The following is a 237,740-nucleotide window of genomic DNA, read 5'->3' on the forward strand; positions in this document are numbered from 1 at the left end:
GATCCGAGCCGCATCTGCGACCTACACCACAGCTCATGGCAACGCCGGATCCTTCACCCACTGAGCAAGGCCAGGGATCGAACCTGCAACCTCATGGTTCCTAGTCAGATACGTTAACCACCGCGCCACGATGGGAACTCCCTCAATGTGGGCATTTTAAGGCCACATCGAGGGAGCCACGCTGCTCAGCCCTGGTTCCCACGACAGCAGGTGGCATTCAGGGAGCAAGCCGACGATCGCTGAGGGACCTGGACAGTGACAGCTTGCCATCCCCAAGCCCCTGGCCTCCCTTACCCAGGGAGCCTGCGCCTGGAGAGCCCCTGCTTGGTCCCAGACACCTGGCCTGCCTGCACTGTGAGACAGTCATCCAGGTGCAGGTGGAGGCCTCCAGGTCCCGGTAAACGGGAAAACATCACCCTGGGGCACTTACTGCTCCTAAATTGAGTTCTCAGTTCAGGAGAAAAAAATAAACCGAGAGAGGAATTTTCCACGGCCCCATTAATCACGAGAGCAGTAGCCTGGGAGCAGGAAACCCCGCGGCTGGCATCCAAGGCTCAGGGCCCAGCCAGCGCCACGACTGCTCTCCGTCCCTGGCGGAGCTGCCTTCCACTGCATCCACTCTAACGCGTGTTGGCTGGTGGCATCGCTTGCCATGATGTATCTCTCCGAAGCCAGGAGGCAGGCGGCAGCCACAGTCTCAGCGGGAGATGCTCCAACTCGAAAGTGGACCCGGGACCGTCCCGTCTCAGTTCCCGGTGGCTGATACACCCCTGAGGTCAACTCCCAGGTGGAAGCATTTCCCCACCCCCGTGCGCCTCCCCCGAGACAGCTGAGGACAGTGGCTAAGAGGTCACCGGGCCCCCAGCCAGCTGCTCATCACAGAGCCTCCCTCGGCCTCTGCATCCTCCTCTGGCAAATAATCGCAGCATTTCCCTCATAGAGTTGTTGTGAAGACTCGGGAAGACGGGGTGTGCCCTCGACCCGGTGCCTCGACACTGAGGGAAGGCTGGCCGCCGCTGTCCAGCCTCGCATTCATTCCGCAAGGATTTAGGGATAAAGGGTCCTCTGAGGATGCGCGGTCCCTGCCCTCAAGGAAGTCAACATCTGGCGGCGGGGGCTAAAAGCAGACAGGCATGACCTCGGGTGACAACGTCTGCCAGGTGCATTATAATCATGGCTTCGCAGACTTATCTCGGGTGTCTTCCCAGCAACGCTGTGACGTGGCTGTTACTGGGCGCGTTTGACACGTGATGGGGGTGAGGTCCTGCAGCCTCCAGCGTTCGCAGCAGATGCTCGCGGGCTGGAACCCAGGTCTTCTGAGTCCAACCCCGTGCTCTCCATCCACCTTCCCCAGTCCGTCTTCTCTCTCTCTTACGGGCTTCCTCAAAGCTTGGGCTGAACTTCCTGAGGATGCTCTGAAGCCCACCTGATGCTGTACACAGCTTTCCGTCTGACCTCGAGTGCCTCCCCCTATTCCGTGATGGGGATTGCCAGGAGAATTCCATCCACTATGGTTCATGTGGCTGCTGCCACCACTGCTCGTTGTCCCCGAAAGTCACTCTAGGACATACGGCTCAGGGACTATAAAAAGCCACCCAGCCATGGCTACTGAAGGCTGCCCTTCGATGGCCAACCGTGATGGTTCAAGAGCGCCTGTTACGGGAGCCGTGAAGAAGCCAGGCGTCCTGCATGGATGTGTAACACAGAACACAAACAGTGGGACAGATGTTCCTGTCTCTCGGGAGATTCATGCTCTCATCTTGCAGAGGGAAAAAAAAAAAAATCTGCAATGAGAATCTGGCAGAGAAATCTAAAGGAGGCCCAGAGGAGGTGGGAGGCCCAGGGGAGGTGGGCGTCGGGAAAGGCAGCCTGGACCCAGACCCGTCCTGCACATGATGAGCTGCCACGTTCACACCTCGAGCTGAGATGTGGAAAGTAATTTTATTATTTTTTGTTTTAGGGCCACACCTGCGGCATATGGAAGTTCCCAGGCTAGGGGTGGAATCAAAGCTGTAGCTGCCGGCCTGTACCACAGCCACAGCCACAGCAATGCAGGATCCGAGCTGCGTCTGTGACCTACACCACAGGTCACGGCAATGCCAGATGCTTAACCCACTGAGCGAGGCCAGGGACCGAAACCACATCCTTGTGGACCCTGGTCAGGTTCTTAATCCCCTGAGCCACAACGGGAACTCCCAGAAAGGAATTTCACTCCTGTGAGTTTTATTCACCGTGTCCGCTGGTTTGCATCACATTCTGCCCCTGGTGGTGAGACTCACTCCGGCTCCACATGGCTGCGAACGTCGTCTCTGTCTGACATCCCCTCTCTGGTCCCAGGCTGCCGGGTGTGGCTATGGACGGTCCCCACCCTACCGTTTGGCCCTCTGTGAGTCACTGCGTGCCAACTCCCACCCCACTCCTCGCGCAGCTCCCCAAAGGAGGCCTGGCCTCCCGCCTTATTGAGCATGTGGCCTTCGTCCTGACATCTCTGGAGTTCCTGCCATCAGCCTCAGACAACCAGAGGTGTCGTGACCCCTTTTCTCAGGAGAAAACTGATTCTACCTCCTTTTCCAAGCCCCCTGTCCCGACCTCTCTCTTACAGGATGCTCTCCATTCAGCCTTGAATCTTTTTTTTTTGGGGGGGGGGGCCTTTTTGCCTTTTCTAGGGCCGCACCTGCAGCACATGAAGGTTCCCAGGCTAGGGGTCTAATCGGAGCTGTAGGCGCCGGCCTACACCACAGCCACAGCAACGCGGGATCCAAGCCAGGTCTGTAACCTACACTACAGCCCACGGCAACGCCGGATCCGTAACCCACTGAACAAGGCCAGGGATCGAACCCGCAACCTCATGGTTCCTAGTTGGATTCATTAACCACTGAGCCACGACGGGAACTCCCGGCCTTGAATCTTAAATGTTCTCTTCTCTCCACTGTTTCCTCTGCCCAACAGCCTGATGCCATGGCGACCTTCTCACCCCCTGAATGCAGTGCCCCCGTCTGGAGTGCTGTCTCCAGGGCCGCAGAGTCTATGCGGCCTGGGCCTCCTCACCTCCACTGCCTGCCTGTTACCCCAGTTTTTTAAAACAAACTTGCAGCCGCATGGCCATCTACCCGGGAACTCTTTCCAGGTCAAAAATAGCTGCCTGGGAGTTCCCGCTGTGGCACAACAGGATGGGCCACATCTCTGCAGCACCAGGACCAGGTTTGACCCCTGGCTTGGCACCCTGGCATGAAGGATCTGGTGTGGCAGCACCCGCTGTGCGTGTAGGTTGACACCATGGCTCAGATCAGATCCCTGGCCCAGGAACTCCATACACCACAGGAAAGCAAAAAAAAAAAAAAAAAGGCTGCTTAATTCCAAAAGCTGGTGGTCTACTGTCAGCCTTTAACCCCTGATGTCTGCACCAGTTGACTTTTCTTCTTGAAATGTCCCCTCTCAGCTTCCAGGAGGCCGCCTTTTCCCTGGTTCCATCCCTGTCTCAGACACCTTCCCATCAGCCGAGCCAGCCCTTACGTGGGGGCGTCTTCAAAGTTATGTCCCCAGTCATGCATCCATCATCACCACCCCCAGGCTCTCTCTGTGTGACCTCTCAGCCTCCCACAGCCACAAAGGATAACTCTAGATAGATGACCCCAAGTTTCCTCTCTTCCAAACTCCAGTTTCATCCTCTCATCAATGTGATTTGATCCCCCGACAGCTCACTATGTCTAAGGAGCCAGGTCTAGCATCCTTTCTGGATTCACTGCCTCCTGGGGACCCGATGTGCACTCCTAAGAGGCACGGGCAGTGTTTTGGAAGGGAGAGCACAGGACACTGGTGGTCATTTTCACTGTCACTCAGTGTAGACGCTCCCACCTTGGCCCATCTCTTCCAACCGGTTTCCAGGTTCTACTGACTTTTTTCTTTCTAAAGAGCCTTCCCATCCATCCCCACCTCCCGAAGGTGTTACCTTGGTTGTTACCTTGCCTTAGACGCCATTTGTCACCTTCTCCTTGGGCACCTGCCACGGCCTCCTGGCAGGTGTCTCTTCCTCCATCGTTCTGCCCCCCCACCTACCCTATTCTCATGACCAAACACACAGCTAGGAGTGGCTCACTGCTCTGCTAAAATACATTTAATACCTCCATACAAGGAAGGAAGAAAGGCCCCGCTCTCCAACCTGCCACTCACCATCTGGTCCTTACTTTTCTTTGTAGCTTTGATGGGTCCTTACAGTCTTAGAATTCTGGGCAACCCCAGGTAAGAGCCTTCGCCTCTCCTGCCTCCATAAGTAGCTCCTGCCTCTCTCCTTGGCGTTCAATGCCTCCGCCCTTCCCACCACCCGGCCCAGGAGAGTCCTCCCCTCCCTCAAACTCAGTTCAAAAGACACCCGTGCGATTGCGAAGTTAAACTTAGGGTTCCTCAAGGAAACTAAGTCGGGAGGGAGGGATACTTTGGGAGGACGGGATTAACACATACGCACTGCTGCCTATAAAATACGTAGCAAGGACCTACTGTATAGCCCCAGGAAGTCTACCCCATGTGCTGTGACAACCTCCATGGGAAAAAAGAATCCATCTGCGCATAAGCGATACTGATTCACCTTGCTGTGAACCTGAAGCTAAGACCACCCTGTAAATCACCTCCACCCAATAAAAGTTACTTTAAAAAAAAAAAAAGACACGCACTCTCCACCATGCCCTTAGCCTGCCCCCTGTTATCTCCTTTTGCTTGGCAGCTTCCTCTTCAGGCGACATCATTCTCTACAACAGGACAAACGTTCCCTCCTAGATCCTGAGCTCCTGAAGGCTAAGGGTCGTGTGTTTCTGTTCCTGGCCTCCCTCGTCAAGCCCCGGCATTGAGTCAGCTCTTGGGAAGCGTTTGTTGACTCTACAGCTGGGACATGTATGGATCACTGCTTGAATCTCCAGAGTTCTCCACCCAAACATCTTGGTTGCGGACCTTTGGGGTTTGACAGGCACCTGCATCTACAGCCTCAGCATCACTGCATTTTCTTTTCGTTGTCTTCACATGCCTTGCTGAATTTTTGAATTTTTATCTTATCACGATGAGACCATGTAACATGAGATTTACCGCTTAAGACATTTTTAAGTGGACAGTATGTTATTATTGAGTCTGGGTACAATGTTGTGCAATCTAGCCACAACCTCTAGAGCCTATTCATCTTGATTAACTGGAACTTTATTCCTGTCGAAGGGTAACTCTCCTCTCCCCTTCCCGGCCCCTGGCAACCACCATTCCACTTTCTAATTCTGTAAATTTGGCTATTTTGGGCTCTTTATATAAGTAGAATCATGTAGTATTTGTCCTTCTGTGATGGTTTAGTTCTCTTAGCATGACATCCTCCATCTTCATCCTTGTTCTCACATACTGCAGCGTTTTCTTTTTTCTTTTATTTTTTTTTTTAAGGGCTGCACCCACGGCATATGGATATTCCCAGGCTAGGGGTCAAATCAGAGCTACAGATGTGAGCCTACACCACAGCCACAGCCACAGCAACATGGGATCCGAACCTCATCTGCCACCTACACCACAGCTCACGGCAACGCCAGATCCAAAACCCACTGAACGAGACCAGGGATCGAACCGGCATCCTCATGGATCCTCGTCGGGTTCATCAACCGCTGAGCCACAAAGGGAACTCCAGAATGTTCTTCCTTTTTAGGGCTGAATACCATTCCACTGTTAAGTATGGACCACATGTTCCTTATCCATGCATGTGGGGTTTTTTTGATTATTGAAGCATAGTTGATTTATCATGCTGTGTTAATTTCTGCTGTGTAGCAAAGTGAGTCAGTGATACACACACAGAGGCACATTCTTTTTCATATTCTTTCCCATTACGGTTTATCACAGGGTTTGAACACAGGTCCCCATGCTCTGCAGTAAGATCTCGTTGTTTGTCCATCCTGCATCCGTAATAGTTCGCCTCTGCTAACTCCCAGGCCATCCTTTCCCCTCCCCCTTGGCAACCACAAGTCTGTTCTCTACGTCAAATCTCTTCGCCTTTTGATAACCCTGTAGGTTGTTGCCACACCTCAGCTGCATAACTATTGCTGTGATGAACACGGGAGAGCAAATACCTCTTCCAGATCTTGAGTTCTTTGGGATAAATACCCAGAAGCGGGTCCGGTGGCAGTTCTAGGTCTAATTTTCTCGTGGACAAAGTTTCTAATTTCCTCACATCCTCACCCACGCTTGTTCCCCTTAACATGCAGAGGTGATAAGCAGACCAACGGCTGAGCTCTTCTCAGCGCCTCTCCGCTGAACAGCCCATGCCATGCGATGAGCCAAGTGTTCTACCTGTGTGATCTCACCTAACCTTCATAGCAGCGGAGAAAACACATCTTCTACAACCTGAAAAAAAGGAGCCCGTGATTCTGCCCCCTGTGGGCTCTGCTTCAGCTCGGGAGCCCCGGGGGTGAATGGGGAACACAGCCTCGGTGCCTATTTTGAAGAATGTCTTGAGTTTGTGCAGCCACTGATTCTCTTTATGAAGAGCCACTCATACGGAATTTGCCACTGCTATTAATCTGCTCCAACCACCAGTCAATCCGATACGAGAGGCAGGAGAAGCCGTCAAACCTGTTTGTCTGAACGTGTCTGAATCATTTCTTTCTCCGTTGTGAAGCTTTATGCCTCTTTCAGACCATCAAGATCAGCACTGAAGGCATAGTCCAGCGTCTGGGACATACCGGGTACTCAATACTTTGACTAAATTTTTTTTTTTCCCTATAGGATGTAATTGCATTACGGTGCCTGCCCAGCCATAACGTACAGCCAGACCAGTTTGCCTGCTCTCCCGGAAGCAGATCTTCCAATGGTGCAAAGGAGAAAGAATGTGATTCCACATCCCCTCCAGGGCTGTGAGACGCTTCCAGGTCTGGAAGAGGCAGAGACCTGAGAGTACAGCAGAGCTGATGGTGGTCCCTGCCCAAACGCCTTAGGAACCAGATAGGAGTTTAGATCCTCGATTAGCCCTTAAAGACCCCACGGGAGCCCACAAAATCCTCACGGAAGCACAAGACCTGCCGCTACCCCCAGACCAGAGCCTGTCTGCCCTGCTTTGCACCTGCCTCCTGGAGAAAGACCCGAGTCTTAGAGCTCCTGCCGAGTCGGTCCCCGCTCCAAACACCAGAGAATCAGACTGGACATCACCAACTTCTCCTCCAGGAAACTTAACTCTACATAAAAAGAAGGCAACCCAAAGAGTGGGCTTCTGACCTTTGCTCTGATGGAGGAGGGAAAAGACACAGGCCTTTCGAGATCATGAATCAACCTGAGCTGACTTATATCTGGATGAGGGATGTCAAGAGGAACCCACAAACACGCAAACGTCCGTCCATCCCTGAAGAAGCACAGAGACACGCACGCTCTCAGACACACACACCCACTTTTGTGGCCGTGCTCAATAGGACTTGAATCTGATCTATTATTGGAGATGAAGAACTTGATCACATTGAATTTTATGAACTTGTTATTTTTCTGAGGATTCCCCTGAATACATGTGGGGCCAAGGGCCAGGCCGATGTCCGCCCTGCCAAGGTCTCGCTCCCGATGCCAAGAGTATTTTATACACCGGGTTAAATAGCAGGTTGCATTAGAACATTTTTTAATATTGTCCAACAATGTGACTTCACCCTTGGCTAAACGAACAACCCTTGGGGGAAACCAAATAGGCCCCGATGGAGCTGACAACACTTTCCTGTTGATACACCCCTCGCCAAAGGACCCATAAGCTGTGATTACCACGATGTTCCGTGGTCTCGAAATGAGGAAACTGTAGCACAAGGCGAGGAAGCCCCTTGCCTGCTCTCACATAACAAGTGAAAGTTCGGGCAAAGACGGAGAGTCGCAAACATTCTGGATATTTTTCATCGCTTTCGGTCATAAACCGAGGGGTTCCAAGAGGTAGAAAAGAGAAGTTGAAAGATCAGATCCAGGCCCTGGGCGGATCTCTTTCTCCTCTTAGAGACAGTCTCAGTTCTTGCCTTTTTACAACGCGGCCAAAGAAAAATACAAAGGAAAACCTGAACTGCACTCACTGTTGCTGTCCCCGATCCTTAGAATTCCAGGGATTTTTTAAAGGAGTTTCAGATGGACATTTACAAGTGTGACTTGCGGGGGGGTGACGAGGATCCATGAGGATGTGGGTTCGATCCCTGGCCTTGCTCAGTGGGTTAAGGATCCAGCCTTGCCCTGAGCTGTGGTGTAGGTTACAGATGCGGCTCAGATCTGGTGTTGCTGAGGCTGCGGTGTAGGCTGGCAGCTGGAGCTCTCATTAGACCTCCAGCCTGGGAACTTCCGTGTGCAGCAGGCGTGGCCCTGGAGAGCACCTGCATTATGTCGATGAGGAACCATCCATTCTGCACAATATGGAACCATTCACTTTGGGGGATGCTCTGGTTTTAAGAGTAATGACGAGAGGAGGTCCCTTTGCGGCTCAGGGGGTTAAGGACCTGACCGTGAGGATGCGGTTCCATCCCTGGCCTCGCTCAGTGGGTTAAGGATCTGGTGTTGCCACGAGCTGTGGCGTAGGTCGAAGATGGGGCTCAGGTCCAATGTTGGCTGTGGCTGTGGTGTAGGCCGGCATCTGCCCCTCTGATTCGACCCCTAGCCTGGGAACCTCCATATGCTGCAGGTACGGCCATAAAACGGACAAAAAAAATAAGATGCTTTCAAAAGGAGTAATGACAAGAATAAATCATAATACCCAACCTTGTCTTGGTTATCACAGCTAGTAACTGGTCACCTTCACTACCCCTCAAATGTGTATCTGTTGACCTCCCCGAGATGCAAGGCCAGTCTTCAGTTAAGACTTCCTTCGCTGTGGTGGATTTAAACACGCCTAGAGACAGAAACGCACTAACCCAGCCTTCCCCAATGGCTCCGCCCCAATCCTGCTGCATCAAGCCTTCCTTCCAGCATCATACCCACCCATCCTCTCTCTGCTTCCTTTTTCCAGCCTTCTGCGGGCAGAAGTTCTCCCAGTCTGGGATGCTGATCCTGAATACCTTATTTGGGATTATTTTTCTATAGCACTGGGTTTGGGATCACACAGCTTCTCGGCCACCCTGCTCCCACCTTTGTCCACGAGTGCGTTAGAACAGCTCCCTGGAGCACCTCGCACAGGATGCCAAAAGGCAAGATAAAACAAGGGAAATAGATCTTTGTGACCTTCAGCCCAAAAAGTCCTTGACCTGGATAGGATACCTCTCCTGTGACCCGGCCATTAACTAACCTTCGCCAGGCAATCTCTTGGTAACTACACTCGGGAAACACTTCAGTGAAGGGCTAATGCTAACTCGCCAATGTTATAGGCGGACTCAGTCCCCAATGTAGTTTAAGGTACATAGTGTTTCACTGAATCCCCCCAATGACTAAATGCCTACAGACTATCCTCTTATTACTGATGAAACAACTGACACCTAGACGGGTTAAGCAATTTGCTGGTGACAGAGCCACAATTTGCATCCAGGCCACATGGCTCTGGAACTTGTCTCTCTCCCACCCTGCTAGCCTGTTACAGGGCTACCCTTGGCCTTGGCAGCCCAGTCTGCAGATCCTGGACCCTCCTGTGCTTATCTCCTCTCAAATCTTCCATCTGCTGGGTGACTTGGAGAGTACCCATCCACCTGTCACCCTGCCACCCCAAACTCAGGGGACACACCACCTTTGGAGGGTCTGCCTTCGTGCTGGGTCCTCCCTGTCCCCTTCATTCCCTCTTCCAAAGCAACAGCATCTGTGACCTGGGTCCTTGGGAGCCCATTTCAATCACTAAGCACACCCAATTCTTGGCCAAGCCCAACAAACCTGGGGCTAGAACTCGAATGCACCAGGGCGGAAGTACCCAGCGCCCTGGGTTGAAAACAGGCTTCCAAAAGTCTGACCCCGTGGTAATTCTTTTTTTTTTTTTTTTTCCGCTGTACAGCATGGGGGCCGAGATACACTTACATGTATACATTTTTTTCCCATACTTAGTTTTGTTACAATATAAGTATCTAGACATAGTTCTCAGTGCTACCTCTTGGTAATTCTATTCAAACTCCAAAGGGGAAGGGAACCACATTAAGCCCACCTCCCCTCAACCCCTCAGGAGAAGGCAAGACTGGACCCAAATGTCACCGGAAGTCAGCGGCAGAAAGAGCTGACAATTTCAGGGAGTCTGGAATCCCCGTCCTAGAAGCTTCAATACACGAATTTGGAAGGCGCTCAAGTGCACAGACAAAGGCCCCCATGGTGCATCTCCAATTTCAATCTACCAAGCCAAGGGGCACCATGTCTAAAAGCAATCCAACAAACAAAAAGCTCTGCTTCCTCTTCTAGACCCACACGTACTTCTGACGGGCAAGTCATTAATTAGCATTCGCCATTCACACTCAGATCTGGGGTGAAAGACGAGAGGCCATGTGCCATATACCATTCTTCATATTATTATTATTGTAATTATATTTTATGGCCGTTTCCTTCACCTCTACTGCTCAACGCTGGTTAATTTCTCTATTATAAAAAGAGAGTTCTTTTATTGGACTGAGTGATTTGTGATTAACTTGGTTGCCTTTTACCAGCCAAGCGAGAATTAAGGGCAGCAAGTCTCCAAGTGGGGCCTGAAACCCCACCATCCAGTGTGTGGGCAGGCCAGCAATTTGGACGGTAATGACCACGCTTTGCAGGTCCTCCAGTGGGAAACTGCATCCTTTTTCAGCCTTGGAAGGGGATTTTTTTTTTTTTCTTATTGAAGTATTGTTTGTTGACAATACTGTATACATTTCAGATAAACAGCAAAGCGATTCAGTTATACCTACTTATGTACCTATTTTTTTTTTCAGATTCTTTCCCCTTATAGGTTATTTAAAAATATTGAAGACAGTTCCCTGTGCTCTAGGTAGGTGCTTGTTTTTTGTTGATTTTACACATAGCAGTGTGTGTTTGTTAATCCCAAACTCCTAATTTGCCCCCCCCTTTCCCCTTTGGTAGCCATGATTTTGTTTTCCATGTCTGTGAGTCTGTTTCTGCTTTATAAAATAAATTCGTTTATTTTTTTTTTTTTTAGATTCCACATATAAAGGATATTGTGGAATATTTGTCTTTCTCTGTCTGACTTACTTCACTTAGTATGATCATCTCTAGGTCCATCCATGTTGCTGCAAATGGCTAATTTTCATTCTTTTTCATGGCTGAGTAGTATTCCATTGTGTATATGGACCATATCTTCTTTATCCATTCCTCTGTTGATGGACATGTAGGTTGCTTCCATGTGCTGGCTATTGTACATAGGGCTGCACTGAACATCAGGGTATGTGTATCTTTTTGAATTAGAGGTTCTGTCCTTGGAAGGGGATTTTATTTATCATTTTTCCCTTTTTTTTTTTTTAATTTTCTGGCCACACACATGCCCTGTGGACGTTTCCAGGCCAGGGATCGAATCTGAGCTGCATCTGCCACCTCCACCACAGCTGCAGCGGATCCATCACCCGCTGTGCCACAGCAGGAACTTCACTGGAAGGGGATTTTAAAACCCAAGTTTCCATATTGCAGTGGTGCTGGGCTCCCAAAGACCACCCATGGCCAGCCAGCAACCCAGTGTACACATAACCTGCCTCCACCAAAGACTTTCCCTGAAGGACACCAGCCCTGAGCTCTGCCTGTGAGTTTCCACCCCAGTTTTAACCTCTGCCTGCCGTGAGATGCTGGGCCAGTAACCTCTCGGGAGAGAGGGTTAAATGGTGAGGCTGCCTTTTAAGGGAAAAACTGCAAGATGAATCACTCAGCCTACAAAACCAATGGAACAAGCTTCCCCTCCCTACCCCACTCCCCCCGCCAAAAATAAATCCCAGAGCCAGAGGACCTGGGAGCACGGCATCCTTTCCTCAGCTCTTGGTTTCGACTGGGGCAGAGAGGCTGCTCAGCCTGGAGAGATGAATGCAGCCTCCCAGCTCTGGAGTCTGCCAAGCTGTGCATTTATTACCGGTTTAGTGTCTCTAAGCTTTGTCCCCCTGTGTAAACCAGGGATGAAAACAAGAAAGAACTACATCCTAGGACCATTGGGATAATTAAGTGAGAAGCATGTGTAAAGCACATCGTCCATGCTCAAGATTTGGGGTGACACCCGCCCCCAGCCTGTAGACATGGGGGCTAGTCACTGGTTTAAGGAGAGTGACCTCCTGACGCGATAAAACAATTGCTTCAAACAATTGTTATGTGTCCTGACTCAGGGGCCGGTCTATGCATTAGCTGATATGATTATGCAACAGAGGGGGCTGTACTGGGTGCTCAAAGACCAAAAGCCCCTTTGCCCAAAGATATACTATGGTCCTTGGTGCCTAGAATCCCCCAGAACTCCTGTGCTTGGTTTAAGTTTTAAGGCACTGAAGCGTTCTTGGACATGGAAAGCTCAACAAAGAAGGATCACTTGAAGCCCTTAAGGTTCATCAGCACCTTTAGTGGAGTTCCCATTGTAGCTCAGCAGCTTAAGAAGCCAACACTGTCTGTATAAAGACGCAGGTTCGATCCCTGGCCTTGCTCAGTGGGTTAAGGATCCGGCATTGCTGTGAGCTGTAGTGGAGGTTGTAGAGGCAGGTAGGGTCTGGTGTTGCTGTGGCTGTGGTGTAGACTGGCAGCTGCAGCTTCTATTCAACCCCTGGCCTGGGAACTTCCAAATGCTGTGGGTGTGGCCAAAAAAAAGAAAAAGAAATGCATTACATGGTATATGCATAAAACTACCTAGAAGCTAAATATATACAGAGAAATCATAACGACTTAAGATGTTAATAAATTGTAATAATAGTCCGATATTTCAATAATATTATTTCTGAAAAATACCTTTAGCTCAGAAACGTGGAGTTGGGAGGGAGGCAGCCCCAGAGCATGAGGATTCCGCAGCTGAATGAGGGAGTCCCAGGGGCTCAGCCTCCAGGTGACAGACCCCAAAAGAGGGCAGGTGGAGGTCAGCAAGAAGGGACGGAGGTGACTCCACAGCAAACTTCCCTTGCTTGAATTGGTCACCTACACATAATTTGTGTGTCTGGGTAACTCGTCGTCGTTAAAACCAACATCTGGCAAAATAGATGCCTACTCTACCCTCCCAACCTCCAGGAAAATAAACTTTGGTGGCGGGGGATAAAAAAAAAAAAACCACAGTTCACCCCCTCTCTTAGCACAGAAGTCCATTTGACCATGACGTCCTCAGGCCAGCCTGGGTGGGACCACTGCACGGTGGCCAAGCAACGCCAAGATCACCGAGAACCGACCTCGGACCCTACCCTCTGCACAGGACCTAAGCCAGGGACGGCGGCGTCAGCCACTCTGTCGCATGACCCAAGCCTTCTTTAAACATCCTCGAGGGTACCAGCGCGTGAGTTCAAGGAGGCCGTGCCTACACTGGGCTGTGGCCGGGTGGGATCCGACAGGAAGCTGGAGCCGTGTTCATTACAGGGCCAAAAGGTTGGGCTGGAGGCGAGCATGAGGCTTCGGTATTAGACATTCCATATTTCATGTGGACGAGTTTGATCCTTTAAGCTCCGAAAACACCCAGAGGGCAAACTGTCAGCGCCATGCACAAGAATTTTGCCCCGAACAAAATGACCTTTGAGTTCTTAACCGGTTTCATATTCTCCGGGTCTCCACGTACGTACTCCCGTCGGTCAGCCTCTAACATCTTAAATGCATTTATTTGCCGGTAAGGTTGGCCCTTTCTGGCCAACAGCCACTGATTAACATCTAGTCTGCAAACCATGTAGAAATGTAATCCTTAACAAAACGGGGAAGTTCCGAGCGAGCCAACACATTGTATTGATTTGCAAACTCCAGCCCAAAACTGAGCATCTTTTCTCACTAAATTACGGCTGTCTGTCTTCGGTGAGACTCCGCTGAGATTGGAAGGATCAGGCTGGGACTCTTTCTTGTCACTTCGGCACAGGCATTAAATTCTGTGGCTGGACATCCATGGACAGATATGGGATTTTTTTTTTCCCCTAAGATATGAAATCAAGGTACCTTCTTTCACTGGGAGTATCTTTCTCTAGTTATCAAACACGGTTTTCTCAGCAGTAAACCAAAGCAGCCTTTCCCTTAGGTGCTGAGACTTACACATTGTACTGATGTAGGCTTTTCTGTCGTTTGCTGTCAGTGCTGAGAACAGATACGCCCGCACCCGTAGAGTCAGGGACAGACCCTTGGGGACAGACCCTTGGGGACAGGCGGCTGGTGTCTTTGGGCAACTCAGACACGTGTCTCCATCTTCAGTGTCCTAGGTGGTGACAGCTAGGAACGCAGGCCAGCCGTGAGCCTCCGAAGCCCAGGGAGATGGAAAAAGTGGGTTGATACAGGCCGCTTTCTTTCCGCCTCTCCTTTCACCGCTGTGCAGCCAGCTGGCGGCGCGAGCGGACGTGATGCCAGCTCTTCTGTCTGCGGTAACGGAAGGCGGACACCTAATCCCCAAGCTTCACCTTAGACTCTGCTGCCTGGAAAACCTCCACCTTCATCAGAGCTGCTGGTGCCGGGGATGTTTCGCTTTTCCTTCCCAGTCTTCAGATGCGTGAGCGAAGAGGAGCGGACTCGAGCGCGAATCGCTAGAAAGGTTGCAGAAAGAGCCTGTCCAACCCCCAAGCTGGACAGTCCACCTCGGAGGGGACCCAGGACGCAGTGTGCCAGCCGGATTGGCAGCAGTGCCTGTATTCAGCTCCATCCGGCCCGTCACCACCCATCGCGGGTAGGAAGCCCGGATGGCGGCCCCAGGGCCCTGATCCAGTTAAGAAGGCAAGGTGCTCTGGTCTCTCCATTACAAGCAGAGGATTGAGCCTCAGAACCTGCTCGACCAGTGAACCAGAGCTGTATTCCCCATTTCATTGTTTTTGGGACCCTGCGGTCTGCCCAAGAGAGGCCGTAAACCTCTACAGGGAAGGGCTGGTTTCACTCACTTGTTTGGGATGATTGGGGCTGAGAGGATGCTGCGCCTCACCCACCAGGTCTCTGCAATCCCATTCTCACATGGGTCACTGCGGGCCTGGGACACCCTCGCTGATCCCAGGTACAAAGGGCGGACTCAGGGTCTCTGTCTCCAAGCATCTCCCCACCATCACGGAAAGTTCCCACGGAGCCCGAGACAGAAAAAGGCCTTCAGCCCCACCTCCATTTGCAGGAAGCCGCTTCCACCACCCGGCCCATTACATCCATCAGAAAATGAAAAACTCACACCCCCACCCCTCACCTCAGCGTCCAGAAACCCAAGTCGCCCTGTGAGACCAGAGGTCACGTATAAAACTGCCCTGGACTCCGGGAAAGGAATTTCTTCATTTCCTTAATTTCTTTTGGCCACACCTCCGTGTCAGAGCTTGCGGCTGCCAGTAAACCCCAACCCAGTGGATTAATGCCTGATGCAGATAAAGACAAGATCAGGGGCCCCAGGGGCCCATCGTGCCTGACCCCAGAAAGGGAGAGGACAGGACCCGCTCCCCTATTGAAACCTCTAGGCCGTGTCTGTCCCCAGGAGGACAGACAGCTACTATTTTTGGACAGAAGAGGAGCAGGAGATGTGGCGATGGAAGCAGAGGGTTGGGGTGACACAGGTTAAAAAGCCATGAGCCAAGGAAGGAAGTCAGGAGGCCTCCTGAAAGCAGACAAGGCAAGAATGCAGCTTCTCCCCCGCCTCCAGAGCCTCCAGCAAGGACCCCGCCCCAAGACCCTTGACTTGAGCCAAGCCAAACCGATTTCCCACTTCTGACCTTCAGAAGGGTCATCCAGAAGCCACCGAGGGAGCAGTTTGTTACAGCAGCAGTAGGAAGCGAATACAGACACAGGCTTCCTGGAGGCTCGGACCTGACCTTCTGGAAGCGTTTGCCCAGGAGTCAAAGATGTCAGTGTCCCCATGGGCCTCAGCAGGCCTCAGAGGGGCCTGGAATGCATCCTGGGTGCCTCACGTAGCCCTGCCCACTGCTTCCCCCCCAGGACTCGGTCCGATCAGAAGCCGTCGTGTCCAGGGAGGGATTTCAGCTTCTCCTCCAAGTCAGAGACTCATCTACATCCAGAGCAGCACAGCCCAGTCAGTCATGTGTCCCACAGGCACCGAGCCGAGCCCAGCAGGACTGGCTGCACCCCCCAGGCTACGCCTGCATCCCGGGGCCAGCGGTGCCCCCCTCGGGCTCCAGCCTCAGCAAGCCCCTCACCAGACATGCGATTTGGGGCGTTTCTCACCCGCTCCACCCGACCACCTTCTCACCCAGAAAATGAGGCGGATACTCCTCCCACTTGACACAGCTTTGCTGGGAGCCACCGAGGAAGCCCTGAGCGTCGTGCCTTCTGTTAGGATGTGCTCAGCTCGAGGGCAGCCCCATCCGGCCCCTGCCACGTGGTGGGTCCTGAGCCTCGCTGGGGAGGCGTATCGGACGACAGCCTCCCGGCCCCGTTCTCGGTCTCTGCCCTCTCAGCATCCCGTCTCCTGTCGAGCCCAGAGGCCCCGACCTATAACCCATGACCATCCCTCTCTCCTTCTCGGAGCCACAATCGTGGGGACCGTGGGGGCTTCAGAGGAGTGAATGCAGGGGGTTAACCTCAGGGAAGTTTGCAATTCTCTAAAGGAGGCTGGACTGGATGCCACAAGGCAGCCCTAACTGTGGCCCAGGGGAAGAACAGGGCAGGTTCATGGGCCCTGCTCCTGAGGTCAGAAAAGGCAGGTCCACATCTGTGCTCGCAGTGGGACGCGGCCCGGCGGGGAATCTCTGACTTGGTGTCACAGGGTGTCAGGGTGGGGGTCCAGCAGCTGAGCGTCACCAGTGACCGTGGACAGGGCTGCGGCTGCAGAGGCTGATGTATTCCGAGCCATTTGTTTTGCAAAAAGCACAGCAGCTGGCCCCGCCTGGCTGCGAGAGGCTGTGCCTCTAAAGGGGACTGGAGCTGTGCCCCCTCCAAGGACCCAACGACCCCTCCCAATTCACGAGACGGAGTTTTTATGAGCCTCAAAAGGCAAAGCTCTACCCAAGCACCCTCCCCGGTCCGAGCCCACCCCGAGGCCTTGGACTCAAAAAGGGATTCCGGACTAGCTCTTCAAAAGGCTGGCCTGCCCATGGCCCGTTCAACAGCGCCCCAAAAATCCTGCTGCTTCTGCTTCTTTGAAAAAGAAAAAAACCAAAAAAACCCACATAAAATCAAATGTAAAAATGTTGAGGGGTATTGTACCAGTCTGGTCAATAAGTATTAATGAACTCCAGAATCAGAAAAAAATTAAAAAAGATGAAAAGCAAAACTTTCATTTCCGGAAGTTCCTCATGTCTGCTGGTCTTTCCCCCCAAAAAGTCAAACCACATTGGCTGACTTCTTGTGATGACTTGGCCGACGACCTGGTGGGTCAGCCACCGTGGCTACGCGATCCAGAGCTTTCTGTCTGCAGTGGGGTCCCCTTCGGAACAAGACACCAAATTAGGAGCCAGTGCCAGGAGCCTGTGTGTCTTGACCCCACATCCTTCAATTTCACAACAAAGCTGCTCCCCAAGAACAGGAACTCCCCTCCAGGTGTTTGCAGGGTTTGGGGGATTTGCTGGAGCCCAGGCGGCACAGCTGAGTGCTTTGAAATGTGTGTCATTTATTTGGCCTGGGGGTGGGGGGACAGTGGGAGGGGATGGGGGCGCCCCCACCCTCCAAATCCCCAGGCCAAACGGTGCACTGAGACATGACAGGGGCTTGTAAACGTGCACCACGAACAATGTGGCTAATGGACCGGGGTCCCTGCAAAGAAGGTCAAGGGTGAGAAACCAGACTCCCAACGGAGCGCCCCACAAGGAACAGCTTTGGGGGAGCACTGACCTACGTCCTGTGCTGATTCCCCTTCTGCTAAGAGAAGGAGAGGGAGAGAAGGAGCGAGGGCACAAGGAGAAGGAAGGCTGGACGCCAGCTGTCTCCCTAGAACAGGCTGCGAGCAATCCTGGCAGAAGCTCTTTGCACAGTGAATGAGTGAGACGGGACCGCGCTGCCAACATCCACAAGACACGCAAGGCCTGGGGGTTCCGCTCCAGACAGGCCTGGACACCTTTCAGAGAGCGCGGGGGACCTGCAGACTGGGACACTAATTCGTGTCCCGGAGTGACCATCCCAGAGCACAGGTGAATTCGTATCTTGCAAGATGGGAGTGAAAGTACCAGCCCATCCAGAATCTTACAAACCACCCTCACTCACCCCAGGCTCTCAGAACACGCTGGTCGAGTGGGGACGCGAGGACCCCTTTCCTAACAAACAAGGCTCCGGAGGAGTCGTGGCATTTTTCTTCGCAAATGGGTCTTAGCAGCTTCTCTCCTGATTATGTAGATAAAGAGAAAACAAATAAACAGCCTCAGACCACGCTGTTCATGGGTGGCAGAGCCAGGAGTGAAGCCTGGGAGTGTCCCCAACTCCTAGGACATAGGTCATCAGAGGTTTCAAAGGACCAGTGAGTTCCTCTGAAGGCTGGGGTCTCCCCTTTATTGGGTTTTGTTGCCAAGAAGCGCAGGTAAGTCCCTACCTGAGGGTGCGTTCCCACCATTCGACCAAGATGGAATGGACGAAAATGAAAATGTTTTTCAGAAGTTCATTTTCATTCAAAAGTACAGGAAGAGGGTGGCTGTGTCCCTCGGCTATTTGGGATCAAGGTTAAAACTTCTGCTCTGTGGATAAAAGCCCTAAATTGCTCTCATTCAAATGTTTTCTTTGGACCTTTTCATAATTTTTAAACATTTTTAGCTTAGCGTGGAAATGGAAGGGCATTTCTCTACGGATGAGTCAGAAACCCCTGCTGTCCAGGAGGGAACACAACTATGGTTGGAGGATCTGGGGGGGACTTGGATTGAAGACAAGCAGATGGAAACAGGAGGACGTGGAGTCCTCGCGCTTCTCAATCTTTGGAACATGGCAATGGGACGATTCACCGCAGTGAGGGAAATGGCTGAGCCGGGAGGGAGGGGACGGCAGGTGAGGTTCTGAGTGTGAACTGTACTCAATTCAGGTCTGACACGTACCAGCTGGGATAAATCTGCTCCCTTCACAGTTTCTAGACCTAGAAAAGGCTAACAGAATATCCTGTGATGAGGAGTCAGCTTTAAAAATCACTGTTGAAAGGCGAAATCATTTAGAAAGGTTTAGAAAAGAAACACCACTCTCAGAGGCAGGCTCTGGGGCTCCTGTCCAAACACACACCTTCTGTCTGCCTGGCGACCAACCTGGGGCCCCCACCAGGAACCTCACCCCCATTCGCATCATTCTTTTCAAAGGGACGTCACCTCCAAAAGTCACAAGACTGAGACTGTGGAGCCTTGGACAGAGTTTCTCTACCTCCTAATCTGCTTAAGAAAAAAAAAAAAGGTAGTTTTAAAGGGACTTCAACCTAGATACTCAATAGGGATTTGTTGACTCAGTAAAAGCGCCTTCATTCAAAATGTTTAGGTCATGAACTTTCCATAAATAGCAAAACTGTCCAATAACTAGATGGCTTCTTCTTTCTTTTCTATTATGTTGGCTTGTTTAATGTTTTCAAGAAATAGTCCAAATGTACATATATTTCCCCATGGAAGAGTTAAAGGCAACTATTTCAAATGCGAGGCAGAGCAGATTGAAAGCTCACTGGGGGGACCATCTCCTCCAAAATAGGGGAGCAGCATTTTAGACCTACCATCTTGTTCTATTTGTCTAGAGGAAACCCCATCTCATGTTGCTGTTCTGGGGTATATTTTTTTTTAAGTGAAGAAAAGACAAACAAGAAGGACCAAACTAGCAAAGCCAGGAAAACCTGTGATAAGCTTCTCAAGAAGAAATAGGCTCATGGTTATATATTATTTTTGAATCGTTTGCATCACCTTCTAGAAATATCTGAGCATGTTAAGTCCACGTACAGAATGATAAAACGGCGTTGGTCTGGAGAAGGAGTAGGATCAAAGATGCCACGATGGCCAGAGCACCGAACACAAAAGGCAGCTGGAGCACTGATTTCGGGACGTTTCTGCGTGTGCCCCCCACCCCCACCCTGCCCTTCTCCCACCCCGAGAATGTCAAGAATGTGAACTCCCTGTACTTAAGGTGAAAGGGCATTAACTCGAATCTGTTTGGGGGGGGGCGGAAAGTGGCAAATCCCGAAACACTGCGACTGCACAGGGACACCTCCCAAGCTGAAGACAGCCAGCGCCGACGACCCTGGGTACCTCACGAGTAACTGGGAACCACGTCCGAATTAGGAGCCAGTCACATCTCCATGTGCATCTCAGTAATTCTCTACTTCTTTATTTCAACATTGAGCTTTAGGTTTGAAATAGGTGCTAAGAAGAGGCGATTAACAGAGATTTTTTTTTTTTTTCAAATGTGTGCCAGCGTTACACATTCTGTCAACAGAGTCAAAGGAAACTATACAGCATAAGTTACAAAACGATTATTTCATGTTGCGCAAACATTCCAATAAAGCCTTCGCTGTGGTGTTATTCCATTCGACAGAAGATCAGCAAAAGAGGCAGCCCAGCTCCCTTCCATCTCACACAGAACCAGGAGGAAGCCCTCAGCCGCAGCCCGCTGAGGATCTCCCCGAGAAATCCTCCTGTTTCTCCTCGAGGGGACCCCAGGAGGAGGGCGAGGGGCTCACAGGGAGGGGGGGGACCACAGCGGTTACAGCTGCCCCCGGATCCCAGCATCCCGGCATCCCTTCCTCCGGGCTGCATCGTGCTCCAAAGATGCCCAGTTTCCCAAACAAAGCCCCGTCGACTACTCGGGGTTTGCACTACGTCCTAGTGGGTCACAGAACCCGCTTGGGCTTCGTTAGTTTTCTTTCCACTCCTCGTGCATCAATTAGCTGGAGCTCCCAGATTCTAGAAGAGCTTGGCCGCCGCTCTTGATAACGATGCGACGTGGTTGTTTGTGAACTATTTTCACTTTATGACTTCTTTTTCTATTATTACGCCAACAGACGGCGGGAAAGGCAGCGATCACTAGCACGGAACACAAGAGGTGCTAACATTCAGCCAGGCTGCTCCCAGGCCCGGGGCTGTGGGGCCTGGGCCGCTGACATGCACGCGGGGAGCACACACGACACTGCTACCCTCGTAGCAGAGGCTGCGGGAAGGGGGGATGGCGTCAAAGGACAGGTGCCACGGTACCCTTAGAAGCTATTTAATAAATATTATCGGAAAACAAAATGGAAAAATCAGCCTTCTGGAGCACAACCAGCTTAGGTCGAGTCAATGTCATCTAGTTTATTCAACCAAAAAACTGAGAGAGAAGGAAAAAGAGTCAAACAAAAACCAAAAAAAAAAAAAAAAAGCAGTTCTTAACACTAGCAGTAAATAAATTTGTACAACAATTCAGTCTGTATAATAGGATGAAATAAATCTACATCTTTTCTTATTTTGGTGCTTTGAATTATACATACAAACAACAATTACAAGGACTTGTTCACAGAGCAGGGGGACCTGGGAAAGTCCACCGGGTCCCTCTGGGACAACCTGGGGATGCTCACGCCTCACCCCGAGGGACCCAATTTCCTACGCAGAGGCCCCCGCAGCTGGGAACGAATGATTTGCCTACGACTTTTTTCTTTTTTCTTTTTTTCCTTTTTTTTTTCCCCCCCGTCTTAATGCATCAAACAACTGTGACCAGCAAAAGGAAGCAAATCTGGCAGTTTGTCCGTTTGGATCTCAGACTGGATTCTTCTTCATGTCCACCCTCGAGTCTCCCCATCGTCCTCAAAACTCTCGGCGTCCTTCATGCCTTTCTGACAGCTACCCGGATGCAGTAAAGTCTTCTTCTTCCAATGTGCAGTCCTTCTTACAATATAACTTATATGCAAAGTTCCGCGATTATTATTTTTTTTTTTCACAGCACTAGAGAGACCCTGTTCCTTAGGGAAGATGAGTCTGAATGGCTTATTCACAAATGGGGTCCAAATTCAGGGATGCAGGACACAGACACCGCGTGGGCTCCTCCGTCCAAGTGGCAATGTCGCTTCGCTTTCTGCCTTCAAAAGCCTATATCCATGGGGTTTCAGCTTCGTGATAACTGCTCCTGCGAAAATGCACGTAGAAGGGGCTGGAGGGAAATCTGGCGGCAGATCGTTTGAGCTTCGAGCTGGGACTCTAGCCCATGGCGGTGACCATACTGGAAGGGTGGTGGGGTCCGAAGGAGAGGCTGGACGGCGGGTGCATGGGCGTGGGCGTGGTCAGCATGTGGCTGGAGTGGCTGAAGGGGGAGATGTGGCTGAGAGAGGACATGTGTCTGGAGAGGGCGGCGGGGTTGAACGAGCTGCTCTTGGGGAAGTCCTCCAGCGTGTCGTGCACCTTTTTGCACTTTTTGGATTTGCTAGACATTTTTCGGTTTCTGGTCTGGATGCCTTCCTTCTTCATGGTCAGGGGTCTGTTAATCTAAACAGAGATCAATTTTTTTTTTTTACTTTTTTTTTTTTTTGGCTGGCTCGGAAATGTCTGCCGGCTTTCACACCCCGGCCCCGGGCTCCCCTGGCTGCCCCAGATCAGGGATCTACTTTCAGGGGGCCCCTTCCTCCCCTCTTTCTGCCCTCCCTCCCTGAGACCCAGAGTCCTGCTGGCGGGGGCTGCGGTGGGGTGCTGACTGTCAGCCTCTATCAGTTTCAGAAAGCCAGGGACCACGTCAGGTGTTCCAGGAAGGGGGGGTTCCTTCTGCTTCCTCCACACCCATCGTTTAGGGGGAAAGTTCTTCTCAGGGAACGTTCCATCCCCAGGGACCATACTCTAAAGACCCGCCGAAGAGGGTCGTATTTCTCTGGTAACTAGAGTATAACCACTTGTCTTCTTCCATTTAGAATTACCTTAGACTATGTCACAAAAACGGAGGCAATGGGAGGAATTTTCAAGGGAGGGAGAAATATCTCATCTGCTGGTTGGAAATCTGTGTTAGGACCTAGAAAGCACTGCCAGGCAATGGCTCTTAAGTGTTTCAGTCCACCTGCCTCGAGAAGCCAGGACTGCCTGCCTCTGCAATGTAATTTTTGGTTGCCTCTCTTTTACTGGTCTTTTCAAAACAGGAGATGCTGTAAAATCTTCCCCTGAAATCTGTAATGTTCTGGGGTCATATTTTAAACACCCTGCATCTTTCCAAAAGATAATCTCTTGCTCGTGTCAGTGATGGAAAGCTGCCACTTCTGATCCTGGTGGAATCTATGTATCTCTATCCACAAGTGCAAGACTGGAGCACTCTGTCTAGCACAAGAGAGACTGGAAAAGAAGTGCTGAACGAATAAATGCACAGACTAACGGAAAAAATAGAAAGTTTCCTGGTCCTGACTATCCGCCCCCATCTAGACAACCAGCGAAACAACCAAGCCACGGCACTGAATATCCACTCCGGAGGGGCAAAGTGCTGGGCCGGCCTGAAAGCATTCTCCTCCTCAACAGACGCAGACACAGAGAACAGCCTCCCTGTGGCCCAGGGGGAGGGGGAGGGAGTGGGATGGGTGGCGAGTTTGGGGTTCGTAGATGCACACTACTCCATGGAGAATGGATGCGCCTTGGGGTCCTGCTGTCTCCAGTCTCTTGGGAGAGACCACGATGGAAGACACTCTAAGAAAGGAAATGTCTATATGACTGGGTCCCTTTGCTGATCAGCAGAAATGCATGCAACACTGCAAATCAACTATACTCTAATTTTTTTTAAAACTGTCTTCAACACTAAGAAAAAAAAAAAAAAAAGAGGCCCTCTCCTTCTAAAGCCAAAGAGCAGACATGAACCAGAGTCAATATGGGACCGGGGTAAAGGCCCACTCTCAAGATCGCGAGGACAGCAAACTGTCCCTCTTCCCGATAAGCCCCCATGTTTTGTTTTGAATGTACATGGCGTGGGGGGCAGATCGAGGGCTTGGCAGAGCCACCGAGATCACCGCCCACAAGGAGTCGGATCAGACTGACCCCCATCGAGGCCAGTGGCCCCGCAGAGCAAACCGGCGGCACATCTGGCCGTGTTTGGGGGGAAATGGGCAAAGCGACTCGAGGAGGGGAGGTCAGCATCTCGGTCAATTTGACTCCTTGGGGGATCAATGACTTCTTTCTCCAGGGCCTCGAGGGCAGAGAAAGACAAGCTTCCATGGCTCCAGCGTCTGCCGGTTTGCTTCAAGAGCTAGAAGCGGGAGTTAACGGACCCCATTAGGATCCATGAGGATGCGGGTTTGTTCCCTGGCCTTGCTCAGTGGATTAAGGATCCAGCATTGCCATGAGCTGCGGTGTAGGTGGCAGACACGGCTCGGTTCTCATGTTGCTGTGGCTGTGGCTCCGATTCGACCCCTAACCTGGGAATTTCCATATGCAGCAGGTGCAGCCCTAAAAAGCAGGAAGGAAAAAAAAAAAAAAAAAGCTAGAAATGGAGGTTAAAGGACAAGAGAAGCCAGTGGCCGAGAGGGCTAGGCTGCTGACCATGCTTCCGAGAGCAGCAAAACCCACAGCTTCCTGGGGCTGAGCTGGGAGAGGTCACCTGGGGAAGGGTACAGAACAGCTCCGTGGGGCAGACACCTGCTCTCCCCATGCAGGAAGGCCCCGTGAGTGATGGCAGAGAAGCTCAAAGGTCGTTGCCCCAAGAACATCTCAGGGTTCCTTCCTCAAAGTTATAATCAAGATAAAGATGCAGCCGACAGAGCTGATAGGAATCTACTGTCACATCGAATCTCCCCCAAGATCGTGTCTAGACACCCGCTCTGTACGCTGCTCTCTAGACATACACAGCCAGATATCTACATATAATATCTAGTTACACTGATAGCCACACAAACCCAGATAACTAGTCCCAACACTGATACTGAGATAGGTAGTTATCTGCACACCTAGATAAGAAGGCAGGAACTAACTTAGGGCACGCACACGCAGGTATCCTGATGGGCAGAACAGAACACAAGATGAGAATGTTAATAGATTGTTATCTCTCATTGTTAAACACACAATATGTGGCCTCCTCCGGTGAATTCTTACTAAACCAAGGAAGGCAGAAAACCCACTCTCGTGGATGAGTAAGTTTCAATCTCCCAGCCCCCCTGCGGCCCCGCCGTGAAGTCTAATTAAGAGCAGGGTGGGAGGTGAGCAGGGGAGAAGCTTCCCTGACTTTGATTTGATGAGAAATTCATATTCTTCCACATAGATGTATTTTTCTTTTTAGATCAGACACAATTGAGATCATATCTCCCCGTAGCTGAGGAGTCAAAGAGATTTATAGCTGGTTCGTTTCTCAGGATTCCTATCCTTCCAGGGAAATGGGAAAGAAGTAGGCACACACACATGCAATCCATGAGGTGAAGCAGACGCTTGGTCTACCTGAAAGTGAGCAGGTGTCTCTCTCCACTGGTCCCCAAGTCCTAAGGCTACCAGACCACCTTGGAGAGCCTTTTGCTATTCGGAAAACCGTCCCGGCCCCTCTACTTTATCAGCCATGTGCCTTGCTTCTGAGTCATAATTTCTTCAAGCCAAACAGAAATCAGAATAGTCTCTGCCCTTTGGGACTCTTTGAGGCTCAAGTGTAATCGGGTGACCTGAAAGTTCTTTGACAGCCATGCATTACAAGCCCCCAAATCATTCTGTAGGCTGGGCCCACCATGGGGTAGCTCATCAACCTGAGGGCCCCAGATCTGCCAGGTGTCAATCGCAAATCCACCTCTCTCCACGGCCATGAGCAAGGAAATTCCCCAACGTGAAAACGGGCCTGGGGTTTCCCTGCTGAGAAATGGGTACAGACCACAGTCGGAGGATCTGAGGGAGGCACTATGGATGGTGCTGGGGGCCCTCAGGGACTGTGTCGAGAGGGGGTAGCCCCTCGGGAAGGGAGGTGAGTCTTCCAGGGTGGCCAGAATCAATGCATCCATCCCAAGAGGCAAAAAAAAAAAAAAAAGGACTAGGTTATGGGCGTCACCATGGGAAATTCTCCCGCGACTCAAAGAATCTAGCCAGAAAAGCTACCTCCCCAGCGCCCAGGTGTTCCCAGGTAACAGGTGCTGCTGGCCGTGAGCAAAGACCTCTGCCTTTTCCCAGGTCCCCCCCCCAGACACTTGGCCACAGCCAGACCCGCCAAGAGACTTTGAGGAGAACCAGACAGAGCCAGAGAAAACATGTGAGAGAAACAGAGACAGAAAAAGTCTTTCAGGCCTCCTTAGGGTCACGGCCTGTGAGTCAGAGTTGTTGCGGGGAAAACAAATAAATAAACATACGCGAAACACTTTTTAAAGGTGAAGAAGACGTGGCAAAATGGAAGGACCCCAGACTGCAAGATTAAAGAGGCCAGAAGCAAAGCCCCATGGCTATTATCATTCTGCTAAGGTGTTCCAGAAGGAGAACAATGTTCTCTGCCCCCCCCCTCCCCCGCCAATCAGGATACCCTCCATCGTTTGCTTGGCAGGAGTTCTCCCGCTGAGGACACAGTCAGGAGATGGCATCTTTCAGACATTTCAGCTCGTGTCTTTCACACAGAGAATCCGCTTAAACTTCACAGCACAGGTTAAGCCAAGCCTCTCTCCCCTTCAGTCACTGAACCAGCCCTGAACTCCTGTGGTACACGTCACAGTCCCATTAATCTTTCTCCTTCACTCTCTGGCTCGCTGTCTTTTTGTCTCTTTGTTTGTTTGTTTGCAAAAAAAAAAAAATTTAAACACCAGGACACATCAAAATATGACTGTTGACCTTTTTTGCTTTTCCAGGGCAAAGATTATTATTTTTTTTTTTTCTCCTTAAAAACCCAGACCAGGCTGCCAGCTGTATTGTTTCCAGGACACACGAAGGGCTGGGCGGTCCTGTTTTAAACCCCTCCATCGCAGCCAGGCCACATGGTCCTAAGTACTTTCGGCCCTGGGTCCACTGCGGGGACCTTTTTCTAAGCCCTGATGGGGGGCGATTCCATCAGAGAAGGGGACGGGAAGGGGCGCTGGGCATCGCCGGGAGGGCGCCACTGGGGCGGGTCCGAGGGGACACTTACATTGTGCAGCTTGTAGTAGAGCCCACAGGCATTGCAGACGGGGTCCCCGTTGGCATTTCTTCTCCAGAGAGTCGTAGTTGTGGTTTGACAGTTTGCACAGGACGTACCTGCCCTTCGCGCTGCCGACTGGGGAGTGGGGAGAGAGCAGAGGGTAAAACCAAAACAAATGGTAAATGGGTTTGCCGAACTACGAACTTAAAAAAAGAAATTATCATTGAAATCAAAACTAGCAAGTGGCCCACATGAAAGTCATAAAGAGCCCCAAAAGCTGCATCAAGAAGTAAAATGCCGCCGATCCACCAGCATAGGAGCAGATCGGACTGCGGTCCAGTGGTCCGAATAGAGCCTGAGGCCCCCAGGGAATAATTCGGGAGGATCAGAAAGCCGGCACCACCGCTCCGACCTAACGCCCCCCCCTTCTCACCACCCCCCAACAAAACGTGCCAGAGGTTTCACTTTTATGGGCAGTGATTTTGACTTGACCAGCCTCGTCCAGGGACCAGGCTCTGGGTGGTTCTCTTCACCAGGCCCGCAGAAGGCCTCTTTCAAGAGCAACTGCCAAGAACATCGATTTTCAAGGACGGGCCTGGCTGTCCCAACAGACTGGCCGCCAAGGAAGAACGAACGCAAGCGTGAGCAGCCCTTTCTGGATCCCAGATAAAGGAGGGCTGGAGGAGGGCTGCGGGATGCTAAGAGAGCAAGAGCCGATCGGCGCCTGCGTGTGACCCTCGCGGGACGGGCCACATACGAAGCCCCAGCCAGACATGTAAGCGAGCGAGACCCCAGAAACATCTGCGGCAGATCCGTCCTCAGGGTGCACCCCCCTTGCGCCCAGATGTGGTCACTCATGGTGACAGCCATCTTTCTTCTCTTCGGAGGGTCTTCGGTTAAGAAACCCAACCGAGACGAGCAAGGGACTTTGCAAAACCCACCAGGAACACTGTCTCCTCTCACCTTCTCGAAAGGAGGTGGTGCCCCCTCTCCTGTTCCCAGAGCAGAATGGTTGCCGGTTACATATCAGCCCCAAGCTGAATTGTAATTATTTGATTGTGTCGCTGCCTACACTTCCTTTAAAAGGAAGATTTTTCTTTCGCCTGTTGACATACTTAATTGTGCAGGGGACGAGTCCTTATGTGCGTGTGTTGAAGAGGAAAAACCAAAAAACTTAAGCTGGCAAACTTTTGATAGAAAATGAAGCTGGGTCACACGCTCCTTCACCTCCTCCCTGCCCCCCAACAGAGAAAGAAAATTTCAACTACACAATTATTCCTGTCCCTGGGCTCAAAAATATTATCAAAGGCAAGAGAAGGGGAAAGGATTCGGTGGGTCCTTATCTGTGATCAAGAAAATGCTGGCATGGTTATGAAAGCGTGGAGCAAAAACTCCAGGGGTCAGGCAGTGCTTTTCCATTAGCATTTTATCCAATAAGAACTTGGGCCAAACACCCAAAGCAGCCAGGTATGGAAAACCCAGTGGCAAGTCTGAATTAACCAGGCCAGTTCCTTTCCTTTCAAAGCTACTACATTGTTCCACGAAGATGTTCCCCCTTCGGACAGGCTTAAGTAGCAGAGCTATGGGGGGGGGGTTGTTTTGTTTTGTTTTTCTTGTTAAGTCATTCTTTATTTTCTGGGTACCGAGGAACCAAAAATGCAAAACCGCCCTTATCCATCATCACTGAGAAAGTTCTACTTTTGAGTTGTCCATTTGGAAAATATGCACGGCAGCCCAAGAGTGCTGCCTCTCACCCCATATGCCTCTGTCCACCTGCCCTGAAGAACTGTGATCATTTAAGACTTAACCATTGCCCTTGGGTACCCTGGGAAGAAAATGACCTATAAAATCAGCACGTAGACATTTTGACAATCACATTATCGTGGGATTATTGTTATCCTCCTGGACTGTTTTTCTCCCTTTTAAAAGAAACACTCAGATATTGCAGACTAATAGCGACTCAGGCACCGGACTTCCCAGCCCAGCAAGTGGGGAGGAGTCATACAAACACGGAATGCCAACAGGTAAGGTACGGGCTCCGAATAACAAGGCCCGTGGTCTGGCCCTCTGCAGTGTATGGACCACAACGTGAATCCCAGCACGCTTAGACTTCATGGGAATTTATACAGAACCTCTAAGAGCCACACTGGCTGCTTGACCAGCAGAGACAACGTGTATTAATAAAGCAAGCTAGTCTGGGAGACGCATGAAAATCTTGCAACACTGGGGGGAAAATACCACGGGTCCGCCCTTCTCCTATTTGCTGCGTGAGTTAGATGTGCTCCGAGCTGAAGCGCCAGCTACCGGAGGGGCAGGGTGGCCTTCGGCGAATATAGCAGACGATAGAAACAGAGCAAGACAGCGAACGATAGAAACGGAGCTGGGGAGACAGGAAATATAGGCAAGAAGGAAAAGAAAGTTCCACCTAAGGGCTCAAATATCTATCTATCTCTCTATATATATATATATTTATATTTATAGATGTATATTTATATATCTATATCTCAATGAGCCTCCAGTGATTCTCTGGAAAAATATAAAACCACCCAAAGAGATGAGTAAGAAAGAAAAAGCAGCTTCACCAATGACAGCCAATGAGCTCTAGCATTAAAAGCAACTATTACTCAGAGTTCCAGAGATTTCTTACGAAAGGTGAATGAAGACCAAATTATAGAAAATGCAAGTCCAGCCCCCCTTTGCCATCTACCCAGACAGAAGAAACCCCAAGAAAATGTCAAACACACTCCCGCTCATCAACCAGACAGCTCTGGGGGCTGAGGCCGAGACTTTACTGCTGGCGTTTTTTGTTGTTTTTTTTTTCCTTCTACCTTAAAAAAAAAAAAGAGTAAACCCAGTTTTACTGGTCCCATTGACTTATTTTAAAAAGAAAGTTTTTGTTATTAGTTTTCTTTTCTTTTTTTTTTCTTTTCTTTTCTCCCCCCCCCCCCCCCCAGGCCAGGTTTTAAGTGATTCAGAACATTCTTTTGTGGTGTGATCACATTCATTCTGTGCTAACACCTCCAGCCATTTCTTTTTTTTTTTTTTTAGACACGTCTTGTTCTGATACGTTCAAACATCTTGATGTTTAGGTTGGGGAAGCTGAGTTGTTGTTTATGAGTTATCTCCAGAGCTCAGATATCCGGCAGCTTTTTCCTAGGAAGTTAGCATTGCAGATGAGAGAAAGGAAAAAAAAAAAAAAAAACCAGGTAGGAAAGAAAGAGACAATTCAGGGGAAGGTTAAGAGCGCTGGAGAAAGGGCCAAAGAGCTCAGAGAGAGTGACACCGAGAGACCTAGGGTGGCCAAAAATTAAAGTCACATGGCCACTGCCATCCCTAGAAAGATTTTCCTTTCTCTGAAGAGGATGTCAAAGTGTTGTGCAAAAAATCTCATGGGGAGGACAAATAATTCTTTTCAAAGAATACAGAGGATTTGGCGGGTCCACCACAGAATGTGGTGGCTGCTACCTCCCCCATGAATCTGAGGGGGGGAAACTCCCCACCCAGCCCCTGCCCCCGCCCCCCGTGAATGCCATCACCACAAAAAGCGTTTTGATCTCCTGGCTGTGGTTGCCATAATCATTTGCCCAGCCTGCTTTTATTGGTCCACCCTGGCTATTCAATCTGGTCTGAGCCCCCAAAGACAAGTTTGCAAAGGGCCCTCTCCTGATCGCTTTTTTTCTTTATAAAGGCTTGCCCCGTGCCAGGTTTTCGCAAGTATTCCTAGGGATCAAGAGGTTTAAGAAGAAAAAAAAAAAAAAAAAAAAAGGAAAGGAAATGGTCACCCTACCGGCAGGAGTTCAAAGGGAAAATAAGACCAGACGAGAGAAGAGATGAAGACACCGGACACGAATCACACAGTTTTCCCTACAGTAGCGGTCCGTGGCAATTGCTCAGTTCCTCGGACCGAGAAAGAAGAAAAACTCCACTCAATCCCACGGCTACGGCTTGGGAATTGCAGTTAATTAGCACCATCCATCTGGAAGCCTTGGCACTCAGGCAGCCCAGAGACTCCCCACTTCCTAGGAGCCACTTCTGCAATTTCGGGGACAAGTTTGGATGGCACCTGAGCCACTCCATCCCCATACTAAATTTCCCTGTGAAACCGAGATTATCCATGCATCTTAAATCAGTCATCCTGGTCCCTTGAAGGGGTGTTCAAGCAACCCTTCTCTTAGCAAATACATTTAAGATTGGATCGGCCAGAAGTCAGCATCCTTAAAAATGCGATAAGTGACTTAGAACCATGGGGCGGGGCGGGGGGGGGGGGGCGGGATAGAGATAGAGGGGGGGAGAGAGAGAGATTTTCTGAACATCTAATTTGAAAAAAAAAAAAAGAAAGAAAGAAAACAGAGGGACAAAACTCTATCCCAAACAAGCTGACACAATTCTGAGCTGTCCTGCCAATTTCCTGCACAAGGTTCTCCTTCCTGAAGAGAGGAAATCAAAGACCCCAAAGGGACAGGGGGCGAGCCGCTTCGCCAGGACAACTCACCAGCCTTCGCTTGGGCTTAATAAGGGGTCGATTCTGTCCGTTCATTTTGTGGTAGAGCCCGCAGGCGTTGCACAGGTAGTGACCGGTACCATCTCGGCGCCACAGTGGGGTGGACGTCGCCCCGCAGTTGACGCACTCCCTGCCTTCTAGAAACAAGATCACACATAAGTCACTTACGGAAGGAAAACACACAGACCAGCTGCCAGCAGGATTCGGGGATGAGAGGTCCGGGGGGTGGGGGGCAGTTTTCTCCTTTTTCTCTTTCTCTTTCGGGGAACACTCCCACCTGCACCTCCCTTGAAGGGGGCTTCCCATTTGCAAAGAGTTACCCTGTGGCCCTTTCAAGGCCTAACCATCCCCCCCCACCCCCCTGAGCGCAGGTATGTACGTGCACACACACACACACACACACACACACACCCAAGACGTGGCACAAGACTAGGCAGCAGCAGACCCCTGCCCTGGACCTGCCTGCTTCGATGCGGAAGAGCCGGCCCAGCCCAAGAGGAAGAAGCATTTCAACCTGAAAGAGCTCCCTGAGAAACTGCTGAGCCCTGGACGGGGTGGCAGAAGCAAAACATTCCAGGCATTTCCCACGGAGGGAAACAAAGATGATCCATTATCACGACTGGGGCTGTCTATACGGATTGATTAAGTAATGACGCTTAGGACGGGGCCAAAGGAAAGATTCATCGATGGCGAGATAGAGAAAGAGATAAATAAAGAGATGAACGGATTCATCAATCGGCCCATTGATTTTAGCAGCGAGGGCTCTAGATTCTTCTGCCAATAAAACCACAAATGCCCCCGGCTGGCAAGTCAGGGACGAGGACCCAGCAGGGCCCACCCATCCCGCCAGCCATCGTCTTTTTCTGGAAAAGGCCAGCGGGTTCTGCAGTTTGCCGGCCACTGAGCCCCCAGGTGGGAGGAGGTTGGAGGGGGGGGTGGGGAAGAGCCGGATCTCGCTGCTGGGACGCTGGCGATGGAGAGGGAGGGCCACACAGGGGGAGGGAGGGCTGGAAGGGGCCCGAGCGAGGAGCAGATCGGGGGACTGGGACAGGGACAGGACGGCCAGTTTGGGGGGAGGGGAGGCCCTGGGGACAGCTCCTTAAGTGGCAGGCCTGCAGTTGCTCATTTTTCCAAATAAACAAACAAGATAAAATTTAAAAAAGAAAGAAACCTGCCAGGCCAGGTTTTTCACCTTTCACCCCAGGGGGGCCGGAGACCTAGACCCACCCCTGGAGGGGAAAACTCCTGGAGAGAAACCCTCAAGATACCATTTTCGGTTCATTTGTACAGAAGGGCAACAAACTCAGGGACCTAGAGAACAGACCTGTGGCTGCCAAGGGGGCCTGGGGTTTTGGGGTTAGTAGACGCAAACGAAGCAATGAGGTCCTGCTGTACAGCACAGAGGACTGCAGCCAACCACTTGTGAGAGAACGAGATAGAAGATAATATGAGAAAAAGAATGTATATATATGTAGGACTGGGCCACTTGGCTGTACAGCAGACGTTGACAGGACACGGTAAATCCACTGTAATGTTAAAAATTAAAAAATAAGAAAAAATGAGAAAAGGTTTACAAAATAAAACAGAAAAAAAAAAAAGACACCATTCTAGGATGCAGGCGGTTTGCTCAACTTCTGCCGGGAGGAAGAGGAGAACGTTTTCTGGGAGAACCTGCCTGCTCTCGGGGCCCCGTTCCCCCACCGAGGACTCACCAGACGCACCAGCGTCACTGCCAACAGAGAGGGACCCAGGAGGAGGCCCTACCCTGCAGGAGCCAGTGACTTTACTCAAGCTGGTCCCCCCCAAAAAGAGGAGTTGGAAAGGGTCTTTGGCAGGGGGGTTGAGGGGTTTGGTAGGGGAGAAAGATGCACCCCTAAGCATTGTTTTAGGAGATTAATCAGCTAACCCCAAACTCCCACGAAGACCAGGTCTGGGGAAGAGAACCCACAGGCCCGAGGTCTGGGCCCTGACTCCCTAGGAAGAGGGCAAGAGGGTAAGGCCAGCCTGGGGCCCAGGACGCGCTCAGGTTGAGGAAACCCCCAGACCCAGCACAGGGGGCGGAGGGGAGTCAATCAACACCCCTGAGGCTGTGCTTTGCTCCAGGGACAGGCTCTGGGGGAGGAAAGGACCTCTGGAAGCAAAGGCGGATGCCGAGGCCGTTTACACTGGAGACCTGCTGAGTAGTTCTGGTCCACTTTGTTTTCCCAAAAAAAAAAAAAAAAGTCTTAAGGAGTTAAGAGATTTTAGCGTCTGGCTCCAAATTTCAAAAAGGTCCTTAACCCCAGTGTCTACAGAGAACCTTCCAAGAACCCCTCCAGATCATCTCAAAAAAAAAAAAAAAGGCCATCACTAGGCACCCAACAGCTCTTAGAAGGCTCTGGGCTGAATCATATCCAGATACCTTTCCTATGGGGTCAAAAGCCTTCGGGGATGTAGCCGCTGGAGGTGGGGGAGGCGTGGAGGACGCGGGAAAGGGCACTCGGGCCAGGAAGTGCGGCCACAGGCATAGCTGGCAGGCAGGCAGGCCCTGCAAGTCTTGTGCCCCCAGTGGGCTCAGGGTCAGCCTCTTCTGGGGACACTGACACTGGCCTGGCCTGGTGGAGGTGTCAGGCCCACTTCCCATCCTGCCAAGACAGAGGCTGCAGGCTTGCAGCCACTTTGTCCCAGACCTTTTTTTTTTGGGGGGGGGGGTCTCGGGTCCCAAGCCCCCTCCAGCCCAGCAGCTCAGCCTGCAGAGCCCCCTCCTGGGCACCTGGGCTGGGGGACCTCCCAGCCCGACCTGATTAGTCAGGCAGTGGAGAGATGACAGCTTCCTTTTCAGAGGGACCTTGAAAGCCAGCAAGGGCTGTCTCTTCAGCGAGGCTCTGCACACTAGAGCAATTTTCTGTCTTGATTCACTCCACAAGTTCGTGATTGCCTGGCGTGGCTTTTTCTTCTTATTTTTTTTTCTTTTTTTTTTTCTCTCCTTGTTACCTCCAGCCTGTGACTTCAGCAAACAACCAATTTTCCTAAGGGAGGCCCTGACTGTCTCCCTGCCCTCTTTCTCCTCGCTCACCGCCTGGTGCGAGCTGCTCAGACACCTCGCTCTTAGGTGACAACCACAGAGCTGGGAGGCCTCTTCACATTCAACAGCCATTTTCAAACACCCCTTGGCCCCAGACTGAAATCCTCCAACTGAGCTGGACGGAGGGGTAAGGGAGCCTGGGGGAGGTGCAAAGAAAAAAGGTGGTGCCAGATGCCCCCGCCAGGTGTGGGGGGGGAGCTAAGAAATGGCCCTCAGCAAAAAAAAAAAAAAAAGCTTTGTCTCTTGTTTGCAAAGATAGATCCCAGCACCAACAGCCCGGGCGTTAAAAATTTAGCAGTAGGTGCTCTTCTAAACCACAGTTTCAACCGTTTCTCCAAAATTCGACCACGCTCTTCTCTGGGCTCCTCCTTCAGGCGACTGCCAAGAAGAGGGTAACAGAAAAAAAAAAAGAAAAGAAAAAACCACGAAAACCAAAGAGAATCCCCTTCTCAGGAATTCCCATCACTTCCACCCTCTTTACACCGTCTGGAAACTTCCCCCTTCCTGCTCCACACTCTCGAAGCTCCCTTGCTGCCCAGGTGTGCAGCTCTTGGGGGGGAGGGGAGGACTGTGAAAAAGGAATAAAAGGAGGAAGCGACAAGCATATTGAAATCGGCTCCTCTCCTCTCCCCCCACCAAAAAGGAAAGAGAGAAAGAAAAAAAAAGAAGGAAGGAAGGAAGGAAGGAGAAAAGAATAGAAAAGAAAAACAGATGCCCCTGTTCGGGTTTAGGGAGCTGCAGCCCCTGCCCCCAGCGCCCCCCCCCAAATGTTCCGACAAAGACAGGCAAACCCCAAGGCAGAAAGGGTGCAGGACAGAGTGGGAGAGAATTCAGACACGGAAATGAGGTGAGGGCAGAGGACCGGAGGCTTTTGGAAAAGTCGCTCTGTCCCCTCCCCCTACGCAAACCACCACACCGGCCTCAGATACCAGGATCTTCCCCCCAACTCTTGGCCCTACCAGAAAAGAGAATTTTTTTTAAAAAATCCCATCCCGACCTCAAAAGGCATAGGTTCGCTCTTCATGCCGTCAGCCCTCAAGCTTTGCCGGCTCCCTCCCCAGCCTTGGGGCGTGGAGCTGTACCCTGCTTCCCCAGGACCCTGGGCTCCGCAGCAGCAGCAGCAGCAGCAGCAGCTGCGAGGCCACTGTCCTCCCTTCCTCTTGCCTTCTCATCGTCGGCTCCACCAGCTAGCCTACCTCCCTCTCCCTCTGCCGACTTTCATGTACTGAACATGCAGGTCTGAGTTTTGCTGTCAGCCTAACCGCATCCGGACTCTATTAAAGTTCCTGGCTCGGGATAAACAATGCAACTGTCGCGTGCAGCAGTCTGAAAATAATTGGATTAGCTAAAACATATCAACTAAATAGAGACAGTCCTGCCCAGGCAGTTGGAGTGAATGTCACCCCCGGAAAAAAAAAAAAAAAAAAAAAAAGCCCTGGAAACTGATCTCATGGTCACTGGGGCGCCCGAACCCTCCCTCGGAAGTTTTCTAAACCCGGGTTTTGCAAGCTCTGTTTCAGGAGAAATTGTCTCATCTAGAACAGACAAGTGATTTCTACCACTAGTGTAGATACAAGATCGAGAGCAAGAGTGAGAGGGAGGGGAGGGGAGGGGGGCGGGGTATGACAGTTGGGATAAACTAGGGCAGACACCCACCCTGAAACGCACACCCCCAAAGGGACAAGCCAGTCTTCAGGAAACCATCTCAAAAGATACAGTGAAATCACATCTCAGAGAACCCCCAGCTCTCTGATTCAGCTGCCTCGGTTAGACACTGGTGATGGATTATTTGCTTTTTAAAGCAAAAATATTTTGTGTGGGTTTTGCCATCCTTTGAATGCCAGACTCCACAGCAGGAGAACAAACGTGCAGCTCGCTGTTAGACAGGGAGCGCTTTTCTGAGAGAGGGAGGGGCGAGGAAGCAGAGACACACCTGGGGGATCTTTTCCCGCCTTTCCAAACCCCTCTGGCTTCGGATCCATCCTGAGAGGCCTTCTGCCCCTGCCTGGTACCTGGGCCTTCGGACTGTCCTCGCACTACTGCCCGGGGCAGACTCCCCCCCAGAAGTCGCGATGGATGGGCCCCCTTCCCATGCATTCTGGTCCCTGAGCTACTTTTGCCTGGGTCCCGCCCCCTGCGAAAAATATACACTCGCTCGATTTAGCCGCGTCTGTGTCAGGGGCAGTCCTCTGGCAACTGGGTGGCCCCTTCTGAGCTGAGCAGAGAGGAACCCTGGGGACGCAGAGGCCGGGGGTCACAGGAGGGACCTGTGTTTGTTTGGGTGGCAAGAGGTTTCGGTTTTGCATTAAACACTACAGATGTATCCCCGGGCCTTCCAGTCGGTCTTGGAAACGGACGGAAGGTTACTGGCAACACCCAGAAGTTCCCTGGCAGGACAGGCAGGAGGAGGGGGTGTTGTGTTTATCTTTTTCCCTCCCCTGTTCGTGGGGGGAGGGGGATTTTGCATCAGATCCTCCCGGCCCTTTGCCCCAACACTGGAAGAAAGAACACATCTCCTTCCTTCCCGCCACCCCCGGAAGAACGGGAAGAAATCGAGTCTCCAAAGGGTCGGGACCACCACCCCGCTCCCCGCTCCCCGCTCCCGGGACAGGGCCGGACCGCGCGCTCTGGTCCCCGCCCTGGAGTTGGGAGCCGGGAGGGGAGCGAGGAGCAAGGTCTCCGGGGGAGAGAAGGCTCCTACCTGTGCTGGACCTCGCCTTGGGCCTCGACTTGCATCCGAAGCCGGTGGGGGAGCCCCCCAGCAGGCTGCTGGGAGGGAAGAGTCCGGAGCCGTATTCGGGGACGTAGGGCGGGTAGGTGGTGATGGGGTGGTGGGCAGACGCCGCCGCCCCTCCCAGGGTGGTCATGCTGCCGCGGGGGTGCGCCGACTCGAGCTTCATGCTGTCGGGCAGCGGCACCTGGTACTTGATGCATTCCTTCTCGTCCTGGCGGCCCGAGCCGGCCGAGCCCGGGGTGGACAGGGACGGGTCCGGGGAGACGTCCTTCGGCGGGGTGGGCGGGAAGGTGAAGAGGTGCGGGCTGGAGTGACCCGCCGACAGGGAGGAGGATGAGGCCGGGGGGTAGACCGACAGGGGCCCCGGGGAGCCGTGGTGGATGGACGTCTTGGAGAACGGGCTGAGGTTCCAGGGCGAGGCGGTGTGGTGGCTGCCCAGGGCTTTGCTGCCGTCCAGCCAGGGCAGGGATCCGTGCAGGAGAGGGGGACGGCACACCTGACTCCCTGCGCGGGGCAGAGGAAGGAACAAGAGAGAGACAGGAGGTGAGAGCAGCCCCCAGAGGCCCCCAGACACCTGGGCATCATCCCGTCAGCCCCAGCCCCTGGGGGCAGGTCAACCCCAACACAGCCGGGACCTGAGCTGGGCTGGGCGGACAGGCTGGCTCTCCCCCACCCAGGCAGCCCCAGCAGTCCCTGGACCAGGCCGCACTTTTCACCTCTGTCTCCCACACAGGCTTCCCATCACATCCTGGGCATGAAGAGCCTGTGTCTGACACCCAAGAGGTGCCTCCAAGGAGCAGAGTCAGGCCCCTGGCCTCCTTGGCCTCTCCAGATACACTTTCTAAATCCCAGCCCCTGAGGTCTCTCTAGAGCCTGACTTGATTTATTGGTTTCCTTCAATGGCCCAGCGGCCCTCATCCCAGACCTAACCCCAGGCAGCCTGATAAGAGAATGCGCTGTGAATGATGAGGCCTGAAGGGGTGAGGCTGGCCTCGCGGCCACCGCTCAAAAGCAGGAAAACACACGGACCCCAAGAGAGACCCAGCTGCAGTGCCCAGCTGACCAAGCCCCGTGCCTGCAGGAGAAGAGGACATGGCGGAGAGGACGAGGGCCATTTGGGGTTCCTCCATGTAACCCAACTTCAGGGCTAGTTCATAATCAGCAAGGCCCGAAGTGGGATTTGCAGGGAAATGGATTGCTCGGGCTGTTTTAGAAGGTTTCCAAGGCTGCACCCTGGGGTGGCAGCTTTGTCTGCCTCTCCCACCCTCCCAAATCCTACTGAAAAAAAAGTCAGCTAGGCCTGTAGGCCCTCACAGTTGCATTTTCACCAGTGCAATATGTGAATTTTCACCTGAGCCCCTGAGACACAAAACTCCACTGCCTGGGTCTACTTTGCTCACACCCAGAGGAATCTGAGCCTGCATTTGAAACACAGGGTTTTAAGGCAGCCATAACTCAGACCGGTCCAGAGGCTCTGAGAGGGTACGTTTAAACGGCAAGTGCAAATGCACGCACTTATTGATCTTTTAATCCAGGACCTGCCTCAGCATCTGACATTCTATTTAACCATCAAGAACAATACTGAAACTAAAATCTTAAGAGAGGAAGGGGAGGGGAGTCGAGGGGGAAGGGGAGTTCTCTGAACCCCTAGGGTCAAGATTCACATTATGCAGGAAGTAGGTGTAGTAAATAATATTAAGGCTGCAGTTACCGCATTTTCACTTAACTGCTGATGTGCACAGAACAAGGGCAAAGAGCGCCCCATCCGCAGAAACAATTGTTTAAAAGCTGGTGACAGCAGGGTGGAGACCGCCTGCTGCCTGCTGCCGGAGGGCCTCTGTCATCGGCCCCAACCCGGAGAACCTAAGGAGGGGAACTGGAGCAGACCTGCCAGAGAGCCCCTCATATTTCCTCCACCTGAAACATTGCTATGTCTTCTAGGGAAACACACTTTGAGATGGAAACCTTGTCTCCCAACTACATAGGGCCGGGTTTCTCTTTACCACTCCAGAACTCTCCAAACTTCTCACCGTGAAAGAGAAAGGGAAAACAGAAAGAAAAGAAAAGGCAACTAGAATCGCTCCTGCCTAGAAAGAAACCCTAATGGATCCTAAATCTTTGGGGGGAGCCCAGGGGCGCTGGGGTAGGCCCGAGGACAGCTGGGTGAGAGTTGCCGGAGCACAGTAATGAGGCCACGGAAAAGCAGAGACGCAGGGAATTCTCTGCAACCGGGAATCCAGGGAACCCCAGTGTCACAAACTTAAGACGGTGGTCTTTCCCCCCAACCCCCGTCAAGCACCAGACTTCTTTTCCTTAGAGCCACAAGGTGGAAAAGCTGCCTAGAAACCAAATGCTCTAGCTTTGGAGGAAGGTCAGGACACCGGGGTGCGACTAAATGCGTCTCTCTGGCCTTTCTGGAAATGTGCCGGAGCAGCACACCCAGGCGCGCTGGCAGAAGCCCCCGAGAGAGAGCTACGGGGTAACTGGGGAAACGAAGCCCCTCAAAGAACCCAGCCCAAGCCAGGTTTGGCCGGCGCCGAATGCTCGGCCCGGGGAGCGGTGGCCGGCGGAGGCAGAGGCTCGGCTCCCTGCGCCTGGGACCTCGGAGGCCCCCAAACCTGCGGCCGCGCCGGGAGAGAGGGCTGCAGCGCGGCGCCCGCCAGGTGAGCGCCAGGGCCCCGGGGACTGCAGGCGCGGAGAGCCGCCTGCTGCGGCTGTTTTGAAAAACACACTCTCGCGACGATCGAGACGCCTTCCTCGCCCATTTCCGGGCCCCAAATTTTTTAATGATGCAGAAACGGCGCTTGGGGGCTTTGGCTGCTTCTGTCTCCCCACCCCCTGGTCCCTCCCTGCCTTCCCGACCTGGGAGAGCGGGGACAGCTGGGCGGGGGTCCCCGCACCCGGGGCGAACTCACCGTGGTGGGTCGGAGGGTACCTCTGCACGGTGGCCCTCACCGAGTTTCCGTAGTAGGACGGGACGTGGTTGCCTTGACCGTCGATGTTAAAAAGTACATCCACCTCCTCGGGCAAGGGGTACTGCGCCGGGTCCATGTAGGAGTGGCCGAGGCCCGGGTGGTGCGTGTCCGGGTGCTGCCCGTTGAGGACCGCGGGGTGGTGGTGGCTCACCCAACGCGGCTGGTCCGCCGTCACCTCCATGGCCCAGGCTGCGCTCGCGCCCTCTCGCCGGGCCCGGAACCCGCGCGCGGAGAGGGAGGGCGGTCCGGGGGGGCTCCGCGGCTCTGCAGGTGCTCCTGCCGTCGGAGGAGCAGGGGTCGTTTAAGGATTTGTTTTCAGTGGGGGAATGGGAAAGCTAGGAAGAAAGGTGAGCAAATGAGATTTCAAAAAAAAAAAAATTCTTTGAGGGGTAGTTTAGCAAAGAGAAGAAGACGAAGAAAAAAGAAATTCCAAAAAAATAGGTAGGAAAGGATAAAAGGGGCCCGAAGTGTAAAAGGAGGCGAGGGCTGGCTGGGATTCTGCGCGTGAGGCTCCTCTGCACCAGGAGCTCCTCGGCCGCTCCGAGACTGAGTCTCTCCTGGGTCACCTGCAAAGGAAAGGAGAGACCTGGATGAGGTCCTGAGTACTTAGCACCTGAGTTTACGAAGTGGCACCACCTACCCTCGAGCCGCCCGGCCCCGCGCCCGCGCCCCCAGGACACGCGCACACGCGCACGCCTCCTCCGGAGCCAGGAGCACCGGGAGACCGCCGAGAGGGAACGACTCCCGAGTACATCCCCAGCTGCCCGGCTCTCCCGGGAGCCCGGGACTGAGTGAGCGGTTCCAACTAGGACGACAGCTACCTCCCTCCGGGGATCCAGGTCCCTGGACCTACTTTCCAGCCCTTAGAAACTCTCCAAAAGAGGAGAGTGGAGGTTGGGTTTTTGGTTTTTTTTTTTTTTTTTAATGTTTTAAAGTCCTTCCATATGGAGAGAGAAAACAAATCAAACTTTAAAAAAAAAAAAAAAAAGTCGCAAGTACCAACCTGGGTAGCGAGGAGCAGAGAGGAGAAGGAGGCGTGTGACCTGGGCGAGCAGAAACTGCTCGGTCAGATTGCGTGGCTCGCTCTGTCTCGCGCTCTCTCCGTCTCTCTCTCTTTTCCTCCCTCTCTCTCTCCCTCTCTCAGTATTTTTTTTTTTTTTTTTTACAGGGAATGCATTCTTTCTGAAAGTATCAAGACGGCGCCAGGCAGCTCAGTGTTCGCAGACAGCTGTGGCGCGACGGAACTTAAGGAGGTTCTAGTGTCATCTGCGCCGACGGGGGAGGAGCCTGGCGCTGGCGAGGAGGGGACAGGATCACAAGCACAAGGAAACTGCAACCCAAACCCGCTCAGGACTTCACCACCACCCCCCCTCCGCGCACCCCCGCCTCTCCCCCCGCCCCTCCACTGACCGGAAAGGGGCGCCGCAGAGGGCGGCTCGGGCGGAGGGGCAGCGGGGCGGGTGGGCGAGGCGGCCCGGGGTTTGAGGTGGAGGGGGCGGGCAGGAGGGAATTCGCGCTCTGGCCCTTTAAATGTGGCTCCCGCTCCTGCCAATTCATTCCGGCTGGGTAGATTATTCCGTACCGAGGAAACCGGCCTGCCCCATTCATAAAGTTTATTTCTACAGGCAGCCTTTCTTTTTCTGACTTTTTTAATGAGCAAACATTTTTTCGGTATTCAGTCCTGGGTATTGACTGGCTTATTGATGTGGGGTCTCTGGGATCCGTAAAATGACCAGGGGGGGAAAAAATGCAACGTCAAAGTTCTCCGAGATGTGCTTCTTTCGGGAATTGCTTAAGAGAGTGAGGAATGGGGGGCGGGGCCTGCCTTTGATTGAAATGTCCGCGTTACTTTGGTGGTCGTGGTCAACATTCTCCCAACCTCTCGCGTTAGAAGCCTCTCGAATGAAAGTTTCAGCTGTTGCAGCTGTCCTTTCCAGACCTAATATTTGTAATCGATGTGTGCTTTTGACTTGAGTGACAACAGTGAAGGATGAAAAGGAGAGGGGGCGACTCCGGCTCCCCAGGAACAGGGAGAGTGGCCGGAGAGAAAGCACTCGGGTCTTCACTCCGGTTACCCAACTTTTTCCCTACTCCCCGCCCGGCGCCCTACTTTGGCTCCCGGCGTTTTTCCCCAGCCCCCTCCTCCACCTCCGACCCCCACCCCAGCCGCGGGGCAGGACAGCAGCAACCTCCCCGGGGCCCCGCAGCCAGCGGGACTCGCTGAGTCCGGCTGGGCAGCCCCGGGCGGAGGGAGCTGGGCTCTGAGACGCTCCGAGAAGGGGGCGGGGCATACGGGGGCGGGGCCGGGAAGGGGCCAATCAGCGCGCGAGGCTGCGGCCGGGCGGCGATTGGCCGGCCCAGCGGGCTCCAACCTCCCCGGCCTCTCTCTGTGCTTTGAGCCACTGCATCCCCTAGCGGCGCTCTGGCTCCTGCAGCCGCCCGGGCCCAAAACGCGGCCAGGGTGTGCAAGGGTCAGGCGGGAAGAGAAGATTCAGGTTCCACGCGCGGCTCACCCCAGAGCCATGTGTGCGAGGAGAGAGTGTGGGTTCTCCCGCAGGCTTTCTCACGGACGGTGCTAAGAGCTTGATTGGGGTGATCGTAATTGAAGACATTATTCCCTCTTCGCGTCTATATTCCATAAAATTCCCTACAAATACAAAACAAACAAAAAATCGACATAGACGGGACCGTACCTAAAAGTAAGTTCTGGAGGATTCCTTTTGGGCGGAGAAGGAAAAACAATAGTCAGCCTTAGCTTGGTTTTCCGGGGATGTCCTGATTAAATATACAATGCTTGTAGAAAGACTAGTCAATTTCATTTGTAATTCGTGGAAACGTGGAGGTCCTCCCGACTTGGAATTGGAGCTTCTCTTCAGTCTCCGTCTTCTTACAACCGATGTTTGTCAGAAATCGGGGCTGAGTTTCTAGATGCGGAGCATGAAGAAAATCCTTAAATTAACCACCCCTCCCCACTGTTTCTCCTGAGCCCATTTAGTCCCCGTTTATTAGGGCGGCCCAGTAAAAGAGCATTGATTTTCCTTCATTCTGACCACGTCTCTCTAGGGCCAGTGGAGCTGCCAGCCTCTCCTGCTCACAGCGCTCTCCAAACCTTTTAATTATTTAGTTTCTGTCTAACATCCACCGGAAACCGCTCCATAAACAAGGACAGATGAACGCATACACATTTTTGCTACAAGTTCCCAGTTTAAGGTTAAGGACGGCAGCGGGGGCGGGGTGGGGGGGAGTGCGTCTTTGCCCGTGGCTCCAGGACCTGGCGATGCTAGCCCGACCGCAGTTCAAAGCCACGCGGAAAATCCCCAGACGTAGCTCTCCCCAGACGCCGCGCGGAGACCTGGAAGCCTGGGAAATAAAAGGGACCTATCCTCGGAGAGAGAAGCTGCTGACGCCAGGACTTGAAAAATGTTAACTTCTGAGGCTAAGGTCGATTCGAAAAGACAAAGAAAATATCAGTGAGAAAGAGGCCTTCCGGTGTAGCAGCGCCTCTCTGATAACGCGGAGAACTTGAGGGGGGGGAGGCGTTATTCATTTTAATTAAATCACAGGCATCAAGTCGGGCTGCACTGGACTGGAGAGCCACTCCCAACCCTTGGAAAAATAAAAGATCTTGAAGGCCCCTCTTGGTCTGGGTGGTTTGGAGCTGGCAGAGAGGGGTGGGGGGCTGCGGCTGGATGCCCGGTGTAATGGAGCCAGCCTGTAGGGGGTATTTAACATTTAATTCCCAGCCGGACCGCCCCTGTTCCCGGACTGACAGTGGGTAATTGGGAAAGAGGACGTTGCTCTTTTGATGGCCCGCGCCGGCCAGTCTCGCCGACGCCACACTGGGTTTGACGTCACGGGCCCAGCCCCAGAGCCAGGAACACAGAGCAAGGGGGGAAGGGAAAAGCGGGGGAGGGGGATACTGAGGAGGGACGGCCGGGGTCGGCCCCGGGACCCACGGTGAAGAAGGGGGAAGGGAGCGAGGCCGGAGAGAGACTGCGGCGCGTGGCCTGAGGCGGAGAGCTGGGCTGCGGGGGTCTGGGCCAGGCCAGGCGCCGGCCTGACCCGCCTCGCCGGCAGATGCAGGCCGGGCTTCCTCCTCGGAGCGAGGGCGGGGGAGGGGTGGGGGCTCCAGGCGCGGAGAAGGGGGGACTAGGTGGTCCTGATCCCCCGCTCTGGCTCAGTCCGCAAAGCTAATCCTAGCCTCTGGCGGAGACGCCTCCGCGCCCTCCGCCAGTCCTGAAGGCCCCCTACCTAGGACCCCGGCCCGGGCCTGGTCTAGCGAGTCCCCGCTCCTTCCCGGGAGCGTCCGGAGGAGCTCCGGTGGAGGAAGCGAGGTGGAGACCTCGGAGGATGCTATCGCCGCCGCCGCCGCCGCTGCAGGGCCCCGGGCTCCTGCAGGGCGCGAAGCCTCCCTCACCAGGGTAAGGGGCTGGCCAATGTCTGGATGCCTGGGGCTCCGGGGAAGGCATCCCGGAGCGGAGCAGGCGACAGCGCAGCCACCGCCCATCCCCCGCCGCCCGCAGCCGGGTCGTGGGGCTGTGCGTGGGGCGGCGGGAGCCGGCTGGCCTGTCTGAAGCGCCAGGCCTCGCGGCGGCTGCTTCAGGCGTCAAATTGAGCGGGGTGTGTGTGCCCTCTTGGGGAAAGGGTAAGAAATGGAGCCTTACTTTCTCTCCTGGGGTAGGTTAAGCTGGTACCCACACACACCCCCAAACACATGCCCCCCCCCGTTCAGGTCCCTCCCACCCGCCCTCCCGGGAGCTCAGACACTCTTCTTCGAATGGAAGTGGGGGATGACCCAGTCCCGCAAAGGAACCAGAGCCCACGGCGCAGAGGGGAGCAACATGCCCCCCAGGCTCACCCCTGGGGTCGCAGGAGTCAGAGAGCGGAGATCCACGCGGCCAGCGTCACCCACCCGAGCCTGGCGACGGGCGCGTCCAGGCGAGCTCCGCGGGGCCGAGGTGCCGGAAGAAGCGGCCCCCGGCGCCCGCACGCTGCCCGCCGAGGGTAACCAAGAAAAGCCGAGCCTCGGGGTCGAAGTCATAAAGTTACTAATCCCGCGCAGGGGGAGTGAGCGTGCCTTGGGCCGCCTGGGGCGGTCATTTGAGCGTGTTTACTTAAGGACTTTGCAAGCGGAGCGCGCGCGAAATAGTCGGATTTCCAGCGAGGCAGCAAATATTTGCAGGCTGGAGAAAGAAGCGGAGCCGGGCCGCGCCGCCGCGTCCCTCCCCCCGGAGCCTCGGCGCCGGCCTGGGCGGACCCGGCCGCGCCGTTAAAGACAGAGATGAAGCCGGGAACCTGCGGGGCTGGGGGCGGGGAGGGCGCAGAGCCCCAGCAAAGGCCAGAAATTGGAGCGCGGCCCCGAGGCCCTGGCGAGCTGGGGCTGGAGGGAGGAGAAGTCCCTTCCCATGCCAGCGCGATCAATCTTCCTTGGCTGCGATCGGTCAATAAAAATGGTGTGAACCCACCGCGGTTGCTGTGCGTCTGGGGAGGAAGTGGAGGCCAGAGGTGGCGCGGCCGGCGCCGGCGCCCTGCACCAGCCCGGTTCCCGCCCGGGCGGTCTGCAAGCTCAGGCCGGCGGCCAGTTCGTCGCCGGGAGTCGAGCGCAGCCTGGCGGGGCCTTTAATTGGGTGTCTCCGTTTTTATAGTGGCCATTGTTGGAGCAATTAGCGAGAGACAATAAGCGCCAAGAGGCGTTTAATTCGATTCTGTGCGCAGGCTGCGGCTGGGACCTGGGCGCTCTGGAAGGAACTGCTGGCCCGGGTGGGAAGATCTCGTTAAGCGCGGACTCCCTTCCTTACTGGTTTTGTCTTAGGTGTGGGAATTCTCAAGGGGCAAGGTGAAAGAGGGTGAGAACAACCAGGTCCTGGTCTTGGACGGGGTTAACCCGTCCTGGGCCTCGCTAGCCCGGCGCGGCGCCCCCGGAACCGCCACGCCCGCGGGCTGCACGCATACGAGCTGTGGCCACAGCTCGGGTCCCCACGGCCTGTCAGAGGAAGAAAAGCAGAGAAGACTGGGACATGGAAACCGCCCTCCCCCCTTTCCTCCTGAGCCCTAGGTCCCCACCTCGATCACGCGAACCGCGTCCCAATTTCCTACCCCATCAGGGGAGGAGGGGCGAAGGACAGAACCCCCTTCTGGCGCGTACACACCTCCCTCTCCACCGAGCCAGCCTCGCTTCCCCCTCCTCTGCCTCGGCTCTCGGATTAGGTTACCGTGGCCAGGCGAGGATTTTTACTGGATACGAGAATAGCACAGGTAAAGCTGTATAAACAGCACGCCGGCTGCCGGGCGAGAGGGTTACGCCGGGGACACGGCCCAAGGCGCCACCGCCAGGCCCCGGCTGCGCGAGGAAAGCTGCAGGGGAGCCCGCTCCGGCGCGGCGCCCCGGGACAGCGCCTGTTCAACACATATTCTATTCCATCTCTGCAGTTCCCACCCAAGCCCCCTGTTTCTTGCCCGCATGAGCTGAAATGCAAGAAGTCCAGAGTGGAATCCAAAGGTGATGAGAGAGAAGCAGGCAGAGGGCAGTGCCGCCTGTTCTGTTCAAATGGAACACAGTGAGCGGGGAACTCGGAGGGGACGCAGAATAAAGGGGACCCCAACATTCGCTGGCCAAGGGAACATTCTAGAGGTGGAAACTGAAAAGAGGAAACCCGCGGGAACTCGGACCACCAGCGCTCTCGGCGCGCGCCGCTCCTCCCGGCTCCCACCCCCACCGCCCAGACCTGGGGCCTACCTGCCCTGGAAAGTGAGCCAGCGCTTTGGGGGTGGTAGGAGATTCGATTTACTTTTTTTTTTTTTTTTTTGCTTTTGCTTATTCATCTATCACCCTTTAAAACTCGAAAGGAAACCCGCCCGGGCCGGGAGGATGGGCTAGAGGTGTCAAAGGGAGGAGATGGCTCAGAGATATAACCCTCTCCTAATCCGCCCCCACCGCGCGGCCGGGCCCCCCAGCTTCGAGGGATCCTCCTCCCCTCCCTCTGCTCCTACCCTCGGCTCCTCCGTTGAGAAAAACCCTGATGGTAGCGAGATAAAAATTGGGTAGGTAGGGGTGTATAGGAAGGGGGGGGGGTGGAAGAGGACAGGGGATTTTCTGTTTTGAGTTTAACGATGCACAAGTCAGAGCGCTTGGCCATCGGGGGAGCCCCGGGGTTAGGAGAGAAAGATTTTCCCTTGAGGGAGCGTGGAAAGGAATGAGGGTCACCCTGGAGGAAGGGGGGACCTCTGAGATCCGGGGCACAGGTGGGAGGCACAACGGAAGGGAGGGATGGGGGTCCTGCAGCGGGTCCACGCAGCGTCTCCGCGGCCCCAGCCGCACCCGACTTAGGAAAGGGCTCGAGGTACCAGAGACCCATGCTCTCGTCCTCGGCGGTCCTCAGGCCGCAGCTGAAGCATCCGGGACTCCGGGGGAAGGGAGCGGCCACCGCCGCCAGGAAAGGGGTCAGCAGTGCGGGATTCACCCACGTGAACTCCAGGCCCTCGCATTTTTCGGGCAAGGAGGGGTGCACGTGAGGCACCGGCTCCTCTCTCCCCCAGCCTCCCGGCGACACCCCTGGCCCGCTGCAGCCTGGAACCCAAGTGCTCCCCTCCACTTCATTTTGGCATTCAGGACAAGGACAGCTTTCTCTGGGGGCCATTGTGTTTTAACTGGCCTAGATTAGACTGGAAAGTGGGGTGTGATGGTGGATGGACAAGCTAGGGACAATGCTCTTCCAGGGCCGGGGACTTCACAACCAGGAGCGGGAAATAGGGGAGGTAATGCCCTTCGGATCAGGAGACAGAAAGCACGAAGGGGCCGTGTCTTCCTTTGGACTGGCTGTAGACCGCGCGGCTCATCGATGAATCTGCCGGGCTCATAGATGCTCAGCCTTCGCCTCTGCCTCCCTCTGGGACTGCGCCCTGCCTCCTGCACTCTCGCGGACCCCAAGCAATTTGTTACAGAAAACAAAACAGAACCACACACCCACAGCGGCCGGCACCCAGGGAGACCTCCGATCGAGTGCCTTGGGCTACATGTTTCTTTCCAGCCGCTGTACCCCAGCCACCACCTCTAGTCCCGGCCGCGCAGAAGCAAAAAAAAAAAAAATGGGGTTCGGGCTGCAGATCCGGGGCTTTCGTGGCTCACTGCGGTTGGTAAACCTCTTTCCAGTTACTCCCACCATGAGGAAAGAGAGGTGATGGGACCGTTTGAGCTGCACACAAAGACGCACCACGAAAGGAATGCACTTTTATGTGTGGAAAGGGGTCAGACCTGGAGGAAGACACCACACCTGAGCGCAGCCCAGAAACAGGTAGAATAACCCGAGGCTCAAGAGCCCTGGGCCTTCAGACCCTGCCCCCACTACCTTATCAGGACCTCTAAGTCCCTGCCACTTCCCCACACAGATGGCCTTCACTTCCAGAAGAGGGGTTCTCAGCCACCTGGCTCCCGCAGTCCTGCCCCCTCCCCAGGTCTCCCTGGGTGGCCCTGCTCCGCCCTGGGCATCCCTGCAAAGAGGCTCCTGTAAACACGCACCCAGAGGGGGTACTCCCACCCCTTCACTGCACCCCGACTTACCCCCGCCTCCTATATAATCATTTGCCAAAAGGCAGGATGGAAATATCAGATAAAGCAAAACGCAGCTTCCCCTGCTTCCAGGCTCTGAGCAGGAAAGATCAATACTAACTCTGAGTCCCCGCGGCTGGGGGAAATATCTTTCATAGAATGGAGGGTGGGCCTGTGGGGTGCAGGGCTGGTGTAAGGACCCCCATTCACCCAGAGTCCCCAGACCCCAGTGTGTCCAGCCAGGAGCCTTGAGGCCTGGCAGGGCCACTACTGGGAGCTGGAAGCTGTGCCTCCTGCCTGGTCCAGGAAATAGGGGAGCCCCTAAAACCATACGCCCACCTGGGTCTTGTTTGGTCTGGCCTGGACACTGTACCCCACCCCAGACCCGAAGGAGCAGAAAGCAATGCCTTTCCTCAGAATCACACACTTTAAAGTCTAATGGGTAAGTTCCCTCCCCACAACCAGCCATTTGGGCCCTGCAAGCATCTCATATTCAGAATCTACCTGGATTGGCTCTGCTAGCCTGACTGGGACCCCCTTTCCCAAGACTGTCACAGGACCAACAGCCCAACACACATTTCCTGCCACAACTGCTGAGGAAGGGAAGGGCTGCTGATGCTGTTATTATTTGTCCCTTTAAAGTTCTCCATCCTCCACCCACAAGCCCAGCACCCTTGTGACTGGGCAACGGAGGAAGAGCAAAGGACTGGGGAACCTAGTGGGTGGGGGATCCTCCGGGTTAGACTCCTTTCCATCCCCTTCCCTGGAGGGAACCCCCAGGTCTGCTTCCTCAAGCACCCTGTGGTAGTAGGAAAGGTGGATCGAAGCAACTCTTCTGGTCAGATTCGACTTCCCTCACCTTGATTTCACTGTTCTCTGTCTTCATTGGGAACTGCTTCTGATGGAGGGGCTTCTTGGAGGGCTGTTGGACCAATGTCCCGAGAGAAAGTAGAATTCTTGCCCCCTCTGCCCCTTTCACTCCGCAGGATCCTGGGCACCCCCTCTCTGAGGCTGTGGTTTTCTAACCCACCTTAGGGTGCTCCTGGAAGCAAAGGCGCCTGCCAGCCGCCAGATCCCCAGGGGTTGTCAGATGCCCACACATCTGGGACCCAACATTCAGCCCACAGCTCACAGCTGGTTCTTTAATTATATGCAGAGACAATGAGTCCAAACGTGCACTTGCAGGCAGAGGAAATAAACATGAAATTGACACTGGACCCTGCAGCCACAGGCAGGGAGAAGGCTGAGCTCTTCCTCCAAAATGGGTTTTTTTTCCCTCCAACCCTCTGCCCTCCCTCAAGTAGAAAACATGTGCCCAGCCCTTCCCAAGTCTCCCCACCATCTCCTATTTTTCTGTTTAGTTTTTCTTCACATGCCTAGTTCTACTGGCTCTTTCCTCCAAACAAGGACATACACACAGGCACACACCACACTCGCCCAAGGTCATTGCAGAACGCCAAAGATTTCCAGGGACCAGGAAGAACAATAAGGACTAGGGTCCTGTTCCCTATCTTACAGGGGCAGCTCTCCCTTTGGAGAGGAGACCTTCTCTTAATTCTCTCCACGTGGAGCAGAGAAAAGCCAGTGCAGAGTCGGAGAAGATAGCAGACATTCACTGACCTGGGCAGCTTGCTCTCTCGGAGGCCAGCTGTTTCTTATTTTTTCCTGACTTGCCGGAGATCTGAAGGCAGAAATGACAGGCAGACTTGGCCACTGTTGTCGCCGCTGCGGTCCTCACCGCCCCAGCTGCTTACGGCATCTCACGCAGGCTTCCAGTGAGAAGTAAAACCTGGGTAATGTGCATCCTTCCTAGGAACCCCCTCCCCCGCCTTCTGCTCACTGTAGAGAGCAGAGCTCTTCCGGGTTGCGATGGGGGAAAGGGAGGGGGGGAGGAAGACTGAGGGAGGAATGACTCCCCCCACCCCCACTTTTGCAAACTGGCAAAGTGCACCTCAGGAGTGTGTGACATGGCAGAGTTGGAGGACTGGGGAGAGAGTGCCTGAAATGTGACCAGTCCCTGGCGCCTACAAAGCCCACTGTCTCCAGCAGGGCTGGAATTAACACTGTAAATGTCACCAGTAGTGTCCACTGGGTCATGAGCTACCATGGATAGAAAAGCTTTTGCAGAGTTTTCCTCTCATTTTTGGAGAAAGGTGGAGTCCCAGTGGGAGCATCTAGAGGTGCAACTCGTGGCCACCTTTAGCAGGGTCTCTGCCACAGCTGCCCCCCTCCCCTGTCCGTGCCCAGGGCTCCCCCTTTCCCTTCTGACTGTTCTCGCAGTTCTGTAAGATGCTGAGGCTTCAAAAATGAATGCGCTGCACTTTCGGGTACCTGCAGCCACGGCTGGCCGGTGAAAGTTCGGAAGAGCAGGATGCTTGGTGACTGGGCTCTGGGCTTGCTTGCCACTCTCTGGCCCTCTGTGATCACCTTACAGACATTGGAGGTAGGGATACCTGTGCACACGCTATAGAGGAGTTTGGGGAGAAGCTCTCTAGAAGTGCCAACTCTTCAACAGGACTTTCAGGGGAATTTTATCTTTTACTATGGGGAGATGAGGGAGCAAGACTCCTAGGTAGCGCTGAAGATAAAATATCAGAAGGAAAACAATTCTATTAGTTTACCCACTGGACCCAACAAATTCCAGTCCTCCCCTTTGAAACCCCTTCTCCTGCACCGTCCCTGCCTCTGCTGGTGGGAGATCAAAATAATCCACAGAGGGGCTCTGTCCTGAATAAATTTCTGCAAGAGTAAAATGAAACTCCATCAACACTGGGGTAGAAAGGTCAGCATCCATTTGTTTTGACAGGTAGAGTTTTGCCTTCACAATATTTATACAATAAGAATACGGAGACTGACTTTAAAAATAAATCAACCTTTGGGGAGAAATAAAACAAAATGTGTCCATCACTAGGCCGGGAAGTCAACAAGTTTCTTGTGCTGGAACCAATTCTGTAGGACAGCGTGCCCGATTTGACGGTGCCAAGGGTTCAGGGGTGGTTGTCGCAAGGGGGGAGGATGAAGCCATTGGTTCAGCATGTTCCAAAGGAGTGGGGCAGAGGTGGGGCGGCGGCGGGGAGGGACACGGGGGAGGGTCACAACGCGGGTTCTGGAGAGCAGGTACGAGCGCTGCCCAGGCAGCTGGCACCGCGATCCGGGCTGGGCTGTGGCTCCCGCCCTGGACCGCAGCCCGCCGGCGGCCGCTTACACCCCTCAGCTCAGACACACCGCCGATGGCTTTGCGCCCCGCTCCGCCCCTCCGGGAGCCCCGGTTTAAGACGACAGGGGAGGGGGGTTAAGCCCGAGGCGGGAGGGAGCAGAGGGGCTTCTCGTTTGCCAATCTGGCCAGGAGAGGGAAAGGTGGGGGGGTCCTCCCTGCCACTGAGGAAGCCCCAAGTCCATCTCGTGTCACGATCCGGCCCCTCCTCTGCCCCGATGCCCTCTCCCTCCTGCCTTCCGCCACCAAGTGGCACAACCAAATTCTCTGGCGCCAGGGCGCGAAGCCGGCAGGGCTGCGCATTTTCCAGGACGCTGGGAGGAGGTCAGTCTTTGGACAGCTTTCCCCCAACCTGTTGCCCGGATCCTTCTTAGGCAGCCGTGGGCTGCGCCAGCAAGGCCGCCAGGGCTGGGCCCCCAGGCTCACCTCGCTCCCCTTCAGGGTCCCCAGGCCACCTGGCCTCCCCCTCGCGCGCGCGCTACTTCGTGAGGGATCCTATCGTGAGGGCTCATCGGTCACCCAGACTGCGACAGTCTTCTCCTTCACCTGCACATTAGCTGTATCTCCCCCGCCCACCCCATACTCCTCGCCGGCCACCAGGCCCGTGGGGCCATCTGCCTCTTTCTCCAAGCTCCCCTCCCGCTTCTGGGACCTTTCGGGTTCCCACTCCCCACCCCCTCCCTCTGCCACCGCAAAGTCGTCTCCAACCTCGAAACACTTTACCCTCCTGGAGTCTCTCTCACCCCTCCCACCCAAACCCTCACCACCCTGTCCCCAAGTCCCCGTGCGCGCTCCAGGCCCGGTTCCGGAGGTCTGGCCGGCCCCTCTCCCGTTCCTTTTCTGCTGACGCGGGCACTTGCTGGTCTCCAGTTCTAAAGTGACTCTTTGGTTAAGGGACTAAGAAATCTGATCGCGTGCACACCGCTCCCTGCATCGCCTCAGTTCCACGTTTAGCAGAAGAAGGCTTAATTTAAGGAAATTCGGCCGCCAAAGACACTCTGGCTTAAAAAAAAAAAAAATCTGGAAGACTTAATTAAAATATAACTGCTTTTGAATTTAATGGCCAGACAAGGGCAAGATTCAGAGAAGAAATGCCAGCTGGGCATTTCTTGTTATCTTGATGGGCTGAGCTGGTGGAAAGTGCTGCTGTTTGAGGATCCAGGAGCGAATTACTCCAGGAGGGTTGGGGGTGATTTGATTGGGGTGGTTTTATTAGGGAAAAGGAGCGGGACAGAAAAAAGGAGAGAATTTACCCTGAGAAGTAAACAGAGTGAAGGAAAGACGCTGGCCGCTTGCTTAGCGAGATGGGCCAAAGATTTATTCGAGATGGAGCACATGGGCCCCAGCACAAGCTTAAGATGTTGCTTTAATGAAGCTACAAGTCGCTTTCTGAATTTTAAAAGCCACCACCCTGGCTGGATGATTCATGGTTCGGGCCTGTGTGTGTGTGTGTGTGTGTGTGTACTGTGCTGGGAGAGCCAGCAAAAAAAAAGGAGGGGAGTTGACCGGCTATGTCAAATGCAGAGGGATGCTGATCCCCCGTGCTCAGACCCTGCCCAGTCCTAACACGTCGAGGAGAGAGAGTGGCTTCACCCCCAAGGTTGCAGGACTCCCAAGGAAGCCCCTTCTTAGAGGAGTCCTTGCTTGATGACCGCCTGGAGCACCAATGCCAGGCGGCAGAGACCCAGCTCCCCGCCAGATACGGAGGGCTCAGTCACTTGCTGCTCCCCTGTGCCACCACCCCTGACTCTTCTTCCCCTTCCAGGAGCACCTACCACCTTTTAGCCCCTTAACCCTGGGATTCAGAGGCTGTACCAGCTAAAGAAATGTTCTGAGGCTCCAGGGCCTGGGGACTGAGCTGGTTTGAGGTTCTCGCTGGAGGCGACCACACCGCCACACTAATTGGCACCAGAATCCACTGCTTTTAAATCCCATGGTGTGTCTGGCCACAACCCCACCAGCTAAGGCAGGCGACTGGATTTTAAATATAAAGGGAAGTCCCTGGGCATGTGGAGGTAGAAGATGGATCAGTAAATGACTAACAGCAGAAACACTGTGTCCCAGATCTCTGAGATGGCCACGCAGATAGGCAGTTCACCTGTTGGATAAAGAAAAAGGAGACCCCATAGAAAGAAATCTTCTCTGGCAGAGTCTCCAATCTTTCTAAAGAATATGCAGCCATCTCAAGCTGTTCTAAGCAGGGATGGGGGACCATAAATTTATTCTTCCAGGTTTCCTGCATCCCGTTTCTTTCCCTTAAAACACAGGGAGCTTTTTTTCCTGCGTAAGAGTCTGCTGCATTATTCCTTTGTCCACTTGTCTGCCTTCCTATAGGTACCTGGGATTGGCTTCATTCTTCCAAGTTTACTCTCTGCCAGATGAAAACACACACTCAATAGCAGCCTCGGTTTAAAAGTTCCAGTCTTCCAAGCCCACTCACTGAGATTTATTTTATTATAAATATGTAGGGTGGGTGGGGTGTTGGGAGGAAGTTGGTGTTGGTGGGTGCGGGCAGCCTGTACTTTCTTTTTCCTTTTTTTCCTAAGAGAACAATAAAAAAAAAAAAAAAAGAACCCCACACAACTCAACTTCTCAGTCTGGTACTTTGCCTACATTTCCCTGAGCAAAACTGCAGCCTGTTTGGGGGTGGGTGGTGGGGGCCTGGGTGATGCGGGACCATATGGATGCCTCACGTGAAAGTTTCACAAAGCAATGACTGGAAATTTAAAAAAAAAAAAATCAGACCTATTCCACCCAGGCGCCCTAAATAAATAGCCCCGTTTGCAAATTCCTATCAATTATTACGTGATGGGAAAAAATCCTATCTGAAAATAAAGCACGTGGACGTGGAGAATTTTAATTAAATCTTACTGTGGATATAATAACATGGAAGTGATTTTTCATTCGGCGCTTGCCTGCTCACCAGTGTTTTATGGCGTTTTCTTGCCTCTGACTTTATTTTAAAATATTAGACGAGGTGGAGAATTATAAACGACTCTTTCCTTATCTGTACTGCTCACATATCCAGGATCAGAGGAGCTGATTAAGAAAGAAGTCAGAGGCAACGTTGGATTCATAATGATTTGGAATAATGAATCCTTATCTCTGCTTTCCAGATTATCTGCCTTTCAGCTCCCAATGTTTTGTTACATGGCATAATTTATTGCATCTAATACATCACAATGAATCTGATGGTAGAAAGTGATGGCCGACGTTGTGAAAGGGGGCCCTTATTTTTTATCCCGGGGCAATGAAACTGCTTTTTGCAGTTTTTAATTGGGAAAATATAAGGTAGATCTGATAAAAAAAAAAAAAAAAGAGCTGAGTATAATCTTGCCTGCTCGTGCTTTACCACGCTGCTCTTTAATTAGTGTGTCAATTTCAGGCTGAAATTAACAAGATCGACCTGAAACCAGCGCTTAGTTTCTCCCCAGCACCAGGATCCTAATTTTTAACATGATTTATTTTTATGAAAAAGGAGATAATTAATCATAAACACTGACGAAAGCACAGAGCCAAGTTGAGATAAAATGCCACTTGCATCTTTATATAGAGAGATACCAATAATGTTACTTTTTCTGGGATTTCCTCTCTCCTCATCGTCTCCTGCCCCCACACAGCTCGCACCCTGACCCCTGCCCACCCCAGCCTCATTCCAAGTAAACAAGAAAAAAAAAAAATCAATTCCAGGTTCCTCTCTGACATTCTTTTTTTTTTTTTTTTAAGTGTCTATGTTTAGGTATATATTCAGCTCTCTGGCTTTGTCTATTAACTAACACAGGCAGGATTGCATAGGTTTCCTTCCCCCAGAGCAGAGCAGTGGGCGGATCCACCTGTTCTCCCAGACCCCCTCTCTACCTACCCTCATCATCTTCCCTCCCATTTAGAGTTGGAGAGGACGGGACACACGTCTCATTTAATGGTTAATTAGTTATAATAATCGGCATTTTTGTTTCTTTTGTCTTTTGCCCTAATGCCCAAGGAACAAAAGCCATCTAAATGCAACAGGCTTTCCTCTCTGCCTCTTTTAGGGTGGATTTCAGAATCCAAGGCAGTCCCCTCCCTACCCTTGACAGCGCTAACCACCTCCTGACTTCTGGAAGTAGAAGGGGCAGGAGTCACTAGTAATTTGCTCTTTAAGCTTTTTGTGCCTGTTGATTACTTTCTGGTTGCTTGGATTAAACAATCGTTGCAAATATGCAAACCAGTGAAAGGCGATTCATACATATTCGCTCTCCAATTGTTCCTCCTGACGTCAGATCATAATTTCTTGGTAATTGGATGGCTTGCACCCAGATAATGCTCATCTGAAATTCTCCACATTTTGCTCTAGGTTGTAGTAGATTTTGTACTGGGAGGGGGAGGAGGACTTGATTATTTTTTTTTTAAGAACCCTTTTCTGTTTCACTGTAGTTCCTATTGTCTTCCTTCCTCCCCCACACTTAAGAACATTGTATTTAGGAGGTGTGACATTATGAAGTTTGTGTCCTGGGAGTATAAGTTCCCAGGCAGGTCTTGAGTAGGCTGAAGAAAGTTGCACACAGGCAGGTAAAGATGGAGGAAATGAGGGGAGGGTAAGCACAGAGGCAGAGGTGAGGGTTTATACAGCCGGATCGACTTCTGCCCTTCTGCTTTGATCCCAGATCACCTTTACCCATCTTTCAGCCTCTCCTGAGATCACCCTAGTTCCCAGCCACCTGGAGTTCAAGTCTCCGTTCCTGCAGCCGACCTTGCCCCCAACCTCTTGAACAAAATAGGCAGCCGAATCATTATCAAGTTTAACAGCTTCGATCTTGATTATAGAGCTATTTCAGGTTTGGGGGGGTGGCGAGAGAGACGTGATTTTCTGGGATATTTTCTCTTTCAGTTCACTTTGGCCTTCTGAAGTGGAGTCACACTGGACTTCAGATGTCTAGTTTCAATTCTGCATCCAATATTGTAGGACTTCCTTCCTCTTCCTCTTCCTCATCACTTCCTCTTCACCCTTTTCCTCTCTTCCTCTCTTTTCTCTCTCTTTAGGACATGTTGCTCCAAGAATTTCAAGTATCAATTATAAGTAATATTAATTTCTTAGCCCCAACCAGGGGAGAGCCGATGATCAGATAGGAGTAGAAAAACGGTGCTTCCCTAGATGAAACAGACCAGCGCAGCCTGCTGGGCCGATTCCCATGCCCAGATGAACATTCAATTTTCCGGCATTATCTCCGCACTTAAACTCGCTTTCTCCATTTCTGTGCCAAGATAAATTTGCATAATATTTGCAGCTGTAATTAGCTGATGAGCATCTCCTAGCCTCCCCCTTTTGTTTCTCTCCGCATTTGGTCTTCTATTGATGTCACGTTTGATCTTTAATATTACAGGGTTCCCGATAGAGGATTGCATATCTTATCTTCCCGGCTCCAAAATCTTTTAAAGAGGAGGGAGAAGGGGAGGGGGGGTTGGGGAAAAGAGAGTGAGGAGAATGAAGCTCCACTAATCAGAGTTTGCAAAGGTTACGTTGGAAGAAGGTATAGGCGGTGACAGAGCAAATAAGAGAAACGGAGCATTATGGTGGAGAGGGGCGGAGGGGGGGGTGTAGGACTGGCCTCTCAGAATGGAGGATTCTGGAATAAATGGGATTATTTAGAGAACTCAGGAGTGGGGTGGGGGGATGGGACTGAGATCGGGAGCGGGGCTGAGGTGCGGGAGCAGGATTCGGTTCGAAGCCAGCCTCAACTGGTTCCCCACCCCCTTCTGGGGAAATGCTCATTGCGGGTCTGAGTAAGACGCTCCGTTGGGTTGCTCCCCTCAAGCAGAAACTGGAACTTTTGAAACCAGGCGACGCCTTTATCTGCTCATCTGTTTGCCTCTGTTAATGCAAGAGCACAGCACTCCTGAATTTCTAATGTGCTACCAACACTTTTCACTCCCTCCAGCACAGCCATAAGTGAAAGACCAAAAAATATATATAAATTAATATATATATGTATTAAGGAAAAGGAAAAAGAAAGAGGAAAAGGAAAAAAAAAAAAGAGACTAAGAGAAAGGGAGACGGGGGATCCATCGACCTGAACAGCGTCGCCTCCAGAAGTGGAGCAAAACCTGAACAGCGACCCCACCCCCCACCCCCACCCCTTGTCCCGGCCGGGTTGTTATTGTTCGGTTTCCCCCAAATTGGGAGTCTTCTGACTTGGGTGGCGGCAGGGCTGGGAGGGAAAGAGGATTAGAGGAGCCACTGGTTGAATTAGTATTTGTGGGAATCCGGAGGGGAGAGAGAGAGCGGGGAAAGGAAAGAGGGAGAGGGATGAAAAAAAGACGACGAGAAAGAGTCAATTTCCATGCCAATCATCGGAACAAATAGCTAACATTTAACGTTTACACCCGCGCTGGCGGCGCCCTGGCGCTGCGCGGACCCGGAGCCCGGCTAAAATGTCCCGAAAGCCTTTGGAGAGAACGAGTTTCCAGCTATCAGGTTCTCCCCGTCCCCCCCTTCCGTAAGGCTTCGGTTTCAGGCTGGACTTGTCCAATGTCTGCGTCGCTGCTCCGAGCCCCTAAATGAGTGTCAAGGAGGCAAATATCAAATAGCGCCGGGGTCAAGGCGATTTAGTTAACCGCGCGGGGCGCTTGAACCTTGTGTGGGGCTCGCGGGGGAGTAAGGTAGCAGGAGCGGGGCCAGCGAATGAATGACGAGTGCACGATGGAATGAATGAATGACTGACCGGAGGAGAGGACGCCCAGGCACACGTGGGCTGAGCGCGCCTCCACGCCCCCGCCCCCCACCGCCCGCCCAGCAGGGCAAAGCCAGGCTCTCAGTGGCAGAAAGTTCCTTACAACTTTTATTTTTATATAATGAAAGAATGTAAGAGCCCAAGAAACTGGGCTCCTGTCCCTCCATGTGGACCTTTTGTCCCTGCGTGGTCTCAAGCCTCCTTTTCCCCAGCGGCTAATTGAGGGGGTTGGACGGCAGGATGGCCACGGTCCCTTCTTCCTGCTGGGAAAAAGCAGGCGGTGGGTGAATAAGGAGGGGAGCGTGCCGGAGAAAACTAGGTCTGCAGCCCCGATGCCACCTGGGCACCCCCGTGCCCCACCCCCCCACCCCCATCCCCAGTTTGGGCCACAAGCACTGGCCAGACAGACTTCCAGCAGCGAGAGCTTAGAAGTCGCCAGGTCCAGTCTGGCGGCTCCCGCCACCCGGGGCTCGGCAGCCAGGAGAAACAGCCATCCAGTTGGGGGTCGCCGTCTAGGGAGGTCCAGACGCTCTGCCCCAGCCCACCCAGACTCCTTAGGCGCTCTCTCCCGCGGTTTTGTGCCTCTTAAGCGTTTCCAAAAGAGGGCACCCTCTTTTGGGGCGGGGGGTGGGGTGGATTGAGCTTTCTTTCAAAATTCCCAACTCCTGAGCCAGAGCGGAAGTCCGAGCGCACGCAGCCTTTGGGCGCCGAGCTGCCGTTCAGCTGCACCACGCGCGGGTTAGAAATCGATTAACAGAAGCCCGCTCCTTAGGATTTCACGGTGTCTTTTTTTTTTCTCCCCCCCCCCCTTTATTTATTTTTGAGATCTGGGTCTCTGCGCACAAGATGGGGGGAGGTCGGTGCGCTTGCACGTGCGCGTGAGCATCTCAGCGGTGATCTTCCTGGGCTGGGGCTGGTGGCGGTGGCGTGGGGAGTGGCGGCTGGGGGTGCACCGGGTTCAAGGAATCATTTCCCCCAACACTGAGTCGAAAATCCAGTCGAGGCCGTAGGCAACCAGCCAGAGGCTGCTGCGAAGGCTGCTGCGAAGGCTCCAGGGCAGGGACCCAGGTCTGCGACGGTCCTTTCTCCCCGCCCCCACCCCCAGTCCCTGACCTCCCACCCCGCGGGCACATCTCGGGGTTTGTCCAAGTCCCCGCTTCTGGCCCCGGGCCTCCCAGTCCCGTGCGCACAAGTCAGCGGGGTGGGGGGCAGGGGGGCCTGTGCCGGCGGCGGGTGGGAAAGGGACGAGAGCGAGGTGCTGGGTCGTGCGGAGTGGACTGGGGGCGGGGGGGGGGGGCGGGATGGGGGCTGTCTACTTAAATAACCCTCCTTTTGGCGAGTCTTTCCCTCCCTCAGTGTAAGTCTCAGCGATAGTCATGAAGACTAATCACGATGCTACTTTTCCCCTTCTTTCTCAAATTAAAAAAAAAAAAAAAGAGAAAGAGAGGAAAAAAAAAATACGCACCAACTCCACTACCGTTCGGGTTCCGGAGAAATTCTCAAATAGAGCAGTGTAATTTCTCAGTTGATTTTGATTGACATACTGTCCCTGGGATCATGTGTTAATCCCTTCTTCACTCAAGCCTTTTCATAACTCATTTCTCTCTTGCTAGATGGGGACTCTGATGGTTACCGAGGCAACGATGATAGCGCTAAGCTATTTCCCTCTCTGCAAGGAGACCATTATTCCGCATGCATAGGCCATTTGCAACAGAGGTCGTCACAAAGTCATTCACGACACAGCACACGTTTATTAAACTTTTATTCTCTTTCTTCCCCCAACATAGAAACTAGTTTGCACATGTACTGAGCAGGGGGGTGGGGGGGATCCTTGGCCCGCTCTGTGTTGGCAGTAACTGCTCTGGAGGACATGGGGCCCTCAGGCACCCTCAGGACCCACCACCACCGTCGTGGGGCCAGAAGTCCCCCCACTTCCCCATCTGCCCTGTGAGGTCTTCTCTGACGCCACCTCTGCGACCTCGAGGGTAACAAGAGGCAGTGGCAGCATCTAGGTGTCTCCAGAACTGGCTTCCCAGGCCGTGCCACCTCCACCTCTGGGACCGAGCCCCCTTCTCTTCAGACCGTCCTATACCCCACCCCGTGCTGCCCCTCTCTCGAATCCGCCTCAGGCAGCACGCCTTTCCTCCTCCTCTGCGGGGGATCTGAGCCCGCCTGGCCCCTTCAGCCTGGCTGGCTCCGGAGAAGCCACCTGCCAGGAGCGCTCAGGTCTTAGGTTTCGGTTCCATTTGGCCAGGAAAGGGCCAGCTGGGGGCGCAGGCTCCAGCCTGGCCGCCAGCCCGTCGGGAGCTCTGGAAAACCGATGGATGCGGTCCCCAGGCTTCTGGCTGCTCAGCCTGGGGCCGGGCCTGGCATGGGGAGAATGGAAGACCCGGACCCGACGGGGCAGCCCATCAGGAGCGCTACCTGGAGGCTGGCCCCTGTTAGAGCAGAGAGATTTCCACTCCCAGCCTGCAAGGCCACCAAAGCCAAAGGGCAGCGGCAAGGACCAAGAGGGCATGGCTTCTGTTTCCCATCATCTCCCAGCCCCTCCCACCCTCCCTCCCCTCCTTCCTCCTTTTCTTTTCCCTCCCTTTGCCCCTCCCAGTCCCTGTCTTTTATGGGGGGGGGACCCACTGAGGCTCGGGGCGTGAGTCTCCAGTTTAGCACAGGTCTCTGTGAATCGGACGCTGAAAGACCTGGCCCCCACCAAACCCAGGTCCCAGTGGGTGCTGCAACCCAGCACCCTGCTCTTGCACAGTTCCCCCCCTCAGGAACGCAGCTGCTTCCCCCACAGCTGGGGCCACCCCCTCTGTGGCCTATCTGTCCCAACTCCCTGCCCCCCCACCCCAACATCCCCCCAAGTGGCCAGGACCAGGCTGGGGAGATGGCTCGCCACGCCACAGACATGAGTGGGGCAGCGGGGGGAGGTCCTAGATCAGGAGATGGCAGGTGCTCCAAGGGGCTGCGAGGGCTTTTGGCCCCAAGCCCAGGGCTGCCCAAAGGCCTCTGGTGACCTCACAGGTGATACGGAAGGCTGGAGGGGGTGACATTGGCACAGGTGACCTCCACTCCATTCTGTCCCCAGAGCGAGGGACATTCAGCTCTACCATGGAGGTGACATTGCCTGCCCATGGTTGAAAGTGCCCCTGGAGGGAGGGGAGGGAGGGGGGACAGAAGAGCCTGTGGGGATCCCCCCGGCCTTGTGAGGCCACCCCCACCTGAGGGGCAGTGGTGGTTAGTGCAGGGGAGGCCTGGGGAAGAAGGTTCGAGGGACCCTTCCCAGGCTGTCCGAGGGATGGTCCTGGCACCTCCCCTTCCCACACCCATGAACCTCCACAGAAGAACCATCTAGAGAAGCCAGCCTCAGGTCAGCTGCCTCCCTGCAAGGCCTTCCCAACCGGCCTTCGAGGTTCTGGCATCTAGATCCCTGACTGGGGTGGGGTTGGGAGGTGAGCTTGGACCCTGGCTGGGGGGCTGCAGGGACCCAGCAGAGACCACAGAAAGTGGGCTGTGCAGAGGCAGCTGACCCTGCTTTTTTCTTTTTAAGGCCACACCCTCGGCTTTGGAGGTTCCGGGGCTAGGGGTCGAATCCAAGCTGTAGCAGCCGGCCTACACCACAGCCAGCAATGCCAGATCCTGGCTGTGTCTGTGACCTACACCATAGCTCATGGCAATGCCAGTTCCTTAACCCACTGAGTGAGGCCAGGGATCGTGCCCACATCCTCACAGTCAAGTTCTTAACCTGCTGAGCCACAGTGGGAACTCCAAGCTGAGTAGCTTTATCCTGTAGGCCCCGGGGACCAGGGATGGTCAGTGAGCCGAGAGACAGCAGGATCGGAATGAGTGACATCAGATATTTGAGATGCCACTCCAGTGACCACTTCCCCTTTTTCTATTAGCCACACACCCAGAACCAAAGCATTTGCTTCCATACTTGCAAACTGCATAAAGCGAGTGGGTAGTAACTTCTTTCTCCCAAAATGCTTAGGAAGCGTCCTGTTTCTCTGTATGTTTTCTCTGTATCACTGGGCAGGACCTTTAGCACATGGGCTTCTGGGAGTGTGTTGAGGTTGGCAGCCCTGGTCCTTGAGTCACAGCTCTGACCGGACCAAAGGCACTCTGACAGTTTAGCAGCTGCGACAGGCATCAACCCAAGCCCCAGAGGTAAGCAGACACCCCCTAGGGATCCACGCCGGGCTGTGTCTGTGCTGGCGAGCAGGGGGGTGGGGGGCCGACGCCCTCATGAATATATGGCAGGTATCTACGAGCCCTCACGCTAATTGATGGGCTCCCTATATAGCATCCCAGATAAAGGGCCCCTGTGCAGTAAATGCTGATGTTGAGAACATCCTGATAGGGCTTTGTTAACAAGAAGATAACAGAAGAGCAAGATATGTTTGTTGAGCTGCCCATAGATAAACCCCGTAGGTCTTTAACTTTCCATGACTGATGGCAACCACGAGCCATGATAAATAATCCTGCGCGGGGAACTTTATTTAAAGTGCCACAAATGGGCCTACATTTTTAGCTCTTTTGAATGAGGGAAGTATTTTCCGAGTGAGTACCCGGATGTCCTGATATGTCGGTGACCGATGGTCTCCAAATAATTTTTTTTTTCTTTTTGCCATTTTTTGGGCCGCTCCCGCGGCATATGGAGGTTCCCAGGCTAGGGGTCGAATCGGAGCTGTAGCCGCCGGCCTACCCCACAGCCACACAGCAACACAGGATCCGAGCCACGTCTGCAACCTACACCACGGCCACAGCAACGTAGGATCTGAGCCATGTCAGCAACCTACACCACAGCTCACGGCAACGCCGGATCCTTAACCCTTGATCGAGGCCAGGGATCGAACCCGAAACCTCATGGTTCCTAGTCGGATTGGTTAACCACCAAGCCACGGCGGGAACTCCTCCAAATAATTTTAAAGCACCTGTCAAGCCTAAAAACCAAGTTGACCCTTTTACGGGGGTGCTGCGTTCCAGTCACACAGAAGCTCAGGAAGTGTGAGCAGCTGGGTTTCACAGAGCACTCTTCAAGAGTGGCTGAGGAGTTCCCGCTGCGGCTCAGAGGTTAAGAACCCGACTAGCATCCATGAGGATGCGGGTTTGATCCCTGGCCCCCACAGTGGGTTAGGGATGCTCCATTAAAAACAAAACAAAACAAAACAAAAGAAAGAAAGACCGAAAAAATTTGTGTGGATGTCTCAATGTCCTGCCACTCTTTTTTTCTTTGTCTTTTCAGGTCTACAGGCCTATGGAAGTTCCCAGACTAGGGGTCAATGGCTGCTGGCCTACACCACAGCCACAGCCACGCCAGATCCGAGCCACATCTGTGACCTACAGAGCTTGAAGCAACATGGGATCCTTAACCCAGTGAGGGAGGCCAGGGATTGAACCTACATCCTCCTGAATCCTAGTTGGGTTCTTTACCTGCTGAGCCACAACAGAAACTCCATCACAAACGATTTTTGAGCAGCTATGTACACACGGATTTTTTTTTTTTTAATGTGCTTTTTAATTCTTAGGAGGACAGTGGCAGCCAGAGATTACCAACCTGCTGACATGCTGGAAGTTGCAGTCTTATCCAAAAGTGGTGGCTGAATCACGATTATTTTTCTAAGCTGAGGCGGTTAAGATTTTCCCCTGTCTTAAGAGATGTCACGGGCTTCCTGGTGGCTCAGTGGGTTAAGGGTCCAGTGTGGTCACTGCTGTGGTGCAGATTTCATCCCTGCTGTGGGAACTTCCACTTGGTTTGGGTGATGTCTTGCCTTGAGGTACGTTGTTCCTCTACCTAAATAGGTCCTGCTGTGTCCAGAACGCACCCCAAACGAAAGCCTCAAAATTCGTCAAAGGCAACTAACTCTTTCATAAATGCATTTCCAAAAAGACACCAGGCCTGTGGGCTGTTGGGGAAAAAACTACCCTTCTGCTGTTACCTTTAACGCGATCTCTTCAACGAAGGCAATCGCTCTTACCGAACACATCATTTGAATTTTATCTTTGCTAAAAAACGACGGAGGAGGGAGGGGGTTACCCGACCCTGTGTCATCTTCCCTAACCTGCAGACTAATCAGTTTTGATGGAAGAGGAGATACTGAGTCTCTGAAGTGAACCCGATTTGCCACCGGTAAATGGAGATCTCAGGTGAAATGATGTTTCCGTTCATAAAAGAGACTATTAAAATGAATTCTTTCTTCTTTTTTTGAATGTCCACACCCACAGCATACGGAAGTTCCCAGGCTAAGGATCGAATAGGAGCTGCAGCCGCCAGCCTACCCCACAGCCACAGACACAGCCATACCAGATCCGAGCTGCATCTGCAGCACAGCTTGTGGCAACACTGGATCCTTAACCCACTGAGTGAGACCAGGGATCGAACCCGCATCTTCGTGGATGCTAGTCAGGTTTTTAACCCGTTGAGCCACAACAGGAACTCCAAAAGGAATTCTTTCTTAATGTAGAAAAATGACTATTGGGAGTTCCCATTGTGGCTCAGCAGAAATGAATCTGACTAGCATCCATGAGGATGCAGGTTCCATCCCTGGCCTCACTCAGTGGGTTAAGGATCCGGCGTTGCCGTGACTGTGGTGTAGGTTGCAGATGCGGCTCAGATCTGGTGTGGCTGTGGCTGTGGTGTAGGCCAGTGGCTGCAGCTCTGATTCAACCCCTAGCCTGGGAACCTCCATGTATCTCGGGTGCAGCCCTAAAAAGACAAAAAAGAAAAAAAAAAAAAAAAAGAAAAGAAAGAAAGACTACTATTCCCCAAAGCCACAGGGTAAACCAGGGAACGCGCCCCCTCCCCCGCCAGGTGTCACAAGTAAGAAAGAGCTATTGTAATTCGGCTCCCTTTGGGATTCCAAGAGAAAGCTGCGGGCGGATTCACTCTATGGGGAGCTCAGTCCTGAGAGCATCAGATTTGATCCCCTAGACTCCCTGGAACCACCTGTTCACATCCCGAGGGCTGGGGCTCAACCCTTCCTCCTTCCTGGGCAATAAATAGCGTGGAAACCAGGTTATCTACATGGCCAACTTTCAGGAAAGACCTTGAAAACAGAGACGGGGTTGGCCCCGGGGGGTCACGTGGTGCTTTCCATTTCCCTGGGGTTTGCGGATCGGAGCCAGGCGGCAACTGAATGCCGCGGCGATCCCAGGAGATATTTCAGCCGGTGTCTGATAGAAGTCCATTTAAAAGCCTGGCGCTAGACTCGGAGGCAGCCAGCTCCCTTTACCCTGGTGTCAAGCCTTTGGGTGGCTCCATCAGATTAGGGGGGAGCCGGGGAGGGGGCGTGGGGGGCGTTGGGAATGTTCACTTTCAAGTCCAGTCTGCGGAGGCATTTCTATAGCGCCCTAATATCTGAGCATCATATTCTTTATTCGCGATTAGCGGGTTGGCTTAGGTACAACCTGATTAATGTCTCTTTCTTTTCTTTCTTTCATTTTTTTTTTCTTGGCTCAAAGCATGGGTGCCCTCACCTGAGTCTAAACAATCCAGTTACCGAAACTCTAGCACACGTTTTAAACCTTGTGCCGCTTCTTTACCTAAGGGCACTGTCTCCCCTCGAGCTTTGTGCATAAGGTTTGTCCAATTTCTGCCGTGACTCCACTTAATATGAAAGATCAGCTTTTCTTGTGAAAGAAAGAAAAAAAAAAATCAGACCATATGTCAGCCAAGGCCATGGGATGGCTGGGTCGAGGTGTCTTGGTCTTGGTGACATTGGCTGTCATCACACCTGAGCAGCGACTGGGGGAGAAACAGCTCACCTGGGCCTTTCATTACAGTTGCCCCAAACCTTCTGTGTTTTCCTTCTGATCTCTGAGCACCAATGAAACATGATGAACAGCTCGGTGAAGCCAAATTCTTGTTTCCAAGTGCATGGCGCATATGAAACATGATAGCCACGTGACGTGACATTTGTGTCCGGAAGCTGCCTAACTGCCAAAATGATACACGGATGTATGTGGATGAAGTGTGAGCAGGAGGCCCCGATTACGCCACGAATTTTTATATAAACATCCTTCGGGTGCATCTGTGTCCTCAAACTTCTCGAGACTGGGTGGGCTGCTGTCAGATGTCAACATGGGCCAATTTCTTGGGAGAGGAAGCGAGCAGCCTCTTATGGCAGAAATACCATCTCGTGAATTCGGCCAGGATTTCTGCTGCATTAAATTCCCGTATTGTCTGTGACTACACACTGAAACGTGGGCTAGCTTGGTTTGGGCGGTCTGGTAATTTGAAGCCCTCTCCAGTAGGGTTTGGTATTTTTGCAATCAATACGCCAGGCTTCTCTGCTGTTTTGAGTGACTTGAAACAAAGTTCAGTGACAATGATTTGTCCATAAAAACATGGGAACCAATAACTAGCCATCCAAGAAAGGAAGGAGGTGTTGAAAGGGCTTGTATTCCCTCCGAGATGCTAGAAACTGCATGGGAGCAGTTCCCAGGTCCCAGGATGCAGGGTGTTTCTATGAGTAAGGAACATCGCATGCTCATATTAACGGTTGAATCAGTGCAGTGGAAAACACGCCCTAAAATCCTATATAAACCACCAACTGATATTTTGTACACAGGGGTTGACTCTTGGATACATAAAATGCGGACTTCGTGAAGAATTGTTAGTAAGTTGAAAATCCTTTCCGTTCTCGTGCCTTCCTCCCTCTATTGACAGCAAAGCAATAGAAATGCCTCTTTAAAGACCCGCAGGAAATGTTATAGCGACTGTGCCCCCCCCAGCAGCTCTCAGCCACCCACACCCGAGGCATATGGAAGTTCCTAGGCTAGGGGTCAAATCGGAGCTACAGCTGCCAGCCTACACCACAGCCACAGCCACGCAGGAGCTGAGGAGTAGCTGCAACCTACACCGCAGTTCATGGCAACACCAGATCCTTAACCCCCTGAGCAGGGCCAGGAATCAAAACTGCATCCTCATGGATCCTCGTCAGGTTCGCCATGACAGGAATTCCTCATCCTTTATGTTATTTTTAAATGAAATCCACACTTTAAAGACATTGAGGGTGGGGAGTTCCCTGGTGGCCTAGGGGTTAAGGACCTGGCATTGTCACTGTGGTGGCTCAGGTTTGAGTCCTGGCCTGGGAATTTCTGCATACCTCGGGCGCAGTAAAAAAATAAAATAAATGAAACAAAACAAAAATGACATTAAGGGCAAGTCCTCTCTGATTGGGTTCCTTTCACACAACACCCATATCCCTTCACCCGACATCATCACAGGCGTTGGAGAGACTGTGAGGTGTCACTGACCCTGAAACAGAACTAATTTATAACGTGCCAGTTCTCAAACACAGAAGACGAGCGCTCCGAGGCACCTCTATTTCTCACGTGACCTCTCTGTTTCAAAGTGAAGGGGCTGAGGCCCTTGGAAGTGTTGGGCCCACAGTTAGGATGCACGGCTGGGGTTTCAGTGCTTCCTGGTCACGTGGAAGCTCAGACATATAAGGATGTAGCCAAGAATAGCTACGACCATGCTTGTTCTAGAACAGCGGGTGTGCTGGCCGCTAGCCACCGGCGGTCTTTTACATTTCAGCTGGTTAAAATTAAAGTTTAAAAAAAATTAAATGAAAAAAAAAAAAAGGAGTTCCCGTTGTGGTTCAGTGGTTAATGAATCCGACTAGGAACCATGAGGTTATGGTTTGATCCCTGCCCTTGCTCAGTGGGTTAAGGATCCGGCGTTGCCATGAGCTGTGGTGTTGGTTGCAGACACGGCTCGGATCCCGCGTTGCTGTGGCTCTGGCGTAGGCCGGTGGCTACAGCTCCGATTCGACCCCTAGCCTGGGAACCTCCATATGCTGCAGGAGCGGCCCAAGAAATGGCAAAAAGACAAAAAAAAAAAAAATTAAATGAGGCATTCCTGTTGTGTCTCAGCAGGTTAAGAATCCTCACAGTGTCTGTAAGGATGTGGGTTCGATCCCTGGCCTTGCTCAGTGGGTTAAGGATCTGGCATTGCCACGAGCTGCAGCGTAGATTGCAGACACAGCTCAGATCTGGCGTTGCTGTGGCCGTGGTGTAGGCCCGCAGATCTGATTCGACCCCCAGCCGGGCAATCTCCATATGCTGCAGGTGCGGCCCTAAAAAGAAAGAAAATTAAGTTGAACATTCAGCTTCTTGGTTGCAATCGCCATGGCTCCTGGGCTGCACAGCCGGTGTTGCCCCGGCTCCTGCACTGGGCAGAGCAGAAGTGACAGCATTTCCATCATCACAGCTTGAGCCCGGCAATGGATGCAGTGACTCAAGAAGACCAGTGTCTGAGTGTTGAAGGGACGCTCAGGTGCCCAAAGAAGCGGTGCACCCGGAGCTCCTCCACTAGGGGGTGCTCTACACATCCGCTCGTCCCCAGGGCCAGGCTGCAGCGGGAAGGCTTTGAGAAATGCCTCCTCCCTGTTCTAGCTGGGTGTTGGGTGTCCTTACCTTGTCAGATCCACTTACTGCCCTAAGGCTGGAGGCTGTTCAGGAATGGACAGGCACGGTACCCAGTTTCTTGGGAAAGAACAGGATGGAAGATGGGATGAGAAAAAGAAGGCGTCTGTCTGTGTGTAGGACTGGGTCACTATGCTGTGGAGCGGAAACGGGCACAACACTGCAAATCAACCATCATGTAATAAACACAAAATTAGCTTAAAAAACCAGAATGGTTGGGGAACCACGGGCCTGCGAACGTGGGGGGAGCCTACCAAGGCCTGGTCCTCCTCGAAGGACTGCTGCCTTCGGGTCTCTGAGAGTGTTTAGCATGAGAATTAGGAGGTGCAGATGCCGAATCCATTTCGTTTTGACTTGCTGTCTATTAACACTGGTTACCCGGCCTGCGGAGGGAGGCTCCTGGGGCTGACTGAGTTGGCCTCGCTTCTGCCCTCCACATCTGTGCCCTGCAGAGAGGTCGGGAGCTGGACGGCCCGCCCTGGAGCAAAGTCCCCTCGCTCCTGGTGATTTTCCACAGCCAATCATCCAATCGTCTGAAAAATCAAACTGCCAGACTAATGTCTCTTCCAACTTTCAAGCCTGAATTGTAATATGAGATCACTCTTTTTATTTATTTTTAATTTTACTATTATTTTTAAAAATTTTGCTTTTTAGGGCTGAACCTGCAGCTTAGGAAGTTCCCAGGCTAGGGGTCGAATTGGAGCTGTAGCTGCCAAGTCTGTGCCACAGCCACGGCAATGAGGGATATGAGCTGCATCTGTGACCTACACCACAGCTCACAGCAATGCCAGATCCTTAACCCACTGAGCGAGGCCAGAGATCAAACCCATGTCCTCACGGATAAAAGTCGGCTTCGTAAGCCGCTGAGCCACAACGGGAACTCCAAGTTCTCTCTTTTAAAAAAAAGAAAAAGTTTTTGGCGGTTCCTGCAGAGTGCAGAAGTTCCCAGGCCAAGGATTGAACCTGTGCCACAGCAGCCCCCCCAAGCCACTGCAGTGACAACCCTGGGTCCTTAACCCACTGCACCACAAGAGAACGCCAAAAATTTTTTAACTTTGTGAAAATTGAAGTATATTTGATTTCCAATATTGTGTTTCAGATGGACAGCAAAGTGACTCACTTATAAGTACATGTGAATATACATTCTTTCAATTCTATTCCGTTATAGTTTATTTCAAGATACGGAATACAGTTTCCTGTGCTGCTGTTCTTCTATTTTAGATACAGTAGCGTGTATCTCTTAATCCCAAATTTCCAATGTTTCCGTTCCCCACCCTTCCCCTTTCTATTTGAGTCTCATAGAAAATCCAGAATTTACAGAGCACTGGAAAGGTACGGGAAGAGCAAGATATTTACCTATTAACAGATTAAACTAAAAGAGACAAAAAACACCCCACAGTAGACACACTAGGTCTTAGAGCTACCATCATCTGTTGACCGCTTACCATGTTTTAAATGCTTTACACACGCGCTCATTCAATTCTCACAGTTACCCAAAGAAGACATTCTTACTCTTTTACAAAGAAGGAAACAGATTTAGATAAATGAAATGCTTTCTTCAAGTTCATTCAGCAGTTGAACCACAGAGCCAGGATTCAAACCCAGATTCTAAAAAAAGCAAAAGAAAAAATGCTTTGGGTTACTCTCATGCTGTCTAGATTCCTTAAAACCCGGTTAAAGAGCTAAATACTGGAAAAGAAGACCTATACAGCAGAAAATTGACAGTGTGATGCATGAAGCTCACCAAACACCCCGTGAGCACTTTAATGGGGGCGTGGGTGTGGCCAATTCCATTTCTAAAAACTGGTAAAAACCTGGTAAGCCCCTGATGCCTCCTCTATGATACTGAGAGCAGTATTTGCCTTGGCACATACTTCCTGGCAAAGCACTTGCTCTCTAGGTGCGGGGTCCTTAGGAGTCAGGCAGGAACCCGGCCCGGACCACACCAAAGGCCACTGTGTGGTCCAGCTAAAGATTTTCAAATTCAGATGTTTACAGCTCCGTGCTGTGCTCTCCCCCAAACACAACAAAACCAGAAAGCAAACCAGCCTGACCCAGGGGCCTATTTCCATGCGGGGACTGCGTGGAAAATGACATTTGAGAGGTCAGTTGAGCTTCTGGAAGGCTGATGGTTGCAGCGTGCCTCACTGGAGCCTTCAACATTAAAAAAAAAAAAAAAAAAAAGCCAAGGGGGACATTGTCACAAGCTGCAGTGTAGGTCCTCACAGCTGCAGCTCCAAACTGGTGTTGCTGTGGCTGTGGTGTAGGCCGGAAGCTGCAACTCTGATTCGACTCCTAGTCTGGGAACTTCCATACGCCATGCAGCCCTAAAAATGGGGAAAAAAAAAAAAAAAAAAGAGGAGTTCCTGTCGTGGCTCAGCCGTTAGCGAACCTGACTAGCATCCATGAGGATGCGGGTTCAATCCCTGGCCTCGCTCAGTGGGTTAAGGATCCAGCGTTGCCGTGAGCTGTGGTGTAGTCGCAGACACGGTTCAGATCTGGCATTGCTGTGGCTGTGGTGTAGGCCGGCGGCAACAGCTCTGATGAGACCCCTAGCCTGGAAGACTCCGTGTGCATCGGATGCAGCCCTAAAAGACAAAAAAGACCAAAAAAAAAAAAAAAAAGGAATTAACAGAATGAAGGGAAGATGAAAAACTGGTCATCTAGAAATCTTCTTCTAGAGAATTCACTCTCTAAACGCTAGCCAAAAAAAAAAAGTTTAGTCAACATTCCAAACAGTATAAGAAAAGGAATAGGCGGAAGCTCACCTGATCCTTTTGGATGATTTGGGCTCCTCTGATGACCACTTTCGGTATGGATTTAAATGCGTCCTTAGAGGCAGCACAAACATTTTCTTCAAACCATGTACCTTGGCAGTAGGTAACTCATTAAGGGCAGCAAAAATGACAACCTCCGGGTCTGTGTCGTTTTGCTTAAGGCAGCCCCACTCTAGAAACAAGACCAAGCCAAAAAATTCCCCGCGAAACTTCAAAAGGGAGACAAACATACTGACCGGGTTCCAGGTCTGTAGTTGGAAAGGACCGCTTAGGGCAGGGGACCCAAAACATGGTTCTGTTCAGAGAGCCCAGCACAGCTACACCCTGGGGACCCCACGTGGCTACGTGTACATGCATTTTTTTCATATGGCGTCAGTTCCATTAGTTCCCAGGCTAGTTCATGGAACCGCTGGCTAAGCTTTTACATAGTTGGTTGTAAATGGAAACATTTCCAAGTGTAAAGCCAAACACACATTAAGAACCCCAGTCGCCTAAGGTGATAGAAAGGTCATGCAGAGAAAAATGGACTAAGAACAAGTACCGAAGGTGCTTAGGGTTTGATGAAATGCGTGTAGACTCACAGAGACCATGCAAGGGACTAGTGCAAAGCGGGGCAGGCCAGACCCAAGGAAACTGAACTTGGGGCTGACATGTTTTTGCCATTGCCAGGAAGCGTGCCCGGGCAGCGGGCATCGAGCATCGAGCAAGTGAAAGTGCTTAGGACTGTCCTTTCGAGAAACCAGACTCAAAGCCGCGGGGCCCGGGATGAAAGAGGTAACCAGCAGGTGTTTTAATGACTCGCACAGAAACGAAATGCTACGTTTCCGTGATGGGAAGAAGCAGCTCTTGGACCGTCCACCTACTAAATATCCAATTTCCAGTGTCACCTACTGGCCTGCGCGCAGGGATCCAGAGTTAAGACTTTTGGGGCCCCAACCAGTGAGGGGTTCTCTAAGACGTGGGTTCGCCAGAGTGACTGATACTATCGTGGAAAGACGTTATTCGGAACATCATCTGTTTCATTCTTCAGTTGGGGTGACTGTCTCGTCTAGACTCCAACTTCGAAAGGAACCTGCCGTGGCCTGGAGACTGGACGGAAAACTGTCCTGAAAACGTAGCTCGTGTGCCTTTAGTGAACTTCATTCATTAGCCTGCTTAGCGGGCCGGGTTTCCATATCTCAGTGTTCATTTTCTCCTTGAATTTGGTTACCTGGTCTTGGTCGAATCGTCCCATTGAGAGGGGAACAAAGGCAGTTTAGGTGACACAGTCGAGTAAGGCGCGATGTTTTATCTTTGCAGAAAGCCTGACAGCGCCAGGACGCCCTGCTGCCCTCTGATTTTCTGCAGGACAGGTGGAGCCACAAAGCAGCCCAGGGCAGAGCCCCTCCCCGGGCTCGACCGCAGACACCTGCAGCAGAGGATCGGCGCCAGGCCTGGAAATCCCGCCTGGCCAGCGACCCAGGGCTCCGCAGGCAGGTTATCGCATCAGGGGGGTGTCTGTTTCCTGGGAGGGGGGCTGTCTCTCTCTCTCTCAAACACCCCCTCCTCCAGTTCCATCGCTAGCCAGGCCCATGTTTCCAGACTTCTCCTCATGAAGCATAGGTGCCTGGGTCAGATGACGGTGCTGGCATTGAGATGAAAAGGTCTCCAAGTTCCTTGACACCTGGGGGACTCCTCACGCTCCCAAGGGAAATACCTCACACGTGTGTGTGTGTGTGTCTTTCTTTTTAGGGCCAAGCCGGTGGCATATGCTAGTTCCCAGGCTAGGGGTCGAATTGAAGCTGCAGCCGCTGGCCTACACCACAGCCACAGCAACATGGGATGTGAGCCGCATCTGTGACCTACACCACCCATGGCTCATGGCAACGCCAGATCCTTAACCCACTGGGCAGGGCCAGGGACCGAACCTCGTCCTCATGGATGCCGGCCGCTTCCACTGCTGCTGAGCTGCATGGGAACTCCAGGAAGCACTTGTGCCATTGCGTGGAAGGTCCTCAGCCCTGGCAGTGCCTCCCCTCCTACTGCCGCATCCTTTCTCCCTCAAGTCTAACCCACCTCTCCTTGCTGTGTGGGTCCCCTCGGGTTTTTCTCCCGATTAAACCACAGGTTCCCCAGTGCACCCCCGCCCCTCGTCCAGCCCAGGCTCTTCCCTGCCCTGTTCTGTTCGCCTTCGTTAGGGAACGTGAATGAATTTCCATCTCTCCGAGAGGCATCTGTAATTTCTCTTTGCTTCAGTGTCCCTTTATGAGACGACTCTGCCCACCTTTCTAACTTTGCTTGGCAGCACCGTGTTTTACTTGCCAGTTCACACTTCCTTGGGCAGCTGTACAGACAGCTGGCACACCGACAGCCGTCCGGTGGACCCCGAGCCCACCAGGCATTTCATACAGGCCACCGAACAGTCAGAGATGGTCACCAGTTCGGGTCTCTGGTGACCTGGACTGGCTGCAACTCGCTGCCCTGGGGTGAAAGTCTCCCTATCCCATTACTAATCCCTCGAGCTATCCAGCCCCTGAAAATGACTCTTTGGTTTTATTATTGCAAAGGCCATTTATAAAATCATGAACTGGATTTAGGAAAGCAACCATGAAATAGCAAGGGACAACACACTGATTGAAATTCCTCCAGTGTCGTGTGGGCTGAAGTCTCCCAGACAGTGGGGCTGGGGGAAGGTCTCATACAGGCACCTCCGTCCTTCTTTCAGTAGCATGACCAGCTCACTTAGACGTGGCAACGTCAGATCCACTGACCATGCCTCAAGAACTAAATCCTAAATAAAGAAAGTGGAAAAGCAAACTATGAAATAGCCAATAATCTTTATTTTGCACTTCCCCACCCCCAGCCCTCTCCAAAAAGCACTAATGGGTAGATTTGTGCATATGTGAAAATATTGTATAAAGTATTTAGGATGATCTCAAATTAATAGAACCAAAAACACAGATCTCAACATAGAGGCTTTGTTTCTTTGTAGGGATTGAAAATCGTGGCTTCTGGAAACAAGGAGGGCAATGAGATGCTGCACTCTTGAAAGGGTGACTCCATTTCCACCGAGTCGCAATTTAACATTCATGGCAGAAAAACCTCATTTCTCTAACCACATAATATGTTTTAAAATATGATTAATTCATACACTAATATCAATTGACGTGGCATTTAAAAAAATCACAATTTCTATTAATATATTTGTATTAGGTTCGAAGCCCATATTCTAGCATTCACGATATCCATTACACTGGCCCCAATTGGGATTACTTCAAAATCAAGTAAAAGTCCATATTTATTCCAAAGTTGCTAAAATATGCTAATAAAATTAAATTTGATGTTTTACATTAAAAATAAAACATTTGGTTTCTCTCTCAGATCTATAACATATAATAAATAGTGGGCAGTCTAGCAATATAATAAAGTTTTGTGATACCCTGAATTTGATGAGTTTTCTTTTAAAAAAAATTTCATAATATACTTCATTTCAGCCTTAAACCACAATATCAATGAACAGATGTGCAGAAATAAAACAATATAAACACAAAATGCTCCAGTATATGTTTTTTCTTTCTTTTTTTTTTTCTTTTACTTTCAGGGAATCTACATGTCCTTTGAAACGAAAGTAAGTCAAAGAAATGTACAGACACAAAAGAGATGACAAAACAATCTCAAATCATAAACCACAGATTTAAATTGCCTTGCTCTTCTTCCAACTGCTAGGGTCTTTCCCTCAGGGTTCTGGGCACTGCCGTGGCTTCAGGTCAAGGCAGGTGACTCTGAACGACCTGGGGCTGTTTTGTTCTCGCCTTCTTTGCTTCTGTACAGCAGAAATGACAGACGTGGCTGAAATCACAGTGGATTTCAGAGAAAGCCAGAATTAAAGACGATAAAAATTTTTAAAAATAACTACTTCATAAATATTTATTATTTACATTCCGGGAGAGCCTCTGGTCTGAAGCGTTTTGTACAAGGTGATGACATGCAGAAGCCGTGAGAAGAACGCCAGCAGTTTAGAGAAGGGCCAAAGTCAGGAGGCAACGGAGACAGAGAATACGCGAGAGTCAACGAAACTAACAGGCACAAAAGTGAACAGGACATGATAGAAACCTTTTTCTTAAAAAATATAAGGTATTTCACAAAAAGCCTGCACATTTTATATGTTAGTACTAAAAACAGGGCGGGAGGGGGAGCTTCATATATTTTCATCACAAAAATATTGCGGACACTCCACCTGGATGGAGCCTTCTTTTCTGGTCTGGGGGGATGTGCCTGCGGAGGGCGGGCTGGGGCGCAGACACGCACCGCGGCCCCAGCCCGGGGGCGCACGGCCTCTTCTCGGCCAAGCCTTCCGCGGGCAAGGCCCTGGGGGAGGCGGGGACTCGGGGGGCGCGCGCGGGCTCTTCGCTCGTAATACTTGTCACTGGTAACGGGGGCCGGCGGCCGTGGCCTCCCGCCTCCGCGGGGGTGTCCCTCGGGTCCCCAGCGCGTGGCCACGGGCCGCCCAGTGGCAGGAGCGGCCGGCGGGGAGGGTGGCGTTCCGTCCTCGGGGACGCGGCGGGAGGCGACAGGAGGGCCGCAGGCGGGCGGGCGTGGGCGCAGGGCCGGGCTCAGTGGGCCCGGTGCTTCCGCTTTTTGTGCTTCTTCTCCTTCTTCTTGTTGGGGCACTTGGGGCAGAACCACTGCATCTCTTCCGGGGGCGCGGCCGTGATCCCGACGCAGGGCCTGCGGGCGGCGGGAGCACGGGTTGAGACAAACAGGCGTGCTTTCTACACCTACTCTTTCCCTGGGGTTTGTTTTTTAAATCTTTTTAGGGCTGCACCCGTGTCACATGGAGGGTCCCAGGCTAGGGTGCAAGTTGCAGCTGCAGCGGCCGGCCGACCCCAGAGACACAGCCACAGCCACGTGGGATCCAAGCTCTACCTGCGACCTACACCACAGCTCACCGCAACGCTGGATCCTTAACCCATGGAGCGAGGCCTGGGATGGAACCCGTATCCTCATGGATACTAGTTTGGTTCATCACTATTAAGCCACAGAGGGAACTCCTGATATATAATGACTTTTTAAGGCTGCAGCACCTTCACCAGAAATCCAGGCCAAAGGGCTGGGATGGTGCTGCTCTGCCCTGGGCCCCTTCCCCAGCCCCCGGGAGGCACCCGAGGAGCTCATCCACCCTTTCAGCCAGAAACAGTCTCACTCTTCTGAGCCCCGGTGTTGTCTTTATTGCAGAGGCGTCATCCAGCCGAAAGGGATCCCTACCCTCTTCCGTCTGATATATAGACTTTTTGGCTGCGCCTGAGCTGTGCGGAAGCTCCCAGAGGTCAGGGATCGAACCTGAGCCACAGCAGTGAGAGTGCGGGATCCTCAGCCTGCTGAGCCAGCAGGGAGGTCCATTATCTGATGTTTTAAGGATAAATCGGGAAGCCTGCATGACTTTTGAGGGTGTTTCTTCAGTTTGGGGGAGGGCTAAAGAGGCACAGAAACCAGACACGCTGTCTCGTCACTTCTGCAGTAGGGGGCAGGTGTACAGGGGTTCCCCCGGTGCTCCCATGAAGCATCCAGCTGTTACAAAGATGCCTGGGAAGGAAGGACCAGGAACCCCCTATATCTCCTCTTTTTTAAATAAAAAGGACACAGAAGCTGAGCAAAACATTTGGAATATAGGCTGAGTATCAATAGTCCAAAGGCTGGTGATTGAATATGAATGACATTCTCTTGGCTCAGTGACTTTGCTCGGGACACTGTTCTCAGGAGGGAGCTGAGCTGGGAGAAAACCCAGACTGTACCGGAGTCACTCCCTGCCGGGGCCCCGGGGGACTCACCAGTGGTACCAGTCGTCACAGCCGTCACAGCCGATCATGGGGCTCCCATCATCCGGCTTGTTGCATCCCGGGCAGATCCAGATCTGGTTCCCCCACTCATCTCGGATCTGGGGTTTGTCAGGGGAGGGAGCGAAAAGAGAGAGGCAGTGAGGACAAAGCCCCCAAAGCGGGCAGGATAAGCATGAAGCTAAGAAACCACGCGCATAAACAAAACCACCAAACCAAGCCAACCCCCAAGCCCAAGAGCAGCGGACAATGTACTAAAGCTGTGATCGAGGCCATCGCTACCCTGGGATCACAGGCAAGAGAAGGTGGCCACGGACTGAGTGCTCAGTGGAAGTCATTTCTAAGGAGTACTTCAAACTCTCTTCTGTGACTCCTAAAACCCAAGCATTTTAGAATCATTTCTTTGGGCAACACGACCCATGGCCACCTGTCTCTAAAAAAATACTGTAAACACAAGTTCTGAGGGACTCGGGTCTTGACGGCAATAACGATGGACATTTTCGAGGGCTAGTGGTGTTTCCTCAGTCGCATTCACAGGCCTGGAATTCATCACTGGGCCAAATGCGCGTGTATCACCTTATTACTTATTAGCCAAGCCCTTCTCCTGAAGGAGCTGATAAGATCAAGGATATAAAAGAGTTGTTACTAAGTAACTTTCCATTCCCTTTATGACATTTTCAGCAAAGTACAACCAACCAAAGGGCAAAGGAAATAAGGGACGCAGGAGGCCAGGGCCCTGTCTTAACATTATTCTGCTACAAACACGGTGTGCTCTGGGGTCCACTGTACCTCACTCAGCCACTCCAAATGAGAAGCACCCCGAACTGAACCAACGCCACACTAACGAGGCCAATTTGGAAGGAATACTTCTACGACAGGCATTCAAAAACAGCAATGACTTACAAGCTCATTTTCTAAAGTTTTCTCCAATAACACAGCCTAGGATTTCATTCCGTTTATTTTGCAAAAAGGTATGGTCTCTTCCTCTGCTTTCAATCCAGCACTGACTAGACGTGCAGAAGAGAAACGACTTTCTTTGTGTGTGATGGGTGTACTGAGGGCAGAGGGGTTTCATTCTGCTGATGCGTCCTTCTTGAAAAGGCCTCTACAAAAGCAGAGGATGCTGACGTGAAAAGCATTCTAGACAAGCCTCTGGGAGGTGACATCCCTGACCGGGTCCTCTCGAGTTTCCAGGGGAGAGACCACCAGTGAGCACGTGCCAGCTGTCTGGGGCAGAGGCTGATCCAGCACCCTGTGCCCTGGAGCTGCCACGCATGGCCAGTCCTGCTGCTGATTGACCTTTCCTGAAATTAGGAGGCGGTGACCCTGCTACCTGAGGAATGTGCCATAGCCCCCGTAATAAGCGACACCCCACCTGTCACGGTTTACTAAGCTCTTTCATGTATCTTACCTGGTTTCAGCATCCGAAAACAACCCCTGGATGGGTGTAACCCTGGCTCACACTGCAGCTAAGGGAATGTCAGTAACAATTCTAATGCCACATGATCCCACACAGGGACAAAATCGGTCCTTCTACTCTAGAGCCTGTGTCCTCCCTCTGGTTCACCCATTTTGTCTTCTGTCTACACAATGGCTCGGAGGAGACAGAAGGCTTTTCATCTAGGCCACTCTGATCCATCTCCAGGGAGGAGACTCAAAAATCCACTGGAGAATCAGACATCTGGGGACACAACACAACACAACCCCCTTAATTATAAGAAACGGCGGGTGAGGAGCCTAAGTGTAAAATCTCCTCTGATCAGCTCATCTTGGGGGTGATGTGGCCTCCATGAAACGCCTGCAGCAGCTGGTCCTTGAGTGGACTGAGCTGACGATCACAGGTTTTTGCGTCATGTCTTCTACTTTTGTCTTGAATTGCCAACTTAATATTTCCCGTGAACTCTTCATGTCGTTATACCTTCCCTGAATACCTTTGAGATTTTCTTTCTATCCTTTGTATCATTATAGTTCCTCGAATATCTAATGATTTGTTGAAATTTCCTTCCAAAATGCCTTTACAGAGGTGCCTTTGCACCACCGCAAACAACAGCAGCAGCCGGAGTCCTCTGGTCACATCTCTTCAGGAGGGTCCCGGCCACCCGCAGGCTGGCAGAGCTCAGGCTACACGCTTGGTGGTCTTGGATGTGTCAGTTCACCAAGGACCTCCATGTGCCTGGAACCTTTTTGCTGCGTGTTTGTGTGTCTCTCTGCGGGCCGAAGAACTATTTATATAAGGGCTTCACTACGCGATTGAATTCAGGGTCTGACTAAGACCTGATACATTCAGTCTGGGGGAGACCCGGGCAAACCGTCCTGCGCCAACAGTGCCCAGCTCATCACAAGGTGAGTTTCCCACTGGAGGGCAGGCGGCTTGGCCTCAGGAAGCTCTGTGGCCTGCAAGCCCAGCTCCATCTGTGTGAGCCCTGGTCTATGGTGGACCTTAGGCAAGGAGATGCAGTCACGGGTGCTGTTGCTCAGAGGCAGCAGCGGGCCAGCAGAAGGGCGCAATTACATAACCTGCACTCCTACCCCCACACTTGAATTGCCTGATCAAGAAAGTCAATGAGGAGTTTAAATATCACTGTTCACCTCTGCATATGACGTGGCTGAATAAATGCACAATGTGAAAGAAAGCGAACCAGTGCTGCGGCGTTATTTATGGAGCCCAATAGGCGACCACCGGCACGCAGCCCTGTTCAGCCCAGAGCTGGAAAACACCTTTCCGGCCGCACAGAATTGCCTCTGGACTCCCATAACCACACATCTAACACTGCTTTTTAACTGAAACCACCTTCCCGGGAGGACTGGGCTCTTCAGCCCTTTCCTTCAGTACGCCAAAGCGGGAAAGGCGCGCACCACGTAAGTGCTCACGGTCTCGGTCACCACGCTGCGGACGGGCGCTTTGGCGCTGGCGGCGGCCGCGGCGGCGGGAGGCGGGGCTGGCAGGCCGGCAGGGGGCGCGCTGCACTGGGCCAGGAGGGGCAAAGGCACCGGGGCAGGGCTGACGTGCATGGGCACCGGGGCGGGCACCGGCGCAGGCGGCGGCGTCTTGGGTCTGTTCAGAGAAGGCGCCGGCTTAGCCTCAGGAGCTGGGACCACTTTGCTGATGACACTGTCAACGAAAGAGAGAGAAGTCAAACCTGAGCGTGGAGTCAAGCCAGAGAGGTACAGGGACACGACCGCAAAGCCCCTTGGTGCTTCCCGCAGCAAAAGGCGTTTGGAGAGTCCGGACGTCGCTGCAGATTCGAGGTTCAAGGGCTTCACCCGCCTGCTTCTCCACGCCCCGGGTCCCGGCGGTGGGGCCGCAGGAGCGGGGCTCCCCGGGAGGGAGGCAGAGGCTCCAGCCCCTTTCCTGGTGGTGGTACCAGCTTCTCATGAGACCCGCACCACGGCCTGTCTCTTCATCAACACTGGCTTCCTCAGCTCGGCCCGTGGAAGGCGCGCTCGCCGGCGTCAGGAGAGCCGAGCTCAAACCCCGCCGGCACGTGGCCCCGGGTCAGCCACCTGAAAGCTCTAGCTACTGAGCGCCTGGAAGCTCGTAGGTCTTCTCTTAGGCGCTTTCCGGGTATCGCCTCATCTAATCCTCACAACTTCAAAGGAGGTATCATGACCCGTTTTATAGACGAGGAAACAGAATTAGAGAGAGAAAGGAGTTTGGGTAAATGGGTGGCAGGCTTTGAACCGCGGTCTATTTGATTCTAAAACTTTTTTTTTAAAGAAAGCAAGAAGACACTCAATACATGCTTAACGTAATTCATAGCGAATACTGACCCAGCACCGACAACTGTGGGGAGCACTGGAGGGCCAGGTGCTTGCCGGCCCTTCTCACTGGATCCTCACCACAACCACAGGAGCTAACAGCTGACATCCTCCTCCTCCTTTTGCAGATGAAGAAGCTAAAGCACAGAGATGAACTGCCCTGCACGGGTTCACAGACCACAGGCGGCAGAGCCATGATTTAAACCAGGCAGCCGGATTTCAGAACCCGTGATCTTTTATTTTTTATAGTAGTTTTAAAGTAGAGTTGATTTACAATGTTGGGCCGATTTCTGCTGTACTGCAAAGTGACCCAGTCACACACATATATATGTAAATACCCACAAACACAGACACACATTCCCTTTCTTGTGTCACCAGCCATCATGTTCTAGTCCAAGAGACTGGGTATAGTTCCCGGTGCTGTACAGTAGGACCTCACTGCTTGTCCATTCTAAATGGAATCGTTTGCATCTACTAACCCCAAACTCCCCGTCCCTCCCACATTGTCCCCCCTCCCCCTTGGCAACCCCAAGTCTAGAATCCATGATGTGCTGTCTCTCAAGGCCAAATGAATGAGTGTTGCCTTACATATGAGGTAAGAGGTCCAAGTTATTACAGTGGCATTTTATATCCATAGGGCGAGCACTCCCTATTTGAATGGTTAGACTAAAATTTAAAAACACTACTTTGGAAGCAGTTTCCCATAACGGTTAAAACATGAGTGCTGGAACCAAAACTAAAGGAAAAGCAGAACCCAGGTGTTTCACTCTGAGGGCATCTGTGTGTAAGGCGAATCAGATCTTTGGTTCTGACACAGAAAACAGGTTTCAAATCCAGGGCCTGTCAAAGTGAAAGTCAAATAGAACTCCCTCCCCAACAGGCTATACCAATTAGGCAAGAATGAATCAGATCTCAGGAATTCTCAGCTTTGATGGCTCAGGACACCATATTTAAAGTAATCTGGACTTTAAAGTGCCTAGGTATTCAGCACTAATCCTCCTGAGAGGAAGTAACTTAATTTCTAGGCCTCATATTATTAATACAGATAATTATTTAAGGGAAAAAAAAAGCAACACAAAATTAGGATAAACACATAAGGAAGGAAGAGCCAGAAGAAATAACAGACAGTATAAAGAGACTTGTAATGAAAATAGATGCTACAATTATCAACTATAAAACAACTCTGCTTACAGTGTTTAAAAAAATAAAAGGCAAAACTTGAAATTGTCTGCTGACTAACAGGAGGTTACACAGAGTAATCTAGCAGATTTGAAAAGATCCAAACAGAACTTATAGAAATGGAAAATATAAAAACCCAGTGGATGGGAGAACTATACACTGAATAAAACAGAAGAAACTACCTAGAATGTAGCCTTGAGAGGCAAAGAAAACACAATAAAAAGATCTAATTAATGCTGTTTAATAATTCTAGAATGAGAATGAAATAGAGGCAAAGTGTTAACAAAGAATTTCTGAGAGTTTTACAGAACCGATAAAAGATACTAACTCATCTACAGACTTAAGTCCAACAGGAGTTCCCATTGTGGCTCAGCAGAAACGAATCTGACTTGCATCTATAGAATGCAGGTTCGATCCCTGGCCTTGCTCAGTGGGTTAAATATCCGGTATTGCTGTGAGCTGTGGTGTAGGTCACAGACGTGGTTGGATTCCCCCACTGCTATGGCTGTGGTGGAGGCTGGCAGCTACAGCTCCGATTCAACCCCTAGCCTGGGAACATCTATATGCCATGGGTGTGGCCCTAAAAAGACAAAAAAAAAAAAAAAAAAAAAGAAAAAGAAAAAAGAAAAAGAAGAGGCCCAACAAATCAGGCAAGAGAGAAATCTATACCTGGGTACAGCAGAGTGAAACTATAAAACATCACAAAGAGAAAAATCTGCAAAGATCCAGAGAGAAAAATGAACAATAACTTTGAAAGAAGAAACAGATGACAGCTGACTTCTCAAGAGCAATAATCAAATCTAGAAGACAGTGGGATAACATCTTCAACATGCTAAAGAAAAATAAATTTTGTCTTAGAAAACATAAGAATAAGGATGAAAATACATTTTCAGGTAAGCAAAATCTGAGAGTTTGGCACCAGTGGGCCCTTACTAAAAGAAATTCTAAAGTAACAATTTCCAAATTTTTTAGTCTTAGGATCCCTTTAACAATCTTAAAAAACACTGAGAAACCAAAATAACTTTTACTTACATGCATTATACCTGTCAATATTTACCATATTAAAAACTGAAACTCAGACATTTTATAATTTGAAACGCAAAACAAAATAATTGAGCTTATAATTTGAAGTTCAAACAAAAGAATTGAGTTAATTTGAAAGTAACAACAAACTCATTACATGTTAACAGATAACATTTTTTTTTTTAAAGAAAAGTTAAGTATATTTTCCAAGACAAAATAATTTTGTGAGAAGACTGGCAATTTTTTGCAAAATATCACACAAGACTGTGATTTTTTTACAAATTTCCTTAATGTATGCACATATAACTGCAGAAGGGAGGAGTGTTTTAATAGCTTTTTCAGGTAATTGTGTAAATTCGTCTTTGATACTGCAACAACTGGTAATTTCCTACAAGGTAGTTGCAATGTACAATCCAAAACCATATCAATAAGATTTTCATATTCTGTTATGTTAATAACCATTGATCTCTCTGCACTCTGAATAGATAGTTAACCTAGGCATGATTTTATAACATCATGCCTTGGTCATTTGGAATATTTTGGTTCACTGAATTATGCACATCTTTCACATATTTACACATTTAAAAAAATCGTATTTGTTGGTGTTACCACTCAGCAAAAAAATGTCTTAAATTATTGAGAAGCTATCAATGTGTAATAATGTTCTCCAAAATTCTAAATTTTACTGAAACACTTGACTTTTACCATTTATAACAACACTCTCAGGTAATTCTTTTTTTTTTTTAAATAAGAGCCTTGGGTCTTTTCAATGAAATACAACATCCATGGCTGCTCTGTATCCTAACTGTGGGCATATCTGTCTTTTTCACCCACATTAGGTGGTACATTCCTTAGAAGTAAGGTATGTCATAGCTTACTGTCTTTGAATTCTTTGCGGTATCAGACAGTGTCTTAATACATATTCATCAGCTTTAATAAGCTTAATGCCTAATATTGCAGGGAGAATGCTCCCGTAAAATAATTATTTCACTTTTGAATATTTTTTGGCCTGATGAAAATATTTTCAAATAGGCCAGTTTCCTCTCTTCTTCCCTTGCTACCTACCTTCCTTCTGCCCAACTTCACATTAGAGCCTTAATGAGCCTGTAGGCCAGCAAGGATTCTAAGTCCTCATCCGTCTCCTCATTCTTGGCCCAAGGATAACTATGACACCAATACAAGGTACATCAGGAAGAGTTCACTGTCATCCAGAAATGCTTCTAAGGTTTGCACTGTACCAGACCCATCCTGAATGTTGCCTTACCTGACTCCTTCCTAATCCCCTTTCCTTTTCTGCTTGTCTTAGACTCCACCCTTACCTGCGAGGCCTGCGAATGGTGCTCATGGGAATGGTTTAGCATGAGCGGCGAAGCCAACAGGTTTAAACAGACGGTTGATCCATTAATGGAGCAACACCCGAAATCTCAGAAATAGCTACTTGCACATCTCTCTCGCATTTTTCAATTTAGAAAAATGGCATTTTGATGAAAATAGCTCATAATAAAGACAAATCTTCCTCCAATTCAATTTAAATTACTCCTTTAAATTTGGTATGTAATGAGATACAAATACCTACAACACGCATATACATATATATAGTACATATCCACACTCAACACATACACTTACTTACAGTTACTCATGCAAATTTTCTGAGCACAAAAGGAAAACCATTAAAGTGGGTACTCAGTGTTGATAAGACAAAACACGTCCTCATTTTCTGCTCCCAAGAGATCAGTTAGTATTATACATGCTCTAAAGTGACTTGTAAAAAAATTTCAAAAGTAAAAATAAAGTGACTTGTTTTTCCCAATTTTTGATTTCATAAGAAGATTCACCAGAGTTTGAAAGGTTTTTTTTTTTTGTCTTTTTGCTATTTCTTTGGGCCGCTTCCACAGCATATGGAGGTTCCCAGGCTAGGGGTCGAATCGAAGCTGTAGCCACCGGCCTACGCCAGAGCCACAGCAACGCGGGATCCGAGGCCGCGTCTGCAACCTACACCACAGCTCACGGCAACGCTGGATCCTTAACCCACTGAGCAAGGGCAGGGACCGAACCCGCAACCTCATGGTTCCTAGTCGGATTCGTTAACCACTGCGCCACAACGGGAACTCCTGAAAGTTATTTTTGATTCTAGCTGCTAAGTTACTTTTGGGGTAACTGCAGGCAGTTTTAAGAACAATTCTTGTTGGATGGACTGGGAATTTGGGGTTCATAGATGCAAACTATTGCCTTTGGAATGGATAAGCAATGGGATCCTGCTGTAGAGCCCTGGGAACTATGTCTAGTCACCTACGATGGAGCATGATAATGTGAGAAAAAAGAAGGTAGGTGCGTATGTGTGACCGGGTCCCTTTGCTGTACAGTAGAAAATTGACAGGACACTAAACCAGCTATGACAGAAAAAAATAAAAATCATAAAAAAAATGATCAATTCTTCTACTCTCTCTTCAATTTTGAACCTTACAGAAAAAAATACCTCAACAGTATAAAGTGATAAACTTTCTCACCACTTGGGAGATAAACCATCGTCACTTAACCTGATTTTTTTTTTTTTTGTCTTTTTGCCATTTCTTGGGCCACTCTCGCAGCATATGGAGGTTCCCAGGCTAGGGGTCGAATCGGAGCTGTAGCCACTGGCCCACGCCAGAGCCACAGCAACAAGGGATCCGAGCCGCGTCTGCAACCTACACCACAGCTCACGGCCAAGCGGGATCCTTCACCCACTGAGCAAGGGCAGGGATTGAACCCGCAACCTCATGGTTCGTAGTTGGATTCATTAACCACTGCGACACGACGGGAACTCCCACTTAACCTAATTTGATCCCTGTACAAATAATTTTGGACTCCTGCTGGTCTTCACTGCCCACCTTCGCTGTTCCCACTCCCAGACCGCACCTGGCTTCTCTGGGCCTCCTGCCCCGGGGAGCGCTTGCTTGAACTGCACGCTAAGCTCTCGCCGGCGCTCCTGGTGAATAACGGCATCTCCTGGAGTAACCAACCCCACCCGCAGCGGGGCCCCGCAATGGCTCCATGCTGCTAACGTTCCAGCTTTGGGGGGATTTAATCAGAGGGCTCCAGCTGCTATAAGCACTGGTGTTATTCATACAGACGTGCAGAAGGAGGGACGTTCAGCAGGATTTCTTTACCTGTTTCCCCACCCCAAACTGGTGCAATAAATAGAGTGGGTCACGAGCTGCCTGGCCGGTAACGCAAACTCACAGCTTGACAAGTCAACCAGGGGCCAGCCCTCACCTCTCCAGCCCCACAGAGCCTCGGAGGTGAGGGGCAAACACGACTTGGACATGTCTGACCATGAGGAACGATCCTCAGCACCCAGCGACTGGGTGCCAGCCTTCTGAAGTCGGCCATCGAAATGATCAAAGTCCGACTCACTGGACTGAACTGCACCAAGTTCTAAAGTTCCCTCCCAGTGGCTCACCTCTTCCCCCTAAAAGCCAACAGCCATTTTTGAGTGGTAACAAAATGATGCACAGGTAAAAGCTACTGCGGCACCTCTATGAATTTCACATAAATGTCTCAACAGGGAAGTTCTGTGATGTTGGATAAACATGGGTGTTCAAGCCACAACTCGCTTTTCTTCTTCAGGTTTAAAACTCATCAGTCTCAGAAATACCATGCTCCTCTTGCGATACCACGTGCAACAGATTCCCATGCTGTATTTTACACTAACCCCTCCTTACAGTAGACAAAGACCACTGAGATTTGACTATATGTTTCTATAAAACCGCAGAGTTCTGTCAGCAGTTATATGAAACATCCCTGTTTTGCTTTCTTACTCTTATTTTTATTATTTATTTATTTTGTCTTTTTAGGGTCACACCTGCAGCGTATGGAGGTTCCCAGGTCGAACTGGAGCTGCGGCTTCTGGCCTACACCACAGCCACAGCCACAGCCACAGCCACTCAGGATCTGAGCCACATCTGTGATCTACACCACAGCTCACGGAAACACCGGATCCTTCACCCACTGAGCGAGACCAGGGATCAAGCCCACATCCTCATGGATACTAGTCTGGTTCATTACCGCTGAGCCCCAACGGGAACTCCCTCACTCCTATTTTAAAAGTCCCAGAAACACTAAGGCCAAGCGTGGCGGTCAGCCTCCAGAGGCCCTGCCACCCAGCGTCATCTCCTTGCAGATGCGGTGGGCTCTGACTTGGACGGCTAACGGGCTACTGTGAGAGCAACTGTGTGCGACGCCGGAGCTGGGCCAGGAGAAACGCTGCAGCTTCGGCCTTGCTCTGGGGGACCCAGACGCTAAGTCACAAGGACCCTAGTGCTGCCTTAGGAAGAGGCTTGTGTGACACTGGGGTCTGCTGCCGACAGCCCCGCCTGCACCCGCAGTCTGTCCTCCAGCCCCGGGGAGGCCGTCCAGGGACCTCGGCCCCGGGCAGCAGCCTCAGAGAGACTGGAGGCAGAAGCACCCACATCCCTGACCCCTGGGAAACCAGGAAGAAACACACGCTTACTGCTTTAGCGGCTCAGCTTTTGGGTTATTTGTTATACAGAAACAGCAAATTGATATACCAAATACTCATCTCATTTAGGTCCATGCGTAAACATTCAGAATTCAGGAGAAGTTACACTTGTGAGCAACAGTACTTAAAATGCCCAATTGTAACAGAGTCATTTCCATCTTTCACATGTGATCAAAAAGGAACAAATACCCAAAGACAATTAAGAGAATCAGTTTTATGTTCATTCTTCAAATCAGTCATTATTCTTATTCTTCTTGATCCTCACAGCTCAACTTTTTGCATTCATATAATCAGCACATAACTGTAAATGGATTTAATTCCTCAGGCTCATGGCTTGCCTCTTGAATCCTGACATCATCTTATCTTGTCATAACCCAAGTACATACTAAGTAGCAAACATTTTATCTTTTAATTCAGGCATGACCTATTTGAAAAATGAAACAGAGTGCATGAAGTAATTAGAGGAAAATATAGCCACTGTAGAATCTTCATTTCTGTTTTTGTTTTTGTTTTTGGCCATGCCCGCAGCACGTGGAAGTTCCTGGGCCAGGAATCTGACCCGCGCCACAGCAGTGACCTCAGCCGCTTTGATGAGTATCCCGGATCCTTAACCCACTGACCAAGGCCAGGGATCAAACCCACAACCTCATCATTCCTAGTCAGATTTGTTAACCACTGAGCCATGACGGGAACTCCCATAGATAAGTATTAAATAATGCATATTTTCTCATATTTACTAAAAGCTATACAAAACGATACTGAGAAAAGAAAAACGGTAAGCTCCAGGGCAAGGACACACACAGAGGGAAACGGAGGAAAGCAAGCCCTCTTGGCCTCTATCTTGTTATACAGTGTCAACTTGGGAGGCAGATGAATGTCTTCCATATTCAGAAAATTAAATTTATAAAACTGCCTACAAGTCAAACATCCACAGACATGAATAAACCTCCATCGGTATTGTGTTGATGACACAAGCACACACACACACAGTTACTCCGGGAGACTTTATTTGAGGGCTCTCCTCAAATTCTACTCCAGTCTCTTCTGATCCTTCCCAGCTGGAAGGAACCACCTGGAACCTGTGCATCATGAGATGGATCTTTAGACTTGAACACTTTCCACCTTCTGCTGTGACTACGTCTATGGTCCTGATTCAAATTTACCCTTGGCACAAGTGTCTCATCTTCCACACGCTTTTATTATGTACGCAATCAAAATTAGTATTTTTCAAATGTGAAACAATTTTTGAAAAAGTAAAATCGTGAGGGTGTTGTCTATGGCACCGTCAGGGTTCCTTTCAAAAACCTAATTCCCTGGAGTCACAACTTCTGAAAGATTTTGTGATTTCAGAAAAGCTTCTGCTTCTCTCCAGCCAAGAGAGGGTGCCTTTAGTAAGAAAAAGCAAAACCAAGTGGAACTGAACTATTCAGCACAGATGAAACTTCACTTTTATTCTCTGAGCCTGGAGTCTACAGAGGAGGGTGGGATGCTTTTCACAGGAAAATATGCTAAAGGTGCAAATTAACCTAAAATATCAACACACAGACAGACGCTCCTTCAGTCATTCACTCTAGGATTAAATAACATCCCAGTTATTTGAAAACATTAAAAGCAGTAAGAGGATAGTCAGTGAACTTGAAAAGTGAACAAGATTGTGATTAAGATTTGTATCTCACTGCAGTGCTATAATATTCACTTATTACTGAAGTCATGCTTGGAAGACTCAACACTACTACTTTAAAATATGTTAAAATTTGATAATAGCTGCTGTGTCTTCATCAAAAATCACCATGCTTTACATGAATTTTTACCTTCCTCTGTAAATAGCATGGAAAATATCATATATATGCTATATATATAGAATATATGTATACACACACACACACACGTCTTTTCATCTTGGTGGATGAAAGCAGCAGAAGTAACAGATGAAGAGCCTAGTACGCGTGGCATAGACAGCCAAAGATAGACAATCAGTGAGTGTACTCCAGGGGGAAAGCTATCCTGATGACGATATTCTCAAATCCAGGGCTGTCATTTTCATCTGCTCAGTGTATGAGTAGCACCTCTGTTATTGTACAGATAATGCAGGGCTTCATAAAAAGCCCACATTTCTCTTTGCCGTGGCCTACAGAACGCCCGACTTTATACTACGTAGGACAAGACATTTGGAAACTTAGTCACCCCACTTGTAGGACCTTCCAGTTCTTTCAAGCAGCTTCTCTTCAGCGTCCTCTCATCACTCAAATAACCGGCCCAGTGGGGGGGACAGGGAGAGGCGCACCTTTGACAGCGGACGTCAGCAGCGCCTGCAGCCCTTCCCCGGCGCTGCAGGGCTGTGCGGCCGCTCCCTCCATCCTCTTTAACCCTCTTCCTCCAGGGGTTTCTACTTGACAAGAACAGAGGTGCTTGTGAGGTTACAGCCATTCTGGAAAATTAACTCAATTAGACTTTTATTTTGATACTAGTTCAAATCTATGAAAGCTCGTTCAAACAGGGTGAAAGTCAGTTCTCTGGCTCAGCAGCTGGGAGACTGCCTCACTCGGTGAATCCATCCCGACAAATATGTATGGCCCGGCCCGAGGTCACCTGCTCTTCCGCAGCTGAGCTAAAGGAGACCGGAGCCCACCCTCGACTTCCAAGAAACTCCTGGCTGGGAGAGGAGACAGTCGCCCAGGCTGTCTGTATGAAGCACAGGACGCGGGACGCCCTTGGAAGGATGGCTGGCCGGGGGTCGGGACGGGAAGGTGGGCTCTGATCACTTGCCTTAATGACGAATGCATTTTAAAAGATGAATATGGGTTACTCTGGTGAAAAGACAGGGAGGTGGAGGCCCGGGAGGCAAATGGGACAACTTGAGAAAGGAATTAAAAGAGGAAAAACATCCTCTTCTGTACAGGAAACTGCAAGCCCCGTGGGAGTGCAGGACGTGCAAACCCAAGCCGCCAGGGGCTTTAAGGGTTCTGAGCCGCAGCAGGAATGGGTAGGAAACTGAGAAATACTGCAGGTAAAGCTGAGAGGAGCCGGGGATGGGCTGGCTGTGGGTGGGGGAGGCTGGGAGAGACCCATTCTCGGAGTGGGGGAGCGGGGTCGTGCTTCTGTGACGCTGGAGGGTTTTTTTTTAAGGGCCGAACCTGTGACATATGGAGGTTCCCAGGGTAGGGGGTGAATCAGAGCTGCCGCTGCCGGCTTACACCACAGCCACAGCCACAGCCACGCCAGATCTGAGCCATGCCTGTGACCTACGCCACAGCTCACGGCAACGCTGGGTCCTCAACCCACTGAGCCACAATGGGAATTTGAATCCACTGGAAGTTTTAGAGTTGGGGGGAGGAGCTTAGAGGTCAGGCGAGTGTAAGGTGATCTGTGCTCGGTACCTGCTTTGGAAAGTGGAAAACTGAAACATCTGTTATTCTCTCCAGGAAGCACAACAGCTCTGGTACCGAAGGGCTCTGCGTTTCTTAGCCCAAGGCGCCTCTGCAGGCCTGTGACTGGGATGCAGACCCCTCTCCTCCTCTGGCGCTGACGACCACTGCAGTCAGACGAGGGGGAGGGACCCCGACTTGAAGGTGTTGCCTGGGATGCTGAGAGCTCAGGGGACAGTCAAGGGACACTTCCCAGGAAAGGGTCTCTTTCCTTGAATGTTGTTCAGAACAACATTTTGGTGCCAGAAGGCCTTCCTGTCTTAGTTTTCAGATGCTCAGTCTGGTGTCATGACACAAACACAACCTCCAGGTCTCCGAGGCAGAGTGTGTTTGTCTTCTTTCAAGTTACTCTCTCAAACCAAGATGGCTTGAACATGGAAGCTCTGGTTTCATGATCAACAAATTAAAAAAATAAATAAGACGTACAAGGTTAGGGAAATAATGGTGTGTTTAATTTGGAAACACTATGCGTGGGGTGCCTCTCAGCCTTCCAGTCCAACTTTCTGAGAGGTAACTGGGCAGACTGGCCTGCATCTTAGGGGAGAAACCTGAGCTGGAAATAAAGATCTGGGAATCATCATTGCATAGTTTTGAAAAAAGTGAAAGAGAAACTTTAGGGGAGAAAGAACAGGGCACATGGACAAGAAGAGAAAGAAAAAGCGACGAAAGGAAAACAGAAGCAATGATGGCGAAATAATCAGAGTAGTAGCATCAGGAAAAACAAGGAATAGGGAGTTTCAGGAAGGGCTGGGGCTGGGCGGGGACAACGGTGTCCCAACTGCAGGAAGGACGGACGTCACAGGACTGTGGCACGGTCTTGGGGCACGCTTATCACCTTAACGGGAAGCTTCAGAAGCTTTTCCAGGGCAGAAAGCAGAATGTCGTGAGTTTAGGAACAAACTCGGAAAAAACAGTCGAAAGAAAGTACATATGAGGAATTAAGTTTTGAGACGTGAGAATGAGAAGACGACTCGATGTGGCCTTGCCCTCACCTGGAGGGGAGGCTGGTGAAGGCGAGAGGGTTTAGGATGGCAGAACCCACGGCCAGGGGAAGAGCTGAGAAGGAAGGAGAGGAAGATGCAGAAGAGAGGCGGTGACGAAGGGGAAGAACTTCCCGGGCGGCGCAGGCGGGAGAGGCGAGGATGGAGAAAGGGCTGATCCCAGAGGCCGGGGGGGGGCGCTGGGCCCCTTGGAGCCTGGAGGACAAGCTGTGAGGGCAGATGCAGGGCCAGGACCAGAGAGCAAATGCAAACGGGGTAATGCGGCTAGTCCGACCCCACGGTGACATGGCCCTCCACCCAACCCCTGCGCTGAGAGTTTGGCAGCTGCACTTGCAAGGGCTCAATGTTCTAAACGACAAAGCTCGGGCAGGGACACGACTATCAGAGGCGGGAGTGGGACAGAGAGGAGGAAGCAGCGCTGTGCCCCTGAGGTCTTTATCGAGGTGTCTTCATACTAAAGCCCCACCAAACGGCAGCGAACCACAGAATGCAAAGAATTTAAGTTTCCGGTGGTGTTGTCAGTAATAATAAGAGCATTTTCATCAGTAGGTATATATTCTCTTTAAACACTAGCAGGGTGAGTAGTTTGATCTTTAGGGGAAATTATAGTCAGATAGTATCCAAAAGGTTACCATGATATAGCTAAATTATCTCTGCCTGTCACAGGTTAAAGAACATTTAAATTCTGCAAGTTCGCATCAGCTTTTTCTAGATAACACATCTTAAGTACCTTCCTATATTCACTCAATTAGTGATCTCGGGCCTCGATAACACCGCAGAGAGAAACTTTCCAACTATCACTCAAATCATATCTAAAAAGGTGGTCATAAATATTTTAAAACCTAAGTGAACTAATAAGACCTAGACCCATTAAGGATAAGATCTTTTACAACAAATTAAATAAAACAATTTATTGAAGTCTGGACTCAAGATAAGCTAGATTTACTAGCTGACCTTTTATTCATTTAAAGAACAAAATTAGCTCTAATTGCATTAGAATGGAATCCAGTAAATTTTCCCCAGTCTTCTAATGTGGCATCTGTGTAGGAACTGCTGTAATTGTTTACAAGGAAGATGGAAGTGCTTTGATTAGAATCTTTCCACCTGCTTTACTACGTAGTAAAAGGCATTCCCCAAAACCTAAAGCTAGTTTTTCCAACAGCATACTTTTTTTTTTTTCCCTCAACATGCTGCATCTTTGGTGTTGGTCAACAAACTACCGTGTCCCAGGGGAAGAAATTAAACTGGGAGGTGTCATCCTAACTTTTTTTCTTTTTGGCTTTTGTCTTTTGAGGGCCGAGCCCACAACATATGGAGGTTCCCAGGCTAGGGGTCTAATCAGAGCCACAGCTGCCAGCCTACACCACAGCCACAGCAACACTAGATCTGAGCCGCATCTGCAACCTACACCACAGCTCATGGCAATGTTGGATCCTTAACCCACTGAGTGAGCCCAGGGATCGAACCCACAACCTCATGGTTCCTAGTCGGATTCGTTTCCCCTGCGCCACGACGGGAACTCCCATCCTAACTTTTTTAGCTCAGTAAAAATGAGACAGTGATAGCAGGAGGTCGGAGATCTTCTAGTCTGGAAAAATCAGAAAAGGGCTGAAGACCCAAGTAGGAAGAATTTTATCGGCCTGCTGCCTTTCGGATTTCTAGCCAAGATATCTGGCCTGGGGCTGCTGAATCTGTAAGGGCGACGAGGTGGCAAGAATAACAAACACGGTCCGTAAGTCCTGTATTCAGTGTTCAGCCGCTAGGAAATTTCATTTGGAGTGCTACCATCTCTCACTACCATTAAAAGTAAGTCCTTTGCTGTCAGTTTTAAATATAGTCATTCTTAAGTTTTTAAAATGTTTATATACTTATTGGGGGGGGGGGGGTCATTGTTCTTGGTATTTAGCTTCCAATATGGGCAAAATACCTAGGACATGTTTCAGTATCAGGGCAAGTTAACTAGGGCAAAACAAAGAAAACTATCAACACTTTTCAATCTTTTTTTCTTTTTCTTTTTTAATCAAAGAAGGCAGTTTTATGGGAAGGGAAGCAAATTAAAAATAGAAGAGCCAAAGGCTTTCCAGGTCTGACAGGATGACGTTCTGAAATGTTCTTGAACTCTATTCCTAAAGGATCTTTTTTTTTTTTTTTTTAAACCAATAAGCTTCCCTGCTCTACCCTCAGTGTGATTTTATAAAAATATGAATTTGATTGCCTTTCCCTAAATAAAATAAAAGCATTATCAATTGGTTTTGCCTGCCCCTCATCCCTTATTCTGGTAAGAGAGTCCTCCTTTCCTTCTGGAACTTACCATTTCCCCTTCTGGCAGGGCTACCTCCTCTCCCACCGGGGCTAGCGACCTGGCCGTGGCTCCTGGGGGAAACTGACCACGGCTGCTGTGAAAGGGGAACTCAGCCCGTGAGCACGAAGAACCGCGACGGCCAACAGCCACGCGGGCCATCTCTGCCGTCACACGAGGCAAGAGAGAGGAAAAGAAGGTGAGCAGAGTCTTAACGACACTCTTTGCACCCTGGATACCACCTCGCCTGAAGTCAAGTAAACCCCTTTTAACTCTGTTTCCTTGAGAGTTTCTGTTTCTTGCAACCAAGAGTCCTGACTGATATAAATAAATAAATAAATAAGTGTTTCAAGGAGAGAAGAGAAGCCGTTTACAGAGTCCCCTCCTCTGGGGGTGCTGCTAGGCTGCCTATACCCATTTTGGTCAGGGGCTGGTGTAAGAAATAATCAAATAAAAAATGCCTTTTATCTGCTGTAAAAGTGCCTGTGGAAGATGCTGTTCTTGCCATCTGGTTGCTTGTGGAAATAAAAACTTCAAATTCAGGGTCTTGAAAAACCTTACTCCTGAGAAACTAAGAGGTACCTTCCTTTTTAAAAAGGCATTTCACTCCTGAGTTCCCGCTGTGGCTCAGCGGTTAACGAATCTGACTAGCATCCATGAGGATGCAGGTTTGATCCCTGGCCTCGCTCAGTGGGTTAAGGATCCAGCATTGCTGTGAGCTGTGGTGAAGGCTGAAGATGCAGCTCAGATCCTGAGTTGCTGTGACTGTGGTGTAGGCCAGCAGCTGCAGCTCTGATTTGACCGCTAGCCTGGGAATCTCCATCTGCTGAAGTTTCAAAAACAAACAAAAAAAGTATTTCACTCTGCACTCGCTACTAAGAAGTTGTAATCATATTTGATGTGCCAATTGTTTCCTTCTTTTTTTTCTCCTTGGTCTTGGTTTCCTGTTTCCATTTTCTAATAACCTTATTTTAAGTGCTTACTTTAAGTCACCCTAAATTTGTTTAGAGTGGGAAAAAATTTACATATGAATAAGCAACATCTTAAATATAGAAAAAATGCGGAAAGTGGGATAAAAATCATGGCTATTATTTTTTTAAAGAACTTGTCACGAAAACACCACTATACACAGTTCACCTATTAAATGTCTTTCAGTTAAATGTGGCTACATAAAATATAAAATGCTTACTTTCTTTAAAAATATTTTAAATGATTATTTTTCTAATTGCCCATGGTTATTCTCTATTTCTCGTTGTCCCGTCAAAACAAGTTAATCAGAAAAGTTTGGATCACGAAAAAGACAACAAATATCAATACATATTTTATATTTTTAAAGCTTGAACAATTTACTTCTCAAGATGAATGAGCAAAGTTCTAGCTCCCATTTTTAAAGTATATATAAATGATTTAGAAAACTATCAAGAAGCCTCCTCCCAGGCATAAGCTAAACTCTATGAACTGCGACAAAAAAGCTGAATTACTTACATGCAAAGGAAATCACCAAATTTTCAGCACCTCTGCTGAGAGAGGTCTGATTAATGAAAGAATTTCCTCAATTATAAGAAATCTGATCATTCTCATGGCTGTGGTGACAAAATGTTAGCAGAAAGAAAACTGTATAATTGCCAGCAGTTGGGGAGTCATTGGAAAGCATCTCAGCTTAACTTGCATGTTCTGGGGAAAGGATTAAATCTGTAAAAGAGAACGCCTGTTGTGAGCCAAGAGAAAAGTTAGAGTTCTTCACGGCGATGACACTGTTTTCCTGAAAGGCCTCATGTGTGACTCCACGCCACGTGATCGGATATAGCACCAGTTATTTCCTGGCACAAAGGCTGAGTGTTTCCGGATGTTTGCAGGGGCCCCGCTCCTTGCCCCTCTCTGGTGAACTCACTGCACAAGGGCGGCGATGTCCGCAGAGCAGGCCCGGCTCGCGGTTCCTCCAACACAGCAGCCGCGCTGACCACACAGATAACATGCTGGCAGGAGGGCCCCTCCGCCCTCGGAGAAGCCCCGAGGGGCAGACGGAGGAACGTGAGGGGGGACATGCTTAACCCCCCAAGCCATTCATCCCCAGATCTTTACGGAGGTACCTTTTTTCTTGACACGTTCCTGACGCTTAAAGTTATCTGGTTTTATGAGAAGTTCTCGCCACAGAATTTTAAGCTTTATAAATATAAGCACATGTGGAAACTTAGAGGCGTGCAGGCCCTGCTCTGCCACGTCCTTCTGGACAATCCTTAAGTCCCACCCCAAAGGGACCCCATCACGTTACTGCCCTCGGCTTTCTTCACAGAGACGAGTAAATGAACGAATGTCAAAAGTGAGCCCAATCTTCCCACGCTTGCTCAAAAGAAACGGTCGCGGTAAACAACAAGGCTGTGATATCCACACGGCACCTGTGCTGCCACCTGCCCATCCCGTGACAGCGGACATGCCGTCGCCATCCGCTCCGTCACCCAGTCCAGTGGGACCTCAAGGTCCTCATCCAGGTGGCCACTCCTGGGCAAGCTGAGACCTCCCTTCTTTCCCGGCATCAAGGCCAGACCCAGTTGCTGCACCATGCATTTGAATGGGCTGTCTCCCCATTCCTACCAGCCCAGCAAACAATGGAGTGCGGAGATAGAAACTTCAGGGTGAGCATTTTAGTTCCACCTTCCGTGCAGACTCTGGAAACCCACCACTGGGGGACCCGTTAGAGGAATTTAAGGTCCTTACAAAGTCACCTTGAATCGCAACCCTATCACAAGGAGGTACTGGGCAGACCCTTTAGAATACAGTTTCCAGGCCCCTTCCATCAAGGGAAAAACAAGGTCCCTCTGTTTGGCTTCAAGGCACAGTAATAGAGAAAAGAGGAAATAATCCGACCTCAAAGCTCTTTCCTGGATAAAGGGCCAAAGACATGATTTCTTCATGTAAGATTTAGAAAGCGAATATTGTCTTCAAGGTCTTCCAACGAGAGGGTACAATCTGAACCCTGCAAAGCCTTTTCTTTTTCCGATAATTTCAAAAGACTCTGCTCTCTGCCGGTTCTTTAGCAGTAAACAGCCCCCTCCCCAGACCACTCACACTCCCTCCTTCGAATCCTAGCCGACTCACTAATCCCTCTTCAAGAGAGCATCGTTACACCCCCAGGTGTACACACACTTAGTAAAGGCACGTTTATATGAATCCACGTCTCCCTTCCATCGTTACTGCCAAAGCATAAGCCAGGTATCCTTATGCTATAACAATAAAAGATTACTTTTAATTTCATAAAATTTCCATGTGTCACAAAATATCATTCTTCTTTTAATGTTTTTTCAACAATTCTTGGCTTGTGAGCCATAAAAAACAGAGAGCGGGATGGACAGGCCATGGCCACAGTTTGCTGATCCCTGATTTAGGTTTAAAAGAGCAATAAACATTAAAAAAAAAAAAAAAAGAGCAAAAAGAAAAGGAAAACAAAGTTTTCTGATTAGATTACATTTTATATACAACCCTATGGCTATGTAGCTTGGGTCTCTTTTTTTCTCCCTTTTTACATTTAAAATGTGATTTATTTCCCTTAATTTATTCCTTTGTTCAGTATAAGTATCTCCTTATGTCTAATTTTGGTCAAATGATTAATAATTCATATAATATGGGAGTTATATACCCAAATATCAGAAAGCACGCTTGTTGTATAATGATGTACTTTCAAAGACAATTTGTCCAGAAGGTCTGGGTATTATAATTTTCCCAATACTGGACATTTTGTTCCAGAGTCATAGGATCTGTTTCTCACACCTTCCAATATCTTAAGTATATGAATGATGTCTTGATGGAATGAACCATGAGAACACAAAGCGAATTTCCTTTGTCTATTCTACCTGCTAAATAGATAAGTTCATGGCTCTTATTTTCATTTTTATGGCTAAAAATTGAATGAAAGTCAAATGCCTTGTAAGCCTATTTTCTACACAATATTTGACTGTTTGCAATGTAAATTAATCCATTTTCAGGCTTACTGGTAAAAAAAATAAGGTTGTAAACTTGCACATTGAGCTTATAAAATTCATTTAAATGATGTACAGTATGATTTTAGAAGAATGATTTTTTTTTTCTTAAAAAATCGAAGTTTCACCACCTTGTTAGGACCATGTAAGATCACTCGTGGTCTAAATTCATCCCTCAGAGATGAAGAAAAGAAGCCGCACCAACTAATTTACTTTGAAGAGGGGTAGGCTGGTGTGATGACTCCGTGAAAATTAAGAAAATAAACAGCAAACATGGGGTTTACGTTTCTAGTTCTCTCTTTTTTTAAAAAAAAAAACCCAAAAAACAACACCACTACTCAGCCATAAGAAAGAACAAAAGATGCCATTTGCAGCAACATGGCTGGACTAGAGACTCTCATACTAAGTGAAGTCAGTGAGAAAGAGAAAGACAAATACCACGTGATATCACTTATATCTGGAATCTAATATACGGCACAAATGAACCTTTCCACAGAAAAGAAACTCATGGACTTGGAAAACAGACTTGTGGTTGCCAAGGGGGAGGGGGAGGGAGTGGGATGGACTGGGAATTTGGGGTTCATAGATGCAAACTATTGCCTTTGGAATGGATAAGCAATGAGATCCGGCTGCACATGCACTGGAAACTCTATCTAGTCCCTTGTGATGGAGCCTGATGGAGGATAATGTAAGAAAAAGAATGTGTGTGTGTGTGTCTGTGTGTGCGCGCGCATGTGACTGGGTCACTTTGCTGTACAGTAGAAATTAACAGAACACTGTAAACCAACTATAATGGGAAAAATATAAATCATTTTTAAAAAAGGGCAGAGAGTTGGGACTTCAGTTGTTACTATCACACACTGTTTCACCCAGCCTTTGGCAGTCTCCTTGTTTATATGCGCAGAATAAAACCATGTGCCACCTGAGCAAGACGAGTCTTTTCTCTTTGTCCTGGTGACAGAGAACACACACTGGAGGGAGTTCCACATGACACCACCCGATACAGTGTGGTAGCAATCCATTCAACACATAGTCTCTTAATTTTCAGATACCCAGGGCCTTTCCAACTACACAGAAACAACATCCTGCCTGTCTTTAAAAAAGAGAAAAAGAACCAGAAAAAGAAAAAGATTAAAAAAAAAAAAAAAAAGATCCTATATGTTGAACAAAGAGCGAGAATTTACTGTGAGAAAGAAACCAGTAAAGATTTGAAAATGAAGACTTCTCAAAATAAAGCTTGACCCTGTAGTTCGCACAGGCAAAGGTCTGCAGGTTCTACGCCCGCTAGGAAGGAGAAGAGAAGGCCAAGGCCCAGCTAGTGCAGCTGAACCGGGCAAGCGCTTGTACTCACATCTTGTCCTGGCCCGCTCCGACTCGAAGGGTCAGCCTGGGGATGACCGGGCTGGGGGCCGGGACCACCGGCTCCACTTTTATCTGTGGAAGAGAGAACACGAGAGTCAAACACATTTTTTCAACAGAAGTACCTCCTCCCTTTTCTCCCACTTCCTCATCTCCACAAAACTGATAAGCTTTTAAATTTCAAATGTGACTAAGATGCTAGATCCAAAGATAACCTGGGCTAGTTTGTTTTCCTTTCTCAACAACTGAAGACTACCGGGCATCATGAGAAGTTCTGCAAATTTTTAAACACTTTAGGAAATATGGGCATTATTTCTGTATTTTCTTAGTTTTGACTAGTTTCTTGGATTTTATTTTTAGAATTTAAAAAAATTTTTTTGTTTTTTGTTTTTTTTTGTCTTTTAGGGCCACACCCACAGCATACAGAAGTTCCCAGACTAGGGGTCGAATCGGAGCTGCAGCTTCCAGCCTACACCACAGCAACACTAGATCTGAGCCACATCTGTGACCTACACCACAGCTCACAGCAATGCCGGATCCTTAATCCACTGATGGAGGCCAGGGATGGAACCCACATCCTCGTGGATTACTAGTTGGGTTCGTTACCACTGAGCCACAATGGAAACTCCCTATTGTTAGAATTTTTAAACAAAAAATGTTTACCAAGGTCATTCAGTGGAACATTTAAGTAATTGTCACTTAAACAAGAAAAAAAAAATGTAGGGCTAGCTTTAAGATAAAATGCAACTACTTACGGGCCTCGAAAAACATGAAACTCAAGATCTTAAGTTTACATCATCACAGAAGAAAACCGACACAGCAGGTATAATTACAGCATTACACCGTCCCGTGTTTCGGCTAGTAGAAAATTAACTTGACATCCTGCAAAAGAAAACCCCTACTTTGAAAGGACTCACAGGGAAGCAATGACTGCTGGGTAAGTTGAAGAGCTCACAATCATGTGGGCTCACAGGCAGAAGGGAACACACGAGTTAAGTGCACGTTAAGGGACCCTTCACGGTTCTGGTCTGAAGATCCTACACGGCACGATCCGTGTTTGAAGGAACAGAATGAACAAAAGCTCTGCAGTTCGAATTACTGTCTACGTCAGACCTTTCCAACAGGGGTCTTACTGGCACTTTTGGTGGGACAGTTCTTTGCTGACCGGGGCGCTACGGGATCTTCAGCACCCCTGGCCTCAGTGGGCACCCCGAGGCACGGGGGCAACCAGGGCAGCCACCGCCGTACATATTTTAAGCTCAAGAATTATATCATAACACTGCAGGGGTGCTAAAGGGGAATGATTTTATAACATAGTGCTCATTAGATCATATAATAAATACACAGTGCATTGATCAAATCTCCGAGTTCTGCAACGTTTTCACCTGTCCCCTTCTTGGGTTTTTCCTTCAGCCACTGTCCCATCAAGGTCTACAACGCCCATCATTCTCCCGCACAGCGTGTGGCACACGGGAGGCACTCAGCTGGTGTCTGTGGGACACACGATTTATCCTACAAGCATCCTCAGCCCCCGGGCCTCTCGGTCTTTTCACCGTTTGTCTAAGACCCATCGGAAATCCTCCTCTAAGCCCTGAGTAACTCCACGGGAAAAACCGTGCAACTGCAGCCTTTTCTCAAAACAAGAGTTTCTTCTCTGCCTGCACTACCTCCTGTTTCTTTGGGTGACCAGCCAGACTAGCCACGTCTGCTCTGTCTGTTGCTGTTTTCTGGTGCCTATCAGAGGCTCTGACATAGTGAGTGCTTAAGACATATTTTGAAAATCAATCGTAGCCAATGATTTCAAACCTTCTCATCTTTTTTTTTTTTTTTTTGGTCTTTTTGTGTTTTCTAGGGCCGCTCCCGCGGCATATGGAGGTTCCCAGGCTAGGGGTCCAATCGGAGCTGCAGCCGCCGGCCCACACCAGAGCCACACAGCAACGCGGGATCTGAGCCGCGTCTGCAACCTACACCACAGCTCACGGCAACGCCGGATCCTTAACCCACTGAGCAAGGGCAGGGATCGAACCCGCCACCTCATGGTTCCTAGTCGGATTCGTTAACCACTGCGCCACGACGGGAACTCCAAACCTCATCTTTTAAGACCTATTCCGTGATTTCCTTTCCTCGCCTCTTTTGCTCTTCAAACTCCACAGGCACATACATCGAGGCCACAAGGCTGAACTCCTTCTGCACCCTACAGACTTCTCTGCACCCACAGTTCTACCAGCGTCCATCTCGTCCATTTTCCAAAGAAGCTTCCTCCTTATGTGCAGCATCTTCAACCTCTCAGATCCACCAGCTATTTTCATGCAGCTTTCAAAGGCGCTCATCTCTCTTATTAAAAAAATTAGACACCTCCCCGCTTCGAGCTCTAGCTGACGACCTCTCGCGTTTTCTTCTCGTCGCTTCATTCTCTCCGTCTCTTCATCCCCATTCAACCCTCACTCCTTCTCCGTCTACTTTCTGGCCCAACCACACCACCGAGACCACGCTTTCTAGACACTCTTTTTTTTTTTTTTCTTAACGTCCCGGTCTGCTTCTCCACTGAGGTCACTGCGCCCCTCCTCCACGTTCATCCACGTCCTCTTCTTTTGCGGGACCTCACCTGGCCCTCTCCTCTCTCATCCCACACGCTCTCCAGGGATCTCACCCATGCCCATGGTTTCAGTCCTAAGCTTTAAATATATCCTGCCTTCAAAATCTCCCTCTCTTAGACTAGCAACTGAATGGAACTGAGACCAAAATATATAATGCTGGAGTTCCTGTCGTGGCTCAGTGGTTAAAGAACCCAACTAGGAACCATGAGGTTGCAGGTTTGATCCCTGACCTCGCTCAGTGGGTTAAGGATCCGACGTTGCTGTGAGCTGTGGTGTAGACCGGCAGCTGCAGCTCCGATTGGACCCCTAGACTGGGAACCTCCATATGCTGTGGGTGCAGCCCTAAAAAGACAAATATATATATATATATATATATATATATATATATATATATATATATATTTTAAATATACATACACATATATATATTATATGTGTAAAATGCTTCAGGATTTCAACTGAACGTCCTGTGAGTATTCCATTTCATCTCATCACACGTCAGCCTTGACCTACCAACGTCCCCACCAAAACCTGCTCCTCTAAGCAGTCTCACTCCCGGCAGACGTCTCCTTCATTTACCCAGTTCCTAATCGGGAGGCTTTCCTCACAGCCTCGGAGACCAAGGGTCACGGGGTGGGGGCAGAGCAAGACCTGCGGATCACTTTTGTGTTTACTTTCTTTCTTTTTTTAACACAGGATCCCCACATCTAAACAAATCTGAAAACCGATGGTCCCATTTATTTTGTAAACTACCAAGGCGTCTGTATTTTTCTCACCTGTGTTATCTGTGGGAAAATAAAGAGACATATCCAAACAAACAAGCATTTATCAGGCACTCCGCGTCTGCCAGGCATTGCGTCTGGTCATTTTTCAGACATTTTCCATTTAGGTTCTTTAACAAACATGTGGGGTAGGTCCTCAGGTTTCCATTTTACAGGGAAACTGGTCATACATGAAGCAACCCTTTTTCTCTTCCGTTTCCTTTTCCTTTTCTGGTCTGAGGTCACAAAAATAGCAAAACCAGGATTTTTTCTTTTTTTTCTTTTTGCTTTTTAGGGCCACACCTGCAGCATATGGAGGTTCCCAAGCTAGGGGTCGAATAGGAGTTACAGCTGCCAGCCTATGCCACAGCCACGCCAGATCCGAACCATGTCTGCAACCTACACTACAGCTCACAGCAATGCCGGATCCTCAACCCACTGAGCAAGGCCGGGGATCGAACCCGCAACCTCATGCTTCCTAGTCAGATTTATTTCCTCTGCGCCATGATGGGAACTCCCAAAGCCAGGATTGAATACATTTGTGGGTTTTTTTTGTTTGTTATTGTTTTTATTTTGGTCTTTTTTGCCTTTTCTAGGGCCACTCCCGTGGCATATGGAGGTTCCCAGGCTAGGGGTCGAATCGGAGCTGTAGCCACAGGCCTACGCCAGAGCCACAGCAACGCAGAATCCAAGCCGCATCTGCGACCCACACCACAGCTCACAGCAACACGGGCTTGTTAACCCACTGAGCAAGGCCAGGGATCGAACCCACAACCTTGTGGTTCCTAGTCAGATTCATTTCCGCTGCGCCACAACAGGAACTCCCCAAACCAGGGTTGAATATAATTGTGGGTTTGTTTTTTTTTTTTAATTCAGAGAATGAAAAATTATATAGAGTGCCCATATTTCTTCAATCCTAAAAAATGTTAGGGTCACACACTTCCAGGTGATGAAGTATTGGGAGTAAGGTTGCAAACGCCTTCAGTCACAATACTACGAATGAGGCGCTTACAGAACCCCTCCTAAAGCTGTACTAAAAACAAAGCTGTCTGCCTTGCATTTGGAAAACCTCCTTTACCATTATCGGGCTTCACGTGGCATTTCGGTCCCTTGCCATCACCGCGCTGCAAACTAATACTCACGGTGCAGCAGTTCACCAGGCATGTCCCATGTACGTGATAATCCAGTGTGTTCCTCAGGCAGGTGTGGCAGGTGTTGCTGGCCACGTGCACTGAGGGCTCAGAAAGCCTGCCTGGCTTGGTGAGTTACAAAGTTAGCAGGTGAATGACTGAAAGCCCGGCCTCCTGACACCAAATTCTTCCTCGCTCCCACCATCCTACTCCCGGGATTCTTTCGTTTTGTTTTTTGGTTGTGCCTATGACATGCCGAAGTGCCCAGGCCAGGAATCAAACCCATGCCACAGCAGCGACCTGAACCACACAGAGACAATGTAGGGTGCTTAACCGCCGAGCCACACAGGAACGCCTCCCGTGACTCTCTGCCATGCATCGCGAGTCCTTTTTTCTAGTAGTGCTGATGTCTTGCATGGAGTTATTCAGTTTCTCTGCCAATGTCCTTTGTGGTAAATGACATATACTTGTGAGATGGCTTAGAGCTGACTGTAAAAAATATCTTTTTCTCTCTGGAAAACTAACTAGTTAATATGGAAATAGAGATTAACGTTGGCCTTACCACCATTCAACTAAAATGGCTAGATTTTTGATGCTGACTTAAACGGCTTGGCCGAAAAAAAGAATCAAGGTATGGTCAATTTATGACCTACTATTTTAAAAAGTTAAATGATAAAATATGTAAAAACACGAGCAAACAAAAATGGAGAAATATTTGATAAGTCAGATTAAAAATGGGATAAATGTAGGAACAGGTATTTTGTAATATAGTTGAATTAGTGAATGTTTCAGAACCTGTTAGCTTAGCTCAATGTCTTCCCTACAATTAGGGTGACTACAACATCCAGAGCCACCTCTGAGGGTGAAAGCAGGAGCTGTTATATACACCGCAGAACAGAACAGGTGTAAACTGGACTGTCCCAGGCAAACTAGGACATATGGTAATCCTACTGAAAAATACTACACACTTGAATTCCATTCTTAAAGGAGCTAAATCTGATTTAACTCAAAGATAAAATTCAAGCCAGTGTAGAAAAAGATGAATAAGGATGCTAATCCCAAAGTACGGTTTCTAATAAAAACTTCTTACCAGATGCTTACGTTAACTTTGTCTGAATTCCTACCAAACTAAAAATACATTATTTCAATCATGAAATAACTTCTTGTGTGTTTGTCCCAGAAATCGACAAACTAGATGAAAATGACTTCAACTACTTAAGCAGTATGGCTAACACCGTCTTTTAATGGCCTGAGCCCAAACCTGGGGACAGCACGCACCTGTAAGGGTTAAAATAAAAGAACAGTGCTTTAGAGTGATGCCGAGAATTGGGGCGCGCAGAAGAGCATTTACAGTGGATTACTAAGCTTCCCAATTCACCAAAGAGGCAAAGTCCAGTAATATAAGACTCCTTTGTAGCTAACTAAAAATACATTGTCAGTGGATTTGTCCAGTTTTATGTATAAGCAATACTTCTTTCACCTGAACTAATACTAGTAGTCATATAAGCCCCTTATTGCCATGTGCTGCATTTTTTTTGCTAATCTTCAAGGATTTAGCTTCTTTGCCACATACCTCAGGGCACCAACTGATAAAGCTCTAACTCTCCATTTTTCCAGGACACCAGCAGTGCGGCCTTGCAAAAAATGAAAATCGCTCAAGAGATTTAAAGGGGAAATTTATTTTTAAAATCCTGACTTGAAGCAAAGAGGTGGATTTTTAAAAAGCTTATCTATAAAGAATCAGTTTAAATTTAAATTCTATCTTGGAACTCTTTCATGCATTCCAGCTTTAAAGTTTATCTTCTGACAGGGACTCTCTGCAAAGGTAATGGGCAGCTTTGTCAATATAATCTGGCCAAGTTTTATTTCCTATTTTTTTTTAATGTTAAACTTATTTCATTTAAAAAAAAAAAAAAACCTACATATGTGTGCAAGGCACGGGAAACAGCAGGTTCAGCCAGTGCTGGTTCAGATTCCCATCTGTGCGAATATGTCGGGTAAGTCCCCAGAAACAGTACTGGTGAAAAGCTGAATTTAATAACCTGACATTTCGGACGCTGAACTATGGCAACTGGTAACCGTCCTGCCGTCTCTCTTAACAGTTACGGACTTTATGTTATTTCCATTCAGAAATGGAGTCTAACTGGCACTGATGAACTGTCGGAAGACCAGGGCTGTGGCCAAGTACAAGTGAGATCCCGTGGGGACCGTTCCCAAAACAGGGCTGGGCTCTCAGCAAGGGCTCCGTTCGGGCCCCGGCAGCCTTGGAGACGGCCTGCAGGAAACTTCCATAAATTCAAACGTACTCGTGTAAACATAAGTTACTGGCTTCCTTTTGGAACAGTTGGTTCTAAGAAACAGGGAGGGAATAAATATTACCCCTTCTTACTGGGGTTATTTACTGAAAACCCTTCATTGCACTAGTTAATTAATCATGAGAGCTGATGAGAAAAGGCTGGAAACGAGACATTAAATAGAAAGACGACGGAAACCTTTTGTCAAAGGCACAAACTGGGAAGACTGCATCTCATTCTCTAAAAACAAACTGTCCAATGAAAGATGACTTGGGGGCAAATGCTCGGGGTTTGGGGACAGATCGGAGCATCACGAGCTGCGTTGACAGTTCTGATGACTGACCTCACTCGAGCCGAGAGCCTGGCCCTGCCTGTCCTTTGAAACCCAGCACCTGAACGGAAGCTCTCTCCAGGGTCCTAGGGTCTGCACTTTTCTGAACACACAGTGCCCCTTACTCTGGACGGCGCAACGTTCTCATCCTGCCATCAGCTTCCATCAGACGCCTGCCTGGGGTGATAGAGGCCGTCGGCTTCCATCGCATGGGCCGGGTCATGTCACAGCTTGTCCCCAAGTCACTCAACCTTCCTGGGCAGTTTTCTCGACCGTGAAGCCAGAGCAGCAGCCTCTACCCCGCAGAGCCGCCGGCCAGGTCCGGCAAGCACCGAGTGCATGGACTCAACACACGCCGAGTGTCGCTGGGGTAGCTCGTTCCACGGCCAGTGCTCGCTCAGGTAAAACAGTCCGCTGATCAACAGGAGAAAAGCTGGGGGGTCCAGCACAACAGAACAGATGAGCTCTCTATTACAGACAGATCTCCATTTTCCGCGGGCTGCTCGTCAACGTCACTGGTGATTGTAAGGAACCCCTGGACTGTCAGAGCCACTGATGGATCTTAAATGACCCAAACGAGTTTTTACTCAGTGTTTTCTGTGAGAAGGCAGAAGGGGAGGCCTTCAAAGGCCAACAGATTCTGGAAACAGGTAGGAAACCACTGTTTCTAGAGCCATGCTGTCCCCTCCGGGCGCTGAACGGGAGGAGGCAGACAGGGAAGGAAGCTGAGGTTCAGAGATGTTTGGAGAGGCCGGGGAAGTGCTAAGGAGCGGGAGAGCTGGAGCCCAAGCCAGGCAGGCCGATTGCCAAAGGCCGAGCTCTTCGAGGCCCAGCTCTGGGCCTTTTTATACACAGTCTGTGACGTCATTGTTTCAGGGTGAAACTCTGCTGGGTCTTCTCGGATCGTAAAGACGTATTTCCAAGTCTGACCGATGGATTTTGGCTTGCCTTCTTTTTTGGGGGGGGGGGGTTTTTTTTTTTAGGGCTACACTCACGGCATATGGAGGTTCCCAGGCTAGGGGTCGAATCAGAGCTACAGCTGCCGGCCTACAGCTCAGCCATAGCAATGCAGGATCCAAGCTGCGTCCGCGACCTACACCACAGCTCATGGCAACGTCGGATCCTTAACCCACTGATTTGTTTCCACTGCCTCACGACAGGAACTCCTTGGCTTATCTTCTGTATCAGGTTATGTGAACTTCAATTCCACTAACATAAACAATGAGACGCTTTCTTATTTTTTCACTTAAAATAGCAAGACTGGAGTTCCCGTCGTGGCGCAGTGGTTAACGAATCCGACTAGGAACCATGAGGTGGCGGGTTCGGTCCCTGCCCTTGCTCAGTGGGTTGAGGATCCGGCATTGCCGTGAGCTGTGGTGTAGGTTGCAGACGCGGCTCGGATCCCGCGTTGCTGTGGCTCTGGGATTATGCCGGTGGCTACAGCTCCGATTGGACCCCTAGCCTGGGAACCTCCATATGCCGCGGGAGCGGCCTAAGAAATAGCAAAAAGACAATAAATAAATAAATAAATAAATAAATAAATAAATAAATAAATAAAATAAAATAGCAAGAGTAAATTTTAAAGTAGTTCTTTAACATCCATCGGAATCCCCAAGAACCATGGTTTGAAATAAATTAAGTCCTGTAATACACTGACACAAATACAAATTTATAATAAAAACTTTAACTGCTCTGAAATTTTCTGTTAGGTTTCTCACAGCTCAAGCTACTATGGTTAACTCTGCGACTGCTCTCAATATGTTTTCCATACAAGGTTATTTATTTATTTATTTTTGGCCTTGCCTAGGGCATGCAGAAGTTCTGGGGTCAGGAAGTGAATCCACGCCACCGCGGTGACAACACTGGATGCTCAACCTGTTAGGCCACCACGGAGCTCTCCGTTTGGTTCTACCTTAAACAGGCGAAATACCAGACTCCTGACCCCGACTAAAGCACACGGCTGCCCATGAAAGGCAACTAAAAGACTTGTAAACCACCATACCTGCTTAAAGACGTCGGTTCTAGCAGCCGATGGCCTGGGCTGAAGCTGTGGCTCCTGTTCAATCACTTCCTGGGTGTGTGACCTTGGGCTAGTTTATCAGTCTCATCTCTAAGACTCAGTTTCTTATCTTAAAGGGACAGTAATTATATTATCTACCTGAGGGAGTTGTGATAAGAACTAAACTTATACACGGTGTTTCAGTAATGTTAACAACTACATTTATACTAATGACACAAACCAGTTTTACTGGGGTTATTTAATATATACAAATGTAATAGTTACTACTACTGAGTATTTCAAAAAACTCAGTTTTTCAAAAAGTGCTATTTATGGTGCTTCAAAGATGAAATACCTAAGGATTAAAGAAACTAAAACACCTCACTCAGGCCTGCCTGATTCCAAAGCCCAAGCCTTGTCCTAACTGCTATGCAGATTCTCATCTAATTAATGATATCTTTATTTGTTCTTGTACTGATAAATACAGGTATGACTAAAGAAAACTTTACAGGTAGGTAAAATAAACATGGGTGGGTTTTTGTTTTTTTTTTTTAATTAAAAAACAGTGTCCTTGGAATTTCCTGAGGGCCTAGGGGTTATACGGATCCTGCATCGCCACAGCAGTTCGGGTCACTGCTGTGGCTCAGACTCAATCCCTGGCACGAGAACTCCCACACGCTGTAGGTACAGCCAAACAAACAAACAAAACCAATGGCCTTGCTCGCTGACCGGGGTCACTGTCCACGGAGCTGCTCTGCAAGCTGGTCGGGAGCAGGAGTAAGCAAACGGTGGCCCACGTTCTTTTGACTACATTTTTTGGGGGGCAGCTTAAATATGTCTCGTCTTGATTAACTCTTGTCTTACTTCTGTGGATACCTAAGAAAAGTCATAGATCACATGCAACCCAATTTCAAATATCTTCTCCTTCACTCACACGGCTGGATACTTTGCAGAGGATGAAGGGGAGTTGAAAAAAAGAGAAGCCTGAACATCTCAATGTCTACTCCTTGTCAAAGGCGTTCCAAGGGTTACACAAACCCTCGCCACAAAAAGGGCCAACGTTTAAAAGAGTGCCAAGGAAGCAGACGCTCTGGAAACACTGTAGCCATCGCTGACACCCTCTCGTGCACAGGTCGGTCCTTCGGGTCCAGTGGAGCCGTGAACTCAACGCAGGTTCCTATACGTTTTTCGGGTTGACGCCAAAGGGAATCACCGCGCCCGCCACGGCCAGCCCCACCTTCCCCGCTTACTGAGCATTTCTTTCTGCGCCAGAAACAGGAGCAGGCCGGTCTCAGATGCCAGCTCCTTTAATCCTCACATAAGCAATGTGCCCAAGTTCACGGGGCTGAAAAAGTCAGGACCGGAACCCGGATTTAACTCTAGACACAATACTGTTTATTATTTTTTAAGCCCCGATGGCTGCCTTTTACATGTTTTTATCTTTTGTCACCAGGCTGATCCATCAACACTGACACAAGGACTTGTGTTCCTCTGTCAGGTGAAGCCTGCAGCTCGTAACGGAGCCTTTACCTCCGACCCAAGTGGTCTGAGTGAGGGGCTCACCTTTCCCAAAGTCCGCAGGTGCTGGGTAGGCATGGCGTGGACCGCGCTCCGTCTAACCTGACGGGCTCTCCTCAAATCCGTAACAGCCACTCTGGGCAACTCCACTGACTTTCCAAAGGTGAGGTGGTGGTGAAAGCAATGCACCCTGATTTGCCAAGGGCTCATGAGCCAAGTTCCCAGGCACCTGATGGGTAGGTGCTGACTGCTGCCAGTAAACACTGCACAAGGGGACGCCAGTCTGTGTGGACCTGACCTGGCTCCTGCTGGTTGTGTGACCTTGACCTTGGACAAGTCACACAGGCTGTTGCTCGTCTATACATGTTGATGACAATACCTGCTACTAGGTCAAGGGTGTATCAGGAGGAGAAACTAAGTTATGTGGTAGCACCTTAAAATCTTCCAGGTACCACGTAGAAATAACTTAATAATAAAACGACTTCCAAGTGGGGAAAACAAGCTGAATTTCTGTGTCTCCTTAACTGCCAATATTCAGTTACCAATGTCGGAATTTCCATCCCACTTTTTTATATTTTAGAATAATAGCCGAGAGGGACAGAGAAAGAAGAGTTAGGCAGAAAAACGGGTGAGTGGTCATCTCTGCTTGTCAGCCAAACTAAGTTTTCCAGTTAAGCCTAAAATTAAAAACACTGCAAAAGTGTTGGTAATAGAACTGCTGTAGGTCAAACAGAGCATGTTTTATTATGTGGAAAAAACTACTGGGTATTATTCTGTAGCCAGCCTCAAAGAGGAGTGTTTCCAGAACACAGAGCAAGAATCTAAGGATCATCACAGATGCACCACAGACAACTATGCTTTTTAAGAAAGTTGAAAGGAAACTTTCAAATCAACCAGGCAACCACTGTAGTCCCCAAACCGCGCACAGACAGCAAAGCTATAAAAGCAGAGGTCCTGTCCTGTGCCCAAAGGATGAGGGTCTGGGTTCCCGTGAGACCGCGGGGTGTGCCTCGGTTCCTTTGGCCGTATTGTCCAGAAGCCTGGCTGCTTACACGGGGAAATAGGACTTTCTACCCGCCAACCGGCTGCCAGGTCAGCTGGATGCTCAGAGACACGTCCTGATCTGACTGAAGCAGGAAAGAGGAGAGAAGATCTTCCTACAGGGAGACAGGCCAGACCTTGCGCTCTGGCCAGGACGGCTCACCAAGATGAAAAGCCAGTGGGTGAGGAAGGACCCCAGAGGCCTTCCTGTCCCCTTGGGACAGCGCCGCGGGTTTGCGACTCTCAGAAAAATGGACGCTGCCTTTTCGGGTGTCTAATGTTTGGGTAGAGAGGAGTCTGCACTGGGCTTGATAATTACACAAATATTACTCGCCTTGAGGGTCACGGATTTTTATACCGGCCAGAGATCAGTACGGTTAAGAGAGAGCTGATGGTCTGTGATTAGCGTCCTCCCAGGCTATGAATTTTTAACGTTTGCCAGGGTCTAGGGGGCTTGAGGACAGGTTTATGGGGTTTGAGAATTAAAGTTAAGCTTTGTAAACACACGGCAAGACATGTTTCCAGTGAGGTTGTGAGCGCTTTCCCCGGCAAATGGCAGGCCAGCGGCCGGCTCTGAGCACCCGCGTTCCCCCCAGGGCTCGGTCGGGACGGGGCCCCAGGGCCCCAGGGGAGCTGCTTACTTTTTCGTGCTTGTGCTTCTCCTTCTCCTTCTCCCGCTTCTCCCGCTCTCTCTTCTCCTTCTCCCGCTCCCGCTCCTTCTTCTCCTTCTCCTTCTCCCGCTCCTTCTTCTTCTTCTTCTCCTTTTTGTCCTTTTTCCTGTCTTTCTCCTTGGGCTTCTCCTTCTCCTCGAGCAGCTTCTCGGGGAGCAGGGGCGACAGGGCCGGGAGCGTGGCGGGGACGCGCAGGGCCGCGGCGGGGCTGAACAGGGGCAGCGCCGCGTCCTTCGGGGGCAGCGCCAGGGCGCCGGAGGGCACCTTCAGCTTCTCATCCCGCCCTCTGTCTCTCGCTTTCTCTCTGTCCCGCTTCTCTTTGTCCTTCTTGCCCTTTTCTCTGTCTTTCTTCCTATCCTTATGCTTCTCCTTTTCCTTTCTCGCGAGTCCATCTTTCAATCTCCCTTTGGGGTCCACGTCCTCAAACTCCTTGATCTTAAACTTGTAGGGGTCGGCCTCCTCGTCTTTCAGGAAGTCCTTCCAAGGATGCTTGGTCTCCTTGCTGGCTTCCCTTTCCTTCTCCTTGTCCTTCCCCTTCTCTTTGCTCTTGTCCTTGCTTTTGTCCCTGTCCCTCTCCTTGTCTCGCTGCTTTTCCTTCTTTTTCATCTTCGTCTTCAGTTCCTTTTTCAACTTCTTTTTGACGTCTGCGGAGGACGGCGGCTTGGGCTTCTCCTCGTACACCTTGTGGAGAGGCTCGGGGGTGGGAGGAGAGATGGAAGGAGAGGAGATGGGAGGGAAGCCGGGGGGCACGCTGGGGGGCGTCCCCAGCTTGGCCTTCCTGACCACCTCGTCGATGGAGGCGTCCATGGTCCATGAGTTGTCAGAGCTCGAGGTTCCGCCTGAAAGAGGCCGAGGCGTGGACCCTGACTTGGGGAAGTTGTTTGAGGAGGCGGAAGCTTGCGGAGTAGTACATTCTGAACCTGAAATTCTCTTCGGACTGGTGAAAAGGTCTCCTTCTGATTCCGATCCAGAAGAGAATTCGAAAGGATCTGGCTCCCGCTCGGCACAAGCTCGCGCAATCACGGCATCGATGGAGTCGTCAATGGTCTTATCGGTCACGACAGCCTTTTTCGGCTGAGTCTCGTTGTTCAGTTTCCCAGCATCGGGGGGAGCTTGTATTTGTTTTACCTGAATGGTCTCTCTACTCGTTTTTTCACTTATTGTGGCTGAAGGAGTCCTGTTTGGTGTTTCAGGTCTGATGGGGATTTGGGGGAGAGGAGTCATAACCTTGGGACTCTTGGGGCTTTTGGGGCTCTTAGAACGTCCAGGAGACTTCTTTTCTTTGGATAGAGTTTTTGGTGACCGAATAGGACTTCCGACCATTGCTGGTGACTGAGTCGTTTTAGGCGATTTAGCCTTCTGTCCTGGAGAAGTAGTTTTAGTCTTTGTTTTGGGGGTAAACGACTTTGCTTCCAGTGGCTTCGCGGTTGGCATCTGTGATTTTGCCACCGGAGCTAACATTGGCGGCTCTGGTGACGGAGGCGCGAGGTCCGAGCTGTCCTGGACATGGACGGGAGAGAGCATTGGCGGGATCTTCTGGGTGTTGATCGAGCTGAGCGGTTCTCGGGCTTCCTGCAACACCACGTCCAGGGTGTCTCCTTTGCTGCTTAACAGGCGAGGCCGCTTCATGGCAGGCAGTTCTTCAGCTTCCGGACTGTCCAGCGGTCTCTTACCCAAGAAGTTCTCATCGTTAATAATTTCCTCCTCCTCCAGCTCGTCATCTTCTTCCAAGGGAACCTGCATGGCCTCTGCCGATGTGCCCCCATCGGTGGGCACCTGCTCTTCTTCTTCTTCTGGTAAAGGAAGAAAAATAAGTTATTAGAATATACATATTTTTAAAAACCTTGAGAAATAACAACAATGCTTCGAACATGATTTCAAGGAAAGAAAAGAAATTACGGACAGTGTCTAGAGAGTGAAGCGGTACGTTTCCTAGGATCTTGCAGACTCACACCCCGTTGCTCTCCGAAGAGTGGAGACTCAGGACAGCAGACACCAAACTCTACTCCTTTCGAGAGGCGTGGCCCTCCTTGCGGGATCTGGAGCTTGCTAAGTATTTCCCGGGTGCCCTCTGCTTCCTTTATTAATTCTTCTCCTAACCTGACGAAGCCCTGTCCTTCTCTTTTCCTCTTCCTCTTGTGTACACGAATTCAGGCACACACAGGAGCACACGCGCACATGCCACACACACACAAACCCCTACAAATCCAGAGATGGGTTATTATATGGCTACTATCCTCAGAAATGACAGAAAGGTGTACTTTTTTCTTTTAGAACTTTCAGAACAAATTTTTTTTTTGTCTTTTTCTTTTCTAGGACCGCTCCCGCGGCATATGGAGGTTCCCAGGCTAGGGGTCCAATCGGAGCTGCAGCCACCAGCCTACGCCAGAGCCACAGCAACGCGGGATCCAAGCCGCGTCTGCAACCTACACCACAGCTCACGGCAATGCCAGATCCTCAACCCACTGAGCAAGGCCAGGGACCGAACCCGCAACCTCACGGTTCCTAGTCAGATTTGTTAACCACTGAGCCACGACAGGAACTCCTCAAAACAAAATTTTAATTCTCGGAGTTTGGAAAATGTAAACCTCCGACCTAGCACCATTCATCTGCTACTTACATCTTCTTTCCGCTTGCTTGAGGTCAGCTACCTTGAGAGGTGGCGTGGTGAAGTCAGAGACACCGGCTTGGCGTTAGAAAGAGGCATTTCAGCGGGCGTTCCGGCACCACAGGGCAATCTCTTAACCTCTTTGTGGCTGCTTCCTGACCTTTCAAAAGGGGCTAATGTTACCTGCCTTGCTTACTTGACTGAGTTGCTATAGGACCAGATCCTTTCTGTCTACACGCATTACCTTGAGCATATATACCAGGCATAGCGCACAATGCTAACGGCTGAAGGAGCTACCGGGCTACGTCAGAAATAAATCATGAGCTAAAAGAGCTTACAGTTTAGCAAGAGACGCCACACAGAACGTGGTGTGGACCATAAGGTAGATAAAGTGCTCGAGTAGTTCAAGGGAGAAATGGATTACCTTCATGTCCAAGATCTGGAAAGAGATGTGACTACTTACGCAGCGTTTTAGATATCTGGAGACTGGGAATAGTAAAGCATGGAAGAAAGAGATGACACAGGGAGGTATGCACGTGGGGAGCTGTTTAAGACCACGGGATAAGGTGTCTGGAAAGCAGCGTGCAAGACGGGAAACTGGAGAAAGTAAGTTTAGCAGGCTGACATGCAGATCCTAGAAGTTCTCCATTCCAGAGCAATGCAGGTGATCCTTATGCAACTGGTAGTTTCAACCTCGTCAAGATATTTAGACAAGGGAGAGAAATGCCTGGAGTATGTGTTAGCAGGATTATTCGGGCAGGAATATATATGATGGATGGGAAAAACTGGATACTAATGGAGAGGGGACAGGTTAGGGGTTGAGGAGGATATAGGTAAGCAACCATAGGGTTGGAAGTAGAGTAGCGGTAACAAAAAAAAAGGTAGATGATGTTTTGAAGATAGAATGAATAGAATCTGATAAATGATTAGGTATAAGAGTAGAGGAAGGATTTATTTTTTTTTTATTTTTATTTTTTGGTCTTTTTTTTTTTTTTTTTTTTTGCTATTTCTTGGGCCGCTCTCGCGGCATATGGAGGTTCCCAGGCTAGGGGTCTAATCGGAGCTGTAGCCACTGGCCTACACCAGAGCCACAGCAACGCGGGATCCGAGCTGCGTCTGCAACCTACACCACAGCTCACGGCAACGCCAGATCCTTAACCCACTGAGCAAGGGCAGGGACCGAACCTGCAACCTCTTAGTTCCTAGTCGGATTCATTAACCACTGCGCCACGACGGGAACTCCTAGAGGAAGGATTTAAACCCAGTTTTAAGGCTTTGGACCCTGGTGAATGAGAAATGTAGTCATAAAAATAAACAAGAAGTAAAGAAATAGGGAAGGAAGATTTTAATTAGCTCAATCCCTGCAAATACACTAAATGTTCAGAAAACAGGACAGGAAGTGGGGGGCGGGGGTCTTGTGGAAATAAATGAAATCAAATAACGGATACCATCAGCAAGGGTGCCAACTGGGGCAGTCAGGTTTAGCCATCCTGACTGTCTACACAGAAAGAGAAGAGGAAGAGGAGGAACTAGAGAAACATGTGGGGGGTTAGGAGATCAAGGGGGTGAGGGAGGACTAGGAACAGAGACAAAGGCTTACGAGGCAGCAGGAAGTCAGGCTCACAGCAGAAGTCACTGCACCAGAGCACACAGGGCGAAGAGGGCAGGAACCACACAACGCATGTGAAAGTACTTTGTCAACTACAAAAAACAAGGCAAGCTGGAGACACGGTGATGCCGCATTTCTTGAGATGACACCATCCTTCACCCAGGTCAGAAACATCACTCCAGGCGGCGACGCTCTCCTCTCTCCAGATCTGAACTGTGAACTTTTTAACAAGTTTCCCCACTGCTGCTGCTGGTGCAAACCCTCGGTGCCTCTTCTCTGGACTATTGCCAGAGCCTTCTGACTGCTGCCTCTGCCTCTAGTCCCATCTGCTCCACAACCACCTCTCACGCTGCCTTAACACAAATCTGAGGATGAGATTCCTTGTATTAAAACCCTCCGTTGGAACCATAATGGGGAGGGATAAGCACTGGGGAGGGGGGGGTTACATACACACACTAGAATTTATAAAACAGGTAACAAGGACCTGCTGTAGAGCACAGGGAAATCTACTCAATACTCTGCAATGACCTAAAGCTTGACTCAAAGCAGGTCTCCACAAGCCAGGAGAGATGTTCTGCTTTATGTGGTTTCGAGGAATATAAATGAATTATAAAAATAAACTATTGCAAGAGCTGAGGAGTTCTTGGAAATGCAAGTGTTTCTTATTTTTATGAGTTTACAATTATTTTATACTTAAAGATCTTATAAGAAAGCTTCAAATGCAGCATCAACATGCATCAAAATGAAAACGGAATTTTGCTGGAAGAGAAAGCCTTAAGCTTTAATAAGAACTGAATTAGAAATGATCTGATCCACAGCAGAGTGTAAGTGAGGCATAAGGCATCGTAATGAATGAACACCTGTAAAACAACAACCCAACCTCCAGATGAGAACGTCGTCGGCAACATCACAGAAACTCCCCTGGAGCCTTTCTGACGCAGCCTCTGCTCCCTCCACTCCGCCCCATCCCCAGGTAGCGACCCTCCTTGTCTGACACCTGTCCTTCCCTCGTTTCCTGCACCGTTTTACCACATTTGTACGTCGTGGTCGCTGGCTTGGTTTTTGATCTTCACACAAGTGGTATCGTTACTATAACATTCTTCCGTTTTCTCCCCTAACGTGAGATTCACCTATGTCGATGCAGGTAGCTGCACTGTGTTCATTTTCACTGCTGTAAAGATGTACTGTGTTTATTAATGCAGTCTCCTGGTATGAAACTTTTCCACTTGAGTGAGTACATTTTAAAAATATTACAACATTCAAACAAATGAATACAATTGATCTAGCTTATGCTTGCTCAAACACAGACTTAATTGGCGATTATGCTTAATGAGTGTCTGGTTTTCTCGTACATGAGTTCTTTTAATTCTACGTTCTAAGGGTTTGGAATAAGATAAACGCGTGCTGGCTGTGGCATGCTTCATCCTTTACCGTCACCCAGACCCCACCTGAAGGTTAATTTCGGTTTGATAACAGGTGAACGGCAATGAGGTATTCCTTGTGTGTATGTGAATAATCAGCATGGGTCACCAAAAATTGGTAAAATATCCTGAAAGTGCTTTTTAGCATTTTCCTTTGCTCATCCAGGGAAACAGTTTTACTGTAAAACAGTATATTGGTAACAGAAGTTTAATAGTATACGATACTTGATCTTTTGACATGTTATTACATAAAGGTGTACAAAATAGTAAAAAATATATATATTTCTTTCCTTGAGTCAGAGCTCCTCCTAATTTAACACGAATACAGACGTAAGAATAAAAGCCATGCTCCAAAGTTAAAAGGGTGATGCTGTGACATGAGAGGCATTGCAAAGATGTTTATTTCCAGAGAGCTAAGAATTCATTTTCTACTGGAAAAATATATTTCAACTGGGGGAGCGGACTCTTCTGTATGTATGTGACAAACAAATACTGTGGGAAAACCTAGTTCAAGGAAGACTACTGGGACACTTGAAACAAGCTTCTCAACTTCCTGGTGCTTCAGTCCCTTGTTCCCAGAGATGAGGACACACCAGCCTCACTAATTTTGTGGGGCCAGTGAAATCGCTAATTAAGAGTTGGTTGGATAAGTATTCCAACTACTAAATAACACTGATCAAGCACCAAGATACAGACTGTTTAGGTGATCCTGCAATCCTTTTTGAAAACATTGAAAAAAACACGTCTCCTCTATGACATGTGAAACCACCTAACAGCTCGGGTCCAGAGCCAGCTTCTCCGCTTCAAGAGGGCATAGCTTCAGCCACCCGCCCTAATAACGATCCCGAGGTGCATGTGGGCCAGGGCTGTCGGGCGGCTTTTTAAGGACAACAGAAATTTTATTTTTATTTTTTATTTCTTTTTTTGTCTTTTGTCTTTTTAGGGCCACACCCGCAGCACATGGAGGCTCCCAGGCTAGGGGTCTAATCAGAGCCACAGCTGCCGGCCTACACCACGGCCACAGCAACGCCAGATCTGAGCCACATCTGCGACCTACACCACAGCTCACGGCAACGCCGGATCCTTAACCCACTGAGTGAGGCCAGGGATTGAACCCGCAACCTCATGGTTCCTAGTCAGATTTGTTTCTGCTGTGCCATGACGGGAACTCCTTTTTTAAATTTTTACGTATATTTATCTGTTTATTTTTTTAGGACAACAGAAATTTTAGTCAAGGAAGGTAGTTCTACAGAAGTGCTAATGGCCATGCTGCTAAAGGTATAGTAAGGTTAATAGCTACAAAAGCTTTTCTGCCTGTGTTAAAACTTGGCTGAAGTTAACAGTGACAAGACTTTTGATCTGATTATTCTTTGAGCGAGAATTTATTCAAAGTTAGAGTTGTTACAATTGATTATTAGCGCTGTCGCTCATCAAAGACTACAGTACATTATGATGTAACTTCTCTAGACTTCTAGGAGAAAAAGAAGACACTAACAATAAGAAAAAAGACAAGTTGAGAACCACACTTAAACCAGTGTGGGAACCCCTATTTTTTAAAGTAAGGTTAAGTTACTGGTAAAGGTTCACATCCATTACCAATATGCTTATTCTTCATATAAATTCACTAACATGTGGGTGCTATAATTCAACTTAAGGAAAATCCTGACATGTTAAGAAGTAACTTTTCATTCTGCCAAATGTTCTGCATGTACAATAACACTTCCTAATTTGTCAAAAGGGGGAAATGGTGGAAAATAATATGAATGATTTGGCACGAATTTATCACCACAGAAACACAATTTAAAACATATTTAATTGGTTGCAGAATATCTTATAATATGGAAAATAAGGGAGATAGAATTAATCTCTAAGGTGTCTTTTCATTTAAAAAATCAGTGATTTCCGTAGTTTCCATTGTGGTGCAGTGGAAACGAATCTGACTAGGAACCATGAGGTTGCAGGATCGATCCCTGGCCTTGCTCAGTGGGTTAAGGATCCAGCGTTCCTGTGAGCTGTAGAGCAGGTCGCAAATGCGGCTCTGATCTGATGTTGCTGTGGCAGCTGTAGCTCTGATCGGACCCCTAGCCTGGGAAACTCCATGTGCTGCAGGTGCGGCCCTAAAAAGCAAGAAACAAACAAACAAACAAAAAACCCAGTGATTTCAAATCACCACTGGATTGTAAAATTCTTAAGTTTTTAATCTGAAGTAACTGCAAATTTATAGAAAAATTGTAAGAGTATACAAACTACTCACAAATATCTTTCACTCGGATTCACCAAACTAACATTTTCCTTCAGTGTGTTAATGCACAACAATTGTTTAATTACATATAAAAATCAAATGGATCCACATTAATGTCCATCTTTTTAAAAACTTCACCATATTGACAGGTACAAAGGAGACATTACAAACTCCATTCCATTTCCCTTCATTAATGACACAAATAATAATTCACACTCCCTCCATTTCCCAGAGGAGTCATGAGAAAACATGCTTCTTTACCAAACTTTTTGAGCAAGACCAAAACAAGGCAATAAGGTCTGAACACACCAATGGGATTTTTAGGGTTAGTTCTAAGCTACTATAAATACTCGTATAGAATAAAATATCTTTTTAAAAAATCTTAACTAGAATAATAAATGCCTTTAAAGAAACACTATCATCTAAAAGGCTCATGGACATTAGGAAAAAAAGGGAAATTGTTTGCCCAGGCATGAAAGTTTTTCACCTGGTTAACTATACAGATGCATGCAAGTGGCCTGATTTCAAGCAGAAAACACACCTGCACTTCTGAACTTTATAGGGACAATAAAATGCTATCTGCATATTTTTCACCAAAAATTAAATGTATTTAAAACTAGATTTCTTGTAAATTTTTGGAAAGTCACATGCAGAAATTAATTTCTAGCAATGATGACCCAAACTTTAGTACTGTCTTACCAGTTCATGCATCCTAATGCTTTTATAATAGATATGAAAGAATTCATTTAAACTGCACACTTTTCAAAAAACACCTTTCTCAACTTGGTACATTTATAATAACCAGTTCCTTGAAGTGACTCAATTCTACTTGCACTCATTCATTCTCTCCTGAACACATCATTCATTCATTCGTTCACCTATTGAGTGCCTTCTGAATACCAGTGCAGTAAGCACCATGTTAGACCCTAGAACATAAAGTCAAATAAGACATGACTTCCTATCTTTAGGGATCGACCACATTTTGTGGTCATCAGTTCAAGTGCCGTGGCAGAGACGGGCCCAAGGCACATCCAGGAATATGGAGACAGAAATCACAATGTCAGCTAGAAAGGAAGATGGATGGAAACAGCTGGGGTCTGCTGCCAGCGCCACAAGTCAACCTGGCACAGCGCATGTGCTCTCGCAGCCCCAGGCGTTCCCAGCTGCCAAGTATCAGTGAGTCTCGCTTCTGAGACCTGAAGATCCTTATGATTAGGGCCATCTCCGCATGCAGAGGGCAGGACAGAGCTATTTCCGCCCGTGAATATCTCACTGACCACACGCCCAGCACCCGGCATTCTGACCACCTGATTTAAGTCTTGGATATAAGGGCGGGGCCTTTAAAAGCTGCAGAAATATTTTTAAGACTGTAAAGCTAACGAATGACTCGAGCCTACTTTTTGAGGTGAGGAGACTCCGAGTCAAGAACCTCAGTGAAGTAATCTGATGGAGAAGGTGTGGACACAGGCATGGCCAGGAGGACTGGGCTCAGGGGGGACGGTGCTGGCGGGGGTGGGGGGTGTCTGGGGGCAGCTGGAGAAGGACAGGCAGGCACTGGGCGCCTGGGAAACACATGAAGAGCAGCGATGTAAAAACAACCCATGGCAACACTTTACCTCTTAGTTCCAAAGGAGGCCCCCAATTTTTAAAAAAACCCCATCTACGTCCCCTCATCAAGTATTTTTAAAATTGTTCTGTCTCTAATGTGACCAAAATTAGACCCTTAAAACTCAACATGTATGAAGTGAGGAGGTACTTTTTTTAAAAATAAACCTATTTACTTAAAAAAAAAAGGAAATTACCAGTAAACACAAGACAATTAGGCAATGACAATTCATACAGTACAGCCAATCAATAACACAATAAATTAATAGAGTGAAGATGAATTCACTCTATATTCACACTGACCTGCAAAAAAGCACTATTTCACGAACATTCTGCACAATAAAAAACTAAAATGCTATATAAGCAAGCCAACCTGAAATGACACCTAGTATTATAAATGGCCTAATCTATATGTTAATACCGTTGTATCACATAACTGCAGCAAGACTGAGATAACAATATGACTTTGGGGTTTCTATGGCTACCTCCTGGGCTAGTGTGCCTGAAGGGGCTGGCTGCTGACACCACACAAGCATTCTGAGTGCTTCTTTTTGGTTATTTATGATATGATTTATGATAACGACAACATCTCCTATTTTCTCTCCTCCTCAGATACAATAAATTGCTATCGTTAATCACCCTTCTCGGTTCAACTATGATTACAATAGCATAATAGGGTCTAGCTATGGTAATATTGTGGGTTTTGTTTTTTTTTTAAAGAAATAAATACAAGGAGATCTCGTCAGACAATGTCAGTATCTCTAATATTTTAATCACCTCCCTTTTAGGCTTTCAAAATAAACTCTATGACAACTAAGATTCCATACCAAGAATATAAGTCCTTCATGCAAATCACATTCATCGCACACTGACAAGTCACCACCACGATCTTCTCAACTTACCACAACCGTAAGGCTCCACATAGGATCTGGCTTCTTTTCCAGGACAGACAACGGCAGTTGTTTCTCTCCTGTATTAATGAACTCATCTTACTGCTGTTTTGCCTTCCCAGAACTGGACAAACTAGGCAAATTAGCTATTCATCCATCAGAAGGCAAAACAGAAAAGAAAGAATAAAAACTTCGCCATCCTACAGACATGCGTGATCTGCTCTTGCCAATCACTGGCTAAGCAGTTGCTTAATCTTCCTGAACTTCAATTTCCTTTTATGCCAATTTGCATTAACAGCTAGTACTGCCACTTTGGCTTCTGAGTAACAGAAAGAAAAAGTGTAGGCAAAATGTTTAATAAACAAGTTAAAGTATAAAAACAAAAGAGGGATTCTTCCCCCCTGCATCTACACCCTTTTAATGGGCTAATACAGATCTGGGCGAGAGGCGGAGCCTGCTGGGTTTGAGTGGCGGTACTCTGGCTGATGGGTCAGAGGTGGCAGGTGTGACACAGGCAAAGGACTGAAAACCACCTGCAAGACGGGGGCCTGCCCTCCTGTTGCTCGTGGGAGACTTGCAACCACCACCGTGTGAATGAGCCCAGGCGAGCCTGCTGGGTCATCAGACATGCGTGGCTCAGAGCCCCAGTCAGACCATCAGACATATGAGTGGCGCCATCGATCACCAGCTGGTGGCACACGTACAATGAAGGCCAAGTCCAGCGAAAGAACTGCACCTGCGCCACAGAGCCAACCCCAAATGCCAACTCCCAGGACCGCGAGTGAGTACAGAGTTGCTGCTCTCAGCCGCTAAACTTGGGGTGACTTGCTTCACAGCAACACACGTTAACAACACACTCACATGTACAAGTGCAGTGGATTCGTGTCCCCTGTGGTGTAACATTCTCTAAAGGTGATGCAAACACTTAGCTGGTGCAAACTCGACTGCCATCCCCAGAGGAAATACGAGGTCAGGTTCCTATGACGCTCTGGTCACATTTTCATCAGCAGATCCATACGTGATCCTGTTTTCTGTGTGTTTCTGTTTAAGGACCTCTCAGGTAACACGGACTGCTGATTCATTAACAGTGAACCCACCTCCGGCAGCAGGGACCTGGCGCCTGCACGAAGCTGATCTGGTGTCTCCGCAGAGCTCATCACAGCCCTCTCACACTGCGAGCCCCGGCCAGCATCATGCTGGGGGTCGTTAGACAGCATAACCACCACCAAAAAGCAAGGCATGCGAAAAGCATGGCAACAAATAGACGGTGACAATTCACTTGTTGACCGTAGGAGCTGAAACAAGAAGGCAGGGTGTCGCCTTGTTTGGACGCGTCTGGAACTGTGCACGGGGGCAGCTCGAATGTCTTGCCCCCCTCTGTACCTGTCCGGGACTGACTGCGTGCTGACCTGGGGGTCGCAGATACCTGCGAGCCAGCAGGCGACATCACAAAGAGGCAATCCCTGCACAAGGAGGGGCGGCTGCAAACTCATCGACAGTGCGTGCTTTTATGGACCACAGGTTTCAGAGAAGAGCTTTTGCTTGAAAGTAATTCCAGCCCCAGAAGGTATTTAATAAGAAGATGAAAAGTCCCTTATTGAACCGTAACACTGTGACCATACCTGGCAAAACATTTTGCCAAATCCAAACTGGGACAGATTTTAGTTGCAATTCAACGAACCAGCTACGTGTGCGGAACATGCCGTTCAAGCCACAGGACCATTCCTGGCATTTCTGGAACATCGCGAATTCTTGCCCTTCTCGGGGTCTTCATGCCCACACAGGCCCTCCTCTCCGCTAGGCACTCTCTTCCCTTTGCTACCCGCAGGCTGTCTCTCACCCTTTCAGCCTTAGGCTAATCAAGCACTGCCTTCTCCGAGAAGTATCTTCTGGTCTTTCCTTAGCGCCAGTGTAAGGAGTTACAACTTGTAACTGATTGAGGGTTAGAGCATTTAAAAACCTATTTCCCTCACTAAGCTTCACTAAGACAGGAACCACCTTTGCCTGTCGCTGAGAAGCAACCATCACTGGCTCATAACCAGTATTTTCTTCAGCAGTTTTACTATTAAAAAATAAGAAAAACGATTTTACCGTATTTCTTTGCCTCTAAGTTGTTAGAACGTGAAAAGGTGTACATCTCTGAACTGTGACTTTGAAAATCCTCGGCAGCAGCGACGTCTTGCCTCTGTGGGCCGAGGGGATGGGAGCGATGGAGCAGCCCCGCCTGCCGCGGGGGGACCCGATCGCCGTTCCCGACAGCGAGACTGGACCCTGTGGACTCGGTCAACAGACCATTAAAAACCTGAAGAAGAAAGACTTGTTCTCTGCAGGAAAGGGCTATTTCGATAGAACATTCGCTGAGGAAGGGACGTTTAGGCTGAAACCAGATTCGTGAGAAGAGTACAGGCATGGGATGATCTTCTGAGCAAGCATCTCGGGGAAGAGAGCAAGGCCAAGGCCAAGGCCACGCGTGGGACGGGAGGAAAGACTGGGGCTGCGGGGCGGGAGGGGTGTGGCGAGCGGGGGGGCCTCGTCTTCCAGCTGAGGGGTCTAGAGGGCGTCCCAGCTCTGCAGGAGGTCGGATCAGAGGAGGGGAAAAGCCTGCACAAGGCAGGTGAGAGCAGCCGGGCGAGGGGGCACAGATGGCAGATGAACGGGAGAGACGCTTTGGGGAAGGTAAACCGCAGGACCAGGAGGAGGTAGCAACAAGATCCTGCTGAACGGCACTGGGAACCATGTCTTGTCACTTGTGATGGAGCACGATGGAGGGTAATGTCAGAAAAAGCACTTATTCATGTGTGTGTGACTGGGGCACTTTACTGTACAGGAGAAAGTTGACAGAACACTATAAACCAACTATCATGGAAAAAATAAAAATCATTAAAAAAAAAAAAGAAGACGACGACGAACCAGAAAGTAGCAGTTCTCTATTTCATTCCTGGGGAAAAAAACAAAAGGACTGGTCGGATTTAAAACCACACACCCAACAGGAATCACTTCCGTATGCCAAGTCCCCGAGCATGCAGGTCAGCCCTGCCATCCCACTGTCACACACGGGCCTGGGGACCAGCCCGCGTACAGAAAGCAGACAGAGGAAGGATGTTTATCTTTGGGAGACGACCTTACTCCATTTTGCACCGTTGACTACCGTAGAAATAAAAATAAAGCACTACGGGAGTTCCCGTCGTGGCTCAGTGGTTAACGAATCCGACTAGGAACCATGAGGTTGTGGGTTTGATCCCTGCCTCGCTCAGTTGGGTTAAGGATCCCGCATTGCTGTGAGCTGTGGTGTAGGTCGCAGACGCAGCTCGGATCCCGAGTTGCTGTGGCTCTGGCGTGGGCCGGCAGCTACAGCTCCGATTCGACCCCTAGCCTGGGAACCTCCACATGCTGCAGGAGCGGCCCGAGAAACGGCAAAAAGACAAAACAAACAAACAAACAAAACACTGCGACTGCATTTAAGTTGTCTGGTGTTAACGTTTTCACACTGCATGGACCCCTAGGTACAGAGCAGGAACACCTCCACTCAAACCTTTACTCTAACTCAAGCTGGTCCCGGTGGCTCTAAATGACCTTGACAAAATTCTGGAAAAAATATCTCAAGACCTGGGGCTCTAAAGCTATTTCAGAATTAGCTCTGAATAATTGTCCCACAATATGAGTTTCTTGATTAATTGCTTAAGATAAGGTCCCCTTTCAGTGCTGGCCTCCAGTGGCTCTCTCTGGTCCCCATAATCACATCTGTCTTATTCTTCTAAACCCTGGAAGGCTACGGGAAAAATCAGAGATACACCAATTCCATTACTTGAGGATTAGCTAAGAGATAACCCTTTGTATGCCATTACTGACCATTATGTGAGTAATTATTCAATAACCACCAAACGTTTGAAAGATGCACTAATTGTTTTCCGAGGCTCACTCCTGCTTCGGAGCAGACAAGTTCTGAATGTCACGTTCTTTGCCACTGCAAATCTACATTTGGGTCACAGGAGAAAAATGACTAGTAACTTTTATTGCCTTTCATTTTTCTTTGATTTCTTTCCCTACATAAGAACAGCAAAAGCCAAACAAGAATAATTAGTCTGCTGAAGGTCTTCCTAACTAGAAAATTAGGACTCTATTTTTGACCAGATTTATGTCTTGCAAGAATCAAATTTCTGCATAATTTAGACAGAAAATTGGCAGGGGATGGCTGTTCTATCTAATTTCAACAAAATTAGCATTCAGCCACCTGCATTTTTAGCAGTATTCCAGTATGTTTATCCAAAGCAGTAAGTAGACAGAAAAGAAAATTAACAATTGTGCCTAAGTAAGTTAGTTTCTCTCTCTACCCCCGGTCACATGAATATATATATATATAAAAGAGTGAATAATTATATAAAGTATATTTCATGAGTGGATTCACGGGTATGCACCTCCCCTTAGTGTCAACTGGAGATGGAACACACCACCACCCCCTTTTCAAAGCACAAAGAACCTCGGACAGTCAGCGGACTCCAACGCCGTCTACAAAGGAGAAGGCTTAAAGCACGTCAGTCATCTCAATTTTTGACTCTGCTAACGGATGGAAAGGACAGTGACGATGCCTCCGAGGTCACTAGAAACTGCTGTGGGTGGGTCCTTGGAGCCGAAAACCAACAGAACGGATCTGTGCTTCCCTCCAGTTCCTCCTAGAACACCAGCTGGCAGAAGAAAGCAAGCCAAGAGGCACAAATCGTGCATTTAATATTCACTGAGCACCCACCATCTGCAAGCTTTGAGCTCAGAGAAAACTGGAGAGTATTTATTCTCCATGGCCACATTATGCTTGTGTCTGGCAGTGTCTACATTTGGTGGCTCTCAGACGCCCCAGCAGTTTATTGCTGGGTGACACTGAAGACTGTGGGGGGTTTGAGAGCCACATGGAAAAGATCGTCATAAGGGGCTTCCATTCAGAAGTGGTTTTTGTGCAACTACCATTTGCTGGACACCAGGTGCTAAGGACTCCAATGAGCAGAGGCCCTCAAAATGCTCACTCCTGGGAAAGTTATAAATGGAGAAACAAATGCATCATTTAAAATGAGGTTGTTTGCAGTAATAAAAAATAAGCAGGAGTTCCCGTAGCGGCTCAGCGGGTTGCAAACCTGATGAGTATCCATGCAGAGGCAGGTTGATCCCTGGCCTGCTCAGTGGGTTAAGGATCTGGCATTGCCATGAGGTGTGGTGTAGGTCACAGATGTGGCTTGGATCCTGTGTTTGCTGTGGCTGTGGCTGTGGCGTAGGCTGGCAGCTGCAACTCAGATTTGCCCTCTAGCCCAGGAACTTCCATATGCTGCAGGTGCGGCCATAGAAAAAAAGCGGGGGGGGGGGGGGACATCCAAGAAGAATGAACACTTGCTAATGGCCTGGGGGGATGGGGGGATCTGCACTAACCATGGATGTTGAGGGCAGAGTGACACGGGAACTTGGTGCTCAGAACCATAACCTGTGGTCCCCTCAACAGCAGCGCACTTGGGTTCAAACAAGAGTTGACTTTCAAGTCCCCTACGCGTGTGCCCACTTCTCAGATTAGCTCACTGCCCCAGTCCTCTGTCCCGTCGCTAGGAAGCAACAGAAGGCAGTAGTTCATATGGGGCTTGGGAGTCAGACGCCCTGACTACAGTCCCGCCTTCACCACTCCCAGCTGCGTGACCCAGGGTCGGGGCGGTGGCGGGGGAGGGGTGTCTCTGGGCCACAACTGCACAGCGGGGATGACAATAATGCCTATCTCAGAGGGACGTGAAGACACAGCTACTGTCACCAAAGCACTTGGTGTGGCATCTACTACATAAAATAAAAGGTGTAATTAATGCTAAAGCCTGAATCTTTATTATCTCTTGCCTGGATTATTAAAATGGAACACTGGCTGGCCTTCCAGGTCCCAATTTCTCGCGACTTGCCATCCATCACTGACTTGCCATCAGAATTATATTTCAAAATCAGACACTGATCACGTCTACTCGCCTGCTTAAAAACCCGCACTGATTTTCACACCTCTGCCTTCGACACACAGCGTCCAGACCACCTCCACTGTAGCATATACAATGCCCTCCTTACTACAGGACTTGATTTTTTTTTTTTTTAAAGAAAAAGCTTAGTACACATGTTAAGAATCCAGAAAAACCCTCGGCCAGCCCCCTCTTCAGTTAGTTTTCCTTCCTGAGAGCACAAAACTGGCAAGAATCATGGAATCAGATGGAACCCGGGTAGAATTCTGATTCTGACACTATCTGCTCTGCAACTTAAGGCAAGGCACTTAACCTCTCTGAGCTTTTGTTTTCCTCCAACATATACCCTGCAGGGTCGCTGTGAAACCCTAAGAATGCCCCACAAATAGAAGGCACTTGATAATTAGCTTCCTTCCCTTTCTTGGGCAGCAACTCCCTCCTCTGTGAACAGGAGATAGGAGTTCCTGTCACTGCTTCTCCTCTTAGCCAGTGAGCCGCTGAAGGGCAGGAAAGCTGTCTTATCCTGAAGCCCTAACACACGTTACAGCACCTGAGACGTGACAGGCATCAGGGTCAACAAATCTTTGTTGAATTAAAATGAATTACACTTTTCCAGGAGGTGCAAGGTGCAATCCTGTTTATTTTGGATGAATATGAAAATTCCTCATCTTTGCTGAGATTTCACTAGATGGCAGATGGGGGTAGGGGTGCACTGGTCAGAAATATGCTCTGGGGGCAGGAGATGCCAACCTGGAATGCTCTGTTCATTCATTCATTCATGTATTTATTTTTGGGGCTGCACCTGCAGCTTATGGAAGTTCCCAGGTTGGGGGTTGAACTGCAGCTGCACCTGCCAGCCTAAGCCACAGCCACAGCAACTCAGGATCTGAGCTGCATCTGCGACCTACACCACAGGTCACAGCAACACTGGATCCCTAACCCACTGAGTAGGGCCAGGGATTGAAAGGCAGGATAAAGGGACAGAGTGATGAGGTGGGCTGCTGCAAATGCAGAAGGGGCAACAAGAGTGTTTTTATCCACGTCTGGCACAGACCGTGTTTCGGTGCTGGGCACCTCTATTCGGGTGTTTTAATAATTAGATGGTAACGGAGAATGTAAATCCGAGGCCCCGTGCTAACAATTCTCCTATAATGTACCCTTCAGAACAAGACCTAACCTAGTGAACCAAAGAGGACTGTCATAAAAATATTCTGGAGTCCTCGTCATGGCTCAGCGGTAACACGCCCGACCAGCATCCATGAGGACAGGTTCCATCCCTGGCCTCGCTCAGTGGGCTAAGGATCCAGCATGGCCGTGAGCTGTGGCATAGGTCACAGACGCGGCTCGGATCCCACATTGCTGTGGCTGCGGTGTGAGCTGGCAACTGTAGCTCCGACTGGACCCCAAGCCTGGTAACCTCCATATCCCGAGGATGTGGCCCTAAGAAAAAAAAAGTAAATAAATAAAAATATCTTTCTCTTTTTGTCTTTTGATCACTATATACTTGCGATTATAAATATTTAATAAATTATTACCATATGGACTTGATATTCTGAATACTGCTTTGGCTAAATAGTAGAGTAAAAAATTTCAGCCAAATTCAGCCAACAGAGAGAGACGAGAGAGAGAGGAAGAGGAAAATAGAAGCAAGCAAGGTAGTCCATCAATTTTCAGCCGACTTTTCTGCTTCTACTCTGTATTTACTTTCTGCTCCTCACACTGCCTGCAACACAAGCGAGCCCAAGGGCAGGGGAGACAGCCCTTCTGAAACACACCTGAAGTGTTTCTCGGCATTCAGTCGGCGTCAGGCAGTCACTGAGCTCTTACCTGCTGAGTGAGCAGTGCCTTCTAGAGGGCGCATTTAAGCCCCCGAGAAGGGACAGTAACTGGCAGCCTAAATGTGTGCAATACAATTTTCACGTTTAAGCCTTTTCATCCTAGGAATCTTCCTGGTCCCTTCCCTCACAGATTCTCTTTCTCTCCTTTTTTTTGAGGGAGGACATCTGACTTTTCTCCACCTTCTCTGAACCCCCTACCTTTGGATATGATGTCAACTTTATTATGCTCTCCTTGGAGAGATCAGAGAGCTACCAGAAGCCTATCCTTGGAGAAGCACAGGGCAGGATGACGTCCAAGACGGGAGCCTGACATCTGAACCCGAGTCTTTGGCTGGTGTTGCTATTCATTTCGTTTTTTGTCTTTTTAGGGCCACACCTGAGGCATATGGACGTTCCCAGGCTAGGGGTCCAATCGGCGCTGCAGCTGCGACCTACACCACAGCTCAGCTCAAGGCAATGCCAGATCCTTAACCCACTGAGTGAGGCCAGGGACTGAACCCACATCCTCATGGATACTAGTTGGGTTCTCAACCCACTGAGCCACAACAGGAATTCCAATTGTTTTTTCTCAAGGTGCCTGAAAAAGCCATGGCTCAGAGTCTGCGTGGAGCAAAAAGGAATGACAAGGCCTGACCTAACATGTGATCTTAGCAGAGTCCCAAGAGCTGTGGTGCTGAGAACAGACTCTGGGGGAGCAAACAGGGGCAGAGAGAGAAGCCAGGAGGTGACAGCCATGGCCCAGGGAGAGGGGACTGTGGGCTGAGCCAGGCGGTGGAGATGGTGACAGGTGGTCAAATGCCAGTCAACGAGCAACCCCAGGGCTTCAAACGTCTTTTTTGGGGAGGGAGGGCAGTGGACAGGAGATGGCGCATAAAGCTTTTAAACCTCTTCGGTTAGCTACCAAGATTTAAGAATCCGGAGATGCCAAAACCCGAAAATCTAAAAATCTAAACTTCCTGCCTTTCTAAAACATCGGAAGAGCTAGAATCTACCGCTACATTCCCACGAAGCTAGAGCTCCCTGGGGCAGAGCGAGGCTGCCCACAGGAGACCAAGCTTGAGCATGTCACTGTCACCATGTGCCCCCGCTCTTCTCAGGATCCGTGCCTGCAAACACCCTCTCCAAAGTCTGGCACAGACCTAGCCCAGGATCTTCTCAGTGGGCAGTGACCTAGGATTTAGTTCGATTCCCTAGAGTTTTCTCTGGAGCCTCGTTTAACGACAGCAAGGCAGAGCTTGTGGTTTTACGTGCGCGTAAGTGAGAACTCCTTACAGTACTGTTACCTACAGGAAGCCACGTCGTAAGTACCTAACTACATTTTACAATGTTTCTGGCTGGAAAAAAAATTATTACAAGTTTCAGCTAGGAAAAAAAAAAATCCCTGAATGACTAGAGACAAGTCTTATAAATATGCCAGTGAAATATAATTAAAGCAAATGGGTTAAAATATATTTGATAATAAAATATTTACCTTAAGTACCTTTTCAGATAAGTAATATTTATAGACCATACGGGAAGCCCTGCTGAGAACTATAAAAGGCAATTTATGCATCACCATGGATGTCAGCAGTGCGACAGACTCTCCTTCCCACTGATGCTCACAGAGAGATTTCTTCCAAATCAGAACTATGAGTTATAAGAACATAACTAATAGAACATTACAGAACTTAATACAAACGTCAACCTGTCACCTTGCGAAATATAACTAAAGCGGAGCCATGCGACACAACCCCATTTGTGAAGAAACTGACCTCAGAACAAATATTTCCAACTCCTTGAAGCTGTGCTCAATTTGACACTTTTGGGTGAAGTGACAAGAAGTAATTGAAATGGACCTATTAAAAACAAAAAAAAAAATGTCCTAAAGTTAAATGTCATTTAGTTTAAGAAAGTAGGAACACAGTATCAGACCCAACATATACGGGCGTCTTTCTTCTTCGCTGCTTACTGAAATTCAGCCTAGCAGGAAAAACACACACGAAAGTTTGAGTTCGATGAGGCAAGAGTACTGTCAGAGCAGAGCAGAGGGATTCTTAGCCCTTCACCAAACTGCTCCTAAGAATAAATTCTACCTGACTCTCCCATTTCTCTGCTCATGTACTCCTGAACTCTCACCTATCTGGGTGCCCCAACCATTCACCTGAAATGCCTCCCCTGGTCCCTTGTACTATTCTCAACTCTCACTACAAACAATCCTCATTCTGCCTGAGCTCTAGGTAGTAGTGAATGCCAACCACGCTTCCTTTATCCTTTTCTTTTTTGGTTATGCCCATGGCATGTGGAAATGCTGGGGCCAGGGATTGAACCTGAACCACAGCAGCGATCCAGCAGTGACAACACCTGATCCTTAACCTGCTGAGCCACCAGGGAACTCCTCTTCCTTTTTCTTGAAATTCTCTTTTGTCATATTCATTTGAACTTTAGTTCAACACATATTTACTGCATATCTAGTCAATGCCAAGAGGTAAGAGGAGTGCTGGACTGGAGGAAAGGGCTTTGACCTGTCAATGGGCTCCGTCTAGCAGACAAAATACGATAAATCTGCTGGGTCAGTCATACGAAAAGATAGGGATCAAAATCTTTCAGTGACTCCCATTTTGCCTGATGAATTGAAGATGAGCCTTCCTATTTAGCAGGGTTTTTGTGGCTCTTGATAATAGGGTTTACATTTGCAGAAATTAAATCCTTCTGAGTGGAAGAGCAGAAAGAGAACAAACTGGAAGGCAAAAAAACTCCCTTAAAATACAACTATGAATTGCAAGATAAATATAGTTATTACATTACATTCAAATTTATGAGACTTGTACTTGTGGTAACTAAAGATTACTTATAATAACTAACCATTTCAAGCAGTGCCACCAGGAGTTCCTGCTGCGGCTCAGCAGTAACGAACCCGACTCGCATCCATGAGGACGTGGGTGTGATCCCTGGCCTGGCTCAGTGGGTTAAGGATTCCGTGTTGCGGTGAGCTGTGGTGTAGGTTGGATCCCACATTGCTGAGGCTGTGGCTGTGATTTGACCCCTAGCCTGGGAACCTCCACATCTCACAGGTGCAGCCCTAAAAAGAACTCCCCCCGTCCCCTCCCCCCCAAAAAAGCAAACAAATAGTGCAACCAAATGGAAAACACACGCACAAAAATAATTCTGCTTTGGAGATGAACATTTTCTCATAAGCACAGGCCTTCAGCTACACGGTGTAACCTATTTTACAGCAGGCCTACTTCAGTTTCAGATTTTCCAGACAGTTCTCTGAACCTGAAAACAAAAGCTACTAAAAAAGTAACTATTTGCCAAAAGGGTCTTTTGCATTTCTTGATACGACAAAGGGAGCCAGTCTTAGACTATTGCTTGGATAACCGTGGGTAGGCAGGAATATAAAAAAAAATTAGGATATTAGTTTTTATCTGTTCGCTATGATTATCCAAAGGCAGTCCCACAAGCTTCTCTGCCCACCTAGGAATCAACAGCAGTTACTACTCACAGTGACATCCCTGAGTCAGCAGATGAAGTACGTCTGGAGTACCCTAGTCAAGAAATGAATAAAATGTATGATACAATTCAGAAATGTCCCTAATACATTAAAATGGCACTTTTGACACAAAAGGCAAAATTTCACAGAAAATCCATTGCTGTAACTCCCCCAGCTACCTAGAGATGCAGGTCACAGGTAACTCCGGGGTACTGCCACTATTTGTATTAGCTTATTCAACACCAGCTTGAGCGCTTCCTGTGAGCCAGGCCCTGCTCGCTCTGGGTACTGGGGACACAGCAATGAAGAAAAGGGACCCATGCCTGTCCCTGAGGAGCTGACATTCCAGCAGAGAGACACAATCAGAGAAGTCGTTTCTCCCTCCGCGGTCCTTTACTGCAGAAAACGCCAAAGGTGTTTAAATCAGCGTTTTTACTCCCACCTTACACACCTAAAACCAGAACAAACGGACACGCTTTGAATCCTTTGCTTTAAAATCAAGTTTTGATCAGTCTCTTAAAAAAAAATAACATGCTAGAAACAGTAAAATGAGTAATTCTTCTTCGAAAATTCTGATCTCCTAAGAAAAGGGGACAAGAAAACAAAGCCCAGATTTAGGGGAAGAAATAGCCTTCCTGTGACTTCAGGCAGACCATGTTTTGTTTTGTTTTTCGCTGTTGTTGTTTTTTGTTTTGTTTTTTTAGGGCGGCAGGGGCGGCACATGGAGGTTCCCAGGCTAGGGGTCAAATCGGAGCTGCAGATGCCGGCCTACGCCACAGCCACGGTGATGTGGGATCCAAGCTGCATCTGCGACCTACACCACAGCTCATGGCGACATCAGATCCTTAACCCACTGGGCGAGGCCAGGGATCAGACCCGCGTCCTCATGGATGCTAGTCAGGTTTGTTACTGCTGGGCCACAATGGGAACTTCCAGGCCGTGGTTTTAAACGTGTATACATCAGTATTTTTACAACTTCCTTGTTACTTATTGTGATTCGAGATTAGGAAACCACTTTTCTTTGCCTCTTCACTAGCAAGATATTGTCATTATTATTATTTCATTAGTATAACTTCAGTTTCTTTTATAAAGCTGGTTAAGTGGTACATCTAACATTATCAACTACATATAAATAACATTTTATACTACGATTCAACCAGGAAAAGATGGGTTATAACTGAGTTTTATCAAGTGGAGTCTTAAAAGAGATTCTGAACATCACCTGCTATTAAAATAAAGAACAATCATCTTGTAAATTAGTTACTGGTCAAGTCACGACAGGTTTGAGTCCAGGTTGTTTAAAACTGGTGTTGAGAAGCGGAGATGCTGGTGGAGAAAAGAAAAAAGGACACTGGAGGGACCACAAAGAGGCAAAGTTGAGAAATAGCCTTCCACACGTTTACACTCGGGTTCTTTCTTCTCGTCTCTTTTTTTTTTTTTGCCTTTTCTAGGGCCGCTCCCATGGCATATGGAGGTTCGCAGGCTAGGGGTCTAATTGGAGCTGTAGCCGCCGGCCTCCACCACAGCCACAGCAATGCGGGATCCAAGCCGTGTCTGCGACCTAACCACAGCTCATGGCAACGCCAGATCCCTAACCCACTGAGCAAGGCCAGGGATCGAACCTGCAACCTCATGACACATAGGTTCTTGAGCTAACAATTCTTTAAAATGTTAAGGCCACTAATAATGCCTTCTGGCCCCCCGCATGCTGGAAGATGTTCTGAAGAACGTATGGAAAAACTAAAATACGAGAAGGGAGTACGGACAGCACAAGTTTATGCGGCCACCGTGTACCACGAGCCAGGACAAGACAGTCTGTGCGCATCATTCTTTTCTTTACACACCTAACTATTCAAAACCATTTAAAATCAATGTTAACTCCATGCATTTGAAAGGTAAGCATAAAACAGTAACCCAGAAAACCTTCTCTGAAAGTAGATCCCCATAAATACAGTCAATTGATCTTTAATAAAAAAGATGTGCTGAAACCACTGGACACCCACATGCAAAATAAGGTGAATCCAGACCCAGAACTTACACCTTCGCAAAAACTAACTCAAAATAGTTACTGACCTAAGTGGAAAATGGAAAACTATCAACTCCTAGAAAGTAACAGAAGAGAAAACCTACGTGACCTTGGGTACAGCAATGACTTTCCATATATAACACCGAAGGCATGACCCATGAAGAAAATAGCTGATATTAGAGACCCCCCCCAAAGCCTCTCCGAATCCTCAGGTTGATCGGGTGCCCCTTCGGTGTTCCCCAAGAACCTATGCACGGTATCTCCACCGTGTGACAAGCTGCATCGTTATCACTTGCTAAGAAACACTACAACAGGTCCAAAATGGATCCTGTTAAGTCCCCCACTCCAAGCCGAGACTTAATTACAGTTTTGGCTCTCCTGGACGTGGAATTTTAAACACAATCAGACATCGTGTGACCGGCGCTAGGGAGGTAATATGCCTGACAGATCCAGCATCCTCTAGAGGACAGTAATCTTGCAATAACCAATCCATCTTTTGCCTAGAACATCCTCCTTCTTCCCACTCCCTTTGGGCTGAAAAGTCTATCATTTTGCACAGCTCCTCAGAGTTCCTTTCTATTTGCTAGAATGGACACTGCCCAATTTGAATCAAATTTTGCTCAAATAAACTCTAAACATGTTTAATGTGCCTCAGTTTATCTTTTTTTTTTTTTGGTCTTTTTTGCCATTTTTTGGGCTGCTCCTGTGGCACATGGAGGTTCCCAGGATAGGCGTCGAATCGGAGCTGTAGCCACCGGCCTATGCCAGAGCCACAGCAACGCGGGATCCGAGCCACATCTGCAACCTACACTGCAGCTCACAGCAATGCTGGCTCCTTAACCCACTGAGCGAGGCCAGGGATCAAACCGCAACCTCGTGGTTCCTAGTTGGATTCATTAACCACTGCGCCGTGACGGGGACTCCTGCCTCAGTCTATCTTTGACACTCTATAATGTGATGGTCTTTGTCTGTGTCTATCCCCATCTCTGCAACATTTTTTTTTTTTTGGCCGCACCGATGCCACAGCAGTGATCAGTCAGAGCTGCTGTAGTGACAACACCTGATGCTTAACCTGCTGTGCCACCAGGGAACTCCCCTCTACAACAGTTTCAGTGGTAGGCGATGTTCATCTTTGTATCTTCAACATCTAAAATACTGCCAGACATACAGATTTTAAAAGATATTAAAAATATCATAAAGTCCTTGAAAAGGAGTTTTATTTATTTATTGTTTTGTAAGGTTGCATCTGTGGCATATGGAGATTCCTAGGCTAGGGGTCAAATCAGAGCTACAGCTGCTGGCCTACACCACAGCAATAGCAACTCGGGACCTGAGCCGTGGCTGAGACCTACACCACAGCTCACGACAATGCAGGATCCTTAACCCACTGAGCGAGGCCAGGGATCGAACCCACATCCTCTTGGATACTAGTCGGATTCGTTTCTGCTCTGCCACAACGGGAACTCCCTAGTTAATTCTTTTTTATTAGCAAAATACAAGCATTCCACAATTCTGTTTATAATGTACACAAAGAAACACTTTTTCCTAACTAAGCTGGTAGAAGAGTCATTTTCAGCCCAGCTCAGCCATCAAAATTCTGAATGAATGAAGTTTAACTTTTACTCAAGCAAGTAAAACAGCACTTACTGAACATCCACAAAATGTACAACCCTGCAGCAGCTCGTCCACTTTCTCCCTGGTTTACTAAAAGAAAGGAAGCTTGGGGGAGTTTCCGTTGGACTCAGTGGGCTGTGAACCCAACTAGGATCCAAGAGAATGCAAGTTCGATCCCTGACCTGGCTCAGTGGGTTAAGGATCTAGCGTTGTTGTGAGCTGTAGGTGTGGGTCGGAGACGCGGCTCAGATCCCACATTGCTGTGGCTGTAGCACAGGCCAGCAGCTGCAGCTCCAATTCCACCCTAGCCTGGGAACTTCCGTATGCTATAGGTGCAACCCTGAAGAAGAAAAAAGAAGAAAAGAAAGGAAGCTTGATGTATTAAATAAAGACAAGCCATTCAGGTCATAGGCAAAGGCATGGGATACAATAAAACTACTTAAATCAAGAAGAACGTCTTTGACTGAAATATCCCTTTCTCATTCAGATCAATAACATCCATGGCAGATTTGTAATAAAATATTATTTCCAAAGGAAAACCAATTTCTTAAATCAAAGGGTAGCCTATAGTTGTTCTGTTTTTTTTTTTTTAAGATCAGAGATTTTTCAGCATTTATAAACAACAAAATCTTTTTTAAACCAAAACTATATGTAACTATAGAAGGCATCATCTAACAGTTTTAAAAACTTACTTTGTAAACTTGGAATAGTCTTCAATTAAATTAATCAAGGGGCTGAGATAGTAAGAAATTTTGGTTTTCGAGGACATTTGGTGTTTTGCTATCACAATTATTTTCCTAATGACATAATGTGAATCAAGTCAGAGAAGCAGCACTGCATACTACAGAAGCTAAACCCCCATATACTCCACTGCCACCTGGCAAAACACATTCAGACACACTGCCCTGTTATTTACAAGGAGGGATGGAAAGTCTGAGCTGAGCACACACACACGTACACACACACGCAGAAACATGGCTTTCCAGCTCGATGTTATGAGAGCAAACGTGTAAGAACACAGTTCCTCAAAAGATCAATAAACGGAGTTCCCGTTGTGGCAGAGGGGAAACGAACCCGACTCGTATCCATGAGGATGTGGGTGCGATCCCTGGCCTCGCTCAGTGGGTTAAGGATCCTGCATTGTCGTGAGCTGTGGTGTGGGTCGCAGACACGGCTCGGAGCTGTGTTGCTGTGGCTGTGGTGTAGGCTGGCAGCTGCAGCTCTGATTAGGCCCCTAGCCTGGAAACTTCCATATGCCTCAGGTGTGGCTCCAAAAAAAAAAAAGATCAATAAAGAACTAAATTCTACGCCACTAATTATGTATTTATGAAGTTCAAAACTAATAAAAAATAAGGAGTTTTCCCCCAAGGTTGAGAGGAAGCCTGTCAGGTTGTCAGTTAGGGGTCTCTTCAGGGGTAAAATCTGGTGCCTACACAGGCAAACAAATGAATTTTGAAAAAATTATTGACACAGTTTGAGTGAAAGAGAAGCAAGACAAGGTTAGCAGGAAACTAAACTGACACGATGACTCAAAAAATCAGAATCTATAGCAACCTATAAATTCTGAATAACTTATCTTTCAAGTGAGATTTGGACATACTGGTGTGTTTGATGGAATGAAACGAATGTGACAGCTACAGACTTTTCCTCGAAGTTTTAAACTCAATTTCCGTCCTCTGCTCCCCGATCCCTTCCCCCCTCCCAAAAAGCCTAAGCAGCTCCCCTGGGGTAGTGATGTCACAGGCGTATTTCTTTTCTACTTTCCAATTTGTCCTTAATGTTGTGTATATTAAAACAGGAAAAGACAAAAAACCTGAATAGATTCTTACAGGACAGTTGATCATGTATGAGGTCACCAGCAAGAGAGTGAGCTCGTAACTTCCACCAAAAGGAACGAGGTTGGGGTTGAAAGGTTAAAGCGAGAAGAGTAGCCGGGTTCCCATAAAGACGCGTAGATGACCCCATGCTTGACTCCTGCAGGTCACTGGACTTCACAAGCGGGACTTGCAGGGAATTTCAAACTCCAAAATGATCAACCAAGTACAGACACTAAGTCAGACCTGCTTCCGACAGGACGGAAACGCTCACACTGCTCAGATGTGCTTGAAAATCGGAACACGCGAGCAGAGAACTGTCGCTTCTTTCAATGTTTTTATACCAATTTATTTTCTCATCAAGTCAGCACAAAATGAAACACACTTCCTGTACTTAGTGCACCAAAAAAAAAAAAAAAAAAAATCAGCTTTGGCTTTTAGTTTCTCCTCGCCTCTTAAACACCCTGGCACCAGGTACAGGACAGTAAGTCATACACACTGCTGGAGAATGATACATCAAGCTTGCTCATGTTGACAGTGAAAAGGCTGAGTGTTTTCTTTTTAACGGCACGAGGGTGCTCAAATAGAATTTTTAAAATGAAATTTTTAAATATTGTGAACTGCATGATTCAACTGTCCTAGTTCCTCTGTTTCTATCAAATTATATAAAATTCAAGTATGAAGTAGACTTTCTACCTTGGAATGGCCCTTTATTTTCAAAATGAAAATAGACAGTTTCATTATTCCTTCACATCAAATGTTAGCTCGACAAATTTCTTACTCACGACATCTAACCTTGGTTTTTGTATAAAGAGTCAATCATGTGTGCAAAAATTTAATTCTTTCCCCATTTATTCAAATACAATGGACTATCAAGTAATAGCAGTATTTGAACAGTGAATCCGACAAGTTGGGGAAGTGAGTCCATGTCTTGTTTATATTTAAAGCAGGAAGGGACTCTTTTTAAAAAAAATACATCATCATGCATCAACCACAGTATTTCATTCAGGATGAACACCAAAGCAGCTCGAGACTAATGAGACCAGAGGTGGAAGGGGAAAAAAGACCTGTTTTTGCTACGCAGCAAACACAGCTGTACTAACTTCAAAAATAAAGTCAGAAGAAAATAATTAAGCTCCTTTCGACTGTTTTAAACATAAAGATGTGGTAAACACTGGGAAAATTAAAATTACCCTGAGTTTTCATGTCAGCAATATTACAGATTACAGATAAGGAAGTCCCCCTTCAAAGTACACAGAAAAAGAAAGCACACACACATAAAACCTATAACAAAAAGGTTAATAAACAGACACATAAACTACATATTATTACTTAAGATGTGACACGAAGCAATTTTCAATTACATCTGATACTCTGCTCCCCTGACTCTCTATTTTGTTCACGCACCATGAATCAAGGATATAAAATGTCAGCCTTCAACTTGAACTGTTTCACTGTTGGAGATTTCTGCCATAATCATAATGAGATTGAAGCACAGCTGCTCATTTAACGATGCGGGTTTACTCATATAGAAAGAAAAACACCTTTTAATAAAGATAGTATGAGGAGATCAAGTGTTTGGTAGGCTGACCTGAAGTCTTCTACGGAAGATTTATACATATTAAACGAACCTAATGTTACCAACTGGTTTACATGCATAAGCTAGGAGACACAAGTTTTCTAAGAAACGCGTTATCCGGTTATACACTGCAGTCTGCTCTGGTTTTCTCTAAAGCCATATACGCTTCGATAAAAGATGCTCTCCTAGCGATTTCTTACTGTTCGAAGGAGAAGCGTTGTTCCTTGGCAGCACTGCTTTAAATAAAATGGAACACCTTTTCTGTGTCCCTGTGTGTAAAACTGGCAACAGGCAGTCAAAACATACACCGAGACATGAGTTACTGAGTAATGAACCATGAACACGGGATTCCTAGGCATTTGCTTTAAAACGCGATTGAGGACAGATGACAGTAGTTCTGAGTCAACAATCCAGTCTTAATGGCCCAGCTCAGTTATCATCTGTCATGCTGTACTCTTCTCCAAAGGTGAGGGACAGAAAACGCCAGGCCCCGTGACGAATCAGCACACGGGCATTCGTAATGTCTAGGTGATTCGAGTATTAGATTACTCTGAACGAGATATCGAGGCATCTGTTCGGTATCTGGAGTAGGACTTGGTTGTCTTCTCTGTTGTACAGGAGAAGAGAGATGCGGAAAAGGGATGAGGTGGTACAAAGAGCACAGTGGAAAAGGCATCCAAGTTCCCAGCTCGCAAACTGGTCTTTCCCTGAGTCCAGAAAAAACAATAACGATATCTGCCAGATTAGAACCCCAGTACAAACCTAGTCCAAAACCTTGAACAATTAGCATTAGTTCGGTGGTAGTTTATTTAATAAGCAGAAAAAATTCCGGCAGGAAGAAGTACTCAATTATAGCCTTGGGAAATCTGACAAGATTCCAAGGACAATTAGTCCTTTCAAAAATTCCTTTGATTTTGAATGCTGAAGAGTTGCATTTATTAAGGAAATAGGTCATCATTTTTAAAAAGAAAAAGTAAAACAAATATGAACACAAAAATATTTCAACACAGGCCTGACAAAAATTTGATTACGATTTCTTGGAGACAGAAAACTGCATCCTCTATAGTTCAGTATGTCTACTACCTGGCATGAGAGCCTGCAGAAAGATTCCTTAAATTAATAGAAGCATGGTTTTTGCTTAGCTCTGGTATGTCAGCTTTTGATCAAGTGAAAATGTCAGAATTTGAAAATAGGAGTCACTATTAAAAAATTAGAAAACTGCTATCTTTTAAACTAACAATAGTATCAGCCATATAGCTGAAAACTCAAAATTTTAAAATGTAAACTTATAAAAAAGACTATAAAAACTTCACCTGAAATATTCTCTGTAGTAAGTTTTCAAACTCTGATGGCAACTCACAGTAAAAAATACCTTATGTTTCCACACTTAGACACACACACACACACACACACACACACACACACACACACACACACACACTCATCTACATGTATAATTACAACCAAAGTGTCATGAAACAATATCTACCCTCACTAGGAGCGGTGAATTCCATTTTTTTAAAAAAATGCTGTTTTCAACCCACTGAACTGATTTAACAATCATTAATGAGTCATGACCTGAAACTGGAAAAACACTGCTCAGTGCATCTCAGAAAGTTTTTTCAAAAGGGGGGAAGTGTCAAAAGGAGTTGATAATAGTCTTTGGTTTTGAACAAAATATTTTGGATAAGTAATAGACTATTAAGTAAGAATTTTTTAAGGCAGTAGGGTAGGAATCTCAAGCTCAGTAGCCTGAATACTATATTCTGTTTTTTAGCAACTAAATAATGTGGAAAGGATTGAAAAACTACCCTATGTCCTACCACAAAGTAAGGTATGTCTTTTACTCATCAGACTTCCAAGAGGAATAGTGTACATTAGTAACAAGACCAAGAAAGAATTAAGAAATATGTAACGTCAGGAGTTCCCGGCGTGGCGCAGTGGTTAACGAATCCGACTAGGAGCCATGAGGTTGCGGGTTCGGTCCCTGCCCTTGCTCAGTGGGTTAACGATCCGGCGTTGCCGTGAGCTGTGGTGTAGGTCGCAGACGCGGCTTGGCTCGGATCCTGCGTTGCTGTGGCTCTGGTGTAGGCCGGTGGCTACAGCTCCGATTCAACCCCTAGCCTGGGAACCTCCATGTGCCACGGGAGCGGCCCAAAGAAATAGCAAAAAGACAAAAAAAAAAAAAAAGAAAAAAAGAAATATGTAACGTCAAAGACAGCTTCTGACCTTAAAAAGAGCTCCTGAGAATTATCTCAGGATTCCAACTTCCCTCAAACAGAACTCCACTAATATCCTCCAGATTGTCTGGCCCACCCCCTCGCCATCTCCAGAAAATGTTTACATTACAGCCCAGTTCAAATGCAAGGTCAGCTGGCGTTAAGATTTGGGAAACTACCAAGAGCTTTTTAGCTACAGTATAAATCACTGTTAACAAAATGATTAACTTTCTAAATTGACAAAAACAGTTTCACTCTATTTCAGTGCTACCAAGTTTTCTTAAAATATTTGGTAAAAAGATAAGCTTTATTTAAAAAATGTTTTACCTGCAATCAAAAGGCTTTTCAGGTTTAGCCATATTACGTTAAAGAAGGACGACAATTAACCGTGATTTTTATCTCCACTCTGCCTTCAAAAATGCCAGTTTATATCAAGTAAACAAGATAAGGCATTTATATTGCACAAATACAGACCTGCTCTTTAGAAACTGTTTCTGTGAATAATACAGAATAGACACCAGGAGATTATTCTCTCTTTCATTAGAGGCTATACAAAAATCACTATGACTTTATTTGGAATAAGATGGCTAGAAATACATTTTATCACTTATATCTCAGAACAAAATGGACAGCATGAAAGCCCCAACATTATAAACAAAGACAGGGATCACACAATCCACCCCCGGCATCCATCTAGTGGAGGGTAAAACCCAACAAATGACCCAGCATTTTATGTGTGTGTGTTTCTATGTATGTAAGTAACATATGTATACATGCATATATATGTATTATATATATATATATATACACACACACATACACATATAGGATGATGTCAACAAATGAACAAGTCTTTATTGAATATGAGCAAGGACTAGAAATGTATAAAATACTTATCTATGTACATATAGGGAAGGCTGTCATGAAGCACCTGCTAGATCCCTATCCCTAGACCCTCCCGGGTTATATATATATATATATATATATATATATATATATATACACCTTTATCTCTAAATCATAAATACCTGCAAGCCTGGACTTATCTCCATTTGACAGATGAAAACACCGAGGCCTGGGAAGGCCATACCACTTGCTCACATGCACAATTAATCCAGTTAGCCAGGAGAGCGCACTCTGCAAGGACCACTGAGTTCTTGGTGGGGCTGCCCCTCCAGGGCTCAACATCGCCCCCTCCACTGCCACAAGGTGCAGGAGAGACCACACCTCAGAAGGGGCCTATCGTGGAGCAGATGTAATCACCTCCCCTTCAGTGAAAAGCATCCCCCAGGGCCTCAGTCTCCTTTCATCTCAGAAACTTGAACTCCTGGCTGTCCATCCGTCTTCGCCTGGACCCTCACTCCTCCCCAGCCCCGATCAGACGCCGCTTCCCATCTGCCCAGACGCCGTGCCTCTGAAACTCACAGTCACAGGCAGAACCTCCTGCGGGGCCTGGGTCTTTGGCAAAGGCTTCCCTCCCCTTCCAGTGAAATCTGAGGGACCACTTCCACGTCAGCCCCACCTCCTCTCCCAGGTACCACACACCGAACCATCCCAAGGTGGCGGGGAAGGGGGGTTAGTTCCTTCTCGCTGCTCACTTGGTCTCCTTCTGCCACACGTCCTTGGAAGCTCACACCACTAGGGACCACCATCCTCCACTGCCCGGTCCCTTTGGGCCTGAGGGGCACCTTCTTCCTTCTCCAATCCGAAAAACAAGACGAAACTGACAGAAGGACTTGGGCGGCCCAGCCACTTGCCAGGAGTCTACTCTGGCCTGTGCACACACTCTGACACTGCCCTGCCCGTCGGCTCTTCAACCCCCCCCCCCCCCCCAATCAGACCTTCATCCCCAAGCTGCCCCGGAAAGTGGCATCTCTCTTGCCAAACCCCACGGTCGGTCCTCAGTCTTCATCTCACATAACTTCTCAGAAGGGTTTCCTCCTTAACTGCCTTTTTGCTCACTGGCTGCGGAGCTTCTCTTTCCTCTCGCCCCACACCCGATCCATCAGCAAAGGCCCGGGTCAGCCCCTCTCAGGCCGCCTCTGCCATGCCGCCCCCCACCCACTGGCCCGATCACTGCCGCCTAAGCCGACCCCTATCCTCTGGTCTCCAAACAGCAGCCAGAGTGATCTTGCTGGAACACAAATTAGATCAAGGCCCCCGTGAGATCAGAACACACCCAACTCTTCCATACGATGGCCTCCAAAAGCCCAAAAGTGCTGCTGTGCTCCTCGGCCTCTCAGGTCCCCCTGCCCCACGTCTCCTTGTTCATGCCCACCCTTCACTGCCGGCTCCGATCAGGGGACCTGGTTCTTCCTAAAAATGTAAAGCTTATTTCTGTGTGAGAGCCCGTGTGCTCACTGCACCTGCTCTGCCTGAAACAGTTTCACATAAAGTACACCCAAGGCGGTGTGTGTGGCGGGGGGGACACGTGCACCTGGATTTCTTTCTTAGGTTTGCTCGGATGCCATCCTCATGCTCCATCAAAAGTCACACCCCTCCTGACTCCCCATCCTCACTCTCCCTCCCTCCTTGCTTCTCTCTTCCCACAGCACTTAATCATGACCTGACACTTTATCAAATGATTAGCTACTTTGATATTGTCGGTCTCAACTACAATGCGGGCAAAACTCGGGAATGAGGCTTGTTTGTTTTGTTCACTGATGCATTTCCCATGCCAAAAAATGAGGTTCTGTGTACACAGCGCTTAGGAAGTATGCAGTAAACAAATATCGGCTGCGTGAGTGAACTTAGTTCAGTAGTGCAAAGGCTACAAGCCCAGGTCCCCACCCTTCCAAAGCCCAGGTTCTTTCTGGCGGGGGGGAGGGGGGAGAATTTCTCAAGAGAATTAGATGAATACATAGAGACCCAATTAAGCTACTTTTCGTCAGTCAAAATTATATATTATGTTTTAAGGTACTGGAGAGCCTGAAATAGTAAAACAAAATAGAAAAGCACCAGTGCTGAAAAAAGAAAACTACATACACTCTGGGGCTGGTTTAAGGCAATGAATGAGATACATGGCAGTTCAAACTCATAAACACAAAAATACAGCCAAGGTTTAAAAAGATTCCTTTAATAGCAGTGAAACTGGGATTTGATCTACAAATTAAATTTGCATACTTTAAAATCTCACCTCATACGAAAGACATTCCTTTTACAAGCTCAGCTATCTTGGAGGTTTTGTTAAATAGAAAATTGTATAATAGACGTGGTTATGAAAACAAACTCTACCAAAATTGAGATACATGTAGGTATAACAACAGATGGTACTGACATTTGGAGAATTAATTTAGTTCTTATATTTCTAAAATTAACTGACATCTTGTATTTATCATATTTTATAGCTAAGATCTACATACAGTGCTTATGGCTTGAAGCTGAATGCTGGTTACATGAAGTTAATTACTACACTCTTCTACTTTTGTATATGACTGAAATTTTCCAGAACAAAAACCTTTTTAAAAATGTTGACGATGCCATACTTCAGTTTCTATGTGTGTATACAACTTCAAAACATGGTCAAAACAGGAACACCAACATTAATTTCCTGCAGAAGCTTAAGACAAAGACCTAACAGAATAATCCATTAACAAAGGAAAGTATCTAGCTGACTGAAAGCGAGGTTTCTATTTTGTGTAGTTACTTTAACAAGTCTCTATTGGGTGACAACCTAACTAAACACTTTGGAGTGAAAGAACTACACTGAAACAATTTACAAACCAGTCACTCATTTTGACACAACAGATACAATAGACCGTTTAGGCTCTTAACGAGCCTGGAGCTTTAAAAGCTACACTACATTAATAAACTTAGGATGACACAGTTATTTAGGAGATAAAAAGCCCTCATCCTAAGGTCTACCAAGAATTCCCGCTCCTGTAGGCAAGTGAGAGCAGAGGCAGGAGCCGCGGGTTTTTCAGGGGAGCATCGAGGGCAGGGGGCAGCTGCGGTCCTCACGCGGGTCCAGCAGGGGTGGAAGGCACCGAGGGGTCAGCGACTGCACAGTAACGTGTTTACCTTCCATGCTAACAGCAAAGCACCCACAGGGAAAGAGACCACTGTTTAAAATGTCCATGTTTATCTCATATCTGGGTTCTCAGGGACAAAAGCTTAGGCAGCACTTACTGCCCACCCCCAAACAGAGGGAAGCAGAGAAGCTTTAGACATCTACGCAGACGGTAACAATTCACAGCACGGGACACTCAGTGCAAACGCGGCATGAAATCAGATGTACTCTTTTTTTTTTTTTTTGTCTTTTTGCCATTTCTTGGGCCGCACCCGCAGCATATGGAGGTTCCCAGGCTAGGGGTCGAATCGGAGCCATAGCTGCCGGCCTACGCCGGAGCCACAGCAACGCGGGATCCAAGCCGCCTCTTCGACCTACACCACAGCTCACGGCCACGCCGGATCCTTAACCCACTGAGCAAGGGCAGGGACCGAACCCGCAACCTCATGGCTCCTAGTCGGATTCGCTAACCACTGCGCCACGACGGGAACTCCCCAGATTTACTCTTGATACCTAGTTCCTGAAAGCCCCCAAGCGCCAGTGTACTAGGTTCTGAGGACACCAGGGTCCACCGGAGATGGCTCCTGTGCTTCTGGGGCCCACAGTCAGGGGGTGAGATGGACAATGAACAGACAGACATAAACTCTTCTCTTACAGCTTAGGATAAAGGCTGTGAAATAAACCATATGATCAAAACTAACGGGACTGGCGAACAGCTGCTTTGGCCAAGGGTCCCCAAGCCCTGAAGGATGAGGAACCAACCAGTGTATTTAACTGCTGCTTCCCTTCAGGGTATTTTCACACCCATCTCAGACATTACATTATTTCACCAGTAAAGACTACCACACGTATTCCTAATAGAAAAGGCATTTTAAAACTGTGCATGACCATGCTGCCATTATCACACCTAGCAAATTAATAATTTAAAAGCCTAGTTCATATGCTAATTTCCTCAAATATTGCCATCATTTCCTCAAATATTGCCAAAACATGTTTCTGTACTGATTTCTTTGAATCAGCATAGGACCACAGGAGTTCCCGCTGTGGCTCAGCAGTAACAAACCCAACCCATACCCATGAGGATGCAGGTTCGGTCCCTGGCCCCTCTCCGTGGGTTAAGGATCCGGCATTGCCGTGAGCCGTGGTGTAGGTCACAGGTGTGGCTCAGATCTGACGTTGCTGCGGCTGTGGCGTAGGCTGGCGGCTGCAGCTCTGAGTGACTCCTAACCTGGGAATTTCCACATGCTGCAGGTGTGGCCTTAAAAAGAAAAGAAAAGAAAAAAAAAGAACCACCCACTGCAATTAGCTGCTTTGTCGCCTAAGTCTCTTTTGAGCTGTATGAGGTCGCCCTCCGCTCCTGCTTCGTGCCATTCATCTGCTGGCTCATTTATATTCAGACTAGCCCACTCTGGGTTTGGTCCCTTCCCTCCGCATGTACCGCTTTGCTCGTTCCTCTGTCCGCTGGCTTCCCCTCGGTGTGCGCGGCTGGCACTCCTCCCCATTACACTCGGTTCCACTGATCTGGCAAGAACACGTCCTGTGTGGCGCAGTGGCTTACTGGGTCACACCAGAGGCACACGTGTCTGGCTGTCCCACTTTCGTACTGTCACAATTGGTCACTGGGGTGATCTTTACCCCGCGTTCAAAAGAAACCCGTTATTTCCTCCCAATTCGGTTCTATCTAAACACCTAAGAGGCAGATGCAATTAGTGGAGGGCACCCTGAGGTCCGGCTCAGAAAGAAGCAGGAGCAGCTGGATGCAGTGCCCTCCCCAGAGGGCCCGGGCTGACAGACGCCGCCGCAGGCAACTAAGCTGAATCAGAGCTGGACTGGGGGCTGCGGAGGGACAGTAACGGATTGATCTGTATTAGCTCTACTGTCTGCTCACGTTTCTAATCGGTAGACCTGCCGATACTCCTTTCTGAAGGCAGATTTTTCTTTCAGAACTACCATGTATTTCCAGAATCACAGCAAACCGTTAACTTTCACACCTGGAAGAGTTAGGTCATTCTGCCTTGATTTTACAGATCTACCGTAGTCACTGAACTCAAAAAATTAATGAGTCCCAGAACAAGATGACCCTAAATTGTCGTTCTTTTTTCCCACTGCTCCATGTTGTTTTTCACTCAAAAAAATTTCTATTTAAGGGTTTTGCTAATCGTACTTGGTTCTTATAAAGTCAAGTTCAAATTTCATCTTATCTGCAGGCTCTTCGTTTTTCCATTTCAATTCCTCAAGGACGTGTTTCGGGAATGATGAGATCATGGGCACAGTATCTTTCCTATTACACTACAGAATCTCCTCTGAAACAAATGTGCAGAAAAATACATCCGTCACTAGTGATTCTGATTTCAGAATTCTGGATGACAAAATCACTAGAATCAAAGTCACTCCTTGCGATAGACTAGCCATTGTTTAAAGTAGGGGTTCCAAACCCAGATGCTTTTAGGGACCAGAAAAATGTGGTCTACAGTTCCCTAGTTGATTCTTCTTCTCCAAATGAAGACATCTTTACCTCCTTTGCAGTGCTAATTCTCTTCGTTGTTAGGAGAATTAAGTGGGGCTTAGTAAAGCATCTGCCATATGTTGGACTATTAAACAATGTTGGTTTCCTTTTGCCCTAAATTTACAACCATCAACCACAAACAGTATTTCTAAAATTTAACTCATCACCCTTTCTACATAACCAGCTTGTCGTCCCATCTCACTTTCTATAATTTGAATCATTTTTTGGAAATTGAGGTGTGAAGGATGCAGTTTATCCAACGATACCAGAACAGTGAAGGCCAGGGAAGCTCCTGGTGGGACCAGGGCCTTTCTTTTGGCACAAGTGCTGTTCTGAGGGTGCGGAGTGGTGGAGCCAAGGTCTGAAAGTGGTGAACACAGTTCTACCCACAGGCATTTTATAAGCTACCTCCAACTTCTAAATAGGACCAGCAGTTCTCAAACTGCAGCATATAAAAGAATCAACCGAAAAGTTAAAAACAAGCAAGCAAACAAACAAACAAGAAACACAAAACCCCACAGATCCTGAGGTTCCAAGAGATTCTGGTTCAACAGGTCTGGAATGGGGCCCGTGAACTTGAACTTCTCAAAAGCTCCAGGTGATGCTGACGCTGCTGGCCGGTGGGCCGTGCTTTGTTGACACCACGGCCACAGTGCCGACGACAGGCACCGAGGAAGAGGGGACGGCCCCAGCCCTGGCCGAGGAGCAATATGCCTCCTCAGATCCTTTCGCTTTCAAGGCAGGTCTCTTGACATAAAAATGTGACCTCTAAGCACAGTTCTCAGTTGTGGTCCCCCACCTCCAGCAGCAGCACTTGGGAAGATGTCAGAAATGAGAATTCTTGGGCTCATCCCAGACCCACTGACTCAGAAACTGGGGTCAGGGCCCAGGAATCTGTGCTTTAATAAGCCTTCTAAGTGATTCGGACTCAAGCTAAAGTTTAAGAACCACTGTTCTCCAGAACCACTTCAAACGAAGCAGATTCAAATGAATCGTTCTTACATATCAGGTTTCCATGTAAGCATTTGTTGAAGAAAAGGGTGCTGTGGCTTGAAAAATGTTTGATATTAGCTTCGGTCTCGTTACGTGCTGTGTGACTCTGGGAGCCGTACTGCGCCCAGCTTTGCGTCACTCTTCTTCGGCAGCTCTCGGTGATGCGGGAGGAGGAAGAGAAGAAGGGTGGATGTGAAGTTGGGGGTGAGGACGATGACGCTGCTGGGCGGTGACAGCTGACATTCACGAGGTGTTAGTGCGATTCTAAGAACTCTTCATTTACTAACCCACTTAATCTTCACAGCCTCCCCACGAAATAGCTGTTGCTAGAATGTCAAGTATTTAAAGGTACCAACATTTAAAAAATCAGGGCATTTCCAGTTTCTATTTTTAAAACTGAAAACCCTGGCAACGCAGGGCTTACATTCTGGCCTGGGGAAAATCCTCCGGCTAAGGCGGCCGCCGCCCACCCTGGACAGGAAAGCTCCCTCCGCCTCAAAGCTCTCCACCCCCAGCCCACCCCGCCCCCAAGCTCCCTCATCATTGTCACGAATTCCTGGTCCTGGAAAGGCATGAGTTTGTAGCACCTGCTTTGAAAAAATGAATGTATATGTTGATTTATACGCAGAAGGGATGGTGGCAGGGAAGAAAAAGAACAATGGAATTAATTAAAGCAGGTTGGAAATGGGAATCACATGTGGCCAGAGGGCAAATCCTAGCGATGACTCTGTAAAGGATTAGTATTTCTCTCTCTCTTCTTTTTTTTGGTGGTTTTTGTTTGTTTTCTTGGCTGCATCTGCAGCATCTACAAGTTCCCTGGCCAGGGACTGAACCTGAGCCACAGCAGTCATCTGAGCCACAAGAGTGACAACACCAAGTCCTTAACCCGCTAGGCCATCAGGGAGCTCCTCCTAAACATCATCTGAACTGATGGACTTCTGTCTCTTCCTGCTGCCACTGACTCAGCCGGAGTTTTCACCGCCTTTCGCTGATTACTGCAAAACTCACTCTTCTACTTTCCTCCCTGCAGTTTTTCCAGCTTCAATCCAACCTCCACACAGGCCTAAGAATGTTCTTTCCAAAATACATATCTAATCATTCTGCCTTCTTGCCAAAAACCTTTCATGGTTCCACATTATTATAATAGTGGCTTTCAAGCTGAGACACAGAAGCTACTCTTCAATGAAAAAGCTCACCTGGGAGATAAACACATCAAAACAACGAACATGGAACGGCTCGAGTTGTCCCTTACAATTTAGTTCTCACCTCCTTCCCGAGCACCTGTGCTGTCCAGCTAGAGATTCTACTCCGTAGCCTCCCTGGAAGCCGGCTGTGGTGTGTGACAAACGAGGGCCAAGCGGGTGTGAGTGACAGCCTGTTTCCTGCGGGTCATCTCCAAGTTCAATCAGCCTCTCTGGATTTGGGGACACCCAGCTGGCAGCAACTCAGGTTCCCCGATGTAGGCTGGGACGATTCTCCTGGGGGACATTTAAGCAACGAGATGGCAGGAACCCAAGTCCCTGAAGGACTTCGGGGACGACAGCTGTCCTGCAGGTCTAGACCAGCCACACAGGTAGCAGGGGGACTGGACTCTTGTCCTGCTGAAGCCAGTGTTCATCTGGCCTTTTTATGGCTACTGCTAAACCATATCCTTAATAATACAAGCATTATTAAGATTTGTGTTTTATTTTTTTCCTAATGAAGACTTTTAACCTTTTTAGATAGCAAACCAATGATAAACCACAGGTCCTAAGTTCCAAGGAAAGTCTCTGCTCCCCAAAGTAACAAAAAACTAAAACCACCACCCACATACCTAAACTAAGAAGAATAATTAACACGCTATATATTCTGAAGAAGAAAAGGAGTTGGGAGAAAGAAGAGAGCCACAGGCACGTTCCTGCCCAGCCAGGGGTCAGGCGGGCTGCCATCGATTTTCTGATTTGCAAAGGAGAGCAAAGCAGAATGCCACAATTTATGGGAGATGTGGGGAAGAGAAAACCAGTGTTCCTTCCATGAAGAGCGACAGAGGGAGCCCCGACGGGGCGGCTGGAAGAGGAGCAGGCAGCACTAGGAACTTACTGGATTTCTCCCGGAGGTACGACTAGGCGACAAGAGGCAGAGCAAAGGACAGACGATGAATAGAGCCCACCAGGCTGTACCACAAACCATCCCTCCGACTCGGGAAGAACACTGCGCTTTTCACTTTCCTTGCTGTGGTTCAACCAGAGTCAGGAGTCCCCACACTTCTGGCGTTTGCAAACTACCTTTGTAATTGTTTGCAATCCTGGCAGAACGTGAATTATTTCCCCTATATCTCCTAAAACGCGGCTGATTTTTAACTTATACCCATTTTACCCTTGTTCGAAACAATAATACCTGTGAACTCACCAGACCCTTGTGTTAATTCTATTTTTGTAGTATATGTTAAAATATGAAAAATAAACCCAAATGCTCATTTGTCACCTAACATGGCCTCGCTTGCCAGCAGGGACACGCACCGCCTGCTGACAATCTCATGAGCATTACAAGTCTGTGCTCCAAGTCTGGTCTCAGGGACACACGGACTGCTGGGTGCCCTGGCATTCTGAGGGCTAAGGCAGCGACCCAGCAAACTCGTGCGTGTTGCTGGCACCCCACATGTGCCAGGGCCTGGGCTTCACAGCACAAAGACTGCTAACCCAGGTCTGCAGACGGCTAAGCCAGCTGGCCCAAGGAACCCTGTTTGCCCAATGACAGTCACCTAAATTTCAGCCCGAGAGCATGGGAGAAAGTCACGTGTGGTGTTAGATGAGAACTGTGCTATTAGACAGGGGTGTTGAGAGCTACCTGAGATCAATGAGCGAAGACGAAGTCTCTGTTGGCGCCACATGGGGTCTATAGGGTGAATTAACAACAGCTCAGCAGAAATCTCTACATTTCTCCCCAAGAGCCACCTTCCCAAGTCTGTCTACATTTTACTGTTTTTTTTTTTTTTTTTTTTTGCAAAAACCAATACAGGAGAAGAGAGCTTCAGAGCGGTAATCTTAATCGGCCAGCATAAGGCTTTCCCTCTGAGTATGAATCAGGCGCCTGCGGTCACCCTCTGTCTCTGATGGCTCTGTCAGAGGGACACTGAATAACCCAACCCCACTCTATGCGAATGCGGGCATTATCAGCTATCTCCCTTGTTCTGCTTCTTGGTTATGTGCCAATAACGGAGAGGACTGTACCATCCAATACTCAGATTAAAGACGAGACACTATGAAACAGTAACTTCAGTAGAAAAAATTAAAGGAGAGTTGGGAGGAAGAGGAATTAGACGAGAGAAGAAACATCATCATATATTCCAAGGGACTCAGAGCCTTTTCACAGCATCAGCTCCCATCCCAGGGGCATCTTTAATGATCCATGACCTAAGTCACTAACGGACATTCTATTAAATTCTCTCTGCCTGATTGGCAGTTACCAAAAAACCTTTTGGAACATAACTTTGTGCCAAAAATTGGTGCATTTATCACATTTTTTTTTTTTTATGGCCGCACCCACAGCATATGGAAGTTCCTGGGCCAGGGGCTGAATCCGAGCTGCATCTGTGACCTATACCACAGCTGGGGCAACACTGGCTCCTTTAACCACGGTGCCAGGCTGGGGATGGAACCCACACCTCCGCAGCGGCCCATGCCTCAGCAATCAGATTTTCTTTTTTTCTTTTTTGGCCATTCCATGGCATATGGAGGTTCCTGGGCCAGGGATCAGATCTGAGCTGCAGATACAACCTAGGCTACAGCTGCAGCAACACTGAATCCTTAACCTACTGGGCCAGGCTGGGGATTGAACCTGTGTTCCAGTGCTCCAGAGACACTGCTGATGCTGTTGCGCCACAGCAGGAACTGCTGCAATCAGATTCTTAACCCACTATGCCACAGCAGGAACTCCCGCCTATCGCACATTTTTGAAAGATACTCAAAAGTAGACTGGAACATAAATATCTCCAGCTACATGAACTCTTAACAAAATTCAAAACGCGACTGAATGTGGACTTCAAGGGAGACATATTTCACTGTATATAAGATAACTGGGTTGTCTAAAAGAGAGGAAATAATTCATACTTTGAGTTTGTTTTTTTGGTTTTTGTTGTTGTTTTATGCTTTTCAGGGCCACACCTGTGGCATGTGGAAGTTCCCAGGCTAGGGGCTGAATTGTGAGCTACAGCCGCCAGCCTACGTCACAGCCACAGCAACGCCAGATCCGAGCCGCATCTGCGAACTGCACCACAGCTCACGGCAACGCCGGATCCTTAACCCACTGAGCAAGGCCAGGGATCGAACCTGCATCCTCATGGATACTAGTCAGATTCGTTTCCGCTGAGCCATGACGGGAACTCCTAATACTCTGAGTTAAAACTAGGGAAAACTGTCAAAATCCCTGGCTGCCCCCGAACCACAAGTTTCTCTGGACTCTCCCCTTTTTCTGAAGGTGGCACCTGGCGCTGTTTCTTTCTGCATCTAGCCCTCACCCGGCGGCCTCAGGGCCTCAAGTTCACAGGGCAGGACTGCTTTGTCCTGTACGCAGCCCTTGGCCTGTATTCTTTCAGTACAGGATTTTTTTTCCTCTTAAGTAAGAATGCTCTTCACATCCACGAAGAAATATGCTCTCAGCCTTCTTGGGACACCTGGCCCTTTCATTCGATTTTTGAGTTTTCCACTTTTACTTTTTTTGTTTTTTTAGGTTCCCAGGTGAGAGGTCAAATTGGGCCTGCAGCTGCCTCCATCACAGGCACAGCAAAGCCAGAACTGTGCCACATCTGCGAACTGCACCGCATCTCATGGCAACGCTAGATCCTTAACCCACTGAGTGGGGCCAGGGATCAAACACGCATCCTCATGGATACTAGCTGAGTTCTTAACCGGCTAATAAGCCACAATGGGATCTCCGGTTTTCTACTTTTAAGTGAAACATGGACGCAAGAAATATTTCCATTTCCCCCTTTACTCTACCAAAAGAAAAAGGCAGCAGAAGGAAAAAGGCCAGGATGAAGGAAATCGTAACGGCCACTGGGAGCCAGGTGGGGGGGTGACGGCAGGTGCGGGGGTTGACGGCAGGTGGGGGGGGTGACGGGGTGGTGATGTGAGATGGGGAGTGATAGCAGGTGGGGGGCAGCAGTGGGGGGGGGGTCTACATGCCCAGCCCACAGGGGAAAGCCAGGCACCACTTAGCTCCAGCCCACAACCACAGGCCCAGTACTGCCAGACCCTCCACGTATTCAAGAGAAGCCAGGACAAGCCCAAGTTTTAAGTGTTGGCAACTATTGTGAATTTCTTAAAAACACCATAAAGTCCAACACAGTGCAAACTAAGCTGATCCAGCCCACCATGTGCCAGCCACAACCTCAGCTCAGCCCTCTCTCTTTAATGTTTTCATTCAAAATAAAAGTTTATTCTGACCTTGCCCATCACGGCATCTGCCTGCTTAGTGCATCTGTCCACTCTTTGGTCCATTCCTCCGCCTTGTTCTTGTGCTCACTTCCTGATTCATTCAAGTATTCAACAAATATGAGACACATGCTTCCCGTGGGTCAGGTGCTATGCCAGGGAGGGAACATACAATTATGCACAAGACAGACAGACCAGGTCTTTTCTCGTGGCGTTTGCATATAAATTAATGAGAGAGATGGGTATTAAAACAGAATATATCAAAGACGATGTCACTGCATCTGCACAAGGACCACAGGGCATAAGTCAGGGGCAGCACTCTTCCGTGCCCAGGGAAGATGCTGCTGTGTGGACCCCTAACCTTGAGCTCCAGCTAGTTTCCACTGAGACGTGCCCAGCAGCGCTGAAGACCACGGCCAAACACCACTACTCAAAACTGCACATTCTGTCACTGCCTAGTGGATTCAGAACAACATGCAAGGGCTCCCCAGAACTGGTTTCCATCTCATTTCTACTACTTCCATTCTGGGGCCTTGTTTCCAGGTAGACTGGACTCTGTTCCAATCCAAATAAATACACCATGAAACTTCTCTGAAACCCCAAACCAGATCAGATCTGCGTTCTCTGAATCCTTGTGACCCCATAAAATACTTTGTGATGCGGACGGCAGCCATCGCACATACGGCTCTCGGGATGCTTGGCTCACGTCCCCTCATAGACTGCAAGCACCTTGAGGGTAAGAGCTGCGTCCTCACTTCACTACCCCTGGACCTGCCTGGCCCAACAGTAATTATTTCTTGAACAAACATATGCTGGATAAAAAAATAATTTTCCCTGCCTGAAAAAAGATGATTACATTCAAAAGAGATCGACATTCTCATCTTGGCTGTATTGGTAGTCCTCTGAAAATTGTTGTTTCTTTTTTCTTTTCTTTTCTTTTCTTTTTTCGGTCTTTTTTGTCTTTTCAGGGCTGCACTCGTGGCATATGGAGGTTCCCAGGCTAGGAGTCCAATCAGAGCCACAGCTGCCAGCCTACACCACAGCCACAGCAACACCTGATCTGAGCCACATCTGTGACCTACACGACATCTCACAACAATGCTGGATCCTTAACCCACCGAGGGAGGCCAGGGATCAAACCCACAATCTCATGGTTCCTAGTTGGATTCATTTCTGCTGCACCACGATGGTAATTGCCTGAAAATTGTGTTTCTATAATTAATTCGAATGTCATATGTATGATACAGTGCTAAACTCTGCATCATCTAAGCAATTTCAAAGATTAATCATAACACCTCCCTGCTTATAGATAAGACATTATTCCCATGACATAAGCATCTTAAAGCACAGATTTATAATCCAGTTGAACATGTCTGACCTTACTAAAAATCATAAATTCTGCTAACTACCACTTCCCCACTAAAAGGAGCCCTGACTTCATGGGGAAATGACTGTGTTCAAGACTGAGAAAAAGAAAGGAAAGTACGGTGAGTCTGGAACATCTAGCTGGGTCAGAAAGTAAGAAAATGTGACAGGATTAAGATGGCGGAATAGAAGGACTGGAGCTCAAATCATCTCTGAAAAACAACAAAATTTACAACCAAATGCTCAGCAATCTTCAACCAAATGGACCAGAAACCTTCAAAAGGATATCCTACTCCAGAAGACAAAGAGGAGGACACATCAAGAGGTGTGGGGGGGATTATGTGATATAAGCAACCCCACACCTCCCAGGTGGGAAGCCCCACAGACTAGAAACTAACTGCTTCACAGAGACTCACCTATAGGAGTGAGAGTTCTGAGCCCCACATCAAACTCCCATGTGTGGGGATCTGGCCCTGGGAGAAAGAGCCCCTGGAGCATCTGGCATTGAAGGCCAGTGGGGCTTGTGCGCAGGAGCTCCACGGGACTGGGGGAAATGGAGACCCCATTCTTAAAAGGTGCACACAGACTTTCACGTGCACTGGGTCCCAGGGCAAAGCAAAGTCTCCATAGGAATCTGGGTCAAACCTGACTACAGTTCTTGGAGGACCCCCTGGGAAAACAGGGGTGAATGTGGCTTGTTGTGGGGGAAGGACATTGGAAGCAAAGCTCTTGGGAATATTCGCCAGCATGTGTTTCTCTGGAGGTGGCCATTTTGGGAAAATCCAGCCACACCCATCAGCATTGAGAAGCTCCAGGCCAAACAACAATCCAGGTGGGATCACAGCCTGGCCCATCAGTAAACAGGCTGCCTAAAGACCCCCAGGGCACACATCCCCACCTCTAAACTCATCCAGAGACAAAGCCCCACCCACCAGAGGGATAGGAATCAGCTCTACCTACCAGTGGGCAGGTGTAAGTCCCTCCCATCAGGAAGCCTATAGCAAGCCCTGGTACCAACTTCAGCCACAGTGGGGGCAGACGCCAGAAGTAAGAGAGGCTACAATTCTATTATCTGTAAAAAGGTCACCACAACAAAAACCTATAAAAATGAAAAGACAGAGAACTATAACTCAGATGAGGGAGCAAGGAAAAAAAAAACAAAACCCAGAAAAACAACTAAGTGATCAGGAGATTCTCAGCCTCTGGGGAAAAAGACTTTAGATTGTTGATGCTGAAGATGATGCATGACATTGGAAATAAACTGGAGGCAAAGATGGATAACTTACAGGAAACACTGACCAAAGAGATACATGATATAAAACTTAAACTAGAAGAGATGCAAAATACAATAACTGAAATAAAAATTCACTAGAAGCAGCTAACAGCAGAATACAGGAGGCAGAGAACAAATAAGCAAGGTGGAGGACAGATCAGTAGAAATTATGGATGCAGAACAGAAAAGAGAAAAAAGATTGAAAACAAATGAAGAGAGTCTAGGAGAACTCTAGGACAACGTTAAATGCAACAACATCCATATTATAGGGGTGCCAGAAGGAGAAGAGTGAGAGAAGGGGACAGAAAAAATATTCCAAGAGATAGTAGCTGAAAACTTCCCTAACGTGGGAAAAGAATCACTCACTCAAATCCAGGAAGCGCAACGAGTACCATATAAAATAAACCCAAGGAGGAACACCCCAAGACACATATTAATCAAACTGACCAAAATTAAAGACAAAGAGAAAATACTGAAAGCAGCAGCTAGGGAAAAGAAACAAATAACATACAAGGGAACCCTGATAAGGTTATCAGCAGATTTTTCAGCAGAAACTCTGCAGGCCAGAAGGGAGTGGCATGATATACTTCACGTGATGAAAGGAAAAAACCTCCAACCAAGATTACTTTACCCAGCAAGGCTCTCATTCAGATTTGAAGGAGAAATCAAAAGCTTCACAGATAAGCAAAAGCTAAGAGAATTCAGCAACACTAAACCAGCCTTACGACAAATACTAAAGGAACTTCTCTAGGCAGAAAAGAAAAGATAGCATCAGGAAACAAAAATATCACACATGACAAGGCTCACCAGTAAAGATATACATACAGTAAAGATACGAAACCATCCATGCACAATTATGCCACCAAAATCAGAAATCATCAGAAGAGGTGGGTACAAATGCATGACACTGGAGATGCACTTGCAATTAAGAGACCAACAAATTAAAACAATCATATACACACACACACACACACACACACACACACACACACACACTCTTATATCAAAACTTCAGAATAACTGCAAACCAAAAATCTACAACTGATACACAAACAAATAGGAAAAATCAACTCAAATACAGCACTAAAGGGAGTCGTCAAACCACAAGAGGAGAGAACAAGAGAAGTAGGGAAGAAAAAAGAGCAATAAAAACAAATCCAAAGCAATTAATAAAATGGCAATAAGAACATACATATCAATAATTACCTTAAATGTTAATGGACTAAACGGCCCAACCAGAAGACATAGACTGGCTGAATGGATACAAAAACAACATCCAGGAGTTCCCGTCATGGCGCAGTGGTTAACGAATCCGACTAGGAACCATGAGGTTGTGGGTTTGGTCCCTGTCCTTACTCAGTGGGTTAACGATCCGGCGTTGCCATGAGCTGTGGTGTAGGTTGCAGACGCGGCTTGGATCCTGCGTTGCTGTGGCTCTGGCGTAGGCCGGTGGCTACAGCTCCGATTCGACCCCTAGCCTGGGAACCTCCATATGCCGCAGGAGGGGCCCAAAGAAATAGCAAAGACAAAAAAAAAAAAAAAACAAGATCCATATATATGCTATCTTCAAGAGACCCACTTCACTTCTAGGGACACATACAAATTGAAAGTGAGAGGATGGAAGAAAATATTCCAGGCAAACAGGAATCAAAAGAAAGCTGGAGTAGCAATACTCATATCAGACAAAATAGACTTTAAAATGAAGAATATTTTAAGGAACAAGGAAGGTCACTACCTAATGTTCAAAGGATCACTCCAAGAAGAAGATATAACAATATTAAATATCTATGCACCCAACATAGGTTCAACACAATACATAAGGCAACTGCTAACAGCCTTAAAAGGAGAAATTGACAATAAGACAATCATAGTGGGGGACTTTAACACCCCACTTACAGCAATGGACAGATCATCCAGACAGAAAATCAATAAGGAAACACAGGCCCTGAATGAAGCATTAGACCAGATGGACTTAATAGATATTTATAGGACATTCCATCCAAAAGCAACAGATACACATTCTTCTCAAGTGCACATGGAACATTCTCTAAGATTGATCACATCCTGGGCTACAAACCAAACCTTGGTAAATTTAAGAAAATTGAAATCATATGAAGCATCTTTTCCAACTACAACGCTCTATGACTGGAAATCAATGACAAGAAAGAAACTGCAAAAAACACAAACACGTGGAGACTGAACAACATGGTACTAAACAACCAATGGATCACTGAAGAAATCAAAGAGGAAATTAAAAAATACCTAGAAGCAAATGATAACAAAGATATGACACTCCAAAACCTATGGGATACAGCAAAAGCCGTTCTAAGAGGAAAGTTTGTAGCAACACAAGCCCACCTCAGGAAACAAGAAGACACTCAAATAAACAACCTAACTTTACATCTAAAGCAGCTAGAGAGAAAAGAACAGACAAGACCTAAAGTTAGTAGAAGGAAAGAAATCATAAAGATCAGAGCAGAAATCAATGAAACAGAAATGAAGAAAACCATAGAAAAGATCAATGAAACAAAAGAAAAGCTGGTTCTTTGAAAAGATTGATAAAATTGATAAACCCTTAGTCAGACTTATCAAGAAAAAAAGAGAGAGGACTCAAATCAATAACATTAGAAATGAAAAAGGATAAGTAACAACAGACATCACAGAAATACAAAGGATTATAAGAGACTACTGTATGCAACTCTAAGCCAATAACATGGAAAACCTAGAAGAAATGGACAAATTCTTAGAAAAGTATGATCTTCCAAGACTAAACCAAGATGAAATAGAAAAGATGCATGGACCAATCACAAGAACTGAAATTGAAACTGTGATTAAAAAACTTCCAACAAACAAAAGTCCAGGACCAGATGGCTTCACAGGTGAATTCTATCATTTAGAGAAGAGCTAACACCTACCGCTATGAAACTATTCCAAAAAATCGCAGAGGGACACTCCCAAACTCATTTTATGAGGCCACCATCACCCTGATACCAAAACCAGACAAAGATACCACAAAAAAAAAAAAAAAAAAAATTACAGGCCAATTTCACTGATGAACATCGATGCAAAAATCCTCAACAAAATACCAGCAAACCACATCCAACAATACATTAAGAGGATTGTACATCATGATCAAGTGGGATTTATCCAAGGGATGCAAGAGTTCTTCAATATCCGCAAATCAATCAGTGTGATATATACCACATTAACAAACAGGAGAATAAAAACCATATGATCCTCTCAATAGAGGAAGAAAAAGCCTTTGACAAAATCCAACACCCATTTCTGATAAAAACCCTTCAGAAAGTGGGCATAGTGGGAACCTACCTCAACATAATAAAGGCCGTATATGACAAACTCACAGCTAACATCATTCTCAATGGTGAAAAGCTGAAAGAATTCCCGCTGAAATCAGGAACAAGACAAGGATATCCGATCTCACCACTACTCTTCAACATAGTTTTGGAAGTCCTAGCCACAGTAATCAGAGAAGTAAAGGAAATAAAAGGAATCCAAATTGGAAAGGAAGAAGTAAAACTCTCAGTATTTGCAGATGACATGATACTATACCTAGAGAATCCTAAAGACTCTACCAGAAAACTGTTAGAGCTCATCCACGAATTTGGAAAAGTCACAGGATACAAAATTAATACACAGAAATCAATGGCATTTCTATATGCTAACAATGAAAGATCAGAAAGAGAAGTTAAAGAAGCAATCCCATTTACCATCGCATCCAAAAGGATAAAATACCTAGGAGTAAACCTACCTAAAGAGACAAAAGACACTGAAAACTATAAGACACTGATGAAAGAAATCAAAGATGACACAAATAGATGGAAAGACATACTCACGTTCTTGGATTGGAAGAGTCAATATTATCAAAATGACTATACTACCCAAGGCAATCTATAGATTCAATGCAATCCCTATCAAATTACCAAGGACATTTTTCACAGAACTCAAACAAAATATTTTAAACTTTGTTTGGAAGCACAAAAGACCCAGAATAGCCGGAGACCGCCTGAAAAAGAAAAATGGAGCTGGAGGAATCAGGCTCCCTGACTTCAGACTATACTACAAAGCAACAGTCATCAAAACCATATGGTACTGGCACAAAGATAGAAATATAGATCAGTGGATCAGGATAGAAAGCCCAGAATTAAACCCATGCACCTACAGCCAACTAATCTATGACAAAGGAGGCAAGAATATACAATGGAGAAAGGACAGCTTGTTCAATAAGTCGTGCTGGGAAAACTGGACAGCCACATGGAAAAGAATGAAATTAGAACACTTCCTAACACCATACACAGAAATAAACTCAAAATGGAATAAAGGCCTAGATATAACATCAAATGCTATAAAACTCTTGGAGGAAAACATAGGCCAAACACTCTCCAACACAAACAAAAGGAACATCTTCTCATATCCACCTCTTAGAGTGAGGTCAGTAAAAACAAAAATAAACAAATGAGACTTAATCAAACTTAAAAGTTTCTGCACAGCAAAGGAAACCCTCAACAAAATGAAAAGACAACCCACAGAATGGGAGAAAATCTTTGCAAATGAATTGATTGACAAGGGATTCATCTCCAAAATTTATAAACTCCTCCTACCACTCAATACCAAAAAAGCAAACAACCCCATCAAAAAATGGGCAGAAGATCTAAACAGACAGTTCTCCAAAGAAGACATACAGGTGGCCAAAAAAACACATGAAAAGATGTTCAACACCACTCATTATTAGAGAAATGCAAATCAAAACCACGATGAGATACCACCTGACACCAGCCAGAATGGCCATCACCAAAATGTCTACAAACAGTAAGTGCTGGAGAGGGTGTGGAGAAAAAGGAACCCTATGACACTGCTGGTGGGACTGTAAATGTGTGCAACCACTGTGGAAAACAGTGTGGAGATGCCTCAGAAAACTAAACATAGAACTCCCATTTGATCCAGCAATCCCACTCCTGGGCATCTACCCAGAGAAAACCATGACTCGCAAAGACACATGTACTCCGATGTTCACTGCAGCACTATTTGCAACAGCCAAGACATGGCAACAACCTAAATGCCCATCGGCAGGAGTGGATCAAGAAGATGTGGCACATATACACAATGGAATATTACCCAGCCATTAAAAGGAGTGAAATACCAGCATTTTTAGCAACATGGACGGACCTAGAAATTATCACGCTAAGTGAAGTCAGTCAGACAATGAGACACCAACATCAAATGTTTTTACTGACATGTAGAATTTGAAAAAAGGACAGAATGAACTTCTTTGCAGAACAGATATTGACTCACAGACTTTGAAAAACTTACGGTTTCCAAAGGAGACAGTTTGGGGGGTAGGGGGATGCACTGGGGTTGTGGGATGGAAATCCTATAAAATTCGATTGTGATAATCATTGTACAACTATAAATGTAATAAATTCATTGAGTAATAGAAAAAAAGAAGAAAAAAAGATGACAGATCGCCAGTAATTTGTAGACTTGGCTTTGTTTTTTTTCAAGCATTAAAATACAAGCACAAAGCAATAAAAAGAAAAGAAAAGAAAAGAAAGTTTGGTGTGTGTGTGTGCACAGGCGCATGTGTGGGCATGTATGCATGTCTGTGTGTTTGTAAAGAAAAAGAAAGCCAATATGGCAAATTGTTAAAATTATCAAATTGCAATATACTTTCAAAAGCAAAAGGTATTTATCAGTCAAAATATCGAAAAGAAAAGCACTTATTTTCTGAAAAAAATTACATGTAACTGTTACTAGCCTTAGTTGATCAGGTGGAAAAGTTTTTAATGCTATGACACTTTTGAAATGTTTTAATATGAAACACTCATTTAAGTCTTCTGCCGATTGTCCCCTTAGATGTTAGAAGTCAACTCTGCTAAACACGAAACCCACAAAATAACCGAGCTCAACGCCCACCTTGCAGTGAGTCTGAAATATAACAAAAGCCACCGAATTCACAGATCACGGGAAAGCAGCTGATGGTTCAGTGGAACTGGCCGTCCAAAGAGCCACACACCACACCGTTTTCCACTCAAGCCCAATTTCAAAGGAAAGTAGTTTTCAATGGTTCGCTGGTCAAAAACAACATTAAACAGCAAGCACTAAAAAGTTAATTGAATGTTTGCCAGAAAGAGTATGACTCGTTTTTATACTGGATAATTAATTTCTTTGTTTTTATAAGAATTTTAAAGAGTGACCAACATGCACCTTGTGGGTAATCGACTTCATTCAGGAAAGACCTCTCCTTTAGTGGCTTGGACTATGCTTAGGTTTGCAAATACTCCAAGAATGTTTTTATTTGTTTTACAATTTTACTTCCAGTATTTTTTTGTCTTTACCTTAAGGATATACATTAAGGGTTATGGTATTTAAACTCCACTACAAATGGCTTTAATAATATCACTGACAGCACATGCTTAAGGAAATCCCCTTAAAGAAAACAGGTTTCATAACATGAAGCAGTCTTAAGTAAATTATAATCAAATGCAATGGAGCTCAGTAACTTTAACCACTGAGCCACGACAGGAACTCCCGAATCTTAGTAACTTTAAAGTTCATTTTGGGACTATTGGTTTGAGCTTTTAAAAAAAACCTGAATATCTGGGCAGTTTCCATGACCCTGCTGAAAGAAGTCATGAAGCATGACTCTAAAGAAATAATTTTAAAGATTAATATGGCATCCTAAATGTGAATTATTTTGTGAATTTGCTATGTTAAAAAAAAATTATGATTTCTGCTAGCTTAGAATAAAAGTCACATGCTCCCAATCAGGATCTCGAAGAGAAAAGAGTTCCATAAAACAGAATTAAGTTAAAAAACCTCACCCGTGACAAGCAGGTGTCCCTTCCTCGTGGGACACCTTCCTTAGGAAATCTCCCTGAAAGCTGGGGAAAGGGCTTCTTAAATACTGCCTCTGTGTGACGATTTTTATGAAAAGGTTTCCTATTGTAGGAACTCAAAGAACTGAATCATTTCATAACTTTCTACTTTCTACTTCCTGAGACCGGGCTACGCCGTCCACACGACCTCGGCGCAGGTCTGCCGGGATGCGCACACTGCCTCGTTTGGGCTTGTTCTTCTGGCTCCTTGCAGAATTCCAGAAGCGTAGCTGGCTGGCCAGCCCTCTGTGCAGTCGCCCAAGCAGTCACGTCTAAAACAACCCTCCATTTTATCTGCAACACTCCAGCTCCCCAAATCAATCGAAATCCCAAGAAATGACATGACATTCGGGTTATTTCTTCATTAACATGATTTTGAGACCAATGCCTCTATTAAAAGTGTAATTTATTAATAACTGTATCTGAGACTATTGTATTCTTCATCGTTTCTTGGCTTTTTTTTTAAAGAACAGAAGACTTACCTTGGCAATAAGAAATAACGGGGGAAATGGGAAGCGGGGGCTGAATCTCTGGTGAGGAAGCCCTTAGGTAAAGAAGGCAAGAACGCAGTGATAATCAGCCAAACCAAGTTACCCAGCCAGTGGGTGTGGACCACTACACAGACCTCTCTCCTCTCCAAGACGTCCTAATAGACTAGGGGCGGGGGGTGGGTGGGGGGGCAAGCAGAGAAATAATGATACAAGCAGGTGCTACTTACACGCAACAGAAAAAAAAGAGCGGAAAAGGCAATGCTAATGATAGGTACTGCTCTTTTAAAATAACGAAAAATGCACCAACTGGGAGGGCAGGAATCAGCTAATATAATTAGGGTTTTCATTTTCTTGTCATACTTTCTATACTTATTTCTATTTTTCTCTCCGTAACGGAAATCACAGTTTTGATCCCATTTTCACTAAACGTTATACTACAGAGTGGAGTTCCTGTCGTGGCACAGTGGAAACGAATCCGACTAGGAACCATGAGGTTGGGGTTCGATCCCTGACCTCTCTCCATGGGTTAAGGATCCAGCGGTGCCATGAGCTGTGGTGTAGGTCGCAGATGGGGCTCGGATCTGGTGTGGCTGTGGTCGTGGTGTAGGCCAGCAGCTGTAGCTCCGATTAGACCCCTAGCCTGGGAACCTCCACATGCCACAGGCCCTTAAAAAAAAAAAAAGACAAAAAAATAAATAAAAAATAGTAGAGCATGTTCCTACCGTTGAATATTTAGTTTTTCCCTCCCATTTTTCCCTCTGTGTGTCTTTGTGTTCATCAGTATCAACAGGCCTAGAAGCTTCCCGAGGACACAGACTGACTTTTTTGTCTGTTCCCCAGCCTGAGCACACTGCTGTACACAGAATGTACACCGACAGGTTGGTTGACTTGACAATCATGTTGTAACCTGGTCCTCTGTGTTGCCAAACTGAGTTTTATAGTGAAAGCAAGACAATCATGGTTAAATCATCAAAGAAGGTAGAATTTCTGACTCAAGACGGCAGAACCGAAGAGGGATTCATTTTGTGCTCTTATCCAGTCCTCCTGCCTCTGTCCCCGAGTTATTACAGAAACTTAAAGGGGTATTGAGTCCACGACGCTAGAGAAAGCAGAAGAGACAACGACGGAGGTGGCGACGCCGCTGTTCTCACAAGATGGAGAAGGGTGACTAGGAGGGGAAAGGGAACCCTGACAGTGAAAGGGCTGCCGAGCAGGTGCGCTGCTTCCTGGGACAGATGTGGACCAGCTGGGGGTCAGAGGCACCAGGGGTCCTTGGGAAGGCGGAGCAGGGGCTGACGAGGGGACTGGCCCAATGCGTCATTCCTTCTCCACGTGGGCAGAAGAGGCAAGGTTTTCCCTCAGAGGAGGGGTCTGCAGAGTCCATCAGGTGCCCAGTAGGACAATGACAGCAAAAAAGAGACCCCCACAAAAACAAACCAGAGTGAAATTCTAAAATCTAAACTTGCTAGAGAGAAAACGGATGGGATGCGAATGACTGGGATTCCGCAAGGTACAGGATTTCTCAACCATAGTTTTAAATGCTAAGATAACGGAATTGTTTGCTCAGAATTCTATAGGAAAATAAATATCGATTTAGGATTTTTTATTCAGTCAATCTGTGTTACGTAGGATTTTAAAAGTGACTCACTTGTGTATAGTCCCTCCCCTTTGAGAGTGACTGACACCTGTGACTATGAGGCGGTCTCTTGCTCTCGCGATGATGCAAAAGCAAGTAGCCAGGTAGACTTGGCCTAATTGCATGATCCTTTATTTCATTTTATTTTTGTCTTTTTAGGGCCACACCTGTGGCACATGGAAGTTCCAAGGCTAGGGGTTGAACTGGCGCCACATCTGCCAGCCTACACCACAGCCACAGCCACAGCCACAGCAATGCCAGATCCAAGCCACATCTGTGACCTGCACCACAGCTCAATGCAATGCCAGATCTTTAACCCACTGAGTAAGGCCAGGGATTGAACCCGCATCCTCTTGGATACTAGTAGGGTTGGTTTCTGCTGAGCCGCAGTGGGAACTCCCACAAGATCCTTTTAAAGGAGAGTTTTCTCTGGCTGGAAGCAGAGAAGGAAGTCAGGAATTCGAAGCTGAGAAGGACTTGGTGGGTCCTTGCTGGCTCGGGGATGGAGGGGGTAAGAGAAGTGGGGTCAGTCCCCAGGACAGCCAGCTAGGGACAGGGACCCCAGTCTGACAGCTGCAAGAAACTGAAGCCTCCAGGGGAAGAACAAGCGGGGAAAAGGCCCCGAGCTCAGCCTGGCTGACATCCTGGCTTTGGCCGTGTGGGAGCTTCCAGAGAGAAGCCAGCTGACTGTGACCTAGGCAGACTGAGGAATGGTCTGAAGTGCAAGGTCGTAGGAGGTGCCCCTCTGCCGGCCCCTTGGAGGAGGAGCGCCTCCTGGGAGCGGTGGCAGGAGGGCATCAGAGGCAGGGTGGCATCGGAGTACCGCCCACACCCCACATCCCACAGCGGGAGGAGGACGCTCTCAGCAAGAGCTGGCTCTGCTCTTCACTCTTCACTACCCGCCCCCCCCCCCATTTGCCAAAGCACAGCATTAAAAGCAATGAGAAAAAGAACCCAGAGAAGGGTTATGACTTTCTTAGTCGGAGGGTGAAACAGACCGGCTTGTACCTAGCTTTCTATTAGAACAGAATCGGGCAAGCTTCCATGTTGGACGCCAGACGTAGGTAAACCAAGGCACGAGGACCAGCCGGCACCACAGCAGTGACCTGCGTTCGGTGGCACCGGCAACCCCACGCCCGTTCTCTTCCTGCCCCCACGCTCCATTCTTCGTCCGCCCCCGCTGTGCGCAGGTCGTCTCGACTCCTCCACGAGTCCAGTTACTGATCCAACCTGACATCCCACCTTCACACGGTATTCACTGGTGACACCGTCGGCTCCTGCCCCGTGATGGGGGGTGGGGACGCGGGCTCAAGCAACACTAATGCCATGAATGTCCACCCCGTGGCAGAAACACTGAATGAAAAAATGAACTCTCTCATTAAATCTTCAGCTCAACCCGGGGAGCTAGAAAGTCTCACCCTCATCCTGCAGATGAGAAAGCACAGGTTCTAACATGTGTGGGCTACACAGTTGGTGAAAAACATGCATGCACTGCAAAGTCTCTGCAAAGCCCATGCGTTCCCCTGCCCCCAGTTAGAATCCCAGCCCAATTCACTGAGACTCACCCAGTAAAAAACCTCTGCCTTTATCCTCCTTTCCTTTGGATTGTAAAGAAGATTCCTAGAGTAATACCTGCCACAGGCCAACGATATCAGTAAGAAATTCGAGGCATTGATTTTAAGAAAAGTATCCATATCTTCAAAATGCTTAAGACAGAGCCAGGAAGTGTCTAAGGGACAATTCAGAATTGTTTACTAGTTTTAGGAGAGAAATAACTGTCACAAATTCTAACGTTAGTGGGAAACTACAGCCATTACAGCTACATCAAGAGTTTTCCAGAACGGCTGACAACCCTGAAAAGGAAGCCACAAATATTCTAGGCAGGTACCACATGCGCTGATGCAACAGGGAGCAAGGGCTCGCTGAAGCAGTCATCAACAAAATAGCCCCACATTTAAGATTCACCATTTGAAGAAAGGTAGCAGCTTCAGAGCACATAAAAGGAAAAAAAATGAAATGTGTCAAGAGCAAAAGACCCAAATTTGAACACAGTTTGAAGGTTACTGGAGCAATGAAGACTTCCTATAGAACAAAAGAAGGTATTTTTCTTCAAAACATCATTGAGCTCCTACGTAAATAGTCTCAGCCTAAACCCTTAGCCCATCAAGAAAAATTCTCTAAGAGAAAAATACACTAAAACAGTCCCAGGGAGTTCCTGTCGTGGCTCCGGGGAAACGAGTCTGACTAGGAACCAGGAGGTTGTGGGTTCAATCCCTGGCCTCCCTCAGTGGATTAAGGATCCAGTGTTGCTGTGAGCTGTGGTGTAGGTTGCAGATGCGGCTCGGATCCCACGTTGCTGTGGCTGTGGTGTAGGCCGGCGGCTACAGCTCTGATTTGACCCCTAGCCTGGGAACCTCCAGGTGCCTCAGGTGCGGCCCTAAAAAGACAAAAAAAAAAAAAAAAGGCTTCCAGGAAATGAACTCCAATTTGAAATTCGGGCCAACAGCAAGCCGTCCTTCAGTGTCAGCAGTTCAAGGCTGACGTCACCGGAACCGAGGCGCTCACTCAGGCAGCGCATGTGCCAGGCTGACGCGATCCCCCCTTCTACCTTCAAACCAGGCGGCATCACACTGACCTGGTGGTTTTCGTTTGTCTTTCCTATTTTCTACCTCACGTGGTCATTTTCTGATGACCCAACACGTTCCTGGAGAGCTAAGAGTCCCTGTGACAGAGGGCCAGTGTTTATGACACGGAGCGGCAGGGACTGGCTGGGGAGTTCCCAAGTCACACAGAGAGACTGACTACAACTCTGGACAACATCTCACTGCTTCCACCAGAACAGCTAATTGTCAACTACGAGTTTACTTCAAGACGCCATAAACCCAGGAAAGGGAAACTGTGATTTTAGGCCCAATAAAATAAAAAGTGCGATTGCTTTGGTGACACGGGGCAGAAGACTACGGCTGGGGAGAGGACATGCCTTTGAGCTTTGCACCCACCCTGCCGGGGAGCATGAGGGCGAAGAAAGAGGAGGAGGGAGAAGCAGAGACTGACCCTCTTTCTCTCTGTTCTTCTTAACCAGACGGGGAGCATAGAGAAAGACAAAAAGAGGTGGGGTTTTGATTATGAGGATGAAGTGATAGAAGAAACCTCTTCCCACGGACTCAGACCACCTGACAAGAGGCAGGTGGGGCAAAAGAGAGGTAAGAGGCTGAAGCAGGAAGAGCAGGGAAGGAGCTGACACGGAACGCACGTCTCATGGGCTGGGACAGTGCTGGAAGCAAGCGATCAATGAGAAGGAAGTGCCAGCATCCGAGCAGAAGGTGACCAGGCAAAGAGAGTGACAAATACAGTCAACCACAGAAGGGAAACAAGCGCTACGGCGCAAGAGCCAGGAGAGATTCATTCGAAAGCACACAGCGAAACCCCCAAGAGGACGACAAGTTTGGTCCAGCTGAACGAACGTCTACCAGTAGAGATTCTGACGAGTCACCTCCCAGGACGCACTCGCAGAGACTTACACGCTGCCTGGCCGCTCCCTACGTCCCGTGTTTATCTGATCTGAAAGAGCAACGTACCTGTCAAGGGATACATTCAAAACCATAGATAAAACATCTCTCCCCATTAGGCCGATACCGATTCACTGTCAAATAACAAAAGCTTTCCTTCCGCTATGAAGGCCTTTACATTACTCCTTTTAGGACACTAAGAGTTCACAATGCGATTGGCAATATTCCCAACACACATCTCAAATACTCAAAGACTGTATTTTATTTTATTTATTTTTTAACTTTTTTGTCTTTTTGTCTTTTCTAGGGCCGTACCTGTGGCATATGGAGGTTCCCAGGCTAGGGGTCTAATCAGAGCTGTAGCCACCGGCCAACGCCAGAGCCACAGCGATGCTGGATCTGAGCCACATCTGCGACCCACACCACAGCTCACGGCAACGCCGGATCCTCAACACAGTGAGCAAGGGCAGGGACCGAACCCGCAACCTCATGGTTCCTAGTCGGATTCGCTAACCACTGCGCCACGAGGGGAACTCCAAAGACTATATTTTAAGGACTATTTATAAAATAAATCTTTTTTGGCTGCATCCATGTAATGCAGAAGTTCCCGGGCCAGGGACTGAACCTGCACCATAGCAGCAACCCGAGCCACAGCAGTGACAATGCTGGGTCCTTAACCCACCACGCCATCAGGAAACTCCAAAATAAATTTTAATGCACTGAAATAAAGTAGTGAAGAATTACTTCCATTTTAGATTCTTTGACATTTCAAAGTAGGGATGGATAACTGACCAACTGAATGACCAACCAACAGACATACATGCTGTTAGGATTTCATAAGAAACAACGTGTTTCAAAAACCAACCTAAATTTGATAGCAGAACCAATCACAGAGAAAACAAATATTTTTAACAATCTGACAATATATCATATTTTAGCATAAGATTAATATTTTAATATAGTTTAAAAGTTAATGAAATATTAGGTGTTGCTTTTAAAAAAGCATTGCTTTTATTGTAACAATAAAAGTTTTCAACTGCTTTTTTTTCCTCTTTATTTTTTGTCCTTTCTAGGGCCGCACCTGCGGCACATGGAGGTTCCCAGGCTAGGGGTTGAATTGGAGCTGTGGCCACCGGCCTACCTCACGGCCACAGCAACTCGGGATCCGAGCCACGTCTGCGACCTACACCACAGCTCACGGCAATGCCGGATCCTTAACCCACTGAGTGAGGCCAGGGATCGAACCCACAACCTCATGGCTCCTAGTCAGATTCGTTAACCACTGCGCCACGACGGGAACTCCTCATCTTTTCTTATATCTGCAAAATTTTTGCAATCAAGTAGGAGAAAGAAAGAAAAGTACCATGCTTTCTTATGCAAGTGGTATCTGGAAAAGGAGTGAAGCATCCCCAAGTTGAAAGCTCCGAAGCTGACAGCACAGGCTGAAATCTGCTTACTGCTATGTTTAATTCAGTCCAATTAATTACTTGTTGTTGTTTTTGTCTTTTTAGGGCCGCACCTGTGGCATATGGAGATTCCCAGGCTAGAGTCCAATCAGAGCTATAGCTGCCGGCCTACACTACAGCCACAGCAACTTGGGATCTGAGCCACGTCTGTGACCTACACACAGCTCACGGCAATGCCGGATCCTTAACCCACTGATCGGGGCCAGGGATTGAATCTGCGTCCTCATGGATGCTAGTCAGATTTGTTTTCACTGAGCCATGACGGGAACTCTGATTAATTAGTTTTCACTGAAGCCCTTAAGAAACAGGTAAAGTACACAGAAGATCCAAAACTCTTTCAGAGAAAAGGGACAAAATAAGCATCTACAATGCATATCTGAATTTTGTAATATATAAAGTTGTATACATGGTAACTGCTCAATAAATATTTGATGAGTGAATGGAGGATTACAATATCCAGGTTTTGAAGTTAAATTTTTAAAAGAGGAAAATCTCTTATTTGATAAGATGAAAATTGGTTATTAGTTAACTATCAGCAGGAGTCATTCACTATAACAATTTATATGCATATTTTAATACCACATAACACTATTGTGCTTGAGTCAACAAGCAAAGCAGATATTCCATTTATGTTGGCAATGTTCCACCAACAACAAAGCTAAGTCCAGTAGATACAACATTTTCAAAACGCATGTAAACTATTTAGATGAATGCTTTCTGCTGACAATCCCAGGGGAGAGAAGAGAAAATGATGTGTTTTACCCTAAGAGCTCAGAGCTCTCTTGGGAGGTAATTCAATTGAAATTTTACATTCAGTCTAGCCAAGCAGTGATAAACAGATGCTTAAATTAGCTGCCTTATACCATAATCAAACATCTTAAGAAAAAAACTTTCTAACAAAAATGTAGAGAAGAAAGTAAAGAGAAAAAGAGGGGAGAAAAACTTTTTTAAAAAGCTTACTGATATTTTTAGAGAAAAAAATGTTTTTATAAGCTCTTCTGAAAGTAGTATACCCTAGGAATCAACATACCATTCAATTCATTTACTGGTTAGTTCATAGCATGGGGCCGGTTAGCACAGAAACAATCAATTAGAAATAATGAAATGTATATTAAAATTTTAAACATTGATAAAATCTGCAGGCTTTTCTTTTTTTAAATGGCCGCACCTGAGGCATATGGACATTCCGGGACCAGGGATGGAATCTGAGCTGCAGTTGTGACCTACGCAGCAACTGCAGCAACGCTGGATCCTTTAACCCACTGTGTTGGGCCAGGGATCGAACCCTTGCCTCTGCTGTGACCCAAACCAGGGCAGATGGATTCTAAACCCACTGCGCCATACCAGGAACTCTGGCAGGGCTGGGTTTGTTTGTTTGTTTGTTTAACAGTTGCATGTACAAAATGTATTTTATAGCTGTATGTTTTATGACAAGCACCTTCATGTCTTTGCTGAAAGTAGCTAGTGATACAAATAATAAATTAGCAAATGAAAGATGAAAGCTCATTAACAAAATTACTCCCACATATCAAAATGGGTAAAAGGATAAAAGCAACTAAAAAATAAGTAAATCACAGCCAGCAACCAACCAAAGAAAGACAACTTACAACATATCAAATGCCTACAACCTTCATTTAACTGACTCACTAGATGAACCAATGCTCTTCATTTTTTCTCTAGAACATACCTATTGCTGCTCTCAGGCTGCAGAAAGCAGGCAGCTAACACAGACTGGAGCTATTTTCCAACAGTCCCATAAATACTGGCCTCTGCTAGCTGAACTGCATGTTCACAAAAATCAGTTGTGCTGTTCTCAAACTAGTGTTTACCAGTTGTACCTGTTACTGTGGCTATGTTACTTAATTAAATATTAACCAAGGAAATATGAGTGCAAAAAGCGACTTGTTTCTAATGAAAACTAAATCGAACACTTTGGAAAGAATGACTTGGGGCAGGGGACTGTCCGTTGATAAAAGTGTGGGTAAGGATTTAAAAAATAAACGAGAAGGATTAGAAGTTAAAATCTAGAAGGATTCCACACTGATTACTTTGCCAGTTTCTACAGTTTTAACTTCACTTTAAAGAAACTGAAGCTGGAGATCACACATGATATGCTGGAGTGTGTTTTATGCAAGAAAAGCAATGCTCAATTCCAATCCGAAAACCGCCACTCGCAGAGCCTTGGCCCCACTTAGGAGAGACCGGAGGATGTACATCGATCGGTCTTAACCGAAAACAGAACAGTTAAGATTTTCGTGTGTGAATCTTTTCCTTTCAACAGTTCTCCACTTTAACTTCTTTTCCGTGTAGGATAAGAGGCTGCGTGGTCGAAGTCAGGGCCTGGAGCATAGACACAGGAGCCCCCTAAGAGCAATGCGGGGCCACCACACCCACAGGGACAGGGAGCTCAGCGCATCCGGCCAGCCTGGCTGCCAGGAGAAGTAAAGAGCCTGAAAGAGCTTAAAAAGGATAAAAACATCCAGCAGGCAGACAAGAAGACGAGGTCTCTGCAGCAGAGAAAACAGAGGCGGGCAGGTGAGAGACCCCGGCACGCTTGAGGCTTGTGAGTTAGGGGCAAAGGGGAGGCTGGTCTTACCTGCCACTGCCAAGGCTTTGCTTTTTATCAGGAAGGCAAGATAATGTGAAGAACTTTGAGCAGAGTAGTAACCAGATCTCTGTTTCAGAAACACTCTCTGGCCCAGGGCGGGGGACAGGGGGCGGAGGAAAAATTAGAAACTCAAATTAGAACACGGCCCAGGGGATCAGAAAAGAATATGGACTTCATGTTGAGGAGGAAAATGGGTAAGAATTTGAGAGAGAACTGATGCGAACAGTGTGAAAGAGAAGGCGTCAGTGGACCCAGAGCTTTCACTGTGGGAACGGGGGTGGATGATGGAAGCCCCTTGACCAGCACGGACGGGGGGAGACCCCACCGGAGGAAGAAATAGGTAATCCCGTCTTGAAAATAATGAATATGGGGGCGGGGGGGGGGTGCCCAGGAACCCACTGAGCACACGGGTCTGGGCCTCACAAGAGATGAAGGCTTGAGGGAGGGGTCGCCCAAGAATGGTGAAGAGCCTGATTCTGGAAGCCGGGTATAAGCCGTTACACGACCTTACACACGGAAAGCCAATGAACGAGCGAGTGTGACCACAGGTGCCCCTCGCATCTTCTGCAGGTCACCTCAGGTACGCCTGGGACCTACACCGATGGCACTGAATAGAGGACATCAGCGTTTAAGGAGATGAAATGTATGCAATATGTCAAATACCGACGAAGGTATTTTAGCTAAACGTCAGCAGCAACTAACCGTGTCGCCGTCCTCCCTGCCGCCCCGGGTATGGCCTGGTGAGCTCCACTGTGGAAGCCACTGCTGAACAGGGGAAAGGAGGAGGAAGAAACTGTGGCTGAGCTGTCGGGACGCTTGGCTGTACAAGAAAGAAGGGGCTCGGCCTAGAGGAAGACAGAGTGAAAGAAGCGCTTTAAACACTCTTCCTAAGTCGGGAGAGACCTGAGCGTGTCTGCCTGCTGGGGCAGGGCCGACGGAGAGGAAGAGCTGAAACCAGAGGTGATGGGACACAGAGTGATGGACCCGACGGGGGGCAGGGGGCGTTTGCAAGTACAGGTTCAAGGGCCTAGAAATCCCCATGTTAAAAAAGCCCGCAAGTAACTCTGCTACTGCTCCATGGAATGGAGCTGGAGCCCCTGACCAAGGGCTCAGGTGGAGGATTCGGAATCTGACAGATTTAAATGCCTCACTTTTCAACTCTACGATTTCCTCTGGCGTTGTTTTAAATGGCCAATTAAAACTATAAAGAATCTTAATAACGTATGAGTACAATCAGGTACCTTCCTCTCTGATCCTTAACTCCGCCTTTATCACCCCCAATTCTAGCTTGGAATGAAAAGCCCTTCTTGACGTTTGTTCTCAGACTTCAGATGATTCAGCATCAAAACACTCCTGGGGTTCTTATCTGTTTCAGTCACAGGCAGTCAATTCATCTTGCCTAAACAGTTCACAGCCATCACTAGGAAAAGTCTTCCGTTGCATTTTCATCTACTCTGCTCTCTGATCTCCTGCTTCCTTTCCCTAGAAGCAGCAGAAGTGGGAAAAGAAAAAAGAAGAGAAAGAGAGAGAGACAGAGAGGAGAGCTGCACACGGAGTCTTTTCACTGTGAGGATAAAGCCTTCCTCGACTCCGCGTGCGCACACAGCGATCTCTCCACACTTGCAACCGTCTGGAAGCAGGAGCTCCTGCGGGCTTCAGAGCTCCACCACTTTACATACAACGGCAGGTCGCTGTGTAACTTCATTTTCATTTTCTGGTACCCGGCCCATAAACTGCTTTAGACTCCGTTTCCCTAATCATTTTCTCAACCAGCTGGTATCCCTTACACAAAAGAGAACATTTCAAACAAAATTTAGTGATACTCTTAAGGAAGGTATTTAAAATGATTTCAATATGAGATTACGCCAGCCTATATTATTTTTCTATTCATGGCATGAGTCTAAATTTCGCTCCCTAAATAAGCCGGACAAGTTACATGAGAGCAGAGAGCAGGTTCTAAGTGTTGAGAGTAAAGCGAATATTCGTGTCACGATGGGGAACCGAGAAGGGGGTGGACATGCCCCGGGGTCTGCTGTGCATATGGTGTATGTGAATTATGACATTTAACCTCTACAGCAAGGCCATGAGCAATGATTACCCCACTGTGCTGATGGGGAAAGCCAAGTTCAGAGGGGCTAAAAGGGTCAGGGGGCTACTGGGTGGCAGGACCAGGATTTGCTGCAAAGCGTACACTTTCCTTTGGTCATTATACATGCTGAGCAAAGAAACAGCAGCTGTTACATATTCAGGGTAAAAAGATTAAAAGGGTTGTATGGAAGGAAAGACAGAGAAGAAAAAAAAGAACCCACTTGAGAAATGGAAGAGGCATGGGGGTTCCAGGGGACACGGGTACTTGGTGAGGGACGGGGACAGTCAGCAGGAGGTGAGGGCGGGTTGGTCCTCTTGAACGCGGCCGATGCATCCAAAGGCAGCGACACAGGGAGGATCTGGCCCCCACAGGGCTCTCCAAACTTCAAACCCTGATGGCAGGTCATCAAAACAATCACCTGGGGAGTTCCCGATGTGGTACAATGGAAACGAATCCAGTTAGGAACCATGCGGTTGCAGCTTCGATCCCTGGCCTCGCTCAGTGGGTGAACGATCTGGCGTTGCTGTGAGCTGTGGCGTAGGTCGCAGACGTGGCTTGGATCCCGAGTTGCTGTGGCTGTGGGGTAGGCCGGCGGCTATAGCTCTGATTAGACCCCTAGCCTGGGAACCTCCATATGCCTCAAGTGCAGCCCTAAAAAGCAAAAAATAACAAAGCAAAACAATCACCTGGGGCAGCATCCAGCTCGGACAGACTCCGGAGAAAGGGTGCTAATGCAGGTAGGGCACCCGCCCACAGGGGGACACAGATGCAGTGTCCTTGTGCGGAAGAAAGGTGATATTTGAGGCAGAGTGGATACCGTGCGGGAAGTTACAAGTCAAAGGCACAGAAGTACCTGAGGTAGAAGTGTTTGCATATAATCAAATACGGACACACAGCAGAACGTGATAAGAGAGACATGAAGGGGAAGCCAGAACCTCAGGAGAAGGGTCACCAACAGGCTGAGGGACCAGTACCACCAACGGGGTGGTGGGAACAGGTGGGAAGGGTGAGTAGGGCTGAGGGACAGACAAAATGAGGGAGTGACACTTCTCTGAGAAGACTTCTAATTGGCTGGAGCGCCGTTAATAATTTACATGAAACAACAACAACAACAACAAGGGAGGAAAAAAAGGAAAGGCAGAAACAAATGAACCGAAGTGTATTTCAAATGAGTAACACCCGGAACTACACTGTTGCCAGGAGAAAGGGGAGAGGTACAAGTGACGGCTGTGTGTGGTGAACTACATGCCATTTACAATGTGCCACCTGGGCCGTTTCTAAGTGTACAATTCGATGGCATTAAGGACATTAACTATGCTGTGCCACTATTGTGCCACTATTCTCAATTATTTCCAAAAGTGCTCCATCACCCTAACCAGAGACTCTACAGCTCTTAAGCAATAACCTTTCAGCCCTTCCAAGTAACCTTTGAACAAAAATTCTGACTACATACCTTCAAACTAGACATTAAAAAAATAACTGTGAACCAAAATGAAGTCTAGTTAGTAGGGTTGTTTTTCACATTGCTCTGGGTTAGCAATTCCGAAGCTCCTTTCTGCATACACTCTAAGACTGAAGCAAATAAGAGAATAAGCTCCGTGCTTTGGATCCGATTCGGAGTTGGCAGTATAAACTCTTACTACCTATGAGGAGAGAGTTATGGAAACAGACATTGATGTGAGCGTTTACATAAATGCATTTCCTTCCCCAGAAGGAGCCAGGGCTCTGGAGAACTGGCTGGCTTCTGGGCCAGAGCTGGGAAACACAAGAGATGGACCATCCTGCTGGGCCAGAGAGTAAGGCAGTGCTGCAAGAATGACAGAAACACGTCAAAGAGCACCAAGGCTGCCTGTGGGGCTCACGTGGGGCCGAATCAGAGCCAATTTCAGCACCAAAATAAATGATAACAGCGCTGGAGTATAACCACTGAGTAAAATAAAAATCCACAAGCATACAATTATACAAATACATGAATAGAGAACTGGGAAAGAAGGCGGAACTCTCCCTTCGAGTAGAATGCCAACTAGTACATGCTGAAGGATGGACCTGGAAACTGACCATCCAGCAGCTACGACGGTCATAACTGGTCCAGGTGAGAATCAGCAGTGGATGCTAAAAGTGGTGGATACAGTAGGGTGAGAAACAGACTCTTTATATCATCTCAAAGCATCTCCCCACGAGAGAGTGAGCATTGACGAAGAGAAAAATCACCTGACAGTGGAGCATCTAGCAGACACCGCCTTAGCCAGGGAGAGTTAACATCAAATCAACACCATGGGGCTCTTGCCACGACCCACGACAACACCACACCACTTCCATGGGATTCTGGACAAACGCACCTAACTTGAATCTCACGAGGAAACGCCCGACAAGTCCAAACTGAGGGACATTCTACAAAATAACTAGCTTGTTTTCTTCGCAAACATCAAGGTCATGAAAGGAAGTGTCCTCAATTAAAGAAACTAAACAGACGTGACAACTAAATGCAATATGTAATTCCTGATCGGATACTGGAGCAGACGCGTTCGTTTCCTTTTGTGATAGAGGTTATTACTGACGTGATTTGAATATGGTCTGTAAAGTAGATAATAGCCTCAGATCAACGTCAACATCCCGATTCTGATGACTGTACTGTGGGTACAGGGGCAAAGTCCTTGGTTTTAGACAATACACGCTGATCTATTTAAGCGTAAAAGGCCACCTTGTTGGCAACCTATTTTTACACAGTTCAGGAGAAGACAAAAGAAAGTGGGTACATCTACAGAAACAGACTGAGAGAGCAAATGAGGTGAGATGTCACCGACTGGGGAATCCAGATGAAGAATATACGCGGATACTTGGTGCTACTCTTGCAATTTCTCTGTAAGTCCGAAATTACCTCCAAGTGGAAAGTAAACCAAAATGATCCCATGTATTAAACCAGCTCCTGCTTAATATTTTTGGCAAGGACCTCAGGTGACCCCTTGGGCGGTTCTAGAAGCTGACCAGAGGCTTCCTCACCCCTTCCACCACCGTGGATACGAACCACTGCATCTTCGGACGGCTGGAGCTGTAAGACAGTCCTCCTGAGATGGACTCAGGTCCATGCTGGAGGTATTTTTCATCCATCAACTCTGTACGCCTTTTCCTGTAGTTACAATCTTACGTTTCTGAATCCTCTCAAAGGCTTTCTACCATCTTCAGGTTTAATGGTAACATGTTTTTTTTAAAAAACCAAACCTTTTGCTCTCATTTTCTTGCTTCTGAAGATTCCGCTTCTCAGCCTTTTAATAATAAGATTCCCTCCACTATAAGATGAAGGAGATGGATCAGATGGGCTCTAAAATCCTACCACAAGACTGGGAGTTCCTCAGAGGCAAGGACGGAGGAGTGTATGTGTGCCCGGCAGTGGCACGCGGTAAATGAGGAAGGCATGTGCCACACTGGCCGAACCTCCGCATCTCACATGCTGCGACCAGCGCTTGATGTCGCCCGCACAATGCCATAGACGATGTGTTAGTCTCCAAAATCCGAGTAAGAAAACACCTTTAACTGTTTCCCTGTAATCCAGGAAAATGCATAATGCACCCCTTTAGGAATAGCTGTTTGTGAAAACCTGTGGATAAATCAGACAGGTCTGAACGCACTCTAGGCAGGGACCCAACGGAAAACCGTTTAAGGGACCTTACTGTTTCTTTACATTATTCATCCTATGACACACTTGTGAATTTATAGGACTAGTCTGGATGGAAGCTGATCAGCACCTGATATAAACAGTCCCTAGTGCCAGTATCTCTGCCAAGAATCGCAAGATGCAGGTCTGTAATTTTTTAAAAATTAGCCGACTAGGGCAGAGGAGGTACGTAACCTATCCAGAGTTACACGCTGAATTAGATTTAAAGTTGGAGCTAGAACTCAAGTCTGAGGCTCCCCTGTCAGAGCTCCTTCCACTGCATCAGTTCACCCTGCCGACTTGCTCCCGGAACCCCTCCGGGGGAGAATTTTCTCATTACACGTGAACACACAACTGTTACTCTATCACCTTTGGAGGACTTCTCTGGAAATTGGGTGTGTCTTGCTCTCTTCATCTGTAAAATGTATAGAAACATATATTTGATATAAACGAATCACTTATAAAGTTCATGCTTTACCACTAAGCTTTGTACTACACCTGCTGTCCATTTTATGTGTTTGAGAGACAAAAGTCTTTTGTTTACCTCCTTCCTAATTTAATGAGATCACCCTGTTTGATAACATATGGTTCTTAAAGGGGAATTCTGGCATTTTTATACCCTGCTGACATAGAGATATTAATTAAAAGTAGTTCTGCAAGGTTAGGGACCCAGGATATTGGAACATAACTGAAGATTCCTAAGATACACCACAGTATTGCAACACATGGTAGGAAACCCTATGTTGAGGGAGCTAACTTTCTAAGGGAATCCTTTTGTGAGTTTCCTCTCAAAGGAAATTAATAGTAGCAAGATGATACCTACCATACAATCTGAGAGAGGGGACAACATGGGACAATTCTGATAGAGCTTCTGTAACTGTTCACTTATTTGAAACACTCTGAAAGCATCGTTACATATGCTGGGGTATGTTTTTGATTTTTCACATCTACTAATTCCCTCCAGACCAGTCCTGGACCTCAAACACATGATCACATTAATTAGAAAACATTTTTTTTTTGTTTTCAGATGTGGGCAAATGTTTCAAATGAAGGCACTCTCCTAAACTAGGGTTTATTTTCCCCAAAAGTCTAAGGATTAAATTTTTTAAATCCAAGTATGTGTTTTTCTTTACACTCTTTTTTTTTTTTAATCTTTTTGCCTTTTTCTAGGGCCGCTCCCTCGGCCTATGGAGGTTCCCAGGTTAGGGGTCTAATCAGAGCTGTAGCCACCAGCCTATGCCAGAGCCGCAGCAACTCAGGATCCAAGCCACGTCTGCAACCTACACCACAGCTCTCGGCAACAAGGCCAGATCCTTAACCCACTAAGCAAGGCCAGGGACCGAACCCGCAACCTCATGGTTCCTACTCGGATTTGTCATCCACTGCGCCACGACGGGAACTCCTACACTCTTCTTTATTGTTAATGATACAGGTTGAAAAGACTAAGAAACAAGCCAAATTAAAACAAAAGCTGAAAAGCCACATATAAAGCCAGATAGATAAAAAAAAAAAACGATGGTCCACTAAGATGAACAAAGCGAGTTACCCACGTAGAGGAAGAAAACTAAATATCCTAAAACATCTCCCATTACTTCCAATGCCATCTGAATTATCTTCCATTTTATAAGCCTTTGGTCACACTTTGTATTTCTTTCAGGAGTCCATGGGGGCGGGGTTACGAACATAATAAATTTCTAAATATCATCTAAAATGATAACTGTGCCATTTTCCAAATAAAATGGTTCCTGTTGTTCATCTTAATCTTGCGACAAAAATGAGGGAAGGCAGTGTCATTTCACTGAACAGATCCTAAGAGCAGCTCTGACTCTAAACTCTATGTATATACATTGAACATTTCATAAGGTTATAAAGGTTTAAACTTTTAGCTTCCAGAAGATATGTGCATTGGAATCAGTCTATAAATATCTGAAAAGAGTAAACTGGCTGAATTTATGACAGTTTATCTAGAGGGGGATTACCATAAAACTAATGGCCTTTGGGTTCCTCTAAGGCTGCATATCCAATTTTTAAAAACATTTTATTTTTTTTTTTGTCTTTTTTTGCTATTTCTTGGGCCGCTCCTGCGGCATATGGAGGTTCCCAGGCTAGGGGTCGAATCAGAGCTGTAGCCACCGGCCTACGCCAGAGCCACAACGCGGGATCCGAGCCACATCTGCGACCTACACCACAGCTCACGGCAACGCCGGATCGTTAACCCACTGAGCAGGGGCAGGGACCGAACCCGCAACCTCATGGTTCCTAGTCGGATTCGTTAACCACTGCGCCACGATGGGAACTCCTTAAAAACATTTTATTAAAACATAATGAGCATACACAACACACATATATTATAGTATATGGCTTTGATGGATTTTTTACAACACCCAGGTCCAGAGAAGGGCATTACCAGCATCCTATGCTTTCACGCCCCCTTCCAGTCCCTCCCACCCTCCACAAGGTCACCATCAAACAGTCTCCCAAGAGCAAAAAGCACTGCTATGTTTGGTCTGACTACTCATTGACTCTGAGAGATTTTACTACATTTGTGTAGGTGGAAACTCATTTTTCGTTGCTATATAATATTCCACAGTATATTTCCCATTCCACTGCTGATAGGACTTTGAATCTGCTTTTGTTCTTGTTATTTCGTGTTACTTTCTTAAAGAAGGCTTCCTATGTTGTATAGGTTTTAAGTCTCCCAAAACAAGAATCTGCTCTTGGGCACATCCATATGATGAAATATCCTATATTCTTTTTAAAGCCATGTTTTAAGATAACGAATTGCCTGGGGAGGTCAGAGGCATGCTATGGGTGACCTCTCATTTTGTAGTCCATAGTTTGTACTCATGCCTAAGAAATAAGTGCCAAATTGCAAAGTACAATGTAAGTCATTCAAAGGAGACCATGGCAGGTAAGACGACAAACACATTAGCTCAAATGTATTTCAGATGTGAGTTGTCATTACACTATAGGAACGACCTCTCTAGCTGGTCCCTTCTCAAACAACATACATAGCATATTACGGGCCTTTGAAGGGGACACGGGGACACTGAATTTATCATGTAGTTTTCCAAATGGAGTAAGAACCAAGAAACCTTCTAGCTCTATTTGTCACTAACTACCTTTTAGGGCCTTAGTCAGGTCACTGTGAGTCTGAACCACTTCATTTCTTACACTGAAGAGTTGTGACCTCCAAGGTCTCTTCGGTTCTATGGTCTTAGACCCTCTCACTATAAGATAATAATGATAAAGGAATATCTACCTGTTATTAAAAGAATTTCTATTTTTATTAAAAGAGAATTTCTACTTTTTATTTTAAAGGTATTTGAAAATTCTAATAACATTATGCTATATTCACATTCATACGAAGAATATTTAGGAATTAATTAAACAGGTAATTTTTACAATATTTTTTTCCTATGTGTCTTAACAAACTGAGCAAGAAATTCCAACTTAAAAACTTCTGTTGACAAGTCTGGCCTAATAAGAATGTCTACCCACTTTAGGACAGTTTTTAAAATACTGAGAAATTAATTACGTGAAAAAACACTCCAATGTGTGTGTGGGGGGAAGCCCTCCTCGGTATCCACACCATACCTCAACCCCTACTGATGATTCTGAAAATTACAAATTCAGGTATCTTTAAAAAATTTTTTAGAGTCAGTATTAACTACTCCTAAGGATTCTTAGAGCCTGATAATTGTCTCGTTTTTCTAAGATTCTCGACAAAGTTTGTAGTAACAAAGAGGGGTAGCAAGTAATAAGTTATAAAGGTATTAAATTTTAAAAAAAGGATAGTAACAGAGGAAAAAATAAACATCAGCTGTGGAATCTCCACTTAAAAAAAAGTAGTGAGCAGATAGGAAAGTGCACAGTTTGTGTAAAGGAAGTTCGCAGAGAGATTTGAAAATCAGGATGACAGTTGTATTTAGATTTGCCACAGATGAAGGAAGCAAATCAAAGTAAAAGTGACAGGTCCAGCCTTGTCCTAGTTCCAGCACAAGGAAAAAGTCTGTAGGAAGAACCACGTAGTTTCCAAAGTTTCAGCCATCTGTTGCGGGAGGTGAAAAAAACAGTTTCAATAAGTGACAGAGAAGTTCAAGCACAGGGAAAGAGTTGAGTAAAATAACAGATTTGGGCTGTACTCCAAAGGCAAAGGAAGTAACCAGAGAGCTTTGAGGGCTTTTAGGACAATACGTTTATGCTGTCAAATAAGCCGCTTAAAAATAACTGCACCAAATGGTACCTAACAATTAACACCCAGGACCTTGCGCCCAGCTCTCTTCTACGCGCGTGTGTAAGACCATCACGCTCTCCTGCGGGCACAGCATTTCAGAAGCTACTGTGACAATGACCAAGTTGTTCCTTCAAACTTAATTCTTACAAAACCAACGGGAAAACTTTTCAAAAACCATTTGCACTTTAAAATAGGTGCATGTGGCCCATGTCGTGCACAATAAAACACCTCGATAGGACAGTTCATAACTAAACTTAGAGAGGACAAGGCCCACAGTCAGAAATATCACCACTGCCAAGCATGGGGGTAAAGCATCATTTCTCGGTGACAGTCTTTTTATTTATTTGTTTGTTTGTTTGTTTTTTGTCTTTTTGCCATTTCTTGGGCTGCTCCCGCAGCACATGGAGGTTCCCAGGCCTAGGGGTCTAATTGGAGCTGTAGCCGCCGGCCTAGGCCACAGTCACAGCAATGTGGGATCCGAGCCGTGTCTGCAACCTACACCACAGCTCACGGCAACGCGGGATCGTTAACCCACTGAGCAAGGGCAGGGATCAAACCCACAACCTCATGGTTCCTAGTTGGATTTGTTAACCACTGCGCCACGACCGGAACTCAACAGTTTTTTAAAATGTTTTTGGGGAAAAAAAAGCACTTTACATTATTTTAGGAAATTAACCATAAGCAGCAGTCCTATCCTTCCCATCTTTTTGACATTTTCTCATCTTTGACCACTTGGGGACAAAGAGAAGAAAAAAATATCAATTGCTTCACCAACGAATCATACACATAATGTTCGCCTTCTGGTCATTAGGTGTCTCCCTTCATTAAACAGAAGAGACAAACCCTAAGTAAGAATGAAGAGGAAAAAAACCCACTATCTTCTTATAAATATAAATTTTAAAGTTTAAGAGTAATATGAGAGTTTGATCACTTGTTTAGAGCTTGATTATTTTCTGTCGGTAAAACAGCCCTATGGGAGGGGGATTTTATTTGCTTTCGAGACCAAGTTTGCTTTCACTGCCCTCCTGATTAAAGTGGAATTAAAATGTGCTCCAGGAAAAGAAGTAAAGAACATGCCACTTTTTGCAATGAACTTCCCTGCCGGTAGATAAGGATTTATCCTTTTTCTCTTCTGTTTGGAGTAATCAGACACCAGAGATGGGGTGGGGTGGGGGGTGAATTCACTAAATTAGGTATATTTTAAAAGGACCATTGTTCTATTTTTAAGGCTCTAATTTTTGTAACGCTGCATTAGGACCACTGTACAGAGATAACTTTGGAAGAGACGATCAACTTCGATTTCAAGCTGCTTTTCCCCCTCGTGGTCCCGCTCACTCTGCAGAGGAGCCCGGCTGCTGGCAGTGGAGTTTTTCCACGTCTTCCTCCACACCTCCTGATTTTCTCTTTGTTAGAACACAATCTATCTAAGCCAGCAATAAAATCAATCCACCTAACGCGGAGGGAAAATTGTCACTCTCCAGGCAGAACGAGAACTGGCTAAGGAGGTGGAAGTGCGGACCCAGATTCCCAGATTCCCATTATTCTAAGATTATTAAATGTGAGGCACAGAGACCATCATGTATAGGAACTTTCAAAGGAAACGGTTACAATTTCCAGAAACGGTGCCAGATGTTTATATTACCTTCAATTTAAATGGTTAAATAAATAAGCAACGTATGAGGTATGGAGAGGAGGGGAAAAGCACGAAGGGACAATTATGACAGCAAGGGCATATTTTATTTACAACCATATAAATACTGATGGGCAAATAATACCTAAAATCAACAGGAAGATTGTTCTCAGTCTCTTTACTTCAATTAACAGCCAAGATAAGCAAGCTTCATTTAAGACAAGGAACACTTACAAACTGGTAGCTGTAAATGGGGACTAAAGGGAAACAGTGCATTCTGGAGAATTCGGCAGCATAAACACAGGCAGGGGCAGCATAATTCCAAACTAGAAACCCACGAAGCTGAGAAAGGCTTTCTTTTGAACAGCTCTACTGGCGGAGGAAGAGAACTCAAGTTCGCTACATAACTTCTTGAGGATGTGCATTCTCAACAGTTATGCGGTATTTTGTAGGTAAGTAAACTGAGGAAAACACTGCCCAGTACCTGCCCCTGGAGAGAAAATCAATCCGGTTTCTCCTGACGCTGTGGTCCTGCTTCTCACAGAAAATGAAGGCAAATATATATATATATATATATATATATATATATACACACACACATGAAGACAAAACCTATCCTTTTAGAGTCTATATTTTCTAATATATTCATGAATATGTGTCATAAAAGTAGCTCTCTGAGTAAGAAAGAAAACAAAAAGTCCTTCTGTCTTTAAATACATAGGGCTTAATTATATATTTCAGTTAGAAGAGAAATGCCAGAATAATGACATACTCGCCACCACCTCTGTATAAGAGTCTTTTTTTCTACCGCTGTCCCCCAACCAAGGCAGCAGAAATCTGATTTACGCAGGAAAGCCCATGGGTAGGATATATATGCATATAGCTTCATAATAGCGATTATCTTAACAAGTAAACTCAAGTATACTTGTAATTTATAAATGCCTTGTAATATTTATCCTTTTGCATTTCTTTAAAAAAAAATCAGCCTCTAAAATTTCATCAGTACAGGTTTAAATCTGGAGTAATCAAGTATGTCTAAAAACATTAACCTGTTCCTAAGTTTCTTTCGTCTTTAAAATGTCTGTAAAAATTGATTGCACTCCTGAGCGCCATACAAATACCTAAAAACAGTAGGAGGTATATTTTATATGACAAGCTCACAGCTTTAAAAATTCATTAAGAGCTTGGCAGTACTATTTTCAGTGCATTTTACTATTACCTATCGATCCTAATGCACTTGACTTATCTGGAGCGATAAAACTTATCTTGACCTTGCTGAATACAAATAGCCTAGACTGAACCTGCGACGGCCCCTCTGGGGGAAACACAGCCAGATCACCACCGGCTGGCACAGGCAACTGACCGAGCACCCGACACAAATGCTTCCACAAAACACCGAAAGCCTGCGTTCCTCTCACTTTGGAAATAAGAAAGGAGGAAACAATAGCTTTACATCTATGGACAAATGGCATTAAGTTACTTTCTCTGGTTTCTATGGTTTTCTTCAGTTATTCGGCTGCTTCTGCAAAACACCAGTGTCATCTGCCTCACGATGCACCTAAAGCAGAGGAAGGAGGGTGGCGAGGGTCTGAGGAAGGGAGGGAACCAGATCGCCCTTCTCTGCCGACCTCTAGAATGTCAGAGAAATTTAGGAGAAAATGACAGAGAGCTTTAAGGTGCACTTCCGTTTTCAGCTCGTGCTTTATTCCAATTCTAATTACACATACAGTGATCAATGCATAAAGAATATTTCTAAGTACCTTTTTTTTTTTTTTAATAACATGGTAGTTCCCCTCAACAAGCTTGGGGCGCTCTCAAATTTTACCCCTCCGTTTTTCCTGTCGGAAGAAAGGGCTCAGTCAACATTAAAGCACTTACTCAACTTTTCAAAGTCAATGACACACAAACTAAGCCACAGCAAGTCCTTCTTTACCTTTTAAAAGAAAGACCTGTTCTGTGATAAACACAATTTCAACAGTCAACCAGACCCTTAACTAGCATATTATATAAAGTTAAAAAAAACTTCTGGAAGAAAATACTAGCTAATTCCACAATTTCTCCTGGCTACCAATGAAAGATTTAAAAATAAACTAAGCCATTAAGATATCTAATTCTCCCTTTTCTCTTATAAGTAGTAAAGTATAGAACGAAATTAATTTCAAACACATTAAATCATTACTTAACTTTTTAAGTTCCCCAAAATTATATCGCTAGCAATCTATAATTTGATTTCAAATAAGATTCTTGTTTGTTTTAAGCTACTTTGGGATTTATGGATAAATTGTAACTTAAGAATCACAGCCCTGACAACTTCAAATTCAGGCTTGGATTTTTCTCTAACCTCCCTGCCCCCAAACATTTCCCAAGGCAGGCAGGCAAGGAATGCACATTTACTGTCAATTTATATAACATTTGTGTTCCTTTAAGAAAGAGAGGTATAATTTTAACTGTGCTTTAATATTCACTATGTTAGTAGTTAAATATCTACATCATACTGTATGATTTTAAGGAAGCATGAAAAAGAAATTACATAGAGAATTTGCTAAGTAGATCAGTGGTTTCTTAAAGCAGTACGCTAATGCTGATACATTTTTTAAAATCCTGCAAGAATTCGTTGTCCTCTATTATTATTCAGGGCACCTGAACACAAGATATTATTACTACGGCACATTAACTCTGCGATTTCTCAAGACAGAACTAGGAATTTTAAACGTTCCCTATCAAATAATTTTCTCAGAGCACCTAAATAAAACATACTCTGATTTTACATATTTCCATCTACAAAGTGCTTAGTGCTGATAAACTATAATACAGTTTTCTATAGTTTAATAGGTGACAGTTTGGGGCACTGGCAATAGAAGAGCAGACTTAAAAAAAAAAAAAAACCCCACCATCCACAAACTCTGCCACAAAGAATAAGGCTCCATTGCTAATTATACAGGGAACTGATTTTAATTACACAGAGAACATTGCTTTTAAAAACACTTTCCAAACTGCAAAAGCAGATGGAGGAGTTAGTGCATCAATAAAAGGCTTCTACCGTGTTACAACAGTGTCCTCTACTGGTAAGTGTAGAACTTTGCAGAAAAAGATGACACTACTCAGAACCTGAAATCAGGAAGAACAAACTTTTATCACAGAAATGTTGTTGCTTTCTTTCAGTATCAATAATGAAATTCAAGTTTTAATATAAATAATGAAATTCACTTTAAACTTAAATCAATACTTAACTTTATATGTGAAAAGCTTCTTGATGAAATATATAGTGTAGAATAACTAAATTTTAAGAAATGTGGCTTGCAACTCTACCATCCGGAAAAAGGCCAGCTATTCTTTTTAAATGACAAATAATAGAAGTGTTTGGATAATTCCTCTTTGAATCTAACATTTGCATATTTATTAAAATAAACTACATTTTCACTCATTATATGTATGAATTTTTACTTAATTCTGTCCATTGCACATGTAGTGTCACAAAACAGCAATAGTTATTTGATTCAGAGAAAATTCATTTCTCCTACTTCTTTCTTTTAATCAGCAGTTATTTCCTAAATCAGTAAACATTTCTGTAAGAACACTCTTGGTCTCAGCAACAATTAACAATCAATGCACATGAATCTCCGTAACAAAATATCCATCATCACTACTAGAGCTCTTTTGTTTGAAGTAAACACTCAACCACATATACAATCACAGTATGAGATGTACCTTACAGTTCCATGTCCTTCAAAATCTTTGAAACTTAGCTTGTAAGACAGAAAACTTTAAAAGATAAAGTTGACGAGCAAACACATTCAAATGACCTCCATGTAATACAATTTTTCACCTCTAGCCAAAATTAGCTACTCTCTATATCTAGAACCGAAGAAACTGTGCTGTTGTCTTTCCTTATACACAGTTTATTTCTATCACAGATAAGTACAATCTAAGTCGTGGAAACTATACTTTGAAAAGCAGTACAAGAACTTCAGGACTAGATAGGAAGCCAATTGGTTTTACCTAACACGGGACTTCTGAGCTTCAGGAGAGGTGCTGCCAGAATACAGTCTCTGGGCAACTTAAACATGAGGGTGGGGACAGGAAGGGATGAGAACAAGGCAGCCACAAGTAGGAAAGTGGAGGCAAGACTGCAAAGTCTTTGGTGGGGGCAGCAGGGAAGTCCAAGGTGAAGGGGTCCAAGGAACAGACGCAGAGAAAAAGGAACAGGTGCAGAGAAAAAAGGGAAGGAGCCAGAAGCGTGTCAAGGTCTGCTGCGGGGCAAGGGCTAAAACTATCAAGTAGGAAGCGTTTGGTTGATGGTTTATAGCCAGTTATCGTCCTGACTCTTCTTCAGCAAAAGACCCCCATTTCTCAGTAGCGCGAACTTTCAATTTTATCATGGAAGTCAACAGACAAATACAATTTACATTATTGCTTTTATAAGGAACCGCCAGAAAGTATTTTCCATTGGGAAAGAAACTGTATTCAAACTGACCCCTGGAAAAGAAACAAAAATAATTATGAAAGCAGCAGAGAATTACATTAGAAGTAAAAGTGCGAAGAGCATATCCTGACGGATCTGAAGGTTTTTTTTTTTTTTTTAAAGATACACTTTCTGAAAGAGCCAGAAGTAGTAAATACTTTAAAATGCAACAGTACAATAATGACCGTGAAGAGCTTCAAAATTAAAGGATTTATGAATTACAAAAAGGAGATGATCCAGTCGATTATTCTTGGGATCAGAGTTCTAAAATCTTCTTCCCACAAGAGTTCAAAGTTATGCCTCTATTTAACATGTAGGAAAAAAGACAAATCCTGAGAGAAAGTTGTTTGGCTTTTTCTGATGCCTATTTTATTATCTGTATAATATTATGGACCATATGTCATTTCTCCTCATGACCTTTTTTTTTTTTTTTTTTAATTTAACATGCTCCCCTGAAATCCCTAAACATTTGTAAAGTGGAATCAAACATAGTCCAGAAAGAGTTTGAACTCCTGAAAAGTGTTTCTTGCCTGGGCCAATCAAAACTCAGGGTCAGGCATGCTAAGACAGGCAAAGGCTAGAATGAGGCAATTTACAGTGAAAAGGAGACCAACAGTTCACAAAGGCATCCACTGGTATCACGGGCATATAGGATATGACCGGTTCTCACTCGTCTGGCAAAGATCAAAATCTACCCGAATCCACGTATAGGTTCCAGTCTCAGAAAGCAGCAGCCCCACAGGAGACCACACTGGTGTGACCTCTCTGGAGGGCAATTTGGAACATGTACCCTTTAAAATGCGGCAACCCTTTAATCACTCCAGGCCAGGGACCAAACCCGCGTCCTCATGGATACTAGCGGGGTTTGTTATCACTGAGCCACAACGGGAACTCCAAGGATTTTCTCTTAAGGAAATGATCGGAACGCACAAATAGATATGTGGCCAAAGATGTCCACGAAGGCACTGCGAAGATGGCAAAAAATTCGACACAACCTAAATGTTACAAGAGGAGGTAGGTAAACGAGTTACGGCACACCTATATAATGTGACACTGTAGTAAGTAAGCGGCCACCAGGATAAGGGGATGGACGTGCAGAGACGCTCCTAATAAGACAGGGGGAGGAGAACAAAATCAAAACACACACGGTATCGTGTGATCTCACTTTGGAAAAAAGGAACCACATCTGTACACACATACACACCTGCAGGCCGAAAATCAGGACGGATTCTGTTACGTAGCGTGATCAGAGCTCATGCCCTCCTTTTCTTATATGTATTTTTGAATTTTTCTAAAATTATTATCTTTCTTATGTAATAAAGCTTTTATTTTTAAAATAGAAGTAGGACATCAGAAATCTTCAGATGAACAAATGGAATATAAGGGAATTGGTCTGTGATGAGCTGGTTTACACTCTGAACCCTGAACCCCATCAGCAGAATTCTAATCTTGGAATGATCTTTTTAGCAGATGACACGGAGTTATGCTTAAAAGCATGAATGCTGAAGTTAGATCGTCTTAAGTTTACTTCCTACCTCTGCATTTCCTGGGTGTGCAACCTTAGGAAAATGTCTTAAAAGTTCTCCAAGTGTGTTTTTCACCTGACAAATAAGGGTATTAGTACTTGTCTTATGATTATGAATAAAACACAATTAAACTGATCATTAACTATACTGTTGTTTACACAGCACGTTCCAGGTGCCAGGCGACAGGGCCTAAGATCTCACACAGATACCATTTCATCTTCGCCACCACCCTGTGAGGTGGATATCACGTTGATAAATATTTCACATAAGAGGAAGTGAGACTGGGGACGTTTAAGCGATTCACCCCGTAAAAGAGCTATGAAGAGTTGCCCCAGAATTTGAACCCAAGACTGGTGCACCCACAAGGCTTCGGTTTTAACCGCTGTGTTGCACTGCCCGCCGCTCCGGGCCGCACCAGCTGTGCTGCTCTTGTTCTTATTACTACTGCTGGACTGCGACTTCTCCTTGTTTCATGTCAGAACCTTTCACCTGTCGAACGCTGTAATGAACACCTAACCCTCTGTTCTGGCTAACAGATACCCCGGTCTTCCTTCCTATTTGGAGCTGTGCACGATTACATCCCACACTTTTATTTTTATTTTTATTTTTTTGTTTTTGAGGCCCGCACCTGCGGCATATGGAGGTTCCCAGGCTGGGGGTCGAATCAGAGCTGCAGCTGCCAGCCTACACCACAGCCCCAGCAACGCCAGATCCGAGCTGCGTCTGTGACCTACACCACAGTTCACGGCAACCCCAGATCCTTAACCCACTGAGTGAGGCCAGGAATTGAACCCTAAATCTCATGGATACTAGTCGGATTCTTTCCTACTGCGCCACGACGGGAGCTTCCTCTATCCCACACTTTTAAACTTCCAGTAACCAGCCCAACCGTCTCCTCCACGTGGAATGAGCACAAACCTCCCTCAAATTCTACACATATTATCTCACACTGTGGATCCAGGGACAGTAAAACACACACTCTTGACTAATTCAGAGCCAGAGTGTGATTTGCTAAGTGAGTCAGGAAATGTTTCTGTGGTGCTCCCATCTAAACACTGGACTTCCTAACGGCCCATCGGCATGACAACGCTTGAGGAAGTGAGTGACCGAATGCTAATTCCTCACTCTAAAATAGAAAATAGTTTTTCAATGCATACTTGAAATCACATCTTTGGAGTTCCCAGGCGGCCTAGCGGGTTAAGGATCTGGTGTTGTCACTGCTGTGGTTCAGGCTCAATCCCTGGCCTGGGGACTTCCGCATGCAACAGGCCTGGCCGAAAAAAAAAACCTCCCAAATAAAATTAGACTTATCTTTTCAAGGTGGAGCTACCATTTGGGTGGCTTTCATTATCGGGTGCACTGTAAAAAATAGCTTGTAACCTCTCTTCCATCCTCGACCTGAGCACCCAACCACCACTGAACACTGAGGCTGAGCACCCACCTAATGTCTGAACACCAAGGCTTAGCACCCACCATCACTGAACACCAAGGCCAAGCAGCCACCTAACAGCTGAACAACAAGGCTGAGCACCCACCTAATGGCTGAACGCTGAGGCTGAGCACCCACCACCACTGAACACCAAGGCCGAGCACACACCACCACTGAACACCGAGGTTGAGCACCCACCACCACTGAACACCAAGGCCGAGCACCCACCACCACTGAACATAGGCTTTCTTCAAAGTCACTGCCAACTGGGCCTTCCAGATTCCCCTCTGACTCCAGCCTTTTCTACAGCTCTGGTTTTTTTTCCCTAATAACTTAAAACTCTCCCACAGCTCTTCTAGTAAAGTCCTGATGCTTCTCCCTGACTACCAGACCAGGACGGACCCCTGCTTCATCTTCCACCCGGCTCCCTCTCAGAGCTTCTAGACACACTGGCCTTGCTTCTGTGTCTGGAAAACAATCCCAGCCTCATTTCACGCTCTGGCGCCAGCTCGCTCTTGCCCAGGACCCTCTGCTCCCTGTTGTCACTGAGACACTGGCCTAAATGCCCCCCCCCCTTGAAGGGGGCCGTCCCTGATGTCCCCAGGCAGGTCACAATCACACACACACACACACACACACAGAGGCCCTGCCACCACCGCCTTTTTCCTTCTTTGGTGACTACTAGCCACACCTCAAAGAACCCAGTGCCAGGAAGCCTGTTCTGTTCGCTGCCACACCCCCAGTGCTCAGAATGGTGGTGGCTCGGAGGAGACATCTATCAAAAGCTTTTTTTTTTTTTTTTTGTCTTTTTGCCTCTTCTAGGGCTGCTTCCCGTGGCATATGGAGATTTCCAGACTAGGGGTCTGTCAAAAGCTTTTTTGTTTTTTTGGTTTTTTTTGGTCTTTTTGCTTTTTCTAGGGCCACTTCCCACGGCATATGGAGGTTCCCAGGCTGGGGGTCGAATCAGAGCTGTAGCTACTGGCCTCCGCCAGAGCCACAGCAACACAGGATCCGAACCACGTCTGCGACTTACACCACAGCTCACGGCAACGCCAGATCCTTAACCCAGTGAGCAAGGCCAGGGATCGAACCCGCACCCTCATGGTTCCTAGTCGGATTTGTTAACCACTGTGTCACGACGGGAACTCCTGTCAAAAGCTTTTTGAGCCAACTAATCACAAAGGTAAAATATGCACTCTGAAAGAACTTTGAAAACATAGAAAAACATTCTTTTTGGCAGTGCCCGAGGACATGGCACACGGAAGTTCCCGGACCAGGGATTGAACTTGAGCCACAGCAGTGACAACGCCGAGTCCCAAACTGCTAGGTCACCAGGGAACTCCCAGGAAAACATTTAAAAAAATGACTCTCCATTCCAAACAAAATTAGTATTTTGGCACCAATACTTCCATCAGGAAGATGACTCCAAGCCGAACTACTGATTGGGGAAGGCCAAGAAGATCTACTTGGAAGTAGAGGGAAACGCGGGGGCTGAACTGGGTACCCAGAACACGGCACCTTGTGTAGGAAACGGTGGGGGCACAACAGAGCCAGACTGCTTTTATCTGAACAAGCAAACACTGCAGAGAGACGTAAAAGTGAGCAGGAGGGCAGGAAAAGAGAGGGAAAGCCAGGGGAGAAAGTTTCTCAGCCCGGACTTTTCATGCTGTTTTGATTTCCGAGCTAAGTGAAAGTATCGCCTACTCAGAACAAATACCTCTCCTAATCTTTCTATTTCTCTTTCGCGCTTGCCGGTAAAACCCCTCGGTCTAGACGAACCCCGCTGCCACTCTGCACGTGCCCATGGCCAAACCGCTAGACACAGAGGAAGCAAAGCAGCACAGGCAGGCCCATCACTAGTGCCAAGCTCAGGCCAGGCCCTCAGCCCAGCTCGGCGAGTGCCCCGCCCTCCTGGGCAGCCTGCTCTCGCACCTTCTGAGCCACTACTGGGCCTTGTCCACTGTCCTCAACTTGCTGCCCCTGTCCGCTCGACACCCTGGATCACGCTTCACTCAGAAGCCAAGGACGGGGAACTCTCTCCTAACCCCTCGCCAAATCTAGGAATCTCCCCGCATTTCTACAGGATTCTCCCACAGCAATGGAGCAATGTCCTATCAGAGATCACACTCAGACAGGGTCAGTGGGTTTTCAACAAGGGATTCAAGGAAATTCAATAAAGAATGGGTTACTTTAGAATAAATGATGCAGGAACATCTGGACATCCATGTGCAGTGACACACACACACAAAACCAAAAAGCAAACGACCTCAACCTATCCTCACTCTGTACACAAAGATTAATTCAAAAGGGATCATAAACCTAAAAGTTAAACCTAAAATGATACAACTTCTAGAAGGAAACATATGAGAAAATCTTTGCGATTTGGAGATAGGCCAGGATTTCACAAGTTGCACAAGGTGCACAAAGAGAAGAGACCAGATGACCTCAGAAACCAAGCTGCAGTGCATTTTTAACAATATATGCAAAGACCAAAAGGGGGAGCTCTGGGAAGTTAGAAAAACTACATGAACCAAGCCTTCTTCTAAGCGTTCAAGAAAACTAACCTCAACAAAGGTGAGCATCGGAAAAGCATCAAGGTCAAAATGCAAACAAAGCGGCTGTATATGAAAAAAGGAAAACTAGATTAACACCCAGTGAAAATAAAAGGAAAACTGAAAAACATGGAAAAAACCAACAGTTCAACACCGAAAACTACTATTTAAAAACTGGCTAAGGAACACTTGGAAAATTATATAAGCTAAGAAAATATAAAGAAATTAGAGTTGGAAAAATTCAAATGAGATGATAGAAGCAAAATAATTAAAAAATTTTAAAAATTTTGGAAACAAAGACTAAGCTAGAAAATGCAAAAGAGCAAATATACTCAATAATGCCTGAAGAGAAATAGAAAGTGTCAAGGAAAATTCTGTAAATCAAAACTAAAAAATTAGAAAGAATTAAAAAGAAAAAGCAAATATTGGTGAAAGGTTAAAAAAAAAAAGCCCCAAGATATAGCTGAGAGATGTCCTGAAAAAGAAAACTGAAGGAACAGAACAAACCCAAAGGCGATCTTTCAAGAACGTTTTCCTGAAGATTTTAACTACATATTCAAAGAGGACACAACGTACTGAGAATATCAACCAGAACAACCAATGCCAAGATACGCTGATAAAATGCGTAGACTTTAGAAAAAAGAAAAAAAATCCTTTGAGTGTCTAAGTAAAAAGAACAAGCGATTTAAAGGGGAAAGAAAAGACCAGGAGCGACAGGCTAACCCAGTAGCAAGGGGCATCCTGGTGCCTCGGCTGTGGTTCTGAAACACCGTTTCCAGAGGGAGAACCCGGTGGCAGTGCTCTTGCAGTGATGGCAGAACAGCCACGGCAGACAAGCCTTCCCCGGGGGACAAGCAACGACCTGAAGGCGGCCGAGAGCAACCAGGGCAAGCAGGGGCTGAGGGACCGTCACCACGTGGGCACGGATGGGTCTCTGCTTTCTGATGACGAGGGCCTCGCCTGTGCTTTGCTGGGTGACGGGCACTTAGAAATGGCAAGTTTAACCGGCTTCAGGACCCAGAGGACAGAGCTGGGAATTTTAAAGACCGGCCAGTCAAGGGGAGACTCCTACACAGGCGAGAGTCCCAGATCACAGAGGGGGAGCCTGGTTCTGCCTCTCATTCTGCCCGGATCTCTGACTGGCCTCTGAACCATGTAGGTGTGGAGCAGACAGTTGTCCAAATGAGGTGAAAACTACGGTTCTACACAAAAATCTGAACACAGATATTTATAATAGCCTTAGTTCATAATTGCCACAACGCGGCAGCAATGGAGACATCCTACAGCAGATGCGCAGATAAACGACAGCGCATCCAGACGATGGAAAACGACTCGGTGCTGAAGAGAAGCAAGCCGTCTCTTCAAGCAGGGAGGAGACACGGAGGAGCCCTAAATGCACACTGCTGAGTGTCAGAAGCCAGCCTGAAAAGGCTCCACACGCCATGATTCCAACTATAACACACTCTGGAAACAGCACAACTGTGGAGAGCCCATAAAGACCAGCAGTCCCCTGGGATGGGTCAGCAGGGAGGGATAACAGGTGGGATGCGGGGTTTAGGGCAGTGAGACGACTCTGCACAGCACCTTCACGCTGGATACAGGTCCTCATACGTTTGCCAGGACCCAGAGTACACACCTGCCGGAGCGAAGCCCACGTGACTATGCACTTGGGGTAATAATGATGTGTCTGTACAGGTTCACGGAGGGTGACAGGAGCCCCACTCCGGTGTGAGGGGTTGACAGCGGGGACCGTGCACGTGTACCCATGGGAACTCTGTGTTTACTGCTCCATTTTCCCATGAACCTAAAACTGTCTTAAAAAGTAAAGTTTATTCTTTTCAATGCCATGTAAAACAGTATCAGAAATGTGAAATACTTACGGCTAAGTTTTAAAAATAGGTCTAAGAGCTAAACACTGAAAAGTACAAAACACTGCTGAGAAAAATTACAGAAGGTCTAAGTAACTGGAGAGTTACCCCATGTCCAACTGATCGGAAGACGCCACAGTGTTGAGATTTCAATTCTCTCAAAATTGGCCTGTAGATCTGATACAGTCGCCATACAAATTCCAACCGTCTTTCCTGTAGGAATTTATAGGCCGATTCTAAATTTTATATGAAAATGCAAAGGCTCTACCGTCGCATACGATACCGTTTCTGAAATGCCACCCTACTGTCAACCTACAAAGGTCGTCTGCCACAGCTCCACGGATTCGGGCAGGTGACACCAGGTTCCTGGCTCGGCGATGAGGACTGCCTGTTAGAGCCATTCCACTCCCAGGCGTCCAACCAAGACAAACGAAAGCATAGAGGATCCTGCCAACCGTATTTAAAATAGCCCCAAACAGAGAGCAAGCCAATGGCCACGAAGGGGTGAATGGTAAACAACTGTGATACGGACGCATAGCAGACAGGATACCACTCAGCAAGAGGAAGGAATAAGCCATGGATATTTGCCACTAAATAGATGGATCTCGGAGTTCCCGTTGGGGCGCAGTAGAAATGAATCCGACTAGGAACGATGAGGTTGCGGGTTCGATCCCTGGCCTCGCTCAGTGGGTTAAGGTGTAGCTCACAGATCCTGCGTTGCTGTGGCTGTGGTGTAGGCCAGCAGCTGTAGCTCCGATTCCAGACCCCTAGCCCGGGAACCTCCATGTGCTGCAAATGTGGCCCTCAAAAGACAAAAAAAAAAAAAAAAAAGATACATAGCTGAATCTCAAAATAACTACACTGAGAAATTAAAATAGTATATTCTATGATTTTTATTTATGTAAAATTATTGAAAATGCCAGTTTGTCCCATCATGACAGGACACAGGTCAGTGGTTGCCTGAGGAGGGGTTTCTCTTACTCCTCCTTCACCATGAAAACTCCTTGGGAAAGACCGTCGGAAGCAGCCAGGTCAATTCGTATTTGGAATGAGCAGTTCTTCTACTAAGGCTAAAGATGTAAGGGAGAGTCACGTGACCTCACTCTCCAGTTGTCATAAAACAGAGCTCGAAAGTTAATACGCTACTGAAGCCATTTAAACTATTTGTAATCTGTCAACCCCAGAAACCCTCAAATTCCACCATTCCCTACTCCTACCTCCCCCCTAAATAGTTCAACTGACAAGCAGATAAAGTTTCTGAGAAATCCCTAAGGTTGGTAGAAAAAAAAATTTCAGAAATGTTGCAAAGGCCCCTGGGGTGATTGTGGTACGACTGGAAAGCAGAGTATTCACCGAATGAATTCAGAAAGCTAGAAGTCGTTTCGTAACTTCTCTACTGTTCTCCCACCTGACTCTTTCTAAACAAAACATCACTTAAGATGCCGAGGTAAATAATCACATAAAAGCTAAGAGAAGGCGAAGAGCTGGCCTGGGATGATATTTATACCCGTGTGAAAGGAAAAGGTCATTATTTCCCTCAAATCAAAACACAATTACCCTCTCATGAAATATCTCACAAACAGGAGGAAGAATTCAAGCAACATAAAAATCAGAATGTCTCTTAAAACCTTAGACCAAGCCTGAGTAGCGTCCTGGGATGGTCCCCCCAGTAAAACACTATCCAGGGTCCACTGTTACGTTCCGAAGACTTTCGGGCACCAAGTGCGACTCTGGGGAGTAGCCGCTGCTGTTTCGCAGGCACCCTGCCAGCTTCTCCTCCAGTTCCAAACAGCCTTCTCCCCCACGGATGGACGGCTGGGAGAGCAGGCTGAGAAACAGGAGAGAAGCAGGTACCTGGGAGAGGAAAGGCCTGCTTTCGGGAAGGAGTTGACGCGTTGACGCGGCTTGTGGAGGAACCTGCAGTTTAACTCATCTTTGTTTTTCCCTTTATCTTCCTCACTTTCACCTTCATTTGTTTTTGGCATCGGCACGATCACTCAAATAGCGTCGCCTTAGAAAAAACAAAGGGCTTACTTGCACTGATCATTACTCAGACGAAAAGGGGATTCCATTAAGGAGAAAATTCAAAAGGAATTTTAGAACATTAACAGGAACCTCTGTCTTCGTCGTCTTTGGTGAGGGAACTAGAACATCATTACCGTGATATTCTAAGGACAAAGCCCATCTATCTTCCCTCCCCAGAGCTAAAAGTTCAAGAGGGAACTTTGGCTCTTGCCGGCTTGACTGTAACACAGACACAGATGTTCCTCGAAGAACTCATCTGAGGGGGGGTCGACACTTGCTTTTCAGGAGGTTTCGTCACTTTACAAAGGATCGGGGCATAGAGCCTTTAGGGAGGGAGCATGTGGGCTTTATTCTAACTTCTCGTTTTAAAAACTTGAGTGGCATCTTTTTTCTTCCACACACACCTATTACAAAAAGGGAGAAATTTAAATTTAATTAATTAAATGAAAACCAAATCCTATAGGCTTATAATGGATTGAATTGCATAAAAACGGAAGTCATGAATGCTTGAGGTCTCACTGCTCCTAGCGAGAGCGCTCCTTCTGCCACTTAGGCCTCCTGCGTCCGGATGACAGAAACACTGTTAACAGCGCCCGTAAGTCACCAGTTCTCTCTGCAACACTGAGGTGCCTCAGCGCCGGACACCATGGATGTGGGCAAAAGGACCCGCTGTTTTGTTGACTGTCTAGACGTGAAAGTGATGGAGAAAACGGTGAAAATGCAGATTAGAAAAAACAAACGGGAAAACATGCTTCCAGGACTCAAAAGCCAGTATCTAGCTCAGCAAAGAAGTCAGCTCATTAACAAATGGGTGAGTCTCAACATACATCTTTATTGCTCCACTTTTGTCTTTGTCGGTAACTTAGGGAAAATATCAACCACCACCATGTTGGAACAATATTCATTTGGCAACAGTAGTTTGGTTACAGATATGAAAGTTTAGCAAAAATCTATAAGAGCATTCTGTGAATATTAGATGGCTATATGGAATGCACAATTAAGAGTACTGCAGCTGCCGGCCTACACCGCAGCCCCGACAATGCTGGATCTGAGCCACATCTGCAACCTATGACACCGCTCGTGGCAACGCCTGATCCTTAACCCACTGAGCAAGGCCAGGGTTCGAACCCACATCCTCACGGACACTATGTCAGGTTCTCAATCTGCTGAGCCACAATGAGAACTCCCGCATTTTTACGTTAGTAAAATTTATAATCAATTTGTGAACGCACATATATGCATTATTTCATTTTCCCTTTCTCCCTCCTTCCTTCCTTTTCTTTCTTAGCACGTGTGAAGCATTTTGAAGAACACTGGTGAGTGGGACCCCTGTAAGCTGTCCTGAGTCCCTCTGCTAGGAGCCTGATGCCTTCGACAGCCTCCTTGTCATCTGTATCAGTTGGTGGGTTTCCTGCCCCAGACTTGGAAACGGCCCCTTTTCCGAGGAGCCTGGCTTTCAGAGAGAAGTAAACTCTAGACAACAATCTGGCTCTAGGGCTGCTCGGTGCTGCTGGGCTGGTCGTGTTTTCTATGACTCTTTTCTGAAACTTGTCATTTGGATATTTAGACCTCCTGGGCTGGTCCTGAAATTTCTGAAAAACCTTGTCTCTTTCAAAGTCTTTTTTGTTCTGCTTTCTATAGGATTATCTCATCTTTATCTTCTAATCCTCTATTGAGTTATATTTTTTCCCTTTTTCCCCCCGAGACCATGATTTTCAACTTCCGAGAGCTCTCTGGGTCTGAGGAACAATGCTGATTCTGCTGCTTCCACTTCTCCTCCGTGTCCTTCTTCAAAACAGTATTCTGTTCTTGCTTCATGGAGACGAGAGGCTCTTTCACTCTCTTGGGATATTAGCACAGCACTACCTCCCCCTTGCATGATTCGGCTTCCTCCAGGTTGCTTTCTAGTTTATTTTGTCCTCTTTCACATCCTCCTCATCTGGGAATCCGTGGTTTATCTGCTCACATTTAAGAGCAGAACTAAAAAAAGCTCTGCGTCCATCAGTGGGGCTCGGGGCTTCTGCCACAACTGCACGCGGCTGTCGGCTGCAGGAGCACCTTCTCAGCTAACCCAGGCCGTCGGTTTAGAGCACTGGAAGGGGACTGCGCTCTCTGCTCCTAGCGATGGAATGGGTGCGGGCACTGTACATTTTGAGGTTAATCTACAGCTTCAGCATTTTCCACCACCGCTTTATGCAAACACTCCTGCCGTGGCCGATTTCAAACGACCAGTGTAGGGTCTGGACGTGCAGCTGGGGGGCAGGTGCAGTAGCAGACAATCCTCCAGAGCTTCCACCACACAGATACATGAACTTAACCTCAAGAGTAAAGCACCCAGGATATGATAAGTTTTGAGTACGTTTGTACGCTGCATTTAATATAATGTAAGTAATTCTAAGCATACAGGATTTTACTTTATTTTATTTTTATTTTTAGAGCCACACCCATGGCATATGGAGGTTCCCAGGCTAGGGGTCAAATTGGAGCTGCAGCTGCCAGCCTACACCACAGCCACAGCAATGCCAGATCCGAGCCATGTCTGCGACCTACACCGGAGCTCATGGCAACGCTGGATCCCTAACCCACCGAGTGAGGCCAGGGGTCAAACCCGCAACCTCATGGTTCCTAGTCAGGTTCGTTGACTGCTGAGCCACGAAGGGAACTCCTATTTTATTTTCATTTTTAGGGCCGCAACCACAGCATTTGGAGCTTCCCAGGCTAGGGGTCGAATCGGAGCCACAGCTGCCAGCCTTCACCACAGCCACAGCAATGCAGGAACCAAGCCACGTCTGTGACCTACACTTCAGCTCATGACAATGTTGGATCCTTAACCCACTGAGCGAGGCCAGGGATCAAACCTGCGTCCTCATGGATACCAGTTGGGTTCATTACCTCTGAACCATAAAGGGAACTCCCAGGAGTTTATTTTTAATAAAGGCTGTGTTTAACAACCAACCCAGTAATTTCCTGAATACCTAACAACTAGCTCTGCAAGTTGGCCTGAGCCAGCTCCAGCCTACCAATGGCCCCACATGCCAAGAGGGACAATCTGAACACAAGTAAGGATAATAACTGCCCGGGGTTGACACCCATCAAATCTGTTTAAATCCATGAGTTCACAATGACACTTAGAAAAAACACAGGCACAACTAGTTGGTGGTTGTTGAAAGAAGCCAGGGAACCAACTCATTATTTCCAAAACTGACAATGAAGAAAATCAGATGAAACATTTATCCCGCCTTTCCTACGTAAACTGTACCACTAGGAACCAAATAATAGGTGAAGAGAAGTTTTCCTTTAGAGAAGTCCTCCAGCTAATGAAAGAAGAAAGAAGAATAGGATTAGATTGTCACCATTTCGCAACTTCAATTGATTTGATGGTTCAATGTTTGCTAAATCACACTCACTCCACACACACACACACACACACACTGACATATGTCCCCAGATGGAATGAGACATCCCAACTAAGAAAGAGTGTTGCCAAAATAATCAAACCTGACAGTGACCACGGTTTCAGATCCAACTACCAACTGAGAGGATATTCGGAGGGCCATGTAAAACAAAACCATAAGCGAAACTCAGACAGGAAAACACCACAGGACAAAGCATTCAGTTTCCTCAACAAATACGCAAACGTGAAAGAGAAAAGGAAAGGGAGGAGTAAAAAAGGAGGGCGGGCGGGAGGCAGGGAGAGAAAGCCGTCAACGAATTGCAGTGTGTTTTCTGGATCCTGATTCCGAAAAACAGTAAATACTAAACCGGTAACATTTACGACATTTCTAAGACAAAAAATGGGAAAAAAGACTAGTTATTTGACGGTATTACAGAATTACTATTATTTCTGCAAGTGTGTTAACACTAGTGCAGTTGTGCTTAAAAATAGTTCTTACCTTCTGGAGATATACACTGACACATGTATGGGTGAACTGATAGGATGTCAAGGTTAGTCTTCAAAATAATATAGAAGGGGCAGAAATGAGTGGTAATACAGATAAAATACTGCAGCTGAGTAACAGATACATGGAAGTTAATTATTCTAGTCTGTTTACTTTTGTGTGCTGGAAATTTTTCTGTAATAAAATGTAATTACTAAAATGCTTCAACAGCGATTCATCTCACCAAAAGTAAAAGGCACACTCCAGCCACAAGGCCTTCCATGAGGACTGCTTCCGGTGCCACCCCACCTCCTTTCCTAACCCTCTGCCCTGACGTCTTCCTGTCCTCTCCACGCTCACCCCCAAGTCAAACCTACCAGACACCTGCCCCTCTTGGGCTCTGCACCAGAGTTCTCCACTGAAGGCTCTCTCCCCGGATGTCTTGCACAGCCATCTCTTTCACTTCCTTTCCATCTTTGCTCAGGTGTTTCTTTCTCGGTGTGACGACCATATTTTTTCTGTTTTAGCCACGCCTGTGGCATGCAGAAGTTCCCAGGCCAGGGACCAAACCTGTGCTGCTGGGCTCGCCAGCAGCGAACCAAGTCACAGCAGTGGTAATGATGGATTCTTAACCTGCTGAGCCACCAGGGAACTCCTACCCTATTTTTAATTGCAACTTTTTTCCCAATCCTAGCACTTTCATCAGCCCTCATAATGCTTTTTCTTCCTAGTACTTATCCCCTTCCAAGAACACTATACAGTTCACTTATTTCTGCTATTATGTCCTGTCTGTTCTACCCACTAGAGTGCACACCCCTCAAGGGCAAAGATTATTGTCTGTTCTGCTCACATGTATTTTCTGAGTTCATCATAATCAGAGATCAGTAAGAATGTGCTGAATGAATTCAATAAATGAGTACTTATGGCAAGGCCAAGATTTTAATTGGTATCGATTTTTAACTTTAAATTTATGGATGGTATGGATTTTGCTTCCCACATAACTTCCCCCAATTGATAGCATGAGTTGGCCTGCAATTCCAAAATAAAATGAATGCTCTCATTCATGAGAGCAAATCAATGAGAAGAGTAGTAACCATCAAGAGTGCTTCTTAACTCAAACACCAGGAAGATTTAATCGACAGGTGTGTCGCTAAGGATGGAAGAACGCTGGGTTCTGGTGTTGTTGGCCGAGCAGTTCACCCTGGTGTAGACAGAGAGGACTCCTCAGGAGACGGGGACGCTGGTCTGTCACTTGATGGTTCCCAATTATTTCTACGCAAGAACACTCCCCTTTCTTAACATCAAAAGATTTCGTGAGCCCTAAGGAACAAGGTTGTAATTTTATTATTTTATTTGGCCGCCCCCCACCCCCACCCCCAGCATGTGCCAATTCCTGGGCCGGGGATCAAACCTGTACCTCAGCAGCGACCTGAGCAGCGCCACTGAAGCGCCAAGGCCAGATCCTTAGCCCGCTGCACCATAGGGGAACTCTGCAGTTGTAATTTTAGTATAGATCAGTTAGGGAAATACATAACCACAAAAGGCTATGAACTAAGCGATGCAAAATGAAATTTATGTTATAAACCACAACAAATGTTAATGGAATTACATATATGTTCATGGGTTCTTTTACTTGGCTTGCATACAATGCCTTATGCAAAATAAGTTCATGTGACCCAGGCAATAGCCTCATCTTCCCAGAAGTCCAAGATCTACAGGATGAAACCAATGGCATGAAGTATCCAGAATCTTCATTATGCATCTTTGAACCTTAGAAATGGGAATATCACTTACAGTAATACAATTGAAGCACAAAAATAAATAGCTCAAGAAACTTAAAAAAAAACTAGTCCTTTGGAGTCAGACTGTCTGGATTCAAATCCTGGAGCCCTCCACCCCCACCCCCACCCCCAGTTACTAGTGTGTAATCTTATAAGTCCTCCACCCTCCCCGCACCTCCGCTTGCTATGGAATGAGAACAACAGCAAAACTCAGTGTGCTGGGTCATCAGCAGGATGAAAAGCATCACGTGTGCTAGACCTCAGACGAGTGTGTGGCACCAACATCGGGGCACTGAACTGGTGGCTTTTTACCAAGTTTCATCAAATCCAGCATTTAGCTTCACGTCCCTCCAGGTGTGATATAAATTCACTGTGGGTTATATTTTTTGCTATGAAAATTTAGAAAGACAAGGTTGAAAAGATCAAGTCTCAAAAAGAACTCTGCCATGAAACATTTGTTGAGACAGTTAACGTTTGTTAAACTATAAACATATGTTTACTGATAGGCTCCGCTGCCGCGGTGGGTTAAATGCCACTTTGGCAGGCTCGACAACCGTACGGTATTTGTAAGAAGACTTAGGATGTGTACCATATGGATATGTAAAGGTACAGAATTTCATGCCACTTTTTAAAGCTGTTCCCAAAGCATTTTTGGTTAACACCACAAAGCACAACTCCAGCAGTCCTTCCTCTTCCCAACAAAGCCAGCTTTAATCAGAAGGCATGCACCAACAGCCTCATTTGAAGCTGAACTTTAAGAACTCCTTTAAATGCAAAGACTAAGTGTATCCCTGTTTCATATTTAACTTGCAATAGGATATCCAGCCGCTATCAGGGGACTGGGCCAGGGCTGTGAGCTGATGGCGAGGTGCCTGCTGAGATGGGCTCCGCGCGCAGGTAAGACTCGGCTGCAGACAAAATCTTGCGACCTACATCTCAGTCCCCTTTAAAGTTAATCTGAACACACCGTACATGAAAGGAAATGAAAAGTGAGTTTTGCTCCTTCACCATGGCATGGGATTTCCTGAGTTTTTCATTCCATTGCTGATTGGTCCAGATCTACTATTTCCTTCTAACTATTCCCAGTTGGGTCTGTCAGACATAATCAGGGCTGCACACTAAAAAGAAGTGCTAAAATGTAATAGTGCCATTAAAGCTGACAAATTTTTTTTTTTTTACTTTCACTCTCAGTGTATCAGGAAAAAAACTATTACCACTGGACATCTGGGCCCCATGGAACCTTCATATTTTTAAGCCATTTTATATATAATTTACAGAAGCATGAATAAAAGGATAGCGAAATTTACTTTATCAGAAATTTTAATAAGAATTTAGACACGACAAACCCTTGTGGTCATGAAAATTTTGGTGTATAACAGCAGCATAAAGTAAGAAAACATATTGGGATGGTTTTGGGTTTTGTCACAAAAAAATATGATTGCACAATGAAGCCCTTCCTGTTGAATAACTACCTGGATGAGAAAATCATATTTCTTATTGGCCCCAACACGGGTCACTTGTCAGTTTTGAGGTGAAGAAAGTTCATCTAGGATATGCTGCCGGTCACCTCAACACCCAGAGTCTGAGATGTCATTCATACAGTCATATTCTTATCATCATCTTCTTCACTATCACCCGGTTGGAGGCTAGAAACGTTGCTGTCTCTTTGCATTTATTTCTGATTTGTCTAACAATTATGAAACATATCAGTTTTTGTCTCTCTTCCATTGTTAAGCGGAAAATAAAAAATTCTACATTTTCAACTATATTCAATTAAACCTAAAAATAGGCTGAAACAATGATGCTTCCAGTCTTCTTAAACACGTTCTTGAAATGCAGAATTCGATCATGGTCCCAAAATTAGAAAAATGAAAGCTGATGATTTATTCCACTATTGCATCATCCTTATCTAGATGATTTCATCAGTCTTCCATTTTATTAGCCTTTTCTTTTTAGCATGTTTGGGACTAACTGATGAGTAATGATGAGTCATAATAAAATAATCCCTATGATGATAAAAGAGCAAAATGTTTCAAGATACAGGAAAATATGATCCATAAGTTCCCACAATGTAACTGAGATTTATAAACGGGTTCGATGGGCCCACATGGTAATGGCAAGGCAGAATGAGTTTCATTCAGGTAAAAAGGTTAAGCAAATTTTCCCTTCATGCTTTTGCAAGCCTCGAAGAAAGAATAAAAATCATGAAATGCCAATCCTTTCGAAGAGTAAGAAGTGCTCAAAACTCAAAACCAAAAATTGAAGCCAACCGAATCTAACACTACACCCCAGGTTGAGAACACTTTCTCTCAGATTACGTGAAATGTTAATACCAGAATAATTTAAAATGGTAAATGTCAATAAAAATCACCCATTAAATGAGAAATATTGTTTTAAATGACAGATAGATTAAACTGGGAATTCTATATTACTAGTAGTACTATAAATTACTACAATACTTTTTTTAGAGGAATTTCATTGAAATTTTTTTAACTTCTTAGTCTTTAACTCAGTAATCAAACTTTCAAAATTGAATCATAAGAAGTAATCTGAAATATTGAGAAAACTGTATGAATAAAAGCATGTATTGCAGGGGTAATGATATAAGTTAAAACTTAGGGAAGATCTCGTTGTGGCACAGCAGAAACGAATCCGACTAGGATCCATGAGGATGCAGATTCGATCCCTGGCCTTGCTCAGTGGGTTAAGGATCCAGCATTGCTCTGGGCTGTGGTGTAGGTCGCAGATGGGGCTCGGATCTGGTGTGGCTGTAGTCACGGTGTAGGCTGGCAGCTGTAGCTCCGATTTAACTCCTAGCCTGGGAACTTCCATATGCTACAAATGCGGCCCTAAAAACAGCAAAAGCAAAACAAACAAACAAAAAAACCAAAAAGCTAAAGACACTTAGAAGAGGCCTATGGCTTCAAGACTAAGGGATGACCTATCATATGGAAATTTAAAATGATGGCTGTAAAGATTTTCGAGCAACATGGAATAATATGCTTTATCTTTTATTTCAGATGAGGTCTCTCAACCATCTCTCTGTAGCTGAACAGCTAACTGCTATGAGGCGTATAGTCATAGATATTCACTAAGGAACCAAAACTCAAAATCTCTAACAAACTTGCGGCATCTCTAAACCACCGCCCCCCCCAGTCGAAACACATTCTTGTTTACACATAGCCTGTCACAACTAACAAAACCCAATTATCCAAGTCCATTTCATACACTGCCTGTTCACATCTACATCCACCACCACCTCCCAACAGAAGCGATGGGATGGCTGGCACACAGTAGGTGAATTAGATAAATGAAAAAATCCATGTATAAAATTTTATGCTGCAACTAGACTATGTTAAAGGAGCACCGGTGCGCGCACGCGCGTACACACACATACACACACACACACACACTGAGGGCCATATCACAGTAATAGCAGTGGCTATGTTCCAGGGGGAGATTTTTTGGTTTAGTTCCCGATTTTCACCTAAAAATTTTAAAACAAAAAGCACCCCCCAATATGTATTTAACCTAAGTTTATAAATATATGTATACACATATACTTTGAAACTCATTTCCAGGGAGACTGCTAGGATGTTGATGTAATCCCAAATGTATTATGGCATTATAAAATGATACTATTTTGGAAAGCAGTACATGTCGAGAACCATAAATGTGTTTATACCTTGGACGTAAAAACTCCTACCTTGGAAATTTATCACAAAGAAATAATATAAAAGAAAAATAAGCACAAAGATACCTGATACAACACTGTAATATTTAAAAACACTAAAAGTCTTTAAAAATAAGAGAGTAAGTAAATTATGGTATATTCTTTAAAAAATAGTAAATATAAGATACATACAAATAAGGAAAACAGATGACAAAAATGTTAAGTTACAAAAGCAGAATACAGGAGTTCCTGCTATGGCTCAGCGGTAACGAATCTGACTACTATCCATGAAGACACGGGTTCTATCCCTGGCCCCATTCAGTGGGTTAAGGATCCAGCATTGCTTGTGAGCTGCAGTGTAGGTCACAGAGGCAGCTGGGACCTGGCGTTGCTGTGGCTGTGGCGTAGGCCTCAGCTGCAGCTCCAATTTGACTCCTAGCCTGGGAACTTCCATATGCCGTGGGTGCAGTCCTAAGAAAAAAAAAAAGTAGAATATAAATAATAATGAATTAAAAAAAGTTTAAAAATGGCACAGTGGGTTAGGAATCCAACAGCAACGGCTCAGATCACTGTGGAGGAATGGGTTCGATCCCCAGCCTGGTGCAGTGGGTTAAAAGAATCTGGCATTGCAGGTCACAGCTGTGGCTCGGATTCAATCCCTGGCCCAGGAACTTCAATGTGCCTTGAATGTGGCCATAAAATTTTAAAAAAATAATTTTTTAAAAGTTAAAAATTATATTAACTATTTCAATTAATCAAAAATGCTTTTCAACAAACAAACAAATGGATGGATACACTGAAAAATAAGGACGACTGCTATGTTAGAGTGGGGAAATGTATTTACTTTTAAAGTCTCTTCTAATGGGACTTTGAAGCTAACGTTTAAAAATCAAAACATGGAAGAAAAAGTAGAAACTCATGGATAACAATTTCCAATTTTTGAGAAGAAAATCTAGAGATTCAGAAAGGATAACATAATACCTTTGCTAAATGATAAAAGGAATTCTTGCCTAGATGCAAGCTTCCTTAAGGAAAATAAATATTACATATATTTGTACACAACTGCTGTAAGAAATAAAGTTCCAGAGATGCTAAATTATTAAGAACATTGATGTTTTTCTTTCTAAAACAAGCCATCTAGGGTTTAAGTTGTATGCTTTTGCTATTTTTTGGCATTTAATTGGATATTAACACTAACAGAAAAGGAAAGAGTGCCACCTACTGAACTATAAAACCTTCCACAGTAAAAAAAAGAAATCAATACTCTTATTTAGACTACAGAATTTAAAGTCTCCAGCAAGAATAAAATGGATAATTAAATATTATTAACTAACAGTGTATTTTTAAACATTACATTTTTACTACATAGTACTCGATGGAAATGAATGATCACTTTAAACCAAGTCTGACTACGTGAGGGAGAAATAATCAATCAACAGCACGTTAACTGAGCACAGGGCAGTGTGTTAGCACGAAACGGTAACAATTAATCAACACCATAACACACATCACAATGCTTACAACAAAGACAAAGAGAGAGAAAGTACTACTTCTTTTCTGTGGTAAAGTTAGATGCAAATAACTACCTTTAAGTATTATCTAAAATAAAATTCTTGGAGTTCCCTCATGGCTCAGCAGTTAACGAACCTGACTAGGATCCATGAGGATGAGGGTTCGAGCCCTGGCCTTGCTCAGTGGGTTAAGGATCCAGCATTGCTGTGAACTGTGGTGTAGGTTGCAGACGGGGCTCAGATCCTGTGTGGCTGTGGCTGTGCTGTAGGCTGGCAGTTGCAGCTCTGATTCGACCCCTAGCCTGGGAACCTCCATATGGCGCAAGTGTGGCCCTAAAAAGCAAAAAAAAAAAAATTCCTGGAGTTCTCCTGTGATGCAGTGGGTTAAGGATCAGGCACTGTCACTGCAGTGGCTCAGTTGTTGCTGTGGTAAGGGTTCGATCCCTGACCCAGGAACTTCCACATGCTAGGGAGTAGCCAAACTAAATAAAATAAAATTCTTGAATATGTCTAAGGGTTAGAATCTTTTAAAAGATAACTGAGAAGGAGTTTCCATTGTGGCTCAGTGGTAACAAACCTGACTGGTATCCATGAGGATGCAGATTCAACTCCTGGCCTCACTCAGAGGGTTAAGGATCCGGTATTGCTGTGAGCTGCAGTGTAGGTCACAGACATGGCTCGGATCCCGAGTTCCTGTGGCTGTGGCTAACTCTAGCCTGAGAACTTCCATATGCCGGGGGTGTGGCCCTAAAAAGACCAAAAAAAAAAAAAAAAGATAGCTGTAAAGATCTTGCCTAAACAACTTGCACATTTACACAGACTGTCACTTTATTTCTCTGCAAGCCAACTAGTGAGATGACATTCTGGGTGATGCTATAGTTTTCAGGTGTGAGTCTGTGGATCTGACCAGCTGGCACTAGTAACTCACCCAACTGGCTCTCACACAGGAAAGGAGAGGACAGCCCCTCAACCAGGCGGCAGTAACCACATCCCACCTTCCAGCCCCTCGCCCAGATGAGAACTGAGTCCCCCTCTGCTCCAAGCACCGCACACGCCCTGTCAGAACTTCCGCATTAGAAAGAATTAGGGCGATATTACAAAGTGAACATTTACTGTCCCGTAAGTGCTTCTTCAGGATATAACGGAATGACAACCATCGCACTTGGTGCTGAGAGAGTCAGCAACAAATTGTAAATGTGATCCTGCTCCCAGAGACCAAGTGGAAGACGTGCAATAATAACTGACATTGACCTCATTTGCTTAGAAAAACAGCCCCACAGAGACTGGTATTTCCATTCAACAAAGGTGGGAGATGCGGCCTAGGAGAGGAAAGGGGCAGATGTCCTTTACCGGAGAGAAAGAGAAAGAATGGCTTTAAATCGTCAAACCTCCATGAAACACCAAGTTACAATTTTTGGCAGCCAGAGAGCACACGACTAAAGCGACCACCAGGCATCACTGCACAAACATTAACTTGAAGCCCCAAACTGATAAACCAGAAGTTACTGTTTAATCTTCTGGAACAGAACTAACATTAGGTATTTTCGAAGAGTTTCTATTCTAAGATCGCAATGAATATTAATTCAGCATCCTACAGGGACAAACAGGCCATCTTCAAAAATCCTCACGACACCATGAGGTCAATGACAGGAGAGCCTTTGCACGACCAACACGGAGCACGGTGCCTGGCACAAAGCAGGCACCCTAGAATCACACTGGTAAAAATGACAATGAAAAGGACAACAACACGCAAAGCTGGCCTTTTTAAAACAAGTGCATCTGCTGCCCTTTACAAGCAACAGAGCCTGCTCTGTGACCCAGGTTCATGCCGGATTATTTCAGCTTGAACTCTACCGATTCCTCTTAAAATATATATACATACAAAAGGAGGCGGAGAGACTGGGAGTCTGGGGTTAGTAGATGTGAGCTGGCCCACTGAGAGTGGATAAGCAGTGAGGTCCTCCTGCGCAGCACAGGAAACTACATCCAATCCCTGGCGACAGAACATGACGGAAGATAACATGAGGGAAAAAATGCATGTACGTGTATGACTGGGTTACTTTGTCGTGCATCAGCAATTGGCACAAGATTATAAATCAACTATAATAAAAAAGTTTTAAAAAGCAAATAAATAAACACAAGGTTATGCTGGAGCATCGCCTGAGGCATACGAAGTCCATTCTGAGTTTCATCTCCAGAGAGGCCCATCTGTTTGAGATCAGAACACCCAGATGTTTGGGTCACCACCCAGCAGCCCAAGCCCTGGGCCTACACCCCTACCACTTCTCTGGCACCAAACCCCGTCATCCTCTCAACGTCTCTGCAGTTTTGTCCTTCCTCTGATCTCTTCGCCGCAGTCAGAGGGAAGGGCCCATCACCCCTGCCTTGGATGGGTACCCAGCTTCTACCCTCCCCTCCCCGGAGGCCATCTCCCCATCCACAGAATTTACTCCTCTCACCCCCTTCTCCCTCCTTCCTTACTGCATAAGAGGCAAAGATCACCAACACTAATTTGAAATCACATATAAACACTAGTTGAATCTTCTTTCCCTTGTGTAGATGAGAAGCTCTAGGAAGGCACAGACGGCCCTTCCTTTTTTGTTCACCTCTGTATTTCCAAAAATAAGCAGCGTGCCTGGCACAGGGTAGGCGCTCCGGAGCTACTTGATAAATAAATGAAAAAATGATTTTGACTTTGCCTTTCTCACCAATGGCCCAAGACCACTATATAATCACTGCAAATGAAGCAAGCAACTAAGCAGCCCTTGCAGATAATTAGTTAAACAAAATGCAATTAATGCACTGCCTCAGATAAGTTTCAAATTCAGCAAAGCAAGAGAGAAGAAATGCTAACTTAGGACAAAGGCACTAACTTTAGGGTCATCTGTCAAGTCAGCCATGTAACATCATTGCCCCACTCCCGCCAACCTCCCTCCGTTCTCACACACACACACACACACACACACACACGGGAAATCTTCCAAGAAATGTAACTGTGGGCACTAGAAATGTTAAACCTCTGAAATTTTTTGAATTGGAGGGAGGACCAAAAAATGTATTTTGCTGTCATGGATGTCTGAAAGGGGAAACCAGACAAAATTCCTGCTTGTAGCACATAAAATACCAAATACGTAACTCTTCCAAAGCATTTGATAATACTTTGTTGATTTAAAAACATCTATTTAGGTGTGCTCTTGTTTTTATAAGTCCAAACAGATTAGAGGAAAATAATTTCAATAGGGAAGAGATTTGGGCCTGGTCTGCTGTAAACTGCAGTCTCTCACAACCTGTGTATGCTTGCGCTTTCAGTCTCTGTTGTGAAACACACACGGACTGCAGAGCTGAGTTTGCTAGTTTGAATGCTAAGAAAAAGATACTCATGTTTTTTTTAAAACCTAATTTAAAAATGTATCCTGTAGGTAAAAAAACCATTCCAAAGGGTAACAATAATTTAAGCAGGGAAACTCACACGAGTAAAAGAATCAAATAAGATGTTGCCAAGCAAGGTGTTTTTTTTTTTTTTAAGTAACTCCACTGAAGAGTCAACAGGGTTCGCTCGGCTCGGTTTCACACACGCCCTGGGAGATTAACAGCAGGTGATGAATGATGCCGAGGACGCGGGCTGAGACAGATGCGGGCTCTCCACCGCCACCCGTCTCTCAGCAGCTGGGTCACTTCGGACAAGGCGCTTTCTGAGACGGCCGCCCCAGCATTCCCGCGAATTTCCCTCAGGACGCCGTAACTCCCAGGTCTCGAATTCACCTTTCAGGTAGAGTACAAGGGCTTTAGGTCTGGGGCAAAAGGAGTAGAGAGTGAGCGCAGGGGACGCCAGCGAGCGTCAGTCATCACAACGTGGCCGCAGTCATCATCAAATGTGGCCGCAGAGACAGGCATGACACGGGCGCCCAGAGCGGCATGGCCGAGGAGGGGCTCGGCGTCAAGACACCCGCAGCTGCTCTGCGGAAACGCAAGCACGTCGGTGGATCTGGAGAGGAAAGCCCGCGGCAGGGAACCCACGCGTAAATGGAGACCGAGGTCTCAGCGTGGAGGCCCGACAGGTTCCTGCTCCCAACACCCACCGCGTACCAGCCCCTGCTACCATGTCAGGTGTAACCTTTGGCTCCGATGCTGCAGGATTAAGAAAAACAACCAACCAACCCAGCAGCATGATGCTTCGGGGCAACTACCTGGGATCCACGGAATACCTGTGCACAGAGCCCGGACGGCTGGGGCGGGGGCAGAGCTGGGTGGGTCCGGGGAGGGCTGGGCCCCGCCCCCCGGACCTCGGAGGGCCCTGCCCTCGCTGAGGTTTCCCAAACCGCAGGGAGAAAGGGCGACTGTGGGGAGGACGGGCGTCTTACCCTCCCCCCCCTTTCAACCCCAGCCCTCGGAGGACTCGACGCGGTGGGCGTCCACACAGACGCGCGGGGCGGAATCAACTAAATCCTGCCCAGCTCCGCTCGCGAGGCACCGTGTAGCCATGGCAAGTTGATCAACCCCTTTCTCCTTCAGGGAGGCAGGCGTGAAAACAGCACCTGCCGCCGTCAGGGTCGTTTCAGGATTAAACGAGATAATGCTTATAAATTCACCACATGATATCAAGCTTTTATATTTCTCTTTTCAAATAAACACAAAGATTAATATTTTAGTGATGGAAAAGCAGTGGAAATTTCCTCATTAATATTCTCCTATTCACTTAGTAGGCAATCTAAGTTGGAAGACTAAACATCTTTTCTCTAGACTGATGAAGGCTGCATTCATCTCAAATGAAAAAGGAAATTGCTCTCCATAGACATTTTTGGTTTTCCTTGAGAAACAAGGAACGCTCGCTGAAACTGTAAGCTAACAAAGTGTTTTATGCCACCGGAAGCTAACAAAGTGGGAAGCTAACACAGTGTTTTATGCCATGGAACAGACCTAAGTTGATGTAGCAATGTATCGTAGAAGGTAAGGATAGTTCAGGCAAGGGATAAAGGTTGCAACAAGGAAATGATGTGTAATGTTTTAGAAATTTTTAGGAGAGGAAATTAGCAGAATCTGTTATTGGGAGTGAAGGAGATGAAGGAGCAGAACGAAAGGTGGAGCCAAAGGCAACCGTCACATTTCCAGCCTGAAGGCCGGGATATCAGATTGGTGCCACCAACTGAAACAGACAGTGCAGGTGGGTCAAAGGTGAGAGGCTGAGCGTAGCCAAAGGGACGGAACCAAGCCTCAGAGTCTTGCTGCCAACTTCCGAAAAAATGCATGGATCTGCACTCTGAGTATATAGTCAGCCAAATTTGGACTGTAGGAAATCCTCTAAGTCAAACCACCTAGGCTCCTCAATAAATACATCATAAGGGAAAAAAAGGCAGGAAATGAGCGGGGGACCCATAGATTAAAAGAAACCTAGAAGACGTGTAAAGTAAAAAGGGGCTGCGTAAAGAAATGAAAGTATGTAGGATACGCATTTGGCAGAAAAATCTATCAAGAGGAGCAAAGCAGTGTTTCCTATCAAGTTAGGATAGTGGAGGGAGGGAGGAGGGGGCTGGGGCCGGGCACAGGGAGGGGCGCTGGGGTGGTTGGTAAAGTTTTATGTATTGAACTGAGAGGTAGTTAAAAGGGATTTGGCTTTATAATAATTCCCTAAGCTATACCCTGCCCCCAAAACAGATCTGTAAGGATAAAAACTTCTTCCGTCAACCAATTAGGCGGTAATGGGTGAGCTCGGTGAGAGCAGCTTCCAGAAGAGGATGGAAGTGGAGGTCAGACAGCAGCAGCTTGAGAAATAGACGGGAGGGATGGAAGTGGAAACGTGTTCTTGAGTCTAAGGTGTCAAAATGTTTCCTGTGAAAAGATCCAGAAGGAGTCATACCTGTTAAACAAGGTTTTTCTGGGGAAATGAGAGGACGAGGAAAATGAGGAGGACCTTTTATTTCATGCTGAAAATATTCAGGCAATATTTCTTTTTTTCTTTAAATATACTTGGGTTCCTTTCATTAATTTTTTTGAACAGGCAAATGTTTATTTTTTTAATAGAGCTTCATAATAAAAATAGGAACCCCTGGGGGAGAAGAGACAAATTGACAAGAATTTCAAATAGTTTCTGCAGAAGAGCTTCATGGAAATACTCCACCTTCAAAGAGGGGGTGTGCAACTCCCAGCTCCTTCACTGTGGACTGTGGGTAGGAAATTCTTTCCAAAGAGGATAGTAGGGAGGGGAGAAAGAGAGAGAGAGCGCCCTCACTGTGGAGAAACTGAGAAACACGACCTTGCCTAGTGGCCAAGGTCAACATCAACAGTGACCAATCACATTGTGAGGATGGACCTTAGCAGGATGTGACGAACATGGCACTTTGCTTCCATAGTCCTCCTCCCTCCAAAAGTTGTAACTCCCGTCTGATCATGAGAAAAGCTTCAGACAAATGCCAACAGAGAGACATCCACAGCATAACTGACCAGTACCTCCTCAAAGGTCATCAAAAACAGGGAAAGTCTGAGAAACTGTCCCAGCCAACAGGAGCCGTGACATGACAACTGAAGTAGCGGGCATCCTAGTTGGGATTCTGGAGCAGAAAAAGGACCTTGGGTAAAAACTAAAGATAACGGGCTTTGGGAGGACCTGCTGTGGCCCAGCGGGTTAAGGATCAGCTGTGGCTTGGATTGGGGAACTTCCCTATGCCACAAGTGCAGCCAAAAAAAAAAAAAAAAGATAATGGGCTTTAGTTCATAGTAATTTATTGATGCTGGTTCATTAACTATAACAAATGTCCTATATTAATATAAGATATTAACACCCGGGGAAACTGGATACAGAATATAAGGGGACTCTCTGTACTATATTCTCAGTTCTTCTGTAAATCTAAAAATATTCTAGAAAATAGTCAACTTAAAATATTTTTAAAATAAAAACCCTAAAAGTAGTCGTATCACAGAATCTTTACCAAGTCTGTTAGGTTGAGATTGATGAGTTTCCTGCAATAAATACTAGCAGAATAAATGGCTTCTATTTCTTTCTTCTTTCTCAAGCAAATATTTTGGACCCATCAACAGACCACCTAGCCAAGACCAGTGATCTACTGATCATACTCTGAGAAGTAAACGATGAATCTGGCAGAGAATACTATTTTCCACGCATCCCTCTGCACATCAAAATAGGGAAGAAAAATACATTACTGTTGGGAATCCGAAAATATGTATGGCAAGCTGGGGAAGAATGTTCTTGGGTAAAACACACGGGTACCAGCCTTCAGAACTGCAACCGTTGTGCAAGATGAGCATTCATAGAATATGTTCAAAGAAGTCTCACTTGTAAACACACAACCAGCTACACCGGAAAGGAACTCCTTCCACACGGCCCTCGCACGGCACGGCCCTGCCACTGACAATCAGACAGTTCCCCCGGCACGCGTGCACCCCGGCCCGGCTCTCAGGTTTGCATTCCCTGAGCCCCAAGCATGTCATTAATGCCGTTTCAGACTTAGTCCTGTGGTCGAGTTACTTCCCAAAGGTATGTGTATTTCAAATGACTAGGATGCTCTTCAGGAGTGAGGAAGCGAGATGGCACGGGACTAGCATTCACTGCCATGTGTCCTATGTGTGAAGCCCTGTTTCTCTTATATCACGTGTTACAAAATCCCTCCCTCAATCCTCAGCATCACCTGCACGGCAGGTGTTATGACGCCTCTCTTACAGACGATGGAGAGGACATTCAGAAAGGTACAGTCACCTGGTGAGACTCTAAACTCAGTAACGAGCTGCATCATGTCTGAATGGCTCCAGGAAGCCTTTGCTTTTCTCCTACAGCCCGCTGCCCTTCAGGCCTTCCAGGATCACGGGATGACTTAGGAGGCACACGTGGAGAAGACATCCACAGGCTTCTTTGACATGAACCAAACTGAAGGCAACCCCACGACAGTACTTTGCTACTAAAATTTTAGGACTGACGTCTGACCTTGCCTGGAGCTCTTAAGAAAATAAAAGCAAAATCAAGAACTTGGTGGACCGGTGTCACCATCAAAGTTGTTCACATCTAGCGTGTTTCGCACCACTAACCAGAATATTAAATACTTTCTCTTTTTTTGTCTTTTTAGGGCGGCATATGGAAGTTCCCAGGCTGGGGGTCGAACCGGTGCTGAAACTGCTAGCCCCCATCACAGCCGCAGCCACACCAGATCCAAGCTACATCTGTGACCTACACCACAGCTCACGGCCATGCCGGATCCTTCACCCACTGAGTGAGGCCAGGGATTGACCCCAAGTTCTCGTGGATACTAATTGGGTTCATTACCACTGAGCCATGATGGGAACGCCCCAGAAAATTAGATACTTCCTAATACCCTGTGCCCCTGGAAAAAAAGATTTCAGACTGCAAATGATTTACTAGGTTGACTTGTGTGGTTATATCAAAAAATGGTAAGAACCAGGACTGTATTTTATATCCTCTTCCCTGAACAGGGAAAGGTTTTAATAAGCATTTATTACACTATCATTACTGCTCCTGATGAACTATACGAATCATCAAGATTCCTGCTCCTTAGAAAATCCGTAAGTGTTAGCTGAAAAAGGAAGTGGTTCAAGGCTTACGTTATCGTCCTTTTAAAATGTTTATAATTTGTTTCGACCAAGTCTGAGGCATGTGGAAGTTCTCATGTTGGGGATCTAACCTGCAACCAGAGCAGCAACCAGAGCCACAATAGTGACAAAGCTGGATCCTTAACCTATTGAGCCACCCGGGAACTCCCTAAAAATGTTTATAACTTATATTGCAAAAAACTTCAATGAAATACGACATTTTTTTTTTTGCTTTAAATAATCCAGAAGCGAAACTCAAATTTTTACTACAGTAATTTCAGACAGAAGTCAGCAGCTAAAATCACTGAATTGTTTTTCATACTCTCATCACCCGGTATAAATCTGCTATCTTAGTAATATTTCCGGGCAGTGTTTAAACATGATAACCATATCACCTTGAGAGAACTTCATTGTGTGTTATTTGTGAGCTATAAAAAATGGAACAAAGAGTTAAGTGTAGATAAGTCCTAGCCTTGGTTTTGAGTAGTGAGCTCATTAGAGTTTATTATAGTATTCAAAATAATTACGTAACTCTCTCAATGCATAAGTTATGCCCAGACCAGAGAGGACCCTATGATGAATTAGATTAAGATTAATGATTAAGATTAATCAAGTCTGAGTCTAAATTTTTTAAATGGCCAGAAAAAAATTTGAAGGATTCAAATATTAAAAAGGAGGTACAACAGGAGACAGAATGATATGAAAACATCAACAGTTAGATTTAGAAAACTCCAAAAGGCACAGAGAAAATGGACTGAGTAAAACTTTTTCAATGGAGAAGATTGTAGTTCCGGCTCAATCACACGCGCTGATTGCTAAACACATGAGTCTCGGCTGTTAAACTTTACCACTGCCTGACTCACGACACAACACTCCCGTCATTCTGAGACCCGCTGATGTGCCAGTTACTTACAACAGTGTCTTTCCCTTAGTTTCCTCCTACCTGATGCCTTAAGGGCCCTCCCAGCGTTTGATCACCATTCATATGTTCTTAGCACAATTCCAAATTTTGTGCACTTCTAAGTGGCCTTTCAGCTAAAAATTTCAAAGCCATACAAAGATTATTCTTAATGTACAAGAGGGCACATCATGCACTAACTTAGCACTACTTTCATGAAGATGTCCAGGATGCTGAATAAATCACACTGAATGACAACAGCAGAGAAGGGAATTCGAAGCCTACTTGACAGTCACGACCTGTCTCTGGGAGAAAACAGAATCCCTTTCAATGCAGCTCCTACCAGGCCTTGGCCCAAGAAGCCCTCCTTTGATAATACCGAAATGCATTTGTTACATTTTTTAAGTAAATAAATATATGTTTAGAGAAGTTGTAACAAATATGGGTTCAAACACTGACATCAGGGAATGAGGGGTTTAAAGAGAATGACTCCACGTATGGAGTTATAAACAGATTTCTTCCAACGTAATGAAGGCCACAAATACAAATAAATCCAAAAGTGGGGAGGAGACAGATTTTTAGCACCTACTAAGGAAAGCTGGGGATGACTAAGATGCTTCTGGAGATTTCTAGGTCCTGCTGTTAATGGACCATCAGGGCTGGAAAGGATGAGAAACAAGAAACTCCTACAGGCAAGACCTACAACTAGATCCCTTAAGAACACTTACTGAAGGCACACTTTGCATAAAGCACGGTGATGCTGCCTCCACTCGGGATTAACTCTCTAAGAACTTTAACCAGAAAAGGGCAAGGTTGTCAGGCAGAGTCTTTTTCCAAGGGACTCAAACCAGAAAGCTGCGACATCTTTCCAAATGCTACAGCAAGTTCTTTTTCCACTCACGAAGCCCATCGCCAAGCACTGGTACAGAGCTTTGCCTTCGGTACCTGAGATCACAGCGCCAGCTCCATCCAGCAGGATCCGCTGCACTGGAGACCCGTGGTGTCTGATGGCGATGGTCTGGAGACGCCCACGGTGTCTCTCAACCCAGGACCAGTTTTTCATCCAGTTTTTCCGATGAAGCAACACTGTCGCACAGACTGTGAAACAACTTATCTCAAGTCTAAAACTAGTCTATGAAACAAGGAGGTCACACTTCAAGATGCTCCTAAGGTAGAACTGGGCGTGAGAAGAAATGACCTGCAAGAACCTGGAACACTGGGGTATTGCCAGGGGGACAGTAAGGTGGTACAGCCGCTGTGAAAACAGTGTGGCTGTTCCTCCAAAAATTAAATACAGAAGTACCATATGATCCAGCAATTCCTCTTCTGAGTACAGACCCTACAGAACTGAAAAGCAGAGCCTCAGATATCTGCAGTGTTAATAGCAGCCGTACTCACAGCAGCCGAAAGGTAGAAACAACCCAAGTAACCAGCAATAAATGAATGGATGAACAAATGCAGTCAAATCGCAGGAGGAGGTGTCATTCAGCCTTAAAAAGGAAGGGAGTTCTGGAGCTCCCTGGTGGCCTATCAGGTTAAGGATCTGGCATTGTCACCGCCGTGGCTCTGATCACTGCCGTGTCAAGGATTTAATCCCTGGCCTGAGAACTTCCACATGCCTTGGGCGTGGCCAAATTAAAAAACAAAAGAAAGGAAGGAAATTCTGACACATGCTACAACACGGATGCATCCTGAAGACATTACGCTGAGTGCAGTAGGTCAGACACCAGATTAAGACTCCACCTGGATGAGGTACGAGGAGTAAGTAGTCGAATCCGCTGAGACAGAAACAGAATGGTGGTTGCCGGGGGCTGGCGGGAGGGCGGGATGGGGAGTTACGGTAACAGTTACACAGCCAGAGACGAAAGAGCTCCGGAGATGACGGTGGTGTCGGCAGCACAACCGTGAGAATGTGGTTAATGCCACTGAACTGTACACCAATAAAAGAGTTGTGATTCTGCCCTCATTTGCCGTATCCTGAAGTACATCTATGGTTCTAGAATTTTAAAAAAGAAACTGTATCGTTCCCATTTTTTAACAAGAAAAAATATTTTGTACCTGCATTAGAGACCACAAATTACGTTTGTATCTCTTTAGAATCTTAGTGAACATAAATGAGCAATATGTGAAAGCACAAGAGAGAACCGGAGCTGTGTGTAGCTCGGCTACTGCGCCTGATTAGCTATTGTTTTACAGCAGAAATTCTCTATGACCTGACTCACGGTGCTGTACAGCAGAAATTGTCACATTGTAAATCCACTACACTTCAGTAAAACTTAAAAAAATGAAAAAAAAATCCTCTATGACCAAACATCAACATTTCCACTCACAAGGATGCCGATGGCTCTGCATAACATGCGTGAGTGTGCACTCGCAGCTTCCAAGTTCATCCAACTCACATTTACACAAGGAGAGGGAGAGCAACCCCCATTCTCCCTCGGTTTCACAGGTTTTCTCATGGATTTAATATCCCATCTTCCTACTACGTCTATTGAAAGGCTTCTCTCTGCGATCACATTCTGTTGCCCCCTGTTTAAAATTTACAAAGGAAATCAACGCCTCATCAGCACCTTGATGACTGCACAGCTCTGGCTGGTGAGGCCAGCGGTACGGCATGTCTGTCGGCTTAAAGGTTAGAGTACTTCGTAAATGATATTGAAATATTTTACTGCATTTCTAGACTTCACACGCTGGTAGAATATTTTATGTAATTCAGTTCGGAAACCCAGGGAGATGAAATACCCATTAATGCAGTCACAGACATATGGGCCAGAAACCAACAAAAACCACAAACCTTCTTGAGAAGACACAATGGGTGGCAGGTAGTCAGGAATGTATTCTTTTCTTTCCTCTGCATCTTGACTTCCAGGCTGAGGAAACTGAAGGACATTGTTCTTGCTAACAGGAAATGAAGGAATCTGGTGTGGGAAGGTGACAGGTTCAATGTTGTGGATGTAGTCTTCTAGTTCATGGAGACTAACCCCCATAAGTTGGAAAGCTTCACCAACATCATCCAAAAGGGGGTCTGTTCGGCCGTCTGAAACAAAGTCAAAGCACAGCAAGTTATCTTCAGAAAATTCCATGAATATTTTCTTAAGTACTTAAGAAAAAAGGACAGGAGTTCCTGCTGGGGCACAGTGGGGTCCCGAGCGTCCCTGCAGCACCGGCACACAGTGTCCATGCCCCATCTGGCCCAGCGGGTTAAAGGATCCGGCATTGCGGCAGCTGCAGCATAGGTCGCAACTGCGACTCAGATGTGACCCCGGGCCCAGGAACTCCATGCACAGGAAAAAAGAGAAAAAAGTATTAACTAAATATGTAGCTCAGAATCAAATGTACTATATATTTAAGGCCTAGGTATTGGAGAGAATTTAATAGATTATTTATTTATTTGTTTTGCGTTTTAGGGCCACGCCTGCAGCATATGAAAGTTCCCAGACAAGGGGTCGAACTGGAGCTGCAGCTGCCTGCCTACACCACAGCCACAGCAATTCAGGATCTAAGCCTCATCTCCAACCTACGCCACAGCTCACGGCAACACTGGATCCTTAACCCACTGAGCGAGGCCAGGGCTCAAACCCGCATCCTCATGGATCCTAGTCGGGTTCATAACCTGCTGAGCCACAACGGGAACTCCCAGGATTTAAAAGATTTTAAGTAGAACACTGTACTGTTTAAAAGCATCTGCAACAATGGCTGACACAAAGTAAATGACCCGTAAGTATTACTATTATTATTTTTAACCAAATAAGCAGAATGCTGAGCTACGTTAATGTCTATTACATTTTATCTATTGCTCAGTGATGGAACTCTGGAAACTACAATAGTGAATAGTGTCTGGCATATAGTTGGCACTCAAGAAACATTTGTTGAATAAATTATACCACTCAATCAATCTTTTTTTTTTCTTTTTAGGGCTGCACCCATGGCATATGGAGGTTCCCAGGATAGGGGTCAAATCAGAGCTTCAGCTGCCAACCTACATCAGAGCCACAGCAACTCAGGATCCAAGCTGAGTCTGCAACCTACACCACAGCTCACAGCAACACCAGATCCTTAACCCACTAAGCATGACCAGGGATCGAACTTGCATCCTCATGGATGCTAGTCAGATTTACTTCTGCTGAGCTGCATCAGGAACTCCCCAATCAATCTTTTAAACCCAAGAAAATGTGGAGAAAGAACTTAGATCATAATTTACAGAGAAATGTTAAATGTATTTAGAAGACACCATATAAAAGGGGTAGAGAGGAAATGATAAAAAATTGGACACAGTGAGATTCTCTTTAGCAAAGGAACTTTCTCCAACACGGTGCTTCGCACGGTCTCCACATCTTTTAAAACTTCTATGAAAATTCCAGTTCCAGATTTTCAACAAATAGCCTTTTTTTTTTTTTTTTTTACTGTAATCGCCTACAATCACATCAAACTCAGTTCTTCTGAAACTAAATCAAGATGCAAACTGGAAAAGATGAATCCAAAGTTTGTAAAAAAACAAAAACAAAAACAGACACATGCTTGCCCACACCCACACAGAAAAGTTCTGGAAGGATATATACATCCAACCACAGCAGTTTATGGGCTGAACGGTGCAGAAGAGGGGAAGGGAGGCACGGAAACAGGAGCTTCCAGGTGGAATCTTTCACTTCTAATGTTAAAGACTTTGCAGTCTGAATTTTTATACAGGTAGGGGTTACCTTTATGATGTATTAAAAAGAGAATAAATGAAATATTCACTCTTCCTCTTCCTGACAGACATGCATTTCAATGCTTTGATTCTTATTAAAAGCATTATTATTTTCTCAGTCTTAAAAAAATGTGATCATCTTGAATTTTTCCCTGTTTTTGCAATTTCACCTAAAGAACTTCCAGTCCCTCCCCCCTGCATCATCCTTTTGGCCCTGTTTCAGAACTTTCCATCCTTTTGGCCCCGCTTCAGAACTTCTATCAATCTTCTCCCTCTCTCCCCCTTTCCCTCTCTCCCCCCTCTCTTTCTCTCTCTCTCGTCCTATTCTATCTCAATATAGTTTCACGTTCTTTCCACCTGCGTCTCTCTCTCTCTCTCTCTGTGTCACTTCACCAACAGGACAATTCTCTTCAAGTATCACTTTTACCACACTGTCCCCACCGTAGGAGGACGCAGTAGTTTCCACCAGGCTGTACCGTCTCCATCGGTTAAGTTCCTCCCTAACCTGACTTCGCTCCATTTAACGTTTCCTCCAGCATCTTCCAAATGGATTCGTTGCAGAGTCCAAACCAGCCGCCTCACTGAATCCCACTTGGTTATCTAAGGCTATGCTTTTCTCTAACCTGGCGTGTTCCCCATCTTATACCACCTGGGCTTCACGGCTTAACTCAGTCTCACCTTTCCTGTGAACCCTGCCGGGGAGCCCAAAGCACGTGTGCGTCTTTCCTTTACTGCGTTCCTTGGGCATGTACGGTGTAAACCGCACTCGGCTTTCAGGGCATCGATGCATCATTTAATATAATACAATGCACACAGAAACTTCTGCTCCCGAATGCTTTGGCAAATCATTGCCTTAGGGAAATATTTAAGTGCATTATTTGTTGAATTAATAGTAACTTCTGATGCTTGCTTTAACTTGGGAGCATTTTTTAAACTTTTTTTTGGCCATGCCCCCAGCATGTGGAAGTTCCTGGGCTAGGGATGGAACCTGTGGCACAGCAGTGACCCGAGACACAGCAGTGACTACTCCCGACCCTTAACCTGCTAGGCCACAAGGGAACTCCGAGAGCATTTGGGGGGGGCACCCCGCTGGTTACGGAGTTCCCAAGTCAGGGATCAGATCCCAGCTGCAGCCGCAGCCGCAGCCTAGGAATTGCAGGGTCCTTAACCCACTGTGCCTGGCCAGGGAGCCAATCTGCGTCCCAGCATTCCAGAGATGCTGCCAATCTCATTGCCGCAGCGGGAATTCTGAGCATTTTTTAAGAAACAAATAACATTAGTTTGTTTTTACTGACATGTCATCACCCTTATACACACCTTATGGGCAGGGACTGTGCCTAATTTATTAATCTTATGTCTCCAACATGCAGCCCAGAACTCAGATATAAGCAGTGTTCAATAAATGCGTGTCAGAAAGACAAAGGATTTAAAGAACTGGAATACAAGATTACATAGTGGTGACCTGATGTTACAGAATTCTAGTTTAAAATAAGAATAGTGTAGGAAAAAAAAAAATCTAAAAGACAAGGAATTAGCATTTTCAAAACGCCACCAAACCACAATGGGGAGTAATGAACCTGATAATCGTATTCTCGCTAAAGGCAAGGAAATCATTACAGAAATTAGGTAATTATCAAAGAGGTTCACATTAACACAAAACAGTGATCACATGATGACTGTGGAACAGCTGGCTGCTTGGAGTGCCAGCACCTATCTGGGTCTGTGCACACGGCAGGAAAGGTAACTATGTATTCAGCGGATAGTTTGATTACCTGAAGGTACAGAACATCTGTCCTTATTTAGGGAACTTGGGAGCAAAGCTATAATCTGGACTGTGGATGCTGTCACAGTCTACGCAGGGGCCAGGGAGGGAGGAAGGAAGGAAACGAAGGGAAAGCAGAGGGCAGTGTGCTGGTGACACTGAGGTGCCTTCACGGTTACAATGACTGAGGGCTACCTGACAATTTCCAATTCAAACCAGAACTATCCATGAAATCAAGCACTCCCAAAACACCCAATTTTAAAACTTAAAAGTGAAATGATTAAACACTTATTACGGCAGTCGGTTATCAGCTGCTTTATCTATTCAACAAATATTTCCCAGGTGCCTATTCTATTATGGCACTGTACTGGGTTACAGCATACGAACGTAATAATAAATTTGTCTGCTGGGGAGGAGAGAGAAGGTGAGAGATATACACGAATGATTACAAAACAAGGTGTTCAACAACAGAGCAGAAAAATGCGCAGACGTAGGTGAACAGAAATCATGAGGTTCCTAAAGCAAGTGATAAGTGAATCTCACAAGAGAAGTACTACTGGTGGCGCAGGGGGTAAAGGACATGCTGGGAAACAGCGTGCCTGGAGGAACGGAGAGCGTACAGTGTTTTGGAAAAAGGAGGTGGCTCAGAATGGTTGCAGATTAGGAGGGCGGAAGATAAAAAAGATGCTAGCTCACCAAGGGAAGTGTGTGCTGCTTGAGAGTTTAGATTTTCAGCCTGTGGCCAAATTACATATTTTGAAGAAGGACCCAATCGGATCTGGATTATGAACAGGTTAACAGATTATCCTGGCAGCACTATGGAAGCTGGAACAGAATGTGGGGCCTAAGAAGTGAAGTATATCCACAGGTCTCAGTTTTTCAGTCTGGCAACCACTTTTTTTTGTTTGTTTTGTTTTTTGTTTTTTTTTAGGGCTGCACCCACAGCATATGGATGTTCCCAGGCTAGGGGTCAATTCAGAATTGTAGCTGCCAGCCTACGCCAGCCACAACAAGAGAGGATCTGAGCCACATAGGTGACCTACACCACAGCTCCCGGCAACGCTGGATCCTTAACCCCCTAAGCCAGGCCAGGGATTGAACCTGCATCCTCATGGATGCTGGTCAGATTCGTTTCCACTGACCACGACAGGAACTCCTAGCAACCACTTTAACAAGGAATATCTGATGGAACACCTCACCCAGTTCTCCAGCTTACCACCTTAAAAAATAATGCCCCAAGGAGCACCCTTGTGGCACAGCTGGTTAAGGATATGATGGTGCCGGTTGGTCCCTGGCCCAGAATTTCCACACGTCCTGTGTGTGGCCAAACAAAACAAAACAAAACAAAAACAAAAACAAAAACCCACAAGCAAACAAAAAATAATGCCCTGAAACCTAAATGAGTCCCTGCACACACACCATACTCCCCACATCAATGAGATGATGTGTTGCTTCTATTAAATATTCCAATTTGTTAAATGACATCAGCTACAGATTCTACCAGATTTTCACTTAAAACCATGTACTGTACCCCAGATTACGTGGGGAAACTTGTAAATTGCCCACGACCTCTCTACCACACTTTGATAACCACTGACATAAAAATAACGAGGAGGAGGAAATTAACGGGTGACAGAAAGCTAATCTAAGTGAAACTGACAAAGTTGGCCTTGGGAAAGCGTGAGCCGAGATGCTGTCTATGAAATGAACAGATACAGGAAGAAAAGGCAAGTGTCCCTGACGGAGCAGAGCTGTCAACGAGTATGTGTTGTCAGGAGCTGAAGGATGGCCAGCCCTGTAAGAAACGGCCGGTAGACGGAGCGCCTGTGACAACTAGTTGTAGTAGTTTGCGGGCAAGGGAGGAAAAGGACCAAAGTAACAGAGGCTGAAAGGCATTCTGGAGGTGGCTCTCCCCGCAGCAAAAGGGAGACGATGATTAAGACCGATGATCAGCTCAGAGAGGAGGAGAGAGGGTGTGGAGCTGGGAGCGGAGACAGGGCTCCGGCTGCAGGCGGGAAGTTAGCGGCTGACGAAGAGGCAGCCAAGGGGATGACTAGAGTTTCCAGGGGCAGTGGAAGTGAAGGGGCGCCAGAGGCCGAGAAGGTACCCGATCTCGGAGTGGAGGTGAAGGGCGAACACCTCCTGGACGCCGGGAGGGCGAAGGGGAGAGCGGAGGTGTCACTCGTGACCGGCCAGGGGCAGCCCTCCCGCACCCAGCCCGGTACTCACACAGCTCAGAGTACCGGTGGCAGCCCCGTCCCAACTGCTGCAGGTACCGCTGCAGCACGTCCGTGAGGAGGTGGCAGGCGCTCAGTTGCACCGAGTCCCAGCCCAGCGCCTGGCAGATCTGCGCCACCGAGACCCTCAACAACGACCTGGAGTAACTCTCGCACATCCCGCTCCGTGGACTCCACCGCAGTCCTTGCTGCCACTTCTCTCCACCCCCGCCGCCTAACCTTAGCAGAGCCCCCGATTCATCCTCTGGGGCCCCCGCGGCGGGGAAATCGTCCCCCCGACCCCTGGCGACCACCTCAAAGCCTCAGCAGCACGGAGCGCGCCAGCCTGAGAGCCGCCATTTTGGACTCGCTCCGCCTCCTGCTGGATGGTCGCCGGGGTGAGGCAGCACTAGCCGAGCGCGGAGCGCCGAGGAGGAAGCTCCGCCCCGCAGGGGCAGAGCGATGGTCCCGGTATCGACTCTCGGGCCTGGAAGGATGCAGGAAACGGCGGCGCGGAGAGCAGGTGGAGGATGCGCCGGGGAGAAGGCAGGTGCTTGGGGCCTTCCCGGAGTGCTGGCTCCGAGGGCAAGGGGGAGGGGACCGTCAGTGGTTTAGGGGCCGAAGAGGGAGTCAGGATTTGAAATTGAAATGCGGGTGTTAGAAGTGGGGACCTGAGAGGCTGCGAGTGCAGGAGTAGGATTTGGGGCGTGGGAATTTACATACGCCCTCAGACGCGGATCTTATCCGGTCTTGCCTCTGCTGGGGAAAAAAAAAAAAAAAAAAGAGCTGTTTATCAGTGTATAGATCGGATCAAGTCCAAGCTGTTCAGCATACCATTCAAAGCCCTTCACAATAGGGCGAGGTGTAGGGTGTGGCCAGTGAGGCCCGGGCAGAAGGTATGTGGGCGGCAAAAAAACGTAATCAAGATCAATAATACTTTAATACAATTTTTTAAAAATCCACACCACTGCCCCCCACATTCCTGCCTCACTCACCTCATTCTAAGCCCAGCCCTGGTTTCGGTTATACTTCATTTACATGAACGGGTGGCATGCCCGTAAGTTGCTGATGTGCCCTTAGCCACCACGGGGATCTGCCACAGGAAGAGAGGACTCGGTGGCCTTTGGAGGTCAAACAAGGCCATAAATCAGGGAGGCAAGGCTGAGTGTGTAAACGGCTGCCTGCCCCAGAGTCTTCTCCTTGCTTCAGCCAAGTGTTGTTAGATCTTAACCAGTCGTGAGAAATCGGGATTTGGGGGTCAATAGCTTGGTTTTTAAATATTGCAAATACATTTTTAAAGTTTTAATTTGTGAGCCAAACTAATCCCACAGTTAGGCCCGATTCGCCCTGTCAGTAACCAGGTTGTAATTGTTCATCTGCTAGGTCCCTTTACCCTTTTATATTTTTTTCTTCTTCGAAAAGCTTCTGGAATCTTCTTTCCCCTCCTCTCTCTCCTGTTTCTCTATTCTTGCATCAATCACAGTGCATTTAGTGTTTGAGCTTATGCACCTTTCCGGTAATTTGTGCGTTTCGTTTCTGCGTGGCTCTATGTTCCCCCTGTTGGGCCCATTCCAGAAATTTGAACATAAAAGAGATCCAATTTTTTTAAAGTCCCAGAAACCGAAAGAATGGAAGATATGATACTTCTAAAAAAAGAAAGAAGAAAGAAAGAAAGAAAATAAGATACTTGTAGATGACATGGAGCAAGATAGTAGGTGCCAGCGTGCCTGTAATATTTTACCTACTGACCCTTTTGTCCCCAAGATTATCAGGGACCTTCTGGATGCTAAATCTGTGGGATGCTTTTCAGTGGCCCATCTTGTAGCCATTTGATAATGTTGAATCCTCCCTTAATTCTGAAACTCACATACGTTGGATCTCGTAACTCCCTGCCCTCTTCTCTTCCTTTAATATTTCTGGAGGCTCCTTTTACTTCTCCCGTTGCCTCTGTGTATGTATATGTTTTAACCCCTAATCCTTTATTTTGGAAAATTCCAAACCTACAGAAATGTTGAAACAGGAGAGTATAAATACAGTGTCGATTCCCCCGTTGTTAACATTTCGCCACATTTACTGTTTGTATGTACATAGATACACACATGTATACACACAAAACCTCTTCTTTTTTTCAGAAGAGTTTGAAAATAAGTTGCAAACTTCACGACATTTAGCCCGGCGGTACTTCAGCCTGTATCTCCCCAAATAAGGACATTGCCCTCCACAACCATACGTCACAGATCCAGTTCTCCAGTTCTCAGGTAGAGACCAGTCTGCAGAAGGTTGGTTTTTTTTTCTTCCCGCCCCGTGGCATATGGAGTTCCACGGTTCAGATCCAAGCCGCAGTTGCCACCCAAGCCACAGCTGTGGCAGTGCTGGACCCCCAACCCTGTGGGCCCAGCCGTGGAATCAAACCCTCCACCCAGCGCCCCCAAGACCTGGATGATCCCATTGCACCACAGTGGGAACTCTGCCTGCAACAGGCTTATTAAGGAGTGCTTCTGGGCTCCCCACTTATGCAAGGAAAGGGGGTTGCCGTGAACTTTCAAGGACCTCGGGCAGTCCCAGAGGGAGCTCTGTAACAGGGATGATCCAGCACGTCTATCCTGAGTGGGACAAGGAGGCTGGACCCTTGTATTTTCATACTAAGTCGTGTACAGGCTTTGTTGTGTGCAGGCTTTGCTGGAAAGGGTGTGTGATCTTGGGCAAAGGACTTAGTTCAGTGCAGCTGGGGCAATTCCTGGGACAACCCCTCCCTTCTCCCCTCTCTCCTCCCTCTCCCCTCCCCCTCTATCTTTTTTTTTTTTTTTTGAGGGGAGGGCACACCTGCAGCATATGGAAATTCCCAGGCCAGGGGTCCAATCAGAGCTACAGCCACCAGCCTACATCGCGGCCACAGCAACATGGGACCTGAAACCTTCAGTCCTTGGGGAACTGGGCAGACACGACCATGGTCACTGCTGTCTTAGTGTGTCTTGGCTGCCTAACAAAATGCCACAGACCGAGTGACTTATCAACAGACATTGCTTCGTCACGGCTCTGGAGGCCAGAAGTCTGAGATCAGGGTGCACTGTGGTCGGGTGAGGGTCCTCTCCTGTGGCACAGATTTCTCAGTTGTATCCTCCCAAAGACTAGGGACATGAGAGCTCTGTGGGGTCTATTTTATAAAAGGATTAATCCCATTAATGAGGGCTCCACTTTCCGGCTCCTTGACTTCCCAAAGGCCCCACCTTCTCACACCATCACATTGGATGTCAGGATCCCAAGATGTGAATTTGGGGCAGAAACACTCAGGCGTAGCAATTACAGTCCCCCCACCCCCCCACCCCTGGTATCCTGAGATCCACTTCTTAGTACAAATTTGAGGAACAGCTCCTCCAGGATTCTGGGAGGTCTCTTTTCCTCAAGGCAATTTTAAAGAGGAAGGACGGAAGACAAATGCCAGCCCCTACTGCTGCAGCAGGGCTTCCCTTGACACTCACTGTCTTTCCCTTCCACTGTCCCTTCTAGATTTTTCCCACCTCCCAGCACCACGGTCTGCTGGTCTCCATCGCTTACCCAGTGGCACAAGGCAGGCCGTCATCCCCAGGAAGTCTGAGCCCCTGGTTTCCATGCTGTTTTCTGACTGGCTGCTGGCCCTCCCAAACCACAGACCATCAGCACTGGGCATGAAGCATCCCAACAACCACTTGGGTACCAAACACATCTCCCCACCTCCTCCTACAATCAGGGTCAATTTCTCCTACCTGGATGGTGACTTCTCTCACTCCTTTCTTTACTCCTGACCCAAGAGCCCAGGTAGCAACTGTTGCTAACATTTCAGTGGGACTCTTGCTCTGTCCCCTGGTGAAATTGGAGCTGTCAACCTGGAGAAGCCAGGGTCACAGGGACAAGGGTAATTTCCCAGGTGGGTCGCTGGGAGTGATGGTATGGGGTGGGGGCTCCGGCTTCCATGCTGTGTCACCCACCTATTGAGACCCAGCACCGAAGACCAGTCATTGACTTGGAGTGTACGTAGACACCTCTGATAACTCAGGGTCCACCAGATTGTATGGCCCAGCTAGGAGGGAAGCTTGTACCACTGCCTGAACCTGCTTCAGAACCCTTCCTTACTCTGGTCTCCAACTCAAAACCGGCAGCCTTTCAAGCCATCAGTGTTGGGGGCAGAGCAGAATTCCCAGGGGTGGAATATTCTGCTCCCAGAACCCAAAGAAGCCTCCCAGGCACCGTGTTTCCTTCCTCTTGGTGGAAGGTACAAGATGCAGCCACTTACTCTCTACTTTGTAGAAGTGCCGTCACCCCCAGACTGCTGGGCCCTAAAAATCTTACTCATACGGTGGCCTCTGAATCTTTGTAAATGTGAGCGCCCACCTTCCAGAACGCATATACATGTATCTTACGGTGAATTTTAGCATACGAGCTGGTCTCATGCTTCCCTGGTCTAATTAGCATGATGACGTCAGTGGGGTGGGTCAGTGTGATGTTTTGGGGCTTGTCCAGGCAATCCAAATCTCCTCAGATTCTGTAATGACAGAAGGTAGGAGAATTAGCTAAGTCTCCAGGGCAAGATCAAAATATATACCACTGTCTCTTCCAAGTGAATACAAACTCTTTTTGACCCTCCTTTCTTACTGGGCCAGAAAAGACTTGCTTTCACCGATGGCCACATATCATGTGCCTGAGACCATGTTTATCCTTCTAGCAAAGATGCCACCAGTGGAGTTCCCGCTGTGGCACAGCCAAATGGCTGAGCCAGCTCCCAGATCCCTCCTGTACTCACCGCCCCCAGTCGGACTCCCAGGAAGCAGCCTCAGAGATGGAGATTAGCCTGCAGAGAGATGCTCTTGGGGTCTCCACCTGAGGACAGGAAGGAGTCTGGGGCGCAGGAGCCTAGCCCTGAGAAAGACCTCAACAAATCCAGAGGGCTTTAAAGCCAGGGTGCCCTTCAGAGCCGTCCCACTTTCAGGCAGGGGGCCTGGCTTTATACTCCCTCGCTGATCAGGCAGTGGGCGTGGGCTACCCAGAAGGGAGCCATGACCTTGGGCAAGGGAGGCAGTTTCTAAGAAGGCTGAGGGCTGTGGCCTGCTGGCATTCCCAGAAGCTGGGGCAACACGCCCTTCCGTCCTGCTTGAGGGGGATCCTCAGGGTGCATTGCACCTGTCCACTTCCACGGGCCGTCATCGCTTGAGGGCCTCTCAGCGGGCAGGCCTGAAGAGTGTGCATATTCTAAAGGTCCGGAGTGCACGCTGGTGCCTGGGAACCAAATCCGAAACTAGTGTTCCTTACCTCCTCCCAGTCCATGTTTGCATTTCCCTTGCCCCCAGGGTGCGAGCCAACCCTGGCTTCGGTTGTATCAGATTTTTGCTTTATCCCAGCATGCCTGTGACTCCTTTAAAAAGTGTTCTCTTTTCCTATGATTCACCCCATTGGTTTTATTTATTTATTTAGTCTTTTGTCTTTTGAGGACACATGGAGGTTCCCAGGCTAGGGGTTGAATCGGAGCCGTAGCTACCACAGCCACAGCAACGCAGGATCTGAACCACATCCACGACCTACACCACAGCTCACGGCAATACCGGATCCTTAACCCAATGAGTGAGGCTGGGGATCGAACCTGCATCCTCCTGGATACCAGCTGGGTTCGTTAACCGCTGAGTCACAACAGGAACTCAGACACTCCATTGGATTTAATGCTTAGTTCTAGGAAGATGGTTCTCTAATACAGTACTTTATCCCTTGTTTCTGCGGAGCTTCACACTGTGTAACTGACTGCATCTGACACAAGACTAACGTCTGGTTGGCTGTCCGTGTACAACTCAAATGGAAGGAATGTGTGATGTCTCAAGCTAAACTCAGCCTTCTCTGTGCCTTGCCATGTGCCTCGAAGGGGCAGGAACTGTGTTCATCTCATTTGCCAATAAAAGTCCACTATGTAGCAGGTTGTCAGCGCTCCAAGAGATGCCCTTTAATAAAACAGTTCATCTGGCCATGGTGTGGAGAATGGATGGCAACGCCGTTCTGGGGCTGTGCTAAGAACCCCCGAATTGTACACTGTAAAGAAGTGAATTTTACAGCGGGTGAGCTATGTATCAATAGAGGTGTTATTTATTTTTTTAATGAATGATTTTTATTTTTTCCATTATAGCTGGTTTATAGTGTTCTCTCCATTTTCTACTGAGGTGTTATCTATTTATTTGTCTTTTTTTGTCTTTTCTAGGGCTGCACCTGAGGCATATGGAGGTTCCCAGGCTAGGGGTCTAATCAGAGGTGTAGCGGCCAGCCTACGCCACAGTCACAGCACCACAGGATCCGAGCCACGACTTCCACCTGCACCGCAGCTCATGGCAATGCCGGATCCTTAACCCACTGAGTGAGGCCAGGGATCGAACCCACAACTTCATGGTTCCTAGTCTGATTCGTTAACCATTGCGCCACGATGGGAACTCCTGATTTTATTTATTATTCCTTTTGGCTGCTGCATGAAGCAGCTTGATGTGAAATCTCAGCTCACAAATGACGGATGGAACCCGGGCTTGCAGCAGTGAAAGCATGGTGTTCTAAGCACTAGACCGCCAGAAACTCCCAAATTTCCCCCACTTTAATTTGCAATGCAAACGATGAGTTAATATCACTCATATACCAAGATCTTATATTTCAATGAGAAAAAGATAACTCACTGAAAAAAACAGGCAATGAATGAGTAGTCAATGATTGTCTTTTCACCCATCAGATCATTAAACAATAAAGGGGAGTTCCCGTTGTGGCTCAGTGGTTAGCGAATCCGACTAGGAACCATGAGGTTGTGGGTTTGATCCCTGGCCTCGCTCAGTGGGTTAAGGATCCAGCGTTGCAGTGAGCTGTGGTGTAGGTCGCAGATGCGGCTTGGATCCTATGTTGCTATGGCGTAGGCCGGTGGCTACAGCTCCAATTCGACCCCTAGCCTGGGAACTACCCTAGAAAAGGCAAAAAGAAAAAAAAAAGATTAAACAATAAAGTTGTTTCAGGGAATAGGGGGAATCCATTTTATACATTGTTAGTGCAAGCTGACCATCTTTCTGAAGGCCACGAGGCAGTGTGAAATTTTGAAATGTAAAAAAGGAACTTTAGTCTGAGCCATAGGCTCCATTTCCAATAGTCAAATGTACAGAACTCATCCAAGTGTGAAGACTTGCCCAAGGAGGCTTATTAAAGATCACTGTGACATCTCAGAGCAACGCAGGTGGAGACCTACCAGCCTTGAAAGGCTCAGAAATAAAAATGGCTCTTGTAAAGTTTCAGGGAAGCTAGAAAATGACCCCAAGAGTCCACTCAGTTTATCCTCTCTGGCAGCTTTATTGTAGTAGCGGCACTGCTTTTCTCCCTCTGCTTTCAGGGTCACACCCAAGGCACATGGAGGTTCCCAGACTAGGGGTCAGAATCAGAGTTGTAGCCGCTAGCCTGGGCCACAGCCACATGGAATCGAACCCGCGTACTCATGGGTACTAGTTGGGTTCATTACCGCTGAGCCAACATTAACTCCTGGCAGTACTGCTCCTGACAGAGCTTTACAGCTGTTGGAGTTCCCGTGCAGTGCAGCCAAGTTAAGGATCAGCATTGTCACTGCAAGACTTGGGTCATTGCTGTGGCTCAGGTTTGATCCCTGGCCAGGGAACTTCCACATGCCACCGGCATGACCAAAAAACAACAAACAATATAGGTTTGTGGTTGCTAAATCATTTATTATTTCTGTT

At 47.4% G+C, this 237,740-nt stretch overlaps 2 protein-coding genes across 5 annotated transcripts; both read right to left on the bottom strand.

Annotated features, from left to right (window-relative positions):
* Window positions 1-20,209: 20,209 nt before the first annotated feature.
* Window positions 20,210-50,505, bottom strand: GATA3 (GATA binding protein 3). Of its 4 annotated transcripts, XM_047754972.1 has the most exons (7): window positions 50,344-50,505; window positions 42,872-43,102; window positions 40,119-40,744; window positions 37,171-37,707; window positions 31,397-31,542; window positions 26,914-27,039; window positions 20,210-22,358 (listed from the first exon to the last, which is right to left on the bottom strand). In XM_047754972.1, exons 3-7 carry the CDS (start codon window positions 40,357-40,359, stop codon window positions 22,074-22,076), a joined length of 1,335 nt encoding a protein of 444 aa, XP_047610928.1. In that variant the 5' UTR covers window positions 40,360-40,744; window positions 42,872-43,102; window positions 50,344-50,505; the 3' UTR covers window positions 20,210-22,073. The 4 variants fall into 4 exon arrangements, with proteins under 4 accessions (XP_047610928.1, XP_047610929.1, XP_047610930.1 ...); XM_047754973.1 differs by lacking the exon at window positions 42,872-43,102; XM_047754974.1 differs by lacking the exons at window positions 42,872-43,102; window positions 50,344-50,505 and adding an exon at window positions 41,182-41,432 and having other exon boundaries at window positions 31,397-31,539.
* Window positions 50,506-74,646: 24,141 nt separating this feature from the next.
* TAF3 (TATA-box binding protein associated factor 3) lies at window positions 74,647-230,398 on the bottom strand. Its single transcript, XM_047754526.1, has 7 exons — window positions 230,027-230,398; window positions 224,143-224,385; window positions 112,495-114,317; window positions 100,175-100,257; window positions 80,519-80,774; window positions 77,657-77,763; window positions 74,647-76,556 (listed from the first exon to the last, which is right to left on the bottom strand). The coding sequence occupies exons 1-7, from the start codon at window positions 230,190-230,192 to the stop codon at window positions 76,442-76,444; spliced, it is 2,793 nt and encodes a 930-aa protein (XP_047610482.1). The 5' UTR covers window positions 230,193-230,398; the 3' UTR covers window positions 74,647-76,441.
* Between the last annotated feature and the right edge of the window lie 7,342 nt (window positions 230,399-237,740).

The sequence above is a fragment of the Phacochoerus africanus genome, chromosome 12, assembly GCF_016906955.1.
Source record: "Phacochoerus africanus isolate WHEZ1 chromosome 12, ROS_Pafr_v1, whole genome shotgun sequence".
Taxonomy (NCBI): domain Eukaryota; kingdom Metazoa; phylum Chordata; class Mammalia; order Artiodactyla; family Suidae; genus Phacochoerus; species Phacochoerus africanus.

Excerpts from the sequence above, each read along its gene's own strand:
- TAF3 (XM_047754526.1), bottom strand. The coding sequence starts at position 230,192 with ATGTGCGAGAGTTACTCCAGGTCGTTGTTGAGGGTCTCGGTGGCGCAG. Across the intron at positions 114,318-224,142 it reads CATTGTGTCTTCTCAAGAAG|AAGAAGAAGAAGAGCAGGTG; the intron begins GTTTGTGGTTTT and ends TTCCTTTACCAG. Across the intron at positions 80,775-100,174 it reads GGAGCGGGCCAGGACAAGAT|TGTCATCAGCAAAGTGGTCC; the intron begins GTGAGTACAAGC and ends TTTCGTTGACAG.
- GATA3 (XM_047754973.1), bottom strand. The coding sequence starts at position 40,359 with ATGGAGGTGACGGCGGACCAGCCGCGTTGGGTGAGCCACCACCACCCC. Across the intron at positions 31,543-37,170 it reads CAAGGCGAGGTCCAGCACAG|AAGGCAGGGAGTGCGTCAAC; the intron begins GTAGGAGCCTTC and ends TCTTGTTTCTAG. Across the intron at positions 27,040-31,396 it reads TTAAGCCCAAGCGAAGGCTG|TCGGCAGCGCGAAGGGCAGG; the intron begins GTGAGTTGTCCT and ends CCCACTCCCCAG.